Source organism: Schistocerca americana, chromosome 5 (assembly GCF_021461395.2).
Source record: "Schistocerca americana isolate TAMUIC-IGC-003095 chromosome 5, iqSchAmer2.1, whole genome shotgun sequence".
Lineage (NCBI taxonomy): Eukaryota > Metazoa > Arthropoda > Insecta > Orthoptera > Acrididae > Schistocerca > Schistocerca americana.
The window spans coordinates 209378594-209666951 of NC_060123.1; the positions used below are offsets into that span (position 1 = coordinate 209378594).

General features: G+C 43.2%; 1 non-coding gene across 1 annotated transcript; it reads right to left on the reverse strand.

Moving 5' to 3' along the window:
- Window positions 1-77363: 77363 nt before the first annotated feature.
- On the reverse strand, window positions 77364-77438 carry Trnas-uga. The gene has a single exon. It is a non-coding gene; the product is annotated as a tRNA-Ser (tRNA).
- Window positions 77439-288358: the final 210920 nt, after the last annotated feature.

Here is a 288358-nt window from a genome sequence, read left to right on the forward strand (position 1 = left end):
GTATGAATTATAATGTCTTGAGTTACAAATAATTCCGTATTTTATTTAATCGCAAGATGCCTTTCAGACCTCTGGGCATATTATTACGCGCAAATCGTATAAAAATTACTTGCGTCCGCTCTTGAGCGAGGAGACGCGAAATGTACGTTCCTGTTGCGAGAAACTTGGACGTTAGATTTCAAAATTCGTGAATGAAACAACAGAAACTAAGATGTAAAGCTTAGATTTACTGCAAGTGCTGGATCTACATCTACTCGACGGATTCAGACAGTACGCCCTTTCTTCAGTAGCTAATTGCCATGCATACTCGTAATTTGTAAGGTTAGTTCTAATGATATAGGACGAATCGATTTACATTCATATTACAAATTCATGTGTAAATATGGTTTTAACGTAATGTAAATCACATTCTAATTTAATTGTTTGTTTTTGTCATACCAGTCATTTCACGAACACTATCAGCCCTCACCATCTGAAGCAAATTCAGCTTTTTTTATCTGGAAAATTATATCCAATACGACTGCCATTTATTGAAACTCTGAAGCAACTCTTCTTTACCGTGGTGTAAAAGGTGTTGTGTGGGGGGTGGCTTCTTTGAACTGATTCTCCATAACCTGGGACAAGAGCAATGGTGCATCTGAAGCACTTTTATGCACGTTCCGCATGGTGTGGCTACTAAAACCAGATAACTTCACTGTCACACTCACACAGAGCCAAAATGGTTACGGAAGTTAATAAATCAGTCACGAGTGCTAGAAGAGTGTTTCTGGTATGGCGAACAGGGTAGGGAGCACTCTGCTGTTGTTTACTGGTGATGCTGCTGTGTCCGAGAATATGTCGAAGTAGAGTGAATGTAGAAGGATACTAGATGAACTAGACAAAATTTCTAGTTGGTGTCGTGAATGGAATGTAGGAAAATGAAAGTTAGTGTGAATGCGTAGGAAAAACAAACCCTTAATGTTCGGATACAACATTATTAGAGTCCTGCTTGACACAGTCACGTCGTTTAAATATCTCGGCGTAACACTGATGAGCGTTGTGAAACTGAACGAGCGTACGAGTATTGTGGTAGGAAAGGCGAATGGTTGTCTTCGGCTTATTGAGAGAATTTTGGGAAAGAGTGGTCCACCTGATAAGGAGACCGCATATAGGACGCTAATGCGATGTATTTTTGAGTATCGCTCGAGTGTTTCTGATCCGTACCAGATAGGATTAAAGGAAGACATCGAAACAATACGGAGGCGGGCTGCTAGATTTGTTGCAGGTAGGCTCGGTCAACACAAAAGTGTTACCGAGATGCTTCGGGAACTCAAATGGGAATCCCTGGACGGAAGACGACATGCTTTTCGAGGAACACTGTTGGGAAAATTTACAGAATCGGCATTTGAAGCTGACTGAGCTACAAAGCTGTTCAGACTACCATGAGCATTTTAACAAATATAATCTAAAAGACGGTGATTTCATTGATATAAATTAATTAATACATAGAAATAAATGAATCAATGACTTTAGAATAATTTGGCTAGGCAAATTACAATTTCCGATTTGTATTCCCGCAGTCAGACATAACTAATAACTAACATCTACAACACCAGAAAATATGCAACACCCTGAAGCACTGTGTTCAGTTGCATAAACGTACAGTATCTACTCGTACATACTGAGAGACTGAAATGTTATTTAGGGGATAAACTGTTAATAAAGGCAGTAACTGTGATGAGTTGAGAGGTAAACAGTGTATGCAACATTCATTCTAATGTACAATGCCCCACCGATGAATATATACTTGTGTTGAATACAATTTGCCGTTTGACTGTGGTCGCACTGTGGGCCTTCGGAAAATGTGATGGACTTACCTATGGAGGGCAGTGTGTATCGGTGGTGTTTCAGCAGTGTCTGTGGTATATTCCCAGAGCTATTGACCATCTTCTGGACGTCCGAACGACACCAATGGAAGAAATCTTGGCACATATTACGCCTGCTGTATTATCAATGACCACTGGAAGCCTGCCATCTGAAGAACAGATGTGAAACTGGCCAGCCGAACGCTGGTTAATGAAGTGCCGTCAAAGAGTCGACTCTTGCCTGTGAGGGTGGAATGACATCTGTTGGCTTCAGTGTTGAGACTAGGTTCTTTCAGTATACGAGTCACAGACATATGCATATACGGTGTTGACTTAGTGTGTCGTTCATGGTCGGGATTAAAGAAGAGGGAGGAGGGAGTGGGGGGGGGGGAGGAGAGGACATCAAATACGAATCTTGATCATATTTGATGTCTCTGCGAAATAAAGTAACCAGTCCCTGTTACACTGCGGAGTTTGTTATCCCCATCCTACCACCATTTCTTCAACAGAAACGTAATGTTTGTGTCTTTATAGCAGGACAACGCACGCTGACATGTGGCTGCTACAATATATCTTGCTCCAAGTGGTGAAAAATAACACTGTTCCCGCTAGCAAGGTCACCAGATATCTCACCAGTTCATTGGGTGTGAGATATTCCCATGACATGAACTTCAGTTAATCTATTGCCTCAAACATAGTATTTATAGTACTATGCACAGGGTGGCCAAAGGATCGTGACCGGGCCAAATATCTCACGAAATAAGCATCAAACGAGAAAACTACAAAGAACGAAACTTGTCTAGCTTGAAGGGGGAAACCAGATGGCGCTATGGTTGGCCCGCTAGATGGCGCTGCCATAAGTCAAACTGATATCAACTGCGTTTTTTTAAATAGGTACCCCTATTTTTTATTACATATTCGTGTAGTACGTAAAGAAATATGAATGTTTTTTCGCTTTGTGATAGATTGCACTGAAATAGTCACAAACGTATAAGTACTTGGTAACACGTAACATTCCGCCAATGCTGATGGTATTTGCTTCGTGATACATTACCCGTGTTAAAATGGACCGTTTACCAACTGAGGAAAAGGTCGATATCATGTTTATGTGTGGTCATTGTGATCAAAATGCCCAACGGGCGTGTGCTATGTATGCTGCTCGGTATCCTGGACGACATCATCCAAGTGTCCCGACCGTTCGCCGGATAGTTACGTTATTTAAGGAAACAGGAAGTGTTCAGCCACATGTGAAACGTCAGTCACGACCTGCAAGAAATGATGATGCCCAAGTAGGTGTTTTAGCTGCTGTCTTGGCTTATCCGAACTTCGGTAGCAGACAATATGTGCGAGAATCTCAAAAACATCGGAATGCTACATCAACATCGATTGCACCCGTGCCATATTTCTATGCACCAGGAATTGCATGGCGACGACTTTGAACGTCATGTACAGTTCTGCCACTGGACACAAGAGAAATTACGGGACGATGACAGATTTTTTGCACGAGTTCTATTTAGCGACGAAGTGTCATTCACCAACAGCTGTAACGTAAACCGGCATAATATGCACTATTGGGCAACGGAAAATCCACGATGGCTGCGACAAGTGGAACATCAGCGACCTTGTCGGGTTGATGTATGGTACAGCATTATGGGAGGAAGGATAATTGGCCCACATTTTATCGGTGGCAATCTAAATGGTGCAATGTATGCTGGTTTCCTACTTAATGTTCTACCGATGTTACTACAAGATGTTTCTCTGCATGACAGAATGTTCTTCCAACATAATGGATTTCCGGCACATAGCTCGCGTGCGGTTTAAGCTGTATTAAATTGCATTTTTCATTACAGGTGGATTGGTCGTCGAAGCACCATACCATGGCCCACACGTTCACCGGACCTGACGTCCCCGGATTTCTTTCCGTGGGGAAAGTTGAAGGATATTAGCTATCGTGATCCACCGACAACACCTGACAACATGCGTCAGCGCACTGTCAATGCATGTGCGAACATTACGGAAGGCGAACAACTCGCTGTTGAGAGGATTGTCGTTACACGTATTGCCAAATGCACAGAGGTTGACGGACATTATTTTGAGCATTTATTGCATTAATGTGGTATTTACAGGTAATGAAGCTGCAACAGCAAGCGTTCTGAGAAATGATAAGTTCACAAAGGTACATGTATCGCACTGGAACAACCGAAATAAAATGTCCAAACGTACCTACGTTCTGTATTTTAATTTAAAAAACCTACCTGTTACCAACTGTGCGTCTAAAATTGTGCGCCATATGTTTGTGTCTATTACAGTGCCATCTATCAGAAAGCGAAAAAAGTGGTCCAACTAAAACATTCGTATTTCTTTACGTACTACACAAATATGTAATATATAACGGGGGTTCCAATTTAAAAAAAATCGTAGTTGATACCTGTTTGACCTGTTAATTCGCGTCGTGCGGCCATAATCACATCAGAAGCCTTTTCACATGTACCACCTGAGTGCAAATGACAGCTCCGGCAATGCTTTCTCCATTTATGCATTGTGTACGCTATTTATACTGCAACCTGTTTATGTGTATATCGCTATCCCTTGACTTGTCACTTTAGTGTATATATTATAGGTGATCGGACGGGACGTTGGGATGAGTGAAATAAAAAAATCTTTTGGTAGAAAGTACAATGCGCTTTATTTATTTTTGTGTGCAAATTTTATTCTGTAATGGCAGCTTAGAATTTTGAAAATAAGAAATGTCAACGTTTTTGCTCATATAGTTAACAAACTCACATAACCCCGGTATTACACACATCTGACAGCAGCGCAGTCTTTCTGCAGCGATCGATACTGGTGTGTGCACACAATTATTCAACGTTTTAAGTATATATTCATACCCCATGAAGTTAATTCTAACATTGCCGCCCCATGCATATCAGTTATGGTGGAATTACATGCTAACATTTCTGTTCGTGTATGGTATCGATCATGGTAGTCCTACGTCTTATTCTTCATATAACCCACTGTACTGGGCAGATATTCCCATTTGTGCCTTGAATCCTGAATTTTGGAATCAACAAAGACAGTTTTTTCAACTTCAGTCATTATCTGGGTCCAGGCCTGCATGCTGCTGCCGCTATAGTTGTACAGTATAATCAAATGAAACCAAGTCCGATAAATCAGGAAGACCTTCTATCGACTGCTTCTTCTACTGTAGTGGCACTGCAGATGGTATGTGAGTGTCCTCCTCCAGCAGTTGTGCTACTACTGGACCAGGGGTACGTTGCATTCCTGCAACAATAACAAACCATATGTATAATCGAATACATATTTATTAATAACCATACTAATAATGGCAACGGCCTTGCCGCAGTGGATACACCGGTTCTCGTGAGATCACCGAAGGTAAGCGCTGTCGGGTGTGGCCGGCACTTGGATGGGTGACCATCCAGCCGCCATTCGCTGTTGCCATTTTTCGCGGTGCACTCAGCCTCGTGATGCCAATTGAGGAGCTACTCGACCGAATAGTAGCGGCTCCGGTCAAAGAAAACCATCATAACGACCGGGAGAGCGGTGTGCTGACCACACGCCCCTCCTAGCCGCATCGTCAACTCAGGATGGTCCCGATGGGCCACTTGGGGCCTGAAGACGGAGTGCTTTATACTAATAATAATTTGTATAGTATAATTAGACACTTAACTTCAAAACCAACAGTTATTCGCCTTGTGCCTCGGGTCACAGCCTGGTTTCTCTTGACAATGTTTCCACTATGGAGATCAGTCACTGAATGAACGCGGCTCAGACAGAGAGATTAATAAAAGGGGAGGAGACGGGGAGCAGAGACTCAGTGGTCATAAAGTCTCATAAAAGAGGATGAGAATTTATTTTAACACAACGAGCGCAAAGTAACCTACAGTACCGAAACACAGTACTCTCGAAACTCAATTTACTAAAGAATGTCCCGCTGACTTTGTGGGGAGGTACCTCATTAACGTGGAAGACTGCTTGGGAAACTCAAACTTACCAAATCTGTGCATCTCGTACACTGACGTGACAAAGGTCATAGGATAGCGACAAGCACATAGACAGATAGAGGTAGTGTCGCCCACGCAAGGTATAAAAGGGCAGTCCATTAACGGAGCTGTCATTTGAACTCACGTGATTCTTGTAAAAACGTTCCCGACGTGAATATGGGCAAACGATGAAAATTAACAGACTCTGAACGCGGAATGGGTTGTTGGTCCTAGACACATTGGGCATTCCATTTCGGAAATCGTTAGTGAATTCAATATTATGAGCTCCACAGTGTCAAGGGTGTGGCGAGACTACCAAATATCAGGCATTATCTCTCACTACAGACAACGCAATCGCCAACGGCTTTCACTTTACGTCGGATAGCAGTGACATTTGTGAAGAATTGTCAGTGCTAGAAGACAAGCAACACTACCTGATATAACCGCAATGAAATCAGTGTGGAACGTGAGCCGTACTTGTGTCCGTTTCTTTGAAAAGCGCGCCAGGCGGAGTGCTTTCGCTTCGCACCTAGTGTCTACGGTGGCGCTTTCGGTTTGGTGAGCTGTTTGGATCGCTACCGCCCCCTGGCGGGAGGTGGAGCAATTGTACGGTCGCGTGAGTATCGGAGAGTGCGTACTGGGTGACCGAGAAAGGTGGTGGCGCGAGCGGGGCGCTGCTGTGGGGGGTCGTCAACTACTCGCCACGTGCTTTGGCCGACCTCTTGGCTGTCAGAAAGTATGACGAAACGTATGTGTTAAAATAGAGCGGCTAAATGAGGCCTTGACGGGCTATGGCAGCAGACGACCGGTGCAGTGCCTTTGTTAACAACACATCATCGCCTGTAGCGCCTCAAGTCACGGACTCAAGTCGTCAACAAGGCACTGTGTAAGCTTATGGTGACTTCGTAATGGTGTGGATTGTCCTTACATGGAATGTACTTCTTCCTCTGGTCCAACTGAGCCGATCCTTGACTGCAAATTATTACGTTCGGCTACTCGGAGACCATTTGCAGCTATTCAGGGGCTTTATGTTCCCAAACAACGATTGAATTTTTATGCATGACACTGCGACATTTGCCCGGCGACCATTGTTCGCGATTGATCTGAAGAACATTCTGGACAGTTCGAGCGAATGATTTGACCACCGAGATCACGCGACTTGGATCCTAACGAACATTTATGGGACATCATGGGGAGGTCAGTTCGTTTACAAAATTCTTCACTGTCAACACTTTCGCAATTATGGAAGGCTGGAGAGGCAGCATGGCACAGTATTTCTGCAAGGGACTTCCAACGTTTTATTACATAATTCGCGCAAAAGGAGGCCCGACACGGTATTAGGATGCATCCCAAAAGTTTTGTCACCTCAGTGTAAATGCAAAGTAAACTAGTGCCGGCCGCGGTGGCCGTGCGGTTCTGGCGCTGCAGTCCGGAACCGCGGGACTGCTACGGTCGCAGGTTCGAATCCTGTATCGGACATGGGTGTGTGTGATGTCCTTCGGTTAGTTAGGTGTAAGTAGTTCTAAGTTCTAGGGGACTTACGACCTAATATGTTGAGTCCCATAGTGCCCAGAGCCTTTTGAAGTAAACTAGTCCAAGACACAAGAAACGTTACAATATATTAGGTAACACAAGTAGTATAGAAAATCCTGCACATTGTGAACTGCTCAAAAAGTGGACAGAGCTAATGTGAAACGCTACATTTACTCTAAGCTGAGAAAACGCGCGCTAGACGTTAACTGAATGAAAGTTCTCCCCAGTCCGAGTCAGTAAGCATTTGCCTCACTCGGTGGCTAGACCAGGAGGCTGTCTTCCTCCACGGCAGCACCATAAGTGTCCAAAATTACTCTCCTCTAAAACTAACTACCCGCTTTTTAGAAAACTCCATGTGGAACGGAGAACTCAGTCCTACTGCGAATATGACCAAAGAAATGTAGGTTTATTTACATGAATACAGGATACATCTGCACAAATTTCCCATTTTTGGCTTACAGAACGCATCTTAAGTGAGAGGTTGGTATCGGCTGCTAGCCATTTTGCAGTCATTGGTCGATCCCTTCGTGCCGAGACACAGTAGAGGATAAAGTGCATTTGATTGGATAACAAAACGTAGAGTGTAAGTGTACGAATTGTCATATGGTAGCCAAGTAGATCTGCGGCACCGCATTCTTTGTGTACAGAGAGGTAATTTCGTCACGTTCAGTGATAAAGTAGGGACATTGTAATCCCTCGTTACAGATCTAGTTCCTTTTGAAACTAAAATTTATTCGAACTGGCCATGAAAAATTCCCATATTTCGTAAAAAATCACGTATTCCCGTTTCAAAGCAGAAAAATAAAATAAAATAATTATAGCCAACGGAATAAAGTATTATTTGCAAAATAGTAAGGGGTTTCATTCAAAGAGTTTCTAACGAACGCTCCTTTTGTTTCCTAACGATCACATATGCCCAACGCGTCTTTCGCATCTGTTAGTCTCCAGTGTCTGTGAGCCTTAAGCGTCTGAGAATCTTTGTGTTCAAGGTTTTAGTGTCAGAGCTTTTAAGTTGTCGTCCTCAAATTCGTGATTCTTAAGTTCATGCGCCACTGCGTGAAACAGCTAACCTCAATGCAATCCGGGATAGTTAAAAATGAATTTCCTTAATTTTCGATTATAAACCCTGTTTGGATATTTATTATCGAATTTAAGTATGACTAGCCATAGTAGTAAATCATATCAAATAAGCTATGTTAAATACACCCCTTGACTTTTGAAGGAATTATTTCGGTGTACACGTGCTACGCAAAATCAAAGATATCAGTTCTTTTAGAAATAGGTATTGGCCGCCTAGTAATCGGTAATGAGCGTCATTGGCGGCAACCTCTAAACAATGCAGCTATCTGATGGTAATAATATGAATTTAAACTTGTTTATCAACAAATATTGACTGCGAGGGCAGATAGTGTTGTGCCGTCTATCTTTCACGTATCTCGACTGGCTGGGCATAGAAAAAGGACATTACACCTTCGCCGCCCGTGGAAGTTCCATTAGGCAGCAATAGCGGGAATCACAACATGCAGCAGCGTAGTGGCAGAAAGTTTACAAAGGAGAAAACCTCATTTGTCGACAAAGCGTGGAGCAGGCGCTTCTCGCAACAGAGTTCCAAAACCGCCCCGGTGACATGCGCTGTCCTCAGAGCGTCTGTGACTGATCTCCTGTGGTCAAGACTAGAAGACGAACACCTCGGTCCAATCTTTAGTAACGAGAAAGTGTGACACCTTCTTCCCGAGTTAGAACGCAACGTCCTGTACTCAAAACAGCCAAGAAATAGGCAGAAAATAACCTAATATAGCACAGCGATAAGTGATTGTCTCGTCACAGAAGATACAATTTTCTAAAAACCAAGAGAAAACCAAATCGTAAAATTTCAAGATCGAAGAGATATCCTCTCCAGGAACTCGGACATCCTCAAACTGCGATCAGTGAGTTACGAGTTCTGTTGGCCGGAATACACAATAACGCGACAGACTGAAGAGACGAGGACTGTCTTAGTTCAGTCAATTCCGCCGGCCAGTTCGAGGGTGGTTTTCAGAGTTCCCCACGAGCCAACGCAAATAATGTACTTTCAAAACGCATTAAATAACTGTAGTTATACCAGTCGACACTGAAAATAGAAAACATGGAAGCACTGCAATGAAACCTCAAACAAACAAAATGTTACAATGGTAACAAAGTGTCTATTAAAGTTTATTCCCTGTTTCTCCACTTCGTGGAATATTAAAGAGGCATGTTTGGTTGCTTCTCCTTGTTGATACTGAGAAGTATCTACTCATCCGTTCTGAATTTCTATATTTCAGATTTTTAATTTCAATGTCAACCTAACAATATTGAAATACATTGAAGGAAAAAGAGGCACATCACCTAAAAATAACTGATGTAGATTAATGAAATTTCTTGAAAACATTTGAGTAGGTAAAATATTTAAGTGATTAACATGCAAGATCACAGTTTAGTGGAAGCGCGAGATAAGTCATTGCAAATGTGAAATGGTGCCAGAATATTGAATACAAGCATGCAAACATGCATGCATTGTGCTGTACAGGTACCAGACGTTAGTTTGTGGGATGGAGCTCAATGCCTGGTCGGTCAGTACAGGTACATTAAATCTGGTTGTGGATGTCGCGGGAGTTACAGTCCAAAGATGTCCCACATGTGCTCGATTGGACTGGAGACAGATCTGGTGATCGAGCAGGCCGAAGCAACATATCGACATTTTGTACATCATGTTGGTTAACAACAGCGGTATGTGGGCGAGCGTTCTCCTGTTGGAAAACACCTTCTGGAATGCTGTTCATGAATGGCAGCACAACAGGTCGAATCGCCAGATTGACGTACAGATTTTCGGTCAGGGTGCGTGGGATAACCACGAGAGTGCACCTGCTGTCGTATGAGATCGCAGCCCAGCTGTAAGGCCAGTATGTTTAGCACACAGACGAGTTGGTAGCAGCCCTCAACTGGAATCCTGATAAACAACACACAGCTATCACTGATACGTGGGCGGCACCAGCTTCCATTATGAAACACAACAGACCCTGTGCTCCAATGAACTCTTGTTTGACACCACTTCCATGGTGTGGGGTTGATCTGCTATTCTATTATTCTGCACAACGGATTAATCTGATATGTACCCTTTACCCTGTGGCTCCTGCAAGATGCAATTTCCACCCCCACACTACTACAGAAGTGAGACAGACGCTCCTAACGTTCTAAAGAGAAATGATTGAAAAACTTTCAGCAATAAATATTTTCTGGAGTCGTCCGCCATAAGGAAATGACACAAAAATTCACAAAATTTCTTATGTAACTAGTGGGATACTTGGGTACTGGAGTAGTGCTAGTTAGTGTAAGAAAAACATGAAACTCACGAAAATTATTATTTATTTTGCAAAAATTCTGAGAAATCACAGTGGCACTTTTAGTTATGAACTTAACACGTTATTTCCGGGTTCTTTTCGGAATATGAAGTTACCTCTTAAGGATAGGATTCGCTAATGAAATTTGTATACAAAGTTTAAGATTGTTATTGACTTGAATAATTATCTGTTAGAATGTTGCTAGGTATGGTCGAGGCTATCGCATGTGAAATGCAGGGAAGTGTACTGTTGTGTAGGAAATATGGGGCTCGCAATAGCTGTAGTGCACAATACCGTAAACTGCGATGACTGCTGTCTGCGCCGCTCGCTGGTGACAAATAAGATAACTCTCGTTCTATCTGGATTGGCCTTCATCAATCAAACTCTCCATATGCCTTGATGAAGTCAAGGATTCCTGTTCACCCCTAGTCTAACTATTGGCATGGTACACCAGTCAGATAACGAGTCCACCGCGATGCCACTCAAAAAGTCGCTCGCAGGCGTTTAACTATAACTCTGTCCATTCACACCGCACAATAAGTGTGTCGGCCAACACAGTGAACAACGCTTAATCGCAAGGACTCAATACAGTTTTGCACTTCGATTCACTCTCGACAGAGGTGCTCTCCCAGTGAAGTACTGAGGAGAGACTTGTTCCTCACTCCAAGAGCGACAGTGGAACGGCGCCTCTCCACGCCAGACGTGAAGGGGTAAATGTTTTGGTCTCTTCCATTACTCCTTCAGCTCAAGGCATCAGAAATTTCGTCTGCCAATCAGCATTGCTCTTCTACAATGGGAGAATGACGTTTCGTTTATGGCGACCAATCCGAAAATCTGTAGTATCAGCGTTTGGCATTTGCTGTCTCCCTGTGAAAATCTCTGAAACTGCGTGCTATGTGTAAATAACGCGTAGGTTGGACACTCCCACACAATGTAGCGGAATTTTCTATTAACCCGAACACAGGGTTGTTCCCCCCTTTCACTCGGGCACACGCTGTCTACTCCATGGGTGGCCGGGGTTGACTCATCCTCTGAAGGGACCAGCCTCCCGGTGTGTGGTCTGCCTCTCTTGAACTAAAAGTTCCTGCGACCGTCGTGTATGCAATGTGTGTGTGTACGCCAGCCTCGAGTATTTCAATCTCGGTGCGCACTTGCGATTTATTTGTTATTTGCAAATTGTTTACTTGAATTCATACAATAATGACTTTATCGTATCGAGTTCGGGTTCGAACGAAGCATTTTGATGTGCAGAATATGATTGTGAGGGCGGAATATGTAAGTAATGAAGGTCAGGAGACCACGACGTCTTACACACTGAAGTCGAAGATGGTGGTGGATTGAATACACTGGAATGCACCCTACAGGGGTGTCTGGCTCGGAGCTCTCCTTAAAGTAACAGATTTGTAACAATTCGTTGCCTCACTGTGGTGCCAACTGCTGCTCATATTGCTGCAGCAGATGCAGTACTAGGCACCAGAGCCATAAGCCAAACAGGATGTTTTTCCCTCTCAGTAGCGCCACGTTGCTGTCCGAAGTCCGATCTCCCTGTGACGGTAAATACCCGTGACCACCGCTGCCAGCAGTCGAGTACAGTGGTTACATTCCCGCCAGGCCTTCGTGCAGTATCGCATAAGGAACATTCAGCTTTTCGTAACCCTATTATACGGACTCGTTGAGACTTAGTGCGGTGTCCACAATGGCGTCTTTTTTCACAGGCGTTCTTAACTAACATCAACTCGCCACATCCAATCTCAAAGGTAACTAACGCACACGACCATTACAGCGTATATTTAAAGCAAACCTGATTTGCATCTTAATAGCGCAACTCTTATGTGACTGGCGCAAAATCTGAATAGACATTATCTTTCAGATGTGGAACCAGACCTACCAACTCCTTCTTCGTGTTGCGATTTTTTTCACGAGTATACGATAACTTTTGCGAATGATTTCTATATACATTCCATAATTCATTCACTAACGTAGATGTATTTACATGATAATTTCAGGGTGTTGAATAATAAAGGTAGCATCTATATTCATATTAATAATAACAAAAATCGCGTAAACTAGTGAAATATGCATGCCGCTTTGCTGTGAATGTAATCTACCTTAAAAGTATTGAGTGTGTAGTTGACATCGTTCGGAGTGAAATTAGTTTGTATACTGCCTGTGAAAATTAATGCTTGGGGAATAACACGTTTTCAGGCTCGTCGAATCAGTCGTATCAAAACTGTGAATTTTAAAATTTAGCCCCTCGTCCCAAACCCTTGGTACAAATTCCTGCTGACGCCAATTTGTACTTCACGTTTCGGTCCTTGTGCTAGTAGGCACTTCATTCAGTAGCACATTTCTTAACTGTAGTATGAGCCAACACTCCACTTTTGTACGGTATAATTGTTTCCAGCCCTGCTTTTTTTAAGTACAAATAATTTATTGACCACTTCATACAATATAGCAGGTGTTTCAAAATATAAAACTAAATGAGAAGTCCAATAGTCTGTCGTAGTTTTTTGTCCTGAAGTCCATTAGACATTCACACAACGTTGCTGCAAACCGGACCAGGAAACCAGATCGGCTTGTCAGGTAATGAGTGCAAAGAAGTCTGCGTCACATAGCGAAATACAGTTTAAAAGTGACTCTCCGGCATGAGAAGGTAATTTCGTCAGGTAAAGGTCCTGAATGAGCGCGAGTTCTCGAGACAAAAAAAGAGATAAGCAACGACTAAAATAAAATAATGTCACTGTCATCACTTCGACAGTTCGTTCCAATCAGACAATATATGAGTGACTTTTAATACTACAATGGAAAACAACTTTAATGAAACGAATGTAGTATGTTACGCTAGATACAAACAAATATTTAAGAGTAGGCGTTAATTTAAAAATTTCGAAAACTACAAGACTACTATCAACCACCATAAATAGAGAGGAAGTTATGTAAAAATACAAGCCATACTTCACACAAAATCAACAAATGTTTACCTGTGGATGTTATGGCGAGTAAAGTTTGCAACAGAATACTGACATTATACGCTGATTTAAAGTTACAATCAATAAATATTTCTAGACAAAGAAGCAAAACGAATCATAAGTAATATAAACATGATTTTCGTTTTTAAGGAATTCGCATTATTTTTTCCTTTACCTGGATGAAAACAACTAAAATAAATCAAAAATACGTCAACCACACATCAAGCTACGCACGAACCGTAAGACTTTCCCCGCAAAAATCTCTAAAACAATAACAGTCATTCGTGTGTTGAAGCACGAAGGAAAGTATGGAACAATATTACGTGGACAAACATGAAGGAAAATATACAAATGGAAATATTTTGAAACTTTTACGTTTCAACAAAAAAATGTTCAGATGTGTGTGAAATCTTATAGGACTTTACTGCTGAGGTCATCAGTCCCTAAGCTTACACACTATTTAACCTAAATTATCCTAAGGACAAACACACACACACCCATGCCCGAGCGAGGACTCGAACCTCCGTCGGGACCATAAGTTTCAACAGTTACAGCTAATATTGATCTCGTGGAAATTTGGCGGGTATGATACGGCAAAATGACGGACGACATCATTTCTTAAGTGCCCCGTTCGTGTAGTTCATTTTCGTTGAAAAACGATTTACAGCATATTTTTCTGGAGAGACAGTCATGTGTCTGCGTCACCTTTTAAGTGGAGAGTCTTGTCGGCACTCCTCACTGAGTGTCGTAACCGACCTTTCAGTTCGAAGCCGAAAGCTGAGCGAAAAAGCACGGAAATAGGCAAATCATGTTTTGAAGAAGATCCTGATAGATGAATTTAAATGGAATAGTGACGCGTCATAGTTTTGCTTTTAATTTGGATTTAGATGTCAACCAGGGTCCCGGAAGCAATCAGTCTGTTGCACATTTCTCGCTGCTAGTGGCAACTATTCTTCAGTCACCTTATTTTATTTTTTTCTGTTCGCTAAGAATCGTTACGCAGTAAGTGAAAGATTTGTGATACACGTGTGCCACCAATCACTGCAGTTCACTGAACACTTTTCCCGTACGGTATGTTGATGAAGACACATTACATTAAAAAGAACAGGAAATTAGATGTATTTCAATATCAATTTCATAATCTTCCTGTAATGATAACGTCGTTATCAGGAGAAAGAAAACTGGCGTTCTACGGATCGGAGCGTGGAATGTCAGATCCCTTAATCGGGCAGGTAGGTTAGAAAATTTAAAAAGGGAAATGGATAAGTTGAAGTCAGATATAGTGGGAATTTGTGAAGTTCGGTGGCAGGAGGAACAAGACTTTTGGTCAGGTGATTACAGGGTTATAAATACAAAATCAAATAGGGGTAATGCAGGAGTAGGTTTAATAATGAATAAAAAAATAGGAGTGCGGGTTAGCTACTACAAACAGCATAGTGAACGCATTATTGTTTCCAAGATAGACACAAAGCCCATGCCTACTACAGTAGTACAAGTTTATATGCCAACTAGCTCTGCAGATAATGAAGAAATAGATGAAATATATGACGAGATAAAAGAAATTATTCAGGTAGTGAAGGCAGACGAAAATTTAATAGTCATGGGTGACGGGAAATCGTCAGTAGGAAAAGGGAGAGAAGGAAACATAGTAGGTGAATATGGGTTGGGGGGAAGAAGTGAAAGAGGAAGCCGCCTTGTAGAATTTTGCACAGAGTATAACTTAATCATAGCTAACACTTGGTTCAAGAATCATAAAAGAAAGTTGTATACCTGGAAGAATCCTGGAGATACTAAAAGGTATCAGATAGATTATATAATGGTAAGACAGAGATTTAGGAACCAGGTTTTAAATTGTAACACATTTCCAGGGGCAGATGTGGATTCTGACCACAATCTATTGGTTATGAACTGCAGATTGAAACTGAAGAAACTGCAAAAAGGTGGGAATCTAAGGAGATGGGACCTGGATAAACTGAAAGAACCAGAGGTTGTAGAGAGTTTCAGGGAGAGCATAAGGGAACAATTGACAGGAATGGGGGAAAGAAATACAGTAGAAGAAGAATGGGTAGCTCTGAGAGATGAAGTAGTGAAGGCAGCAGACGATCAAGCAGGTAAAAAGGCGAGGGCTAATAGAAATCTTTGGGTAACAGAAGAAATATTGAATTTAATTGATGAAAGGAGAAGATATAAAAATGCAGTAAAAGAAGCAGGCAAAAAGGAATACAAATGTCTCAAAAATGAGATCGACAGGAAGTGCAAAATGGCTAAGCAGGGATGGCTAGAGGACAAATGTAAGGATGTAGAGGCTTGTCTCACTAGGGGTAAGATAGATACTGCCGACAGGAAAATTAAAGAGACCTTTGGAGAAAAGAGAACCACTTGTATGAATATCAAGAGCTCAGATGGCAACCCTGTTCTAAGCAAAGAAGGGAAGGCAGAAAGGTGGAAGGAGTATATAGAGGGTTTATACAAGGGCGATGTACTTGAGGACAATATTATGGAAATGGAAGAGGATGTAGATGAAGACGAAATGGGAGATAAGATACTGCGTGAAGGGTTTGACAGAGCACTGAAAGACCTGAGTCGAAACAAGGCCCCGGGAGTAGACAACATTCCATTACAACTACTGATGGCCTTGGGAGAGCCAGTCATCACAGAACTCTACCATCTGGTGAGCAAGATGTATGAGACAGGCGAAATACCCCCAGACTTCAAGAAGAATATAATAATTCCAATCCCAAAGAAAGCAGTTGTTGACAGGTGTGAAAATTACCGAACTATCAGTTTAACAAGTCACGGCTGCAAAATACTAACGCGAATTCTTTACAGACGAATGGAAAAACTGGTAGAAGCGGAACTCGGGGAAGATCAGTTTGGATTCCGTAGAAATGTTGGAACACGTGAGGCAATACTAACCTTACGACTTACCTTAGAAGAAAGATTAAGAAAAGGCAAACCTACATTTCTAGCATTTGTAGACTCAGAGAAAGCTTTTGACAATGTTAACTGGAATACTCTCTTTCAAATTCTGAAGGTGGCAGGTATAAAATACAGGGAGCGAAAGGCTATTTACAATCTGTACAGAAATCAGATGACAGTTATAAGAGTCGAGGGGCATGAAAGGGAAGCAGTGGTTGGGAAAGGAGTGAGACATGGTTGTAGACTCTCCCCGATGTTATTCAATCTGTATATTGAGCAAGCAGTAAAGGAAACAAAAGAAAAATTCGGAGTAGGTATTAAAATTCATGGAGAAGAAGTAAAAACTTTGAGGTTCGCCGATGACATTGTAATTCTGTCAGAGACAGCAAAGGACTTGGAAGAGCAGTTGAACGGAATGGACAGTGTCTTGAAAGGAGGATATAAGATGAACATCAACAAAAGCAAAACGAGGATAATGGAATGTAGTCAAATTAAATCGGGTGATGCTGAGGGAATTAGATTAGGAAATGAGACACTTAAAGTAGTAAAGGAATTTTGCTATTTAGGGAGTAAAATAACTGATGATGGTCGAAGTAGAGAGGATATAAAATGTAGACTGGCAATGGCAAGGATAGCGTTTCTGAAGAAGAGAAATTTGTTAACATCGAGTATAGATTTAAGTGTCAGGAAGTCGTTTCTGAAAGTATTTGTATGGAGTGTAGCCATGTATGGAAGTGAAACATGGACGATAACTAGTTTGGACAAGAAGAGAATAGAAGCTTTCGAAATGTGGTGCTACAGAAGAATGCTGAAGATTAGATGGGTAGATCACGTAAGTAATGAGGAGGTATTGAATAGGATTGGGGAGAAGTTTGTGGCACAACTTGACTAGAAGAAGGGATCGATTGGTAGGACATGCTCTGAGGCATCAAGGTATCACCAATTTAGTGTTGGAGGGCAGCGTGGAGGGTAAAAATCGTAGAGGGAGACCGAGAGATGAATACACTAAACAGATTCAGAAGGATGTAGGTTGCAGTAGGTACTGGGAGATGAGGAAGCTTGCACAGGATAGAGTAGCATGGAGAGCTGCATCAAACCAGTCTCAGGACTGAAGACCACAACAACAACAACAACAACAATGATAACTTTCTATTATTGTTGTTTATTTATCCTCATAAAGTTGACTGAACAGGGTAGTAAGTAACCAACTACTCAATATGTTCAAAAACGTGGAAATTGTCACTTTATACGACATGAAGAGTTGGAAGCATTTGAAGTTTCCCACCGAATGTGCGTATACCACAGAGTCCTTATTCGAGCATTCAGCCACTACCATACGTCACAAATCATTAAGGATTTAGCTCGTGGTAGTCACCGACGGTCAATCACACCAGTGATGACCGTCACCAACAAACCGTGACTCTCAGATATTCCGACAAAAGTACGCCTAACAATGTCATAGCATTTTTACCTCACTTATTCTACATTTAATAACTTTTTTGTCTTTATAGTAGTATAAACACTTTAAATCAGCCCTGCTTGTTTTTCTTCTGTGGTTTGCTTTCTTTATATCATCTACTGAAGGGACAGCTTTATCAGATTTTAAGATAACTTCATTATCACTTACAAGGCCGTGGCTGGAAAATCTTTCTGGCGCACTCTCCATTGTCAGGGGAACGATCTTCGTATCCTTCCGTCATGGTATGATGACACAATCACATTGATTGTCAGTCGTTACTCAGTTTTAACATGTAACGTATTTTACGAACTATAAGATGCACCTTAATTTTTAAGTAATTTTTTAAAAATAACTTGTTTACCATGTTTATTATAAGATCGCAAAACCAGACTAAATAACTCTTTGTTTATAAAACCTAACTGACCTTTAAAATCACTGAAAATCATCATCTGAACTTCCTTCATCATCATCATCATCATCATCATCATCATCATCATCTTGTTCTTCCTCTTCATATAGAAGGTGGCCTTCACTGCCATCGAGAGCGTTACTTACGCCTTACTTCTGGAAAGATTTTACAGTAATGTATTCTGTCACTCTAGACCACTACTGTTTTGTCCACTGACATAGTTGTTTGACTGTAGGTCGTTTAAAAAAGCTCACTTCGACGTCAATTCATCCATCATCCATTTGTTCCATTCCTCTGTCATACACGCTTTAAATGGTTAATTTGTCAAGGCACCGAGAGGTTGCAATTGTGAATGAATAACAGCAAGCTCTGTGTTTCTCTGTCTTCAATTCTCTTTCACAGACTTTTTCAAAGGACTACTACACTAATCTAGCATAGGAAAAAGAACTCCAGTAAAGCACCTACCCTCCTCTCCCATAGTCCGTTAATCCTTGATTTCATATCAGCTTGTCATATAAGTGAACAACACCTGAGGTATTTTAGAAGGTTTTGGCATTGTTTTCCATCCGAGAATGATCATTGGATTAAGTTCAGTACCGTCAACACAACAAGAAAGGACAACAGCGTAGTGCATTTTTTCACCTCCACTTGTTTTTATAGATACTGTTTCAGAACCTTTCATGGCATCAGTTCTGTTAACCGGCACACAATGTCAGAGGAGTTTCATCGATATTAGCTGTTTGGCTTAATTCCTCACTGGTTTTCTCCTTATTAAATATTAAAGCAATTGAAAGATGATAAAAGAAGGTTGTATACATGGAAGAAGCCTGGAGATACTGACAGGTTTCAAATAGATTATATAATAGTAAGACAGAGATTTAGGAATCTGGTTTGAAATTGTAAGACATTTCCAGGGGCAGATGTGGACTCTGACCATAATCTATTGGTTATGAACTGTAGATTAAAACTGAAGAAACTGCAAAAAGGTGGGAATTTAAGGAAATGGTACCTGGATAAACTGACTAACCCAGAGGCTGTACAGAGTTTCTGGGAGAGCATAAGGGAACAATTGACAGAAATGGGGGAAAGAAATACAGTAGAAGAAGAATGGGTAGCTTTGAGAGATAAAGTAGCGAAGGCAGCAGAGGATCTAGTAGGTAAAAAGACGAGGGCTATTAGAAATCCTTGGGTAACAGAAGAAATATTGAATATAATCGATGAAAGGAGAAAATATAAAAATGCAGTAAAAGAAGCAGGCAAAAATGAATACAAACGTCTCAAAATTGAGATCGACAGGAAGTGCAAAATGGCTAAGCAGGGATGGCTAGAGGACAAATGTAAGGATGTAGGGGCGTATCTCACTAGGGCTGAGATAGATACTGCCGACAGGAAAATTAAAGAGACCTTTGGAGAAAAGAGAACCACTTGTATGAATATCAAGAGCTCAGATGGAAATCCAGTTCTAAGCAAAGAAGGGAAAGCAGAAAGGTGGGAGGAGTATATAGAGGGTCTATACAAGGGCGATGTACTTGAAGACAATATTATGGAAATGGAAGAGGATGTAGAGGAAGATGAAATAGGAGATACGATACTGCGTGAAGAGTTTGACAGAGCACTGAAAGACCTGAGTCGAAACAAGGCCCCGGGAGTAGACAACATTCCATTAGAGCTACTGACAGCCTTCGGAGAGCCAGTCCTGACAAAACTCTACCATCTGGTGAGCAAGACGTATGAGACAGGCGAAATACCCTCAGACTTCAAGAAGAATATAATAATTCCAATCCCAAAGAAAGCAGGTGTTGACAGGTGTGAAAATTACCGAACTATCAGTTTAATAAGTCACGGCTGCAAAATACTAACGCGAATTATTTACAGGCGAATGGAAAAACTGGTAGAAGCGGACCTCGGGGAAGATCAGTTTGGATTCCGTAGAAATATTGGAACACGTGAGGAAATACTGATTCTACGACTTATCTTAGAAGCTAGATTAAGAAAAGGCAAACCTACATTTCTAGCATTTGTAGACTCAGAAAAAGCTTTTGACCATGTTGACTGGAATACTCTCTTTCAAATTCTGAAGGTGGCAGGGGTAAAATACAGGGAGCGAAAGGCTATTTACAATTTGTACAGAAACCAGATGGCAGTTATAAGATTCGATGGGAATGAAAGGGAAGCAGTGGTTGGGAAGGGAGTAAGACAGGGTTGTAGCCTATAACGGATGTTATTCAATCTGTATATTGAGCAAACAGTGAAGGAAACAAAAGAAAAATTTGGAGTAAGTATTAAAATGCACGGAGAAGATATAAAAACTTTAAGGTTCGCCGATGACATTGTAATTCTGTCAGAGACAGCAAAGGACTTAGAAGAGTACTTGAACGGAATGGATTGCGTCTTGAAAGGAGGATATAAGATGAACATCAACAAAAGCAAAATGAGGATAATGGAATGTAGCCGAATTAAGTCGGGTGACGCTGAGGGAATTAGATTAGGCAATGAGACACTTAAAGTAGTAAAGGAATTTTGCTATTTAGGGAGCAAAATAACTGATGATGGTCGAAGTAGAGAGGATATAAAATGTAGACTGGCAATGGCAAGGATAGCGTTTCTGAAGAAGAGAAATTTATTAACATCGAGTATAGATTAATGTGTCAGGAAGTCGTTTCTGAAAGTATTTGTCTGGAGTGTAGCCAAGTATGGAGGTGAAGCATGGACGATAAATAGTTACGACAGGAAGAGAATAGAAGCTTTCGAAATGTGGTGCTACAGAAGAATGCTGAAGATTAGATGGGTAGATCACATAACTAATGAGGAGGTATTGAATATGATAGAAGAGAAGAGAAGTTTGTGGCACAACTTGACTAGAAGAAGGGATCGATTGGTAGGACATGCTCTGAGGCATCAAGGTATCACCAATTTAGTATTGGAGGACAGCGTGGAGGGTAAAAATCGTAGAGGGAGACCAAGAGATGAATACACTAAGCAGATTCAGAACGATGTAGGTTGTAGTAGGTACTGGGAGATGAAGAAGCTTGCACAGGATAGAGTAGGGTGGAGAGCTGCATCAAACCAGACTCAGGACTGAAGACCACAACAACACATTTTCTCTTCATACTCTTGTGGAATTTTCTGAGATGTTTTGGTTTTGGTTCACACGCTATATCCGTGACGCTTCATAAACCTTTGGCACCAACCAATTCCGCTCTTAAAATCTGTTAAGTTCCACTGCATCCATTTTTCATTCAGTCCTCTGCATATTTAGTCTACCTCATATTTTAAGTTCTTCTTTAGCAGCTCGCTAATCGCAAATGGTTTTTTTTTTTCTGTTGGTGGATGGCCGAAATGCTGCTCAGATGCTCTGTTTCCATGGTCCTCTACATCTACATCTATACTCCGCGAGCCACCTTACGGTGTGTGGCGGAGGGTACTTATTGTACCACTATCTGATCCCCCCTTCCCTGTTCCATTCACGAATTGTGCGTGGGAAGAACGACTGCTTGTAAGTCTCCGTATTTGCTCTAATTTCTCGGATCTTTTCGTTGTGATCATTACGCGAGATATATGTGGGCGGTAGTAATATGTTGCCCATCTCTTCCCGGAATGTGCTCTCTCGTAATTTCGATAATAAACCTCTCCGTATTGCGTAACGCCTTTCTTGAAGTGTCCGCCACTGGAGCTTGTTCAGCATCTCCGTAACGCTCTCGCGCTGACTAAATGTCCCCATGACGAATCGCGCTGCTTTTCGCTGGATCATGTCTATCTCTTCTATTAATCCAACCTGGTAAGGGTCCCATACTGATGAGCAATACTCAAGAATCGGACGAACAAGCGTTTTGTAAGCTACTTCTTTCGTCGATGAGTCACATTTTCTTAGAATTCTTCCTATCAATCTCAACCTGGCGCCTGCTTTTCCCACTATTTGTTTTATGTGATCATTCCACTTCAGATCGCTCCGGATAGTAACTCCTAAGTATTTTACGGTCGTTACCGCTTCCAATGATTTACCACCTATGGCATAATCGTACTGGAATGGATTTCTGCCCCTATGTATGCGCATTATATTACATTTATCTACGTTTAGGGAAAGCTGCCAGCTGTCGCACCATGCATTAATCCTCTGCAGGTCCTCCTGGAGTACGTACGAGTCTTCTGATGTTGCTACTTTCTTGTAGACAACCGTGTCATCTGCAAATAGCCTCACGGAGCTACCGATGTTGTCAACTAAGTCATTTATGTATATTGTAAACAATAAAGGTCCTATCACGCTTCCCTGCGGTACTCCCGAAATTACCTCTACATCTGCAGATTTTGAACCGTTAAGAATGACATGTTGTGTTCTTTCTTCTAGGAAATCCTGAATCCAATCACAAACCTGGTCCGATATTCCGTAAGCTCGTATTTTTTTCACTAAACGTAAGTGCGGAACCGTATCAAATGCCTTCCTGAAGTCCAGGAATACGGCATCAATCTGCTCGCCAGTGTCTACGGCACTGTGAATTTCTTGGGCAAATAGGGCGAGCTGAGTTTCACATGATCTCTGTTTGCGGAATCCATGTTGGTTATGATGAAGGAGATTTGTATTATCTAAGAACGTCATAATACGAGAACACAAAACATGTTCCATTATTCTACAACAGATTGACGTAAGCGAAATAGGCCTATAATTATTCGCATCTGATTTATGACTCTTCTTGAAAATGGGAACGACCTGCGCTTTCTTCCAGTCGCTAGGTACTTTACGTTCTTCCAGCGATCTACGATAAATTGCTGATAGAAAGGGGGCAAGTTCTTTAGCATAATCACTGTAGAATCTTAAGGGTATCTCGTCTGGTCCGGATGCTTTTCCGCTACTAAGTGATAGCAGTTGTTTTTCAATTCCGATATCGTTTATTTCAATATTTTCCATTTTGGCGTCCGTGCGACGGCTGAAGTCAGGGACCGTGTTACGATTTTCCGCAGTGAAACAGTTTCGGAACACTGAATTCAGTATTTCTGCCTTTCTTCGGTCGTCCTCTGTTTCGGTGCCATCGTGGTCAACGAGTGACTGAATAGGGGATTTAGATCCGCTTACCGATTTTACATATGACCAAAACTTTTTAGGGTTCTTGTTTAGATTGTTTGCCAATGTTTTATGTTCGAATTCGTTGAATGCTTCTCTCATTGCTCTCTTTACGCTCTTTTTCGCTTCGTTCAGCTTTTCCTTATCAGCTATGATTCGACTACTCTTAAACCTATGATGAAGCTTTCTTTGTTTCCGTAGTACCTTTCGTACATGATTGTTATACCACGGTGGATCTTTCCCCTCGCTTTGGACCTTAGTCGGCACGAACTTATCTAAGGCGTACTGGACGATGTTTCTGAATTTTTTCCATTTTTGTTCCACATCCTCTTCCTCAGAAATGAACGTTTGATGGTGGTCACTCAGATATTCTGCGATTTGTGCCCTATCACTCTTGTTAAGCAAATATATTTTCCTTCCTTTCTTGGCATTTCTTATTACACTTGTAGTCATTGATGCAACCACTGACTTATGATCACTGATACCCTCTTCTACATTCACGGAGTCGAAAAGTTCCGGTCTATTTGTTGCTATGAGGTCTAAAACGTTAGCTTCACGAGTTGGTTCTCTAACTATCTGCTCGAAGTAATTCTCGGACAAGGCAGTCAGGATAATGTCACAAGAGTCTCTGTCCCTGGCTCCAGTTCTGATTGTGTGACTATCCCATTCTATACCTGGTAGATTGAAGTCTCCCCCTATTACAATAGTATGATCACGAAACTTCTTCACGACGTTCTGCAGGTTCTCTCTGAGGCGCTCAACTACTACGGTTGCTGATGCAGGTGGTCTATAGAAGCATCCGACTATCATATCTGACCCACCTTTGATACTTAACTTAACCCAGATTATTTCACATTCGCATTCGCTAATAACTTCACTGGATATTATTGAATTCTTTACTGCTATAAATACTCCTCCACCATTGGCGTTTATCCTATCCTTGCGGTATATATTCCATTCTGTGTCTAGGATTTCGTTACTGTTCACTTCCGGTTTTAACCAACTTTCCGTTCCTAATACTATATGCGCACTATTTCCTTCAATAAGAGATACTAATTCAGGAACCTTGCCCTGGATACTCCTGCAGTTTACCAATATTACGTTGACTTTTCCTGTTTTTGGTCTCTGAGGACGGACGTTCTTTATCAACGATGATAATGTCCTCTCTGGTAAGCCGTCAGGTATTTTATCGTTTCGCCCAAGGGGGGGTCCCTCTAACCTAAAAAAGCCCCGTGTGCACGCCACACGTACTCTGCTACCCTAGTAGCTGCTTCCGGTGTGTAGTGCACGCCTGACCTGTCTAGGGGGGCCCTACAGTTCTCCACCCAATAACGGAGGTCGATGAATTTGCAACCATTATAGTCGCAGAGTCGTCTGAGCCTCTGGTTTAGACCCTCCACACGGCTCCAAACCAGAGGACCGCGATCGACTCTGGGCACTATGCTGCAGATATTAAGCTCAGCTTCCACTCCGCGTGCGATGCTGGTTGTCTTCACCAAATCAGCCAGCCGCCGGAAGGAACCAAGGATGGCCTCAGAACCCAAGCGGCAGGCGTCATTCGTTCCGACATGTGCTACTATCTGCAGCCGGTCACACCCAGTGCGTTCAATAGCTGCCGGAAGGGCCTCCTCCACATTACGGACGAGACCCCCCGGCAAGCACACCGAGTGCACACTGGCATTCTTCCCCGACCTACCCGCTATTTTCCTAAGGGGCTCCATAACCCGCCTAACGTTGGAGCTCCCTATAACTAATAGGCCCGCCCTCTGTGACTGTCGGGACCTTGCCGGAGAATCGGCCACTGGCCCAACAGGCGAGGCATCCTGTGGTGGCTCGGAAACGATGTCATCACCACTAGGAAGCACCCCGTACCTGTTGGAAAGGGGTAAGGCAGCTGCCACGCGGCCAGATCCCACCTTCGCCTTTCGGCCAGGCACGCGCGAGCCCACCACTGTCCGCCATTCACCCTGGAGTGATGGCTGACCGGTAAGATGCTCACTGCCGGAAGACGCAGCGACATCAGGGGTTCCATGCGATTTCAAGGCCACCGAAGTAGGCATAGGTCTCACCACAGTTGCCCCAACGCTACTACGAGCCGACGCCTGCGCCTCGAGCTCGATGAGCCTAACAGACAAAGCCTCCACCTGCCCCCGAAGAGTGGCCAATTCTCCTTGCGTCCGCTCACAACAACCACAGTCCCTACATATGTTATTGCGTCCAGTTTATAGCCCGCATCATATGAATACTTTCCTTTTCCATTACGAAATTAGCTACTAACAAAAATATTGTTCTCTTGCTTATAACGCACATCTGTTTCAGTTCACGTTTGCTGGCAGTGTAGATAACAATGACGTACCATAGACTAGACAATGTTCTGGTTTGTGATGACGGGGTGGGAGGGAGACAGTGTTGGCAAGCTTGTGAACCCTGTAACTCATGTTCCCCGCATCGGTGCACTGCTGCTGCCAGTTGAACCCAGTGTTGCCAAATAGAGATAAATTTCCCGAGGTATCTAATGTATAGCTATTTTTATACTGACGAGATTTATAAATCAAATACTGGACATTTTTGTATCAATTTCGAGTATAAGCCGAACCTAAATTGTAGAGCCAATTTTTCGAAGAAAAAAGTTGCCTCTTACAGTCCGTAAAAAGCGGTTCTTCATGTACTAAAGTTTCCTCAAACAAATTTTAGTCCTGATATTTTACTAAAAAGAGGCGGTAAATGTTGTGAAACAGTGGAACTTATTTCCTAAAATTATTGTATGTAATATTATCCGACATGAAGCGGATGCCATTATTTGTATGCCTCGGTTCATAGATAGCAATGCATCCAAAAATGGCTCAAATAATTGCCTGTTTAAAATCGTCACTTACAGTCACTTCATTGATAGGGCACTGGTAAATTTAATTCAGTGTGCAAAGGAGAATATCCTAGAATATTACTCAGGTGTGTGGTACCGGCATCAAATAGGACTAGCAGCGGTAATTAAGATATACAAAGAAGAGCTTCAAGAATGGCGAAAGGCCTGTTTGATCGACAGAAAAGCGTCTCGGAAATGATGCTTGTTGACAGATGCTTGGAGCTAGACAAGTGTTCCGTGAAATACAGGGTTTCGAGGACCATTATTCAACGATGAGTCCAGGAATATACCTCAGGAAACTATGTGTTGGACTGTAGGGATCCCGAAACCGAGGTCAAAATAACTGCTTCTTCCACAGAGCGAGTGAAGCAGTCGGCTTTCCAGCGCTCCATAAGCGAATGGAACAGAGAGAAACCACAAGAAGTCGAACAAGAGAAAGTACTCTATGCCACGTACTTCACAATGGCTTAGTATAACATATATTTCGAGATGGAAATACATGCTGTCCGCAGCGTCGTAACGAGGACATGGCGAAAGAAGCAGAAGAAAAAGATAAATGACTAAAGAATTACTCAGGAGGTGTACGTTAGTTCACCTGTCTCTCACGTTCTTGTCTCCCCTCTACGAGAAGAAGACGTATCCTCGGGGTGCGACTGTAAACGGACTCTGTTGTCACATTGGATATCGACAGTCGTTTTGTCCATATGGTATCATGAAGAAACAACTACTAACGGACGGACGTCTACCACTAACAAAGACTGAGAGACAAACTTTCGCTTGATTCATTGAGCTGCCGCTTCAGATCTCTGCCAACTGATGACAAGAGCGGGACGCGACATTCTAAGAATTAAGTAGAAATGGCCGAGGGTACATGCACTTTACTAGCCGTTACAGCCGGTACTTTTACTGTGAAACCAGAGCGAGATCAGCCCCTTCCAAGGGCACAGACGGGGCGCTAAAACTGACCAGTTAAAAAAAGAAAGAAAAGAAAGACACACACGATTTATGAATCAACCCGGAGAGGCACAAGAGTACTCGTGCCTCACGTCTTCCTAGCTTTGGCCCTCGAGAAAAAGTTAGTCTCCGAGTCCTGAATCAGATACGATTATGATTAACCAAAGGCTTCCTATCTTTCGCGATTTCTGCCAACTGATGACTGGCTTGAAATCTTTTAAGCTAGACTGTTTCAAAATATTTGATAGAATGATAAGTGAAATGGCAAACAGGCCTCACATATACCATACCACTTCATCTCAATTTTCTGCCATGAATGAGTTAAATGAGAGTTCTGTATCCTATTTTGAAAAATATGTAGGAGATTTTGGTGCCAAAAATAACAAAAAGATCGATACAGCAGAATTAGCTAACGAAACAGTAGCTTCCAAATTCCAGTAAGAAGAGTTGATGAGATCCACTGACACCAATTCCCATTTCGATATTCTGACTTTTTTTTTTCTCGAAGTATGGATGCCCAGATGCTCATCCAAACATCGAAATAGTTTGAGGGAATTTTTTTTTTTATAATTTCAATGTGGTTTCACCAAATTTATGATAATAGAAAGTACTAAAGGTCCAGTGCATGTGAAGCAGACTATCAAATTCACCTATCTTGTAGACCGAATACGACACAGCTACTGAATTTCACTTGAATGAAATCATAAGTGAGTTTGCTGGCTTCAAAGCTAGAAAAATTATAATAACACAATTCTTGGAAAACAATGTTTTCTCAACATTTAATAACAGCCCTTTTTCTTTTATTTTGTATTAATGATTCATCCACTCTTATTAATTTGTAGGAGCAAATAAAATGTGTTGTATATTATACATCGTGGTAAAATCACTGCACAGAAGCTACCACAAACAGGAAGATAGATATTTTGCTTCACTTTCAGTTGTTTTAGAAATTTTGTCCTATTCGTGATTTATTTGCTGCAACGATAGATTTAACTTGTTGTTAGCAACGCCTTTAGTCTAAATACCACATTTAACAAATATGTATGAATAGTGCTTTATTTTTATTAAATATACCTTACAAATCACAAACTTTCCTATATCTGTATAGAAAAAATTGAAGAAAAGTATCTTTCTGCAAGTGGAAGCAGCTTTGGCAGTTCCGCCAAGGGTGTAGGATCGCCTCAGTACATCTCTATCTCAAACATGCTTTACTCCACCTAGTCACAAAACTTAGGAATGCAGCCGAATAACGTCCCCGACAGTAGTAGCACAAAGCAGGCATCAGTACAATTTGTTATTGCGGGTTGTCGCTATTCAGAGGGAAACTTGATTGATTTACGACTTTAACCCGTTGTTCTGTTAAGAATATTATGACCCTCTGGGGAAATACCTCTGGGGATAATCCATCCTTTTGATAGACAGATGTGTTCAGTTATTCTTCATATCACCCAAATCCCACTCAACCGTCTTGAGAACCCAGCCCAACATCCTTAATTGATTAATTAAATCGATATCCTTCAGTTTTCCTTCCCCCCTCCCCTCTGGAAATACTGATTCATCTATCCCGGAGTATGGAATATAGTTTAAGCAATTTAGAGAATGTGTGGAATATTGATTATTTAAACAATTCATGGGATACAAAATGTTGCTTGGAATATAGCTTATTTAAAGAATTTGTCAGGAAATCAATTGCAGTATGTGGAATATTAAACAATTGCGATGCTTTTTCATTTTGATCAGGTAAGGAAACGAGTAGTTACACCCTCACAGGTAGGTTAAACATATCTGAAAGACTTTCCTGCATCTCGCCACTCTTACAAGGTGAGCCAGCTGCGCATCACAGGGCCCATATCAGCTCCTGGGCTGTGGTACACTGGTGACAGCCTGAGAAGTAGCAGCATGCTTGGGCTTATGCTAATCCTAAGCATGCTTCCTGTTGACTTCCAGAGCCATCTCAAGTGGTCTGTATCCATGAACCAACATGTCAGTTACTAGTGCATGTGAGACACCTTCCTACCAAAGCACATACATGTCAGAGAATCGATCCAGAAGTACTGCTGAATTTGATAATTAATTAATTTCCAGTTATTTGATCATGATGTGGAGGATATAAGGCAGACACAGTAGCTATTTCACACACACGAATTGACCATGTCACAAAAGTAGTAGCAGGCAGACTCGATATACACTTAAAAGAGAGAGAGAGAGAGAGAGAGAGAGAGAGAGAGAGAGAGAGAGAGAGTGAGCTGTAGTTCGCTTTACAGATGACACAGGAAGTAGCATGAGATATTTAATTTCCACCATGGACTCATTCCCTGCAGTACACTTTACAGCTTTCGAAATTTTAAATGTGATGCAGAATTTCATATACTGAAGATGTCACAAATGTTGCTTCACATGTGCCACAGGAAATACTAAATAAATATTAAATTCATTATTTTCATTAAATATGAGGGTTGGAACTTAAATAGTGGCAACTATTTATTCACAACCGATAGAAAAGTGTTACATGTTTGCACCTGTTGCTGTCCTTCAAAGAAGTCACGAGGCTTGTGTATAAACCGTTGCCAGCGATGTGGAGAGCGTATTATGCCGTTAGCAGAGCCTGTTCTGGTGATGGTGCGAATGGAGCAATCTTCGGAACAATTCTGAAGCGTTTGCCACGAAGTGGTCCCTTCCTCTTCTTAATCAAATCAAAGTCACAAGGACTTACGTTCGGGGAGTATGGTGGATAGTACAGTACTTATTAGTCCCACTGACCGAACAGATCAGCCACAGCTTGCGCTGTATGCGCCCGCACATTGTCGTGCAAAATGATGGGTGGGTTGCACAGAAAGTGTAGCCGCTTCTTTCGCAAAGCTGCTCGCAGGTGATGCTCCAAAAACGATCAGTACTACTGTGCATTGCCGGTCTGCTATGGAGGAACGTAATGCGTTAGGATAACACCATCACAGTCGTACATTGGAATCACCATAACTTCAGACCACTCCATTCACACCATCAACAGAACAGGCTCTGCTAACGAAATACTACGCCTTCCACATCACTGGCAACGGGTTCTACACAGCGCTTGTGAGTACTTTGAGGGACAGTAGCAGGTGTAAATATGTAACTCTTTTGTATCGTTTGTGAATAAATAGTTGCCACTATTGAAGTTCCAAAATGGTTCAAATGGCTCTGAGCACTATGGGACTTAATATCTGAGGTCATCAGTTCCCTAGAACGTAGAACTACTTAAACCTAACTAACCTAAGGACATCACACACAGTCATGCCTAAGGCAGGATTCGAACCTGCGACCGTAGCGGCCCCACGGTTCCAGACTGAAGCGCCTAGCAACTCTCGGCCACATCGTTTAAGTTCCAACCCTTGTATTAATGAAAATGCGTTGAAACAATTTGCTTCATGCATTTTAAAACTACTCGAAATAAAAAAAAAAGATGGACATGTGCAAAGTAGTTTGCGTGCATAAACACCAGTGTTATGTTCCTGACGATAAATTTAATTAAATAATTCAGACCTGGAGGCGTGATTGGAAGCAGTGATGTATCAAATGATAGTTGGAATTTCAAATTTCGATGTCAGTTTATACCGTCACGGTTATAGAGTTCCCAGCCACCTCAGATCTGCGAAGTGTATTTTCTTTTTTAAAAGTACTATAGAATTCATAAGCTGACTGCTTCTCTCAGCTACACCATGACGAAGAAGTAGGGAGGAAAGGGTCTACAGCGCGATAGGGAAGAAATGACAACAAATACTGCTGCTATGTATTGAGGAACACGATCCATTCATTGCTAGATGACTGATACCTTTTAAAAACTCTTACTTCCCACGTATTCACCTTCCAGACGCCAACACACACCATGCCGCAATAAAGCACCAAGTACTGCCGTGAATGCATTCGATGACTATAGCTATGGAAGCATGTATTAGCCAGAGAGACTATAGCTATGGAAGCATGTACGAGGGCCGTTCAGAAAGTAACCTCCGGTTAATTTAAAAAAATACACCAAGTTAAATAAAAATATTTTAATATATACATCTTACAACTACATCTTTGCACTATTTTTCTACATAGTCTCCATAGCGATTGAGGCACTTATCGTATCTCTTCACAAGCTTTGAAATTCCTTCTGCATAAAAATCACCCGCTTGTGCCTGGAGCCAGCCTGTGACCGCATCTTTGAGCTCTTCGTCGTCATCAAACCGCTGTGACCCGAGCCATTTCTTCAAATGCATGAAGAGGTGATAATCACATGGCGCCAGGTCTGGGCTGTAAGGTGGATGGTTGATAACGTCCCACTTGAAGGACTCAAGAAGGGCCATTGTTCTGCGAGCAGAGTGAGGACGGGCGTTATCGTGCAAAAAAAACGATACCGGAAGTCAGCATACCACGGCGTTTGTTCTGTATAGCCCGTCGTAACTTTTTTATTGTTTCACAGTACACGTTTTGATTAATGGTCGTACCACGTTCCATGAATTCAACCAACAACACCCCTTTGACATCCCAAAACACCGTTTCCATCAGTTTTCTGGCAGAAAAATCTTGCGAGGCTTTTCTTGGTTTGGTAGGCGAATTTGAATGTGCCCACATCTTTGAGTGTTCTTTTGTCTCAGGGTTCACGTACTTAATCCAGGTTTCGTCACCGGTCACGATTCTGTTTAACAATGGTTCTCCTTCGTCCTCATAACGTGACAGAAAGTCTAATGCAGAGGCCATTCTTTGAGTTTTGTGGTGGTCGGTAAGAATTTTGGGCACCCATCGTGCACAGAACTTACGGTAACCCAATCTTGCTGTCACTATCTCGTACAAGAGAGTCTTAGAAATCTGTGGAAAACCAGTAGACAACTCCGACATTGAGAAACGTCGATTTTCACGAACTTTTGCATCAACTGTCTGAACGAGTTCGTCAGTCACCAATGACGGTCTACCACTCCTCTCTTCATCATGAACGTTTTCTCGTCCACTTCTAAATAAACGTACCCATTCACGGACAACTCCTTCACTCATAACTCTTGGTCTGTACATGGCACAAAGCTCACGATGAATAGCTGCTGCAGAATATCCTTTGGCTGTAAAAAACCTTATGACAGCACGCACTTCACATTTGGCGGGGTTTTCTATTGCAGCACACATTTCAAACTGCCACAAAAACTAAACTAGCGCAGGTACGACGTTCACTCGACCACGGCTTGATGCCGACTGACCTGTTGAGTGCGTGAACGCACAGATGGCGTCGCTACTCCCCCCACAACCCGCACTGTGTCCAATCGGAGGTTACTTTCTGAACCACCCTCGTATTAGCCAGAGAGACGCCCACCGACTGTGGCGAGTCCCCATCCCAGGAGGACCTGACTGTTAGGACTTCGAATGTTTTCAACACTTCCTGTGCAAACACTCGTCATATTGAATCTTCTCAAATTTCTCTGCACATGGCGTAATATAACCGACAGTAACTTTACCCTGCAACATATACACATTTTAGGCAAGAAGTGCATTTATCGTTTACGTGTGTGCACCATCAAAAAATAAAGAATAAAAAAAATGGTATGACCACATTCACAGTGGCTATATGTCTCGATTCTCCTCCGATCTCGGAAATTATGTGATGTTTAAGTCTTCCAGTCAGCGCTTCTGGAAGGTGATTCATCCCGCCAAGACTCTCTCAAACAAGTGATGTGAAAGCACAGGTGTCTGAAATTATGTGATAATCAACAGCGCTCCCGCGGACGAAAAGGGTTGGAAAGACATCACCCATACGGGTTGGTGCACTGTAACGGAAGTCCCAGTCAATAGTGCAACACGAAAAACGCGAGGTTATGCTTATGGGAGCAACTGAGGGGTGTTCTGTGTATCCAAATTGTTACAGCCTTTTGCCACTATAGCAGCTCCAATTGCACCCTCGCATTGCAATATTGTGCAGCTATTAACGAAATGAATCTATCACCCCTTAAGTTTGGATATACTCCTCAGTGTCGTGAAATCTCAATTCACCACGCCAAATCTACCCTCCCCTTATAACTGGACATACATAATTGTTTTACATGAATAGTAGTCTGATTACTTCCCACAAACGCCTGGTGATATGTCGGAACACAAGCCACAGTATTTGTACGGTAGTGTAACATTTCTGACTATCATTTATAGATATGTAAAGAAAATATTTGGTTCCCACACTCACACCAGTAGCAAAAAAGCTTCCAGCCATCACGTATTTGTCGATGAATGAAGGACGTAGTTAGAATTTAAAAAAGACCTAACGACTTTATAGATTTCACCACCTCCACGAAAATTTTTCGTATTTTAATACTTAAGAATCTAACCAGCACACAGTGACGTCTTGTAAATATTCGGACGGCCAGGTCGGGCTTTGTGCCGGTGCATTCCATGCATACTACTTTAGACATACCTACCACCACCCAAATCATACAAATTTCCCCTGATTAATGAATCACTGCGAGTTAATTTTGAGGTGCCAAGCAGACGGCTGGAGAAACCGCAAAACTGTTCTAGTCCAAGCACATTTTTAAGCTCCTGGTGGTAAGCACCGTGCGTGCTTAACACTTTGGAGCCAGAGGAGGATCACCACGAGATGAATCTCTTGTTGCAGCTAGCAAAATTGAGTTTGTTACGAAAAACACAAAAGAATCTGTTAGAGCGTCATACAAAGATTTCGTTCGCTACATGTGAGAGTAACGGCGACTTAATGCTACAACCTGTTTAGATTCTATAACCTGTGAGGGGAAGCTGAATTATCGAAAAGGAATACCAGGTTATGTAGAAACCTCCTATAAGCTTGAATGCAAAGAATATTTTATTCCAGGCGTACAATATACTTCTCTTTGGCCCTTCAGCCCACCATCTGTATGTAATTGAATAAAAACTATCAATCCATCGTCATTCAGTTATCCAATTTCAAGTGTGTGGAATGTGTCTTTGAATAAGGTAATGACGTAATTCTAATAGTGAATTTGAGAAGTGGGGGTGAGTGTATTTCGCAAAGTATGGTCACGCTTTAGTTATCACTATTAAACGGGGATTGTTACCACACAACTCTGCTTATGTTACGACAGTTAGCCTTGAGGAGTACGGATTCGCGGAGAAAAGAGAAGGTTGCTGCTTACAACGTGTTTGTGGGGTGAAATCAAGAAATGTGTGTACTGTGCTCTCGGATATTTATATGAAACTGATTAAGGATCATATAGGTAACGTAAAGCACAAATCAAACGTGCACTGCCGAAGCACATAAAGAAATGGACAGTTACTTTCAGAACGAGATTTTCATTCTGCAGCGGAGTGTGCGCTGATGTGAAACTTCCTGGCAGATTAAAACTGTGTGCCGGACCGAGACTCGAATTCGGGACCTTTGCCTTTCGCAGGCAAGTGCTCAACTAACTGAGCTATCCAAGCACGACTCACGCCCCGTCCTCACAGCTTTACTTCTGCCAGTACCTCGTCTCTGCAAGGTTCGTAGGAGAGCTTCTGTAGAGTTTGGAAGGTAGAAGACGAGGTACTGGCAGAAGTAAAGCTGTGAGGATGGGGCGTGAGTCGTGCTTGGGTAGCTCAATTAATAGAGCACTTGCCCGCGAAAGGCAAAGGTCCCGCGTTCGACTCTCGGTCCGGCACACAGTTTTAATCTGCCAGACAGTTACTTTGTTACAAATTCATTCAAATACCTTCAATTAGTAACAGCAGCGAAACTAGCAATGTGCTGTCACATTTTAAACATCATCAGGTCTTTGAAATGAGTGAACTATAATTTCCCTTTAAGATCGAAACTTTTTTAGGTTTCCGAAGCCGCAAAAAAATTTGACTTTGGGCATAAGAAAATCAAAACCAGCTGTGAAATAATCTTTAGCGCTCGACGCTGTCAGACAAATACAGAGTCATCTTTCAAAGTTCTGTTATTTTTTGTGCAGCTACAGCTGTTTGCGACTAAAAGCGGCATTTACGCCAGTTTTTCACTTTTGTAAGCTTAAGAGAAATAGCCTACTTTTCCCCTATTTCTCCTTCCAAAATTACGTCAGTTTTTAGTCAATTTGAGAGAAATATTGCGGTTTGTCAGAAAGCAATTACGGCAACCCTAGATACATAGAAAGCTGAACACAGAGTTATCGCGAAATGGCGGCGAGCATTACCTACAATTAATCTTACGTTCGAGTTTGTCGAATAGCAAAAATCCCACAACCAGCAGCAAAAAGGCCTCGCAGACAGGTACAGACTTGCCCAGCCTACTCAGACCGACACCGACCCGTCCAGTGCGTTCAGACCAGTATTCATTTGCAGGTGACGAAGAATTCTGCGTTCCTATGGCTGCCTGGGGTAAGTGGTGGGGGGGGGGGGGAGGGGGGGGGGGCAGAGAGTTCATAAAAGCTCCACCCCAGTCGCCTCCTTCTGTCGTCAATTACCGTAGTGTGAGGCCGACTGTCGTGTTCTCTCTCGTGTGCGCTAATCGTCACTGCATAATGGACCAGTTTTCTGAGCTGAAAGTTGGGAGGTCAGCTAAAGCACTCAGCCAAATACTACACCAGGACATCCATACTCATGTCTATGATCTGGTAAATGGAGGGTGTAGCTATATCAAGCTCAGTTAGGAAATAGCTAATAAAAGGTTATGCATAAACGTAGAGAATAGAAAAGACCAGGCATGTTCAGCACGGTCAACACTGCTTGCGAGAGAAATTAAAAGGTACATCCAGGGCACACATCTCAGTACGCTACATATCCTCACATTCATAAGTGTTGTAACTTGGATGGTATCGAATCGCACATCAAGATCCAGGACATATCAAAATTTGATGGGCAAAATTCCACAATGTTGGTTCGAGTTTTATGGCCTGGAGAAGAAAAGCTAGCCAGATGAACACGACAAGCATATTCTCATCGGCCTCTTCGAATTTTCAAAATTTGCCGGTGAGCATAATGTATCTGTGAATATGCTACTCTTCTTTGAAGACATGTCCCGACTCCTTTCCGACCAGCTGAACATATGAACATAAACAACACATTTGCTTAAGGTACCCCAGTGCCTTTTCCTCAGGCAAGTTATTAGCAGACCATCTAGTAGATTGCACTTCCAAGGGCCCAGTACATGTCATTACGCCTACTGAGGAAAACAAATTCATAAAGTTTAAAAATGCTCACCATCAGGAGCGTGCCCATTTGTAGTGTACACCAGCTTTGAATGCCTCCTCGCTCCTGTTGTGGGGCGGCGGATTGATTTTCATAATAATCATTAGTCATAGGAGGAAATTGGTTTGTTGCAAATGTTATTCGCCGTCTTTTACCAGAGCCTGTCAACTATTTCTGTGGTCAGCCAGAAAATAATAGAGAACATACCGACGATAGTTCCCAGTCTACAGGTCCACATTTCTGTCCAGCCCACTGAAAGAAATGTTTCTATTCTCTATTTTCTCAGTGGGATCAGGACTATGAATATAAAATAAGATTTTGAGTTCTAATTCATACATATATTCGGTAAAGTTTCACAAACACAACATTGTAATATTCACTATGTTCACATTGATAGTAAATCTCTCTATCCTAAACAGCACCATGTGCATATCAGAGGCGACCACTACGGCAAGTTCCTACTAAACTGTCTTTCACCCCGATTGTTGGTAATAAAAATGTAGGTAAGTTGGTTAAAATCACAGAAAAAGTTTTAGCTCGCCTGCATTACAACTTTGCCTCCTACAATTTTTAGGATGGAACTGACAGTAGAACATGACCTCTGAACTACAGCTTTAAGACACTTTGTATTGGTTGTTATTAACATCGAGGTCCTTGTTATAGCTGCATTATTTAATAGGTTTCATCACGTGCTGTAACCAAAACTTTCTAGCATTAATGTAACAGATAATCTACTACAAATAAGGATGTTCTTCTTCCAAATTTAGTTTCCAGTAAATTACTCGAAATCTGTTAGAGGTAGATTAATGAGGTCACGTAGTTATTATTTTTATGTTGAACTGAAGCGTCATACAAATTTTCACATTTCTAAGTCTAATATTTAGTGCCATCATAAAGTCGTGCATTCTGACCAAAATATTACTTTAATCACTTTGAGACTTGTACCAATTAATCTTGACATATATCTGCACATTATAATCAATTTCTGTCTTCCTAGCTTTGTTATTTAGCGCCACTTATTTTTTTATTAACACGATGCATTTAGGTAAAAATATTGACCTAATGAATCTAAGACTTGGCAGTTTAAACATTTTAAACTAAAGCACATTTCGACAAAGTTTGAAAAAGCAACTTTAACTTTTAATTTAATTCTTAATTATGGTGCAATACGTGTATTCAATGCACTGACGCGTTATGGTGACATGGCGCTACTGGCAGTGAACTGGGTCCAGTCCCCTCACACTCTCCCGTCTCTGTATCCCTTAAACGATACAACGCTTGTTTCGTCACACTGTGAGCCATTGTGAAGGTAACCTCACAACCTCACGTACCACCATTACAGAAAAACACGCACCATTTGCGGTGGCGTACCATACTGCATCTTCCTATGATTCAAGTCCTAACCACTACAAATCTTACGTCAGGGATAATCCTGCAGTTTGAATGCTCAATGTGCTCGAACATCGGTCATGGGAGATTGATAAGCTTTACAGCGACAATTTTCCAATGACCTAATTGATCGAGAAGGAAGATTTGTTCAATAATTCAGTTGACTGTCGTATTTGCGGGATGCCGTTAGATGGAAAAGCGGAAACTCCTCGTAGGGACCGTTATCATCTTATGGGGAAGTTCTGTGCCACAACCCACAATACAGGTGATATTCATATCATTCAAGCTGCATTTCCCAATGGGGAAAACATTCAACTTATGACTAGGAATGATGTTTTCTCACATGAGTAAGTGGATAGCACAGCATAACTCAACAATACCAATCTACCTGACGTAGCTGCATTCTCCAGCAACCTTAAAGGATGCAGAGTATGAGCATGCCGTGAATGCCTGGTGGAAATTCAACATCTCCACTTTAGGAGGGTGTGCACAGCCTCACGTGGACACAGACGTGCACTTGCTTGCTGACGTTTTCGATAAATTCCACAGTGTATGCATGACCACATATTCTCTGGATCACGCCTTTTATTACATGACACCTGGGTTGACTTGGGACGCAGTGCTCAAGAAAATGAAGTGCGGTGTCGAGTTATTGACCGATGCTGACTTGCTTCTTTTCTTTGAGCGAAGGTTCTGTGGGAACTTTGGCAGAGTGTCCATAAGCATGCGAAAGAAAACAACACCCAAATGGGTGTCAGGTTCAGTACATCCCTTGATTCGTGTTAGATAAAATACTTGGACGTAAATAACTTCTATGGGTACGCCATGCAACAGTCACTGCCGATTGGTGAGTTTCGATGGGTGACCGAATACGAATACAAGGGATAGGGATTAGGTGGAAAAATCATGTGGGGAGGGCGAGCTTATGGCAGTTGATTCTGATGTAGTGTATGTGGTGGAGGCAGAACTCACATACCCTATTAGTTCACATGATGCACACGCCGAATGGCTACTGTGCCTAGAGCAACTAGTTCTGTGATGAGTCTCCACCCCAAAACTGATGAGAACGCTGGGTACTAAGCGGAGATACAGTATTCATTATCGTAATCCCCAGCAGTGTGTCAGCTTGGAGATGGAGCTCGTTCGAATCATCCAGACTCTCTCCTTCAAGCAGTGCTCCTGGTTGAAGGAGTATATTGATTTGAATACGAGACAGAGCTTCCGTGATGTGTGACTGAGAAATATTTTTATAATTTAATGATTATTGCAATTTTCGGCAAAACAATGGAGAATTCGAGGGAATGACGTGAAATTTCGATTAGAACCGGTTGCGATGGACGTTGGGGCGTAAGAAAATGCATTGCCAGACCAAATTTTAAGCAGGTCACAATATTCAATAAGAAATTTGTTGCTGTGGAGATAACAAAGACTGCAGTAGAGATTACGAAAGCTACTTATGTGGGGATGTGCATACTATCGAATCTCCTCATGTACCGATATCATTATTAGTTCACAAAAACTCGGTTCTCAGACCCTAAATTACTTGAGTATTGCTCATCAGCGTGGGATCCGTACCAGATCGGTTTGACGGAGGAGATAGAGAAGATCCAAAGAAGTGCGGCGCGTTTCGTCACAGGGTTATTTGGTAACCGTGATAGCGTTACGGAGATGTTTAATAAACTCAAGTGGCAGACTCTGCAAGAGAGGCGCTCAGCATCGCGGTGTAGATTGCTCGCCAGGTTTCGAGAGGGTGCGTTTCTGGATGAGGTATCGAATATATTGCTTCCCCCTACTTATACCTCCCGAGGAGATCACGAATGTAAAATTAGAGAGATTAGAGCGCGCACGGAGGCTTTCAGACAGTCGTTCTTCCCGCGAGCCATACGCGACTGGAACAGGAAAGGGAGGTAATGGCAGTGGCACGTAAAGTGCCCTCCGCCACACACCGTTGGGTGGCTTGCGGAGTATAAATGTAAATGTAAATGTAAATGTACTTTATATGGATACAGATGGCTTCATTTATTGGGTGAAGAACAGCAATCCATATGAAGTAATGAGGTACCATGCTACATGTCGTACGTCTTGTAAACAGAGTGATTTTTAAGTTTTAACCTGCCTCTAGCTACACAAGTCAGATTAGTTTTTAAGTGTGTTTATCCATATGCTCGTAGTCTATCAGAATAATTATTGTAAAAACATTTGCTATTCGGGCTGTGGAAATTAGTTTCTATGTCTACACAGTCCATCAGAACTATGGTTAAAGCTATGCTACTGGGGATTCGGAATTCAGTTGTAATTAATTTTTAGCTTAGTTTTATGTATCTAGAAAAACTGCAGAACATTCTCCAGTACTACTGGGTAAAAAAAGAATATTCTCATCCCACGTTACAATTGTAGTATGTAAGTTAAAAGTATCTCTGCATTGGAGTAGCAGGGTCGAATTATCCCTCAAGAACTGAACTGTACTTCAAGAACTGAATTGTATCTGTGTGAACTGAATAAACGATAAAGTTCGTTACCATAAGTATTTGTTGTTGTTGTTGTTGTTTACAAAAATCCTTATCCCAATTACATTAAACGCTGTGTGTGATGAAAATGACATCCGTTTTCTGAACATGAGTGCTGTTAAGAAGGTGAAATTTAAGACAGAGAACTATATAGAATGGCTGCATGGAATTACGCCTATCGTGCAGTATATCTAGGAAAACCACGTACGTACTACCTGGACGAACCTATATACTATCAAAGAGGGAACATAGTGAAGAGAAATCATACACACATTATAAGATAAAAATTCATCTAATTCTCAAAGAAATTTTACATTTTCATATGCAGACATGGGAACGCTATTTTCATATATCTTCTTCTTGAGTCAGTTTACAGCAGGACACCCACGTCATGTTTTTCCATGGCAGAAATGTGTTAACCACTTATCACTCTTCCATGTTTTTGTAAACCTCGATCAGCCAATGTTTTTTGAGAATGTCTCAATTGTAACAGTATCTTATATGTATGTCATATGTTTAAAAATGAATTGTCTACACTCATCATCAAAGAAACCGTAAAGTGAAGAAATAGTCCATTAAAAAAGTAATAGCATCTTACTTAGCTATTCAAAGACACCTTCCACACACTTGAAATTGAATAACTGAATGACGATGGATTGATAGTGATTATTCAATTGCATACTGCTGGTGGTCTGAAGGGACAAAGAGAGGTCTACTATATGCTTGGAATAAAGTATTGTTAACATTCAAACTTACAGGAGCTTTCAACATGACATGGTATTCCTTTTTGATGATTCAGCTTCAGCTCTCAGGTTACAGAATCTAAACAATTTTGTAGTATTAAGTCGCCATTACTCGCACATGTAACGAACAAAATCTTTGTATGACGCGCTAACACACTCTTTTGTTTCTTTGTAACAAGCTCAATTTGTTGTTGTTACTTTCCTATCACGCTGTAGACTCTTTCCCTTTTAAAGAAGAAAATACACTTAGCAGACTTGTAGTGGCTGGGAACACTATAACCGTGACAGTATAAATTCACATCAAAATTTGAAATTCCATCTATCATTTCATACAGCACCACTTCCTGCGGTGACATAAAATAATAATGGGTTTCAATTATTTAATGAAATTTCTCGTCAGAAGCATAACAATGTTGTTCATGAACGCAAACTACTGCTCATTGTCGATCCTTTTTTATTTCGAGTAGTTTTTATCTGTGTGAGGCAAGTTGTTTAAGGGGCAATGTTAACGATTTAATTAATATTTCCTAGGGCACATCTTCCGAAACACAATTTGTCAAATGAAAAAACTACAAAGAACGAAAGTTGTCTAGCTTGAAGGGGGAAACCAGATGACGCTATGGTTGGCCCGCTAGATGGCGCTGCCATAGGTCAAACATATATCAACTCCGTTTCTTTAAATAGGAACCCCATTTTTATTACATATTCGTGTAGTACGTAAATAAATATGAATGTTTTAGTTAGACCACTTTTTTCGCTTTGTGATAGATGGCGCTGTAATAGGCACAATTTTAGACGAACAGTTGATAACAGGTAGGTTTTTTAAATAGAAATGCGTCAGCACATCGTCAATGCGTGTGCGAACATTACGGAAGGCGAACTATTCGCTATTGAGAGGAATGTCGTTACACGGATTGCCAAATGCATTGAGGTTGACGGACATCATTGTGAGCATTTATTGCATTAATGTGGTATTTGCAGGTAACCACGCTGTAACAGCATGAGTTCTCAGAAATGATAAGTTCACAAAGGTACATGTATAACATTGGAACTACCGAAATAAAATGTTCAAATGTACCTACATTCTGTATTTTAATTTAAAAAACATACATGTTACCTACTGTTCGTCTAAAATAGCGAGCCATATGTTTGTGACTATTACAGCGCCATCTATCACAAAGCGAAAAAAGTGGTCTAACTAAAACATTCATATTTCTTTACGTACTACACGAATATGGAATAAAAAAATGGGGATTCCTATTTTAAAAAAAAACGCAGTTGATATCCGTTTGACCTATAGCAGCTCCATCTAGCGGGCCAACCATAACGCCATCTGGTTTCCCACTTCAAGCTAGACGAGTTTCGTTCTTTGTAGTTTTTCGTTTGTTGCTTATTTCGTGAGATATTTGGCCCGATCACTAGCAGTGGACTACCCTGTATATATATGCAACGATCGTTCTTTAAAGTATGTTTCGAGCCAGCCCGCAACTTGTTTTGTGCCATTTTCAATCTGTGTGTGTGTGTGAAATAGCTACTGTGTGTGCCCTATATCCCCTACATCATCGTCATGTGATCGGAAATTAATTGTTTATTAACTTCAGCACTGTTTCTGGATCGATTCTCTCTCAAGTATTTGCTTTGGGAGGAAGGCGTCTCCCTTGTGCTGGTATCCAGCAGGATGGTTGATGCATGCAGACCACTTGAGATGGCTGAGGACATATACAGGAACACATGAGCGGGCTGTTAATTCTGAGGGTCTTGTCAGTGCAGCACAGCTTCTGGAGCCAACACCGGCTCCGAGGTGTGCGGCCAGCACAGCTTGCATGAATGGCGATATACAAGAAAGTATTTCAAGTACGTTTAATGGGTTTGTGATGGTGTAACTATTTGTTTCCTTATGTGATGGGAATGATAAAGGGTTGGAGTTGTTTAAATATTCAACACACTAAAATCGATTTCCTGACAAATTCTTTAAGTAAACTATATTTCATACAGCAGCCACCTCATATGCCACAATTAAACTGTATTCTACATGTAGTCTAAATTGTTTAAGCAATATGCCGTACCATCGGTCAATCAATATTTTCAAAATGGGGATTGGGGAAGATAGACTAAATGATATCAATCTAATTAATTAATTATTGCATTTGATTCAGTGTAAAGAGGGGTATTTGTGTAACACCAAGCAGCTCATGAATATTGATAGTGGAGCCATATGCCGCCTTTTTTCGATCAATTTAATTAGTCAATTAATTTGGTTTCAGGAGTGATGCCAGGTTTCCCAGAGTGGAGGGAAGGGTATGGGTGACATGTAAAAACACTTAATTGAACAACTGGTTAAGGGCTTGTCAATCAAAAGGATGAATTATCCCCAGGGGATCATAATCCTGCTAGCAGAATAGGTTAAGGTCATAAATCAGTCAAGTTTGTCCCTGAATGTAGGCAACCCATACTAACAAATTGTCCTGATGATGGTGTTGCCCTACTACTGCCGACAATGTTCTAACAGGTCAGTATCATGGCATAGTTGCAACAAGAGATCTCTGAGCATGGGGACTGATGGTAGAGAAAATTTTTCAATAATGCTTCATTTTCGTTCCACCTACTTAGAAAACTATGAAAGTTCCTAGATCTAAAAACAATATCAAAATAAGTTTCACTTGGGGCAGAGGATGGGTGGGGGAGGCGGTGTGTGGGTGGTGAGAGGAGAGGGGTGGGGTACAGTGTTGAGAGGTCTGTCAATGTATAAGGATTACCTCGCTATGACTCTGCCTGTCTGAGAAACCACGTGAACGAAGAAGTTCTCCGTGGCAGTGGCTTCCAAGGTTTTTCTTTGACGGAAGACTTTGAGAATCTTGGTACCATGATTGGAAACCATTAAAAAACCATTATTGTCAAACTTTCGAAGAAACCGGCATGTTATTGGTAGTTATTCGTGGAAGACCCATTTGGAAGAAAATGCTCAAAGCAAAAGCATTGCTAGCGCCACTGCCCTCGCATGGTGCGGATCCCAGTGGCGGGATGGGCAGGTGCAGGTGCAGGTTCAATGCGCCGGTGTGGCGTGCAGACAATGGGGCTGAAGAATAAACGTATCACACTCCAAGGAGACCACAAGGGACGCAAAGATATACATCGGCCAATGTTTACTAAGCAGCTCACGAGATCAACAGCGATGAGGAAGGTCTATTTCTCAGATGCGGTATTGGAAACTTGACGTAATTTCTCGAGAACACGCAAGAATGGAGAAAGACATTTTTTTTCAATCCTGGGACTGCCACACCCGCCCTATAGTCAGTTCAAAATTAGTTGATATTCGACGTCTGTCACTTACCGATACGGCGTTGCCACTTCGGCCGCCGGCTACTGCTCGGTTATATGTACACTACTGGCCATCAAAATGGCTACACCACGAAGATGACGCGCTGCACACGCGAAGTTTAACCAACAGGAGGAATATGCTGTGATACGCAAATCATTAGCTTTTCAGAGCATTCACACAAGGTTGGCGCCGGTGGCGACCATTACAACGTGCTGACATGAGGAAAGTTGCCAACCGTTTTCTCATACACAAACAGCAGTTGACCTGCGTTGCCTGGTGAAACGTTGTTGTCATGCCTCGTGTAAGGAGGAGAAACGCGTACCATCACGTTTCCGACTTTGATATAGGTCGGATTGTAGCCTATCACGATTGCGGTTTACCGTATCGCGACATTGCTGCTCGCGTTGGTCGAGATCCAATCACTGTTAGCAGAATATGGAATCGGTGGGTTCAAGAGGGTAATACGGAACGCCGTTCTGGCTCCCAACGGCCTCGCATCACTAGCAGTCGAGATGACAGACATCTTATCCGCATGGCTGTAACGGAACGTGCAGCCACGTCTCGATCCCTGAGTCAACAGATGGGGACATTTGCAAGACAACAACAATCTGCATGAACAGTTCGACGATGTTTGCAGCATCATGGACTATCAGCTCGGAGACCATGGCTGTGGTTACCCTGATGCTGCATCACAGACAGGAGCGCCTGCGATGGTGTACTCAACGACGAACCTGGGTGCACGAATGGCAAAACGTCATTTCTTCGGATGAATCTAGGTGCTGTTTACAGCTTCATGATGGTCGCATCCGTGTTTGGCGACATCGCGGTGAACGCACATTGGAAGCGTGTATTCGTCATCGCCATATTGACGCATCACCCGGCGTGATGGTACGGGGTGCCATTGGTTACACGTCTCTGTCACCTCTTGTTCGCATTGACGGCACTTTGAACAGTGGACGTTACATTTCAGATGTGTTACGACCCGTGGCTCTACCCTTCATTCATCCCTGCAAAACCCTACATTTCAGCAGGATAATGCACGACCGCATGTTGCAGATCCTGTACGAGCCTTTATGGATACAGAAAATGTTCGACTGCTACCCTGGCCAGCACATTCTCCAGATCTCTCACCAATTGAAAACGTCTGGTCAATGGTGGCCGAGCAACTGGATCGTGACAATACGCCAGTCACTACTCTTGATGAACTGTGGTATCGTGTTGAAGCTGCTTGGACGGCTGTACCTGTACACGCCATCCAAGCTCTGTTTGACTCAATGCCCCCGCGTATCAAGGCCGCTATTACGTCCGTAGGTGGTTGTTCTAGGTATTGATTTCTCAGGATCTACGCACCCAAATTGCGCGAAAATGTATGACATGTCATTTCTTGTATAATATATTTGTCCAATGAATACCCATTTATCATCTACATTTCTTCTTGGTGTAGCAATTTTAATGGCCAGTAGTGTAATGACATACAAACGTGGCAAGTCACTTCAGAAATGGTGTTAATGTGTAACGTAGAGCAACTTTGGAAATGGCCACCACAAGTTATGTTGAATCTGCGGGATACTCTGTCGACAGCTGATTTTAAGTGACCACTTTCTAAGTAGCGGCAGGAGACGCGTTTTGCAGCTCTGAATTTAAACGCATGTCCTAAGCTACCCACGGCCTACTGATGTGTAATGTATGTGAGAAAGCGACGGTCAACAGTCTGTGGCAGAACTTTCGATAGCTTTGTTCACTGCTATTAAAGCTAACCTCTATGAACAAACCACAAGGCAGAAAAAGTTTAGTTTCAGAGCTAAAAAGCGAACTGGAATTTCTTGCTATCAGTGGATTAACTTAACTCACTGGCTACACGATCTGCCACCTTACCAGCCGATGAGCCGTCCTCGTTGGCGCAGGGTTGCATATTATAGACGACACAGGCAGGTTCCAGGCGAGAAAACGATGACACAAAGAAAAATTAGAGCAAATAAACTCATTACAGTGATGAAAATGACGTGGCGAACAATTAGAAATTAAAAATTATATAAATTTTACATCAGTGGTCTTGGAGTAGCGTTCTTGCTTCCCGTGCACGGGGTCCCGGGTTCGATTCCCTGAGGGTTCGGGAACTTTTGCTGTCTCGAGATGACTGGGTGTTGTGGTATCGATAGCCACGATGCCACGGCGTAGGTGGAAGTACTAGAGTTGGCACTACGACCGACACCGACGATAGCGCCCTCTAGCAGGCGCTGTGTAGATCTACGAGCTCCGCTGCAGACTCTGCCCATTTCATCAAGAGCAGACGGCCTGGAAATATCGCTCCAGCCTCAGCTTGCTATTGAGACTATGTACTGCTACTGTCGACGGGTCTAAGGCTTCGCACCTCAGTGGAAAGTTATGTATTCAGATAATATTGTGATGTAGTAAAAGGATTTCTAAGAGCAGTACCGAGCGATTTTCACATTTTCCTGCTCCTGCTCACTACATACATTCGGCTACCCTTCAGTTTACAGGAGCAGACCCACGCGCCGCCTTCCAGGCTGGATACGAAAGTTGTTGTGTCGTCTTCATTATCATTCATCACCTCCTCATTATGGTATGAGGAAGGCAGTGACGATTCACCTCCGCTAGGACCTTGCCTAGTCGGTGGTGCGGGTCTCCCGTATCGTCCCCTACACTCCTCGGAGTATGGGACCTCATCATTATCAACTGAATAAAAATGGTAATCAAACATTTTTGATTAGAATCAGAAATTAAGCAACAGCGGGCCGCTTGATGGCCTTCGGAACTACAACGTTCTGCATGACCAGTAATTACGCTAAAGTACAATATTGAGTAACCTTGCTGTATTTTTTACTGCAGTCACCCAGTGACAGTGATGAATTATAGCCTTCAAAAACTCTCTTTCACGCAGTGTTGTGCCAGACATATCTACTGTAAGCCGATTCCTGTGATTACGATGGCCAGACGTGTGACGCTGAGTCACATCTTGAGCGGAAGTATCCGGTAGTATTTACGCTACTGGTCATTAAAATTGCTACACCACGAAGAAGACGAGCTACAGACGCGAAATTTAACCGACAAGAAGAAGATGCTGCGATATGCAAACAATTAGCTTTTCAGAGCATTCACACAAGGTTGGCGCCGGTGGCGACACCTACAACGTGCTGACATGAGGAGAAATGGCTCTGAGCACCGTGCGACTGAACTTCTCAGGTCATCAGTCGTCTAGAACTCAGAATTACTTAAACCTAACTAACCTAAGAACGTCACACACATCCATGCCCGAGGCAGGATTCGAGCCTGCGACCGGAGCAGCAGCGCGGTCCGGGACAGAAGCGCCTAGAACCGCACGGCTACTTACATGAGGAGAGTTTCCAACCGATTTCTCATACACAAACAGCAGTTCACCGGCGTTGCCTGGTGAAGCGTTGTTGTGATGCCTCGTGTAAGGAGGAGAAATGCGTACCATCACGTTTCCGACTTTGATTAAGGGTGCGGTTGTAGCCTATTACGATTGCGGTTTATCGTATCGCGATATTGCTGCTGGTGTTGGTCGAGATCCAATCACTGTTAGCAGAATATGGAATCGGTGGGTTCAGGATGGTAATACGGAACGCTGTGCTGGATCCCAATGGCCTTGTATCACTATCAGTCGAGATGACAGGCATCTTATCCGCATGGCTCTAACGGATCGTGCAGCCACGTCTCGATCCCTGAGTCAACAGATGGGGACGTTTGCAAGACAACACTGCACGAACGGTTGGACGACGTTTGCAGCAGCATGGAGTTTTAGCCCGGAGACCATGGCTGCGGTTACCTTTGACTCTGCATCACAGACAGGATTGCCTGCTATGGTGTACTCAACGACGAACCTGGGTGCACGAATGGCAAAACGTCATTTTTTCTCATGAATCCAGGTTCTTTTTACAGAATCATGATGGTCGCATCCGTGTTTGGTGACATCGCGGTGAACGCACATTGGAAGCGTGTATTGGTCATCGCCATACTGGCGTATCACCCGGCGTGATGGTATGGGGTGCCATTGGTTACACTCTTGATCGCATTGACGGCACTTTGAACAGTGGACGTTACATTTCAGATGTGTTACGACCCATGGCTCTACCCCTCATTCGATCGCTGCGAAACCCTACATTTCAGCAGGATAATGCGCGACCGCATATTGCAGGTCCTGTACGGCGGGTCTTTCTGGATACAGAAAATGTTCGACTGCTGCCCTGACCAGCACATTCTCCAGATCTCTCACCAATTGAAAACGTCTGGTCAATGGTGGCCGAGCAACTGCTCGTCACAATACGCCAGTCACTACTCTTGATGAACTATGGTATCGTGTTGAAGCTGCATGAGCAGCTGTTCCTGTACACGCCATCCAAGCTCTGTTTGACTCAATGCCCAGGCGTAGCAAGGCCCTTATTACGGCCAGAGGTGGTTGTTCTGGGTACTGATTTGTTAGGATCTATGCACCCAAATTGGGTGAAAATGTAATCACATGTCAGTTCTAGTATATTTGTCCAATGAATATCCGTTTATCATCTGCATTTCATCTTGGTGTAGCAATTTTAATGGCCAGTAGTGTAGTTGGTGCTAGATATATGGAACGTGTCTACTTCATTAGTACAGCTATGTGTATGTTGTTATTTGTGGTGTTATTATCGTGTTTGATGAAGTACAAAATAAAACTGCCAGGAAGGACACCGAACAAGATATTGGAAGCGAATTGACTAAGTGTTGTGGCAGTTTGGTAATAGCGAATATTTCGGGCTTGATGTAGAGCCCTCTGATTGAAGGGAACCAACTTCAGCGCGTGAAGTGTCAACTATCTAGTCATTTTAATCGGACTATAGTCCACACTGTATCCAGTCCCATATAATTGGAAGCGGTTCGCAAACGGTGCGGTCCCGTAGCGTCACCCCAGGCGCCCCGAGCACGGTCAGGCGAGTAGGCAGGTGTTATTTATAGCTGGCCGGTCGGCGTCGTACCGCTCCCAGCATCTGGACGGCCACACCGCTGCGCCTGCAGCAAGGCCTGCGCTGCTGACAGATTACTCTGCCGTCGAGGCCAGCTGCCGACTACATTTACAGTGACTACCGATCCAGTTAAATTCCGGGCCGGCAAAGACTTCACTCTGTCCGGGTAGAGGCAACGGGACCTGCCTGGCTTCCATAAGGCAGATACTGTGTCACACAGCGACACACAGCTGTATGTAAGCATATTTCTTGTAGGCCTGTTGAAACATTCATATACTGAAAATTCGTAAACACACAAGACCAAAATCCAAGGTGTATCATAAAGAATCATCCGATTTCTGGAACTAATAAAAACATTCACTATTGGCCATTAAAATTGCTACACCACGAAGATGACGTGCTACAGACGCGAAATTCAATCGACAGGTGAAGATGCTGTGATATGCAAATGATTAGCTTTCCAGAGCATTCACACAAGGTTGGAGCCGGTGGCGACACCTACAACGTGCTGGCATGAAGAAAGTTTCCAACCGGTTTCTCATACACAAACAGCAGTTGACCGGCGTTGCCTGGTGAAACGTTGTTGTCACGCCTCGTGTAAGGAGGAGAAATGCGTACCATCACGTTTCCGACTTTGATAAAGGTCCGATTGTAGCCTATAGCGATTGCTGTTTATCGCATCGCAACATTGCTGCTCGCGTTGGTCTAGAGCCAATCACTGTTAGCAGAGGTGGGTTCAGGAGGGTAATACGGAACGCCGTGCTGGGTCCCAACGGCCTCGTTCACTAGCAGTCGAGATGACAGGCATCTTGTCCGCATGGCTGTAACGGATCGTGCAGCCACGTCTCGATCCCTGAGTCAACAGATGGGGACGTTTGCAAGACAACAACCACTTGCACGAACAGTTCGACGACGTTTGCAGCAGCATGGACTATCAGCTTGGAGACCATGGCTGCGGTTACCCTTGACGCTGCATCACAGGCAGCAGCGCCTGCGATGGTATACTCAACGACGAACATGGGTGCACGAATGGCAAAACGTCATCCAGGTTCTGTTTACAGCATCATGATGGTCGCATCCGTGTTTGGCGACATAGCGGTGAACGCACATTGGAAGCGTATATTCGTCATCGCCATACTGGCGTATCACCCGGCGTCATGGTATGGGGTGCCATTTGTTACACGTCTCGGTCACCTCTTGTTCGCATTGACGGCACTTTGAACAGTGGACGTTGCATTTCAGATGTGTTACGACCCGTGGCTCTACCCTTCATTGGATCCCTGCGAAACCCTACATTTCAGCAGGATAATGCACGACCGCATGTTGCAGGTCCTGTACGGGCCTTTATGGATACAGAAAATGTTCGACTGCTGCCCTTGCCAGCACATTCTCCAGTCTCTCACCAACTGAAAAAGTCTGGTCAATGATGGCCGAGCAACAGGCTCGTCACAATACGTCAGTCACTACCCTTGATGAATTGTGGTATCATGTTGCGGCTGCATGGGCAGCTGTAACTGTACACGCTATCCAAGCTCTGTTTGACTCAATGGCCAGGCGTATCAAGACATTTATTACGGCCAGAGGTGGTTGTTCCGGGATCTATGCACCCAAATGCCCGGGCATATCAAGGCGTTATTATGGCCAGAGCTGGATGTTTTGGGTAATGATTTGTCAGGATCTATGCACCCAAATTTTAATGGCCAGTAGTGTATAATGAATTTTTTTTTTCATGAACGAGAGTCTCAAAACGATTTTCTTTAATACCTTATCATAGGTGTTCAGTATACCTCCCTTGACACGCACGGCATACGTCAATGCGATATTCCAATTGTTCCCACACTGCAGCGAATATATCTTGAGTTGCAGCTTCCACAGCTACTGTTATGCGATGTCTCAGTTCATCCTTTGTTTTTGGTAACGGAGGCACATAAACAGAGTCTTGTGTAAAGAGTCCACAAGAAATAATCACATACAGTCGGGTCTGTTGAATTTGGAGGTCAGGAATGTAAGGCTGTAGTCCTGTGCGATCGATCCATCGCTCAGTAATGTTTTGACTTAAAAATTCCCACATTTCCAAATGCCAGTGTGGCGGTGCCCCATTCTGTAAGTAAATGAAGTAGTTCGAATCAGTCTCGAACTGTGTGAGAAGAAAGTTCTCAAGCATATCAAGATATATGCTTCCTGTAACAGTGTTCTCGCCAAAGAGATATGGACCATACACCTTTTCCGGTGAAACTGATCAAAACACATTAAATTTTGGAGAGTCGCTCTCATGTTGTACAACTTCATGAGGTTGTTGTGTCCGCTCCCGGTAGCTGAGTGGTACTGGAGCAACTGATGTTATGAGCGCTGGAATAGAGGCTGTACTTCCTGCAATGTCAAACACAATAGTTCTAGAAGCTTAAGCCAGTAACACTGAATAATGATGAAATATTCATTAGCAAATTCATATTGAATTGGCAAGCCAACAATGCTGTCACTTGGTTCTCACGAGTATTCCTTTACTTCGGCCGTCGAGATAACACCGTCTTCCACTGCCTAATAGGAAACGGATCTCTGTATTAGCACGTTACTGTAAAAGAAAAGTGGTCAGCGCAACAGAATGTCAATCCTAAGGGCCCGGGTTCGATCTCCGTCTGAGTCGGAGATTTTCTCCGCTAAGGGACTGGGTGTTGTGTTGTCCTAATCATAATTATGTCATCCCCATCAACGAGCGAGTCGTCGAAGTGGCGTCAAATCGAAAGACTTGCACCTAGCAAACGGTCTACCGGACGGGAGACCCTAGGCACATGACATTTTATGAGGTTGTTCTGTATCCCATATTCACACATTATTAAGTCACCTTTCCATTTAATGGAATGTTGCCTCGTCATTAAACACTAAGCGTGGAGAAAACTGTCATCCTCCATCTTGCCAAGAACGAAATTGCAGAACTCCACACGCTGTTGCTTGTCAGCATCACGAAGAGCTCCCAGTAGTTGGTTTCATGTGTAACACGCGCCAGACAGACATCGTGGGCATGCCCAGCTGCACGGCGAACGGATTTCTGAGGACTCATTGTGAAACTATGGCTGATACATTCGACGTCTGTGTCACACAGGGACGACCAGGCGATTCGCCTTTACACAAACAATCTGTTTCTCGGGAGTGCTCATGCCATCGTTCAAATGGTTCAAATGGCTCTGAGCACTATGGGACTTAACTGCAGTGGTCATCAGTCCCCTAGCACTTAGAACTACTTAAACCTAACTAACCTAAGGACATCACACACATCCATGCCCGAGGCAGGATTCGAACCTGCGATCGTAGTGGTCGCGTGGTTCCAGACTGTAGCGCCTAGAACCGCTCGGCCACTTCGGACGGCCATGCCATCGTCTAATGCAATGTGCTGTTGGAGGATCCATACCATATCTAGTACGAAGATCACGTTGAACAGTTATTATTGACCTACACTGTTCAAAACGTAGACCACATAGCACCTTCTGTTGTCCCGGCACCATTTTCACTCGAACGGAAGTGGACGCACGTTGCTGCCACGTAGCGGGAACCCTGTAAAGCTCGGAAGTTTGCTCTTTCCAATAGTACATTGTTCACGTACATGTCTCAAATAGAATAATAGCTATGATTTGCTTAAGTCGATTGATTCTTTTTGATACACCCTGTACTTTCATCCCCACGGTAGATCTGTAATATTATTACCAACACCAGCTCTTGCCTTGACAGTGATCTCACATCGGCTTATGCCATAGCCTGCTGAAGCTACTCCTTGAGTGTTAGGTCTGGTTGAGCTACCAAAGCCGGCCGTAGTGGCCGAGCGGTTCTAGGCGCTACAGTCTGGAGCCGCGCGACCGCTACGTACGCAGGTTCGAATCCTGCCTCGAGCATGGATGGGTGTGATGTCATTAGGTTAGTTAGGTTTAAGTATTTCTAAGTTCTAGGAGACTGATGACATCAGCAGGTAAGTCCCATAGCGCTCAGAGCCATTTTTTTGAGCTACCAAACTGCGGGGATATATGTTTCTAGCCGGCCGCTGTGGTCTAGCGGTTCTAGGCGCTCAGTTCGGAACCGCGCGACCGCTACGGTCGCAGGTTCGAATCCTGCCTCGGGCATGGATGTGTGTGATGTCCTTAGGTTAGTAAGGTTTAAGTAGTTCTAAGTTCTAGGGGACTGATGACCTCAGATGTTAAGTCCCATAGTGCTCAGAGCCATTTGAACCATATATGTTTCTACGATACACCCGCTGTTCTACATCTACATCTACATTTATACTCCGCAAGCCACCCAACGGTGTGTGGCGGAGGGCACTTTACGTGCCACTGTCATTACCTCCCTTTCCTGTTCCAGTTGCGTATGGTTCGCGGGAAGAACGACTGTCCGAAAGCCTCCGTCCGCGCTCTAATCTCTCTAATTTTACATTCGTGATCTCCTCGGGAGGTATAAGTAGGGGGAAGCAATATATTCGACACCTCATCCAGAAACGCACCCTCTCGAAACCTGGCGAGCAATCTACACCGCGATGCAGAGCGCCTCTCTTGCAGAGTCTGCCACTTGAGTTTATTAAACATCTCCGTAACGCTATCACGGTTACCAAATAACCCTGTGACGAAACGCGCCGCTCTTCTTTGGGTCTCCTCTATCTCCTCCGTCAAACCGATCTGGTACGGATCCCACACTGATAAGCAATACTCAAGTATAGGTCGAACGAGTGTTTTGTAAGCTACCTCCTTTGTTGATGGACTACATTTTCTAAGCACTCTCCCAATGAATCTCAACCTGGTACCCGCCTTACCAACAATTAATTTTATATGATCATTCCACTTCAAATCGTTCCGCACACGTACTCCCAGATATTTTACAGAAGTAACTGCTACCAGTGTTTGTTCCGCTATCATATAATCATACAATAAAGGATCCTTCTTTCTATGTATTCGCAATACATTACATTTGTCTATGTTAAGGGACAGTTGCCACTCCCTGCACCAAGTGCCTATCCGCTGCAGATCTTCCTGCATTTCGCTACAATTTTCTAATGCTGCAACTTCTCTGTATACTACAGCATCATCCGCGAAAAGCCGCATGGAACTTCCGACACTATCTACTAGGTCATTTATATATATTGTGAAAAGCAATGTCCCATAACACTCCCCTGTGGCACGCCAGAGGTTACTTTAACGTCTGTAGACGTCTCTCCATTGATAACAACATGCTGTGTTCTGTTTGCTAAAAACTCTTCAATCCAGCCACACAGCTGGTCTGATATTCCGTAGGCTCTTACTTTGTTTATCAGGCGACAGTGCGGAACTGTATCGAACGCCTTCCGGAAGTCAAGATAAATAGCATCTACCTGGGAGCCTGTATCTAATATTTTCTGGGTCTCATGAACAAATAAAGCGAGTTGGGTCTCACACGATCGCTGTTTCCGGAATCCATGTTGATTCCTACATAGTAGATTCTGGGTTTCCAAAAACGACATGATACTCGAGCAAAAAACATGTTCTAAAATTCTACGACAGATCGACGTCAGAGATATAGGTCTATAGTTTTGCGCATCTGCTCGACGACCCTTCTTGAAGACTGGGATTACCTGTGCTCTTTTCCAATCATTTGGAACCCTCCGTTCCTCTAGAGACTTGCGGTACACGGCTGTGTAGTGCGATTTAGCAGATCAGACGAGGTGTAGTCAGAAACATATCTGTGCATCCCAGGAGATACATCTGCTGTCATCTTGGGAGACAAAGTGTGTACAGCATACTCTTCCTCAAGGTACAGGTGGGGCCCGGTGGTCTACCGGCACGCGTGTCAGGTATTATCCAATCTGTTTACTGATATTCAAGTATCTCTGTCATGGTGAATGGACAACTTATTTGCCAGGTCACCATTCGGCGGGGCTTAACGCAGGGTAGCGCCCTCTTCAGGTTGCTTTTTGTCTTGTCGTTATACTTCGTTCATCATAAGAATAAATCTGATGTAAACAAACACAAATGTGATGATTGGGCCGGCCGGTGTGGCCGAGCGGTTCTAGGCGCTTCAGTCTCGAACCGCGCGACTGCTACGGTCGCAGGTTCGAATCATGTACAGTCAAAATTTCCGTAAACGCTATTTGTACTCTGATTATCTCCCTGTTAATAAAATGGTTCAAATGTCTCTCGGTACTATGTGACTTAACATCTGAGGTCATCAGTCCCCTAGAATTTAGAACTACTTAAACCTAACTAACCTAAGGACATCACACACATCCATGCCCGATGCAGGAACTGAACCTGCTACCGTAGCGGATGCGGGGTTCCAGACAAATGCCTAGAGCCGCTCGGCCACATAGGCCTGCCGCTGTTAATACCTACTGTGAAAATGGATGACACTGATTCCAGCTTCCTAGTGAAACATGCGCGCGGAATACCGTTACTTGCGAGAAACAGTGTTTCTTAATGTTTTTCGCAAGCTTACAGAGAAAATTCAGCTCTGACGTTTTTCGAGAAACGCCCTGTAATAATGGGACTCGGAATATCAATTACGTGCCTGGCGTAATCGGTAGTGTTGTAGAATAACGACCATGTTTTGGGGCGGCAGTTCGAATCTCGTTGTGGTATATAATTTTTTTTCGGTGTGAATACCTAAATTATTTAAACATGAAATTCATCAAATATACACTCCTGGAAATGGAAAAAAGAACACATTGACACCGGTGTGTCAGACCCACCATACTTGCTCCGGACACTGCGAGAGGTCTGTACAAGCAATGATCACACGCACGGCACAGCGGACACACCAGGAACCGCGGTGTTGGCCGTCGAATGGCGCTAGCTGCGCAGCATTTGTGCACCGCCGCCGTCAGTGTCAGCCAGTTTGCCGTGGCATACGGAGCTCCATCGCAGTCTTTAACACTGGTAGCATGCCGCTACAGCGTGGACGTGAACCGTATGTGCACTTGACGGACTTTGAGCGAGGGCGTATAGTGGGCATGCGGGAGGCCGGGTGGACGTACCGCCGAATTGCTCAACACGTGGGGCGTGAGGTCTCCACAGTACATCGATGTTGTCGCCAGTGGTCGGCGGAAGGTGCACGTGCCCGTCGACCTGGGACCGGACCGCAGCGACGCACGGATGCACGCCAAGACCGTAGGATCCTACGCAGTGCCGTAGGGGACCGCACCGCCACTTCCCAGCAAATTAGGGACACTGTTGCTCCTGGGGTATCGGCGAGGACCATTCACAACCATCTCCATGAAGCTGGGCTACGGTCCCGCATACCGTTAGGCCGTCTTCCGCTCACGCCCCAACATCGTGCAGCCCGCCTCCAGTGGTGTCGCGACAGGCGTGAATGGAGGGACGAATGGAGACGTGTCGTCTTCAGCGATGAGAGTCGCTTCTGCCTTGGTGCCAATGATGGTCGTATGCGTGTTTGGCGCCGTGCAGGTGAGCGCCACAATCAGGACTGCATACGACCGAGGCACACAGGGCCAACACCCGGCATCATGGTGTGGGGAGCGATCTCCTACACTGGCCGTACACCACTGGTGATCGTCGAGGGGACACTGAATAGTGCACGGTACATCCAAACCGTCATCGAACCCATCGTTCTACCATTCCTAGACCGGCAAGGGAACTTGCTGTTCCAACAGGACAATGCACGTCCGCATGTATCCCGTGCCACCCAACGTGCTCTAGAAGGTGTAAGTCAACTACCCTGGCCAGCAAGATCTCCGGATCTGTCCCCCATTGAGCATGTTTGGGACTGGATGAAGCGCCCTCTCACGCGGTCTGCACGTCCAGCACGAACGCTGGTCCAACTGAGGCGCCAGGTGGAAATGGCGTGGCAAGCCGTTCCACAGGGCTACATCCAGCATCTCTACGATCGTCTCCATGGGAGAATAGCAGCCTGCATTGCTGCGAAAGGTGGATATACACTGTACTAGTGCCGACATTGTGCATGCTCTGTTGCCTGTGTCTATGTGCCTGTGGTTCTGTCAGTATGATCATGTGATGTATCTGACCCCAGGAATGTGTCAATAAAGTTTCCCCTTCCTGGGACAATGAATTCACGGTGTTCTTATTTCAATTTCCAGGAGTGTATGTTGATTAACTCATACTTAAGCAACATTTTTCAAGAAAAAATGCTGGTCTTCTAGTTTATATTGCTCGCTGTAGATACAAATTCATAACTGTCGATATTTTATAAAAGATTGTTAAAGGTTGCTGGAGTTAAGAAAACAATAAACTTTCAGATTTCTAGAGAAAAAAATGAAAAATCAAATAATCTTGTTTTTAACGTGCCCATTGTTTTTCAGGACAGATGTGGTCTGACACGAGTCAGAGTGACAGGTTATTTAGAAATATGGAAATTTGTCAGGGAATCGATTACAGTGTGTGGAATATTCAAACACCTGCGACGCTTTTTCATTCCCATAAAGTAAGGAAAAAAGTAGCTACACCATCACAGATTGCTTAAACATGTATGCAAGATTCATGCAGGCTGCACTGGCCGCACACCCCAGAGCCCGCATCGGCTCCAGAGGCTGAGCCTCTCTGGAGATACCCACAGAAGTAACAGCCCGCTTGGGCATACTCTAAGTATGTTTCCTGTCGACGTCCACAGCCACCTCAAGTGGTCTGTCTGCACGAACCACCGTGTCGGATACCAGTGCATGAGAGACACCTTTTCACGGCGTCAAACACCCTGTAGAAATGCAGCATTTTTACAGTTGTCACCGTACCGTACTACTGCTATCTGAACCCAACAGAACTGATCTACAGCCAAGTTACGACATTTGTCGCGAGAAACAACAAGACATTTAATCCGTCAAACGTACTGGAACTAATGCACGAAGCTTTGTGACACGTCACTGCCGAACGATGGAGTAATGCAGAACACCACGTCATAAAGAAGGAGGAGGAAATGTGGATTTTTGGTGGCTTGGGACTATGTTGCTAATCGCCTCGTTATCAGCGTAGCAGTACTTAAATGTATTCCTCGGTGTCCGATACGGAAGGAGTTCTGAGATTCCCAGACGACTGACAGAAATACCTTTAGTGGCTTCAGTATTTAAAGTAGATGGGAAACCAGCAGCACGCTTTTACGCCACGCATAGCCCATGCAAAAAAATTATCCTTGTTAAACCGAGAAATTTAATCTTTCTTGATTTAATTACAATACCATGTTAGCTAATATCGAGGGCATATTATGTTTTCCGTTAGAACAACTAAGAAGCGCATCGCCTGGGTTCTGCCATATTTGATTTCGTTCTGTTTAAAAATTAAATGATGTTCAAAGCTATATTGTTCCCTGCTCGTCATTTCTTACATCTTTACTGCAACTGCTCACTTAACTGCAGGTTGATTGGATCGCTTGCCTTCCCAGTTCTATCTGAGTTAAATGTGGCGGTAACGATGTTGCCCCGTTGTTATTGTTGTTGTTGTGGTCGTCAGTCCAGAGACTGGTTTGATGCGGCTCTCCAAGCAACTCTATCCTGTGCAAGTTTCTTCATCGCCCGGACCCTACTGCAACATACATCCTTCTCAATCTGCTTAGTGTATTCATCTCTTGGTCTCCTTCTTCGATTTTTACCCTCAACACTGCCCTCCAGAACTAAATTGGTGATCCCCTGATGCCTCAGATCATGTCCTACCAACCGATCCCTCCTTCTAGTCAAGTTATGCCACACATTTTTCTTCTCCCCAATTCTGTTCTGTGCCTCCTCATTAGTTATGTGAACCACCCATCGGATCTTCAGCATTCTTCTGTAGCACCACATTTCGAAAGCTTCTATTCTCTTCCTGTCCAAACTCTTTATCGTCCATGTTTCACTTCCATACATGGCTACACTCCATGCAAATACTTTGAGAAAAGACTTCCAGGCAGTTAAATCTATACTCGTTGTTAACAAATTTATCTTCTTCAGAAACGCTTTGATTCCCATTGCCAGTCTACATTTTATATCCTCTCTACTTCGACCATCATCAGTTATTTTGCTCCCCAAATAGCAAAACTAATTTACTACTTTAAGTGTCTCATTTCCTAACCTAATTCCCTCAGCATTACCTAGTTTAGTTCGACTACATTCCATTATCCTCGTTTCGCTTTTATTGATGTTCATCTTATATCCTCCTTTAAAGACCCTGTCCATACCTTTCAACTGCCAGATCCTTTGGTGTCTCTGACAGAATTACAATGTCATCGGCGAACCTCAAAGTTTTTATTTCCTCTCCATGGAATTTAATTCTGATTGCGAATTTTTCTTTTGTCTCCTTTACTGCTTGCTCAATATACAAATTGAATAACATCTGCGATAGGCTACAAACCTGTCTTATTCCCTTCCCAATCACTGCTTCCCTTTCATGCCCCTTGACACTTAATCTGCCATCTGGTTTCTGTACAAATTGTAAATAGCCTTTCGCTTCCTGTATTTTACTCCTGCCACCTATAGCATTTGAAAGAGAGTATTCCAGTCAACATTGTCAAAAGCTTTCTCTAAGTCTACAAATGCTAGAAACGTAGGTTTGCCTTTCCTTAATCTAACCTATAAGATAAGTCGTAGGGTCAGTATTGCCTCACGTGTTCCAGTATTTCTACGGAATCCAAACTGATCTTCGCTGAGGTCGGCTTCTACAACTTTTTGCATTCGTCTGTAAAGTATTCGCGTTAGTATTTTGCAGCCGTGACTTATTAAACTGATAGATCGGTAATTTTTACATCTCAACACCTGTTTTTTGTGGGATTGGAATTATTATATTCTTCTTGAAGTCTGAGGATATTTCGCCTGTCTGATACATCTTGCTCACCAGATGGTAGAGTTTTGTCAGGGCTGACTGGCTCTCCCAAGGCTGTCACTAGTTCTAAAAAAAAATGGTTCAAGTGGCTCTGAGCACTATGGTACTTAACTGCTATGGTCATCAGTCCCCTAGAACTTAGAACTACTTTAACCTAACTAACCTAAGGACATCATACACATCCATGCCCGAGGCAGGTTTCGAACCTGCGACCGTAGCGGTCGCGCGGTTCCAGACTGTAGGGCCTAGAACCGCTCGGCCACTCCGGCTGGCCTAGTTCTAAAGGAATATTGTTTACACCCGGGGACTTGTGTCTTCGGTGAATCGATGTGCGTCTAAAGCGCAAGATAAGGCGTATATCCTCATCATCGTACATGACTGTACTCGAGACAACTTCGCTTTCGCTCCACGTGAAGGGAAGTCCAATGAGGTTCCAGTAAACACAGAAGAGCACATGGTGTAATGTTCACATGAGGTTTATTCTTATGATGGATGGAGTACAGCACTTACCTTACGCAGTGTTGCTGATCAATTCAGTGGCTGGAAAATACTGGGAGAAATCTTATCGGTGCGATGATGTTAAGGTATTGCTACGTCATATCAGTGACATATTCTTGCTCAAGGGCATATTGGTTTCCTCTGTTCTGTTCATAGGGCACACGCAAAATAAATGAAATTCACCCTCATACCATTGCTGGATTTTCATCAGGTTTTCATTCCGTGGGCAACTGTGATTGTTCGCGAAAAATCGTTGGGGATTACTGTGGTTCACTGTGAGAAGAAAACGTCTGCACTCAACTGGCGGGAGGCGACGTATCGAATACAAGGGGCACTTCATGAACAATAACGCCGTTCCCTTAGACTACATTCGCAGGGTCACCGACAACAGTCGTCAGACACCGTCGCCGGAGGTCGCACGGTAACATCGACCGATAGCGTGGACATAGTGCGTCCGATCTGCTTCGTCAGTTTTTGGCAGAGTCAAGGAGGTTAGAATCTATTCTATGAATGAAGTAGGTTAGAATTTAACTGAAACTTCCTGGCAGATTAAAACTGTGTGCCCGACAGAGACTCGAACTCGGGACCTTTGCCTTTCGCGGGCAAGTGCTCTACCATCTGAACCACCGAAGCACGACTCACGTCCGGTACTCACAGCTTTACTTCTGCCAGTATCTCGTCTCCTACCTTCCAAACTTTACAGAAGCAGAAGAGCTTCTGTAAAGTTTGGAAGGTAGGAGACGAGATACTGGCAGAAGTAATGCTGTGAGTACCGGACGTGAGTCGCGCTTCGGTAGCTCAGATGGTAGAGCACTTGCCCGCGAAAGGCAAAGGTCCCGAGTTCGAGTCTCTGTCGGGCACACAGTTTTAATCTGCCAGGAAGTTTCATATCAGCGCACATTCCGCTGCAGAGTGAAAATTTCATTCTAGAATTTAACTTCTTAAAGTGGGGCTGGATATCACCATATATCTCTGCTTGGGAACTATAATCCGTTCATCATAAGAACGAACTTGATATAAACAAACATGAACGCTATGATAGGTCAGAAGCCGTAGCACATGTACACTGGTGTTGTTACGTTCTTGGAAGTAGGTCCTACTTATGTATTACATGTATTGTCATTAAGTTACGTTAAATGAAACGTTAAAACATTCAAATGTATTAACAGCCGTCAATGTTTTTCTTAATCATGTTTTAGCTAAGCCTCTGCAGCATTGTGCTCTGATTGTGTAAGGTGTCAGGCAAATCCAACACCTTCCATGAAAACCCTGACATGATAGCAAATCCGGCAGTATGTCACATAGCTCTGAATAAATCCAGACATTAAATTAACCAGAGTAATACGATCAACGAGTGAGCAAATGGAATACCACAGACTAACACAAGAACGCCTAAATGCATTTCATACCTTCCCACCGTAAAACAGACGCAGTTCCGAAGGGAGAAACGAGAACAGAAGCCGAGAGCAGAATCGTGTAAGCTAGAAGGCCCTACGATAAGGGACGGACACCCACATAGCCGGGCGATCGCCAAAACCACCACCCAGCCCATGTTAAAGATAGAGCCCTCCAGAAGAACTGTATAGATCTTACGATAACACTAAAAGGGCCACACCAGCTGCAAGTTTTAACGTGAGACTATATGCGTCTCTGTTACGTTGCAAACATTAAAAACATTGCCCCACCACGAAACGTATAACGGTTCTCATTGGATGGACAGAATTTTTGCAGGCGGAGCTTAAAGCTAACATTGAGACCCTGATTGGTCAGTTGAAAACACAGTCAGATATCTTTTTCTTAAACCCACTTCAGTAATTGCAGTAAAGACAAGTTAGGGAGAGTTGCTTCCGAGATGGCGAGGTCTGTGGAGCTGCGCTGCTCGCCGCCCCCTGACGCTGACTAACCACCGACAAGGTAATGAACGCACGCGATGCCGCATAACAGTGCATAAGGCTTCACTCAGAAGTCCAGAATTCTCATCTGTTACATCCCCTATTTACGTAATACTAGTGTCGATCCTCAATTAAACTTCGTGGTATTCACATCTGCTACTGGAAGTTAAAATCTCAAATGCGATGATTTTTCTGTAATATAATTATTGAGAAGCCACATCATCAACTGTAATTTATGACAAGTTTAATAAGTAATTAAAGATAATTGAGGGTCACTGTATACAATTTTGATAGTTTTCTCTTTTATGAAACTTAATTGAAACGTAGATTATAGATGTGATATGGCATTGCTCATCTTTTGATCCATTGTGGAACTTGGAAATCCATTCAGGGAATATTCGTTCACATTTTTGTTGAACGTAGTTCGTTTTCATCATCCTGTATTAAAATATTTCCTTTTATCAATAGTGCAATTTATAAACAATGTTTTGTGAGTAGAATAAAAATTCCAGTGGTGAACTTAACTGCTTTTTCGATGTTATTGTACCAGCTAACTAAAAATAGGAAAGCCTTGAACCCCATTCACTAAATTTAGTTAGTATTAAGATTCTTTTACAGGGAGTGCAGTGGAGCTGACGCAAAAATCAATAAGTATTTGATTATATCATCGCTAGTGTCACTGAACTCTTGTGAACTCTACATGTCATGTGTGGTCTGGCGTCTCCTTAGCAGCAAAAGGTCCCAGGTTGAAACTAGTCAATTCCCTAAAAAACACGCTCAGAGCGTCAGTGCACAGAAGTGGTAGGGAGACACGACTTAGAACAAACAAACACCACGCAGAATGTTAGAGAATGGCCACTCTTCCAGGATGGTAAAATGCCATGATTGAAGGTCGACCACATGCCTAACTAGATCAGAAAAACATCCTGTTGAAAAATTTTCGTAACGAAAAATTTGTCTGAAAGGTATAAATAGTCGAAAACTAACTGCAGAGATAGATAGTAAGAAAGTATTCAATAGAAAGTGAGACATTCTAGCATAGACAATAGCATATTAGTTATGAATTTTAATATTGTTAGAATTAAGTTTTCTCTCCAATGGAAGCGCATAGGTGGTGGATACATCGTTGACAAGTCGGTTCTCACCCAACAAGTAAGTGAATGGATTGTCAGTCTAGGGTGTAATAAGTGACAATTCGTGTGAGCAAAAAGTTTATTACACGTGTGAGGTCGTATGAGTGCATGTTGACGCGAAGTAGGACACGTGAATTGCTTTTAAAACAGAAAATAAGGGAATAGGAAAGATTAGCAATGGCAGATCGAGACCTTGACCGAATTGAGGTAGAGGCCCAGCATGAAGACGGACAGAGAATACAGGACAGTACAACAGACGCTGTACCGCGAGAAATAGGACAGATAACGCACCATAACGAGGATAATGTACGCCAAGGCACAGAAAACGTAGGTCAGCATACGACAGAGGAGCCGGGAAGTAGAGAGACAGCCGATGAGGATTCTAGCTTGCGTCTTGAATACGTAGAACCCATAGTACAAGTAATCAGAGGTCCCTCACAATAGAGTACATGGAATTAGAGGGGAAACGTGTCACCGCACAGTTCAATGCAATCGGTTGCAAACCAACATTTGGGCGAAAATACAGAGCGTAGGACGTCGGAAGAAAATGCAATAGGACCCACCAGTCTGGCAGAATTATTACAACAAATGACGGAAACCATGACAGTGTCGTCGTAACTACCGTCCGCTTCACGTCTGCTGTGCAGCGAGCTCCGTTAACTTAAGTATTAACTGTATTTTTCTTACTTGTCACTTCTTCTTCAGTGTGTTTTTGCTTTTAGGAAGCTTCAATTGTCGAGTGCTTAGTAATAGTGTTCCATAGATTTCGTGTTTGTTTTGAATACAGTCAGAGAGAGTCCCTTTAGTCAGCCATAGTGCCAGTAGTGTCAGTGTCGTCGTAACTGCCGTCTGCTTCACGTCTGCTGTGCAGCGAGCTACCTTAATTTAAGTATTAACTGTATTTTTCGTACTTGTCACTTCTTCTTTCGTGTGTTTTTGCTTTTAGGAAGCTTTAATCCTCGAGTGCTAGTAATAGTGTTCCATAGATTTCGTGTTTGTTTTGAATGCAGTCAAAGAGTCCCTTTAGTCAACCATAGTGCCAGTAGTGCTAGTGTTTGTTTTCAATACAGTCCAGAGACAGGTAGTGCTATTTTCATTGTTTTCTACAAGACGTGGCTAGCAACCACAGTTTAGTCAGTCTAGTCAGCCGCCTTTAGTGAATTAGTAGTCTAGTTAAAAGTTGATTAACTCTCTACAGTAAATTGATTTCTTAGGATGGATAGGATGTGTGACTGCTGTGTACGGACGCAGGAGGAGCTGGCCACTGGCCACTGTTCGCGAACAGCTGAACGTGGCCACTGTTCGCGAACAGCTGAACGTGTTGATGGCCGCAGTCAACTGTCTTCAGGCTGCTGCCTCAGAGTGTAGTGGCAGTGGGGAGTCTGGTGCGTCGCATGGTACACCCCATTATTCACCCAGTGTCCCTGCTGTCGAGACATCTTCGCGGGTACCGGGCGCGGTTGGGCCACCCTCTCCCCAAGGGGAGTGGCGGGTTCAGCGGCGTTCACGGCGCACGAGGGGGAGGGTCAATGTGGAGGCTGGCCGTGTGGCATCACCCGCTCTGCCTGTGAGTGGACATGTGGCCGCTCCTTCAGCAAGGTCCGAGCAGGCACACGGGAGGAGGGTTTTATTAGTTATTGGGAGCTCCAACGTTAGGCGGGTGATGGAGCCCCTTAGGGAAATAGCGGAAAGGTCGGGGAAGAAGGCCAGTGTTCACTCTGTCTGCTTGCTGGGGGGTCTCATCCGAGATGTGGAGTAGGCCCTCCCGGCGGCGATAGAGAGCACTGGGTGCACGCGACTGCAAATTGTTGCTCATGTCGGCACCAATGACTCCTGCCGTCTGGGTTCAGAGGTCATCCTCAGTTCGTACAGGCGGTTGGCGGAATTGGTGAAGGCGGAAAGCCTCGCTCGCGGGGTGGAATCAGAACTAAATATTTGTAGTATCGTTCCCAGAACCGATCGCGGTCCTCTGGTTTGGAGCCGAGTGGAAGGCTTAAACCAGAGGCTCAGACGATTCTGCGGAGATCTGGGGTGCAAATTTCTCGACCTCCGCTATGGGGTGGAGAAATGTAGGGCCCCCCTGAATAGGTCAGGCGCGCATGACACGCCGGAAGCGGCTACAAGGGTAGCGGAGTACGTGTGGAGTGCACATGTGGCTTTTTTAGGCTAGAAAATACCCTCCCTAGGCCCGCCAAGACGCCTCCTGAGACGCAGCAAGGTAGGAGTAGGCAAAATGCAACAGGGAATAACAATATTAATGTGCTAATAGTAAACTGCAGGAGCGTCTGTAGAAAGGTCCCAGAACTGCTCTCATTAATAAACGGTCACAACGCCCATATAGTACTAGGGACGGAAAGTTGGCTGAAACCAGACATAAACAGTAATGTAATCCTAAACTCAGATTGGAATCTATACCGCAGAGACAGGCTGGACAGTGAAGGGGGAGGCGTGTTTATAGCGATAAGAAGTGCAATAGTATCGAAGGAAATTGACGGAGATCCGAAATGTGAAATAATTTGAGTGAAGGTCACGGTTAAAGCAGGCTCAGACATGGTAATTGGATGTCTCTATAGACCCCCTGGCTCAGCAGCTGTTGTGGCTAAGCACCTGAAGGATAATTTGGATAATATTTCTAGTAGATTTCCCCAACATGTTATAGTTCTGGGTGGAGGTTTTAATTTGCTGGATATAGACTGGGAGACTCAAACGTTCATAACGGGTGGCAGGGACAAAGAATCCAGTGACATTTTTTTAAGTGCTTTATCTGAAAACTACCTTGAGCAGTTAAACAGAGAACCGACTCGTGGCGATAACATTTTAGACCTTCTGGTGACAAACAGACGCGAACTATTTGAAACAGTTAACACAGAACAGGGAATCAGCGAACATAAAGCGGTTACTGCATCGATGATTTCCGAATAAATCCTGACATTAAATTAACCAAAGTAATGCGATCAACGAGTGAGCAAATGGAATACCACAGATTAACACAAGAACGCCTAAATTCATGACATATCTTCCCACCGTGAAACAGACACAGTTCCAAAGGGAGATACAAGAACAGAACCCGAGAGCAGAACTGTGTTAAACTAGAAGGTCCTACGATAAGGGACGTACACCCAGATCGCCGGGCGATCGCCAAGAGCAGCCCTCAGCCCATGTTAAAAGATAGAGCCCTCCAGAAGAACAGTATAGATCTTACGATAACACTAAAAGGGCCACACTGGCTTCAAGTTTTAGCGTGAGACTATACGTGTCTCTGTTACGTTGCAAACATTACAAACATTGCCCCACCACGAAACATATAACGTTTCTCATTGGACAGACAGAATTTTTGTAGGTGGAGCTTGAAGTTAACATTGAGACACTGATTGGTCAGTTGAAAACACAGCCAGATATCTTTTTCTTAAACCCACTTCAGTAAATTCTAGTAAGGAGAAGTTAGAGAGAGTTGCTTCCGAGATGGCGAGGTGTGTGGAGCTGCACCACCCACCGCCCCCTGGCGCTGACTAACCACCAACAAGGTAATGAACGCACGCGATGCCGGATAAGAGTGCATAAGGCATCACTCAGAACTGCAGAATTCTCATCTGTTACGTCCCCTTTTTACATAACACTAGTGTCGATCGTCAGTTAAACTTCGTGGTATTCACATTTGCTACTGGAAGTTAAAATCTGAAACTCGATGATTTTTCTGTTATATAATTATTGAGAAGCCACATCAGCCACTGTAATTTACGATAAGTTAAATAAGTAATTAAAGGTAATTGAGGGTTACTGTAGACCATTTTGATAGTATGCTCTCTTATGAAACTTAATTTATACCTAGATTATAGATGTGATATGGCATAGGTCATCCTTCGATCCATTGTAGAACTTGGAAACCCGTTCAGGGAATATTCGTTCACATTTTTGTTGAACATAGTTGGTTTTTATGATCCTGTATTAAAATACACTCCTGGAAATTGAAATAAGAACACCGTGAATTCATTGTCCCAGGAAGGGGAAACTTTATTGACACATTCCTGGGGTCAGATACATCACATGATCACACTGACAGAACCACAGGCACATAGACACAGGCAACAGAGCATGCACAATGTCAGCACTAGTACAGTGTATATCCACCTTTCGCAGCAATGCAGGCTGCTATTCTCCCATGGAGACGATCGTAGAGATGCTGGATGTAGTCCTGTGGAACGGCTTGCCATGCCATTTCCACCTGGCGCCTCAGTTGGACCAGCGTTCGTGCTGGACGTGCAGACCGCGTGAGACGACGCTTCATCCAGTCCCAAACATGCTCAATGGGGGACAGATCCGGAGATCTTGCTGGCCAGGGTAGTTGACTTACACCTTCTAGAGCACGTTGGGTGGCACGGGATACATGCGGACGTGCATTGTCCTGTTGGAACAGCAAGTTCCCTTGCCGGTCTAGGAATGGTAGAACGATGGGTTCGATGACGGTTTGGATGTACCGTGCACTATTCAGTGTCCCCTCGACGATCACCAGTGGTGTACGGCCAGTGTAGGAGACCGCTCCCCACACCATGATGCCGGGTGTTAGCCCTGTGTGCCTCGGTCGTACGCAGTCCTGATTGTGGCGCTCACCTGCACGGCGCCAAACACGCATACGACCATCATTGGCACCAAGGCAGAAGCGACTCTCATCGCTGAAGACGACACGTCTCCATTCGTCCCTCCATTCACGCCTGTCGCGACACCACTGGAGGCGGGCTGCACGATGTTGGGGCGTGAGCGGAAGACGGCCTAACGGTGTGCGGGACCGTAGCCCAGCTTCATGGAGACGGTTGCGAATGGTCCTCGCCGATACCCCAGGAGCAACAGTGTCCCTAATTTGCTGGGAAGTGGCGGTGCGGTCCCCTACGGCACTACGTAGGATCCTACGGTCTTGGCGTGCATCCGTGCGTCGCTGCGGTCCGGTCCCAGGTCGACGGGCACGTGCACCTTCCGCCGACCACTGGCGACAACATCGATGTACTGTGGAGACCTCACGCCCCACGTGTTGTGCAATTCGGCGGTACGTCCACCCGGCCTCCCGCATGCCCACTATACGCCCTCGCTCAAAGTCCGTCAACTGCACATACGGTTCACGTCCACGCTGTCGCGGCATGCTACCAGTGTTAAAGACTGCGATGGAGCTCCGTATGACACGGCAAACTGGCTGACACTGACGGCGGCGGTGCACAAATGCTGCGCAGCTAGCGCCATTCGACGGCCAACACCGCGGTTCCTGGTGTGTCCGCTGTGCCGTGCGTGTGATCATTGCTTGTACAGCCCTCTCGCAGTGTCCGGAGCAAGTATGGTGGGTCTGACACACCGGTGTCAATGTGTTCTTTTTTCCATTTCCAGGAGTGTATTTCCTTTTATTAATAGTGCAATTTATAAACAATGTTTTGTGAGTAGAATAAAAATTCCAACGGTAAACTTAACTGCTTTTTCGCCGTTATTTTACCAGCTAACTAAAAATAGGAAAGCCTTGAACCCCTTCCACTAAATTTAGTTAGTATTAAGATTCTCTTACAGGGAGTGCAGTGGAGCTGACGCTGAACTCATTAAGAATTTGGTTATATCATCGCTAGTCTCACTGAACTCTTCTGAACTCTACATGTCATGTGTGGTCTAGCGTCTCCCTACCAGCAACAGGTCCCAGGTTCAAACTAGTCAATTCCCTAAAAAACACGCTCAGAGCGTCGTTGAGCGAAAGCGGCAGGGAGACACGACTTAGAACAAACAGACACCACGCCGAATGTTAGAATTGTCGCACTGTTAATACGCAGTGCGAAAATGGCTGAGACTGCTTTCTTTTCCGTAGTGAAACACGCATGTGGAATAAGGTTAAAAAGTGCCGAGAAATAGGCTTTTCTTGATGTTTTGCATAAATTTACGGGGATAATCGTCTTTGAAGTTTCCCCAGCCACAGTGTATAATACACTTGATTTACAAACCCACGTGGACCGAGAACCCATTTCAGTTATTGGTTCGTGGTTCAAATCTCCCCAGTACCAATTTTTTTCTCGTTCAGTTTGAAATACCTACATCTTCTGATTATAAAACTCGTCCTCATTTTTTTATGAATAATGCACGTCTTTATGTTTCTAATTACATATTGGACGAGAAATTACTGTTCTCATTTCAAATACAAATTCTTAATTATCGATTTTTTATGAAAGGCTGTTCATAAAAGTTGCTTAAATTAAGAAAATATATCAATTTAATTTTTTAAGGCAAAACTGAAAAGCACGATCCTCTTTATTTGGACTTTGCCCAGTGTTTTATACCACAGAGGTAGACAAGTCTCATATAAAGATGAAAAACAATCATTTGCACAGCATCGAGCACATCATACAAATGCTTCACCTTTACATTTGCTATACTGTACGATTACAATATGTACCCAGCAGATCTTGAAACGCCTGGTTAAATCTGCAGGACAGAAGAGGTGGTTGGAATTGTGGAAAGGAGTCAAAAATGAGCGGCTTTCAAATACACTCGAACGCATATACCTTTATTTAATTGCCCAAACATTACAGTGCAAATTTCCGAGCTTAACTATTGACCAAATTTTGTCATTTATCCTTAAATAATTTTTTAAATGAGGCTGAAGGCCCAAACGATGCAGGATTTCTAAGTAAGGAACATTCAATTTTAAAACGGCTTAAGGCCCATTGTTTAAAACCCAACTAAAAGCATAAAAATTCAAACCATCGTCTATGAGGCATTGAAATACACAATGAAACACCAACAAGAAAAGGCAGTACAGCCAGTGGCGCTCAGATGTTTCCGGGTGTCGGTCTGCACTTGAAATATTAGCGTTCGCTTAGGGGAGGCAGGTAGTCGGCCCAACTATATATGATCCTCCAGCAGCCCAACCAAGAGACGGTCAATGGATCCACTTGCTTTCCACCCGACCAGTACACAAGGAACTCCAGAAGCAAAATGTAAAAGGCGTAGTCGCCCACAACCAAGTATGCATAATCTGTCAAAACTACACACACATGTTGAACAACGACGGTGAGGAATGGACACTGCCTGAATTTTACGTCAGCGGCCAGGGCAGGTAACCGGAACGATAACGGCCACAGGCAGGAAATTTCGCTGCTGCACTTGGACTTCAGATAACCAAAACACAGCTAAACTTTCGCCAACTCCAACTCTCGCTGTTGCTCATGGGAATACCCCCAACAACCAACCATGAAAACCAACGGCACAATGTGAACAGACTATCACAGTAATTAAATCACCACTCAACCCTGATGTCCTGGGTCGGTGAGCCACGAACCTCGTAGCAATCGGAACAGCTCCCACACACTCCGACGCTACGTAGAGACTGCCAGCGGGCCCGGCCCACTGTGCCGCGCAGAGATTTCCTGGCTGATCCACCCCAACCGACCGACTGCCACACGTCAGCACGAAGACAGCACTAAAATAAGTGAGCAGTCGACATCACAAGCTACACACAGTTTCACGAACATTTGCACGAAGGACTAGACAATACTAACGGCACCGACTGTGCAATAATAAGGACGAACCACGAGTCGGCACACGCAGGCAACCCATAAGCGATCGCCGGTCAACATACACGTCGTCCGACAAGGCGACATACCGACGACCAACTAAGGTCTTCGTGGATCCATTATGGACCGTGGGAGAGCGGCTGGCATGTATTTATTGATGCAATAATTTACCAACATCCGTATGTATTGTAGTAGTTTATTTTATGAACTTACGTGCTACCAGTTTCGGCATTACATTGATGCCATCTTCAGGCCCCACTCGTCATAGTCGTAAAATCGCATTGCACTGAATGAGCCATATAACTGGATCCGTGAATCAAATGGTTATGCAACAGCTCTTGGTGGCCAGGCGACATAGTCTGGCTCCTTCCATGTACAGCGATTTTACGACTATGACGTGTGGGACCTGAAGATGGCATCAATGAAATGCCAAAACTGTGAGCGCATAACTTCATAAAATAAATTTCTACAATACATACGGCTGTTGGTAAATTATTGCATCAAGAAACCAACCAAGGTGGTTCGCATTCAAGTGATATGTATCGGCAACCGTCGGGCGAGTCATGGCTGTCCGGACCTCGCTGCAGCCGCGCCCTGACTGAACTTCTGCCGCATCCTAAGTCAAACACTGCCAGGTCCGAACTACACTGCTAGCGCCTCCCAACTCAATGGCAGATCCGAAATAACTCCGAACACACGACAATCTGGAAGTAACAGCAGTCAGCAAAGATAATACACCAGAGCTTATATCGATAAGTGCCGCTGCTGCCGCTCACCTGCAACTCAGTGACACCAGTAATTGAAACTGACATAACGGGGTGGTAATACAGTAGACACAGGATGCCAAATGAGGTGTGGCACCAACACAAGCCACTCACGGTTCAGACCTGATCTGGATCGAAGTTGCGGGATTTGGCCAGAGAAATAACAAGACTGTTAAGCTGCGAGACGTACTGGAACTAACGCACGCAACTTTTTCACATGTCACTGCCGAACGCTGGCGCGATGTAAAACGGCTCGTCATAAAAGAAGAAGCGAAGACGCGGCATCTGGTTGGCTTCGTGGATTCTGTTGTTGACAGGCTCGTTATCAACGCAGCAGGCGACACTTCCAGAATTGAAATGTATTTCTCGGATTTGGATAAGGAAGGAGCAAACAGCTGACTGTAATTAATACTTTCAGTGGCTTAAGAATTCAATAATACTGTGAAATCCCTGCAGTATGATTTTGCATCGCACACTGCTCGCTCAGAAAAATTACCCTATGTTTAAGTTAGAAATTTTCATCACTCTTGTTTGTAATTAGAGTACTGTGTCAGGTGAGAATGCTTGCCGTCTTGTCACCTAAGAAGCCCGCGGTTGTGCTGGAATTTCTCCGAATATTATTCCATTCTCTTTGAAAATTAAATGACATTCGAAAGTTATATTGTTTCTTTGCTCATCTCTTTTTACGTCTGAACTGCAACATCATTACAGGTTAGTTGGACCACTGGCTGGCCAGTGCTGTCCAAGGTTAATGCGCCGGTAAAGCTGCTGCCCCGCATTATCGCTCAGTCTGTGTTCGTGTAACACAGCATAAAACGTATCCTTATGATCGTACTTGACTGTATTGGACACAGCTTGGCTTCCGCTCCACGTGAAACGAAATACGATGAGATTCAAGCAAACGCGGAGGAGTACATGGCTAATGTTTACAGCAGGTTTATTCTTATAATGAACAGAGTACAGTGCTGCATAGCGGCGTCTACTATTAAAGAGACGCCGAATGCATGTGAATAAGCATTCCTGTCTCGTAAAGAACGTGGCGAGGTTATCCACGCTGTGCTCAGTTACCACAATAACCAGGGAGGTTTTTAAGATATGTGATATGACTGAAGAAACTTTATGGTACATACTCGAGATAATTCGTGGTGATATTGAAAAGCACGTTATAAACACTCTGTTTCGCTGTATTTATTTAAAGTCGTGCAGACGTATGTCAGTTAACCTTCAACATAAGTTCAATGACTAAAGCACACGATTGAAAGACAAGAATTGTTTCATAAACTACCCTGAAAACCTAAAGTTATTATAAGTGAAAATACATAACGTACATCACACTGGCAACCAACTTCATATTAACAGTACCACTACCCTACTGACATAAAACGCCCATAAGCAGAAATAATAATTTGTAGACAAGTAATGACAACCAACCACAAAAAAGATCCAGTACAGTAGCTATAAGCGTATATGATACCCCAACCTCTTCATGTGACCAAATGAAGTTGTGTCGATATAATCCATACCTAAATCCTTCAATAAAGATTTTGCCTATTTGAGGTTTCAAAGAACCCTGCGATATCAGTCCATATATCCTGAACTCCATCCCGATTATGATATTTTCATCCTCAGGATGTCACAAACTCACTCTTTCTTGGGCTAAACTGTTCAGTTCCTCAAGCTCCTTATTTCGAGTGCGAGAACGTCGGTCGATTTCACCGAAGAAAACAAACTGATCTGAATATCAACGATTGTCGTCCTATGTCTGTACGTTCAGGGGATAAGATCGGCTATAGTGTGACCTCGCTCGTAGTGGCTTACTAATCTGAAAAGTTAGTCGGCGGAATCACCCGATATCGGAGCCACTTTGGTCGCAGCCTTAGTCCTCTTTACAAAGTACGGAGATTAAATTCCTATATTTTCAGTAAAGTATGCAAAGTTGAACAAATATTCCCGCTCACCGCGATGTCAGCACGCAGATTATTCGGTTATTTCCTACGCAAAAGTCAAATTTTTCGACTCTGGTATAAAGTGGTAACTAGATCCCGCTCCTTGGAGAAACGGGACTTTGCAATATCAAAGTAAAGACTGCAATATCGTTTATATGGTGTAACCTTTTGACATGCACTAGCGCTACTTTTTACCTCACGCTTATTTACATGTCTTCGGCCGGGCAGTCTGACTTCCCCTGCAGATTTTGGTCGAATCAGCTTTAAATTGCATAAATTTTATACTATATATTATATGTTCTGACATTTTATCAATGACACATCTTATCACCAGATCTTTGCTTTCTCGTTGTAACCTCCCCACAATAATTCATTCACATTCTAGTGTAACCTCAAAACAGAAAAATTCCTAAACTTCTCAACAGTAAAATATTATAATTATGCCGTTCAAATTCAGTGTAACGTCCCAACAAAAAATAAATTCAGTAACCTGGTAATAATACAATGTAACTAACCTCTCAATTAAATTGTCGCTCACTTATTACTTTTCAATAATTAACTGTGAATTTACCCTGGTAAATTTTGGACGTCAGCAGTGCTGCGTCATGGCCCTGAAAGATCATTCTGAATAAAAAAGAGAAAAATTCTTTCCTCAATGAAGTCGCCGGATAACGTATATATATATCTGCTCTTACAATAAATGTTTCTGGCACAGCCGTGTGCAATGCTGGCCGATAGATTTGTCATTTATGAAAGGGAAACAACTGATTTTTCTTTAGCAATAATCGGGATGGTCATGGATTGGAGAAATTAGTAAATTCTTTAAATTGAAATGAATGGTTGTTAAAAATTACTTTATATCAGAAAGATTATCAATAGGACATTTTTAAAACATTTACAAGGGAGTTGAGATTACATTACTACATACGCGCTAGGCTGCTTTTTACCCTATACAATAATACTCAGGCTCCGGCATCGCTGCACCGCGACCGGCCCAGCCCACTCGATAAACCAGACCAGAGCAGACTCCAGTCTAGCAACAACTTACTGCTACAGCTACACAGTTCCTACTGCAGTCAACACTGCTCCTGGTCAGAGATTCTCTTATACGCTGCATATCGCAGGCAGTGCATGAGCAATACATCGAAATCACATCTGCTCGGACCTCTTACATAACCCTGAAAGGGGGGGGGGGGGGCAAAAATTTGGCAGCGATGGTGAGTCAATTGGACTTGCCATGAGCAACAAATTTTTCTAAAATCTACTTAATTAACTAAGTTTACAGACACAGAGTATATACATATATATAAGTGCAGAACATGAAATGAAATAGAGTGCACATGCACTGAGTACAGAACATATCAAGAAATGACAAAATGTATACGCAATGAGTACAAAACATATTAACAAATGACATAAAGTGCACAAGCACTGTATATATTTTTACCATTTTACAAGAACTAGGATACGCAATGAGTACAAAACATATTAACAAATGACATAAAGTGCACACGCACTGTATATATTTTTTACCATTTTACAAGAACTAGGAAAGGAAAGGGAAGGATTGCATCATGGTTGTACCACAGTAGGTTGCACGTAGCTGCACTGAAAGTCCATATCTTTCCACAGAAGCACAACACCAAGTGAGACAATCTGAAGTTCTCTTCCCTGAAGTATTAGTCAGTGTAGCCAAGACACTGAAATGTTGTATTAATATTCAATGTTATCATTTTGGTAGTACATTAGGTACACCAAACAGTGGGACCATAATAACATCTCCAACGTTCAAGGTGGTGGACAGCATGATGTGTCAACACCACACTCTTGTAGAATCCATACTCTTTCACCAACGTAGAATTAGTGCAAAATCCAAATATAGTGCTCCATGATCATGAGGATGGACAGGACAAACGGATATTGCAGTAATTTCTGGTAATTAGGTCAGAAGGTGAAGGACATTAAGTCTTATGCTAGTCATCATTGAGAATTACACTAGTCTATCAACCGATTTGAGTAATTGTTGGCACTCATTGCCTAGTTACTAAACATTTCTGTACTAAGTATGGAGTATAACAGAACATTATTCATATGTCATCTAATTACAGTAAATATTGGCACTCATTGGTCAGTCACAAACCATTTCCGTGCATCACACAAACCATTTTTATGCATTGTTCAGAAGTTATCATTAAAAACAAGAGTTAATTAATAGCATAGCATTTACATAATTCACCTAATTATAGTAATCATTGGCACTCATTGGCCAGTTACAAACCATTTTTTATGTGCTGTTCAGAAGTCATCATTCAAAACAAGAGTTAATTAATGGCATAGCATTTACATAATTCATCTAATTATAGTAATCATTGGCACTCATTGACCAGTTACAAACCATTTTTAGTTTTATAAAACATTATTCAGTGTTATTCAGAACTCATCATTCAAGTGACATAGGACATATTTAAAATGTAATACACTGTAACTATTACTCAAGGTCTGTGGTCCAATAATACATAGATATAATGGATTCAATACAGCTGAGAAATTTGCATTATATTTAGAACTTTTAAACTGGTAGCATTATTTGGGATCGGTAATACATTTTTTTGTGCTAGCAATGCACTGCGTTGAGATCGATAATTAATTGCTGGGGCATGAAAATATTTGCTTTTGACTTATTGCTGCATATAAAGATTAATAACGTCATTTGTCATGAGTCAGCTGTAGCAAGGTTAAGAACAAGTAGAGTATATGTGATCACATTCATGAATGACACACACAAATGGGTAAAAAAATGCAAGTACTTGAACAGGTTTAATGACTAACTGCTTATAGCACATTAATTTCATGAATAACTTCTCCTGGAAAAAATACAAAATGGATTATTGAGCTGAAAGAAGAAATGCATATTATGCTGAAAAGTAGTGAACTTCGAATTAACAGGTAATGAAACGTGTACTCAATATGTATGTACTCTAGCTGTCCTTTCCAAATCATTCAGTCATTATACCATGCGATATAAGACATACTGTCAAAACGAACTGCAACCAATAATTAAATAACTACATAGCATCTCTTAACTAACGGTAAATATATAAACTTCATCATTATCCTCATCTGCAAAGAAAAACTTCAATATTCATATTACCATAACTTCATTACTATCATCACCTGCAAAGAAAAACTTCATTATTCACCATTCATTATCATCTGCAAAAAATAGACACTTCATTATTCATATTACCATTTACTTCATAAAACTATTCATAGTATAGAGTTTCTTATTTCTAGCATATTTCATCACTAAAATTAACATGTGTAGTTCTCAGAATGAAATTTTCACTCTGCAGCGGAGTGTGCGCTGATATGAAACTTCCTGGCAGATTAAAACTGTGTGCCCGACCGAGGCTCGAACTCGGGACCTTTGCCTTTCACGGGCAAGTGCTCTACCAACTGAGCTACCGAAGCACGACTCACGTCCGGTACTCACAGCTTTACTTCTGCCAGTATCTCGTCTCCTACCTTCCAAACTTTACAGAAGCTCTCCTGCGGTCCCGAGTTCGAGTCTCGGTCGGGCACACAGTTTTAATCTGCCAGGAAGTTTCATGTGTAGTTCTGTCTGACAGCCTGCATCAATCGCCTCGTATTCTGAAAGAAAAATAATTAGTTAAGACTGATATCATACGATGTGTATAGTATATTATTGTTAATGCTCGTTAATTCTGATCAATTTACTCTTCATGACAAGGTATTGCATCTTATTTCATTCATTCCGAAGGTGAAATTTCCATTTCATAGTAATCCACTGTGGTTTGTTTAATTTATTTCTTTTACACGTTATTGCCTTCTGAAAATGATGAAAATGGATTAATATCTTGCATTTAAATCATATACCCATTAAATGAAAACTTGTTTCTAGTGATATAATTAAGCATACAGCATAGCATGACAGAAAACGTATTATGGCAAAAACATAGAGAGTTTTCAAGTGCAAGAAAATGTACACAAAGTATCATAATGTAGTAGCAAAAAAAATGTAAAATAGTTAAGATATTGAGATATCATAAGGAAAAATGTCAAAGTCAACTGGTGTTTGTTATATCTTAAACATTTCGTAGTGCATACAAACAAAACCGGAAAACAATCATACATACACGAAAAATGGAAAATGTGCAGTCTGATATATAACGACAAGAAAAGCGACCTGCTAACCTTACCTTGCCGGGCACTTGCCAGGAAAAAATATGATAATCACCAGTAAGTGTTCATATAAATATAATTGCATAAGCGGTCATATAAAAATTAGGAAATGGCATTACAGTGTGATAAATCATAAAGTATGTTCATTCAATAAAGGGTTTAATATTGGAGACATGGTGATTGCCTTTACTTTTTCTGGTTCTCAGAGTTTCGACGTGTACTACATTGGGTTGAGGAATGCTACGAATTCGATATGGACCTGCGTATAGAAGCTCAAATTTACTGCATCTACTCTTTCCTCTCTTGGATAAATAGTGTGTGCGTACAAACCTGTTTTTGCTGTCTTCTCTGGCGCTCTGCGGCACGTTTGATGTTGTTGAGTGCAATGTCAATTATTTCATGATGGCGTAGTCGACGAGATGTAGGAAAGGATACTAATTCTTTAATTTTGTTAGCTGGTTCCAACATTTTTCAATATAACAGTTGAAGATAGCATAGTAGATTCATTAGGTATCGAGTCAATTACATCCTGGAATGAGAGTATGTGTGTGTCCCAATCAATATGTCTTTTATGGCAGTATATTCTACACAGTTTACCAATTTCTTTCATTAATCGTTCACAAGGGTTCGAAGAAGCGTGATACCTGCATTTATAGATCGGAGAAATGTTTCTAGCTCGTAACATACGTGTCCATATCGCAGATCGAAATTGTGGTCCATTGTCGGAAATTACTTTCAATACATGCCCTACATGAAATAGAAAATGTTTTACAAATGCTTTCGAAATAGATTTAGCAGTAGCTTTGCATAACGGAGTGAAGGTAACAAATTTCGAAGTGAGTTCAACAGCGACAAAGATGTAACAAAAACCTCTATTAGTTCTGGGAATCCGACCAAAAATGTCTACAGCGGCCATGTGTCTCAATTTAACAGGTACAATGGGATGTAACGGAGGAATATGTCAAGTCGTGTCTGACTTACCTTTCTGGCAGATTTTACATGACGCTAAAACTCGCCGAATACGTTTCTCCATGTTGGCAAAATAACAGTTCTGCCTCAGTATAAGAAAACATTTTCTGGCTCCGTAATGTGTGTAACTTAAATGAGTATACCAAATTAATTTGTTAACAGGTTCGTCAGGAATGCATAGTAACCAGTTGTTGCTGTCTTGCCAAAGGTGTTTAATTTCTTTCCACACGTTGTCTTTGCTCTGCTCTTGTGCTATGTCTTGTGATGACGCCGGAATAAAATTTTCAAATGCAACTTGTTGAATATACATGACGCTAAAATTTGCTTGGCAGAAGTTGGTTGCGATGTCTTGCTGATTGTTGCCGAGAGAACGGGATAGTGCGTCTGCTACAATATTTTGTGTACTGGGAATGTGAACAATTGTAAAATTAAATTCCTGTAAATAAAGTTTCCATCTGCTAAACATGTCGTGTGTAAATTTTGCAGAAAGTAAAAACTGTATAGCTCTATGATCTGTGTAAACGGTCGTATGTCTTCCATAAAGAAAATACCGAAATCTCGTAAATGCCCATACAACACATAATGTTTCAGGTTCTGTAACAGAATAATTGCGTTCAGCAGGTGACAGAATGCGACTTGCAAAGGCGATGTTTTTAATTACTGTAGAACCATCTTCTTCAATTTCCTGAAAAATGTGTACGCCTAAAGCGGTGTTAGAACTGTTGGTGGCAATTGAAAAATTTCTAGTTAGATCTGCGTGTGATAAAAGTGGAGCGTTCAACAAAGCTTGTTTCAGATTGACAAATTCAGACTGTGCTTGGCTATCCCAGGACCAAATAGTGTTTTTACCTGTCAATTGAAATAGTCTAGGGGTGTCTAAAGCAGAGTAATGAATAAATTTACGAAAAAAGTTAATTAAACCCAAAAAGCTGCGTAGTTGTTTCTTCGTCGTAGGAACAGTAATGTCACGTAAAGCTTGAAGTTTTTCCGTGTCAGGCGCAATGCCTTCTGCTGAAATTATATTTCCAAGAAATTTTATGGAAGTTTTGCCAAAGTGTGATTTGCTAAGATTAACTGTGAGTCCTTGTGTGCGAAAAGTTTGCAACAGTTGTTCAAGAACCAGATTGTGTTCAGACCAGTTAGCTTATGCGATAACGATGTTGTCTACATACGTTGTGATTCTGCCTTTCATGCAAAGTGTGTATCGGATGTCGTCAAAAGTAATAACATTTTCGTGAACAAGATTCTGTGTGTCAAAAGTATTGCTTGCGTTGCTGGAAGATGCAACCTGTACTGTATCTAGTCAAATTCTATCTGACGTGGTATTATTTGTGGGAGGATGCTGTGGCATCTCGACTATTTGTACTGTTCTGTTATTTCGTCCTGACGTATTACGTTCGGGATGATATCTACTGTCTGGTTCATTCATGATAATCTGTTGTTGCGGATGATTTTGCTGCTGGTAAGACCGACTGTTATTAAACGTACGCTGAAAATTGTGCTCTTTACTTTTACATCTGTCATGATAGTCATTTCTATACGGCGCATTGTGATATGAGTTGAAATGATGTGTTTCCTGTACGTAGTTATTTCCTTGTTGCTGTACGTTACTATTTGGCGGAGCCGACGCTATACGTGTAGGCGGCGAAACATTAAAGCTTGGTTGACCTTGCAAACCACATTGTTGGTTAGGTATGCTAACCGGCTGGTTTTGTTGCTGTTGTTGGGAAAAGCCTCTATTGTTACCAAAATGCGTCTGCGATAGCTGAAAATTTTGTACATACTGATGATTACACTTCTGTCTTTCATTAAAATTACGCTGGTAGTTCTGGAGTGTCTAATGAAAATTGTCACTTTCAGGTAAAACTTGTCATATCAGGTTTCTTTACTCATTCCTAATTCTAGACAGATCGATAGTTGAAGAGCTGTTTTGATAGATAAAAAGGATAGAAGAAGAGAAGGCAGCAGTGCAGAAAACTAAAGAGAAAACAGCACTACTACGGCTCGGGGCCCTGTGCACGCTACGGCACATATTCATCGAAGCGTAATGAATCCCCTGAGGTCAACTACGCGCTGCAAATAAATTTTTGTTTCTGTGTTACAGGCAATGCCGGTGAAAATTCAATAGCAAATTGTTGTATCCAGTCCAATTCTAGTTTCTGCATTACAGGCCAAGCTGGAGAACATACAAAAGCAAATTGTCGTATCCAGTCCAAAGTGTGACTTTGTGTTCTGTCATTTTTAAATACTATAAATTTTCTCACGGATAAAAAGTGCTTGTAATAAAAATGTTCGTCTCTGAATGTCTGAACAGGTTCAGGATTGTATGCTAATCTGTTTGTCTGTGACTGTTCGGAATCTATCTCACGTACTCTCTGTAAATTACCTAAATCATACTCGCTGTGTGAGTCTCACAAATGTTCGGAAAGTGGCGTATGCTGTTATGTGTTAAAGGCTGAAATATTTTTCATCTCCCTTACTTCTTGCTGTAAAGATGACAATTTTCTACGTAATGTATAATTGGACGAACCTATCTCACTGATCGTCTGCTGTAAATTTTGGACTTCAGGTGTTTGATTAACCGAAACTGGTGACGTATAGTCTGATTTGGTGTCATTATTATTTTCGATATCATCAATACGACTGGCCAATTCACCAAATTTTTCTGTCAGTGCTTTTACGTGATCGTCTTTTTAGTTTCACAAGCATTAATTTGTTTTGTATTTTACATGTGCTTTTGTTCAATTTTTTAACGTCTTCTTTGATGGCATCGGAATCCTGTATTAGTTCCAACTTTTCAAGCCTGTTGGTCTGTTGTCTGATTTTGTTCTAAGATCGGAGATTTCATCATGCAATTCGTTGTTCAACTGTTTGATTTCGTCTGATACTGTAGCAATATTGTTGTCTACGTATGTTTTTGCTTTCGTAAACAATTTACGCTTATCTTCCTGTCTCTGTGCAGTAATTGTTTCCATGACTTGTTGCTTTACTTTATTCTGTTCCTGTATAAATTTACTGTAACGCGTTTCACTGTTTCGTAGGTGGTGATTAAAACGTTCGTCAATTTGGCTGTTCTGTTGGTCAAATTTCGCATCTACTTTCGCATCCAGTGTGCGTGAAAGTTCTGATGACATTAATTTAAACTCGTCGCGTAACTGTGTTGCGTTTTCAGATCATTGTTTAGCGACTGCATTAATTTCATCTCTAAGTAATTTCGTTGTGGCTGCATGTGTATTATTTAATTCTTGTGCAACAGATCTAATTTCTTCACTACTGTTCCTAGCACAAGCCTTAATTTCCTCACATAATTGTTCTTTAGTATCATGAGATTGCACAGCAACGGCTGTAATCTGTTCACTAAGTTGTTTGTTCTGTTCATTAAGTTATTTGAAATTGTTGTCTTGCTTATCATTCGACTGTTTGAGACATTCATTAATTTTTTTTTTGAGATTTTCGTTGAGTCGTTTGTAATTGTCGTCTTGTTCTTTCTTCGACTGTTTGGAATTGTTGTCTATTTTTTCATTAAGTTTTAGCAATACTGCCATAACTTGATCCATGCTAAAAGTAGTGACTCTATTGTCTATGTTGTGTGTTGGTGTATCTACATTTGTCACGTTTTGTGTAACCATTTGGTCATTTTCCGATTCTTGAAAAGGTTCGCCAATTGGATGTGCACTGTTAGTCACTACCTCGGAATCAAATAAATCTGACGTGTTTTGTGAATATTGTTGACCTTCGTTAGAAACAATTATCTGTTCACTACGTAAATTTTGCAAATTACTGTGTCAAACTGGGCAGCGTTCATTGTAACGGAACGTGCCGCGTCATCAATTGTTACATTTACTTTGGACATAATAGAATTTGTTTGTTCATCATTAGGATCAAAATCATTACTAGTGATCGGCAAGCACTGATTATCTGTAATTAGAGGATTATCCCTATTACACAAACTGTCGCTAGTATAATCGGTCAAATTATTCGAGTCGGCTATTTCACTCATTGCACATCGCGATGTACTGTTAACAGTTTCTCGCGGCATTTTCACTAATCAAAATTAAGCACAAAATGAAACGAAGACAAAGCAAAAATGGAACAAATACCATTACAACAAAGAACAATAAATTGCCGATGATCTGTGAAAGAAAGAGTGACAAATTAGTAAATGCGTTGCGCCAGATGCAAACTACATTTAAGTAAATAAGAGCAGATATATGACTACTTCTCAGAAATTCACAAAGAAATACGATCCTGGCCGGTTGTCGCCAAGTGTAACCTCCCCACAATAATTCATTCACATTTTAGTGTAACCTCAAAACAGAAAATTCCTAAACTTCTCAACAGTAAAATATTATAATTATGTCGTTAACATTCAGTGTAACGTCCCAACAAAAAATAAATTCAGTAACCTGGTAATAATACAATGTAACTAACCTCTCAATTAAATTGTCGCTCACTTATTACTTTTCAGTAATTGACTGTGAACTTAACCTGGTAAATTTTGGACGTCAGCAGTGCTGCGTCATGGCCCTGAAAGATCATTCTGAATAAAAAAGAGAAAAATTCTTACCTCAATGAAGTCGCCGGATAACGTATATATATCTGCGCTTACAATAAATTTTTCTGGCACAGCCCTGTGCAATGCTGGCCGATAGATTTGTCATTTATGAAAGGGTAACAACTGATTTTTCTTTTGCAATAATCGGGATGGTCATGGATTGGAGAAATTAGTAAATTCTTTAAATTGAAATGAATGGTTGTTAAAAATTACTTTATATCAGAAAGATTATCATTAGGACATTTTTAAAACATTTACACGGGAGTTGAGATAACATTACTACATACGCGCTAGGCTGCTTTTTACCCTATACAATAATACTCAGGCTCCGGCATCGCTGCACCGCGACCGGCCCATCCAACTCGATACATCAGACCAGACCAGAGCAGACTCCAGACTAGCAACAACTTACTGCTACAGCTACACAGTTCCTACTGCAGTCTAGACTGCTCTCTGGTCAGAGATTGTCTTATACCGTGCATATCGCAGGCAGCGCATGAGCAATACATCGAAATTACATCTGCTCGGACCTCTTACATCGTTTAGCCATACAACCATCCCTTTCCTCGACTGAAAAGGCCGCGCCGTTGATAGCCAGCAAAACAATGTAATTTAACGTTAGACATCCTGTCCTTCCGATGGAAGTCGCCTCATCATGGTATGGGGTCATTTACAATCTGATTCTGATCAACGAACGCCTCCATCGCATTGGTCTTTGCACAACTGGTCCTTGCAACACACATCATCAAACCGTACAATACCACTCACGCTTTTCTCTTCCTGACGAAAACACTCGCACTGGATACGCCGATAACTGGGTTTCCTTACCCCGTCAACTATAGTTGCTTTCTCGGTCGAAATTCATCTCCGTGCAGGCTTCTCCATTTTACCTTGAACGAAGACTTGGTTCAAAAATGGCTCTGAGCACTATGGGACTTACTTGCTGAGGTCATCCCTCGCCTAGACCTTAGAACTACTTAAACCTAACTAACCTAAGGACGTCACACACATCCATGCCCGAGGCAGGATTCGAAACTGCGACCATAACGGTCGCCCGGTTCCAGACTGTAGCGCCTAGAACCGCTCGGCCATTTCGGCCTGTAAGACTTCGTTCGATCCTATGGCTCCTAGTACTCTACGGCCACTATGTAGCCAGGTGTGACAACGATTCCGATTGCCGTGTTTTTCGCCATATACGGTGAACACGCATTGGAAATAGCGAAGACTTCCACGCTATCGTGCTTTATTTGCTAATACGTTTAACCTTGTCTTTAATCGTCAACGGACTGAATAGTTTTCTTTTTTTTCTCCCTTGTCCTGGAGCCTTCTCTCATTGTGTTCTTATTCAGCCCGGAACCGCGCTGCTGCTACGGTCACAGGTTCGAATCCTGCCTCGGGCAGGATGTCCTTAAGTTAGTTAGGTTTAAGTATCTCTAAGTCTAGGGGACTGATGACCTGAAATGTGAAGTCTCATAGTGCTTAGGGCCATTTGAACAATTTTTGTAATATTGTATTTCCTAGAGCAAAAAAATATGTTTTCTTTGGACTCCAGGAACTGTAGAATCTATTTCTATGAAGATACATGTTGACAAGCAAAATAAAAAGTAAAACAAACAGGCCATTACCATGCGACAGGTGTGTGGGAGTCACCGTGGCCAATCCTTGAGATTCGACCCCCTGTCCACCCTGCCTCTTCCCAGCTTGACGCTGTGTCCGTTCTTCCCTGTAACAAAAATAAAGTAGAAAAAGCGATAAAGCGATTGACACTGGAGTCCAGAATGTCGCTGCACCGAATATCGGTAGTACCTTAGACTTTTCAGTCTGCTTTTTAACCTAGGCTTCACCTCCGACCGATGTGAGGAGTTGTCAGAAACGACGCTTGGTTCAGATTCCAAGTTAAACTGTAGGTCCCCTTTCCCCAGCTGGATAAACGGGGTAGGTCGGAGACACGCAAGTCGCCGGAAGTTGCGTCCAATCGAAAGACTTGAACCAGGCCAGTGACCCGCACGAAGTTGATTATTGTTATTATCAATATATAGAATAAAGGGCAACGCTAGGTCTCCGAGAATGCTGAACTAAACATCCTGGTTCATGATCACAGTAACCTGATACAGTGGAGTGAAGGCATGGTAGGAAACTAAAACATCAAAAAATTATCATGCAAGCACTGAAATATATCTTCTGTTACCCATGGTTTCTTCGCAACTACCTTCTTTGTACCTATGTTTTCCTTCCCAACTTCTGTGATGGCCCTTTTTAGAGATGTCCATTCCTCTTCAACTGTACTGCCTACTGCGCTATTCCTTATTGCTGTATCTATAGCGTTAGAGAACTTCAAACGTATCTCGTCATTCCTTAGTACTTCTGTATCCCACTTCTTTGCGTATTGATTCTTCCTGACTAATGTCTTGAACTTCAGCCTACTCTTCATCACTACTATATTGTGATATGAGTCTATATCTGCTCCTGGGTACGCCTTACAATCCAGTATCTGATTTCGGAATCTCTGTCTGACCATGATGTAATCTAATTGAAAACTTCCCGTATCTCCCGGCCTTTTCCAAGTATACCTCCTCCTCTTGTGATTCTTGAACAGAGTATTCGCTATTACTAGCTGAAACTTGTTACAGAACTCAGTTAGTCTTTCTCCTCTTTCATTCCTTGTCCCAAGTCCATATTCTCCTGTAACCTTTTCTTCTACTCCTTCCCCTACAACTGCATTCCAGACGCCCATGACTATTAGATTGTCGTCTTCCTTTACATACTGCATTACCCTTTCAATATCCTCATACACTTTCTCTATCTGTTCATCTTCAGCTTGCGACGTCGGCATGTATACCTGAACTATCGTTGTCGGTGTTGGTCTGCTGTCGATTCTGATTAGAACAATCCGGTCACTGAACTGTTCACAGTAACACACCCTCTGCCCTACCTTCCTATTCATAACGAATCCTACACCTGTTATACCATTTTCTGCTGCTGTTGATATTACCCGATACTCATCTGACCAGAAATCCTTGTCTTCCTTCCACTTCACTTCACTGACCCCTACTATATCTAGATTGAGCCTTTGCATTTCCCTTTTCAGATTTTCTAGTTTCCCTACCACGTTCAAGCTTCTGACATTCCACGCCCCGACTCGTAGAACGTTATCCTTTCGTTGATTATTCAATCTTTCTCTCATGGTAACCTCCCCCTTGGCAGTCCCCTCCCGGAGATCCGAATGGGGGACTATTCCGGAATCTTTGGCCAATGGAGAGATCATCATGATACTTCTTCAATTACAGGCCACATGTCCTGTGGATACACGTTACGTGTCTTTAATGCAGTGGTTTCCATTGGCTTCTGCATCCTCATGTCGTTGATCATTGCTGATTCTTCCGCCTTTAGGAGCAATTTCCCACCCCTAGGACAAGAGAGTGCCCTGAACCTCTATCCGCTCCTCCGCCCTCTTTGACAAGGCCGTTGGCAGAATGAGGCTGACTTCTTATGCCGGAATTCTTCGGCCGCCAATGCTGATTATTTATCAAAATTTAGGCAGTGGCGGGGATCGAAACCGGGACCGAAGACGTTTTGATTATGAATCAAAGACGCTGTCCCTAGAAAAAATTGTTTTGTACACAAATCTTGAAATCGAGAAATCTAAGCAAAAGTACAATACGGTCCAGTGGTTTTATTCACCAACAGAGATCGTTGAAATAAAAGGGTTGATGGGCCTTCTCTTAATGAGTGGTGTCCTAACAAATTCTATGCTCTGTGTAGATGAGATGTTCTCAGCAACCTATGGACCTCCGGTATTCTGTTACACTATGTGCAAGAAAAGGTTTGCATTTCTTCTCTAAAACCTCCGCATCGATGATAAAGCCACCAGAGAGGCCAGAAAAATCAACGACAAATTTGCAGCTTTCAGAGAAGTGTGGGACATGTTTGAATCTAACAGTGAAAAAAATTATAGTCCATCTGAATATGTCAAAGTAAATGAGACTCTACTGAGTTTTCGGGGTCCTGTCCATTCAAAACGTATATCCCATCGAAACCCGACAAATATGGCTTGAAAATAATATCACTATGCGACGCAAGGACATTCTATTTTTTGCGTGGCATTCCATACACTGGCAAGGACAACAGAATAAAGAGGAGACATGAAGATTTGCCTTTACCTGCCCAGTATGTTTTGCGCCTGACGGAATCTATCAGGTGTTCTAATAGAAACATTACAGCGAACAATTGGTTCTCCTCTCTGGAGGTGACTGACGCCCTCCTCCAAAAGAAACTCACATTTGTGGGTACATTGGTGTTGTATTCCGCGCCCGTAAAATCTTCAACATTTATGTCTCAGGACGACAAAACTTTTGTGTCATTTACCCCAAAGAAAAAGAAAAAAGTTTTACTGATATCGTCTATGCACTTCTCTGGAGAGATAAATGAAAAATCAAATAGGCCTGAAATTGTGGAGTTCTACAATCTAATTAAGGAGGGGTCGATGTATTATATATGCTTTGCCACAGCAGGACCACAAAAAGAAAATCGAGAAGATGGCCCATGCGGTACTTTTATGCTATTTTAGACATCGCTGCTATAAATAGTTTTATCATTTACAAAAGCAATAGCAAAATGGACAACTTTTCAAATGAAGCGAGAATATCATTTCTCAAAAATCTTGCGCTCTGACAAAACCTCTTATGCAAAAGAGGTTGAATAACACACATCTTCCCCGTTAGCTCAGTTGGTCTATTGGAAAACTTTTAGAGAAAGAACCAATCGAATTACACAAGCCTACCCCAGCACAGCCACTAAAGAAAAGAAGATATGATTTTTGTGACAGTTCAAAAGATAGGAAGGGGAATGCTTTTTGTAGTAAGTGTAACCGTTCTATATGTGGAGAGCATAAAGTTATTATATGCCCTGGCTGTAAAGAAACTGAGATGTGATAAATTGTGCCAAATATGTATTTTCAGGGCTGTATGTGATCGTTTCCAGGATAACATTATACATTTATTGTTTGTTCATATTACGTTATGTGTACAAAGACATTTATTATTGAGAACTTTATATTTGGAGACTGCTGACACTTAATTATTTTCTACAATTAGTAACAGATGTTTCTCATTTAGGTCCTATCTTTAGAATTTCTAAGGCAGTCAAGTTCCTAGTTGATGACAGAATCTATTGATTCTTACTATGTTTTCAATAATTTTATAGAGAATATTTCTATTAAGGTATTTTTTTGTAATCAAGTTCATATCATGTTCCAAAGTATTTTATATTCTTACTTATTGACTATAAAAATAAAAAACTTGTTGTTATAACAAATATTACATGTGTTTAATTGATAATAAAACTTTTTCGCATTATTCCTTTTTTATTTTACCCCGAAAAAATCGATATTTGGAGGGTGGGGTCGGATTCAACCCCAGGAAACTTCACCTTACCGTTAGAGGGTTAAGTAAGATAGGCCGGAAAGAGACTAATTGGCTTACTCTCGTGTTGGAAGGCATAAATAGTTGTACTGCACATCACATGTATCATTTTCTACGGATTCATGGTAAACTGAGAAACTGTGACGCAGGTTTGGTACTGACTAATGTTTAGTCCGGCAAGTTTACCTATTAATACAAAAAAACGTACGTATATGTACAAACAACGTGTCTGGTAAATAACATCGAAAACTGACGCTGGTCAGCATATAACATAACCGTTCTGGTAAGTGTAGGTTCGCAAAGGAGGCCTTTGCAAGATAATTGACAATGTTGAATTACTGGCCGTCCCTGAAGCCTGCAGAAAATACTGTCCTTATTTACTACAAATGTTTTTGCCATGAATAATTTTTAATTGAGGCTATCTGGACGTCATGGCCTTGTACTTTTTACTGGTATTTTGAAACTGAATAACACGAATCTTTAATAGGTATGGAAATGAAACTTCAGATAAGTAAGCAGTATACTGTGTCCTCTGTTTGACAAAATAAACTGTGTAATACATAACGAGCGAAAACTGATTCTTATCTTACATACTGAATTATGTGCAGTTTTTATTTTAAGTACACTGTAGTTTCATACTATTAAACATAGAAGGGGGCGTCAGATGAAATCGGCACATTGCGCTTTTGTTCTGTAATTGGGAGTACCGTTACCAATTATATAAGGAATGCCCAGCAGGAGGCAACACACAAGGAGGTGAAGAAAGTCATGGGATAGCAATATGCACATATAAAGATGAAGGTAGTATCACGCACACAGGATATATATAAAAGGGGGTATCATTTTTGCTCTGGCGAGTCATGTGAAAATGGTTCCGACGTGACTGTGGCCGCTCGATGGGAATTGACAGTTGGTAGTTCGATCTAGATGCTTGGTATATTTCATTTCCGAAATCGTTGGGGAATTCAGTATTCTGCGATCCACAGTCTGAAGGCTCTGCCTCAGAAATCAATGTGGGACGTGTGGCGAAGGAATCCACTAGGACAGCGTGACGAATTTTGGCGTCAATAGGCTATGGCAGCAGGAAATCGACACGAATGCCTTTCCCAACAGCACATCGCCTGAAGCGCCACTCTTGGGCTCGTGACAGCATCGAGTGGACCTTATACGATGGGAAAACAGTAGCTTGGTCAGATGAGTCCCGATTTCAGTTGACAAGAGCCGATGGTAGGGTTCGAGTGTGGCGCAGACGCTACGAAGCCGTGGAGCCAAGCTGTCAATATGGCACTGTTCAAGCTAGTGGTGGCTCCATAATGGAATGGAATGGACGTTCTCTGGTCCAACTGAACCGATCATTGACTGGAAATGGTTATGTTCGGCTACTTGGAGATCATTTGTAGCCATTCGAGGACTTCATGTTCGCTAACAATGATAGAAGTTTTATGGATGACCATGTGCCATGTCATCAGGCCACAATTGTTCGCGATCGGTTTGAAGAACATTCTGTTCAATTCCAGATCTCCCGATATGGATTCCATGTAATATTTATGGGACATAATCGAGAAGTCATTTCGTGCACAAACTTCTACACTGGCAACGTTTCGCAACTATGATCGCAGCAGAGCTCAGTCTTACTGAAGGGGACTTCCAGAGACTTGTTGAGTCCATGTCACATCAAGCTGCTGCACTACGCAGAGCAGAAGGAGGCCCGATACAATACAAGGAGGTATCCTCTGACTTTTGTCACCTCAGTGTACTACAGGCAAGTGCAACGCTGACACAGTACCCGTTCAAAACGGCTGCCTCACTCTCGACATGCACCAAAGAATAACAGCTTTCTGTCATACGTTTTCTTAGCGTTGTAAGTAAGAATCCTGCTGAAATCAATCTGTGAATGAATTTCAGTGTGGTGACGCATTGCTGTCTCTGCATCAAGTGTATGACTGGAGCGTGTGCCGTGGCCCGGGCGGGTTTAGCGTGGCCGAGTATTGCTGGCAGCGTTAACATTGTTCGTTAAGAGCTACTTTAGCAGGACGCACAGCAATCGGCGTGTCCCCTGCTACTGAAGATGCAAGCAGTTTGCGTCCATTGTGGTGCCGGGTTGGAGTCCGGTCTGACCTTTGGCAGTACTGGACGCTGTGGCGTCTGCAGGATGATACCCATGGGATTCCGACAACGAGTAATCTTCGTTACACACTTCTGTCCGCGCTCTCTAAGCAAGCATTTGTCAATGGGAGCTGCATTTTAGGAGAAATCAAGGTGAGCATTCGATTAGTGTGCACGTCACATGGTGTCGTGTGGTGGCTATTTTGACTCCGTATCCTGGTTGCTCGTTGTTGTACATATAAATGTGTTACTTTGTGTTATTTACGAAGATTTTGCCTGGTACTACTTGAGTTCAGTTCTGTTAATGTGTGTCGGCTTGTGGATGTCACTATTCCAAACTTATTTTAGAATCTAAGGATATAAAATGCAAACATAATTCTTCTGATTTACGAATTATACTTCATGGTCAGTGAAATTTTTTTAATCTGTCTACCTTATTTCCGAGTCATGTGTATCGTTACCTGTTGGCTAGTATCACGAGCTTCAGCTGTTTACCAAATGGTTTGAATCTACCAAAAAAAAAAAAAAGAAAAAAAAAAAAAATAAATAAATAAAATAAAATAAAATAAAAATTATACCTCAGTAGTCAAGTCAAGGTTCCCTGCATAACGTTCGTACTTTTCTGCATTTGTAGTATGTTTAATTTTTAGCAAATAATTATTGAGTTGTCTCTGTGTTACAGGGTAGGTGATTGTATCTCTCGTTAAGTGTGGTCTAGTTGAAGATGCCTGTGTACCATGACTGAAATTTTTAGTGAAGGTTTCTAAATACTGTGGTAGTGGCAACCGCCGTCAAATGTTAGTAGAGAAGGAGGAATTATTGCTACTGGCGTTGCCTCTGCAACCGCCTCTATCATCATAAATTTGAACCATCATTTTATCATCACCAGTGGACGGCAACGGGAAACCACCACTGGAATCACTTCCCTAGACGCTCATGCGGTGGACCTCTCGGACGAGGCTTCCCCCATGACAAGACCTGCCGTAAGGCAGAACACAAAGTTTAAGTTTTATTATTCTTTACTGAAAGTAAGTGATTTTATGCTGTGGTCGTTTTGAAGTGTTTGCTATGAGTTGTGTTATTGAAATTTAGTCTTTTCAAAATGGTTCAAATGGCTCTGAGCACTACGGGACTTAACTTCTGACGTCATCAGTCCCCTAGAACTTTGAACTACTTAAACCTAACTAACCTAAGGACATCACATACAGCCATGCCCGAGGCAGGATTCCAACCTGCGACCGTAGCGGTCGCGCGGTTCCAGACTGTAGCGCCAGGAACCGCTCGGCCCCTCCGCCCGGCAATTTGTTAATGTTATTCTTGGATTTTTTCTTTTTAAGAATAAATTCATTAGTGTTTTTAGAAACGTTAATAAATTCATTATGCCTAAGTACCTTTCCACTCAAGACCAGATCCCTACCGTATTTCACACGTCGTGGGACGTTTTTATCAGGCTGTATATCTATATGGATTTTAAATGTTTTTCAGTCTTGGACCTTTACCAGCTTGTATTAACAAGCACGATAGAGAAGAGTCAACGATGGACGGCGTGTTTCGTCACGAGTTCGTTTAGTAAGCACGAGGACGTTGCGGAAATGCTCAACAAACTCCAGTGACAGATGTTGCGTACCACGAAGAGGTTTTGTGTTAAAATTCAGGCAGCGTATAGTCTAAGGTGGTTCATACAATGCGTTACTTCCTCCCACATACATGTCACGGGAGGGCCACAATCACGGCCTTTATGGGGGCTTGCAGAAAGCCTTTCTTCGCATGCTCCATTCAGGAATGGAACAGATGAGGGGAAAATGATGACAATAACAGGAGTAACCTCTGCCACTCACAGCAGGGAGGCTTGAGGAATACAGATTTAGGTGTATATGAAGAAACTCCCATGCGCTCCCTGCGCCACCATTACACTTAGTGCCATTTTGATATCAGATGTCGCCAGATTTCTAAAGTGCCCAAAATAAAACTGTTAGGTAATAGCTTCGATAGTAAAAGCAAGAAAAATAATCGAAGAACTGCCAGATGGCAGTAATAAGAGTCGAGGAACATGAAAGGGAAGTAGTGGTTGGGAAGCGAGTGAGACAGGGTTGCAGCCTCTCCCCAATGTTATTCAATCTGTATATTGAGCAAGCAGTAAAGGAAACAAATGAAAAATTCGGAGTATGAATTAAAGAAATAAATGGAAAAGAAATGGAAAAGAAATAAAAACTTTAAGGTTCGCTGATGACATTGTAATTCTGTCAGAGACAGCAAACGACTTGGAAGAGCAGTTGAACGGAATGGACAGTGTCTTGAAGGGAGGATATAAGATGAACATCAACAAAAGCAAAACGAGGATGATCGAATGTAGTCAAATTAATTCGGGTGATGCTCAGGGAATTAGATTAGGAAATGAGACACTTAAAGTAGTAAAGGAGTTTTGCTATTTGGGGAGCAAAATAACTGATGATGGTCGAAGTAGAGAGGATATAAAATGTAGACTGGCAATGGCAAGGAAAGCGTTTCTGAAGAAGAGAAATTTGTTAACATCGAGTATAGATTTAAGTGTCAGGAAGTCGTTTCTGAAAGTATTTGTGTGGAGTGTAGGCACGTATGGAAGTGAAACATGGACGATAAATAGTTTGGACAAGAAGAGAATAGAAGCTTTCGAAATGTGGTGCTACACAAGAATGCTGAAGATTAGATGGGTAGATCACATAACTAATGAGGAGGTATTGAATAGGTATTGAACTGGGGAGAAGAGAAGTTTGTGGTACAACTTGAAGAAGGGCTCGGTTGGTAGGACATGTTCTGAGGCATCAAGGGATCACCAATTTAGTATTGGAGGGCAGCGTGGAGGCTAAAAATCTTAGAGGGAGACCAAGAGATGAATACACTAAGCAGATTCAGAAGGCTGCAGTACGTACTGGGAGATGAAGAAGCTTGCACAGGATAGAGTAGCATGGAGAGCTGCATGAAACCAGTCTCAGGACTGAAGACCACAACAACAACAGTAAAAGCAAGAAAAATAATCGAAGAATATGGAACCAGAGTTGAGTGCACTAATCTTAAGAAGGTCTGAATCACTTTCTACCGAACTTATTTTGACTCACAGGCTTATAAATAGCAGCACAAATATGGTAAACAGTTGAGTCATAATTGATGTCAGATATGAATAGCACGTTTTGTATTCTAAAAAAAAAAAAAAAGACGACAGATAAGGTAGCCATAGATGTTGAGTCATAGTTGATGTCAGATACAAAAAGCGCTTTTTGTACTTTTGGAAAACAAAACCGACAGATGAGATGCCCATAGATGATCTTGCTGGAAGGTTCTTTAGATGACAAAAAGGATGCACTTACGAGAATTATTAGACGAATTTTTAAATGTTATCCGGAACTAAAAGTGCAACGAATGCTACATTCCCTTAGAGAGCTTGTCGTGTATTTCAGCAGGAACTACAGATTGCTAATGATGTTAGAAGGTTATTGCACGAAGATGGCTGACATCAGACATGAGCCTGATTCTAAGCAATCTTCAGACAGCCGTATGTTTCTACTTTGACATTATTTTCAGCTTATCTGAGAGCACTTGTCAGCCTCACAAAAAAAAACAGGAGTCGTTGCGGGAAAGCTGTTTCCTCTATATTAGCGTACTGGATAGTGCATTCTGATTATCTGTTTAAGCTTATGGTTTTATTTGCGTAACGTTAAGTCGCGTTTTACTCAATTAACGAACCAGCATAAAGCGGACGTGTGTGTGTTTCTTAATGTAAGCTATCTGGTGCCTACAGGTAACCGACTTGCGCCAGATTAGCTAAGTGATCTTACGAATTAATTTTCTTCTCTTATCAATAAGGCTTGCACGTTCATTTGCATATCCTGTTAACAAGACGGATGATATTCTTAGAGTAGTTTAGAGCAGTTGTCGACCTAGCCGGTGTACCGACAAGACACTGCAACCACAATCGGTAAGAAGTGTCTTCCATCTGGTTAATGTTCAAGGAAACCAATTATAAGAAAATGATTACCGTGAATATCATCGACTGTCGATCGTGTACTGTTGTTCTTTATAAACATTTGTTTCGGTTGTCAATAGAATATTTTGTTTTGTTAATACTGATATAATGTCAAAATGCTGAAGTCATCGACTGAAACAACATATTAACATTTTTACTAGAGTGACACAATCCTTCCTCAGCACCATAATTCTTTATTAGGTTTTGACCAATAGTTGGTCATCTGAAAAAGACCAACAAAACTGGGAAGGCGGTAAATATGTAGAAAAAAATTGAGGCTATTATGTCACTAAACAAGGCCATAATATTTGTTATTTTTAATGGTCGTATACCAGTCTGAAGTGAAGATAATTTTCAGGAAGGCTGACATATTACACTCAACTTCTCGCTCACGAAACAGGGATAATGGAGGAATGTGACCCCGAAAACAGTGCGCGAAGTTTTCGGAAAATCTCTTTTCTTGCGGTGTTACTAGCTGCATAGTAGTTAGTTCAGTTTCATCACATTTAGCTTTAGCAGTTGGTGAATCTGAACTAAGGTTTTCAAAATGGTTCAGATGGCTCTGAGTACTATGGGACTTAACTTCTGAGGTCATCAGTCCCCTAGAACTTAGAACTACTAAAACCTAACTAACCTAAGAACATAACACACCCATGCCCGAGGCAGGATTCGAACATGCGACGGTAGCGGTCACGCGGTTGCAGATTGTAGCCACACCGGCCGGCAATTGAGATTTTAGTTGATCAATTAACACGTCTGTGTTTTTTTTTTTAATTTTCATATCGCTCTCCATATCATTATCCTAAATACATCAAAGATCAAAGGTTATTAGGTAGGTTTAATGACATCTTACACAGTATGGTCCACAGGAAGTAGAACGTTTTCGTTTGGTTATTATGAGCTTCAGTTTATATTTACACCAAAGTAAATGGTCTCTAACTTATCTACACGTATTTCCTTTACTGAAAAATCCATCACACATTTATTTCATGAGAAGGTACATCGTCCTTCTATCATTGGCGATGCTCCTCATTCGTTCTCAACCATTTCTTGATGATTGTGCTCTGGCTGTGCCTTTAGCTCATCAATACTGGGAAGTCGTCGTGAAAAAATTTTGTCCTTGAAACGACCTCACAAACAAAATCACCGGCGGGAATGTCAAGTCCAAGGAATACCAGCGAACCGTGAGTAATGTACACGGAAGCACCAAAGAAACTGGTATAGGCATACGTATTCAAATACAGATGTATGTAAACAGGAAGAATATGGCGCTGTGGTCGGTACGTCTATTTAAAGTCCCTGGCGTGGTTGTTCGATGGGTTACTGCTGCTACATCGGCAGATTATCAAGATTTAAGTGAGTTTTAAAGTGGTGTTGTAGTCGGGGCACGAGTTATGGGACTCAGCATCTCCGAGATAGCGATGAGGCTGGGATCATCCCGTATGACAATCTCAGTAGTGTACCGTGAATATCAGGAATCCGGTAAAACATCAAATCTCCAACATCGCTGCTGCCCGTAAAAGGTCCTGCAAGAACGGGACTAACGACGACTGAAGAGAATAGTTCAACGTGATGAAGTGCAACCCTTCCGCAAATTGCTCCAGATTTCAATGCTGGGCTATCAACAAGTGCCAATATGCATTCCATTCAACGAAACATCATCTATATGGGCTTTCGGAGCCGAAGGCCCACTCGTGTACCCTTGATGACTGCACGACACAAAGCTCTACCCTTCGCCTGGATCCGTCAACGCCGACATTGGACTGTTGATGACTGGAAACATGTTGCCTGGTCGCGCGAGCCTCGTCTCAAGTTGTATCGAACCGATGGGCATGCACAGGTACTGAGACAACCTTATGAATCCATGGACCCCGCATGTCAGTAGGGGAATGTTCAAGCTGGTGGACTCTCTGCAATGGTGTGGAGCATTTGCAGTTGGAGTGATATGAGACCCATTATACGTCTAGGTACGACTCTGACAGGTGACACGTACGTAAACATCCCGTTTGATCACTTGCATCCTTTCATGTCCACTGTGCGTTGCGACGGACGTGGGCAAATCCAGCAGGACAATGCGACAATCCACACGTCTCAACCGCTGAGTTTAAACATTTCCGCTGGCCATCATGCTCCCCTGGCATATTATTGAGCATATCTGGGATTTCTCGCTACGTGCTGTTCAGAAGAGATCTCCACTCCCACGTACTCTTACAGATTTATGGACAGTCCTGCAGAATTCATGCTGTCAGTTCCTTCCAACACTACTTCAGACATTAGTCGAGTCCATGCCATCCACATCTACGTATAGACTCCGCTTGGCACCGAGCGGGGTGTGGCGGAGAGCACTGTTCGCGGTGAAGTCCTACATCCGATTCCCCCCCCCCCCCCCCCGGTGTTCCACTCGCGGAACGCGCAGGAGAAAGGAGAAAAACGTCTGAACGCCTCAGTACGAGCTCTAATTTCCCTTATCTTTGAATAGTGATTACTGCTCGATTTGAAAATTATTGGTAATAATATCCTCGGGGAAGATCGGATTTTGGAATGTAGTGAGCAACCCCTTCCGTTTAGTGCGTCGTCCCACTTCAAACATTCTATGAGATTTGTAACGTTCTCGGGACGGCTAAATGTATCAGTCACGAATCCTGCCGTTCTTGTTTGGACCTTCTCAGTTTCTTGAAGCACACTTCTGTGGGCTGGCGGGATTCGTACACGATATTAAACAGGTGTGCCTGTTTCTTTGGCTCTTCAGTGGAAAGCGGCACCGCACGGTAGTCCATTATGCTTAAAAAATATCGTGGTTAGATGGCAATGTCCCTTGCAGCAACAGAATGAAGAAATTCTTAATCGTGGTCTCATACCATTCGGAACTAACACTCAGTGGTCGGCTGTTGTCTTCAAACAAGGATAAAGATAATACAGAGAAATGCTGCTCGAAGTAAACTGGCAACGACTGAAATACGAAAACTAACTAAGGAGCTGAGTGTTGATATGGTCTATTGAACCATACTGTAGAAATAACAAGCTCCTGCATATTCCTGCGGATATGGTGACATGTACTCTCCACGATGAGGCTAAGTCTGCCTTTGTCGTTACAAGTAGGAAATTCACTGTGACTAAGGTGGCAGAGCTGTGTGACAAGCACATGGCTCCCTGCCGCCGTTGGATAAGCAGCTGAGCAGCAAGTCGTATACTCCTAGCTCACTCATTTGTTACATATTTTAATTCTTAATTTCTTTGCGTGTTTTTGGTACTTGCATTGTTTAATTCATAAATTTCGGGCGTATTATAGTATTTGAGAGTTGTAGTATCGCGTTTTAGTACCTGAATAGTGTAAATTCGCGTAGTCGTTTGTCTACTGTTTTTGTTTTGAACGGCCAGTGTCGGTTGGTCGCAGTCAGTGTGCTCCCTGCCGCCGTTGGATAAGCAGCTGCAGCAGCAAGTCGTATACTCCTAGCTCACTCATTTGTTACATAGTTTAATTCTTAATTTCTTTGCGTGTTTTTGGTACTTGCATTGTTTAATTCATAAATTTCGGGCGTATTATAGTATTTGAGAGTGTAGCATCGTGTTTTAGTACCTGAACAGTGTAATTTCGCTTAGTCTCCTTCCGCCGCCGAGCAGTGTCAGCAGTGCGCAAGTAGCAGCATTACTGCATTTACTAGGCAATCTTGTATTTTAATAACCGTTTAAATTTTGTCGATTTGTTTGCGCTCTCTGTAGATTAGTTCAGATGTTCTTTGCAAAACAGTTTTTAGCATGGATAGGGACTGCAACTGCTGTGTTCGGATGCAGGCTGAGTTGGCATCCCTTCGCTCCCAGCTTCAGGCAGTGTTGGCTTCGGTCACACAGCTTGAGGCTGTTGCCAATGGGCATCACTGTGGGGGTCCGGATGGGGGTTTGTCGGGGACGGCCAGCTCGTCCCACGCATCCCCTGATCGGACTAAGACTGTGGTTGCCCGGGATACTGCCCGCATTGAGGCTGATCCCTCACCTGTGGTAGAGTGGGAGGTCGTTTCAAGGTGTGGCAGGGGGCGAAAGACATTCCGGAGGGCTGAACGGAAAGCCTCTCCAGTTTGTCTGACGAACCGGTTTCAGGCTCTGTCTCAGGCTGATACTGATCTTCGGCCTGACATGGCTGCTTGTCCTGTTCCAGAGGTTGCCCCTCAGTCTGCAAGATCCGGGCAGTCGCAGAGGGTGGGCTTACTGGTAGTTGGGAGCTCCAACGTCAGGCGCGTAATGGGGCCCCTTAGGGAAATGGCAGCAAGAGAGGGGAAGAAAACCAATGTGCACTCCGTGTGCATACCGGGGGGAGTCATTCCAGATGTGGAAAGGGTCCTTCCGGATGCCATGGAGGGTACAGGGTGCACCCATCTGCAGGTGGTCGCTCATGTCGGCACCAATGATGTGTGTCGCTATGGATCGGAGGAAATCCTCTCTGGCTTCCGGCGGCTATCTGATTTGGTGAAGACTGCCAGTCTCGCTAGCGGGATGAAAGCAGAGCTCACCATCTGCAGCATCGTCGACAGGACTGACTGCGGACCTTTGGTACAGAGCCGAGTGGAGGGTCTGAATCAGAGGCTGAGACGGTTCTGCGACCATGTGGGCTGCAGATTCCTCGACTTGCGCCATAGGGTGGTGGGGTTTCGGGTTCCGCTGGATAGGTCAGGAGTCCACTACACGCAACAAGCGGCTACACGGGTAGCAGGGGTTGTGTGGCGTGGGCTGGGCGGTTTTTTAGGTTAGATGGCCTTGGGCAAGTACAGAAAGGGCAACAGCCTCAACGGGTGTGGGGCAAAGTCAGGACATGCGGGGACCAAGCAGCAATCGGTATTGTAATTGTCAACTGTCGAAGCTGCGTTGGTAAAGTACCGGAACTTCAAGCGCTGATAGAAAGCACCGAAGCTGAAATCGTTATAGGTACAGAAAGCTGGCTTCAGCCAGAGATAAATTCTGCCGAGATTTTTACAAAGGTACAGACGGTGTTTAGAAAGGATAGATTGCATGCAACCGGTGGTGGAGTGTTCGTCGCTGTTAGTAGTAGTTTATCCTGTAGTGAAGTAGAAGTGGATAGTTCCTGTGAATTATTATGGGTGGAGGTTACACTAAACAACCGAACTAGGTTAATAATTGGCTCCTTTTACCGACCTCCCGACTCAGCAGCATTAGTGGCAGAACAACTGAGAGAAAATTTGGAATACATATCACATAAATTTTCTCAGCATGTTATAGTCTTAGGTGGAGATTTCAATTTACCAGATATAGACTGGGACACTCAGATGTTTAGGACGGGTGGTAGGGACAGAGCATCGAGTGACATTATACTGAGTGCACTATCCGAAAATTACCTCGAGCAATTAAACAGAGAACCGACTCGTGGAGATAACATCTTGGACCTACTGATAACAAACAGACCCGAACTTTTCGACTCTGTATGTACAGAACAGGGAATCAGTGATCATAAGGCCGTTGCAGCATCCCTGAATATGGAAGTTAATAGGAATATAAAAAAAGGGAGGAAGGTTTATCTGTTTAGCAAGAATAATAGAAGGCAGATTTCAGACTACCTAACAGATCAAAACGAAAATTTCTGTTCCGACACTGACAATGTTGAGTGTTTATGGAAAAAGTTCAAGGCAATCGTAAAATGCGTTTTAGACAGGTACGTGCCGAGTAAAACTGTGAGGGACGGGAAAAACCCACCGTGGTACAACAACAAAGTTAGGAAACTACTGCGAAAGCAAAGAGAGCTCCACTCCAAGTTTAAACGCAGCCAAAACCTCTCAGACAAACAGAAGCTAAACGATGTCAAAGTTAGCGTAAGGAGGGCTATGCGTGAAGCGTTCACTGAATTCGAAAGTAAAATTCTATGTACCGACTTGACAGAAAATCCTAGGAAGTTCTGGTCTTACGTTAAATCAGTAAGTGGCTCGAAACAGCATATCCAGACACTACGGGATGATGATGGCACTGAAACAGAGGATGACACGCGTAAAGCTGAAATACTAAACACCTTTTTCCAAAGCTGTTTCACAGCGGAAGACCGCACTGCAGTTCCTTCTCTAAATCCTCGCACAAACGAAAAAATGGCTGACATCGAAATAAGTGTCCAAGGAATAGAAAAGCAACTGGAATCACTCAATAGAGGAAAGTCCACTGGACCTGACGGGATACCAATTCGATTCTACACAGAGTACGCGAAAGAACTTGCCCCCCTTCTAACAGCCGTGTACCGCAAGTCTCTAGAGGAACGGAGGGTTCCAAATGATTGGAAAAGAGCACAGATAGTCCCAGTCTTCAAGAAGGGTCGTCGAGCAGATGCGCAAAACTATAGACCTATATCTCTTACGTCGATCTCTTGTAGAATTTTAGAACATGTTTTTTGCTCGCGTATCATGTCATTTCTGGAAACCCAGAATCTACTATGTAGGAATCAACATGGATTCCGGAAACAGCGATCGTGTGAGACCCAACTCGCCTTATTTGTTCATGAGACCCAGAAAATATTAGATACAGGCTCCCAGGTGGTTGCTATTTTTCTTGACTTCCGGAAGGCGTTCGATACAGTTCCGCACTGTCGCCTGATAAACAAAGTAAGAGCCTACGGAATATCAGACCAGCTGTGTGGCTGGATTGAAGAGTTTTTAGCAAACAGAACACAGCATGTGGTTATCAATGGAGAGACGTCTACAGACGTTAAAGTAACCTCTGGCGTGCCACAGGGGAGTGTTATGGGACCATTGCTTTTCACAATATATGTAAATGACCTAGTAGATAGTGTCGGAAGTTCCATGCAGCTTTTCGCGGATGATGCTGTAGTATACAGAGAAGTTGCAGCATTAGAAAATTGTAGCGAAATGCAGGAAGACCTGCAGCGGATAGGCACTTGGTGCAGGGAGTGGCAACTGACCCTTAACATAGACAAATGTGTATTGCGAATACATAGAAAGAAGGATCCTTTATTGTATGATTATATGATAGCGGAACAAACACTGGTAGCAGTTACTTCTGTAAAATATCTGGGAGTATGCGTGCGGAACGATTTGAAGTGGAATGATCATATAAAATTAATTGTTGGTAAGGCGGGTACCAGGTTGAGATTCATTGGGAGAGTCCTTAGTAAATGTAGTCCATCAACAAAGGAGATGGCTTACAAAACACTCGTTCGACCTATACTTGAGTATTGCTCTTCAGTGTGGGATCCGTACCAGATCGGGTTGACGGAGGAGATAGAGAAGATCGAAAGAAGAGCGGCGCGTTTCGTCACAGGGTTATTTGGTAACCGTGATAGCGTTACGGAGATGTTTAACAAACTCAAGTGGCAGACTCTGCAAGAGAGGCGCTCTGCATCGCGGTGTAGCTTGCTCGCCAGGTTTCGAGAGGGTGCGTTTCTGGATGAGGTATCGAATATATTGCTTCCCCCTACTTATACCTCCCGAGGAGATCACGAATGTAAAATTAGAGAGATTAGAGCGCGCACGGAGGCTTTCAGACAGTCGTTCTTCCCGCGAACCATACGCGACTGGAACAGGAAAGGGAGGTAATGACAGTGGCACGTAAAGTGCCCTCCGCCACACACCGTTGGGTGGCTTGCGGAGTATCAATGTAGATGTAGATGTAGATGTAGACAAAGTGGGTTGTAGTAAGCATGCACATGCATCTTTGTCACCCTGTTGTACCTCGTGCAGATAAACTCAGGGCGACTGCTCTTGATGGACGAGGTGTGTGTCTCCTTGTGCCAACAGGTGTGACTGCAAAACCCTCTTTATGGCACAGTAGGTAATCTGATGAACAAGGTGAGATGTTAGAGGTATGAAACGTCCTCTTTGAAAAATATGAATGACAGTGCTGGTAAACTTCTACGTTATTTGATACAAAGAGAGCTGAGTAAATCTGAACGTACTCAGACAGTTCTATCTTTACTTATTTTGATCATCACTAAACTGACACACAATATGTTTTAACGCAACGCAGTCTAACTTTCAGTAATCCCTACAAAACAATGGCCCTGACTAACAATAACCTATACCTTTCATGAATCACTTACCTCACAAAAATCATCGTTACTCGAACTACTGCAATACAGAGAGCGCCAATACTGCTAGCTAAATAAAAGTTTCTAACTACTGAAGGTACTAACTACTAATAGGCATAGATAGCAAATGAAAGATTTTGATAGAGGACAAACAATGTATTTGCCTTAATGATGTTCAAAAGTCATCATATATATATCAATTCATGTCATCCACCTTTTCTGGTGGACACACATCCAGATCGTCCGCTTATTGTAACCTCTCAAAACTCTGGCATCTCTCTCTCCACATCCACCACTACTGGCGGCTCACCTCAAACTGCCCAAAGCTACGCGCTGTTCACATCCAACTGCCCAACACTACAATAGCGAATATTCCAACAATGCCAACCAGCCACAGACTGCACACAGCACAGACAGTGATTTTCATACAGAGCGCTACGTGGCGTTACCAACATAAAAACCTAAACAGCCTACTTACAGAGGATGCAATATGGGAACTTGATCTCATTGCTTTAAATATAGATGGCCAACCGAGTATATTCGAGGGACGAGTAGGTGTAGCCACTTTAGAAAACGGCATGGCAGCACCTAAGATTAATAGTTGGTAGCTGTTACAGTATCTAACATCCAGTGACCACAATGCAAATGTCATCGAAGGGGGAAACGGCAATAATAGTCAGGCATTGCTTCAGGAAATTAAAAGAATACACCAGGAGAAACTTCTACGAAGGCAGCTACAATTTCACACATGGGGAAGATCGTATACGTTATTGACTGAAAAGGTTAAGGGACCTTCTGTCATGTCCACAATTCATAAAGAGGACGGCTCAATGACGGCTGAACGGAGCGAGTCAGTAGAATATCTACTAACCGCCCCGCTTCCTGATGATAACACAGACACAGATACTGAAATGCATGCACAACTTAGAAGTGAACTAGATAAAGAATACGACAGTCAGATGTTGATGATACAGTTGCTGTTGCAGTTTCCGAGCTCAAAACTGGAAAATCACATAGTCCGCATGCGTCTACCCTGAGCTCGTGCAGATGGCAGGTCCACAGATAATGCCATATTTGACAGCATTACTAAACGAAGGCGTTGCGAGTAGGTAGGATCCAGGCGAAATGTAAAACAGCTGTAGCAGTAGTGAATAAAAAGGGAAAGGGTAAAGATCCGGAATCACCGAAAAGCTATTGACCTATTTGTTCAATAAACGTTTGAATTCCATTAACATTTCTAACATTTATATAGTTTAAATAAAACACATTTTCATTGTGAACATAGAGATCAGGAACGTCTGCTCTCTGATAGCTTGCAGGCGCACAGGGAGTTCTAAACCAGTGTCAGTATGGGTACAAAAAGGGGAAGTCTACGGATGCGATTAATAGAGCTCTTCAGATCGTAGAAAATTCGACACCGAAGTACGCACTCGCGTTCATGATTGACATCGCATTCGACAATCTTTGGCGCCCTGCAATGTTCGCAAGCCTTCGATATCTCAGGGTCCCAAAATTTCTGTATAAAAGCTTTGCAGATTATTGCAGTGAACGTAGCGTGCAGTGGCTTGCGGGGCAGAGCAAGGTAGTCAAAAAGGTTACCAAGAGATGTTATCAAGGCTTCATAAGTGGTCCACTGTTCTGGGATCTTAGTATTGAGCTCCTATTACATTTGTTAGACGAGACAGATGCTACTGAAGAAGTTGTTGCATATCCGGATGGCGAGACATCAGGACAAGGCGAATGATGTGCTTGCTCAGATGCAGCAATGGTGCAAGGGCAACAAACTGACTATAGATGTTCTTAAAACATATTACTGAAGGGAAGACTTTCTCTTGTCAGATGTCCTTCCATGAGGCTTGACGGAATAACTAAAACGCAGCGCTCTTTGTCGCTATTTAAATATTCTTCTAGACATGAAAAGAAACTTTCTATAACACGTAAAATCTGCCACCCAGAAGGCGGCCAAAACTGTGAATAAGACTGCCAGTGCTGGCACTGCTGACTATAAATTACCGCTGCATGCGGTGATGTCATCTTCAACGCCTTGTGTGCTTCGCTGCCAGCGTCTGAGTGCATCGTCTTAAACTAAGCAGCTACAAAACAATACTTCTGAGGCTCACCGGTGCAGAGGGCTTATTGGTGATCCCCGGGATATGTACGGTGGTTAACGTGATAAGTTACAGGACAGCGTTATATTGGCTGGGATGTGAGGAATACTATCGTGTGTACGAGATTACAGGAATGCATATTACTGATAAGACATTTACGAACCTGGAAGTTAGATGATTGGGAGTCCGTTTGGGACACAAGGAACACTGTAAGGTGTGTTTAAATCATATTCCCAAATATCAGCAACAGGCTCAAATTGCGCGACATTGCCCCTACTTGAGGTATGGTGCACCTGTTAACGAGTCACGGTCGAAATCTCAAACATTTGCATAGAGTGGAATGTAGTAACACACCAATCTGTGAATGCGGAAAGGAAGGTTCCGCTAATCACATGGTTCTCCGATAACGACATAGAGGCTGCAGACAACTAGACGTCGTTCTGCAAACAGTTGTAAGTAACTACAATTTCAGGACTAAAGTCAATATGATAGCACATCAAATATCTAAAGGGTAACAGCAGCCAACCTTTTAGGTTGGGGAACAACAAGTATGAGTACTCATCTTGGATATTGATAACCGATTCAGTTGTGTTTGGTGTTTTATTACTGTACCGTTACCGGTTTCGTGGCGCTAAAAGCCACATCTTCAGGTGAACATATGATTAAAGCATTAGAAAGGGAGAGCTCGAAATTTTTTTTCCCAACCTTCGTTGTCCGTTGTTTTGACGGACAACGAATGTTGGGAAAGAAGATTCCGATCTTGTCCTATCTAATGTTTTAATCGTATGTTCACGTAAAGATGTGGCTTTTAGCGCCACTAAACCGGTAGTGGTTCATTAGTAAATGACTAAATATAGCTGAAGCGGTTATTAATACTCGAGATAAAAGGTAACTGCTTAAATAACGTCAACAGGTCGCAAGCAGCATTTCCTCAGTAATAGGTAATGATAGGCACATACAAATTTAACTAGGAGGAACTTCAAATATACATAACAAAAGAAGAAGAAGAAAAGAAAGAATACTACGCCTGCCCACAAGGCAAGCACATACCACTGTGGGTTTAGAAGTATATATAGCTGTAGTCAGTCGGCAAACCTCGAGTTCTTCCGAGGCTGCCTGTAACATATTTAGTAATGTAAGATGGAACAGGAGTTAATTCCCTTTATTTTATGTTTTTTTTAATTCTTTCTTATTTTCCAAATAATTTGTTTTATCTCTACATTAATCTCACCGATGGTTGCTGTTAACATGATTCACTATTACATACTTAGTATAAAACATTGTACTTCACCGTGATTAACGAATGTGTATTTTATCCATAGTGGATGCTATTGAACTACGTGACTGTTCTTTTGTAGGTGTATTAACGAATCAGCACCACCTTCTTAGAGTTTCCAGATAACAGGTCCAAAATTCGTCGCAATAAACTGAATCGAACTGGTTTGTACTGTCTTCAAACAAATATGGCTCCACAGTTACAATACCTGTAGACTGTCCAGGGCACACCAGACAACGACGACTGAGCTATTCTGGGGTCTTTTCATGAATGAGATCTGGCATTATGCTCGAATAAGGTCGAACATTACGTTTATTTATAAATCCATTCAGATGGAAGTTTGCCTCATCAATAAGCTCGAGATTTGTCTGAAATGCATCGTCCTACTTACTTCTGTACAGTGATGTACAAAAATTTTGCCTTCTCAGTTTATCTCCTGGTCGTAACTGTTGAATTACTAGCAATTTATAAGGATGAAACTTGAGATCCTGTTTCAGTTCTTTGCAAAGACGTGCGAGTGAGTTGTAACATTGTGAAATGGTGACGGACAGGTCCCTGTCGGCTACTTTGTAGATCTACAAGAACTCGTGGGTACTTTCCGGCTCTCTAACTGTCATTTGACGTGTTTTATGCTTCACATTGGTTACAGAACCCTTCTTGCGCCATTATTTTATCTACCTGGATGTTGTCTTCTTGTCTCGAAATAGCGGTTTCTTCCACGGCGCATTGTGCATGGGACCACAGCAACACCTACACACGACGGAGCTCCCCCACTGCCTCAACATGCACCTCCAGTGGCCAACATTCCATACTGAAATGAATGGCGTACCATGTGGGTCCGATTAAATACGGTGGTTTGGGCGTGCCCATCTGCATCTTAACAGGTTGGCCACTTAAAAATGAATTATTTTAAAGTCGCTCATTAGAAGTTAGAGAGCCGATACACTTCTGAGAGGAAGCCGATCTCAAAGTCAGTGATAGGGTGTGATTTAAAAACTTTTACAGCGGTAAATGGGAGCAGGCTAAGGGAATGGGGAAACACTTGTCCAGATTTCGAAAATGGTACAAATGGCTCTAAGCACTATGGGACTTAACATCTGAGGACATCAGTCCCCTAGTCTTAGAACTGCTTGAACCTAACTAAGTATTTCACACACATCCGTGCCCGAGGCAGGATTCCAACCTGCGACCGTAGCAGCAGTGCGGTTACGGACTGAAGTGCCAAGAACCGGTCGGCCACAACGGCCAGCTGCCCAGATTCGTGGGTTCGATTAAGATGCTGGGTTTTGTGACGACGGTCACCTTTCTTGTTAGGAATTCACCGGCCAAGAGAATGTTTTGGGTACACAAACAAAGCCTTTCAGGTGTGGGGTGATCCTCACTGAACATGAACTGTTTAAATCCGTTGCATAAGTGCTTACTTATGAAGCATTTTGAGTAAAGATTAGCGAGCTACATTATCGAGATAGTCACTAGCCATGTAATCAGAACTGGGTGAGTAAAATAGACTGAGCAAAATAGACTGCATTTAGAGGTGGTTTGTGATAATCTTCATAGGGTACAGGGCTGTAACCCAAAATTGATATACCTTGTGCGAGTTTCAGCCTTCCTTCCCTTCCTCCTCGGCCTTTTGATCTAACTGAGGGGACGTTGTAACGGTTCGTTTCCACCACCACTACCCACCGGTTTGAATTCCCGTTCAGCACGCCGCTGGGCTAATTCCCACGGCGGCGGCAAGTGCGACACTTGGCTGACTGGACGAGCAGCACTGCACTCCCGGCGGCAAAAGAATTTTTCCTGTGGACAGACCAGTTTCTCCAGATCGTTCGAATGAGGGTGACGTTGCGGCCACTTCTAGCTATGCGTTGGCCTCTTTTGGCGAGTGGGCCATTGTACTGAGTGCACAAGGCAGTTATTATTGAAAAGCTACACTACTGGCCATTAAAATTGCTACACGAAAAAGAAATGCAGATGATAAACGTGTATTCATTGGACAAATATATTATACTAGCACTAACATGTGATTACATTTTCACGCAGCTTGGGTGCATAGATCCTGAGAAATCAGTATCCAAAACAACCACCTCTGGCCGTAATAATGGGCTTGATGCGCCTGGGCATTGAGTCGAACAGAGCTTGGATGGTGTGTACAGGTACATCTGCCCATGCAGCTTCAACATGATACCACAGTTCATCTGGAGTACTGACTGGCCAGTTTCTCGGCCATCATTGACCAGACGTTTTCAGTTGGTGAGAGATCTGGAGAATGTACTGGCCAGGACAGCAGTCGAACGTTTTCTGTATCCAGAAAGACCCGTACAGGACCTGCAACATGCGGTCGTTCATTATCCTGCTGAAATGTAGGGTTCCGCAGGGATAGAATGTAGGGCAGAGCCACGTGTCGTAACACATCTGAAATGTAACGTCCACTCTTCGAAGTGCCGTCAATGTGAGCAAGAGGTGACCGAGACGTGTAACCATTGGCACCCCATACCATTACGCCGGGTGATACGCCAGTATGGCGATGACGAATACACGCTTCCAATGTGCGTTCACCGCGATGTAGCAAAACACGGATGCAACCATCATGATGCGCTAAACAGAACCTGGATTCATCCGAAAAAGTTTTTCGTGCACCCAGGTTCGTCGTTGAGTACACCATCACATGCTTTCCTGTCTGTGATGCAGTTGTATGCTAGATACACTACTGGCCATTAAAATTGCTACCTCAAGAAGTAATGCCGATGATAAACGGGTAGTCATTGGACAAATATATTATACTAGAACTGACATGTGATTACATTTTCATGCAATTTGGGTGCATAGATCCTGAGAAATAAGTACCCAGAACAACCACCTCTGGCCATAAAACGGCCTTGATACGCCTGGGCATTGAGTCAAAAAGAGCTTGGATGGCATGTACAGAAACAGCTGTACATGCAGCTGCAACACGATGCCACAGTTCATCAAGAGTAGTGACTGGCGTATTGTGACGAGCCAGCAGCTCGACCACCATTGACCAGACGTTCTCAATTGGTGAGAGATCTGGAGAATGTGCTGGCCAGGGCAGCAGTCGAACATTTTCTGTATCCAGAAAGGCCCGTACAGGACTGCAACATGCGGCCGTGCATTATCCTGCTGAAATGTAGGGTTTCGCAGTGATCGAATGAAGGGTAGAGCCACGGGTCGTAACACATTTGAAATCTGACGTCCACTATTCAAAGTGCCGTCAATGCGAACAAGAGGTGACCGAGACGTGTAACCAATGGCCCCCAAACCATCAGTTCGGGTGACACGCCAGTATGGTGATGATGAATACACGCTTCCAATGTGCGTTCACCGCGATGTAGCCAAACTCGGATGCGACCATCATGATGCGGTAAACAGAACCTGGATTCGTCCGAAAAAAATTACGTTTTGCCATTCGTGCACCCAGGTTCGTCGTTGAGTACACCATCGCAGGCACTCCTGTCTGTGATGCAGCGTCAAGGGCGACCGCAGCCATGATCTCCGAGCTGATAGTGAATGCTGCTGCAAACGTCGTCGAACTATTCGTGGAGATGGTTGTTGTCTTGCAATCGTCCCCATCTGTTGACTCAGGGATAGAGACGTGGCTGCACGATCCGTTACAGCCATGCGCATAAGACGCCTGTCATTTCGACTGCTTGTGATATGAGGCCGTTGGGATCCAGCACGGCGTTCCGTATTACCCTTCTGAACCCACCGATTTCATATTCTGCTGTCATTGGATCTCGACCAACACGAGCAGCAATGTCGCGATACGATAAACCGCAATCGCGATATGCTACAATCCGACCTTTATCAAAGTCGGAAACGTGATGGTAAGCATTTCTCCTCCTGACACGTGGCATCACAACAACGTTTTACCAGGCAACGCCGGTCAACTGCTGTTTGTGTATGAGAAATAGGTTGGAAACTTTCGTCATGTCAATTTGTTTGTCCCGCAGGGGTACATGCATCGATACGAAACTCGACCCACAACCCCACCGCACTGCGGTATGGAAGTGGGGTTTCACGTGCCATTGAATGTTCAAGGGCCATTGAGCATCATTTCGTAAATTACTATTGTGCAGACATTTCTATTCCTTAAGCGCTTCAGTCCGGAACCGCCCTGCTGCTGCGATAGCGGGTACAATTCCTGCCTCGGGCGTGGATGTCTGATATCCTTAGGTTCGTTAGGTTTGAGTAGTTCTAAGTCTACGGGACTGAAGGCCTCAGATGTTAAGTCCCATAGTGCTTAGACCCATTTGAGCCATTTTCTATTCCTTCGATTACAGCGCCATCTTCTCGATGGTATGTAAACACTGACAATAAGCTCAACGCATAAAAGAGGAGTCACTCCAATGTGCACGCACAGACGAACCATTAAGCCTTTACAGATGGCATGTGCCTGGATCGCGTAGGCGCTGTTTCTACGGAATCACAAGGCATCAGAGATTAGTGAGATATGTTTCAGTGGGACATTGTACGTAAACGTGGGAAAATTTAAGGGCGTGACAGAGTGGCGACAAGGGGCAATCGCGTTTGGTCATGCCCTTGGAGATCCAGTATGTGAAGTTGCTGGATTTGTTGGTGTTTTGAGTCAGATTGTTCAATATCTCTGCAAGCAGTAATGTAACTCACATGGTCACGAAACACGACGTCATAGTTGTGATTGGGAAAATATCTTGACTGTGAGGCAAGGGGCACGTTGCACGGATTGTGAGTCAAAATTGTTTCAAAGCCTGACAGGAATTGCTGCTGGCAGTGAATGAAGACCAATCCCAACTTGGTAGCGAGGGAACATTCCAACGGGAACTGCATGCAATAAGCATATCTAATCGGCCACATCGGAAGGGGCCATTGCACACTGGCAAATAAAGATGACAGTGACAACGTTCGTTGGGTTGGAAGACTATGTGTCTGGTTTAATGAACACTGCCACATCCTATTATCCATCGACTGATCTGCAAAATCACCTGACTTCTATCCCACAGAAAATTTGTGTGACATATTGCAACAGCGGGTAAAACGCCTACATTAGCTAGGATTGTCGTCAAAACTTAAGGGAAAATTTAAATGTTTAAAATGCTACACCTTTGTTTGAAATGTATGTCTATAAGTTTCCAATACACTATGCAAGCCACTTCGACTGTCTGAGATACACTACTAGCCATTAAAATTGCTACACCACAAAGATGACGTGCTGCAGACGCGAAATTTAACCGACAGGAAAAAGATGCTGTGATATACAAACGGTCAGCTTTTCAGAGCATTCACACAAGGTTGGCGCCGGTGGCGACACCTACAACGTGCTGATATGAGTAAAGTTTCCAACCGATTTCTCATACGCAAACACCGGCGTTGCCTGGTGAAACGTTGTTGTGATGCCTCGTGTAAGGAGGAGAAATGCGTACCACCACGTTTCCGACTTTGATAAAGGTCGGATTGTAACCTACCGCGATTGCGGTTTATCTTATTGCGACATTGCTGCCCGATTTGGTCGAGATCCAATGACTGTTAGCAGTATATGGAATCGGTGGGTTCAGGAGGGTAATACGGGCTGGCCGATGTGGCCGAGCGGTTGTAGGCGCTTCAGTCCGGAACCGCACTGCTGCTACGGTCGCAGGTTGGAATCCTGCCTCGGGCATGGATGTGTGTGATGTGTTAGGTTTAAGTAGTTCTACGTTTTGGGGACTGATGATCACAGATGTTAAGTCCCATAGTGCTCAGAGCCATTTAGGGTAATACAGAACGCCGTGCTGGATCCCAACGGCCTCGTATCACAAACAGTCGTGATGACAGGCATCTTGTCCGCATGGCTGTAACGGATCGTGCAGCCACGTGTCGATCCCTGAGTCAACAGATGGGGACGTTTGCAAGACAACAACCATCTGCACGAACAGGAAGACGACGTTTGCGGCAGCATGGACTATCAGCTCGGAGACCATGGCTGCGGTCGCCCTTGACGGTGCATCACAGACAGGAGTGCCTGCGATGGTGTACTCAACGACGAACCTGGGTGCACGAATGGCAAAACGTAATTTTTTTCGGACGAATCCAGGTTCTGTTTACCGCATCATGATGGTTGCATCCGTGTTTGGCTACATCGCGGTGAACGCACATTGGAAGCGTGTATTCATCATCACCATACTGGCGTGTCACCCGAACTGATGGTTTGGGGGCCATTGGTTACACGTCTCGGTCACCTCTTGTTCGCATTGACGGCACTTTGAATAGTGGACGTCAGATTTCAAATGTGTTACGACCCGTGGCTCTACCCTTCATTCGATCCCTGCGAAACCCTACATTTCAGCAAGATAATGCTCGACCGCATGTTGCAGTCCTGTACGGGCCTTTCTGGATACAGAAAATGTTCGACTGCTGCCCTGGCCAGCACATTCTCCAGATCTCTCACCAATTGAGAACGTCTGGTCAATGGTGGTCGAGCTGCTGGCTCGTCACAATACGCCAGTCACTACTCTTGATGAACTGTGGTATCGTGTTGCAGCTGCATGGGCAGCTGTTTCTGTACACGCCATCCAAGCTCTTTTTGACTCAATGCCCAGGTGTATCAAGGCCGTTTTATGGCCAGAGGTGGTTGTTCTGGGTACTGATTTCTCAGGATCTATGCACCCAAATTGCGTGAAAATGTAATCACATGTCAGTTCTAGTATAATATATTTGTCCAATGTCTACCAGTTTATCATCCGCATTACTTCTTGAGGTAGCAATTTTGATGGCCACTAGTGTATCTAGCATACAACTGCACCGTCCAGCAGCAATCAATTTCCGTTATGCTCCAAGACCGCCACCATGGAACATTGATGTCATTCAGAGTGAATCTGTCCAACAGCGAGAGCCCTTATCCACAGTATGGGGGAGCCGTTGTAAAGTCAGTGTTACCATGCGGAGGTCGTGGTACGACATATGGCGCTGATGGCGTAACAAGAGCCCACCACGTTGCATTACCTGCTTGTTGGCATAGCTAGTATCTGTGTCACTATATCGCGCAAAGTGTTGCCAACGCACTTTCTAATTCGAATATTATTCATATGCGACAACGGACAAAGAAATGTGTTATCGCTAGGACTCGTTGAGCGGCAAGCTTGACCTGCACGAATCCCACAGGGGCTGCTGGCTCCGAGGTGAATTAGTGGTGGACGAGTGGAAGGCTGTTGATGAACGGACCAGAAGGGAAAGCCTTCTCCAAGCTGTTACACCAAGGAGCTGTCTAGCAGACATGGCTAATGATCAACGCGGTACACGGCCGCTATGTGGAAGCAAACAACCTGGTGGTGTGGTTGGTGTCTTTTTCTGAGAGAGACGCGTGCGATTCCAGTTGAGGCGGAGATATGGCCCCATGCATTTTAGGAGGGACAGGATCTAAAAATAATGTAGAGTAGTGAAATTTCGGGATATTTTTGTCCACAACATGTAAGGTTCAAATGGCTCTGAGCACTATGGGACTCAACTGCTGAGGTCATTAGTCCCCTAGAACTTAGAACTAGTTAAACCTAACTAACCTAAGGACATCACAAACATCCATGCCCGAGGCAGGATTCGAACCTGCGACCGTAGCGGTCTTGCGGTTCCAGACTGCAGCGCCTTTAACCGCACGGCCACTTCGGCCGGCTAACATGTAAGCTCGAGATAAATTATTGCAAAGGCGAAATGCTGGTACACTATAGCCAGTGTAACAGCGACAACGTTGAATGCAAGCGTGTAGACAGGCTTGCAATGTGTAGTGCGGATAACGGATGTCAGTTTGTGGGATGCGTTTCCATGCCTGTTGTACTTGTTCGGTGAATACAGAGACAGTTAATGCTGTTTATGGATGACTCTGAAGTAGCCGTCCAGTAAGAGTTCGATTTGAGACAGATCTGGTCATCAACAGGCTAAGGAAACATGTCGACACTCTGTAGAGCAGGTTGATTTACAACAGTGTAAGTAGCCGAGCGTTACCCTTTTGGGAAACATCCTCTGGAATACTGTTTATGAATGGCAGCACAACATGTCAGATCACCGGCTTAACGTACAAATTTCCAGTCAGGCTGGGTGGGGTAACTACGAGAATGCTACTGCCGTGAAATGCACCTCAGACGATTACTCCAGGTAGAGGTCCAGTGAGTCTAACATGCAGATAGGTTGGTAGCAGGTTCTCAACTGGCCTCCTCCTAAGCGAGACGCAGCCATCACTGGCACTGAGGCAAAACCAACATTCATCAGAAAACGCAACAGACCTCCTCCTTGCCCTCCAATGAGCTCTTGCTTGACACCAATGAAGTTGCAAACGTCGATGGTTTGTTGTCAGTGCAATTCACGCTGCAGAGCAAGTAGCTCGGAGTTGTCCTTGAAGTAACGGATTTGTCACAGTTCGGTGTGTCAGTGTAGTGCCAACTAATGCTCAGATTGCTGTATCAGATGCGGTACAATACGCCACAGCAGTACGCCTGACACGATGGTCTTGCTTCTCGGTAATGTCACGTGGCCGTCCGGACCCCGGTCTTCTTCAGGCCGTACATTCTCGTGACCACTGCTGCCAGCACTAATGGACAGTGCCTACATTCCTGTCAAGTCTTTCTGCATTGTCACAGAATGGATATCTAGGTTCTTGTAGCCCTTGTCGCCTTAAAGGCAGTCCTGAATAGCGTCAGCTCAGTCTCAAAGGTAACTAACGCTCCCGACCGTTACAGCGTGTATTTAACGCAAACCGGTTTGCATCCTCACAGTGGTGCTATTAGCGCCACTCTTATGCGACTGGGGCGCAATTTGAATACACATCTTTCTGATGTAGAAATACTCCTAGCAACTATCGTTTATGTGGTTGTTCCCGACGGAGGGTCGAGTCCTCCCTCAGGCGTGGGTGTGTTAGTTTGTCCTTCGGATAACTTAGGTTACGTAGTGTGTAAGCTTAAGGACTGATGACCTTAGCGGTCAAGTTCCATAAGATTTCACACACATTTGAACATTTTTTTGAACTACCGTTTATTTCGCACCTTCTTGGTGTTGCGATTTTTCTCTGTCATTGTAGTACACACGGGAACGTGGGGGTATAGTGCGCCATGTTATGATTCTTGTCTGATGTTCCTCTAAAGACGAGATCAATTTTAATTTTGTTAATTACATACCGTGAGCTTGATCGATTTGCGTGTTTTACTATAAAGAAGTTGGCTTTACTTTTATGACGCTATGTGTGTCACACGTTTCATTTACGCTATTGGAACAAAGAAAAAAAAATGGCTCTGAGCACTATGGGACTTAATTTCTGAGGTCATCAGTTCCCTAGAACTGAGAACTACTTAAACTTAACTAACCTAAGGACATTACACACATCAATGCCCGAGGCAGGATTCGAACCTGCGACCGTAGCGTTCGCGTGGTTCTAGACTGTAGCGTCTAGAACCGCTAAGCCACCCCGGCTGTACAAAGAAAGATAGCTTGTTATTTTGCTCTGTGAGAGTGGTTATCTGTGTGTTTTATTGTACAGGAGATTGTACGCTTAGGTAGTCCTGTAGTAGATAGCTGATAGTAACTTGTCGTAGTGAGTATCTGGTGATGGGAGTAATAGTAGACCAATATCCAGTTGCGTGCTATGTAGGTGATCTTAATTGTGCCAGCTATACTGATAGTTACTTTCTGTCTGTCGACCAAGGCCACGTATTATAATTATTATTGTTAGTGCCCTATTACGTGTGCTCGGGCAGGGTGGATTTTAATCCTATTTCATCGTTTTGAAGACATTTTATTGTTATTCTTACGCTGAGTCCTATTCTTCAAAACTACTGGGTGTTGCAAAAAATATTTTTACAAACTTTGGAGACACGTCCCTTACAGCAAAACAAGAAAAAAATCATATATAAACGTATGTTTGGAAATAATATATTTTAGACCTATGAATGACAGTTGATGTTCAACGGCTTTCCGGCTACAACCGAGCAACATTACTTATCTATGCCCCTGTTAACTCAGTATAACATAGATGGCATTATGTCGACAGGGAGAATAGTTTACATTCGTCATTCGTCCGTCTTCAACGTCTCCATTGTGTACAGTCGTGCTCAAAAGTATCCGAACGACCTGAATGCAACTCAGACCGCCCTTAGCGCGGAATTTGTTCCCTTCGTGACAATACAGCTCGGCTACAATCTGTTGTTTGTTCAAAACTGCAGATTCCTCAACATCTCCACATATTGCGCGTGAATGGGTTCGAATCCTGGCCCGGCACTAATGATTTCATTATGTGTTATCAACATCTACCATGAGAACACCTATCTGCTGGTGGATAATAATTTCGATGTTAAATGTATTTTCATTCGTTGTCCACACTAACGATATTTGACGTTTTAGAGTCCCAATGAGACAGAACTATTTGCGAGATCACTGTAAGTTCAAGATGTTATTCCGAGCTGCTGGTGGAGAAAAATTTGGTAGCAGGCGTCTCCTTGCGTGTAGTCAACAACGATATGCGTGGAGCTCTATTCCCAGTCAACACTGAACTCTTCGTCATATTATTTCTAGTTCAAACATGCTCACATGTCGCTGCTGGTGCAACAAACCCATATTTAACGTTCGTTTTCTCTAGAATATAACAGCTATAGGTGCCGGGTTGGAGTCCTGGGAAGGAAAAAATTAATGTTTCGTCTCGTCATTCCAGTTGAAACATCTAGCTACTGCCGAGAAAATGAGATGTGTCACAGTTGATTGTGCTTCGATATCTATCTTATTAGGTTCTGGGTTCGAATCCCTGTCCAACACAAAGGTTTACCTCATGGCATTCCAAGTAAGTTACTTGTTAAGAAACAATATTTAACATCTCTCGTAGTTCGTTAACAGGGACAATAGGTGCTGGGTAGGAATTCGCGTCCGTTAAAAATGTATGCGTTATGTAATTTAAATTGGTATTTGCTAATTGATACTGTCTAAAATCGAGGTATATCACTCTCTGTGTGCCTAATCAGGAATGACTGTTAGTTTCCGTCAGTCACGAAATCTTTGCTTAGTCTGCTTGACCTGGGTGTGAATCCATATGCAGAATGAGACGGTTCGTCGTGTCATTTGAAGTTCATACATATTCTCAACTAGCTGCTCGTGAATAACTTAAATTTTTAATGTCATTTTGTGTTTAATAATAAGTATGGTATGTTACTTTGAAGAGGAAATCATGAATACGACGAACTTACTACGTGCATTACCTATCTGACGTAATAATTAGAGTGGTAACACTTCAGGTATGTCATTTATTGTAATAAACGTGAGCTTACAATCCTTAAGGACAGTCTTATCTGTGATAAGGTGTTCCCTGATATTTGTAGTATCGTAGTATTACTTTACATCTTGAGTTCTTGCGATACAGAGCAGTGTTTTCTAGTGGTGACTTGTTGGAACCATTTTTCAATAGTGAAACGACTGTACCAAGGAGCGATTAGAGGACCTGCTAGACAGCTGCGTTATGTGGGTAGCATGCGAATTCGGCGAAATGCAATTCAGGTCGTTTCTGATACTTTTGAGTATGACTGTGCATGTACTACGGATAGCGTGTTAAGTGCAAGTGCGGCACTGAATGTGACAGCATATTCATTTCGTGAGCTGGGATAAATGATTTCTGTGTACGGTGGCGAGAATGGTAATTGACCCGAGGCTGCAGGGCTGTATCGTGGCCTTTTCAGGCCGAAGTCATCCTAGGAATTCAATCATTGGTGCTGTGCAACGTCGAGTTGCCGTACAACCACGTACTAAGGATAGAGGATGACCACATGTTGCTCGTACCCCTGACAACCAACTGTACGTTCTACTTGACAAAGAAGAGACAGGTATCAGCGCAAGATAAATGGCCGTGGAATATGTACTTCTCCAAGTCCACAATGGAGGATATTTTATGAGCAACTCATGCATCAGTATTATTTCCAAGGTGTGAAGAGCCGTATGCCTTTTGATAATCCATCACGGGAGGATTTTTGCAAATGGTTTGTTGCACAAACTATCAATCGGTTTTTTCATTCTTAAGTTTTGTTTACAGACGAGCTAACGATTGAAAGAGAAGGAGTACCAAATCCCTACAACCAACACATACGAGCCGAGTACAGTCCTCATGCAACAGTACAAGCATGATATCAGCATCTGCTTTAATGTGTGAGCTGTAATTGAAGTTGATTGTTGTTCGGGCCATATGTTCTCTCAACACGTCTTACAGGTGATACGTACAGGGACATCGTTTAGAACAGGCTCCAAGATCGACTAAAAGATGTGCCCCTGTAAATAAGGAGAAATATGTGGCTTATGCATGACACAGCTTCAGCACATTGGGGTCTCACGGCTCGAGATGCACTGGCTGATATCTACCATGACACAGGGATAGTTAGGGGAGGATCAGTTCCATGGCCTTCACGTCTCCGCGACCTCAATCCTTCGGATTACTGTCTCTGAGGGCACTGTACATAATTGTTCTGCTACGCAGCAGACCATCCAGATGTAGAAACTCTTCATCAACGTGTCATGGAAGCCTTAGGCACCATTAGAAACCGTCAGGGTGTAGCTGAAAGTGTGCTACAGTCTATGTTTCGATTAGTGCATGTGGGTTCAGATGAAATAAGAGGACACTTCAAGCATCTATTATGAGTTTATATGTTGATGAACTCCAATCACCTAAACTGTGAACTTTCATTAATAACTCGAAAGCAAAGGATTTTCGGACAGACGTCTACATGAACGGTTTTTCATGTTATGGTGTAAGTTAACTATACCCAAAGTTTGTACAAGAATTTTTGAAACACCATGTATATTATGCTGTAAATTAAATTCCGTTACTTGTTATTGCTCTGCTGTTCTTTAATAAGTTAGTTGTAAAAATGATTCCACGCCAGCACAACCCCCAAACCAAGACCCAACACCACCTAGATTCTACGCTACAAACTTAGTAAGTAAATACCGTGAATCACCATCTTGATAATATATTCAATTCAGTGAGCAAGAGGGCTTCTTCATGTAGGCCACGCTTAGCTGAAGGCGATCGTTGCAGATTAGATCCCAAAGAGCTACCGAACTGCAGGGATATTGTTTTGTTTCGCTCAGTATACAAATAGCCCCAGACACGTTCTGTGGGTTTAACATCGGATGATCTAGCAGACCACCCGACCTATGATAGGACGCTTGAGCGTTCTTCAAATCAGGAACATTTTCTTGAAGCCCAGGTGAAATTCCTGTTGTTATCTTTGAAGCATGGCCAAGGATTACTCATCACGATGATTTAAAAGGTAGGGCACCGGAAATGTTAAAATAAACGTCCTGATTCACGTTCATGCTAACCACCATGAGTGGGCTCAAAATCGGAACACAGCCATCTCCGGCCTGAATGAAAGCCTCTACACACCGAGATACACGTTTCACTCGGCCATCAGTGAAGTTGGCGCCATACGTTTCCCCTTTTTAAGTTAGATTAAGTAGTGTGTAAGTCTAGGGACCGATGACCTCAGCAGTTTGGTCCCATAGAACTTCCCACAAATTTTAAAAATTTCACGAAGATTGCTTTGAGTTTTCTGTTTTTTCAAATTTTTCTTGCAGCACTTCACCTTAGCTTCCTGCCACTTCCTATTTACTTCATTCCTAAGTAAATTTTATGTCTGTATCCATGAACATTCCCGAAAACTTTTGTATTTCCTCCTTTCATCGATCAACTGAAGTATTTCTTACGTTGCCGATGGTTTCTTCTCAGTTATCTTATTTGTACATAAGTTTTTATTTCCAGCTTCTGTGATAGCCGTTTTTTAGAGATGTTCATTCCTCTTCAATTGAACTGCCTACTGTGCTATTCCTTATGGTAGTATCTACAGTCTTAGAGACCTTCAAACATATATCTTCATTCCTTAGTACTTCCGTATCCCACTTCTTTGCGAGCCGGCCAGAGTGGCCGAGCGGTTCTAGGCGCTACAGTCTGGAACCGCGCGACCGATACGGTCGCAGGTTCGAATCCTGCCTCGGGCATGGATGTGTGTGATGTCCTTAGGTTAGTTAGGTTTAAGTAGTTCTAAGTTCTAGGGGACTGATGACCACAGCAGTTAAGTCCCATAGTGCTCAGAGCCATTTGAACCATTTGAACCACTTCTTTGCGCACTGATTCTTCCTGACTAAGCTCTTAAACTTCAGCCTATTTACGCTGCTATGCGCCAACAAGCAGTTAGGGTCGGTAGCAGTCCCCTTCTCGTAATATGGCTGGTGGTCACGGAGCATGAGAAAGGGAAGCGAACAGGATCCGCGTCGTAGTTTAGCATATTCAGAGTACGGTGAATTACACTGCAAGACTTAGCGCCAAACATATGACTTCGATTAATAACATTAACTGTTTAAATGTTAATGTGCGGCTCCAACTAGACTGTCGAAATTATCCACACTGACAGCTTTATAAATTTTATTTCAGTAATTTCAAAGTCAGGCTCATATTGTAATTAGTATTTTGTTCACTGTAATCTACCATTGGCAGAATAAATCGACCAGTAAGAAACGCGCAGGGAGGCGCAAAGTACGAAAGCTAACTCACTAAGCAGTTTCTGAATAGTATTCAGTCTGATTTATGTATTCAATGGAGTGAATATTTTAGGTTGTTCGAGTTAAGCTAAGTGATTGATCTGCCTCAGAAAACATTGACACATTCTCGAACTGGTTTAAGAGAGGCACCATGAATGTACAGTGAACTGAATATATTTTCACGTAAAAGTGTTTATGTGCGAATTCTCGAGCGAACGACTTGGAACTGTTACTAATACTTTCAGATGTTCTGGATCTTCTCTTTAGGACATGATCAACGTAGCTCTCCACACGCAACGATTGGCGAGAAACAACTCGTGCCGTTAGCGTGTCCGACACAGCAATATGTCACGGCAAGAACAATCCACATCACGCCCTAATTATTTAATTAGCGAGAAGAGGGTAGGACTCATTACACTTGGCATTCACTGAGTGAAGAAACTGCCAATAGACTGTGAATGCTTAGTGTGACACAAAGTATTCTCAACATTGAAAATCAAACTGCTATATCTGGTATCTTTTTATGCCGAAACGGCCAAGAAACTGTGAATGATTCGTGTGGAAAGAAACATTTTCAACAGTGGATTTTCGTTTGCATTACGAAATTATTTATTAAATTCTGTTTTAATTGTTTGGCAATAACTATCTGAATAATTAATAGTATGTGTGAAGTACGTATTTGCAATTGAACAATAATATTTGCTATATAAGGAAATGTTTAAATAATTAATATTACATGAGGCGAAGTTAATTACGCTGAACATAGAGTGTTAGGAGGACTTTTCGATGTTGGACTGGTATTCAGGACTGCAGTGTAATGAGCATGAAAATGTCTCTGAGCACTATGGGACTTAACTTCTAAGGTCATCAGTCCCCTACAACTTAGAACTACTTAAACCTAACTAATCTAAGGACATCACACACATCCATGCCCGAGGCAGGATTCGGACCTTCGACAGTAGCGGTCGCGCGGTTCCAGACTGTAGCGTCTAGAACCGCTCGGCCACCCCGGCCGCCTGTAATGAGCAGTGAAATATTCCTGCGTAATATGTGTGTTAATGCTATTAACAGACAATGAATGGTAGTAGAAGACATTAAAAAAAAGTGTAGTTATCTCCTCCTTTCACCGAGATCTGAAAATGATGGGGACCGTTACAACACAAGGATAAGTAAGAATTTACTGTGAGAACAATAATTCCACAAATCGATAGGAATATCAAATCGCAACGACTAAAGTCGCACACTTTATTATCTACACTATTGTACTTCTGCTCAGAGGTTCACAGAGCTGAACATGATTCGAAAAGATTAATGAAACGTCGGTCGCAAGCTGTTCTCCGCGCTCCATACTCGCTGCGTCCAGCTAGTTAAAACATCCACGGAAGAATGTCTTTGAGTTTGCCGTACCGAACAATGCGATAAGCGGGCATAAGTGCTCGTGTTTCAGGAAAACGGAAATGCTTTCCGAAAGGTGGTGTGAAATGGGTGACGTATGAGTTGTAAGGATCTGTTAGGATGAAATGTTACGGAAGACAGCGGGCAACTTTCAGTGAGACCACATACACATACACTCATTTTCAAAGACGTACGAGAATCCAGAAACCCAATTCGGCAAGATAATAATGTATGATGAAACGTTTTTCGTGTTTCTTCCCATTGCAGCTAGCAGTGTGTCCAGAGCATTTCAAAACACATTCCTTCTCCTTTCATTTTGTAGTAAAATTCCGGTATTGCGTTCTTCGCGTCGGTGTATAGTCATCGGAGGTGACGTACGTGCAGATCTCCGCAAAGACCGCGTCATAACCATATAAACGCCTGTGTTCACGTGGGCGGTAATTCGCCGTGCACAGTTACTCAGCGAGCTGCAGAATATTGTGGGTTGGTCCCGTGTTGTTGCTTCCATCGCTAGTTGTCACTCTACACTTGTAGGAAAACCCATGTCACGGTATAAAAGGCGCTACGCTTATGTTGATTGTCTCCTTCATTGTACTGACCATTAAACCACTCCCTGGACATGTAACAGACGTCGTTTCAAAACTGAACGTCTCTTTCTCCATTAAACTGTGCTGGACCAGTGCCGATTACGTTCCTGACCATACCCTACGCTATACACATGTTCAGTGCGATGTCAGAGGCACAGCGTCATCTCGGTCCAGCGTAAAACTCGGCAAGAGTCACCCATAGCATCACATGTTTCAGGAATTTATTCCCAAAATGAAGTACTCTTCCTGGAAACACCTTGGCATTCAGCGCTACTGAAGGGAGAACAGTAAGACGGATTTGAGGACTTCAAGTCGTAGAACCACGATCAAAGGAATGAGGGTAAAGAACTGTCGTCCCCCCAGCTAATGTCTGGACCACGTGAAAATATCAGAAATAATTTGGGTGACATTGGAAACTACCTATAGACCTGGGGTCTATCTCATCCCGTACCCACGCTGTGGGAGTCTTACCTTTATTTAAAGCAGCATAATCAATGTTTTTAGAAAGACGTAATCAATGTTTTTAGAAAGGCTGCAGCTGTCTCATTAACGATTTAAATAATAAGACATTACAATAGTTAAGTTCTTTACGCATAGAACAACGAGTTTCAGGAATTTATTCCCATTATCAAACGCAACTATTTACATTGGTATTTTATGTGGTGTCTGGGTGTCTGTTGTTCTGTCTCTACATAAAAAAATGACTGCAGAGCAGGTCAAACGGAATAACAACATGTGGCATAAGCTGCCAATGTAAATAGTTGCACCTGATAATGGGAATAAATTAGTGAAACTGGTAGTGCCATGTTTAAAAACTTAACTACTGCAATGTTTTATTGTTTCTGTCCTTAATTACACAACTGTAACCTTTCTAAAAACATTGATTTTGATGACTGAAATAAAGGTACGCTACGTGGGTTAGTAATGAGATAGACTCTAGGTGTAGAATACTCTAGGTTCCTTCCGACGCTACGCAAACGATTTATAATAACTGTAGGTGGCCCAAGAGAAGCAGATAGAACGGCATTTCTGTAGCCTCGATCCTTTAATCTTCTTTTTACGACTGTATGACCTCATTATCGTCACAATATCTTCCCTTCTACAGCGCTGGAAGCAAAGTTTCCGTAAGATCCACGTCCTTCGGTAGGTTATACTTGCTGTGCAGAGAAGACAATTTGTGCATCAACATCTCTAGACACGAACATCACAAGTCTATCGTTCTAAGATATAGGTTTGTGTAAGTATGTTTTCTGTGGATTCGACGGTCTTATCAGGCTGCTGATGTTATCAATTTCCATAGTGAATTTGATATCTCACTGGATGAAGTTGTAGTCTGTCCCCTTAAAACAGCACACTAATAACGTTGGAGCGCTGTATGTGGTGCAGAAGTGATGCGGAGTGGTCATGTGACTCTTCACTTCAGAATTAAGTTATAGAAGTTAAGAGGTGTGCGGGTGGCAGTCAGTTGTACGGAAACAGCGCAATGTGGTGACAAGTGGGAGACGTGACGGAATGCCGGTAAGGAGCTGGCGGAAGAAAGGCGTGATTCGTGCTTGATCAGCTCAGTCCGTAGAACACTTGCCCACGAAAGGGCAAAGGTCTCAAGTTCGTGTCACTGTCCGGCACGGTGTTTTAATCTGCAAGGAAGTTTCATATCAGCGCACTCTCCGCTGCAGAGTGAAAAATTCATTTGAAAAGGAGCTATCGTGTTTGAACGTGCCGTGACTACGCCGTTTCCCGATACGTTTGACGTAGCAAAGAGGATAGACTTAAGAGCTCATTAGGCAGAAGGTATAGATAACACTGCATAACAGGGGGAAGTGGCAACAAAATGACTGTTCACGTTGTTGTGCAGAAGGTATGAAACTGAAAATCTCAGAAAAAGCATCATCGACATAGCTCAGTTGGTACAGGACTTGCTCGCGAAAGGAAAAGGTCCCGAGTTCGAGTCTCGGTCCAGCATACAATTTTAATCTGCCAGGAAGTTTCATATCAGCGCACACATTAGAGTGAAATTCTCATTCTGAAAACATCCCCCAGGCTGTGGCTCTGTCTCCGCAGTATCCTTTCTTCCAGGAGTGCTAGTTCTGCAAGGTTCGCGGAAGAGCTTCTGTGAGGTTTGGAAGGTAGGAGATGAGGTAGTGGCAGAACTGAAGCTGTGAGGACGAGTCTTGAGTCGTGCTTGGGTACCTAAGTTGGTAGAGAACTTGTCCGTGAAAGGCGAAGGTCTCAGAGTTTCGGTCCGTCATACAGTTTTAAGGTGCAGGAAGTTTCATATCAGCGCACACTCCGCTGCAGAGTGAAAATCTCACTCTGGAATTATCCACACGTTTCCCAAGATTGTAAGGCCTGATAAGTGCAATGCACCAGAGAAGCAGTCTTGCGGCTGCTAATTGAAGCAAGACCAAAGAAAAATCAAGACACTTTCATAGGATTTGTCGATCTGGAAAAAGCTTTCGACAATTCGAAATGGTGCAAAGTATTCGAAATTACGAGGAAAATAGGAGTAAGCTATAGGGAAAGATGGTAATACGCAATATGTAAAAGAACCAAGAGGAAACAATAAGAGTGGAAGACCAAGAACGAAGTGCTTGGATTAAAAACGATGTAAGACAGAGATGTAGTCTTTCTCCCCTATTCTTCAACTTATACATCGAATAAGCAATTACATAAATAAAAGAATGTGTTCAAGAGTGGAAACAAAATTAAAGGTGAAAGGATAACAAATATACTATTCGTTGATGACGCTGCTATTCTCAGCGGAAGTGAAGAAGAATTACAAGCTCTGCTGAATGGAACGAACTGCCTAATGAGTACAAAACAACAGCTAGAAACTTCACGTCAGCACTTACGATCACTAAGTAGATGAAGTTAAGGAACCCTACTACCTAGCCAGCAAGAAAGATACAAAAAGCAGACTACATTGTCAGAAAGGGCCTTCGTGGCCAAGCGAAGACTTCTAATATAAAACATAACCCTTAATTTGAGTAAGAAATTTATGAGAATGCTTGTTTGGACACAGAATTGTATGGTAGTGAACAAGGACTGTAGGGAAACCGGAACGGAAGAGAATCGAAGCATGACTTATGTTAAGTCATCACGAAATAACTTCCATGGTACGAGAGAGTAAACATTGTAGAGAAAGACAGATATTGGAAGATATCCAGTAAACAATTGAGGACGTAGGTTGTAACTGATATTTTAAGATGAAGAGGTTTGCGCAGGAGAGGAGTTCGTGGCGGGCAGCATCAAAGCAGTAACGGTATATCCCTCCCCCACAACCAGAAAACACTGCATAAGAACGGTGATCGTAAAGAGATCCTAACCGACAAGGACCGGAGACAAGAATCGAGGCATGTCGGTGACAGTCGGTTTCCAAACCCGATAGTAATTGCTGCTGTCATTAAAAGCACATCCATCACACCAGTTCACAAACAGAAGTTGAAGGGAGTTGCATGCAGTGTACATTTGGAGTCGCATAATTTAAAAAGACCATTGTACTCAGCTGCACATAAAGTTGGAGGTCTTCAATTAGCCAAACAAAACTGAACTGGAGGCGTGTAGTGTTGTCCGAAGAGTCGCGACTTTTCCCAAGGTCATCGGTCACTATGCTTACACATATTTAATCTAACTTAAACTAACTTAACGCTAAGGACAACACACACACCCCTGCCCGAAGGAGGACTCGTAACTCCGACGGGGCGAGCCGGGCGATCGGTGGCAAGGTGCCTAAGACAGCACGGCTAGCCCGCGCTGCCTTCGTGAAATTAAAAGCAAGGGTGGTTAAATGAAACGCAATGGTATTTCCACTATTAAATGCAGAAGAGAGAGCGGATACGAGGAAGGCGTCTATGAGGGGGACTTCACTGATGACATGATATAAGAAGAAACAGGAGTCGATATAGAAGAGTATCCAGTGTTGGAATCAGAATTTAAAAGAGCTTTGAAAAACTTAAGATCAAATGAAACAGGATGGGAAGACAGCATTCCATCAGAACTTCAAAAATCGTAGGGGGAACTTGCAACAAAACGGCTAATGACGGTGGAGTGTAGAATACATAAGTCTGGTGATTTCCCATCTGACCTCCAGAAAAAACATCATCCATGAGCCATCCAAAGGAAATTCGAAGTATGCAAGAGCCAACAAATGCGAGAATTCTCTAACAATCACCTAAACAGCTAATGCATCCAAGGGGTTGTTGGAAAAAACAAAATATACAGAAGAATGGAAAAGAAAATTGAGGATGCGGTAGAAGACGACGGGTTTGGCTTTAGGAAAGGTACAGGCACGAGACAGGATTTCTGACGTTGCAGCTGATAAAGGATACAAGACTACAGAAAAATCAAGACTTGTTCATAGGATTCGTCGACCTGCAAAAATCGTTCGAAATGTTAAACGTTGCAAGATGTTTGAAATTCTTAGAGAAAGAATGCTAAGCTATGACTGGTTCGATATTATATGTACTGGTGAGATATAATATGTACAAGAGCCAAGAGCTAATAACAAGAGTGCTTCCACACATTGTTTTTAATCCAAGCACTTCGTTCTTGGTCTTCCACTCTTATTGTTTCCTCTTGGTTCTTTTACAACAAAGCGCCCGGATTAAAAAGGGTATAATACAGTGGTGCAGTCTTTCGCCTCTACTGTTCAATCCACACATCGAAGAAGCAATTTCAGAATTAAAAGGAAGGTTCAAGAATGAATCAATATTCAAAGTGAAAGGCTATCAATGGTAACGTTCGCTGATGACATTGCTAGTGTCAATGAAAGCGAAAAAGGAATTCCGGATCTGCTGAATGGAATAAACAATCTAATTAGTGCAAAATGTGGAGTGAGAATAAGTCGAAGAAAGACGAAAGTAACGAGAAGTAGCAGAAAGAAGAACAGCAAGAAACATAACATCAAAATTGGTGATGGCGAAGTAGATGAGGTTGAGGAAGCAAAATAAGACACGACGGACGGAGCAAAGACGACATATAGAGCAGACTAGTACTGAGATAAAGGCATTTCTGGTGTAACGCCGCTTCTTTTGGACACAAAATTGAAAATTTAAAATAGTACCCAAAACCCAATAGAACCCCAAAATCCAAGACCCACATTTCAAGGCATACTGAAATAGCATCACTTGAATAGTAGCATGTACACAGAAAATAAATCCCGTATAAAGTGACTTGATGTTCTGAAAAGGGAAATAAAAGAAATAGAACAGATTAGTTTCAAATTAAAATAACAGTAGATCACAAAGTAGTTTACTTATAGATCACGGAATAGAACGAGTGAACTCGAAGAATACTCTTTGTGAGTACTCTTTGAGGACACTGCATAATACAGAAGAGAAAAGTCATACATTGTTAATGTGCTGCTAGCGCTTGCTGGATCAGGTCGTATCTCAACGCGTGTCCTTATACGTAGGCGCGACGAGATTGTTTTTGTGAATTTTTGGAAATTTTGTGATCTGATAGGCATCATTAAACATGAAACAGGTAGTTCAGAAACCTTGAGTATATCATTACGTAAATTCATTCAAGTATCACAAGAGGAGGAGGTATACTTGGAAAAGGCCGGGAGATACGGGAAGATTTCAATTGGATTACATCATGGTCAGACAGAGATTTCGAAATCAGATACTGGATTGTAAGGCGTACCCAGGAGCAGATATAGACTCAGATCACAATATAGTAGTGATGAAGAGTAGGCTGAAGTTCAAGACATTAGTCAGGAAGAATCAGTACGCAAAGAAGTGGGATACGGAAGTACTAAGGAATGACGAGATACGTTTGAAGTTCTCTAGCGTTATAGATACAGCAATAAGGAATAGTGCAGTAGCCAGTACAGTTGAAGAGGAATGGACATCTCTAAAAAGGGCCATCACAGAAGTTGGGAAGGAAAACATGGGTACAAAGAAGGTAGCTGCGAAGAAACCATGGGTAACAGAAGAAATACTTCAGCTGATTGATGAAGGAGGAAGTACAAACACGTTCCGGGAAAATCAGGAATACAGAAATACAAGTCGCTGAGGAATGAAAGAAACAGGAAGCGCAGGGATGCTAAGACGAAATGGCTGCAGGAAAAATGTGAAGACATCGAAATAGATATGATCGTCAGAAGGACAGACTCAGCATACAGGAAAGTCAAAACAACCTTTGGTGACATTAAAAGCAACGGTGGTAACATTAAGAGTGCAACGGGAATTCCACTGTTAAATGCAGAGGAGAGAGCAGATAGGTGGAAAGAATACATTGAAAGCCTCTATGAGGGTGAAGATTTGTCTGATGTGATAGAAGAAGAAACAGGAGTCGATTTAGAAGAGATAGGGGATCCAGTATTAGAATCGGAATTTAAAAGAGCTCTGGAGGACTTACGGTCAAATAAGGCAGAAGGGATAGATAACATTCCATCAGAATTTCTAAAATCATTGGGAGAAGTGGCAACAAAACGACTATTCACGTTGGTGTGTAGAATATATGAGTCTGGCGACATACCATCTAACTTTCGGAAAAGCATCATCCACATAATTCCGAAGACGGCAAGGGCTGACAAGTGCGAGAATTATCGCACAATCAGCTTAACAGCTCATGCATCGAAGCTGCTTACAAGAATAATATACAGTAGAATGGAAAAGAAAATTGAGAATGCGCTAGGTGACGATCAGTTTGGCTTTAGGAAAAGTAAAGGGACGAGAGAGGCAATTCTGACGTTACGGTTAATTATGGAAGCAAGGCTAAAGAAAAAACAAGACACTTTCATAGGATTTGTCGACCTGGAAAAAGCGTTCGACAATATAAAATGGTGCAAGCTGTTGGAGATTCTGAAAAAAGTAGGGGTAAGCTATAGGGAGAAACGGGTCGTATACAATACGTACAACAACCAAGAGGGAATAATAAGAGTGGACGATCAAGAACGAAGTGCTCGTATTAAGAAGGGTGTAAGACAAGGCTGTAGCCTTTCGCCCCTACTCTTCAATCTGTACATCGAGGAAGCAATGATGGAAATAAAAGATAGGTTCAGGAGTGGAATTAAAATACAAAGTGAAAGGATACCAATGATACGATTCGCTGATGACATTGCTATCCTGAGTGAAAGTGAAGAAGATTTAATTGATGTGCTGAATGGAATGAACAGTCTAATGAGTACACAGTATGGTTTGAGAGTAAATCGGAGAAAGACGAAGGTAATGAGAAGTAGTAGAAATGAGAACAGCGAGAAACTTAACATCAGGATTGATGGTCACGAAGTCAATGAACTTATGGAATTTTGCTACCTAGGTAGTAAAATAACCAATGACGGACGGAGCAAGTAGGACATCAAAAGCAGACTCGCTATGGCAAAAAAGGCATTTCTGGCCAAGAGAAGTCTACTAATATCAAATACCGGCCTTAATTTGAGCAAGAAATTTCTGAGGATGTACGTCTGGAGTACAGCATTGTATGGTAGTGAAACATGGACTGTGGGAAAACCGGAACAGAAGAGAATCGAAGCATTTGAGATTTGGTGCTATAGACGAATGTTGAAAATTAGGTGGACTGATAAGGTAAGGAATGAGGTTCTACGCAGAATCGGAGAGGAAAGGAATATGTGGAAAACACTGATAAGAAGTAGGGACAGGATGATAGGACATCTGCTAAGACATGAGGGAATGACTTCCATGGTACTAGAGGGAGCTGTAGAGGGCAAAAACTGTAGAGGAAGACAGAGATTGGAATACGTCAAGCAAATAATTGAGGACGTAGGTTGCAAGTGCTACTCTGAGATGAAGAGGTTAGAACAGGAAAGGAATTCGTGGCGGGCCGCATCAAACCAGTCAGTAGACTGATGACAAAAAAAGAAAAAAAAAAAGGCCAAGAGGGGAAAAGATACGAACTTGTCGTAAATTGATTATCATACAGGGAAGACTGAACTTTGCCCCAAAGTAATAGACTGTTAGCAATTTACCGACATAGGAAGTGAACCTTGCTATTGACTTGTGAGAAAGTACGGAAGTTTCGTTAAAGTAGCAAATGAAATCTGGATCTTGTTACATACTCTTTGACTGAAACTTACGTAATTAATTCCACAGAGCTTAGGGAAAAGATACCTCCTTAATGCAATGATAGGACGTGAATAATATGGAATAAACCAACATAAAGTGGATTTACTGTGTGACATTTCTTTCAAACCATTTAATATTGTGTGTTTATGAAATACTTATTTGTGCGACGACATAGATTAATAACATAGCGCTGGATGCGTAAATATTCTTCGCTGCGTTACGCAATTATTGTACCGATTCGAAACTTTAGGGGAGAAACTGTTGCCATACATGGACTGTAGCCATAATTAGTACAAGGATAGACATTGGTGTACAACTACTTGTAGCTGTTCTCGTACAAGTCGGGGAGCATATAATTATTTGAACTGGTCGGTACCCATTGATACGCACTCGGCGTGAATACAGTGCAGCAGGGCAGATTTTTTTACGTAATGTTCCTCAGAAGACAATATATACATATATCTTCTACCGCTAGTTGGTCAGATCACGAATTTCATCAACGAACATTTCCAATACATCTAAAGAGGAGCAGTTACACTGGCCAAAAGAAGTCTACTAGTATGAAACATAGGCCTTCGTTTGAGGCAGAAATATCTGGGAAGGTCAAACATGAACTATGAGAGAACCTGAAGAGAATCGAAGCATTTGGGGTGTTGAAAATTAGATAGGCTAATAAGATAAGGAATGAGGTTCTCGGTAGAATCGACGAGAAGAGGAATAAATGATACGGAAAGAAGTGGCAGGATGATAGAACGTGTTACGGCATCAGGGAATAATGGTGGTAAGTTCCTATGGGACCAAACTGCAGAGGTCATCGGTCCCTTGGCTTACACACTACTTAAGATAACTTAAACTTCCTTACGCTAAACAAAACACATGCACACCCTTGCCCGAGGGAGGACTTGAACCTCCGAATGAGGGAGCCTCGCGAACCATGACAAAACGCCCCAGACCGCTCGGCAACCCCGCGCGGCCAGAGAATAAACAATTTGATACTAGTGTGAACTGGATATGGTAAAAACGGCAGGGAAAGAAAGAGATATGAATATACTTAAAATATTTGAGAACGTAGGGTGCAAGTGCTACTCTGAAATGAAACGTTTGCTGCAGGAGAGTAATTTTGTGGCGGTCCGCGTCAGGAGACTGATGAGCAAGAAAAAAAGGATAAACGTGAGTCGACGACGGCATAAATACCACAGTACGACTAGGAAGCGCAATTTTATGATCCTATTCGTTGGAAGAATTTGCTGTTTAATTTACAGACCAGCGACTGATCCATGAGTTGAGTTTATTCATAGTACTGCTTTCTTCATGGTTATCGCTGTTCCAGATTGTATTGTAGAATTGCTGGCGTGCCGAATCCTTACATGTCAGTCTCATTTCTCGTGTTTACGTAGCCATAGCAAGTTATAGAACGACAATTAAATACACTTGGCGGCCAGTGTATAACGATCCACGTGATATTCATAGTGTTCGTCCCTAGTATGATTTGTACAATGCTTGTGCGTACGCCTAAAGCTCTGTCTTTCTATTACAACAGATTCCTTACAAGATCTTGATTAGCGCCATTGGCTTTCAGATGGACTTCTCGTTCTGTAGATAATGTGTGAGGTTCTCAAACGCCGTTCATCATCAGTTTTAATCTGTCAGGAAGTTTCCTTCATCATCATCAGTGTTCCTCCAAAAGTCAGGTTTTCACATGGCAGTTCTCCAGGCTGTCGGGTCTTCTGCCATCCTCTTCAGGAATTTCCGGGATCTGTTCCCGCTTCGCTACACTGTTTTAATCTTATATAGTAATTTATTACGTCAAGATCACCTAATAACGACAACATTCACATTACTAGTTTCGACAGTTATTTGCCATCTTCAGATGTGATAAATTCACTGTCAGCTTCCTCGTTATAAACACTGCTTGACATAAAAAATGAAGTAGTCAGAAGTGGAAGAGGTGGAGGTATTTATATAAATGAAACGACACAAATCAGTGACTTTATTGCTCTCATACAGATATGATTTTAAGTATACACACTGAAGCGGTGAATGGAAATTTGTGGCGGTTGGTACAACTGCACGAATTACCCTGCCGCGACCCACTCCTCGATCCAAATTCTCACTGCCGCCTCGGTCCACTTTAGATTCCCCCGAGACTCACCATGTTCTGGAATACCACGTCATAATCGAATGTAAATGAGTGATCCAGCCTGGTGCAAATTTTCGCTCGCCGCTTCAGTCTATATAAATAAAATCATATCTGAATGAGACCAGTAAAGTGTCTGAAATTGTGTCATTTCTTTTGTATAAGTACCTGACCCTGGATTTCAGGTTGTCTCTCCCATCAACGTTCGAAACTGGGATTCTATTCCAGATTGTAGAGAGCCTCGGCAATTATGTTCATGTGCTAGGGGGAATTTGAAGCAGACAGGGATGGTAGAGAGAATTTGGAACGAGGAGGAAGGCGTGCCAGGGTAATTCGTGCAGTTGTGTGAACCGCGGTGTGAAGATGGTTTTGTGGTTAGCGCACCTGCCTAGTAAGCAGGAGACATTCGTGGCCATGGCACAGATTTTGACTCGCCGTTCAGTCTATGTGCAGAGAAAGGGCTTCACAAATTCAGGAACCCAATAACTCATTAGTCGACCTCTGGCCCTTATGAAAACAATTATTCGGCTTGCACTGATTGACAAAGTTGCTGGATGTCCTCCTGAGAGATATCTCACCAAGTCCAATTGCCACATTAGATCGTCAAAGTTGGCTTATAGGAATAAATGGTCCAATTCTACGAGATTGTGCGTCCTGAGAAGGACTTTTTGGTTGTTTACTCTGCATTCTATGACCGGGAGGCCTTTTCGTGCAGTTCGGTCTCATTCTGTTGTTGTCACTCATTTAGCACCACCCAGGAGGCACGTCTGAAGTCAAGAAAACCACCTAGGCGAACTGCATGACATCTCGAAGCCTTCGACTTTAACGTCAACGAAGTATGGAGAAGTCAGTGGGAAGAATCGTCAGTGTTGAACGGTCATCTGGTTGAAAAGCATTCCATGAGAGTTCCAGGTTTCACACTCCCCAGACGCCAGTGGAGTACCATCAACCACATCAGAGCAGGACAAGGGAACTCAGGATATCTAAAGCACAAATGGGGCTGGGCAACATCTCCAGATTGTGACTGTGAAGCTGCCCTGCAAACAATTAATCACATTGTTGGTGAATGTCCGAAACGAGCCTTTGGGGGATCAGTAAATGACATCCACCATGCATCACCTGAAGGGCTCAACTGGGTCAACAGATTGGACTAAGAAATCTAAGAGCTTGTGTAATGTGTAGATAATTTAGCATAATACTTTGACCATTTGATTCTGTACATGTATTTTGCTTGTCATTTCTTACACTGAATACTCTTAAATTTATGTATTTGATCCAAGCTCTGTATCATCATATGATAAATAATAATAAATAAATAATCGTCAAAATCTCGAGCTGTTTGGAGTAGCCTGTCCATTATCCTCCAAATGTTCTCAGCTGGGAAGAGATCGGGCGACTTCGCTGGCCGAGGCAGGGTTTGGCAAGCGCTAAGAGAAGCAGTAGAAACTCTCGCCACTAGCGGGGGGCATTTTCTGGCTGAAATGGAAGACCAAGATAGCCTGCCATGAAGGGCACCAAAGCTGGGCATAGATCAATTGTCGACGTGCCATAGCACACTGGACTCGCATTCGGGAGGACGACGGTTCAATCCCGTCTCCGACCATCCTGATTTAGGCTTTCCGTGATTTCCCTAAATCGCTTCAGGCAAATGCCGGGATGATTCCATTGAAAGGGCACGGCCGATTTCTTTCCCCATCCTTCCCTCACCCGAGCTTGCGCTCCGTCTCTAATGACCTCGTTGTCGACGGGACGTTAAACACTAATCTCCTCCTCCTCCTCCTCCTCGACGTGCCACCCCAGACCATCATTTCTGGTGTGATTCTTGAGTTTCTCCCGGCGTATTTGATAGTCAAAATATCCACGGGTGTGCTGCCGGTCTATAGTGTCCAACGGGCACAATATTTCGGCGATCATACATGTCGCCATCACCTGATGATGGCGACATGTATGATCGCCGAAATATTGTGCCCGTTGGACACTATAGACCGGCAGCTCACCCGTGGATATTTTGACTATCATTTCTGGTGGTTGTCCGGCAGTCCGGTTGGCATCCCACTGCTGTCTGGGGCGTCTCTACACAAGTCTTTACTGGCGATTGGGACTCATTTCGAAGCGGGATTGAACACTGACGACAGTTCTCCTGCAGTCATCGAGATTTCAGGCTGAAGATGTGTCTGGAGATTCCCTAGACAGCATTGGGATAGTAACCTGTCGCCTTCCATATGGACTGCTAAACAGGCCATATGGCCTTGGGTGCCATTTCCTTCCATAGCAAGACCGCTTTGGTTGTCATCCACTGCATCCTTACAACACCGTGATATGTACACGGTATTCTAGGTCCAGTTTTTCTGCCCCTAATGGCAAGTAATTCTGGGCTTATATTTCATCAAGATAATGCCTACCCACACATGGCGAGAGTTTCTAATACTTCTCATTGTGCTTGGGAAGCGCTACCTCAGCCACCGAGTTCGCCAAATCTCTTCCCAATAACGTTTGGAGCAATAAGGCAGGTTTCCCCAACCAGCTCGAGATTTCGGTGATCTAACGAACCAATTGGACAAAATTTTGAACGAAATCTCTCAGCAGGACATCAAACTAATCTATTAATGAATGCTAAGCCGAATAACTGCTTACATAAGTGCAAGAGGAGGATTGACGCGTTATTGACGTATTCAATTTGTGAAGATCTTGCTCTTGAATAAATCGTCAAATTTTCTGAAACTGTAATTACTTCTTTGACGGCATATGTACATCACATCTACTCATTTGCGTCTCATTCGGATAATTCCGTTGTGGTGCGTCGTTTCCTTTTTGCCTTAGAATGTATTACACCATTTCGTGATGTTCAGTTTGCTTAACTTGAATTTCTATACATAATGACGAAGATATTAGTAGACTAATCGTATCTGAAGTTGGTAATAAATTGCCGAAACAGGTAATATGAATATTGTAGTTATGAGGCGATTTGACGTAAGATATTGTTATACAAAAGTTTGTAAGAAATCAAACTTCTGTTTCATAACAGGTCGTTCATTAAAAACAGTTTTAAAATCTCAAAGAGTTTCAAAACAGGGCACACCCATTTCCGTACCAAAGATTCATTCTTGAAGCAATATTCTTGCTTCCAGGACTACTGGTCCAGCGACCTAAGAATATAGGAGCTGGTAGTAAAGGAGGTGTGAGTGTCGGTCCTAAGTCGTGGCTGGATCGCTCAGTAGGTTCTTAGCCTGCCCGCAGATGTAGCGTTCTGGATTGTAGGAAGGTAAGAAACGAAAATTAACGTACATCGTCCTATCGACAACGACGTCATTAGAGACGGAGCACAGTGGGGGTACTGAAGGCGCGCCAGGAAGTCACCCCTACCCTTCTGAAGGAATCGTCAAAATTTGCTTTAAGTGATTTAAGGAAACCAAAATCTGGATGGTGGAATAGGGCCGCCGTCCTCCTGAATGAGAGTCCGGTGTGTTAAACTGCCAACCACTGCATTACGTCACTCCGTTTCTAAGCTGGAACCCAGATAATCATATGCACAGGAGAAACGGGACTGCAGTAAAACAATCAAAATATTGAAATGTATGGTGCAATATTTCGAGAGAGTACTGAAAAGTAATGCCTCCGAATTTTTATATGATTACGCTTGAAGACTTTTAAATACAACAAACGTTATTAATATTCCAAATCCTCATTATTTATGTCTACGTATTTGTTTCCCAACAATAAACCAGTCCGTCACTGTAGAATGTTCGATTCCGTTGACAGAGTCACAATCTCACCTCCGCTTGCACCGCTTCATCACTATCGAAGTGAAGTCCTCGAAGGTATTTCTTAAGTTCTGGAGACAAACGGAAATCATATGTGGCCAAGTAGAGACTGTATGGATGATGATCGATGACAGTAAACTCTAGGCGTCGGACTGTTGCAGATGTCGCAGTGCTCGTGTGTGGTCTGGTGTTGTCATGCTGAAGGAGAGGGTGCTTCGAGTGTCGACGAACTCCTTGATTTCGAAACTCGATAACAGCACACTGTTTCCCATACATCGACCTAGTTATGCTAAGCATTAACATGTTAGACTCTTCATTTCGGAGCTTTCTGGAGGCAGAGGGCTACAAACATGAAGAATAAAGTTGTAGAATGTTAATGATGTTCGATTTATTCAAAAAGGTTTAAAAATTTTCGGCGTTCTTGTATTAACAGTGAAGTCTATAGGCATTGGTTAATATTTGTAATATTCAGAGACAATGAACGAACATTTATGCTAACAAGTAGGCCAGTCAGTGTCAACCAAGACAATGGTTAAAAAGAAAAAAACAATTAAGTTTTAAACGCACTGTTTACTCGGATAACATTTTTCCATCAAATGCTGTAAGCTCCTACCGTCCACAGCGTTGCAAAATTGTAGTCGAGCAGCCGGCCGCTGTGGAGGAGCGGTTCTAAGCGCTTCAGTCCGGAACCGCGCTGCTGCTACGTTCGCAGGTTCGAATCCTACCTCGGGCATGGATCTATGTGATGCCCTTAGGTTAGTTAGGTTTAAGTAGTTCTAAGTCTAGGGGACTGACGACCTCAGATTTTCAGTCCCATATTGCTTAGAGTTGAACCATTTGCAGTCGAGCACACCATAAATAGCAACAGCTAGACAGGTAACTCATGCTGGATTCTCGAGGTATACTCAAAGTATAATTTTCCGCCACACTCATTTTTAATGCGCCATAGTTTCACAATGAACCATGGACCTTGCCGTTGGTGGGGAGGCCTGCGTGTCTCAGTGATAGAGATAACCGGACCGTAGGTGCAACCACAACGGAGAGGTATCTGTTGAGAGGCCAGACAAACTTATGGTTCCTGAAGAGGGGCAGCAGCCTTTTCAGTAGTTGCAGGAACAAGAGTCAGCGTGATTCACTGATCCGGCTTCGTAACATTAACCTAAACGGCGTAGCTATGCTGGTACTGTGAACGGCTGAAAGCAAGGGGAAACTACAGCCGTAATTTTTCCCAAGGGTATGCAGCTTTACTGTATCCTTAAATGATGGGTAAAATATTCCGGAGGTAAAATAGTCCCATTCCCCATTCGAATCCCCGTGCGGGGACTACTGAGGAGGACGTCGTTTCAGGAGAAAGAAAACAGGCGTTCCACGGATCAGTGTGTGGAATGTTACATCCCTTAATCGGGCAGGTAGGTTAGAAAATTTAAAAAGGATATGGATAGGTTAAAGTTGGCTGTAGTGGGAATTAGTGAAGTTCGGTGGCAGGAGGAACAAGACTTTTGGGTACGTGAATACAAGGTTATAAATACAAAATCAAACAGAAGTAATGCAGGAATAGGTTTAATAATGAATAAAAAATAGGAGCGCGGATAAGCTACTAAGAACAGCATGGTGAACCCATTACTGTAGCCAAGATAGACATGAAACCCACGCTTACCACAATAGTACAAGTTTAAAAGCCAACTGGCTCCGCAGATGATGAAGAGATTGAAGAAATGTGTGATACGATAAAAAAAAACATTACTCAGATGGTGAAGGGATAAGACAGTTTAATAGTCATGGGGGACTGGAATTCGATAGAAAGGAATGGTAAAGAAGGAAAAGTAGTAGGTGAATATGGACTGGGGGTAAGGAATGAAACAGGAAGCCGCCTGGTAGACTTTTGCACAGAACATAATTTAATCATAGCTAACACTTTGTTTAAGAATCGTAAAAGAATGTTGTAGGCGTGGAAGAGTCCTGGAGACATAATAAGGTTTTAGACGGATTATATAATGGCAAGACAGAGATTTAGGAACCAGGTTTTAAATTGCAAGACATTTCCAGAGGCAGGAGTGGATACTGACCACACTTTATTGGTTACGAACTGTAGACTAAAACTGAAGAAAATGCAAAAAGGTAGGAATTTAAGGAGATAAGACCTGAAAAAACTGAAAGAACCAGAGGTGATAGAAGGTTTCAGAGAGAGAATTAGTGAACGATTAAAAAGAACAGGGGAAAGAGAAACAGTAGAAGAAGAATGGGTAGGTTTGAGAGTTGAAATAGTGTAGCCAGCAGACGGTCAAGAAGGTAAAAAAGACGAGGGCTAGTAGAAATTCTTGGGTGACAGAGGAGATACTAAATTTAACTGATGAAAGGATAAAATATGAAAATTCACTAAATGAAGCAGGCTAAAAGGAATACATGTCTCAAAAATGAGATCGACAGGAAGTGCAAAATGGCTAAGCAAGGATGGCACAGGACAAATGCTATTAGATAGAAGCATATATTATTAGGGGTAAGATAGATACTGCCCACAGGAAAATTAAAGAGACCTTTGGAGAAAAGAGAACCACCCGTACAAACATCAAGAGCTCAGATGGAAAACCAGTCGTAAGCAAAGACGGGAAAACAGAAAGGTGGAAGCTATGTATAGAGGATGTATGGAAGGGCGATGTACTTGAGGGCAATATTGCGGAAATGGAAGAGGACATAGATGAAGATGAAATGGGAGATATGGTCCTCCGAGAAGAATTCGACAGAGCACTGAAAGACCTAAGTCAGAAAAAGGTCCAGGGAGTAGACAAAATTCCATTAGAGCTACTGATAGCCCTGGGAGAGCCAGCGCTGACAGAACTCTACCATCTGGTGAGCAAGATGTATGATACAGGCGAAATACCCACAGACTCCAGGAAGAACATAATAATTCCAATCCCAAAGAAAGCAGCTGTTGACAGGTATGAAAATTACCGAACTATCACTTTAATAAGTTATGGCTGCAGTATACTAACACGAATTCTTTACAGACGAACGGAAAAACTGGTAGAAGCCGACCTTGGGAAAGATAAGTTGGGATTCCGTAGAAATGTTGGAACGCTCGAGGCAATACTGACCCTACGACTTACGTTAGAAGCTAGATTAAGGAAAGGCAAATCTACGTTTCTAGCATTTGTAGACTTGGAGAAAGCTTTTGACAATGTTGTCTGGAAAACTTTCTTTAAAATTCTGATGGTGGCAGGGAAAAATACAGGGAGCCAAAGGCTATTTATAATTTGTACAGGAACCAGATGGCAGTAAGTCGAGGGGCATGAAAGGGAAGCAGTGGGTGGGAAGGGAGTGAGACAGGGTTGTAGCCTCTCCCCGATGTTATTCAATCCGTATATTGAGCAAGCAGTAAAGGAAACAAAAGAAAAATTAGGAGTAGGTATTAAAATTCATGGAGAAGAAGTAAAAACTTTGAGGTTCCCCGATGACATTGTAATTCTGTCAGAGACAGCAAAGGACTTGGAAGAGCAGTTGAACGGAATGGACAGTGTCTTGAAAGGAAGATATAAGATGAACATCAACAAATGCAAAACGAGGATAATGGAATGCAGTAGAATTAAGTCGGGTGATGCTGAGGGAATTAGATTAGGAAATGAGACACTTAAAGTAGTAAATGACTTTTAGTATTTGGGGAGCAAAATAACTGATGATGGTCGAAGTAGAGAGGATATAAAATGTTGACTGGCTATGGCAAGGAAAGTGTTTTTAAAGAATAGAAATTTGTTAACATCTTGTATAGATTTAAGTGTAAGAAGTCTTTTCTGAAAGTATTTGTGTGGAAAGTAGCCACGTATGGAAGTGAAACATGAGCGATAATCAGTTTATACAAGAAGAGAATAGAAACTCTCGAAATGTGCTGCTAGAGAAGAATGCTGAAGATTAGATGGGTCGATCACGTAACTGATGAGGAGATACTGAATATAGTTAGGGAGAAGAGGAAATTGAGGTACAACCTAACTAAAAGGAGGGACCAGTTGGTAGGACACGTTCTGAGGCATAAAGGTATCAACAATTTAGTATTGGAGGGAATAGTGGAGGGTAAAAATCGCAGAGGTAGACCAAGAGATGACTACACTAAGCAGATTCAGAAGGATGTAGGCTGCAGTTGTTACTCGGTGCTGAAGAATCTTGCACAGGAGAGAGTAGCATGGAGAGCTGCATGACACCAGTTCCTGAAGACCAGTTTCGTAAAATTTAATATCAATAAAAATAAAGGATATAAAACGTGTTAGCAGGTAATAATAATAACTGGCTTACACTCACGGTTAGTACATCACTTTAGCACACATCATGGTTCATCATCACTTCCAGTGTCTAGGACTGGCTTCTGCAACCATATTTGCCTCTCCTCTGCTGAGCGTTTCAGTCCAGCGTATTATTTCAATTTGAGTCCATGATTCTTCCATGGTCTTCCTCACCGTCTCTTCCCTAAGGCTTTTCGTTCTACGTGGTGGTCAAGAATTCGGTTGTGACGTACCGTGTTGCCAATGGTCTCCTGTTTCCTAACAGGATCCGTTGACTCGATCTTTTCTCTCTTCAGTTTGTTTTCGGCAACCTTCTCTATGTCCGCATTTCCATTTCTTCCAGGCGCTTACATCGTGTTTCATTAGGACCTATGTTTCACAGTCGTATAACAAAACACTTTAGACAGATGGCCAGATCAATTCCTTCCTGGTAATAATATTTATGCACCCGCGTGTCAGAAGCAGTTCCTTGTTACTGTCACAAAAATAATAATATACTCGATATTAAATCGAAATGAGTACTAAGAATTATCAGTATTCCATTTATGACTAAGATGTGGAGTACAGGTCTGCAGACTGTGGCTATGCGAGAGTGTGAATGATAGATTTGCTGTTTCCTTTGCTCGTCTTCCCTACGGTCAGTATAGTCAGTGGTTATGTCTCTTTCATCTTCCGTAGAGATGGCATTTCCCTTTCTGTCTTGCCTTATTCAACTCGCTCCAGCAGGTATGGCGGAGCTTTGAACAGTAATGTCCTCTGCAGGTCAGGGCACAAGCTCACCCACATGGACAGGCGCTCAAGCGAGCAACAGAAAAGTAGCCGTTTTAAACATACTGTGGTCTTTGGTCGGAAGATCGGTTAGATGCAACTCTCCATGCAATTATGTCACGTAGAAGTCTCTATACCTTCTGCAAACTAAATCCGTTAACCCCTATGACGCGTCTGTCAATAGACTCGTTTAATCACGTTGTTCCACAAATTTCCTTTCTCCCAGGTCCAGTCACTATCGTCTCATTAGGTACGCGATCTAGCCACCTAATTTTCAACATTCTTTCGTAGTAATGCATTTTGTTAACTTCTGTTCGCTTCTTGTTCATCGTCTTGTTCATCGTACACGTTTCCGTCTTGTAGAAGGCTACTTCAAGAAAAGACTTCCTAGCATTTAATTCCATATACGATGTAAACAAACTTCTCTTTCCTAGAAATGCCTTTATTTTCTTTCCCATTTCCAGCCTGTGTTTTATATCCACTCTACGTTGACCACCATTACTTATTTTGCTGCCCGCAGAGCAAAACTTGCTTGCAGTATCTCGTTTCGTAATCCAATTCCCAAGGCATCGCTTCATTTAATTTTAATACATTCCATTACCTTTGTTTTACATTTTTTGCTGTAGATTTACAATTTATTATCATAAAACAATACATTCTGTTAAACAGTTCTTCCAGTTACTTTACCATCTCTGACGTCTCAGCAATTCAGAAAATGATGTACACAAAAGTACACTGGTCTGCAAAATTTTTCTCTTTGGGTCATCAGTCTTCTCATTGGTTTCATGCGGTCCGCCACGAATTCTGCTTCTGTGCCAGCCTCTTCATCACGGAGTAGCATTTGACACCTACGTCCCCAATTATTTTCTGGATATATTCCAATCTCTGTCTTCCTCTACAACTTTTAACCTCTACAGCTCCGTCTGAAACCATGAAAATCTTAAAAGATGGCCTTTCATCCTGTCCGTTCTCCTTGTCAACGTTTTCCACATATTGTTTTCCTCTGGGATTCTGTGCAGGACCTACTGATTCCTTACCTTATCGGTTTACCTAATTTTCAACATTCGTCTGTAGCACCACATCTCAAATGCTTCGATTCTTTTCTGTTCCCGTTTTCCCACAGTCCATACTTCACTACCATACAATACTGAAACCCAGAAGCACATTCTCAGAAATGTCTTCCTGAAATTATTGCCAATGTGTGACGCTAGTAGACTTCTCCTGGCCAGGAATGCCCTTTTAGCATGTGCCAGTCTGCTTTGACTGTCCTCCTTACCCCGTCCGTCATTGGTTTTTTTACTGCCTAGATAGCAGAATTCCTTAACTCCACATAGTTCGTGACCATCACTCCTCATGTTAAGTTTCTCACTGTTCTCACTTCTTTAACTTCTTATTACTTTAGTGTTTCTTCGATTTACTCTCAGTCCATATTCCGTACACATTAGATTGTTCATTCCATTCAGCAGATCATGCAATTTTTCTTCACGTTCACGCAGTATAGGAATGTCATCAGCGAATACTATCATCGATATCCTTTCACCCTGAATTTTAGTTGCACTCCTGAACCTTTCTTCTTTGTTTCCATCATTGCTTCTTCGATTACATACTGAACAGTAGGGGCGAAAGATTACATCCCTTTCTTACACAATTTTTAACCCAAACACTTCGTTCTTGGTCGTCCGCTCTTATTATTCCCTGTTGGCTGTTCTACGTATTGTATATGACCCGTCTCTCCTTATAGCTTACCCCTAATTTTCCCAGAATTTCGAGTATCTTGCTTCATTTTACATTGCCTATGCTTTTTCAAGGTCGACAAATCCTATGAAAGCGTCTTGATTTTTCTTTGGTCTTGCTTCCTCTATCAACCGCAACGTCAGAACTGCCTCTCTGGTGCCTTTACCTTTTATAAAGTCAAACTGATGGTGATCTGCAAAACTTACCGAAGACAATAAGTTACACACGATGTGTCACTGACAAGTAATATAGCTCTATGAAACTTGGATCGTCCAGAAGGTAACTGAAAGAAATGCGGAAGGGACGGAAGGAAATAACACTTTCATTCAGTGACGATAATTTCCATGGTGTTATAGCGATCTATGATAGTCCCTTGGATATTACAAAACGCGGGACATGGTACGTAACAGGGTTTGTGATCACAATAGACGGCAGTGCATGCTCTGGAATGTGCTTCCAACGGCATTTTGTTGTAGGGCATGCAACATTATGGCTTTTCAAACGATATCACCTGAACCACGAGAATCCTCATGTTCGACATGTTTCTTAGACTTATTCTCATATGGCTACGGGTAGGAACACGTAATTGTTTTTGTGAAGCAGGTTGTTATTGTCTGGAAAGGTCTAATATGGGCATACTGATCTCCAAATCTTTGAACACGTTATATGCACCAGTCAGAGTTATTGTGGCTTGTACTCCTTACCCACGTGCGTCTTTTCAGGGCTGCATTCGGCAATGAATTAATTTTTACCGATGACAATGCGTGACCACACCGAGTAGTTGGAGGAGATCTTGAAGGGGAAAGATGTTCGGCTGATGGACTGGGCAGCATGTTCTCCCGAGCCGGTCGTTGTGGCCGAGCGGTTCTAGACGCTTCAGTCTGGAACCGCGCGACCGCTGTGGTTGCAGGTTCGAGTCTTGCCTCGGGCATGGATTTGTGTGACGTTTTTCGGTTAGTTAGCTCTAAGTAGTTCTAAGTTCTAGGGGACTGATGATCTCAGATGTTAAGTCCCATAGTACTCAGAGCCATTTGAACTATTTATTGTTCTCCCGACTTAAGTCTCATCGAGCCCAAGTTCGATGAGTTTGAGATACGTACTGCAGCAGCACCACTTGCATCAGCCATCAGCCGGCACTTGTCAACCCCGTTGGTTGAGGAATGAAATGCCCTACGTTATGATCACACATCCTGTTAAGTTTGAAACGTCCCCTTAGAACAATTATACACGACTGTCCTTAACCTGACACACAATATTTTTAGCGCAACGCAATCTGACTTTCAGAAATCCCTACAAAAGAATGGCCCTGACTAACACTAACCTATGCGTTTCACAAATCACTTACCTCACAAAAATCTTGGTTACTCGAACTACTGCAATACAGCGAGCGCCACTACTGCCAGCTAAATAAAAGATTCAAACTACAGAAGGCACTAACTACTGATAGGCATAGTTAGCAAATGAAAGATTTTAATAGAGAACAAACAATGTATTTACCTTAATAGTCATAATATATATAGCAATTCATGACAAATTACAAAACTCAGCCATCTCTCTCCCCACATCCACCACTGCTGGCGGTTCACCTCCAACTGCGCAACGCTACGCGCTGTTCACATCCAGCTGCCGCTGCCCAACACTACAATGGCAGACAACAATGCAAACTAGACACAGACTGCACACAGCACAGCCAGTGATTTTCATACAGAGGTGGCGTTACCAATAAAAAAAACCTAAACAGCCTACTTACAAGTTCACTGTCACATCTTTTGGATTGTCCAGGGGACCATCACTAATACCGCTGGCAGTATAATTATTGTCCTCGAATGAAAGTGTCATATCCGAGTTTCTTCTAATTACCTTCTATACTTTACCGTGGCAGTTCATAGTCTGTATGTCTCAAGTTTCAACGACCTATGTTACTAGACAGAAAGATATCTTGCGAAAGTTACCATCGTCCTTGTTTTGTGCACCAGTGTATAACACGCAATAAATTGTTATCGCGGAGTGAGAGGGGAATGGGGAAATCGTTGCCTGCCAGCAAGCTTAGTCGTACAACCGCATTGCTGGAGGCATCCAAACAAGTTTGTTTACGGGGCGACATTCTGGCAACCGTCGTTATCTGTCGTTTTATGGACGTAGCTAAATGGCGGTACATCTTTCAGGAGGGTCGTCCTTTGCTCTAATTACCGGAAGTACTACGTTGCTTTGTGATTTACGAAAACTACCACGTTTTACGCGACAAAAGGTTCGATAACCTTGTAAACGAAGAATGTAGGATATAGCGTGGTTGAGCAGCTGCTGACGTTACTGTTAGGAAAGCAATTACTGCAGCACAGGTGCGCCGTAGCTGCCGTCCCCCGTGGCGGGCGCAGTCCGCAGCTGGCGGGAGATGCAGCCGGCTGCGATGACCACGCAGCGTCCAGCAGCCTGCAGCCAGCAAACAGCACCGCCTACCATTAGGGGCTCCCCGCCGCGGGGACTACAACAGGTGCCACCCGTTATCTGCTGGCACTGGAGTCGTTCTCAATTACCACTCCGCCTTCAGGGGGACGATGTGTGGAGACTGTGGCCACTCCACAGCAGATCCGTCTAAGGCTACACCGCTTCACCTTCTAAATCACTGGACCCGCATTTCAGTACAATCACTGTTTTCATCCCTGACAATTCCACCCCCCCCCCCCTCCTTCTCTCTCTCTCTCTCTCTCACACACACACACACACACACACACACACACACACACGCACACACACAGTTACACATTCTTCTTCAAAATAATTACTTAATTATCTCGAAATGAAGAGAAGTGTGATTGGCATTACATAATAAACACAGTGAGGTATCTCGAACCATGCAAACCAGCAAGCAACTAGTGCATTTCTCACATCACATCCTGGAGGCCATTGAAACGTCCCCTTTGGAAAATTATAAATGACTGTGCTAGTAAACCTCTTATGTTATTTGATCTTCAAACAGCTGAGCAAAGCTAAACGTACTCAGACATTTCTCTCTTTACTTATTCTGATCATCACTAAACTAACACACAATATTTTTTAGCGCAACGCAGTCTGACTTTCAATAATGCCTACAAAAGAATGGTGCTGACTAACAATAACCTATACCTTTCATGAATCACTTAGCTCACAAAAATCTTCGTTAGTCGAACTACTGCAATGCAGCGAGCGCCAATACTGCCATCCAAATAAAAGATTCAGACTGCTGAAGGCACTAACTGCTGATAGGCATAGCAAATGAAAGATTTTGATGAAGAAAAAACAATGTATTTACCTTAATAGTGTTCATAATTTTGTAACTTCCAGTTAAACAAATTTCCTTTTTATGACGAACATATGTCCAGATCGTCCGTTCAAAAGTATATACAGGGTGATCAAAAAGTCAGTATAAATTTGAAAACTGAATAAATCACGGAATAGTGTAGATAGAGGTACAAATTGACACACATGCTTGGAATGACATGGGGTTTTATTAGAACCAAAAAATACAAAAGTTAAAAAATGTCCGACAGATGGCGCTGCATCCCTCAGAATAGCAATAATTAGCATAACAAAGTGAGACAAAGCAGAGATGATGTTCTTTACAGGAAATGCTCAATATGTCCACCATCATTCCTCAGCAATAGTTGTAGTCGAGGAATAATGTTGTGAACAGCACTGTAAAGCATGTCCGGAGTTATGGTGAGGCATTGGCGTCGGATGTTGTTTTTCAGCATCCCTAGAGATGTCGGTCGATCAAGATACACTTGCGACGTCAGGTAACCCCAAAGCCAATAATCGCACGGACTGAGGTCTGGGGACCTGGGAGGCCAAGCATGATGAAGGTGGCGGCTGAGCACATGATCATCACCAAACGACGCGCATCTGTCGGACATTTTGTGAACTTTTTTTTTTTGTTCAAATAAAACCCCATGTCATTCCAAGCATGTGTGTCAATTTTTACCTCTCTTCTACATTATTCCGTGGTTTATAAAGTTTTCAAATTTATACTGACTTTTTGATCACCCGGTATATATGACTTTTGAAATACATTGTTTGTTCTCTATCAAAATCTTTCATTTGCTAACTATGCCTATCAGTAGTTAGTGCCTTCAGTAGTTAGAATCTTTTATTTAGCTGGCGGTATTGGCGCTCGTTGTATTGCAGTAGTTCGAGTAACGACGATTTTTGCCAGGTAAGTGATTCATGAAAGGTATAGGTTATTGTTGGTCAGGGCCATTCTTTTGTAGGGATTATTGAAAGTCAGATTGCGTTTCGCTAAAGAAAATATTGTGTGTCAGTTTAGTGATGATCAGAATAAGTATAGAGAGAAATGTCTGAGTACGTTCAGTTTTACTCAGCTGTCTTTGTATCAAATAACGTAAGATGTTTACCAGCGCAGTAATTCATAAATTTTACTTTTCACCATGGTTCAAGGAAACCAGAGAGATTCAATGTTTCGTTTCTTGAGTGCCGAAAAGCGTTTAACTCGGTACCATGCCAACGGCTAAGTGTGAAAGTACCATTTTTCTGTTTTTTGTGACTGGGCTGAGGATATCTTGATAGGCAGAATGCATCATGTTGTCTTGGATGTAGAACTAGAATTAACCATATGCTAGAATTAACCTTATGAGTGACCCAAGAAACTGTGTTGTAAACCTTATTGTTCATGCTCTGTACTAATGACGTAACAAACATTACTAATAATTATCTGGGATCTTTCATAGATGATCCTTACATGAGTAAGTACTTACTTAAGTAAGTACTGCACAGTTATGGCTTTCTTGGCGTCCGGAGTGACAATGCCTGAGGCGGCTCCCGTAGGAATTTTAAGTATTCAGGCAGCTCTGTCGGGATTGGCTGGGCTTTGGCAGTGTCGATTGAACCTTGGGTAGTATTTCGTCTGATAGCTCGGAGCAATAGTGGTCTCATCGTGTATGTATGGTTGATATTTATTTCGAGTGTGTGAAGGCTCACCTACTGGGGAGTTGCGACTTTACCCTGCATGTTCGATGAAGGACCTTATTCTGGAGTTGGACTTCAGCAATGGCTGGTGGATGTGGCCTACTGCAAAGTCCACGATCTTCTTCCGGATCATGTCGGCCTCTGCAGCTGAGCGGTCATTCCCACTTAGCACTTGAGATGAGTAGGTTGTCCCTGTTCTGTCTCTCCCATAGCACTGTCTTCTTGTTTTCTGTTCAGTGTCACATGAGTCTTTGTGCACATCACATTGCTGTTTTTCGTCTAGTGTCTGTACAGCCAGCCTTGATGTGACATTGTCTTTGCCGAGATATCCAACATTCTTCCCATCATGATTCCACGTACAGGGTTGTCAGTTTATGTTTTGATAATGCCCCTGGTCTAGGGGTACAGTGAATGCCACCACCCTTGATACTGACGTGCAATCTGCATGGTACGTAACTGTTAATGGGAAACAGCTGTGCCAGTCCCGCCTACATCACATCCACCTCGCCGACTCTCCCTTGTGCGCCACATGACAAGTGATGGACACGGATGAACATCGTTTCGAATGCGGGTCGGCAAAGGACGTTTGGTATTTGGTGCGTCAGATGTTGGATTTTCTCACACGCACGACTCCCGACAGAATAACTGCCCGATCACTTCTTTTCCCCGATGAGATGTATTTCCTAAGAGCAAAAACGAACTCTGTAACGTGGATTAGCGGCCACGCTGTTCACTACCTATTCGGTAATGGCAAAAAGGCACTACCCGATTTTTGGTATTACCTAAACGAACGACATTGTGCGATCGTCAAGAACCCTAAATACAGGCAATATTTTTCTAATTTTCTTTGGAGCGCATTCCATAATCCACCACGCAGCTGGATTATCGATGACATGAGAAGACAACAATAACACCCCTTTACAGTTCCCTTTTTTTTCTATGAGATTGAACAAACAACGGAAACAACACGGCATCGAGAAGACAGTCATCGAAAAATTCGCAGCAGGCTATATAGTATGGAGCATCCTTATGTCGTAACGGGACGACTGCCTAATATTCTGTTTATGTAGCCGAAGAGTAACGGCTTTCCTTTATCCATTTGTATAAAAATAAAATAAAATAAAAGTATAAAAAAACAGAAAAACCAACCTTCTAAAATCGTTATTCCTTTTTTTTTATACAATAAAAGGGGGTAGCGTCTTTGGTTCATAATCATAACGCCTTCGGTCCCGGGTTGCTTAAATTTTGATTAATAATCAGCACTGGCAGCCGAAGACTTCCGGCGTAGGAAGTCACCGCTCATTCTGCCAACGGCCTTGTCAAAGAGGGCGGAGTAGCGGACAGAGGTTCAGAGCACTCTCTTGTCCTAGAGGTGGGAAACTCCCATAAGGCGGACCTTATATTAAACAAGTACAGGCTTTTGTTGTTTAAAGAAATCACCCACAGGGATGTCCGCCCCAGTAGCTGAGTGGTCAGCGTGACGGATTGCCGTCCTCTGGGCCCGGGTTCGATTCCCGGCTGGGTCGGAGATTTTCTCCGCTCAGGGACTGGGTGTTGTGTTGTGTTCATCATCATTTCATCCCCATCCGGCGTGCAGGTCGCCCAATGTGGCGCCGAATGTGATAAGACCTGCGATATGGCGGCCGGACCTGCCCTGCGAGGGGCCTCCCGGCCAATGACGCCAAACGCTCATCATCATCATCATCACCCACAGGGATAAATCAGCAAATTTTATTTTCGCTCAGTACGTTACCACTCCAGGTCCTAGCCCCCTACCAGTTCAGTATTTCCTGGAAAAAAGTTACAGACATTCAGTGAGATATTGTTAAGATAGCAAAGTGGTGCAAAGATTGGCAATGTGTCTTGAAGGACCGAACATGTAAAATTATGCGCCACACTCAACCACTATGGTACCACTGATTCACAGCTAAACTCAACCAGGTGCCCAGGTGTAACTACTTGTACTGACATGAAATGGTATGAGGACATAGGGTCCGGAGGGAAGGTAGGTGGCAGGCTTCGGTTCACTGGCCGGATACTGGGAAAATGTAACAAAACTACAAAGGAGACTGCATCAAACTCACTTGTAAGTCTCAAGTTTGTGGGGTCCTCACGAAACAGAACGGGGACTACTGAACATATACAGTGTGATTCCGTTATGATGATACAGCCTTTCAAGGATGACGAGGGGCAAATTTATCAATTTGAGGTAAGGGACCCTGGCTCGGAAACGATTGAGTCGAAAGTTATAAGCGGACGTTGTTCTTAGACCTCTGACAGTGGAATACATGTAGCCTGCCGAAAATGTTATTGCTAAGACTACGATACGCAACTTTCCAACAAGAAAAAATTGACTAGTAAAACTGTCCGTACACTTCATACCTTAAGCCGGTCGCTGTGGCCGAGCGGTTCTAGGCGCTTCAGTCCGGATTCGCGCAAGTGCTACGGGTGCTACGGTTGCAGATTCGAATCCTGCCTCGGTCATGGATGTGTGCGATGTCCTTAGGTTAGTTAGGTTTAAGTAGTTGTAAGTTCTATGGGACTGATGACCGCAGATGTTAAGTCCCACAGTGCTCAGAGCCAAATGAACCACTTTTGCATACCTTAAGAGCTAAAAGCACTTTTCATCTTCGCTACTGCGAAGGACATCTTTTCTAATGCGAGATGTTTGGTTTCCATGTTTTTGGAGGAGATAGTGCACATCAAAACAAAAAATCAAATATCCAGCGAATATGAACCTTAAGAGTGTTGGACACTTGTTCAAAAATGGTTCAAATGGCTCTTAGCACTATGGGACTTAACATCTGAGGTCATCAGTCCCCTAGAAATTAGAACTACTTAAACCTAACTAACCTAAGGATATCACACGCATGCATGCCCGAGGCAGAATTCGAACTTGAGACCGTAGCAGTCGCGCGGTTCTCGACAGAAGCTCCTAGAACCGCTCGGCCACAGCGGCCGGTGACACTTGTTTAGAAGAAGAAATGCGTTTCACACAGCGAAGATAGACAAATCCTCATAGCTCTTGAGGTACACATTTTCGAGCCCGTACTTACAGGACTTTTTTCTTGTTTTAGTTCATACTATCGCAGCTCAAAGTTGTCTACCGTACCGTCTTATCAACAATAGTACCGCTACATGTATTCCTCTATCAGAGGTATCAGAAAAGTTTTCGCATATAACTTTCGACGCGCTCGTTTCCGGATCAGCGTTCCTTACCTCAGATTGTTTCACTTACCATTCTCCACCATTGTTGAAAGATTTTAGCGTGATCACGGAATTGCATTGTACAAAAAACGTGCAGCACAAATGGTCACAGGTTTATTTGACTCGTGGAAAAGCATTATGGAAATGTTAAATCCGAATTGCCGGGATCTTGAAGGTAGATGTAAATTATTCTCCGAAAGACTACGTACAAAAATTTCAAAGAAAAGTATGGAGTGCAAACATTCAGAGATACTCTTCATCCTGTGTTCGTATCGCTCCTGCAGGAATCGTCAAGACAAAATTAGACTAATTACACTCGAACAGAAGCATTGAAGCGGTCATTCTGCGAGCGCTCCACACTCAACTAAAAAATAAACCCATACATATGGTAACGTGTTAAGTACCATCGGCCAAGCCCTCCACAGTGGTTTGCAAACTATCTGTGTTGACGTAGATATAGATGCGGCGGTGGCCAAGCGGTTAAAGGCGCTACAGTCTGGAACCGCTACGGTCGCAGGTTCGAATCCTGCCTCGGGCATGGATGTGTGTGATGTCCTTAGGTTAGTTAGGTTTAAGTAGTTCTAAGTTCTAGGGGACTGATGACCTTAGAAGTTAAGTCCCATAGTGCTCAGAGCCATTTTGAACCAGACTGAAAAAGTGTTATTTTCTAGGATAAGGATCACACGTCACTTGTTACTTAAAGGTATGTCCGTTTATGGAGAAACGCTGTGGATATTTACGAATCGTCTCCTTCTGCTTTGTGCTAAATTTTTTTCTCTTAGTTACATTTCATGATAATTACAACAAAAAGCGTCAAAGTGACTTAAATTAATTGTGTGTGACTGATTAGGTGTATGACAGTACATATATCATAAGAAAAAAATCTAACATTCACAGGGTATTTTACAACTACACAAGATCTTTGAGAAGTTAGCTGGATGTGTAGTCCTGCACATGCTGCAGTCAGACCCTCTAGATGTCGTGTCCTCGAAACAAACACGAGGTGGCTATTTGCTATGTAATCTTCCTCTGCAGTATGCATGCGAGTCCACATCCACAGGAATAGCTGAAGGTCCACGACGAACAGCTTACTCACCAGTCGTATACCAAATATGTTCCCACAACGAAACGATAAGTGATCTTACCGACCAGGGAAGCTGTGATACCTGTTGTTCCTCGAAGAACGCTTGCACATTCCTGCCCATGCATGGCTGTAGGAGGGCTGTTCCAGGATTTATAAGCATCACTGATGTAGTAAACATTGTCTGTGTTGCCTGTAGGAGGCGAGACCGTATGTTGTATCCAATGGCGCCCAAAGAGAGTCGCTGGAAGCTACCGACACTGGACGTCGGCTTTGACCCGTGGTGAAGTGATATGACCTCGAAATGATGTGACCATGGCACACGTGGCCTCGTAAATAAGCAAATATTATAGAACAGAACGCTGACCACATTTATTACACTACTATACTAGTTTTGGTGGTTGTAGGCACAGGTGAATCTGTCACACAACTAGAGTTCCCAGAGTCACTTACTTTCACGCCATAAGAGTAACTATAATTTGTGTTTATACGCGTACCTTATGTGGGTAAGGTTTCGATGCGTGGGTGTACATCCGCAGTTTTCGTGGATTCTGTGGTCAAAACGGAGTTCCAATGTACCCAACAAATCACTGCGGTCCACGTCTGTCTACTATGTCACTCAACGCTGAAGTTTGTCAGAACGTCGGCATTCTGGTAGCACATGTAGCCATATTTGGGCCCAGAATGGAATTCTGCTCTTTCCATTTATAGATATAGTGAGAAACGAGAACTACCGACGACAGTTACATTGCAGTATAGGGGAGCTAACAATTTTGGATTGGCTTCCACAAATAGTGACACTCGGCAGCAGCAGTTTTCCTGGCATATGCGCGAAAGGTCACATCTCAGTTCCCAGTAGAGGGCTCTGAGCATGCTACCGTCATACATTTGCAAGCAACTCGATCGCGCATGTGTGACTTTCAAATGAGGCCTCCATACAGAATGTCGTAAAGCGGGCTTCGGCAGTTGCTGCTTGTCAGCAGAAGCAAACGGTCACCACCTGTCGACGTCAAGCAGTTCTCTCGAAGAAATATTGTGGGCTACACAACGGTATCCAGTGGCAGAACCGACAGCTATATTTTAAACATACCTGCCGGAACAGTCTGAAGAGTCGCAAGATGTATTTCAATTGTAAATTACGGTGACACGTTTTACATCAGTTATTTGCAAGATAAAGTGGTTTGTGACATTGAAACACAGACCGCAGCGAGTTGTCACTGTGCTTAAAACGCTGGACTCGCATGTGGGAGAACTAGGGTTAAATTCGCCGTCTTACCATCCAGAATTACGCTTTCTGTTGTTTCCCTAGATCGCTTAAGGCAAATTATGTGCAAATTGAAGATGGAGAGGGGAAGGAAAGGAAACGGGAGACATGAGTGCTGTTAACTGCATTGGGACATTACGCGGAATCGGTGGCGACGGGCGTAAATGTGTACCGGACCAGGATTCGAAATCGGGATCTCCTACTTACCAGACAGGTGCGGTAACCACTGCGCCATCCGACACACAGTGTTATCGCAACTGCACAGACTATTGCGGCTCGCCTCACGGCCGAACCGCACTCCCAACGAGCGCAAAAATTCCTTAGCCCCTGTTCATTTCCTCCATATTCGCTCTTCCGAGATCCCCACAGGAGGTCGGATGTATTTGTGCATTCGCACTGAGGAAGGTGGATTCATTGCCTAGCTAGGCCTACCAAATTATATGAATGTGTGGTGTCTGTTCTTTCGGACCTGTCCGGTAGAATAGACACCACACATTCACGTAAAGGCCAATTGATGGATGGTTACTTTGAAAGGACACGGCCAATTTTGTTTCCTTTCCCAATCCGACCTTGTGGTCCATTCTTAAGCGTCATATCGACGAGACATTACGTTCCAGCTTCGCCTTCTTCATCAGAAGTGTTACCAGTCAACCTAGAAACCGCGGATACTGTGACACTAATATATTTTATTTCCAAACCCGTTCATTTCACACACATCCCATCCCCGTACTCAGTCCGTCAATGTGCTACGAATGAAATGTCATCGGAACTGTCACAGATCAAATTTATAAAATTTAAGCATAATAAAAGTTCAAAATGAGCCGAAACACGTTGCCCCAACAAATTTTAGAATAAAAATGTTACTAAAACTGGAATATTGTAATTTTTAAAAATTTTACAATACAGTTTTACATCTCAATAAATTTTATGGAATATGGACTGATTTATGTTTTCCATTTCAGGTTAGCAACACCGAGAAAAAAATGACCCGTCCCCGGTTATTTAACATCATCTTCTTTTCACCTACCCTTCTAGAGTTGCTAAGGGTGTGGTATTCCTACCTCGGCCTCCTCTCTTCTATTATTCTGCCCAGATAATAGATCATACTCGTATGAAGTTTGATTTACGAGGGCTATTGGGAAAGTAAGGAACGATAGGTCGCCAAATGGAAACCACAGTGAAAATCAAAACTGTTTTATGTGCAACGGTTAGTTACACCTCCCCCCCCCCCCCCCCCCCCCCCCCATGAACCATGGACCTTGCCGTTGGTGGGGAGGCTTGCGTGCCTCAGCGATACAGATAGCCGTACCGTAGGTGCAACCACAATGGAGGGGTATCTGTTGAGAGGCCAGACAAACGTGTGGTTCCTGAAGAGGGGCAGCAGCATTTTCAGTAGTTGCAGGGGCAACAGTCTGGATGATTGACTGATCTGGCCTTGTAACGCTAACCAAAATGGCCTTGCTGTTCTGGTACTGCGAATGGCTGAAAGCAAGGGGAAACTACAGCAGTAATTTTTCCCGAGGGCATGCAGCTTTGCTACATGATTAAATGATGATGGCGTCCTCCCGGAGGAAAAATCGTCCCCCATTCGGATCTCTGGGCGTGGACTACTCAAGAAGACGTCGTTATCAGGAGAAAGAAAACTGGCGTTCTACTAATAGCAGCGTGGAATGTCAGATCCCTTAATCGGGCAGGTAGGTTAGAAAATTTAAAAAGGGAAATGGATAGGTATAAGTTAGATATAGTGGGAATTAGTGAAGTTCGGTGGCAGGAGGAACAAGACTTTTGGTCAGGTGAATACAGGGTTATAAATACAAAATCAAATAGGGGTAATGCTGGAGTAGGTTTAACAATGAATAAAAAATTGGAGTGCGGGTAAGCTACTACAAACAGCATAGTGAACGCATTATTGTGGCCAAGATAGACACGAAGCCCACGCCTACTACAGTAGTACAAGTTTATATGCCAACTAGCTCTGCAGATGACGAAGAAATTGATGAAATGTATGATGAGATAAAAGAAATTATTCAGGTAGTGAAGGGAGACGAAAATTTAATAGTCATGGGTGACTGGAATTCGAGAGTAGGAAAAGGGAGAGAAGGAAACATAGTAGGTGAATATGGATGGGGCTAAGAAATGAAAGAGAAAGTCGCCTGGTAGAATTTTGCGCAGAGCATAGCTTAATCATAGCTAACACTTGGTTCAAGAATCATGAAAGAAGGTTGTATACATGGAAGAACCCTGGATATACTAAAAGGTATCAGATAGATTATATAATAAAGACAGAGATTTAGGAACTAGGTTTTAAATTGCAAGACATTTCCAGGGGCAGATGTGGACTCTGACTACAATCTATTGGTTAGGAACTGTAGAATAAAACTGAAGAAACTGATAAAAGGTGGGAATTTAAGGAAATGGGACCTGGATAATCTGAAAGAACCACAGGTTGTAGAGAGTTTTAGGGAGAGCATAAGGGAACAATTGACAGGAATGGGGGAAAGAAATACAGTAAAAGAAGAATGGGTAGCTTTGACGCATGAAATAGTGAAGGCAGTAGAGGATCATATAGGCAAAAAGACGAGGGCTGGTAGAAACCCTTGGGAAACAGAAGAAATATTGAATTTAATTGATGAAAGGAGAAAATATAAAAATGCAGTAAATGAAGCAGGCAAAAAGGAATACAAACGTCTCAAAGATGAGATCGACAGGAAGTGCAAAATGGCTAAGCAGGGATGGCTAGAGGACAAATGTAAGGATGTAGAGGCTTATCTCAATAGGGGTAAGATAGATACTGCCTACAGGAAAATTAAGGAGACCTTTGAAGAAAGGAGAACCACTTACGTGAATATCAAGAGCTCAGATGGAAACCCAGTTCTAAGTAAAGAAGGGAAAGCAGAAAGGTGGAAGGAGTATATAGAGGGTCTATACAAGGGCGATGTACTTGAGGAGCATATTATGGAATTGGAAGAGGATGTAGATGAAGATGAAATGGGAGATATGATACTACGTGAAGAGTTTGACAGAGCACTGAAAGACCTAAGTCGAAACACGGCCCGCGGAGTAGTCAACATTCCATTAGAACTACTGACAGCCTTGGGAGAGCCAGTCCTGACAAAACTCTACCATCTGGTGAGCAAGATGTATGAGACAGGCGAAATACCCTCAGACTTCAAGAAGAATATAATAATTCCATTCCCAAAGAAAGCAGGTGTTGACAGATGTGAAAATTACCGAACTATCAGTTTAATAAGTCACAGCTGCAAAATACTAACGTGAATTCTTTACAGAGGAATGGAAAAACTGGTAGAAGCCGACCTCGGAGAAGATCAGTTTGGATTCCGTAGAAATGTTGGAACACGTGAGGCAATACTGACCCTACGACGTACGTTAGAAGAAAGATTTAGGAAATTCAAACCTACGTTTCTAGCATTTGTAGACTTAGAGTAGGCTTTTGATAATGTTGATTGGAATACTCTCTTTCAAATTCTGAAGGTGGCATGGGTAAAATACTGCGAGCGAAAGGCTATTTACAATTTGTACAGATAGCAGATGGCAGTTATAAGAGTCGAGGGGTATGAAAGGGAAGCAGTGGTTGGGAAGGGAGTGAGACAGGGTTGCAGCCTATCCCAGATGTTATTCAATCTGTATATTGAACAAGCAATAAAGGAAACAAAAGAAAAGTTCGGAGTAGGTATTAGAATCCATGAAGAAGAAATAAAAACTTTGAGGTTCGCCGATGACATTGTAATTCTGTCAGAGACAGCAAAGGACTTGGAAGAGCAGTTGAACGGAATGGACAGTGTCTTGAAAGGAGGGGTATTAGATGAACATCAACAAAAGCAAAACGAGGATAATGGAATGTAGTCTAATTAAGTCGGGTGATGCTGAGGGAATTAGATTAGGAAATGAGATACTGAAAGTAGTAAAAGAGTTTTGATATTTGGGGACAAAATAACTGATGATGGTCGAAGTAGAGAGGATATAAAATGTAGGCTGTCAATGGCAAGGAAAGCATTTCTGCAGAAGAGAAATTCGTTAACATCGAGTATTGATTTAAGTGTCAGGAAGTTGTTTCTGAAAGTATTTGTACGCAGTGTAGCCATGTATGGAAGTGAAACATGGACGATAAATAGTTCGGACAGGAAGAGAATAGAAGCCTTCGAAATGTGGTGCTACAGAAGAATGCTGAATGGGTAGATCACATAACTAATGACGAGCTACTGAATAGAATTGGGGAGCAGCTTGTGGCACAACTTGACTAGAAGAAGGGATCGGTTGGTAGGACATGTTCTGAGACATCGAGAGATCACCAATTTAGTATTGGAGGGCAGCGTGGAGGGTAAAAATCGTACTGGGAGACCAAGAGATGAATACACTAAGCAGATTCAGAAGGATGTAGGCTGCAGTAGGTACTGGGAGATGAAAAAGATTACACAGGATAGAGTAGCAAGGAGAGCTGCATCAAACCAGTCTCAGGACTGAAGACCACAACAACAACGACAACAGCTACACCTTCCAGCTACTTCTCTACACAGTCACCGCTCAGACTTAGACCTCTGTCGTAGCGTTGTACTAACTTTTCAATTCCCTCGTTATAGAAGACGGCCGCCAGTGCTTTTCAACAATTTTCTACTCTGGACTGCAGCTCGTTGTCTGTGTCAAAATACTGTCTTATAGCCAGCTGTTCATTTGAGCGGAGTTGAGCCACAGAGGTACCCAGTTAGGGACTGCATTGTGGGTGATCAATTACTTCCCAATGAAAACGTTGCAGGAGCATTTTCATTGCCCCTGCAGAGTGCGGCCGAGAGTTGTAGTGTAAAACAAACTGCATGACAGTTACGTTATGTGGATTGGATAGCTTCAGCCGAAAGCTTTCGCCAGGCCCTCATACTTGGCGGGAGACGCAAATTCCTTGCCATCTTCACCTTCTCACTGTCCGCTCAGAACTGAAAAGAGCGACATGATGCGATTGATGGGCGTACTTAACACAGTGCCCAACGCAGCTGTGCAAAGCTTCATCAGATTTTTCACTGTATTTTCCATTTCGCGACCAATCGTTCCTTACTTACTGAATAACCCTCGTAAATCCCTAATTAAAGCCTATGTACAGATAATCGATAATGGCGCCACCAGACTGTCTGCTGCCACTTCACCACAATTCACGACACTTTTTCCTGTGTTAGCGAAAGTCTAAGTCACCCTGACGAGGCGGGGCCCCATCATGCCGTGTGTCCTGCCGGATTTTGGCAGCGCTGTAACGAGGCTGCGAACTTGTTCTATCTGTGCAGGTTCAGCGGTAGCAATGCCTTACGCAAGATTAATATTCACGCTAAGTGGGGGCTGCTGGATCTACTCCGCATCATGAAATTTGAAGAATACTTTTCTGCGCCGACAGATTCTTCCCCGTCTCCGCCCACCAGAACGTGCTCCAGCATCAAGAGATGTCAACTGACAACGGTGGTTATGTGCCACGGGGGACGTATTTCTGCATTTGACCATCTCAGGAATATACAAACACCACCAAGAAATAGTAAAGGTAGGGCAATAAAATTTCGGGAATACATTTGTCTAGGTAAGAAATTTAGATGAATAACGTTGTAAGTTCACAGGTCAATGTAAGCGTGAGAAAAGGCACGCCAAATGAGAAATGCTGGTCATTAATAACCAGTGTAACCAGCAAAATGTTAAATGCTGGCATGCAAACGTGCATGGAGTGTGTGGTACTAGTGCCGGATGTCACTTTTTTGGATGGAGTTGCATTTCTGTTGCGCTTGGTCGATCTGTAGGGGGATGATTAATGGTGGTTGTGCATGGCCCTGAAGTTGTCCGATGTCCTCCATTAGAGACTGATCAGGTGACTGAGCAGGCCAAGGCAACATGTCGACACTTTTTAGGGCATGCTGGGTTACAACAGCGGTATATGAGCGGGCGTTATCCTGTTTGGAAAAAAAACCCTGAAATTCTTTTCGTGAACGGCAGCACGGTAGGTCGATCACCACATTGACGTACAAATTTGCAATGAGTGCTCCTGTTGTCATACGAGGTCTACCCCACACCGGAACTCCAGGTGTATTACAATGTGTGTAGGCTGCAGCCAGGTTGCCTGCGGACACTTACCTGGCTTCAATCTAACCATCATATGGCTCTCACTGGCACTGAGGCAGAACCGGCTTTCACCAGAAAACACGACTTCCACTCTGCCTTCCACTGACGTGTCGCTTGACTCCACTGAAGGCGCAAACGGCTGTGGTTCGGGGTCAGTCGAAAGCACGCTACAGGGCATCTGGCTCGGAGCTGTCCTTCAAGTAACCGATTTGTAGCAGGTCGTTGTGTCACTGTGGTGCCATTTCTGCTCGAACTGCTGCTGCAGAAACAATACGATGTCCTACAGCCATACACCGAACACAGCGGTCTTCGCTCTCAGTAGTGCCACGTTGCCGTCTGAAGCCTGGTCTTCTTGAGACCGTACTTTTCCGTCATGTGCAGTGACTACATTCCAGTCAATTCTCCAACTTCTCCTAGCCCTATTATACGACTTCTTTCAAACCCAGCGAGCTGTTGATAATGGCGTCTTCGTCATCCTAAAGGCATTCTTCACTAACATCAACACACGACGTCCAGTCCTTACGGTAGCACTTATTTCAAGCAAACCTATTTCACATCCTCATAGTGGCGCCACTAGCGCCAATCATCTGCGACTGGCGCGAAATTTGAACACTCATCTGTCAGATGCGGAAAATCACCTACCTAGTTTCATCTATCTCGTACATCTCCTTCTTTCTCTTAGGACTCTTTTTTCGTCAGTGTACACACTTAAGAGACAGAGAACGCTATTGTTTTCAGATAGACGTGCAATATGTAATGCCCTTAGAGTAGTTTTGTTCCGTCGTTAAAACTACCAGAAAGTGCTTGTTTTTCTTATCAGGCGTTTTTATTGCAGTAAAGCATCACCAGTAATCTGCAAATAAAGACGTTTAAAACTTAATTTGTTTTCTAGATCGAAAAACAGTTGGTTAACCTCTAAATCACCGAATAAATTTCTAGATGAAAGATAAAAATTGAAAATATTGGTGCTTCTGAAGTACCTGAAACACTCAGGAGAATGCAGCACTTGTCAGACGCTTTGACAGCATCGTGAAGAATAAGCATCTACCGGCACTGGAATTCAAAAACAGTTAACCTTCTAGTTATCAGCACAGCATTTGTAGGATGCGAATTCGCGACACTCGGCCTCAAGCGACGAACACACTGTTTTTACTTACGGTAATTTCTGCTTGGTTTTTCGCCCACGTCTGGAAAAGCCGCCTGATAACACGTCTTTGCTTTCTTTCTTCGTTAGGCACTTTTTACTTTAGCCTAATTGTACGCTGCTTATACCACAATTAAAAGCGCCTAACGAAGAAAGAAATCAAAGACGTGCCGGCAGACAGCATTTCCTCTTTAGGGGAGAATTCAAGCAGCAATTACCGTGCGTAAAAACCAAAAATGTATTGACGAAGTATTCTTCTATCTAGGTAACGAATCAGATTGTAAATATCTTTAATTACAGGCCAATGATTATGGCTTACTCCTACAAATCAAAAGCGTCAGGTGAGAAAAATAGGCATTTTCTTGTAGTTGTAGCAACCTAACAAAACTAACCTCAGGAATTATAAAGCAACAATGGGTAATATGGCCACACAAATGAAGAATAAAATGTGTATTGTGCTTCAGTTTTGTCATTAAAAAATACAAACTGACAAAATGAAATATCATCTGATCCGAATTAAAACGAAAATTAGTGTTGCAAGCTAAACAAGTAGAGAGAAACATACACGCGACAGGTAGGACCTGGAAAATGTCGCTTGACCATTGTATCCTGTGGTAACTACGACCTGCTTTTGTCCGTCAGCAAACCGTCGAGCGAGAAGCAGTGAAGACACGTAGTTCACCACTTGCATTTTGTTTACAGATAAAGCGGATCTCACACAGAGTGGAATAACAGTGTAACAAAACAACCAAGTGGGAGCAGATGCAAACCCTCAGGGAACCGTTGACGGAAGTTATCTAGTTTGATGTAGGAAGTTCACCGAACAAAATATTTGTGAAACCCATTTGAAGAGCTTAGTGATCGAAGGCTTTCATCCGACACTCAACTGTTGATGTAAGCGGGATACGTAAATGAAATACGTGTTCAAAATATAATCAGTCGCCAAATCCAGTTTTTGAAGTACGTAACTAGTATTTTATGCAAAGATTAACAATAGTTCAGTGCATTTGTTGAATATATTCCGCAGTTTTAACTGATTTTTTTTTAATTTTAAAATTTATGACCCCATAATTTACAAAGCTATCATTTTCTCAAAATTTTTTCAATAAATATCCTGTAAATTCTTCAACATAAACTCCACATGCATACAGAAACAAGTCCACAGAAGCATTTTAACACATTAATATTTAATGAATTGTTATGTCTATTATTTTTATATTCTATATCTTTGCATACAGGAATCATAATAAAAATTTCCCTTGTGTATAAATTTCTTATATAAACTGCAATGTGCATGCCAAAAATCATGGCTCTCTCTTTCCCAGTTTCTGGTAAAAGTGTACCTGAATAATGATTAGGTATTTCTGAGAAAATATTCTTTAAAGCTGAATTTATGTTTACCTTGCCACTTCTTGTATCAAAACGCTTCACATCTGTACTAAGAGGCCTTCTTTTCTTCAAGATTTATGTTATGACTCTTTTTCTGTGTGGTATTCTTAGCAATGGATTTCTCAGCTGCAGTTATACGTTGTTTGTCAGTTCTCTTCAAGATGTCTCGGGTGAATGCTCCAGCCCTGAAAGCCATTCTTCTAAGAGAACAACTTTGACTACATTTGCTCAGTACTTGCACAACATGTTTATCTTCAAATATCGCATTTGAAACACCGTGTACGGGTGTATGGCCTCTTTTCATAAATGTACTATCCCATTTTTTTTTCAATAGATGTTGTCACCTTCATCTGTGTGATCATTCTGTTTTACTGCTTCTACTGCTGCTGAAGATAAATTATCTTCACAAACTTCATAAGAAACCTGCTCAAATTCAGTACTTGTGTTTGCAAACCTAAGCTATGGTGGTGGCAAATTCATCACCCCAGAGTAAATTTATGCCTTCCCGTCCCACACCAACGCACCTTAGACCATATGAATATCTCGTGTTGGATTCATAATATCAATTACTAGATTTTGAAATTTTAAATGATGTGTCGATACATAAAACACATATGCTACACACCACACGTATTCTATTACGGACATCGAATAATTCCACATTGTTGGAGTCACATATCTTACAGATTCATGCTGATTTCCTGCACTGGCCATTTAGCGTTTAGACAGTGCTTTCTTCATATTCAGCACGATTATCTCTAATATTTACACTTGCAATATTTCGCCTTCAGCTGCTACGTGTTGAGTTCACATGATCTAAATTTATGGTCTCGGCAGACATAGCCTCGCTTTCAATCATCTGCGAAATTTGCACGTCTACAATTTAATAAAGCATGCACATACATCTTTCACATCTTTGTACCCATTTTTCGTTGCCGTGGCATCATTAAAAAAATACAACTATAAAGCTATTGAAATAACGCAACCAAGTACAAGTAATCAGACTTTGTATACAAAGGTTACTATTACATATTGGTTCCGAGAAGACTATCCAACCATCACACATAACATACAAAAAAAGTAGTGAGTTTGCGTGAACGAAGTGCTCAGAAACTTTGATTAAGTAACATATACGAAAATTAGTACTGAAGATATTTATTTGCATCTTGATGAACAGAAATGGTTGACGACAGATATAGATGTCTAAAATTACTCCTAAATAAATTCACTGAATGCGGATAACTTCGATTTCAGCTGTGTATTATCTGTTGGTGACATATGAAAATCTATGCCGGGCCGGGACTCGAACCCGGATTTCCCGCTTATTGCGAGCGTTCAACTTAACCATTTCTTTTTCATGATCTCCTACTGACTTTTTTTTAAGGAAGGTAGGAGAAACAGAAACTTTTATTATTCATAAAACCATACTACGTCCTTACACACTATAAATGTCCTGGAAGGAACCTCGCTGCCATCCTAACATGCAGCGTGAAATAAGAACAGAGTGGGGCCAACTCCGGCAGCCTTAAAAAAAGTATTCAAAGAAATATTTCAATGCTAACTGTGAAAGTGTTAGTTCTTGCTGGGTCGCATACTCGCGTAGTGTTCTCTAGCTGGTCACTTTACTTGGTCGGTTCCACAACAATAGCACCACCGCTCATATTCGCGCACGCGGCACACCCCAAGTACAAGGCGGTCCGCAAAAAACATTCCTATGAAATTGGCATTCCAGTCCTTGTACTTTCGCAGCCGTAACAGTTTTGTGTGACCATCTTGCAAGTATCGCCAGTAATCCAGTACGTTCAGACGTGTGTATCTACACTCCTGGAAATGGAAAAAAGAACACATTGACACCGGTGTGTCAGACCCACCATACTTGCTCCGGACACTGCGAGAGGGCTGTACAAGCAATGATCACACGCACGGCACAGCGGACACACCAGGAACCGCGGTGTTGGCCGTCGAATGGCGCTAGCTGCGCAGCATTTGTGCACCGCCGCCGTCAGTGTCAGCCAGTTTGCCGTGGCATACGGAGCTCCATCGCAGTCTTTAACACTGGTAGCATGCCGCGACAGCGTGGACGTGAACCGTATGTGCAGTTGACGGACTTTGAGCGAGGGCGTATAGTGGGCATGCGGGAGGCCGGGTCGACGTACCGCCGAATTGCTCAACACGTGGGGCGTGAGGTCTCCACAGTACATCGATGTTGTCGCCAGTGGTCGGCGGAAGGTGCACGTGCCCGTCGACCTGGGACCGGACCGCAGCGACGCACGGATGCACGCCAAGACCGTAGGATCCTACGCAGTGCCGTAGGGGACCGCACCGCCACTTCCCAGCAAATTAGGGACACTGTTGCTCCTGGGGTATCGGCGAGGACCATTCGCAACCGACTCCATGAAGCTGGGCTACGGTCCCGCACACCGTTAGGCCGTCTTCCGCTCACGCCCCAACATCGTGCAGCCCGCCTCCAGTGGTGTCGCGACAGGCGTGAATGGAGGGACGAATTGAGACGTGTCGTCTTCAGCGATGAGAGTCGCTTCTGCCTTGGTGCCAATGATGGTCGTATGCGTGTTTGGCGCCGTGCAGGTGAGCGCCACAATCAGGACTGCATACGAACGAGGCACACAGGGCCAACACCCGGCATCATGGTGTGGGGAGCGATCTCCTACACTTGCCGTACACCACTGGTGATCGTCGAGGGGACACTGAATAGTGCACGGTACATCCAAACCGTCATCGAACCCATCGTTCTACCATTCCTAGACCGGCAAGGGAACTTGCTGTTCCAACAGGACAATGCACGTCCGCATGTATCCCGTGCCACCCAACGTGCTCTAGAAGGTGTAAGTCAACTACCCTGGCCAGCAAGATCTCCGGATCTGTCCCCCATTGAGCATGTTTGGGACTGGATGAAGCGTCGTCTCACGCGGTCTGCACGTCCAGCACGAACGCTGGTCCAACTGAGGCGCCAGGTGGAAATGGCATGGCAAGCCGTTCCACAGGACTACATCCAGCATCTCTACGATCGTCTCCATGGGAGAATAGCAGCCTGCATTGCTGCGAAAGGTAGATATACACTGTACTAGTGCCGACATTGTGCATGCTCTGTTGCCTGTGTCTATGTGCCTGTGGTTCTGTCAGTGTGACCATGTGATGTATCTGACCCCAGGAATGTGTCAATAAAGTTTCCCCTTCCTGGGACAATGAATTCACGGTGTTCTTATTTCCATTTCCAGGAGTGTATGTATGTAATGGACCTTCATACATGTGATCCATGCCACAGCGTTCGTCTTATGACGCGGAAAATACGTGTCCTCTAGAAACAATACTATGTCGGAAGATACTGCTGAATATACAGTGAACCGCATGAATGACATTACCTTCCGTGCTAGAGTCCACACAGCCAACGCCTCGCCGCAGACCAGACGGTGGTCGTCTGTATCCAGCACGCCGCATTGCTGGCACATGGGCGAGTCTGCCAAATGTATTGCGTACTTTTTGTCATTCGTTGGGTATTTCCGTTTCACTACAATGTACCATCTTGACCTGACTGTTGTAGGTAGATGGGGGTGGTATACCGTGCGACAAACCACTTGCCAATTAACGGCAGGGTGTTTCCATTCCACCCAGTTGCGGGCGACCTGTCGAAGAAGCAGATGGTACACGTCCTTCATTGACGACTGTCGGGACGTCGATAAACGCTCTCGAACGTAACTGTGTTCAACGATTAACGTGCTCACTTACGTTAGTGGGGGCGATATATGACCGGCACTGACCGGGGCAAGATGCGATGTTGGTACTAGTTCTTCGATGATCGTCCCCATAAGCAAGTGATTCCCGTTGCGCCAGCATTTTGGCATAGTATTAGTATACATGGCATGTGCCTTCTCGTCCACGTTCACTAAACCATCACTTCCTTCTCGCACTGGCAGGGAAAGCGTGTTGTACTATAACCCAAAGAGCTGTCCCAGTTTTACATAGAAGCCAAAATCCACCTGAATCTTCACAGCCATCGTGCGCATCAAGGGGAGAAGGTATGTCAGGTGGCACATCATGGGAGCGAAATAAAGGTTGGCGAATAGCACTCGCTGCAGCATATCCATCGGACGTTCAGTCGTACTGACGTACGGACTCTGAGCAACAACCGTCGTTAGTTGTCCGCAGCCTTTCCTGCCGTCTCCTTATGAAAGATGATAACCAAACATCGAGGGGTTTGCACCACAGGTACGGCTCCTTCCATTCCTGGTTCTAGTCCACGACCCACATGCATGAAGTGCAATTTTCGGAAGCTGACCTCGCTAAACAGCTGCAGGAACACAATGTCATTTGTGTGTGCTCTAAATTTGAATGAGAGGTGTCGCAGGGAGATCCCGGTAACTCGGCGGCGAAGGCCTGCAAGGTACGGTTCTAAGGCGATCGCATATAGAAGGTTCGACAAGGTGCAGCCCTGTCTGACAGATCATAAGATCTCAAAATACTCTGTTCTCCGTCAGTTGGCCACCATCGCTGATCTGGCGCCATGCAACAGCCGCATCACTGCAGTGGTCAACAACGGCGAGATGCCCATCGTGATCATCACCGCCGCGAGGTACACATGGTCCACTCGATCAAATGCATGATCGAAATGTAGAGCAACCAGTGCCCTCCGAAGACGGCATGTAGCCGAGAGGGCGACGACGTCACGATAGTCTCCCATTGCTGTGTGGACATTACCGATGCCTCCAAGACAATCTCATAGAGCATGTATTCGATCCGCCAGCGACGTTTTGATACAGTATGCGCATAAAAATCTTGAAGTTACTATTAAGGAGGGTCAAGGACTGATAATCACAAGGTCGTATCCCACCACGTGGCTTGGGTATCGGAATCATGAGCCCTTCCTTGACTTTTATGGGAACCGGTGCTTCTTGCCACAGAAACTCATTAAGCATGCATAACCACATCCGTGTCATAATGTACACAAAGGCACGGTAAAACTCCAACAGGAATCCGTCTGGACCTTGGGACCTGTTGGAGGCACCTCGTGTAATCGCTTCCTCCAACTCCTCACACGTAACTTCAGATAACACGTCCGATTCCCCGTTCACACGCGTCACGTCTGGGATCTCTTCCAGGACGTTCGCCAACTCCCTATGATTCCACGTCGCTCGCATAAAATATGCTAAAATGATCCACGAACGCCTGTGCTATGCCCCTTTGTGTTGAAAAGCGACGGCCATCGCCGAGATCGATTTCATGAATTAATGTCCGTCTTCTTCTTCTTTCGTTTATCACATAATGCATCGAGGGAACTTCGTTGGGTAGGCAATCCTGCGACCTCGCGCGTATCATCGTACCGCCATCCTTAGGGTGGCAAGTTGTACCAGCTTTGCCTTCTGGCGTTCTGGCGTTCTGACGTAGGTGGTTGAGTGAACAGTTCTGGGAGGGCTATAAAGTAAAAGTCAGTGGTCGCGCGTTGCCATAGAGAAACCCCCATACCATAACCTATTAACGTCCCCCTTAAAGCTGGCTTCGCGCACTGGATCCACAACAGTGGGACAGAACCGTAAGAATTTCGTCGACGGAAGGTGTCACGCCACGCGTACTCTACCATGCGTCGGCTTTCTGTATCATGCAGTTGGGAGACGTTCATCTTCCAGTTAGCCCTCCGTCTCCATACCTGCTGTCTAGTAAGGTTAAGCGTAGAAACATGTGTCTCAAGACCTGTAAACGCGGTTGGCCAGATTACTGCGCCCACCATCGACATCCCTAACGCCCTTGAAACGTAGATCCGATTTAAACGGCTCGCGAGGTGTCTCGTAAAAAATGTATGTCCTGGTTGGTTGCGATACTTCAGGTCCCATGTATCGACTAATTCCAACCCGTTGACCAGCTCCCGAAGTTCTTAGGTAGGAGTATAGTTAGGATGTCGGTCCTTTCTGTCGAGCACAGAATTAAAATCTCCGCCTAGTATGCAAGCATCGTATCGTCCGCGGAGCAACGGCGTACCTCATGGGCGTAAAAATCTGCTCTGTCCCTTCTCTTATCCGAGCCTGACGGTGCGTGATCAAACGTATTCCACCTATATGCAGATGGCATCTGTTCTTTCGGACAGGTCCGAAAGAACAGATACCACCGGTGACCATTCAGCTCTCTTAGAATGAAATGATAGTCAAATCAACACCCTAAGCTGTCGACAGGCATTGATATATATCAATGGGGACAGTTGAAAATGTGTGCCCCGGCCTGGACTCGAACGCGGGATGCTTACATGGCAGACGCTCTTACCATCTGAGCCGCCGAGGGCACAGAGGATAGTGCGACTGCAGTGATTTATCTCTTGCACGCTCCCCGTGAGACCCACATTCCAAACTTAATGTCCACACACTACCTTCACAGTGCCCCTGCCCATTACTCAAGTGATACTGACCATTATCCAAGAAAATAACATTTTTTCAGTGTGGCATCATCAAAGCTAGAGGCGGTATCCCACGGCAGCCAACCTCAAAAGGGGGGGGGGGAGTGGAGGGACCCTCCGGATTTTACTGATTTATATTTCATACAGTGTAAAGAAAAAATTGCCGATGAAATATTGCTAACGTCAAACTCACATTTCCATGAAACCAAGTTAGGAAGCTCCCCCGTCCCCGTCGTTAATTTTCTATTTCACAAGAACTCATCAGTAGATTGCGTAAGCAGGAGTACTGAGAAAAGTAGCGAGTAATATTTCATCACGTAGCCCCTGTCACCGATCACCCTCAGGATTGCTACTTACCAAACATTTAACAACCAGTAATACCAGTAAACCGCTTGACAATGTGACCTCTACTTCCTTGCTACTATAAGAACAAATTGTTAATCCACTGGATTTCAGGCAGGCCTCCGCAGTCAGTTCGAAGATAGTCACCTAGAAGTTCAATTATAATGCATGTTCAATGAAAATAGCTAGCTAGATTTAAAATGAATCCATACAAGTTCCGCCATTCCCATGGATAACTTGCGGATTCTCAGCGGTAACAGGAGATCCCATGGAAGCGATTCACCGAGTGTGTTTTATCCTTCGAAAGTATGCAGTTTTAATGAGGAAAAAGGTTCGAATTTCATCAAAGTACGTCCTTTTTTGCATCATTCTCTGTTCACTTCCAAAACCTAAAAAGTGTGTAATTATCAAGGTTAGGCTTTGGTTCAAATGGCTCTGAGCACTATGGTACTTAACTTCTGAGGTCATCAGTCAACTAGAACTTAGAACTACTTAAACCTAACTAACCTAAGGACATAACACACATCCATGCCCGAGGCAAGATTCGAACCTGCCACCGTAGCGGTCATGCGGTTCCAGACAGTAGCGCTTAGAACCGCTCGGCCACCCCGGCCGGCAAGGTTAGGCTTTACCAACATCCTTATGAATATTGAGGAACCACCATACAGTGTTCTTTGTTTAGAGATTTTCGCCAGCGATAGCCCTATGAAACTAAAGAGACACCTGTAGACAAAACATGCAGACTGTATAAATAAACCACCTATGTTTTAAGCGTCATGAGGAACAGCTAAAAGGAAATGTCAGATTCTTCAAAAAACAGTAACAGTTCTTGACAAAGCTTAAAAATATACCTAGAGATGACAGAGATAACTTAATTGCAAAACCCAAATCACCACGTGTTATTGGTGAGAAATTACTTCTTCCTGCAGCCATAAAAATGTGCGAAATCATGCATACAGAAAGGTTTCGCTAGTGTCTGAAGTCGATGGCACTCTTACATCAAACCGCGGTTCGATACATTGATGCAATAGCCGCTGACATGAAATTCAGTTGTTCCCGTGTCTTCATCATAGCCCAAAATTCGATTGCAGCATGATGATCGGAAATCTTCCCCTGCTTCTCGTTTTTGCACGCCACCGTTACGAAAATGAAACACATAATGACTTTCTATTTTGTATAGCTCTGGGAGGGAGGGCTACAGACGAGGATATTTTCTTCCTTGTGAATTTGTTTTGTGTTGACAACAGTCTCTCATGGACAAATTATGTTGGTTTACGTACAGAAGGGGCTGTAGCATTTACTGGAACTAAGGAGGGGGTCATGGCAAGAGTGTGTGTCTTTACTCCTTCTGTAAAATTCATACATTGCACGAAACACGGAGGCATTGGCTGGGAAAGTAACACAACCGGAAATCAATAAGGAGTTGAACGATGCAGTCAGTACTGTAAATTTTGTGAAAGAACGAGCCTGAACCAGTAAGCTATTTCCCGTTGTTTGCGTGGAGATGGTTCTACTCGTGACTCCGTTCTAATGCACACTATGGTACGCCGCGCTGTGGAGCTCAAGGATGAACTTGGTCTGTTCCTATCGCACCGCAGATCTACAGTCACGGTTCCGTTACTGGATGAAAAATGCTTGTAATATCGTACTTCTTGGCCCACGTTGTTGAGAAACTCAGTAATCTTAACGTGTCACTTCAAGACTGAAATTATAGTATCTTTCTAATACAGAAAGTTATTGCGTTTAAGAGAAAACTTGGACTTTGGAAAACCCTGATGGAGAAGGGTAGCTCCAGGATGTTTTCTTTTCTAAATGATTTCGTGAAGGTTCAAATGGCTCTGAGCACTATGCGACTTAACTTCTGAGGTAATCAGTCGCCTAGAACTTAGAACTAATTAAACCTAACTAACTTAAGGACATCACACACATCCATGCCCGAGGCAGGATTCGAACCTGCGACCGTAGCGGTCGATCGGCTCCAGACTGCAGCGCCTAGAACCGCACGGCCACACCAGCCGGCCATTTCGTGAAGGGAAGTGAGTTGGATGTAGGTAAAAATTAGTAAAATTTGCACAGTACATCTCGGAAAGCTTCATCAACAGTTCGAGGATATATTTCCAGAACCTTCATCTGAGTATGACGGGATCCACAGGCCGTTCGATACGATCGTAAGAGACAGTTTGTCAAAAAAATGGTTCAAATGGCTCTGAGCACTATGGGACTCAACTGCTGAGGTCATAAGTCCCCTAGAACTTAGAACTACTTAAACCTAACTAACCTAAGGACAACACACACATCCATGCCCGAGGCAGGATTCGAACCTGCGACCGTAGCAGTCGCGCGGTTCCAGACTGTAGCGCCAGAACCGCTCGGCCACCAACGGCCGGCGACAGTTTGTCAACAGTAGAACAGGAAGGGCTAATAACTCTCAAGCGACAGAATACTTCGAAATGAATTTAAATCTAAGTCTCTTGAAAATTTTTCGGTGCAGACTCGGAACGATTTTCCAGTTTGGCAAAAAGGGCAGTGGGCGTGTTATTACCAATCGCATCATCTTACTTCTACGAGTAAACATTTCCCTCAGTGGCGTTAATCAAGAGGAACCACCAGTCTCGACTGCAGCTTAAATGGCATCAGTGAGCAGCTGATTCAAAGATCCAACCTAGACTGGATCTGCTTTTTTTCACAAATTCAAGCACAGACATCATGGTAATGCGCAACTTTCAGAAAATTTTCGAAATTTGAACGTGTGCGATTTTACTGTGAGTTCCTTTCTAGATGAGTAGCTTGAATATAACAGTTTTTAAACTGGCATTTAGATATGCACTATTATTCAATCATCGTTTTAATAAATTTTAAAATGGCATTTACATATTGATTATTGTTACATCATCATTTAAACGTCGTGATATTTCTAATTTTAAATAATTCTGAATGATTTGAAAGCAATATAGATGGAAAAGTTAAACTATAACTAATTTGTTAACAAATAAATAAAAAACTTTTGTGTGAAATACACATATTTGTGAATTTCCGATGACTGCACACGTGGCTATGGTTATTTATAAACAAACTGTAGTTGTTAACTTTTACCACCTTTTAATAATATAAATGACTGGTAATTTAAAAAAAAACGGTTAATTGTCATGTGCTTGAAGGACACTCTCAAATTATTATTATTATTATTTTTCGAATGATAATTGTAATAGCCAGCCTGGGTGGCCGAGCGGTTCTAGGCGCTACAGTCTGGAACCGCGCGACCGCTACGGTCGCAGGTTCGAATTCTGCCTCGGGCATGGGTGTGTGTGATGTCCTTAGGTTAGTTAGGTTTAAGTAGTTCTAAGTTCTAGGGGACTGATGACCTCAGAAGTTAAGTCCCATAGTGCTCAGAGCCATTTGAACCATAATTGTAATAGACAGAATAAGTACGAGATATGATGGGCCGTTTTCGTGCGAAGAATAAGAAGTGCTGAGGATGGATAGAAAAAGAGGTGGAAGAACAAAATATTTTATGTTTTAGAAAGTAGCGTGACGGAAAAAGTTTGACATACCTGTTCTATGGCAATAAGGTCCTGCGCGTGATTGACGTTTCGTGCGGTGTTCTCATGACATTATTTTTTGCCAGGTCTTGTACACGACTTAATTTTTCGAATTCCTAGCTGAGAAATAGCTAATGTAGATAGTAAGAAACAAGGTATTTGTTGATTTTTTAGTTGCTAAGCGTAAAGGTCCATTAATTACGTTTACAAAATTTTCAATTAAATGATACAATCTGAGTGTGCTCTTATTCAGAATGAGGTACGGATATTCGTTAAGGAAATGCCTGTTCTCGTTTCCAGGTAAGCTATAAAATGGAAGTGCTTTGAAGAGTACACTGCTATATGATAGCGCCCTTTATTGCGACCGTTTGCAAGCCGTTTAATGCATTGCGAAAGTCTAGAAATGCTTCAGAATGAGATGTCAATCGTTCTTTACTTTTCATGATTTGTATATGACAGAATTTGCAATGAATGCATCTGTGTCTGACGTTGTTATCACTTGCTGACCAGACGACTTTTCAGTGCCCAAATAATGTTGTTGAGAAAGTAACTGACTGCAGTGCTTTTCAGTTCATTCCAGAGTGCTAATTAAATGTGGCAGAACTATAAAAACTGCTTCTCATTTCGCATGCATTCAGATTATAACCATTAACACATCCACGGTCGTCCTGTACTCACAAGGGAACCTCCCCATCGCACCCCCTCAGATTTAGTTATAAGTTGGCACAGGGATAGGTCTTGAAAAACTGAACACAGATCAATCGAGAAAACAGGAAGAAGTTGTGTGCAACTATGAAAAAAATAACCGAAATATACAAACTGAGTAGTCCATGCGCAACGTATGCAACATCAAGGTACGTATGAGCATACGAGCGCCGTGGTCCCGTGGTTGGCGTGAGTAGCTGCGGAACGAAAGGTCCGTGATTCAAGTCTTCTCTCGAGGGAAAAGTTTAATTTTTTAATTTCAGACAATTATCAAAGTTCAGGCACTCACACATAATCAACTTCGCTCTCCAAAATTCCAGGACATGTTCAGATTTGCTTGGACATATGCAGGATTTGACGGTCTACACACGGAAACTTTTGAAAACGTAAAAAACATATGTTTTGACAGAGCACAGGGAAAACTGTGCGACTGTGAAACTGTTGCATTCATTTGTTGCAGTTTGTGTGAAAAACTCTTATGTTTTCATCACTTTTTTGGGAGTGATTATCACATCCACAAGAAAACCTAAATCGGGCAAGGTAGAAGAATCTTTTTACCCATTCGCCAAGTGTGCAAGTTAGGTGGGTCGAGAACATATTCCTGTCATGTGACGCACATGCCGTCACCAGTGTCGTATAGAATATATCAGACGTGTTTTCCTGTGGAGGAATCGGTTGACCTATGACCTTGCGATCAAATGCTTTCGGTTCCTATTGGAGAGGCACGTCCTTTCGTCTACTAATCGCACGGTTTTGCGGTGCGGTCGCAAAACACAGACACTAAACTTATTACAGTGAACAGAGACGTCAATGAATGAACGAACAGATCGCAACTTTGCGAAAATAAAGAAAGTAAAATTTTCACTCGAGGGAAGACTCGAACCAAGGTCCTCTCGTTCCACAGCTGCTCACTCTAACCACGGGACCACGGCGCTCCGCAGCTCACAACGTCCTTGATGTTGCTTATCTTGCCCATGGACTACTCAGTTTGTATATTTTGCTTATTTTTTTCATAGTTCCACACAACTTCTTCCTGTTTTCTCGATTGATCTGTGTTCAGTTTTTAAAGGCCTATCCACTGTGTCAATTTATAACTAAATCTGAGGGGTGTGCGATGGAGAGGTTCCCTTGTCAGTAAATGTAACTCCATCTTGGGTTGATGAGCGGCTGGTGTCCGCAGCTCGTGGTCGTTCGGTAGCGTTCTCGCTTCCCCCGCCCGGGTTCCCGGGCTCGATTCCCGGCGGGGTCAGGGATTTTCTCTGCCTCGTGATGACTGGCTGCTGTGTGACGTCCTTAGGTTAGTTAGGTTTAAGTAGTTCTAAGGTCTAAGGGACTGATGACCAAAGATGTTAAGTCCCATAGTGCTCAGAGCCATTTGAACCATTTGAGCGGCTGGTCGATGAAATATAATAATACTGTACCAATAGCCTTTATGTTGATGTTTTATTAGGCAACCAGTTACGACGTTCCAATCACGTCATCTTCGGCCTGTCGCGTGAAGGACACCAAGTTGCTGTCACATGTCTGAAGAGCACACATGGTCATGAAGTTCGTATGTTTACAGAACCGGATAAGATTATTGGTGCCATGTCTTATAGATACACGAATGGTACTTGGTGTATTTCATGCGACAGGCCTGAACGTGACGTGACTGGATCGTCGAAGCTGGCTGCCTAATAAAACAATATCAAAATAATGTCTGTTGGTACAGTATTATTACGTCGTTCTGTATGGTTTGGCGTTACACTGTACGCTTTCGATCTGAACTCTTCGCTTTTGTAGCTGGATAAACATTCAGGAAGGCTGTTACATTATTTCATAATAGCATGTGGCAGAGAATGTAGCGATCTGGGTGCGGATTCCATGTAGCACGTAGTTTTTAGCACTTTGATCGCTTTATTATAGCTTGAATTCGCTACGGAGTAAGATTTTCACATACAAAACAACATATTCATCCATGTTCTTTCTTATACGGCTGGTAATTGAGGGAGATGCACGGAATACGGTGTGATGACTCAGTGACTCAAGCCAAACACTGATTTTTTTTGGAACAGGGCAGTTTGATATCGTATACGAGTGTACGTTCTCTCGTTATTGAGCTAAGGAATATGCTGCAGTATACAACGCACGGTTTCATTATTGCCTGAAATACCGGCATTTCGTTAATCGCCCTTCTTCTTTCCCACTTGTAATTCGTGCCGAATTTGTAGCTTCCCTTTTCCTCCAATTTCTTGTTCTGAGTGCGACAAGTTAGGAGTGACAACGCATCGGGATCAGGCCTAGTTGGCGGCATTTGTCAGCCTACATTTTCTTCCTCCCTTTAGTCCTTCCACTCGCGACCACAAATCCTTTTTCAACGCCGGTGGCGACACGTACAACGTGCTGACATGAGGAAAGTTTCCAACCGATTTCTCATACACAAACAGCAATTGACCGGCGTTGCCTGGTGAAACGTTGTTGTGATGCCTCGTGTAAGGAGGAGAAATGAGTACCATCACGTTTCCTACTTTAATAAAGGTCGGATTGTAGCGTATCGCGATTGCGGTTTATCGTATTGCGACATTGCTGCTCGCGTTGGTCGAGATCCAATGACTGTTAGCAGAATATGCAATCGGTGGGTTCAGGAGGATAGTACGGAACGCCGTGCTGGATCCCAACGGTCTCGTATCACTAGCAGTCGAGATGACAGGCATCTTATCCGCATGGCTGTAACGGATCGTGCAGCCACGTCTCGATCCCTGAGTCAACAGATGAGGACGTTTGCAAGACAACAACCATCTGCACGAACAGTTCGACGACGTTAGCAGCAGCATGGACTATCAGATCGGAGACCATGGCTGCGGTTACCCTTGACGCTGCGTCACAGACAGGAGCGACTGTGATGGTCTACTCAACGACGAACCTGAGTGCACGAATAGCAACACGTCATTTTTTCGGATGAATCCAGGTTCTGTTTACAGCATCATGATGGTCGCATCCGTGTTTGGCGACATCGCGGTGAACACACATTGGAAGCGTTTATTCGTCATCGCCGTACTGGCATATCTCTTGGCGTGATGGTATGGGATGCCATTGTTTACACGTCTCGGTCACCTCTTGTTCGCAGTGACGGCACTCTGAACAGTGGACGTTACATTACAGATGTGTTACGACCCGTGGCTGTACCCTTCATTGTCCGCAGCTCGTGGTCGTGCGGTAGCGTTCTCGCTTCCCGCGCCCGGGTTCCCGGGTTCGATTCCCGGCGGGGTCAGGGATTTTCTCTGCCTCGTGATGACTGGGTGTTGTGTGATATCCTTAGGTTAGTTAGGTTTAAGTAGTTCTAAGTTCTAGGGGACTGATGACCATAGATGTTAAGTCCCATAGTGCTCAGAGCCATTTGAACCATTTTTTTGTATCCTTCATTCTATCCCTACGAAACACTACATTTCAGCAGGATAATGCACGACCGCATGTTGCAGGTCCTGTACGGGCCTTTCTGGATACAGAAAATGTTCGACTGCTGCCCTGGCCAGCACATTCTCCATATCTCTCACCAATTGAAAACGTCTGGTCAATGGTGGTCGAGCAACTGCCTCGTCACAATACGCCAGTCACTACTCTTGATGAACTGTGGTATCGTGTTGAAGCTGCATGGGCAGCTGTATCTGTACACGCCATCCAAGCTCTGTTTGACTCAACGCCCAGGCGTATCAAGGCCGTTATTACGGCCAGAGTTGGTTGTTCTGGATACTGATTTTCCATTATCTATGCACCCAAATTGCGTGAAAATGTCATCACATGTCAGTTCTAGTATAATATATTTGTCCACTGAATACCCGTTTATCATCTGCATTTCTTCTTGGTGTAGCAGTTTTAATGGCCAGTAGTGTAGTAACCTGCGGCCGGCCGCGGTGTCCGAGCTGTTTTAGGCGCTTCAGTTCGGAACCGCGCGACTGCTACGGTCGCGGGTTCGAATCCTGCCTCGGGCATGGATGTGAGTGATGTCCTTAGATTGGTTAGCTTTAAGTAGTTCTAAGTTTTACGGGGCTGATGACCCCTGGTGTTATGTACCATAGTGCTCAGAGCCATTTGAAACATTTTAGTAACCTGTGAATCTCCTGTGCATACTTTCCCACCAGCTGAACGAGCAAGCTGAGCTATCGGCATGAGTATTGGGCACTGTTGTATATAGGTATCAAGTTTCAGATGGATAACCGTCACCGTTTTTAATTAGTATTTTAATCTAAATGTTTGCCGGATATTACAATAGTCATTTCACTGGGGCTTAGATACACTACCGAGGGATGTTCGGCGTGAGTAGTGCTGCAGGAACCTGTAACCTAAGTGACGTTCTCCGCCTCGTTTGTTGATGCTGCTTTGCTATTTCCTAGTCGTGAACGCTCGAGCCCCAATATATTCTCATCAATAGGGAAGTCGATGTGTAATTTCATAATCATCTTTAGGTTAAAGGTGTTCTGCCCGCATTTGCTTTCAAATAGATGTTTTTCGACAGGGTCTGCCTTGAGCAAACACAATTGTTTATATTTATGTTTGTTTCACAAACACGTTTCGCTCAAGTTTCAGCATCATCGGTGAGTTTATTATTGTGTTTATTTAAAACAGGAAAATGCTTCTGACAACTTGTACGTATATAAATTTGAGTTATTAAGACATTATTTGTTATTTGTATAGCATACATAGTTTTGGATCTTTGTGAGGTGTACCTGACTTCGTGTATGAGTGTGTGTGTGTGTGTGTGTGTGTGTGTGTGTGTGTGTGTGTGTGTGTGTGTAAGTGAATGGGTGTGAGGCTGGTTTATTATGTGTGTCACAATAAATAAAAATATAAATAAAAAAATAAAAAATACGAAATAAAAATAAAACTAGTAATTAAATAAATTAATCTTACACTCAATCATCTACACACACACACACACACACACACACACACACACACATACACACTCAGACTTCCACACAGACTTAGTTAATGGAAGGCACAACCACAACATTCAGAGGCGTTAAATGTGTAAGTAAATAACTGTTCTACATTAAGTTCTATATGGTTTCACATGACAAACTCTGACAAAAAAAACAACTGCATTAAACAACATCAAAATCCAGGATATCTACAGCAAGTCGCAACAAGATATATATAGAAAACGTTGTATAAATAAATACTGTCTTAAACACTCAAACTTATATTTTCACAAGTAATAAAAATCATTTTTCCTTTCTTATAGAAAGATAATAGAAAACCGACTGAATACTCAAACCTCAGAAACATGTCCGTTGAATAACAAGAAAAAGAGAAAAATTGTGTTTTGCTCAAGGCGGGCTCCCTCCAAAAACAAATCTAAGTGTGATTCCACGTTAGATAAGGTATCGAGGTTTAACGATATCTTGTGGCTCGTAAAATTTGCTTCTATTCCATCACTATCAACAGAGAAAAAAAAAAGAGGAAACAGACGATTATGCCACATGTTAAGACGACAAATTGACGTGAGACCTGTCACAATACACACAGAGTGTTGTCAGCCAAACATGGCGTAAATATGTGTTAATCCATTTACTTTCATCTTCAGTGTGTTGTCTGTAGTAATCTGATAACTACGTGGCATCCAGCCGTTACTGTGATTTTAACGAATTTTGCTGTTACACTTGCTGAGAAGATGCAAATCATTCATGTATGCTATTTTTGTATCTTTCTAAATATATAACATTATCGCCAACCAATTTATTTTCTGGTCCTTATAGTCCTTAAGTGTTAACTTACGAGTCTTGAACGATGAAATATGACAGTGTGTCTATTTTTACATCCTAGTTGTTAGCGATTCATGTTACTGATTTCTGTGCAATAGGTAGATTCTCACTGGGGACATATTAAAAAGCAGATGGCTCAGGATTTACATAAAAAACGAACGCTGTGCCCCTGTTAGGCCAAACAATATACATCATGCCAGGAAATCTTAAGCGAAGAACACTAGTGCAATCATTCGATTTCCCAGGAACTTTGCTCAATGGAAGAGGAGCCAGAATAAGCAGACGCTTGTCTCGGCGTGTCAGTTGATGCTGCAGCATTTCTGAGGAAGGGACGATGAAAGTTTTCGGGGTATTTTCGAAGTGCTTCATGTGCCTTACACCCATTTTTTTCAAAGTGGCGGTAAGGTGGTAAGCGTCGCGGCTTCTTAAGTTCGTGTTCGAAACCCCCTCATTGTTTTAATTCATTTTATTTTTCTTGTTTTCGTTTAACTGCGCATGTCTGTAGAAGGTTACTACACGAATTCTTCTGTCAAATTAGGGGATACAAGGGCGCGGTACTAATTTTTAAATCACAACTGGATTTCACAGTAAGTGTCACACATTTATTTTACAATATATGTGTGCATGATACATTGAGGGGTTGCAGTCTTATTACATTATCATATTCCGATATTTCATTCTCATATGAATTCGTATATTAATTTTTATATTTTGTTCCTTCAAGAAGATTTACTGCATTCGCTTGGATGATACCGATTGTAGAAACATTCCAAACACATATATTCCGAATACACAGTTATTCCGAACACCACGAGCATTGTGCGAAGGCAGGTTTGCCACAATGACATTTCTTAGTACGAATCTCACTCAGGAAAGTAATGTCGTTAACATTAGTGAAGATTCTGCGCGTTAGCAATAATTTCACAGCAAACCAAGCATAACGGATTACTTTTCCGAAAAATGGCACTTGCAGTTGGTTATGAGTATACACCTACAACAATTTCACCGAAAACAATTTCAGATAACTTTCTCTTTTTTTTAATTCATACATATGAGATACAATTAGTAGGCGAATAACAACGAAGTTATATCAATATACACTGAAAAACATTCGTGTAGTAATCTTCTACAAACATAGGTATATAAAAGATAAAAGTAGCAATCGGATTTCGAACACGGGGTGCAAAATTAAGAAGCCACGACGCTGACTACTGTGCCACTATTTCATCTGATGACATTGGGTGGTGAATGACATATAAAGTTACTCGAAAACACGACGAAAATTTTGCCCGTGGTTTTTTCATAAACGGTCGAGTAGCTGCTAACGCGACGAGACGCGTGTGTGCTTATTTTGACCCCTCTTCTACAGAGCAAAGTTCCTGGGAAATTAGGTTATGGCACTTGCCGTATTTTCCTCATTAGCTTAAGCTGCGAAATGAAGCAACTGCAACAAGATAAAAGGCCAAGCAACGGTACCGTGGCGTGATAGCCAAGCGGTGATAGTAATACAAAGAAGCCAACACCAAAAGAATTGTGTGGTTAGTAAAATTTGCTTTCTTGAGTTGGTACTTGAATGAGGTTAGGTAGCAGTGGAAACACGTGTAGTTCCTCACATGAACATGAAACCAAAACAATTAATAACGGATAACTGCGATTTACTTGTTGCGTGGCGTATACAACATGGCTAGCACATTTGTAAACAAAGCTGCTCACCTATTTGAAGAAATGCGTAATTTTAGTATGAACTTTTAGGAATATCTCGAGCATTTGTTAATGTTCAGTTACTGTTTAGTAAAACATTCACACATCCGAGATAATATTATTATACAAAATCATTGAGACATGCACATCATAGTCGGTTGTATTCACACAGTTTTCTACTACCAGTACGACTTCAAAAACAAATACCATGATAAGAATTTTCTTTAATAAATCTCCTTTTGAATAGACTTCCACTTTCGAATGATTATCGGTCACAATATACGCTAGTTAAAGAGACACTAGTTAAAGAGACTTCACACACGGATCGATGTACGTAAAAATAATACATTTTTCTTTCACCCATCTCTTCTTTCAACTCCTGAAGGCTGCTATGTGATAATTTTTTAAGTAATAGTTATGGCTGGCTACACTAGGTGCTTCCCACCAATGATGCTTCCTCCAACGTGCTCCCTTTTTCTTCTGGTCCCTGTCTGGATGGTCCTAAAGATAGGTAGGCTGGACATATCGGAAAAATCCGTGGCACGGCATCTGAATCAAGCCGTGGCTTGAAACTGGAGCACTTGAGGTTTTTCCGTGTGTAGCGGATACTTCCCAGATAATGTCGTTAGCTTTGAAATAACTTTTCCACTCCTGAAAAATAAGCAGTGTAGTACAGGAATTATAATCTATCCAAGCCAAGTGGTACGGCAAACAATAATATACTATAAACTAAAACATGCATTAGTAAATTACACTCAAAACAAAGGTACGTGTTAAACTTACCAGTGAATAATTAGTAACTGTGCAATCCTGCCCTTGGAATTGAATGGAGCCATTTCTGTCTGATTATATCATGAACCTTGTTTTCTGAATTTCCGTAACAGTTCAGTAAGCAAGACTTCGGAACCATAGTGAAGATGAAACTGCACCAACGTACTTTATGTTGAGCTAAACTCCCACAAACACAACTTAGAAATACATAATATACTTAAATAACAATCTCGTAACGATCGCATAGCACATGAGTTTTTTTTACGTCCACAACTTTGTTGATACAGCGAAGACAGCCGTTGAATTTCGTCATTTCTCGCTCACGCCACAACTTCGACTTTATCATCTGGTTGGTGTTGCACGAAGTCACACAGGAGGCCCCTGAGCACGGCTCACATCCCTGCTACAACAGGTCGCTAAAATCAACTGACATTAAAGTCATTTTAAAGCGTTTACAATTAATGCACAGTATTGTGTCGAACACTTACATTCTCGGCATCGGTGCTCATCTAATGGCGGACAGCCCTTTCGACAACTAACTTCCACTGCTTGCTACTAGGTGGCATAGTTGTTTGATTTTAGCAGCGTTAAAAGTGAACAAAAAATTTTGGACAAATTAATAATAAAAATGCCACGAGAAAAAATACCAAAAGTGCATCAGCAAATAGTTTTACACTTGCCACACGTGGGGGGGGGGGGGGGGGGAGGCGAGGGAGGGCATATTGGGACAGTTAATTAAAGATAAGAGACGGCAGTCCTCCATAAAATCAACACCAATGTCGAGAATGTACTTATGTGACACTATATTATTAATTACGGCATTTTATGTGGTATACAAAAATTAACTGTGATGTTTTAAAAATATTTTTACTCTCACTTACATGTATGGGTCGTGCTTCTACTTCAGTGGCAATTATGTTTCATTTGGCGGATTTTCTGTTGGTGGGGTACGCTTGAAACGCTTCAGCAAATATAAGTTCCGGCAACAAGTGACCTGTTGATTTTAGCGAATTTAGTAGTGTAGGCATGTGCGACATGTTCAGAGCACCAGGAGAATGTTACAGCCATCTATTGAATTTGGAGAGGAAAACAGAGATACTGCGAGATAGAGGCATGGAAACGCATCGTGAGGCATGCTGAAAAGGCCAAGGTGGTTTGAACGTAACGACGGAAGCTCCATTGACCTTTTTCTGGAGTATGCTGTTGTTTATAGGTGCAATGCCTAATAAGCTGTAGTCAAATACGGGAAGAGTTGATCTTGCTCCAGGTATTGACGGTTGGATTTCAAAATTAGTGAATATAACGAACTACACAGACATAGGTTGAAAGACTTAAAATTATTCCATTACGCACTGCCTATAGTGAAGCAAGCGGAAGACATGGTCGGATGTCTATGTAATTTCGTACACATACAGTCCATCGGCAGGTATGTAAGAGTTGCAATTATCTTTGACGTGTACAACGGACACCGGATTGCATTAGTATTGGTCATATTAAGTGTTGTTACCTGGCATGGTAGAGTATACAAGCGGAGAGAAGAGTATTAGGTGTTGAGTGGACACTGTGAAGGACACAGAAGGGCACGTACCTGTGTTAGATTATATTATCAGCACCTGACAGAATTTTAAAGTGGCCTCGTTAGGGGTCTCCATTTGGCTGATTGTTCGAAGCGCGGTAGATACAGATTTGTGGTGCGTTCGGATATGTCGGTGATCCGATGTTGAACAGCATGGGAAGTTGAAGGCAGGCACACTTATCATGAAGGTTCTGGACGACCATGTCTGACAACCACAAGGGAGGATGCTAACCAAATCCGCTCCTAACACAAGAAAGCAACTAATGGACTCACTGTAATATTGTGTGTCGCTGCGCATCATTGATTGAGGACGAGCAGAAGCCGTACTAGGAAATTACCGTCCCATTCGCAGGCTGCCTTTAACACCACGACACAAATTGCTGTGCTTGGAGTGGTGCCTTGCTGTGTGTTGTTCAGCTTTTCACTGCTCCAGACGACGATCGTCAATGGGCATAGTATCGATCTGGGAAGCGGTCCCATTGCTTCAGTAGCATTACTCTCGCAACCATGACGTGGGAGGCCATGTGTATGACTTCAGCTCACAGCTGGTCGTGCATGAGGGAACTGTGACGGCACAACTGTACCTCACGGACATCCTGCATCCCTGTGTGTTATCTCCCATGCTACAGTATTGTAGTGCAACTTTTTTAACAGCACAACGCTAATCCACATATGGCAAGTGTCTTTACGAACTGTCTGCGTGGAACTGACGGACTCACGTGGCCAGACAGATTCCCAGATGTGTCCCAGAGATAACACGCATGTAACCAGTGTCCACGACATGATGAGCCATTTACAAAAGTTAAGGGCCAATCTTGCCCTTCCCAACCGAACCAGAGCGTGCATCAAGACGAGAATGTGTGAAGTACTACGCTGATAAGTGGTTTCATACAGGAAAGTTCGGTGTAAATATGACTCTCTCTCTCTCTCTCTCTCTCTCTCTCTCTCTTCTCATCGATCACAGGCCCTGTAGACCACGCACTGCATCAACTATCTGCTTCCACCACCTTCTATCTCTCGCGACCTGTCTCCACCCTGCGGATGTCCTTCTCTATGTCCTCTTCCCACCTTGTACGGGGTCGGCCCAATGGTCTTGTTGCCTAGAGAGTTCCTTCAAATGCTTTCTTGGTGATTCTGTTGTTTTCCATTCTGGCCACATGTCCAGCCGATTGCAGTCTCCTACTTTTTAATTTCTGGGTGATAGTGGGTTGCTTCATTAACTGATAAATTTCATTGTTCTTTCGAATTCTCCATACGCCATTCTCCAACACAGGTCCCCAGACTTTTCTCTTTACTTTTCTTTCGAAAATATTCAGTTTATCTCTTTCATTCTTTGTATGCGTCCAGCTTTCTGAACCGTACAGTACTATGGGGCATATAATAGTGTTGTATATCTTCATCCTTGTAATGATTGACAAAGCTATACTTTTGAGTGGGTTGCTTAGTGAGTACAGACATCTTGAGCCTGATGCTATTATTTCATTTATATCCATTGTTATGATATGTTTGCTGTTGAAGCGTGATCCAAGGTATTTAAACTGGAGAACTTTTCAGAATTTAGAATGTTGGTCAGTTTCAAAGTAGGGATTTGGGTTTATTTCCATATATTCGGTTTTCTCTCGGTTAATGAAAAGCCCGATTTTGCTGGCACTGTGCCTGAGAGATCTGTACATGTCTTTCAGTTCTTCTTCAGTTTCACTCAGCAACAATATATCATCTGCATAAGCCAGGAGTTTTACTTCACTTGTTTGAATCGGGCACCATTGTACAGACGTAAATTACTCTCCCGAACCACTTTCTCTAATGCAAGGTTGAAGAGGACAAATGAAAGAGCGTGTCCCTGTCGTAAGTCCGTTTTAATTGGAAAGGTGGGGGATATGGATCCTCTGAACTTCAGTGCTTCCTGGGAGCCATCCACGCACAGTTGTATCATCCTAATGATTTTACTGGGTATACTAAATTCTCGTAACGTGTTTTAGTCGCTACTTCTGTGGATTTAATAGTTACTGAAATAAAATCATATACCCTCTCAATATGTAATTTCGTTTCCTCCTCTTCCAGATCCCTCACTTCCCTTGTCAGACAGTGTATACAGGATGGGCAGGATAAAAGCGGCCCAGGTAAGGTTTCATACACGAAACCCAATGTACCTCATCTGCAGGCGGGGGAGAATACTTGGGTTCAGATGTTTATCCGAAAGTGTATGGAATAGTACCAGTGCCACTATTATTTTGCCCACCTTGTATTAGCTATAAATAATGCATTACTCACATACAATGCAAAGGACTTTCATCTCCAGTATAATACACTTTAATTTACATGTACAGAAAATATAATAGCAATATACGAAAATTTTAAAGTAAAAAAATTATAAAAATTTAATTCAACCATAAACAAATATTGTTACAGAACGACTACATAATACAAAGTTCAGGAAAAGCAGATTCCTGGGAAGAATTACAAGCAAGTGGCATTTAACGAATCTTTAAACATTGCTTATCCCTGTGGCGACCTTACCAACAAGAATTACGAGAGGACATGCAGAAGGGCTAGAGCAGAGCGATGTGATTCTTCACAGATTCGCTTAGTAACTGCGAGAGCATTACAAGTATGTTTATTAATCGGCTATGACAGACGCTACTAACGAAGCGTTTTGTGTCGCGGTAAGTCACAGTATGTAGATTTGGAGAGCATATGTTATAAGAAAGGTCAGGCAAAGTACTTCCTCCCTCGTATATCTCTCAAAATCACAGATAGTGGAAAATCTGAGCAACTGGAGTCCATACAGCATACCGTCAACCGTTATTCCCAAGTACCATTCATACGTGGAAGACGCGAGGTTCTAACTGACAGTTGAATTATCCTCCTAGGTAGCATGAACACACAAGTGTGTAAATGAACGTTTCAGCGACGTGAATATCGATACAGTTGCGCTGGTTGAGAAATTGAAGTCGCTTTCGCGACGAGCGGATTTCATAATCTCTGGCTTCCCATTCATATTTAGTTTTTCGCAGCCTCTCTCAATCGATACAGGTGTATGCCTGGTAGGTTAGTAAGAAGTGTAAAGCTCATTTATTTCTTCATAGTTGCCCTAACCTAGCTGGAAATCATTCTCTCATGACCTTGTCATCAACAGGCACCAGGAACACAGTTATAATACATGGAAAGTATTTGTAATTGCGAATCTTGACAACCATCAGCTGTATAGTGGAATGAAGATAACAAAAACCTGTGACGGACCAGGAATGGCATCTGGATCTCCCGCTTATTGCGAGCGGTCGCTTTATACACTCCTGGAAATGGAAAAAAGAACACATTGACACCGGTGTGTCAGACCCACCATACTTGCTCCGGACACTGCGAGAGGGCTGTACAAGCAATGATCACACGCACGGCACAGCGGACACACCAGGAACCGCGGTGTTGGCCGTCGAATGGCGCTAGCTGCGCAGCATTTGTGCACCGCCGCCGTCAGTGTCAGCCAGTTTGCCGTGGCATACGGAGCTCCATCGCAGTCTTTAACACTGGTAGCATGCCGCGACAGCGTGGACGTGAACCGTATGTGCAGTCGACGGACTTTGAGCGAGGGCGTGTAGTGGGCATGCGGGAGGCCGGGTGGACGTACCGCCGAATTGCTCAACACGTGGGGCGTGAGGTCTCCACAGTACATCGATGTTGTCGCCAGTGGTCGGCGGAAGGTGCACGTGCCCGTCGACCTGGGACCGGACCGCAGCGACGCACGGATGCACGCCAAGACCGTAGGATCCTACGCAGTGCCGTAGGGGACCGCACCGCCACTTCCCAGCAAATTAGGGACACTGTTGCTCCTGGGGTATCGGCGAGGACCATTCGCAACCGTCTCCATGAAGCTGGGCTACGGTCCCGCACTCCGTTAGGCCGTCTTCCGCTCACGCCCCAACATAGTGCAGCCCGCCTCCAGTGGTGTCGCGACAGGCGTGAATGGAGGGACGAGTGGAGACATGTCGTCTTCAGCGATGAGAGTCGCTTCTGCCTTGGTGCCAATGATGGTCGTATGCGTGTTTGGCGCCGTGCAGGTGAGCGCCACAATCAGGACTGCATACGACCGAGGCACACAGGGCCAACACCCGGCATCATGGTGTGGGGAGCGATCTCCTACACTGGCCGTACACCACTGGTGATCGTCGAGGGGACACTGAATAGTGCACGGTACATCCAAACCGTCATCGAACCCATCGTTCTACCATTCCTAGACCGGCAAGGGAACTTGCTGTTCCAACAGGACAATGCACGTCCGCATGTATCCCGTGCCACCCAACGTGCTCTAGAAGGTGTAAGTCAACTACCCTGGCCAGCAAGATCTCCGGATCTGTCCCCCATTGAGCATGTTTGGGACTGGATGAAGCGTCGTCTCACGCGGTCTGCACGTCCAGCACGAACGCTGGTCCAACTGAGGCGCCAGGTGGAAATGGCATGGCAAGCCGTTCCACAGGACTACATCCAGCATCTCTACGATCGTCTCCATGGGAGAATAGCAGCCTGCATTGCTGCGAAAGGTGGATATACACTGTACTAGTGCCGACATTGCGCATGCTCTGTTGCCTGTGTCTATGTGCCTGTGGTTCTGTCAGTGTGATCATGTGATGTATTTGGCAACAGGAATGTGTCAATAAAGTTTCCCCTTCTTGGGACAATGAATTCACGGTGTTCTTATTTCAATTTCCAGGAGTGTATTATTAGGATACCCAAGCACGACTCACACCAGACTCAAACGTCGATCTGTCGTCGTCTATGTGTCTAATCCTGTGCTCGTACATTCGTTCTGTATATTCCCCTAAAGGGAAGGCACTTAAGTAGCTTGCCCGGTGTCGACCGATAAATACGATATTGCAGTGCCTTGTTATTCCGAATTACGATGCAAAGGAGCGAGCACTGCGGCGATTACAGCCGTTATTAAATACATAAATTACATTTGGAATTGCTAATCTGGACGGCCATCAGTTGTACAGTTGGATGACGACAGTGAAATCATTACTGGACTCGTACCTGGATTTCCTGTTCATCGCGAGCGGTCGCCTTATCATTAGGCTATCCGAGCACGATTCACGGATAGACTGAAACTTGCATATATCGTCAACCATGTGTCTACAGCCTCTACTCGTACATCCACTCTGTATATACCTGTACAGGGGAAGCATTTGACTTGAAAGTCGATTGCCCGTTGTCGGCGAATAAATACGATATTACAGTGCATGTGTTATTCGAATTACGATGCAATGTTCCTTTGGATACGCATGCACTGGGCAGACCATTAAGGCGATGGTTGACCTCTGGCACCTATGCAAGCATTTATTGGGCTTGGCGTGGACTGACAATTGTTAGATGTCCTCCAAAGGAATATCGTGCCTTATCTGTCCAACTGGCCCGTCAGATCGGCAAAATTCATAGATGGTTTGAGGGCTTTGCCCGAAATACTCTAAAAGTTCTCAGATTTGACGATTTTGCTGGCCATGATAGTTAGATACAAGTTAACTAGATGAGTGTATAAGAACATCGGTAGGCAGGATGATCCCAAGACCTCGTTTTGTCCGCAGGACGAAAGTATCAACAAATTTACTAAAGGATTTGCGTACAAAAAGTTTACTCGCACTTTAGAAGAAGTTTCGTCGACACCTCTGACCGGCTCTCAGCTCGCTGCATTTTTGCCGGTAACGTCCGGCTGCGTAAGCAACCGCGTATCAGATTACCGATAATAAGCAGATACGCAAGAAGTAAATGAAAAAATCTATCATTTCAAATATGAAATAAGATTAATGTGCAAACTCAAAATTTGATGTTTGATAAATGAAGAAAAGTTAAGTGAAAGTGGCTCACTGAACAAATGAAAGGCTTATTTCAATAGTGGTACAAGTCCATTTTTGTTCATTCTGAGATACAATGTCCTAAAGTTAAATGAGCGCTGAAAAATCTGCAGTTGAAATACCACAAATATTAAAGTATATGGCATGTTGCAAGATATGAACTTTTCTTTCTATTTGTTTTGATCATTAATTTCAGCAACATTATAAGCAGAAAAGTGAAGGTAATGGAGCTGTACGACTATTGAAATAAAATAATTTGAACATTGCATATAAACCTGTCAATGTGTCACTTTTATTAGTGTTCGGGTAATGTTTATGTTCCTGTTTTTCCCACCACACGTGTCACTGTACGCAACTACCTGTTTTTGAGAAGTGACACACTTTTCAATATGTTTCAATAAACAAGTACCAATATCTTGTGAATCCCTTGATCCAGATGTTTCATCCAAAAAACACATATGGATTTACTGTCAGTTAAATTGTGGCAACCAAAACTATACATGCACATGTTTATTTTGTAGTACGATATCGATGTTGTCAGTTTACGAAATGCAAGTGCTTTTTGCAGGCCAAAGGTAAACACGAACACCTGGGAATCTGCCTCTTCACTACATGCTGTGTCTATAGCCATTGCTGTTCTTCTAGATTCAACCCTCCTAAGGTGAAGCTCCTTTTCATTTTGAAGCTTCCTTTTTTTCTTCTGCAATGGTAGCAGCGTCCATTTCAAAGGTGAATTTGTCACAAAAAGAGAAAGTGACTTTACTTGGTGGTCGAAATAACAGTTTAAGTCATTGTTACAGATTTTTCCATAGCTGTGCTCCCCCACAATTTCTTTATTCTGAGATATGCATTTACTGTACAAATCATACATTTTGGCCACACACAGCTCAGAATTTAAAATCCTTTTGTGGGGATTATCCTTCCTTTGGCTCTGGGAAACTGAAAAGCTATTGATGTGTTCCTTTGCATCATTGATCAGACCTTCCGGTAGAGAGAATTTGTTCTGATGTTTGCCCCTCCCATCAAGATGAGGTGTACTTTCTTCCTTGCTTTTTGTCAAAAGCCTGGAGAGTCGTCCATTAGAAATATCGAAAGTGTTCAAGAAAAACTTCTTGCATACTATTGCACAGTTTCCGTTCACATGTAATCGATATTCATAAATCAGCTTTTCTGGCTGTCGGCGGTTAACTGAATGATACGTGCATAAACCATTTTGCGGATTAATATCACCCATAGCCCAGAAATTGTCAAATAACGTCACCTCATCCTCTAAAATTTTATTGAACCACTTACATGCACACCTGCAGTCCACATTGCGAAATGTTTTTGGAGGAATTATTTTATCAGTTGCTGTACGTATAACTCCAGAGTGTTCCTTTTATTCTTTCGAATACCCTTTTCATACGTGTCCGTTTTCCTTGTATCCTTCTTGCTTCGAGTAGACTTCCTTTTTGTCTGCATATTTGCGGCTGCACCGTTCGCACAGGCATCAGTAACAGTGTGTCCTGATTCGTTATTTTTTGCACTTTCATCGTAAGTTTCATCGTCATCGGTACTGGCATCTACATAGAAAGCAACTCAAGTTATGATTTATCCAGCACCAGATGACTGACAATATATGTATATGTGAAACACATTAAGATGGACACCCTCGTTTTCCATTGTTTTGTCAACATGACCTTAATTCTCGCATATTCCTTTTTTTGGAACAATATATATAAATTTCTGCTTGCTTTCTCTAATGCGTCAGCATTGAGGTGCTCTCTGTTGGCAGCAGGACGAAGCTGGAGCTGTCCCATAATACAAATAACTGAAAAAAGACTTGTGTGAGTACGTACGACGCATCCCTGAAGGGGAGAAACGGAGAAGAACGCCACGACGGCCCGGAGTTTCAAGGTGATGAGTCACTGAGTAGTGATGTATTTCAAGACTTCTGAGCTACTAACAGCGGGAAGTATCAAGGATGAAAACTGGAACCGAAAAAATAAAATAAATTAAAAATTAAAAATAAAAAACAGGCTCAAGAAAAATGGCTGTGAGCACTATGGGACTTAACATCTGTGGTCATCAGTCCCCTAGAACTTAGAACTACTGAAACCTAACTAACCTAAGGACATCACACACATCCATGCCCGAGGCAGGATTCGAACCTGCGACCGTAGCAGTCGCGCGGTTCCGGACTGAGCACCTAGAACCAGGCTCAAGAAAGGTAGCCCAGTTTTAAAATGATCTGTTACGGAGACAGAAAGAAGGGCACTACATTATTTAATGAGCCTTAAGATATTCAACAATAATGTCTTAAAAACGTAAACATTAGCTTAAAATTAAACCCCAATATGATATTTAAGTTTAAATATTTAATATGGGATGGGTAGCCCCACACAATTCCAGTTACCGCACTGATACTTAAATCGACATTAGTGCGTGGTTGTTCGCTGTTGCTAAATAGGAGGACGAACGTCAGAATTAGCTGGAGCTACGATTGTATCCTTCCAGCTCAGACGACAAGATTTGCTTCTGTGGATTCTTATTTAGTACACTCCTGGAAATGGAAAAAAGAACACATTGACACCGGTGTGTCAGACCCACCATACTTGCTCCGGACACTGCGAGAGGGCTGTACAAGCAATGATCACACGCACGGCACAGCGGACACACCAGGAACCGCGGTGTTGGCCGTCGAATGGCGCTAGCTGCGCAGCATTTGTGCACCGCCGCCGTCAGTGTCAGCCAGTTTGCCGTGGCATATGGAGCTCCATCGCAGTCTTTAACACTGGTTGCATGCCGCGACAGCGTGGACGTGAACCATATGTGCAGTTGACGGACTTTGAGCGAGGACGTATAGTGGGCATGCGGGAGGCCGGGTGGACGTACCGCCGAATTGCTCAACACGTGGGGCGTGAGGTCTCCACAGTACATCGATGTTGTCGCCAGTGGTCGGCGGGAGGTGCACGTGCCCGTCGACCTGGGACCGGACCGCATCGACGCACGGATGCACAACAAGACCGTAGGATCCTACGCAGTGCCTAGGGGACCGCACCGCCACTTCCCAGCAAATTAGGGACACTGTTGCTCCTGGGGTATTGGCGAGGACCATTCGCAACCGTCTCCATGAAGCTGGGCTACGGTCCCGCACACCGTTAGGCCGTCTTCCGCTCACGCCCCAACATAGTGCAGCCCGCCTCCAGTGGTGTCGCGACAGGCGTGAATGGAGGGACGAGTGGAGACATGTCGTCTTCAGCGATGAGAGTCGCTTCTGCCTTGGTGCCAATGATGGTCGTATGCGTGTTTGGCGCCGTGCAGGTGAGCGCCACAATCAGGACTGCATACGACCGAGGCACACAGGGCCAACACCCGGCATCATGGTGTGGGGAGCGATCTCCTACACTGGCCGTACACCACTGGTGATCGTCGAGGGGACACTGAATAGTGCACGGTACATCCAAACCGTCATCGAACCCATCGTTCTACCATTCCTAGACCGGCAAGGGAACTTGCTGTTCCAACAGGACAATGCACGTCCGCATGTATCCCGTGCCACCCAACGTGCTCTAGAAGGTGTAAGTCAACTACCCTGGCCAGCAAGATCTCCGGATCTGTCCCCCATTGAGCATGTTTGGGACTGGATGAAGCGTCGTCTCACGCGGTCTGCACGTCCAGCACGAACGCTGGTCCAACTGAGGCGCCAGGTGGAAATGGCATGGCAAGCCGTTCCACAGGACTACATCCAGCATCTCTACGATCGTCTCCATGGGAGAATAGCAGCCTGCATTGCTGCGAAAGGTGGATATACACTGTACTAGTGCCGACATTGCGCATGCTCTGTTGCCTGTGTCTATGTGCCTGTGGTTCTGTCAGTGTGATCATGTGATGTATTTGGCAACAGGAATGTGTCAATAAAGTTTCCCCTTCCTGAGACAATGAATTCACGGTGTTCTTATTTCAATTTCCAGGAGTGTAAGTTCATTAGTTGCTTGCAGTTCATCTACGAGCTTCCAAAAATTCAAGAACTTACGTTCACATGCACATTGAAAACTATCTAAGCGTAAGTAATCATGACAGACCTAGTCAGAATATTATCACACTGGGAGTCTCAAATTTATGGAATAAATATTCTGACATCAGAGAAGCCTGAACTCAATATTTTGAGAATACTTTGAGATAGGTAACTATTATCCGGAAATTGATTTCTTGTATTTTTATTGACGTAAATCACTTACAGTCTATTGCAGCAAGCTAATATCAGTTGTTCAAAGCGATGACCACCAGTTGCAGTGCATACATTACAATGGCGCATCAAATATGGTATCGCTCTCTCAAATAATCCAGTTGCCTGTTGTGCAGTAAGAAAGGTTGGAAGTTGTTTCATCATGTCCCTGACTTGTATTAACCTTAATTTCTTGTGTTCGTATTTTAAACGTAGACAAATGAAAGTTTTCTGTACGAACTGATTTTGAGTTACTGCCGTGGGGTTAACCTAACTATTGCAGGAAAAGTATTTAACCGCATACAATTTCGACTTTAATAATGTCTTGAGTTTAGCATTATATGAATTCACTGGAATTTTATTTTAACATGTGTTTGCCGATAGAATTGTGCCATGCGAACGATAACATTATTTTACTGACCTGTGATTACACGCAACGGGTGAAGTCTTTGCACAATCTGTCTTGCATCTTGTAGGCACGTTCACTGACGAACGTAACTCATACAATGCAAGAAAACACTTTCCTATAGCTGTGTGTCGATTGCACACAGCTCAGTTTCTCACAAAAAAGGTACGTAAACGTCTCTGCTATGGCTAAAGTAACTGTTAATATGGTATAAATCAATATATATTGCAAGTCAAATTGTAAAAAGACAGTGGGAGACTTCGAATTGCAGACGAATACCAAAGGTACACAATACGTGAACATTCGTTACCGAGAGTACAAGCCTCGCAAGCACTCCATCTTCAGGCCACAAGTGGCCCATCGGGACCATCCGACCGCCGTGTCATCCTCAGCTGAGGAATTGGATAGGAGGGGCGTGTGGTCAATACACCGCTTTCCCGGTCGTTAAGAAGGTTTTCTGTGACCGGAGCCGCTACTATTCGGTCGAGTAGCTCCTCAATTGGTATCACGAGGCTGAGTGCACCCCGAAAAACGGCAACAGCTCATGGCGGCCCGGATTGTCACCCATCCACATGCCGGCCACACACGACAGCGAATCCCCGCGAACTCGTATATTAATTATAACTACAAAGACACTGTAAACACGTTGTCAAAGAGCATAAGAGGATAGAAAGAAAAAAATTGGGTAATCGAGAACGTCCATTCGGGTCGCAGTAGGCGTCAAATTATCGATAGGCCATTAAATATGTGTGTGACGCAAGAAAATCAATTAAGCAGTATTCTGCGTCCATAATTCACCCAGAATGTGCGTTTTGACTGATAATTAATACAAATAACAGGGTTAGTCCAAGGAAATAATGGACTCACGAAATATATTTTCCGCATTTCCGTGACATAACCCATCTGTGCTTGTCATGGAGTTACTTAGGGCAATTTACAGAGACACTAAGTCCGTGTTGTCAAAAAATTCGACGTTCATTCACTCTTATTAAATAAGAAATAAGTATAGGAACTTTAGAAATATTTACAAGCATCAAAGGTTTTCGTTACATATTCCACAGCACACAACGCAACCCGTACGAAGTACATCTTCCACTGTTATCAGGTGTGTGCGGACTCACACGAAAGAGCAGTGTTGCTAACAACAGAAGCTGAAGCCACGTTCCCCGGCCAGCTTCACCAAGACGGCAATGACACGCACGTGTCTCTCATTACGAAAGACTTTCCTACTTCAGACGCATCGACATGGTCGGTGAGCCGTGGTGTGGCTCTCGGGCGCAAGACGCTATCGATGACTCCTCTGGTTGAGGTTGGCACTATGTGCGATCGCGAGCGCCTCCTGTCGGAGCGGGTCCTAACGGGGGAGTGAGTGCGAGTACAGGGGAGTCTGGGGCGGACAGCAGGGGAGAACGGACATTGCGGCCGCACTCTGAGGCGACAAGAGAAGAGTTGTTGTGCACGGCCGAGAAGGGAGCGTTGAGCAAGGCGGCAGTCAGCATCGCTTTCCGGGGAACAGAGTGTTGCGGCAGTCCAGCGAGCAGACACCAGCTCCGGGAGCAGTGCTCCGGTTTGTGGACGTGGTGTGGGTCGTATTTTGGCGCAGTATAGTTCGTTTGGTACGCACCTGCTGCTCCCTTTATGCCCACGTGTGTTGTTCTGTCCGTATGTGCATTGAAAAGGTTACGCTCCGGCTGGAACAGTGGCTTGTGCTTTACGTTCATGCACCCTGACTCATTTGTTTTGCTGCAGGTTGCTGTAATTTCAGAGATCGCTATTGTCTTAGCCCGGTGGTGCCAAGTATCCGAGAACAAGGCAGCTAACGTGTGACCTGTTGTTTTGGGTCTTGGAGTCCTGTTTGGGCAACCTAGTTATCACGCACACAAATGTATTGCTGCCGAGTGAGGTTAGTCCTAATCTTGTGGAACTGAGCTTCCAGTGACTGGCTCGTCTGCAAATTAATTAATTTAACTTTTGTGGTGTGTTGTTTTTTTGCTTTCAATGGTGAATTTCTTGATTTCTTGTCATTCATTTGTGTATGCTTCGCCGTTAATGATAACTGTGAGTAAGATAGCAAGGTTTTGAAGGGCTTGCGTATCGTGACTTTTTTGGCAACTGTTTGATTTGATTTCTTGTTTATCGGTCTGGTGAAAACTTATGCCAAGTTTACTAATTTCCGCCTGTGGTCCGGAAGTTGGTTTGAAGGTAAATCCGTTGGTAAATCTTTACTGAACCTTACTGTTAACTGATCTTGCGTTGAACTAATGCCATTATTAAATCGTATTGTATTACCACAGACAAGGAGACAGGGCACATTCTGTGGTCGAGGGGTAGGCACGGTTGCTGCTTTGCGTGTGGCGTCTTGTCGCTCGCTAACATTTCCCGCGTTAGTACGGGCGGCGTGAGATTTGTTTGCTCGCGGTTGTATGGCCGCCAGACAGCTGTGCCTGCTCCCGCTTCAGGGTGTGCCGTGTTTCGTAAGGCGTACGCCGACTTTCAGTAACTGTTACTCCTGTGTTGCTGTCGGTCGCTTACCGAAACGTTAGTCTGTTTTAGCACGGTGGCCACTGGGCCGTGACGATGTCGGTTGATGACCAGCGTTGGCGTGGTCGTCCGCTCTGAGTGGCTTCGGTCGCTTGGACTTGGCAGTTACCCTCTGGTTAAACAGATCAAACCTGTGTATTTGCTGTAAATTCCTAAGTAGTTTGTGAGAAAAATTGTAACTCAGCTTTTCATGATTTTACACAATTCAAGCATTTTGGTAAGGCAATTTCCTATCTATGTTTTATTTAAATGAGAGTTCTTTATTGGGGTTATTCACCTGTTGAAGCTTAACGTAAAATATGTAACTTAGCTTTCATGATTTTACTTAATTTAAACATTCTTGTAAAGCAGTCCTTTATCTACGTTTTATTGATTGGTAATTCTTTGTTGGGGTTATTCACTGGTTGAAGGTTAACATATGTTTGTAACCAAGTTTATGTCCTTGCTTAATTGAGATTTGTTAAGAGCCTTTATTGCTGCAAGATCATTAAAGTGTGGGTGCTTGTAATTGTGAATACTGTTGTCTGTCTATGTTGTGGGCTACCCTTCCACTTCCACAGCCAAGCTCTCCAATCTACCAGTACCGTCGGAGCACCTTAGCTTCGACAAAAGGCCGATGTAGCACCAACAGCGTGTTAGTGTATTGAATACAGGCAACTCTTAAGATAGTTAGGACCATGTCAACCACCTTCTATTCACCTTCTATTGTAGTGTCACCTACTCTGCGAAACCTAATAGGAAAATATATGAAGATGGTATCTGTTCTTTCGGACATGTCCTAAAGATCAGATACCATCGGTGACCATCCAGCTCTCTTAGAATGAAATGATAATTAAATCAAGACCCTAAGCTGTCGACAGGCGTTGATATACATCAACGGCGACAGTTGAAAATGTGTGCCCCGACCGGGCCTCGAACCCGGGATCTCCTGCTTACATGGCACACGCTCTATCTATTATTTTATCCCCATTTTGGTCGGTATTGTTCGTTGCGTTTAGTTTGGTCGGACGTCACAAGACATCAGTTCAAGTTGATCGTTGATTCCTTTACTCAGTTTTTCTATTACAGAGAGCGTGCCGCCCTGTGACCGAAGACGCTGAGCTACCGAGCCATCTGAACCACTGAGGGCACAGAGAATAGTGCGACTGCAGGTATTTATCCCGTGCACGCTCCCCGTGAGACCCACATGCCCAACTTAATGTCCACATACTACATTCGTAGTGTCCTGCCCATTACACTGATTACTCGCGACAGACAATCTTACCGAGTCCCGTAAGAGTTCGGGCACAGCGTGTGCATCCAGCACAGGTCACTGGCTGGTTAGCCTCAACTATATGAAGATGGTGTCTGTTCTTTCGGACATGTTGGACATGTCGGACACGTGTACGGTATAAATCCCTGCAGTCGCACTATCCTCTGTGCTCTCGGGGCTCAGATGGATAGTGTTTCCCATGTAAGCAGGAGATCCAGGGTTAGAGTCCCGGTCGGGGCACACATTTTCAACTGTTCCCGTTGGTGTATATCAACGCCTGTCGACAGCTTAGGATCTTGATTTAATTATTTCATAATTGGAAAATATCCAGAGGAGTGCGATCCGGCGAGAGCAGTGGTCATGAGGCAGTACATTCCCTTTTCATGTGGTGGAAATAATCTCATACAAGTGCTCGATGCTCATAGACTGTAATATATAATATGGATTACACCCTATAATCAATTAGGTTCAAACAAATGTAGCAGCACACCTCGCATGAATACCAGATAATGTGCGCTGTTCAACGGACTGGTAACATAGTCCTGTCCCTCGATCTTGCACATTTCCAACCACAGGCAAATGACATACGCTCTTCGTGATCTGTGATTAGCGTGTCTTATGGGTGTTGTCAACTGCAGAAACGGGCATTTCCTAAGTTAAAAACACCTACACAGCTGACAAGGACTTGATCTACGGACATCAAAAGCTGCAGCTGGGTAGTCAATTAATAAACGTGAACTCTGGGATGAAAATCATTTAGTTTGTGTGCACCCTTCGTATCCTATGAGGTTTCACGTGCTGCAACATCATCAGCGGCTTTGAAAGTGTACATTTAATGGTCGAATTAGCTTATGCTGAATCTTCTCCCAAATTTTCGAACACAGTTTCAATATTTCTGTTGGGAAACAATTTTGCTTAGATTATTCTCTAATTTCCGGTCATTACATCGTGCTGCACCTTATATGAAATGCATGAGTGCAATTTTCTGTAAAGAATAATCTTCCATGTGCAAAAGACAAAGCTAAACTCTGAACTGGGTCGTTAACATATCGTACACAACAATGTATTTTTTTTTTCTCATGGTTGCGCCAATATTGTTAGTCCTGCATGGTCGAAAGCGAGGGGCAATTGTATTCATGAAGTGTAAGCAGTTCACAACCAATCGCTCAGTAAGCGTTGCTAATACATCTAATTTCCTTATATTAGTTCCTTATCCAAAAATAGTTTAGGATGCTGCTCCAACTGAACAACTCTAAGCCTGGAGGATTGAGGCACCCTGCTTACGACTGCTGCAGCTTGTCTGAACCATGCAGCTTCCGGCTGCATGTCCAAGAGTTAAGTAAAAGAGTAATTGCATCTGATACGGTGCTTTAGCGTCGTTTATAGCGGGAGTTCTCACCCAGTGGTGACTTGCCATGTGGAATGACGCAGGAAGTGGCAGCCAAAGCGTTTTCCGCAGTGAATACTGGTTGCGGAGGCGACGTAAAACACCGAAACCGGTCTGAGTGAGAAATACAGACGAGTGTGCACAACACCAGCGATACGTTTACCCTCACAGCGGGTACATGAGTGAGTCTACCGGCAAAACGCAGAAACACGTTATACTGAAAAAGCCTTACACCTTCCTGTCCGCTTTCGTTGGGTCACAGGTCTACAACCACCGTTGTTTCAGCTTCATAATATTGTGTATCTGTTCACGAGTAATTTTTATCTTTAAGCTACAAAATACCCAGCAGAGAAATAAAACGTCTGACAGAGCAATACGCAATGGCCTTACGTTTTCTTCTCCTGGACGTTACCACAGCGAAAATGCCACAGTAGCGACTACTGCACCGACCCTGTAATAATTTCTAAGGCTTCCATCCAGATCCTTATTTACTAGTCTGGTGTGGAAGTTGAAGATAGCAACACGAAAGCCGAAGTCTTAAATTTCACGTTCAAGAAATCGTTCACACAAGAGACTCGCACAAACATCGAGTATCGAGTAAAACAGAAGTTATTTCAGGCGTTCCCCAAGGTAGTGTTATAGGCCCTTTGCTGTTCCTTATCTATATAAACGATTTGGGAGACAGTCTGAGCGGTCGTATTCGGTTGCTTGCAGATGACGGTGTAGTTTATCGACTAATAAAGTCATCAGAAGATCACAACAACCTGCAAAACGATTTAGAAGAAACATCTGAATGGTGCGAAAAGTGACAGTTGACCCTAAATAACGAAATGTGTGAGGTCATCCACATGAGTACTAAAAGGAACTCGTTAAACTTCGGTTACACGATAAATAAGTCTAATTTAAAAGCCGTAAATTCAACTAAATACCTAGGTATTACAATTACGAACAACTTAAATTGGAAAGAAAACATAGAAAATGTTGTGGGGAAGGCTAACCAAAGGCTGCGTTTTATTGCCAGGACACTTAGAAAATGTAACAGACCTACCAAGTAGACTGGCTACACTACGCTTGTCCGTCCTCTTTTAGAATACTGCTGCGAGGTGTGGGATCCTTACCGGGTAGGACTGATGGAGTACATCGAAAAAGTTCAAAAAAGGCAGCACGTTTTGTATTGTCGCGAAATATGGGAGAGAGTGTCACAGAAATGATACAGGATTTGGGTTGGAAATAATTAAAAGAAAGGCGTTTTTCGTTGCGACGGAATATTTTCACGAAACTCCAATCACCAACTTGCTCCTCCGAATGCGAAAATATTTTGTTGACGCCGATCTACATAGGGCGGAACGATCACCATGATAAAATAAGGGAAATCAGAGCTCGTACGGAAAGATGTAAGTTTTCATTGTTTCCTCACGCTATACGAGATTGGAATAATAGAGAATTGTCAAGGTGGTTAGATGAACCCTCTGCCAGGCACTTAAATGTTATTTGCAGAGTATCCATGTAGATATAGATGAAACATACTGTCGTTTGACTATCGGAGAGAATCCCGTGTGGACGACGTAGCAATAAGCATCCACATCGTGGCCAAACAACTGAATGATTTGTATGTAAATAAGTCACCAGGTCCGTATGGAATCCGAATTCGGTTTTACAAAGAGTACTGTACGGCACTGTCCCTCTTTACTTGGCTTGCATTTTACGTGAATCTCTCGTTCAGAGTGAAATCCGAAGTGACTGGAAAAAATGCAGGTGACTCCTATACGATAGAACGGGAAAAGAAGGGACTAGAAAAATTACAGAATGAAATGTGTATTCTTATAGAACAATTATCCAATGAGTTCCACCCAATAATATCAAAAACAGCAGACTCTGTACACAATTTATTAAATTGCCAATACTAAACTTTTTTAAATAACAACAAATTCATATAACTTACAAAACTTAACAAATGGTTAATGAGTGAGCTTTAGATACAATAACGGCAGCTTGCCACCATAAAACCAAGAACCTTTTACAAAAGTGCTTTTAGAGTTTATCCAAAAGACAAAATCCAATAATAAGTTAGCTTGGCATTACAATTTAAAATGATTTATATAAAAAACTTTGGGAAAGATAATGGCACTTGGCACAATAAAATGAAAGAAACGCAACACACAACCAATAAAAATAATTACAAAATAAAAATTTGATACAACCAAAGGGCAAGGGCAACTCTAAACGCAATCACAGACGAGCGAGCTCTCGACACTTCGGAGCCTTCCCACTAGAAACGGTCCCCGAAATAAACCGCTGAGAGCTTCCAGTCATGCCTCCCACAACTGCCCATCACTTACGCACCTTGGTTAGGTTCTGTAACACACGACAGATTATGTCAACACAAGATAAAATTCAAAAATATGGTTCAAAAATGGCTCTGAGCACTATGGGACTCAACTCCTGAGGTCATCAGTCCCCTCTAACTTAGAACTACTTAAACATAACTAACCTAAGGACATCACACACATCCATACCCGAGGCAGGATTCGAACCTGTGACCGTAGCGGTCTTGCGGTTCCAGACTGTAGCGCCTAGAACCGCACGACCACTCCGTCCGGCCTTCAAAAATACAGTATAACATCCCGACAGCACATAATAACCAGAGCGCATTTAACTCGGGCGCTCTTAATAAGTGCCGGAAGCCAACACATACAAATCTCAAACAATTCTCGCTTGCTAAAACGAAACAAGGTCAAGCGCACATGAATAGTCAAAACGACTATTCCACCAAGTTAATAATAACACAGTCAAAAAAAAAAAAAAAAAAATACAGAACATACCACTAAATGCTGTTACACAACCAAATTGACTAGATCGTGTTGTTCAGGTCCCAGAAGACCACATATACCAAACATCAGTAATTCACAATGTATATTCTGTACAAAACCGCCCTTCTTAGGCAGACTTCACCTAGCACATCGACTGCCAAATGTACCATACGTAAACGCAACTCCGGGCAGGACTCCAGTTGAGCAAATAAATTAGTACCAACAAATACCGTAACGAGCCACACACACAGCAAAAAATTCCAACAACACCGTCCCATATCAAAAAAGTTCAGAAAGCGCTGCTGGAGCTTCGAGGGGAAAATCTGGAGAGCCAACCGAGCCCATACCCTAACCTGGCAGCCGACTCCAAAATTCAGCAACTGGTTGTCTCCGGGCCAGAGTGTCGGAGGATCCCGCCGGACCTCCACATCAGACAGGCAGGCAGAACAAGTACGCCGACTCCAATTAATCACCACCGCATGGCCAGCACAGCGGCGAGTCGCCTCCGCCCCAGACCACTCTGCTCTTATTTCGAGGCACAACAACCTTAGCGCTAGTCACTAGCTGGTCAAACAGAGCGAACTTCACGTTCCGTGCAATACCCGGAAAACCAACTACTCTCTCGCTTTCCGCCGGCCACCGCAAACACACGCGAGTGACGTCGTAACAAATCGCCACCGGAGTGCCACACGCACCAGGACAGCGAACTATAATCGATTACAGTGCGCGCTCTGAACAAGATCACAGGTTAGCGGCGCGCGCCGTATCACAGACCAATATCCCTAACTTCGGTTTCCTACACAATCCTTGAATACATTCTCAGTGCTGATGTAATACATTTTCTTGAGACCGAAAAGGTTATATCCACGAAACAACGTGGTTTTAGGAAGCATCACTCGTGGGAAAGACAGCCTGCCCTATACGCGAACTATGGATGAAAGGTAACAAGTAGAATCCATATTTCTAGATATCCGGAAAGAATTTGACACCGTGCCCAAATGTAGGCTGTTAACGAAAGTACGATTATATGAAATGGATTCAAAGGCATGTGTGTGGGTTGAAGACTTTTTGACTTACGGAATCCAGTATGTTTTACTAGACGGCGAGTGTTCATCAGAGGCCAGTGTATCGCCAGGAGTGCCCCAGCGAAGTGTGGGGGGACTGCTGCTGTTCCCTACATACATAAATGATTTGGCGGGCACTGGGCAGCAACCTGTGGTGGTTTGTTGACGACTCTATGGTGTACGATAAGGTGGCGAAGTTGAGTGACTGTAGGAGGATACAAAATGAATTAGACAAAATTGTTGGTGTGATGATTGGCAGCTGGCTCTAAACGTGAAAAAATGTTAACTTAGTGCGGATGTTTAGGAAAAACAAACCCGTAATGCTCGGATACTACATTAGTTGTGTCCTGCTTAACACAGTCATGTCGTTGAAGTAACTGGGCGTAACGTCTCTACACCTTACGGAATCGAACGAGTATGTGAGGGTTATGATGGGGAAGGCAAAAGGCACATTTTGGATTATTGGGGAACTTTTAGGGAAATGTGGTTCATCTGTAAAGGGAGGCGCACATTCTTGTGTACGAGTGTTTGGGATCCGTCCAGGTCAGACTAAAGGACAACATCGAAACAATTCAGTGGCGGGCTGCTAGATTTGTTACTGGCAAGTTGAACAACACGTAGGTGTAATGGAGATACTTCGGTAACTCTACTGTGAACCCCTGGAGGGAAGACGACGCTCTTTTCGAGGAATGCTACTGAGAAAATTTAGAGAAGCGGCATTTGAAGTTTCGACCGCCGAACGGTTTTACTGCTTCAACACACATTGCGCGTAAGGACCACGGAGGTAAGATACAAGAAATTAGGGCTCACACGGAAGCATATAGATAGTCGTTTTCCCTCGCACTATTTGCGAGTGGAACAGGACAGAAATTACTAGTAGTGGTACGGGGCACCCTCCGCATCGTACTGTGGCTTGCGGGATGTGTATGTAGATGTGTATGTAGACATAATTTATTTGTAATGACGTTGAACAGTGGAAAGAAAATGTCTTTTGAAAACTACCCGCCTCATTCCACTAACATCCATCCTATTCGGTAAAACTGTTTCTCATAAAATTTCAAGCATTCTTAGAACAATTTAAAAGAGAAACTGATTGAAGTGTGAAGTTGGGGAACAAATGCACAAAATACGAACACAGTTTTCAGACTCCAGAAAAGAGCCATAAGAAGCATAATCAAAAATGGTACTCGAGCTCTCAACTTACGCTTATCGAGAAAAAATAAGTATAAAACTCAAAACAGAATTTTTAATTTTTTTATTTACTAAAATTGCAGCCAAATAGCCATATACAGTTACTTTGCTTAACATTTTACATTTACATTTACATTTTGCACTTTTGCATATTCATTTATAGATTTCACTCTTTTACTGCACAGTTCTATGTGATATCGTTCACAGGCTTCGTTACACAGTTCACATACACATGTTGTGGTTGAGTCGTGATAAGTTTCGTTTTTGCAAATTAGATGATGAAAGCCGTAAATAGAAAATCTAGTTAAGACTTGTCGCAGTTCCAAGTTTGGTGTTGTCCATGAGCGGGTCGTCATTGCTTGGGTGCCATAGAATTCCGGCCATACTTTTTCTCGTTTATCCTCCATGATCTTCAGTTGATTTCTAGAAGCGCTGGTGGGTGGCATCATGTATCGAAATTTGGTGTCTTCAATTAGGAATGTCTCTCTCGCTAGCAGGTACACTAGTCAAGATCTTGTTGTCTTTGAGAGACGTTTTGCTCTTTTTAGATAAGTCGATTTTGCCTTTTCTAGTCTTTCTAGATTTTTTTTGCCAAGTGGTCCCATATAACCTCGAGCCCATAGGCCAGGATTGGCAAGATTTTTGCGTTGAATAATTTCATGGTCGTTTCTAGACTGAGTAGGTGGATGTTTTTGATGTCCTGTATTGATATCATAGCTTGGGATGCACGTTCTGTTGTATGTTTTGTGAAGCATTTAGCTGTTGGTTGCAATGTCATCCCTAGGTATTTAAAGTCTGATGAGATTTTTATTTTTTGCTCTCTGATGTTGATTTCCGCATTCTTGGGTGTTTGGCCTGCTTTTCTGAAAATCACCATTTCTGTCTTTGTTATGTTTATGTGTAGTTCATGTTCACTGCACCATTTGTCTATTTTCTCAATGATTCTCTACAGCTTCTATATATCTGTTGAACCTACGGCTATGTCGTCAGCGTATGCATACACGTGTACATCTTCTTCATTTTCTCCAACTCGCAGAACTTCTTCAGTGTCAAGAATGTACAGCAAAGGGCTCATTGGGTCACCCTGTAAGACTCCGTTCGATTGCAGAACGAGGTTCGAAAAAGAGAGGTTCTGTTCGAGGATTGACTTGATTATTCTTGCCCATACGCTATCTTCTCCCATTGTGTTTCCAGTTTTCGGACTATTTGTTCTCTTTCTAGTAGGTCAAAGGCTTTGGTAAAGTCTATGAACACTGTGTAGAAAATTTGTTTCTTTTGTAGCGCTTCGTCGATGTTGTTTAGAAGAAGCCTGACTGCCGTTAAGTGTTGATCTTCCAGATCTGAAGCACATTTGTCGTTTTTAGAGATGACTGTCCACACAGGTTTTGATTTTCTGTGTAATTATCTTTGAAAACATCTTGAACTGAGTATTTTCCGGGGCTATGCCCCTGTACTTGTTTGGGTCCTTTGGGTCTCCTCTACCTTTGCAGAGAACTTTTATTATAGAGTGTCTCCATTGGGCCGGAATCCTTCCAAGTTCCAGGCATTTGTTGAATAGTTTGGAGGGCCTCTTTTGCATCTTTTATATGTTCATTATATATATTATCGGGCCCTGCTGCTTTCTTGTTCTTCAGTGCTTTTATTACTTCTTTTACATCTTATTCATTTAGAGGTTCCCATACACTGTCTTTTCCCTTAGTTTGTTGTTGTTTCTATTTCTTCGGGGGTGTTTTGATTCCTCGATTGTTCATTATCTTACTGAAGTGGTCTTCCCATTCCTTCATGTCTATATTTGGTGTATGAACCAGTTTTCTTGGTCTTGCTGCTATGTATGGTTCTTTCTCTGCTTCATCCGCTTCTCTTTTTGCCTCTCTTCCAATGTATTCTTTTTTCTTCTCTTCTATTAGTTTTTGTAGATTCTCCTCTCTTCTTAGTACAGTTTGTATGTTTCTTCGTCGTGCTGGTTTCTTAATCTGTGGAGCGTTCTTAGAACAGTGTTCCTTTTGCTGTAGCATTCAGCATCGAACCATCTTTTTGCCGTCCTAATTTTTGGGTTTGTTTGTATCACTGAATTTTTTCGGAGGTCTTCTATTTTGTCTGTTACTTTTTCAAGGTCTCCTTCCTCTGTTAAAGTTTCTATTTTTGTTATTTGTTCTTACTGGTTTGTTAATTTTTCTTTATCTGCTTTTCTTTGTGTGATTTGGTTGGTCTGTCTTGCTGGCGGTGACGTGACGTTATTTATTTTTATCTTCATTGGAATGTGCTTTCGTATAGGAGTGATGGAGTCATGCCATATTGGTTGAATACTTCCTTTTATTTCTCCTCTTGTTAATGTGATATCAATGGTGCTTTTCCCATTGTGGCATACATATGTAGGTATCTATCGTTCAGTATGGTGAAACCATCTTCTTCTAGGGTTCCAGTGACTAGTCTTGTTTTATAGTTCTCCGTGTCTATTCTGCAGCTGAGATCGCCTGCAATAATGGTGGGTTTGCTGTCGCATTGTTTGATGAATGTGACCATTTCGTCAATTATTTCTACAGCATTTGTGTGCGTTTTAAAATAGGATGCAATTATATTTATGATTTATGTTTGCTGCTTCTACTTGCATACTATTTTCTTGTTTTATGATTTTTTGGGTGGGCGTCATCCAGGGTTTCAGTAGGATAGATATACTTCCGATGGGTCGTCTTCTTGCTCCCTTCTTTGCCATTAGGTGATAATTGTAAAAATCTTTATGTTGCCAGTTGTCTATCTGGAAGGTTTCTGTTAGAATTGCAAGAATCGAGTTTTGCAGAATGTCTGTTGGTGTTAGGTTAAAAGCACTTTTTATTCCCTCTGTATTCCACAAGACTGCTTTTATTTCTTGCTCTTCTGGTTTTCTTCTCGGTTTAGTTGAGCACTGCTCCCTATTCCATTGGTCGTCTTGAGAAACGAAATCGACATACTTTTATGTTTTCAGGCCAGAATTCTGATTCTTGTGTGATTTGCAGATTTTCAGACGGAACGCATTTTCTACCAAGGAATAAAACTGTACAATAAAGTACCAAAACAGCTAAAAGAAATTACAAAAATACACTTATTTGAAAAGGCAGCTAAGAAGCACCTGTTATGCAATACATTTTATACATTGAAGGATTACTTAGATAAAACAGAGTAGGGGTTAGATAAAAGAGATGTTAAACACATAAATAATAATAATGATCATAAAACATTCAACATAACACTTTCACACTATGTATTTTGCTTTTCTGGAAAAACTTATCCTAAGCTATGTATTGCACAATACTAACACCTCTTCCTCTTTTTGAGCTCAACATCTGACTTATTATAGAGGGGTGTTGACTCAGTTTTTAGGATAGCAAATGGGAAGTTGTGCTACAGAAAATGGCGCAGAGATCACCAGTGTCTGTGTGTTTGTGTGTATAGTGAGTGAAGTGTTATGAAACAATGTGTGCATAGTGTGTGCAGTGACTGAGATATGAGAGAACACTGTGACATTACATTATTTAATAAGTTATTTGTAAAATAAGTATTGTATACCAGGAGTGTCTCTAACTAGAAATCTGTAGATGTATGTGTATACAAATTAGCTTATTTTAAATTGATCTAAATTTGTAAATACTTTGACATGTCCTATATCCTTGTGAAAAGAGATCTACGGATGAATAAAGCTACTACTACTACTACTAATAATAATAATAATAATAATAATAATAATAATAATACTATCCTTCGACCCGTTTCTGGTCACCTTATCAGACTCTACTTTACCCTCCAACAAACTGTCCACCTGACCAAAGGGTTCATGTAATTTTTTATATGTGTGGTACATGAAGTTCAGAAATAACATTCGCCCAAGGCATATTCTCCAGAAAATCTAATTTGAAGTTTTCCGAGCGCGTTTGATACCCTAAACTAAGATCGAAATTTCGACAGGCAGCGAGGCACCGCGACAGGGTGCTCATCTATCATATAGATCGTCTGGTTCAGCTGCCAGGTTGTTGCAGATATTTAAGCGAAGGTGTATTTTCTTCTAACTTTCCTGAGATGTGTAAAATACAGACGGAAAAGAAACCGGTAGCACTCAATAATAGTAATTACTGGTTCGAATCTCATTCCGGGCATTGTACTTTTATTTTTTTACTTCTCATATCGAATACCTACGTCTTTTAAACACAGAACTCAACAAATACGTGCTTATTAACATATATCTAGCTGTCATGAAAACACATACACGCACACACACACACACACACACACACACACACACACACACACACGCACGCATGCACGCAAAAGACCAAACACCACAGACGCCAAATACAGTTCAAACTCCCGCGCCTCACCCTGCCAAACACGGTACAAAGCAAATGAATACCACACAACCACAAAAACACGTAATGGCGGCGAAAACTTTGTTTATGTTTTGAAAAATCGGAGAAAGTGCAGTCTCAAGCAACCATAGGCCACGAAATCAGCCTCTTCACTTCGCCAAAAACATATGAGAAAGCACCACAATATCAAAACCGTAAGTTACGCACGAATAACGTGATATATACTCATTTCCGTTTGTAAATGCCTAATAAACAGAAAAATAAAAGATTAAGTTTTGCTGTTTGCAGATGAGAAGTTGTAGGCTGTGTAGCAGAACAGCTACCAAAATAAATGTCCAATAGCATCATGTAAGGTATGTAAACTAATGCATACATCCACTCTTTTGGCCAATTAAGCTATAAATAGAACTTTGACATAATGTTATACACAACAAATTGTGCATCAGGTCGTTAATACGCATCTCAACTATGAACAAATGATGTATAATTTTTTACAACGATTTTTCATTTACTATTGTAAATATTATGTACCAAAAGTTTCGGTAATTGTTAATAGTTAACAACAATTTTACCGTTTGAAAATAATAAATACCGTAACCACTGAAGATGGTACAAAAAGTGCTGAAATTTGTGTGGGTGATACAAAACAGAAGAAAAGGTGTCTTGTATAAGGCGGAAATCTTCGTTCCCAACCAATAAATTACATGATTGGTAACCCTTGTTCATTAGAGTACCTTAGTAATTATTAACGGATAGTCAGGACACACAACTGCAGTCTATGTGTTAGGGCCAACCCCTTCCTTTTGTTTCCGTGTGTTTCCTTTAGAGACATAGTCTGGCACTTACACCATTGAGGGGGTACTCAGCGCATGTCAGCGGCACAAGAGAGAGCCCCGAGCCTTACCCCAGTGGCGCCTTGCTAGATCTCTCACCACAACTTGTCTTGCGTGGGCGAGAGACTGCCTCGTCACCATTCACTTGTTACCGTGACTGATGAACAGAGAGTTAGGCAGCATGAAATGACATGTCGAAGCTGTATTTGACTCGATGTCCAGCTGAGTAAGAGCTAGTGCCGCAGGTGGCACCCTTTACACTCCAAACGCTCTAGATATTTAACACCAGTTTTTGCTACCATGCTATATACACACAGTAAGTGACATTTCATTATTTGCTCTGCTTCCTATTGCGGCCACGTACCCCGTCAGTCTCAGAAGATCCGAGACGGAATTACTGCAAAATAGGGAAAAGCTGCAAAGGTAGCTTTAGTGCTCGTTCTACATACTCTCCTTCCACTTGTGTGCAATTCACAGAATGTACACATACTGATGACTCTAAACATTATGGCCACCCACTTTTTTGTAGCTTGTTTGCCCGTCTTTGGAACGAAATACATCACTGACACTGTGCATCATGTACCAGACAGTTTGTTGGTAGGTTTGTGGAGAGGTGACGTTAGGCGTCTACGCACAGGCTGTATAATTCGCGTAAATAATGGGCAGCTGATTTGCGTACGCAATGATGGCGCTCGATAGCGACTCAAGTGGGTTCCATAAGACTTACGTCAGCCGAATTTAGTCGCCGAGATATCAACATGAGTTCACTAAAATGCTCTTCAAACCACGGCAGCACGGTCCCGATTCGAAGACACAGACAATTAAACTGGTGACATTGCCGTAAGAGAACACATCAACCATGAAGGGATGCAGGTAGTTCGCTGCTGTCAACGTGTCTTCGATTAGTACCACAGGTGCCATGTAAGCGCAGGAGAATGTCTCCCATAGCATAATACTGCTCCCATCAGCCTGCGTCCATGGGGCGCTGGCCGTTTCGAGCTTTCGCTGACGTCGATGATGGCGTTTGTGGAGACGATCGCCGACCTACTGTAGCAATACCATTCACCCAAAGAGTGGACGCTTTTTCAATGGTCGACGGTCGAACCACAACCCATGCCAGTCACAATGGATGATGTCGTTGGATCAACATGTGAACACTTAGGTGTGGTCTGATGCAGAGAGCCGGCCGGTGTGGCCGAGCAGTTCTAGGCGCTACATTCTGGAGCCGCGCGACCGCTACGATCGCAGGTTCGAATCCTGCCTCGGGCATGGACGTGTGTGATGTCCTTAGGTTAGTTAGGTTTAAGTAGTTCTAAGTTCTAGGGGACTGATGATCTCAGAAGTTAAGTCCCATAGTGCTCAGTGCCATTTGAACCATTTGATGCGGAGAATCATAGAACATATTTTGTGTTCAGACATAATGGCCCTTCTAGACTCTGAGAATGTCATCTGCAGAATCCAGCACGGTTTTAGGAAACGGCGGTCATGCGAGACACAGCTGGTCCTCTTTGTGCATGGTATACAACAGGCTCTAGATACCGGTTCCCAGGTTGTTGCCATATTTCTCGACTTTCGAAAGGCGTTCTACTCAGTTCCCCACTGTCGCTTGCTCCAAAAAGTGCTCGCTTACGGTTTATCCGATGACATATGCGGTTGGATAAAAAGTTTTCTAACACACAGAGAGCAGTATGTCGCCCCAAATGGGATGACTTCAACAGAAACAAGCGTAATATCAGTTGTGCCCCAGGTCAGCGTAATAGGTCCGCTGCTTTTTACGATTTACATAAATGATCTGGTTGATGGTACTGGCGGCGGCGTTAGACTGTTTGCCGATGATGCTGTAGTCTACAGAAAAATAGGATCACACGAAAGTTTTGAACAAATCAATGAGGATTTGCAGAAAATAAATGAATAGTATAATGACTGGCAGTTATCTCTCAATATTAGTAAGTGTAACGTACTGCGTATAACAAAGCGAAGAATCCCGATTAATGTACGAGTTCAAAATAAATGCCCAGTCTTTGGAAGCGGTAACGTCCGTCAAGTATCTGGGTGTGACTATTCGAAATGATCTCAAATGGAACGATCAAATTACACAAGTAACGGGTAACACGAACTCTAGATTGCGGTTTATTGGTAGAATCCTGAAGTGATGCAGTCATTCAACAAAGAAAATTGCTTACAATACTTTAGTTCGTCCAGTCTTAGAGTATTATTCGTCTGTATAGGACCCTTACCAGTTGGGTCTGATTCAAGAGATTGAGAAGGTCCAAAGAAGAGCTCCAATATTCGTGACTGGTAGATTTAGCCATCTTGAGAGCGTTACAAATCTGATAGAAAGTTTGAAGTGGGACACACTAGCAGATAGACGGCGTGCTAAACGGAAGGGGCTGCTTACTAAATTCCGAAATCCGATCTTCGTCGAGGATGTAGAGCATATATTATTTCCAGCAACTTTTAAATCGCGCAATGATCACCATTCAAAGATAAGAGAAATTAGAGCTCGTACTGAGGCGTTCAGACAGTCGTTTATCCATCTCTCGATCCACGAATGGAACATACGGGTGGAAATATGACTTTGGCGCGAATTGTACCCTCCCCCACACACCGCTTGGTGGCTAGCGGATGTAGACGTAGATGTAGGAGCTCGATTTTCAATTGCGTACTGTCAATGGTGGGCTCCAAAACAGTCGTGCGTGCTCCAGCATAGTGCTCTTTCGATAGCGATGCTACAGATCACCATCTAACCTACTTTACAGAGTAGACAAGCCTGCGAGCCACAAGTTCTGGTGAAGAGCCGTGGACGTCCAGCCATACAGCGCCTAGTGGTACTTTCACTGTCCTTCTACCTCTTTCCGTAGGTGCTCACTACTGTAGCACGCGAACATTCGACCAGCTTCGCCGTTTTCGAGATACTCGTTCACAGGCTCTGCATAATAATAATCTGTCCTTCCTCAGAGTTGCTTATCTCAGTGAATTTCCCCATTTGCAGCCCATATCTTCCCTAGGGTGATCCCCCGCCCGTGTCTGAGCCGTTGTAACAGTTATATCGATTAGAAGTAGGTTTATATTATGTGTCTACCTGTAATTATGAAGTGTTTGTTAGTTAAGGTCATTGATTTGTGACAGGAAATCAGAATTTGTAATGTATGTATGGAAAAAGATAAATAATTCTTTAAAATAATGAATTTTTGTAATATAAGTATATTTTAAGAAAAAAACCTTGTGTATTGGAAGCTGGTCCACGCTTAGGGCTCCTGTACTGCAAAATGTAAAAGATGTAGGGAAGTTCCTCCGCAACGAAAGCGTCTTGGCGCGATGTATAAGGTGGTTTTGAAGGTCGAACTGGGCGGCTGCTTGGTGTGAACGGTACGCAGTCAGTGGCTAGACGTTGCACGGTACACATTGACGGTGCCAAGGGAGGCAATTGAAAGCCGCTTTGCAAGGAATTTTGCCTCGGATGTGGATTTGGCTGTTTCATGGTACTCTCAGCGATATGGAATGGCTCCAACACGTAAAAAATCCGTCGCCAAGAAGAAATTTTATAGAGCATTGAAACATCAAGTGCCGTGAGTACAGTTAACCGCCATGTCGCTTGCCTCCACCACTTCGCCACTGCTCCAGCAACTTCATGCATACAGATATGTATCAGAGCATGGGCCACTCAATTTTTGTGAGTGATTTTTGTGGTGTCACCGCCAGACACCACACTTGCTAGGTGGTATAGCCTTTAAATCAGCCGCGGTCCGTTAGTATAAGTCGGATCCGCGTGTCGCCACTATTGGTGATTGCAGACCGAGAGCCGCCACAAGGCAGGTCTAGTCTAGAGAGACTCTCTAGCACTCGCCCCAGTTGTACAGCTGACTTTGCTAGCGATGGTTCACTGATTACAAAAGCTCTCATTTGCAGAGACGACAGTTTAGCATAGCCTTCAGCTTCGTCATTTGCTACGACCTAGCAAGGCGCCATATTCAGTTACTATGTCTTCTGAACAGATGATATTTTGACTCATGTGCCGTCAAGAGCGACGTTCATCATTAATGGATTAAAGTTATCAAACTAATTACGTCCGCTTTCTGAATTCTCATTCCTTGTCATGTTGCAGACCTCACGTCAGTAGAGTCCTTCCCTCCTCACGCCAGCCTGCGTGCGTTTCGGTCTCCTCTAGTAACACGGTGTTGGCTCTTCTGCCAACACAACAATTTTAATACTAGTCCATGTGCTATAAACCTGTGTTTACAACCATGTCTTCTAACCTATGCAGGGTCCTCTCCTAATTGTTTATAAAACCGAGTATCATGTTTCAGATGAACTAGTGATTTGTTCATGTTTGTCAAATGTGCAAGGATTAGCAAAAGTTGAAGTTAGTTAGAATTTTGCTACAGTGGTCTCAATTTATCGCAAAGTATCGTTTTGCAAAAATTCAGTGCAAGACTGCGTAAATGTTACTGTCTACAATACCTACTTCACAGATGATGAAATCTGTACGTAAGTGCAACTTATTTGAAATATAATTTAGCCTTGATTATTATCATGAACGTTTTTTTTAAGTTAATTGAGCTTGGTGTTGAATAATTTGACTTGAAAAGTAAAAACGTAAACTATTCCGAACTATTGCGAGTGCGCACAGGTTGCCCGAACTCTTACGGGAATCGTCACCTTAGTGAGCGCGAGTAATGAGTGGATGGGTAAATATCTATTAGGAATTACATATGTAGATTGTGGACATTTGGGAATGTGGGTCTCACGGGAGGTGTTAAACGGATAAGCCCCTGAAGTCGCGATATTCATTTGTGTCCTCGGTGGCACAGATGGGTTTGCCGGCACGGTAGCTCAACGTGTTCGGTCAGAGAGCTGGTTGGTCTCTGTACTAAAAATACTGAGTGGAAGGATCAACAAACGAAATTTCGCGGATGTCATGTGAGGTCCGCGACGACCAAACACAACGATCAACAACGAAGAAAATGGAAAAGAAAAGATGGATAAAGCGTCTGCCACGTAAGCAGGAGATCTCGGTTCAAAATGGTTCAAATGGCTCTGAGCACTATGGGACTCAACTGCTGAGGTCATTAGTCCCCTAGAACTTAGAACTAGTTAAACCTAACTAACCTAAGGACAGCACAAACATCCATGCCCGAGGCAGGATTCGAACCTGCGACCGTAGCGGTCTTGCGGTTCCAGACTGCAGCGCCTTTAACCGCACGGCCACTTCGGCCGGCCAGGAGATCTCGGGCTCGAGTCCCGGTCGGGGGACACATTTTCGACTGTCCCTATCGAGGTACATCAACTACACCTGTCGGCAGCTGAGGGTTTCAATTAATTATCATTTATTCCAAGTAAAGTTAAGAGTTAATTTAGTTTGAATTAATCTTTGCTACTGAAGTAATCTTAGAGCTTGATACTAGTCTATGGATCCCCATCATATTCATTTCATATTAAAAACGTAAATGGACTATTATTACTACTAAGGAAATCTGATATATTTGTATAAATGGGAGCATAAATAGTGTGACTGTGGTATTATTTATTTTAATTGTGTTATTTATAGTCAGTTAAGTCAGAAGCCCCTCCTGGGCAATTTTAGTTCTGCACTTCTTGCAGGTACTTTTCAGCACTGATTCAAGTAACAACATTTGAGTGTAGCTCTTATTAGTATGAGTTTGGTACGAGTTTGCTTTCTATGATTACTAATATGTGCATTATTTGGTAACTACTGCTACCCACAGCTCAAAGTGCTCTGTGTCCGTTTGTATCCTGTGTGCTATTCAAAGTGAATATTAATGAAAGTAACTTCAATAATTGATATTCAACTTTCTTAAACTTATATTTCCCAAGTAATGTGCCTAATTAGGCTGGCGACCGTTCGTTTTTTCATTCACATATGCATTTTACTACTTTCATTAAACTCCAAACTTAGAGCCTGTTTAGATTTTCTGCTGACTGGAATATATTCAAAATTACAGTCCGATACCATTATCCGTTAAACACACATGCGGTCAAAATTTCAAAATCCTCTCAGAGGGTAACATTAGCTTATGTCACGGTAGGCTGGTGGTATACCGCCTTCATATTTATGTTACGGCGTCACGTCCCGGCAACACCGCCAGGCGACATCGAATATCACGGTGGGCAGTGGTCACAATGTTTTGGTTTATCGTTGTACAGCCATTAGAAAAAAAAAAAAAAACCTTATTTGGGATGTTGTCCAAGTCACACGCCATATTTGCTTGTTTGTCGGTTACGTGGTGAAAACATTAACCCTTCCTGCGGGTTTCTGCGTTTTGTCATTTTGAGGTCGATTCGCATTTTCCCGATAAGAATAGTCCACACATTGCACTTCGAACAAATCGCGACAGCCGTCCACGCGTCATTGTTTTTGAATGGGAGAGAAGATGTGCAGGACAAAATTTGCACTGAATTTTGTCTTCTTCCAAACATTCTGGAGAATGTCATGGACACGTGGTTTAGGGATGTGACACATCGCTGTTAGCATACTACCGTCGCAGGTTCAGTACTTAACTGCCTGCTCACAATTGGCTTGTCGAATGCACATCTGTTGTTTGCAGTCATAATTGAACCAAGACCCTAACCTGTCGACAGGCGTTGATATACATCAACAGGGACAGTTGAAAATGTGTGCACCGACCAGGACTCGAACCCGAGATCTCCTGCTTACATAGCAGAGACCCACATTCTGAACTTAATGTTCCCACACTACATTAGTAGTGCCCCTGCCCATTACAAGCATTATTCGCGACAGAGAATTTTGCCGGGTCCCGTAAGATTTCGGGCAATGCGTGTGCATCCACCACCGAAGAAGAAGGTCAATGGCCAGTTAACCTTAACTACATGAAGATGGTATCTGTTCTTTCGGACATGTCCGAAAGAACAGATACCATCGGTGGCCGTGAAGCTCTCTTAAATCGAAATGATAATTAACTCAAGACCGTAAACCGTCGACAGGCGTTGATACACATAAACGGGGACAGTTGAAAATGTGTGCCCCGACCGGAACTCGAACCCGGTATCTCCTGCTTACATGGCAGATGTTCTATCCCTCTGAGCCACCGAAGGCACATAGTATAGTACGACTGCATGGATTTATCCCTTGCACGCTTCCCGTGAGACCCACATTCCCAACCTAATGTCCACAGACTACATTCGTAGTGCCCCTGCCCACTACACTCATTACTCGTGGCAGACAATCTGACCGAGTCCCGTAAGAGTTCTCTGTTCGAGTTTCGAAATCAGACGCGAGAGATTCAACTACTTTCTGAGATATTTTGAAGTGAAACAGCCTTAAAGTGCGCAGTACGAAAGTACTAGACGAGACGCCTGCAGCCGTAGCAATCTTGTCCAATTGCATCGCCACTAGACAGGAGCGCCGCGTTGGGACGCTTTATCGTTTGACAGGACGGAGCGAGAGGCTATCGCAGCGTCCGCGCCGTGCCACTGAAAGTGGCTGCGGCAGTCTCATTACGATCTGCGACCGCTCGTAAACCGCGGACGGCAACGCCGGCTGGCACGGCGACGTGAGGCGGGCCGCGCCGTTCGCCGCCGCGATTTATCGCTCGTAAAGCGGCCTGTATCGACACGGCCGCACTGTAAACGTCGCCATCGCCGCTGCCGCTGCGCTGAAACACTGCCGACCGCGCGGCGAGCAAACAAAGCACGCCGCTCGCAGCCCGCGCCTGCGCAGTGCACGGGTCACCGCTACTGGTGGTGCGCAACAGGTGCGCGTGCGGAAACGCTGCAGGTGGCAGCACGGAAGACTCAGTTCGACGGACATACTATGTAATACACATTCCGTAACGCTCCCGTGGTTTGGGGTAGCGTCTTTGACTAGTAAGCAAAACGTTCTCTGTCCCGGCCTCAAATGTCGCCACCGCTTACATCTACATCTGCATCTACATCTACATGATTACTCTGCAATTCACATTTAAGTGCTTGGCATAGGGCTCATCGAACCACAATCATACTATCTCTCTACCATTCCACTCCTGAACAACACGCGGGAAAAACGAACACCTAAACCTTTCTGTTCGAGCTCTGATTTCTCTTATTTTATTTTGATGATCATTCCTACCTATGTAGGTTGGGCTCAACAAAATATTTTCGCATTCGGAAGAGAAAGTTGGTGACTGAAATTTCGTAAATAGATCTCGCCGCGACGAAAAACGTCTTTGCTTTAATGACTTGCATCCCAACTCGCGTATCATATTTGCCACACTCTCTCCCCTATTACGTGATAATGCAAAACGAGCTGCCCTTTTTTGCACCCTTTCGATATCCTCCGTCAATCCCACCTGGTAAGGATCCCACACCGCGCCGCAATATTCTAACAGAGGACCAACGAGTGTAGTGTAAGCTGTCCCTTTAGAGGACTTGTTGCATCTTCTAAGTGTTCTGCCAATGAAACGCAACCTTTACTCGCCTTACCCATAATATTTTCTATGTCGTCTTTCCAACTGAAGTTGCTCGTAATTTTAACACCCGGGTACTTAGTTGAATTGACAGCCTTGAGAATTGTACTATTTATTGAGTAATCAAATTCCAACAGATTTCTTTTGGAACTCATGTGGATCACCTCACAGTTTTCGTTATTTAGCGTCAACTGCCACCTGTCACACCATACAGCACTCTTTTCTAAATCGCTTTGCAACTGATACTGGTCTTCGGATGACCTTACTAGACGGTAAATTACAGCATCATCTGCGAACAACCTAAGAGAACTGCTCAGATTGTCACCCAGGTCATTTATATAGATCAGGAGCAGCAGAGGTCCCAGGACGCTTACCTGGGGAACACCTGATATCACTTCAGTTTTACTCGATGATTTGCCGTCTATTACTACGAACTGCGACCTTCCTGACAGGAAATCACGAATCCAGTCGCACAACTGAGACGATACCCCGTAGGCCCGCAGCTTAATTAGAAGTCGCTTGTGGGGAACGGTGTCAAAAGCTTTCCGGAAATCTAGAAATACGGAATCAACTTGAGATCCCTTGTCGATAGCGGCCATTACTTCGTGCGAATAAAGAGCTAGCTGCATTGCACAAGAACAATGTTTTCTGAAACCATGCTGATTACGTATCAATAGATCGTTCCCTTCGAGGTGATTCATAATGTTTGAATACAGTGTATGCTCCAAAACCCTACTGCAAACCGACGTCAATGATATAGGTCTGTAGTTCGATGGATGACTCCTACTACCCTTCTTAAACACTGGTGTGACCTGCGCAATTTTCCAATCTGTAGGTACAGATCTATCGGAGAGCGAGCGGTTGTATATGATTGCTAAGTAGGGAGCTATTGCATCAGTATACAATCTGGACCTGAAGACTTGCCCGTATCAAGCGATTTGAGTTGCTTCGCAACCCCTAAGGTATCTACTTCTAAGAAACTCATGCTAGCAGCTGTTCGTGTTTCAAATTCTGGAATATTCCATTCGTCTTCCCTGGTGAAGGAATTTCGGAAAACTGCGTTCAATAACTCCGCATTAGCGGCACAGTCGTCGGTAACAGTACCATCGGCACTGCGCAGCGAAGGTATTGACTGCGTCTAGCCGCTTGTGTACTTTACATACGACCAGAATTTCTTCGGATTTTCTACCAAATTTCGAGACAATGTTTCGTTGTGGAACCTATTAAAGGCATCTCGCATTGAAGTCCGTGCCAAATTTCGCGCGTCTGAAAATTTTGGCAAATCTTCGAGATTTCGCGTTCTTCTGAACTTTGCGTGCTTTTTCCGTTGCCTCTGCAACAGCGTTCGGACCTGTTTTGTGTACCATGGGGGATCAGTTCCACCTCTTACCAGTTTATGAGGTATGAATCTCTCAATTGCTGTTGCTACTATATCTTTGAATTTGAGCCACATCTCGTCTACATTTGCATAGTCAGTTCGGAAGGAATGGAGATTGTGTCTTAGGAATGAAAATCGTCACCAATGGCGGCTGCAGACTTCAAGAATAAGGAGTCACCATCGTTCTGCCAACGGCCTTGTCAAAGAGGGCAGACTAGCCGACAGAGGTTCAGGGCACTCTCTAATACCCTTTGGGATGGGAAACTGTCGCGAAAAGGCGGCAGCTATGACTAACGCAATCAGGATGCAAAAACCAACAAACACCAACTGCATTAAACGCACCAATGGGTATCCACAGAACTTGTGAACTGCAATTGAAACAGTGTAATGATCTCTCCAGTGGCGAGAGATTCCTCACTAGTTCCCATTCGAATCTCCAGGAGGGGACTGCCAAGGGGGAGGTGACTCGAGAAAAGGATTGAATAACCGACGAAAGCATAACGTTCTACGAGTCGTAGCTTGGAATTTCAGGCGCTTGAACGTGATAGGGAAGCTAGAATCTAAAAATAGAAATGCAAAGGCTCAATCTAGATACTTAATGGTCCGTGAAGTGAAATGTAAAGAACACAAGGATTTATGGTCAGATGAGTATAGGGTAATATCGACAGCAGCAGATAATGGTAAATTGGAACAGGATTAATCATGAAGAGGAAGCTAGGGTAGAGGCTGAGCAACTGTGAACAGTTCAGTGATAGCTTTTTTCTCATCAGAATCGACAGCAAACCAACACCAACGACGATAGTTCAGATATACATGCGGACATCGCAAGCTGAAGACGAAGATACACAGAAGGGACATCATGATATTGAACGAAAAATTTGGTACGTCAAGGGACATAATCGTGGGAGACTAGGCTGCGGTTGTAGGGGAAGTAGCAGAAGAAAGGGTTATGGGAGAATATGAACCTGTTACTAGGAATGAAAGAGGAGAAAGACTAACTGAGTTCTGCAGCAAATTCAGCTTGTAACCACAAGAGGAGCAGGTATACTTGGAAAAGGACGGGAGATACAGGAAGAGATTCCGAAATCATATTGGATAATAAAGCATACCCAGGAGTAGATATAGACTCAGATCACAGTCAATTAGTGACGAAGAATAGATTGATTTTTGAGAGAGAAGTCAGGAAGAATCACTGTGCAAACAAATGGGATATAGATGTCTTAAGGAATGAAGAGGTATGCTTGAAGTTCTCTGAGGATGTAGAAGCTGTGATAATTAATAGCTGAGTAGGCAGTTCAGTTGGAAAGGAATGGATACATGTAAAAAGGGGAATCAAAGAAGTTAGGAAAAAAACAGCGATAAACTATAGGTATAAAAAAAGAACAAACTTGAAACTACCCTTGTGCAACGGGGATTAAAAAATTCTATAATCTCGTAAACTGGTTTCACAAAAATGAGTTATTAGAAATGGTGGGTTTCGGGGATCCCAGAGTGGCAAAAAAGTAATCATAGAGCCAGCATACAAGTTTTTAGAATTTTATTTCAGCAAAAATAAATTTACATAAGGAAGACACTGGTAACATGAGCACATTTGATAAAGTAAAATATACACATCAAAAAAAGTTAGGCATCGCCACGGTTCCGAGAGTTCTGGAACCTGTACAGAAAATTGGAATAGAGATCAACATAAATGTCATTTCCGCCCTTTTTATTGCTCATGAAAATCACGCATTGCATGTTGAACGACCATGAAGCGACACCTTCAGAGGTGGTGGTCCAGATTGCTGTACAAACCGGTATCTCTAATACCCAGTAGCACGTCCTCTGGCACTGATGCATGCCTGTATTCGTCGTGGCGTACCATCCGCAAGTTTATCAAGGCACTGTTGGTCCAGATTGCCCCACTCCTTAACGGCGACTCGGCGTAGATACCTCAGAGTGGTTGGTGGGTCACGTCGTCCATAAACAGCCCTTTTGAATCTATCCCAGGCATGGTCGATAGGGTTCAAGTCTGGAGAACACTCTGGCCACTCTAGTCAAGCGGGGTCGTTATCCTAAAGGAAGTCATTCACAAGATGTGCACGATGGGGACGCGAATCGTCGTCCATGGAGACGAATGCCTCGCCAATATGCTGCCGATATGGTTTCACTGTCGGTCGGGGGATGGCATTTACGTGTCGTCTTCCGTGACCAACAGCGGCGTACGTCAGCCCCACAAAATGCCACCCGAAAACAGCACGGAACTTCTACCTTGCAGCAGTCGCTGGACAGTGTGTCTAAGGAATTGAGCCCGATCAGGTTGCCTCCAAACACGTCTCCGACGATTGTCTCGTTGAAGGCATATGCGACACTCAACTGTGAAGAGAACGTGATGCCAGTCCTGAGCGGTCCATTCGGCATGTTGCTGGGCCCATCTGTACTGCGTTGCATGGTGTCGTGGTTGCAAAGATAGACCGCGCCATAGATGTCGGGAGTGAAGTTGCACATCATGCAGCCTATGGCGCACAGTTTGAGTCGAAACACGACGTCCTGTGGCTGCACAAAAAGCATTATTGAACATGGTGGCTTTGCTGTCAAGGTTCCTCCTAGCCATAGTCCGTAGGTGGCGGTCATTCACTGCAGTAGTAGCCCTTTGGCGGCCTGAGCGAGGCATGTCATCGACGGTTCCTGTCTCTCTGTATCTCCTCCACGTCCGAACGAAATCTCTTTGGTCCGCTCCGAGACGCCTGGACACTTCGCTTGTTGGGAGCCCTTCCTGGTACAAAGTAACAATGCGGACGCCATCTAACCGCGGTATTGACCGTCTAGGCTTGGTTGAACTACAGACAACATGAGACTTATACCTCCTTCCTGGTGGAATGACTCGAACTGATCGGCTGTCGGACCCCCGCCGTCTAATAGGCGCTGCTCATGCATGGCTGTTTCCATCTTTGGGTTTAGTGACATCTCTGAACAGTCAGAGGGACTGTGTCTCTGATACAATAGACATAGTCAACGTCTATCTCCAGGAGTTCTGGGAAGTGGGGTGACGTAAGACTTTTTTTATGTGTGTAGCAAAAATTTATTTTAAAGGTGCCAACAGTAAGACAGGCTAGCACCGTAAAGTCTTTAAAACACCAAAGATCAAATTATGCAGTATACTAAATTTCATTTTACAGGTGCCGATTGAGTTGTCACTGCTCCGGCTGCAGCTATCGATGCCCGAGAGGTCATGCTGAAAGCGCTAGGATCGAAGAGGAGCCCGTCTGGCAGATGGCTAAGTGAACAGCGCTCACCGAGCTGGTGCGAGCAGTCAGCGGAAGCCCAACAAGCAAGCAACACTACTGAGCGAGAAGAAATTACAGCCTGCGTGCTATGTGCTATGCAGCACTGGCTGACTGCCCCCTCTCCCTCTAACCCTCTCCCTCTTTCACTCTCAATGTCGCTCCCTCCCCCCCCCCCCCCCCCCTCTCTCTCACCCCTGCGCTGTGTACCGAGGACGGCTAGCTGGCGTGAACCAGTTCGGTCACTTTCATTAAAGTTGCATGTGGAAGTGACGGTTACGCTAGCAGAAGCCGATCTGAACTTTCTTGTGAGTGTGTGGCTCTGCTCACTCCAAATCCCAGTAAAGGCCATTTGAGGTTCTTTCCTTTTTGCTGTGGTGAGGCACAGAAATGCGTTGAAGCAGTGTTTGAATGACACTGGTTTTCTAATATTTTGATTTGGTCACAACGCTGAGCTTCCTACCAGTCCTGATCACTGCACTTGCGTCTAGTGTAAGCTGACTGACTCTCTGGTTGTGTAAAAGTAACAATTTTTGCCATTTTCTGGTTGTCGACAACGTACCAACAAGGCTTTTACTTAATAGGTTATTTAGTTGGTTATGTATGTAAGTGCCATACATGTTTTAAGGAAATATTTAGTATAGCGCATAGTTTTATTAAAGGTGGCCACATACAGGGTGTCAAGATACTCCGAGCACATTTGACGTCATTTATTTCATTTGAAATTTTGTCCTTTTATTCATGTTGTTTGTCAGGGTACTTGTAAGCGTACATACATACATTTTGATGACATTAAGAGTGCGACAGAACAGTTGATATTGAGGCTTAAAAATGGTTCAAATGGCTCTGAGCACTATGGGACTCAACTGCTGTGGTCATCAGTCCCCTAGAACTTAGAACTAATTAAACCTAACTAACCTAAGGACATCACACACATCCATGCCCGAGGCAGGATGCGAACCTGCGATCGTAGCAGCAGCGCGGCTCCGGACTGGAGCGCCTAGAACCGCACGACCACCGCGGCCGGCATTGAGGCTTAACATCTGTATATTGAAGCCATGTTATGTTTGTTGTAAATGCCTCTAGTTTTTTTGTTTAAGATTAATGGGATTGTCGTTTACCTGTTTACACTGGTTTGTTAACTTGTGCCATCTCGATTATTGTAAAGTGGCTGTTGGAGCGAGCTGCAAACTCTAGATCTGGTTGTTGATAATAATTTTTTGAGAAGTGTTATTTGTCCACATTAATGCCAGCTCGTTCCACATCTTATTTCCATGCTCACTTCCATTACACCGGTAGCAGAGTGTGGGTGTAGTGGGCAATGGACAGTAATAAGAATTTATTGTTTTAATTGCAATTCGACCTTGTGAAAGATGGTGTTACCCTACTGGAAAATGACATCGCCGTCTATATCCCAAGGAAGATCTGGTGTGTTCCCAAATGCACGTTACTAACCCCCCCCCCCCCCCTTTCCGCTGGTCTGCTGGTCAGCACTCACGGCGCATGCGCTTCGAGCAGCTGTCACCCTGTACGATAGTGTATCCGGGCACGACCACAGAACTACAGTAAGAAGAAACAGTATTCATCTGACTGCGTTTCCATTGTTCCAAGATCCGATCTCGATGATCCTACCCTCGCTGTTTTTGTGATTTTCGATGTCGTTGGGTCAAAATGACAACACTTTGGGTATCGTCTGCTGCTTAGTCTCTTGTTCAGTTATGTGCACCGAACAGTGTGCTGTGCAACACGTGTGCCTGCATACGATTAGTATCATTTCATTAGATTTGTCGTAGACCACCGCCTATCCCCCTTTACAGACGGGTAAGACGCCATCCTCCACGTGCTGTGATGAGACGCCGACATCCAAAGCCAGTTCGTCTACTCGTGGTCTCTCCGTCCATTAACCGCTTGCTGTAGATGTAGTATGATGGCAAAATTTTTTTATGTTGTTATTCGATGTGTTAGTATTTTTGAAGGAAAATAATGCACTTGAAGAATTGTGGTCAGAGAAACAGTATCTTTGTCTGCGATGGGAACACAGTGCAGTCGTAGACTCTTTGACAGTCAGTAGCTGAAAGCTGAGATGTGCAGCATGCGGGGTTCGTTGAGTGTACAGTGCACTCCATGGCTGCACTTTTGGAGCTATGTGAGTATGAAATTTATAACGAGGAGGAATGATGAATCAGAACAATGGCTGGATAGCACACGGACAAAAAAAAAGAGGTTTTGAAATGAAAAACAAGGTAAAAAGTTAATCTTTATTTTTGTAGACTTACATTGTTGGTCCACTTACCTTTGTCACAGTCGAGTTTTTGATAATCGGTCTATATATTGATTTTTGTGTTAATTTAATAGTTATTACATTAAATGAATTTTCATATTAGTCTATAAATTTTATAAGTTCCATCATAACTGAAATTTCAGAACTTAATAGCTGAGTCATGTGTTTCATTGGCATTCTGTGTCAAAATCATGAACCCAATTTCCCTGGACCAACTATAGTTAGGTTTTAGCAGTATTTTTTTTACCTGTTGTGGAATCTTGCTGTGTTGCTGAAGCTGCCAGTACTTCATTTTGTATGTGAGATCCATAACATGTGACCGGTTCGTTTCCTTTGCCTTCTGTAGGTCCTGTCAGTTTCCTTATTTTACTAGGGCCATATGTCAGTGCAGAAATTTTCGTGTGTTTCAGGTTACAGCCTTATACAGGCCGACATTACAGCTTTTTTTATGCAATTACGTTTTTTTCAAACAGTTCGCACTGACCAAGCCCACTAAACGTGAAGCCGCGAGGAGTAGCGGCGCGATCTGAGGCGCCTCGTCAGCGTCCTTCAGGTACAGAAATTTCAGTTGGGAGAAGGAACTTACAAAAAAAAATACTAATATGAAAATTCAGTTAATCTCCCCCCCCCCCCCGCCCCCCCGCCCCCCCCCCATACAGCCCACGTCGAGGCATGGGTGAGTGTGTTGTCCATAGCGTAAGTTGGCTTAGGGACCTATGACCTCAGCAGTTTGGTCCCATGAGACCTTACCACAAATTTCCAAATTTGGAGGTGAAATTATTGGTCTGCTTATTTATTTGCTTATGAATAAGATCGGTAATCACACACACAGGATTACTTTTAGTTTCATTTAACTGATGTAGCTTTGAGCTCATTAGCACATTTAGGTTGTCATTACACATTCCCAGGTTTGTATTTACCATAACGCACACGCATGTAAAGGCTACTCACTTAGATTGATCACCACACTAGCATGTGACCAGCTGTCCAATTCGCCGTTTTCGATGTGCTCGTTAACAGGTACAAGATCCCAGTAGTCTGCCATTTGTCAAAGTGTCCCTCGATTTCCCCAACCGCGGCTTGGATCGTCATTAGAATGGTCCACCACTCATATCAGCTCCTCTTACATACTTCTCGTATCGCGTGACGTGTCCGGGAAGACACTAAGCAGCATCCACTCTTGTAGTGCTAAGTGGTCATAATTCTTTGGTTCATCAGCGCAGCTGCATCCCAATACATTTTGTTTACAACTACTGTTGGCTCCTTCACAAGTTTATTATTATTTTACCCTGTCTTTCCCTTTTTATCTAACATTCTGTAATGCCTAATGCTATGAACTATTTTCCTAACTTTACATAATTTGTGTAGTTCAAAACGAAAGTTTTTCTTAGAATTCATGTTTCAACGAGATAGACCAAATGTAGTCCCGATAACGCTACTGCACTCTGTATCCAAACTGCGACAAACCAATGATTTGCTGGTACTGATTATGCGTGTAAGAAACACAGTTGACTGTGATTCCGTAGGCTCTCCCGGCATAATAAGTCTTGAAAGTCTCTTAGGACTCAACCTAAAAACTTGTGCGTTTGATAGCTGTTTTTAAGAAAAATGGATACTCCGAGAAGTAGTTCGTCGGGCTATGGAGTTTGGACCATTACTGGAAGTGCATGAAGAGGAACATAGCTAGGTGGCCTTTCTTCCTTATGCTGGAGACATATCGTTTAAGATTTGACGAATTTTAAGTAATTTTAACATTAAGAGTGTGTTCCGTCCACTTTCTAAGGTTAGGGCATTAATCGGCTCTGTGAAAGATGATTTGGGGCTTAGGAAACCCGGTGGGTACAAAATTCCTTGTCAATGTGGGAAGCATTACATTAGCCGTTCGATTCGCATAGTTCATGACAGGTATATGGAACATCGCCGTCATACCAGGCTACAACAGCCGGAAAAATCGGCAGTAGCAGAACACTGCTTAAATGAGGGACACGGTATGAAATTTGACTAATAGCTTCCAACACTTCCTGTTTTTGGAATAGTGTCTATAAAGAGGCGATTGAAACTGGTTCAAAAAATGGTTCAAATGGCTCTGAGCACTATGGGACTTAACAGCTGTGGTCATCAGTCCCCTAGAACTTAGAACTACTTAAACATAACTAACCTAAGGACAGCACACACATTCATGCCCGAGGCAGGATTCGAACCTGCGACCGTAGCAGTCGCACGGTTCCGGACTGCGCGCCTAGAACCGCGAGACCACCGCGGCCGGCTGATTGAAACTGGGTTGGCGGGTAATTTGATTAACAGAGACAATGGGTCTCCTCCTATCAGGACGTGGAATCCTATACTATACCGCATCAAAATTGAACGTTCTTCGGTGCAGCCCTGAGGGCGATATATCGTTGCCGCCAGTGTTCTACTAAGGGCTGCGCCACCTCCCAGTCTTGGAGGGCAGCAATCGTGATGGGCGGCTCATGCGCCGTGTACTGAACGGTGGCCTATATAGGACGTCGATTTGCAGCCTGCCACCAGTTCTCAGCGGGACTCATTAGCACAAGCAGCATTCTCCTGAAGATGGCGACCAGTTGGAGCGCCGAAATATCTAGCCAAGTTGATTTTAGGATCCAGCAGCAAACCCGAAGAGACTTGCAATACAGTTAGTTGACTGTTTCATTAATCCGCGCAACTGTACAATTAACTTTTCTGTTGTTAATCCGTGAAGCTTTAACATGCCCTTCCTCGATCCGATTCGTAATTTCTGGAGGTCATTAATTAACTTCTATCGTTCAGTCAAAATTATTTGGTAGCTGATGTCCGGCAATGGCCGCCACAGTGTTGCCACGTCGGTCGCCAGCTACCGCTCGGTTGTAAGTGACGAAACAAACACAGCGGATCACTTCACAAATGCCGTAAATGTGTAATGCGGAGCAACGCTGGAAGCGGCCTTGGCGAGGTATTTTGGAAATGCGAAATGCTCTGTCGACTGATGCTCTCGAGTGACCAATGACTGAACAGCGGCACACGATGGGTTTTGTAGTCCTCATTTTAAACTCATGTCCGAAGCTAACTGCAACCTCGTGATGGGCAATTTATCCAAGAAAACGATAGTCAGCATTCTGCGGCAGAACTAAAACCACGTTCGCTTTCTTCATGGCGATTAAAGCTAATCCCTACTAGTAAACTCAAAACAGAAAAAGATCAGCTTGAGCAGTAAAAGCCAACTGTAATCTGTCGCTGAAATTATACTCACACTGGCTACACGAGCTGCCGCGTTACCAACCGATGACCAGTCCTGGCTTGCACTTGGCTGCAAATTATAGACGACAGAAGCAAATTCGAAAAGGAAAAAAAACATAGGAACAGATATATGAGCAAATAAAAAAGTCAGTACGATGGTGAAGAATGATGCGACAATGAATTAGAAATAAAAAAGTTGCACTTCAACTAATTAATTGGTTCATAATACTAATCAAACTCTTTCGGTTAGATTTAGGAAAAAAAGAAAGCTCTATGTGTTTGATGAGATTTGAACCTACGACTTTCAGCACATCAGGTTAATGCGCTACCCGTTGCACTACACCATGGCAGAGTGCAGAGAAGATTTATTTATGACTACAGTGACCCAGGCGCAACGATGAGTTGCAGAGTTAAAAAATTCGACTTCACGCAATGTCGTGCGAAGCTTATCCAATGTAAATCAATCTCTGTGATTATGGTAACGTTCGTATTACACTGAATCGCGACTTGTGCATAAGTATCCTGTAGCGTTTGATTAGTGCTGTGTATGAAACGTGTGTATTTCACTATGACCATGTGTGCGTGCATGTATGTGTGTGTGTGTGTGTGTGTGTGTGTGTGTGTGTGTGTGTTTGTGTGTGTATGTGTGTGTGCGTTTGGTGTGGTTATTTTGTGTATTGAACGACGAAATAAAGCCACGAAACATCACCCATTGGGATATTTTGTGATCTCCCAAAGGGTTCTGATTGTGTGAATCATCAAATTCCTCTAGATAAGCTGAAGCATTGTGGTATTAGTGAGACAGTGCACAAATGGTTTAATTCATACCTAACTGGAAGAATGCAGAAGGTTGAAATTAACACTACAGATAGTCTGCAAAAATCAGCAGAGTCCTCTAACTGGGGAGGTATCAAGAATGATGTCCCACAGGGTTCAGACTTGGATCCCTTATTGTTCTTAATATACAGGGTGAGTCACCTAACGTTACCGCTGGATATGTTTCGTAAACCACATCAAATACTGGCGAACCGATTCCACAGACCGAACGTGAGGAGAGGGGCTAGTGTAATTGTTTAATACAAACCATACAAAAATGCACAGAAGTATGTTTTTTAAAACAAACCTACGTTTTTTTAAATGGAAACACGTTAGTTTTGTCAGCACATCTGAACATATAAACAAATATGTAATCAGTGCCGTTTGTTGCATTGTAAAATGTTAATTACATCCTGAGATATTGTAACCTAAAGTTGACACTTGAAACCTCCGACGTTCAGTTGCGTGTTGTAACAAACATGGGCCACGGTCGGCGAGCAGCATCTGCAGGGACATGTTTACGATGACGACCGTGTTTACGAGTGTGGCTTTAGTGCACTGTTGTGGTTTGATCTAGCTGTCGCAGTGTCCGCATGTAGCGCTTGCTGCTATTGTTATTCTGCATTCGTCTCCGCACGCAGACCAACTGTAGTACACCGTGTTACCAGACTCTGTGATAGTGTAGTGTTGTAGGAACTGTGACCATGGTGTATTCGAACTCTGAAAAGGCGGAGATGATACTCATCTATGGCGAGTGTCGACGAAATGCAGCTGAAGCCAGCAGGGTGTATTCAGAACGGTACCCGGACAGAGAGCATCCAACGTGCCGCACATTGCAAAACATCTACCGCCAACTATACGCAACAGGTATGGTCGTAGCACGCAAACGGGTCCGTAACAGGCCCGTCACAGGAGAAGCGGGTGCAGTTCGTGGGTTAGCTGCTGTTGCCATGAACCCACACATGAGTACACGGGACATTGCGAGAGCCGGTGGACTGAGTCAAAGTAGTGTCATGCGCATGCTGCATCGTCACCGCTTTCACCCGTTTCATGTGTCGCTACATCAGCAATTACATGGTGATGACTTTAATCATCGAGTGCAATTCTGTCAATGGGCATTAACAGAAAATGCGTTGCAGTTCTACCTGTTTACCGATGAAGCGGGTTTCACAAACCACGGGGCAGTGAATCTACGGAACGTGCATTACTGGTCCGTGGACAATCCTCGCTGGCTCAGACAGGTAGAGCGATAGCGACCGTGGACTGTAAGTGTATGGTGCGGAATCATTGGCGACCACCTCATTAGTCCTCACTTCATTGCAGGGGCCAAACAGCTGCAACATACATCGCGTTTCTACAGAATGACCTTCCAACGTTGCTCGAAAATGTCCCACTGGAAACGCGTCGACGTATGTGGTATCAGCATGATGATGCACCTGCACGTTCCGCAATTAACACCAGGCTGACCCTTGACAGGATGTTCGAAGGGCGTTTCATAGGACGTGGAGGACCCATAAATTGGCCAGCCCGTTCTCCTGATCTTCCACCTCTGGACTTCTTTCTGTGGGGCACGCTAAAGGAAAATGTGTACCGTGATGTGCCTACAACCCCAGAGGATATGAAACACCGTATTGTGGCAGCCTGCGGCGACATTACACCAGATGTACTGCGGCGTGCACGACATTCATTACGCCAGAGATTGCAATTGTGTGCAGCAAATGATGGCCACCACATTGAACATCTATTGGCCTGACATGTCGGGACACACTCTATTCCACTCCGTAATTGAAAACGGAAACCACGTGTGTACGTGTACCTCACCCCTCATGGTAATGTACATATGCGTCAGTGAAAAAGACCAATAAAAAGGTGTTAGCATGTGGACGTAATGTGCTGTTCCAGTCTCTTCTGTACCTAAGGTCCATCACCGTTCCCTTTGGATACCTACGTCATTCGGTGCTCTCCGATACACATGATCGAACAGTGGAGGAGTGGTACTCAAGCGTCAACTTTAGGTTACAATATCTACGGATGTAATTAACATTTTACAATGCAATAGACGGCACTGATTACGTATTTGTTTATATGTTCAGATGTGCTAACAAAACCAACGGGGTTCCTTTTAAAAAAACGTAGGTTTGTGTTAAAAAACATACTTCCGTGCATATTTGTATGGTTTGTATTAACCAATTACACTAGCCCCTCTCCTCACGTTCGGTCTGTGGAATCGATTCGTCAGTATTTGATGTGGTTTACGAAATATATCCAGTGGTAATGTTAGGTGACTCATCCTGTATATTAACGACTTGACACTCTACATTCATGAAGATGCAATGCTAGTTCTTTTTGCTGATGATGCAAGTATAGTTATCACACCCAAGAAGCAAGAATCAACTGAGGAAATTGTAAATAATGTCTTCCAGAAAATTAAGTGGTTCTCTGCAAATGGACTCTCACATAAATTTTGAGGAAACACAGTTTATACAATTCTGTACAGGAAATGACAGAACACCTTTGATAATTATAGACTATGATCGGAAGTTGGTTGCTAAGGCAGACTACTCAAAATTTCTGGGTGTGTGCATTGATGAGAAATTGAATTGGAAGAAACACATCCATGGTTTGCTGAAACGGTTAGGTTGAGTTACTTATGCTATTAGGGTTACTGCAAATTTTGGTGACAAACATATCAGTAAATTAACTTTCTATGCCTGTTTTATTCACTGCTTTCATGAAGCATCATATTTCGGGTCAATTCATCATTAAGAGAGAAAGTATTCATTGCACAAAAGCGTGTAATCAGAAGAATAGCTGGAGCCCACCCAATATCACCTTGCAGACATTTAGTTAAGGAATTCAGGATATTCACAGTGCCTTCGCAATACATATGTTCACTCATGAAATTTTTCATTAATAACCCATCCCAACTCAAAAATTACAGCGAAGTGCATAGCTACAACACTAGAAGAAAGGATGGTATTCACTATTCTGGATTAAATCTCACTTTGGCACAGAAAGGGGTGAATGATGCTGCCACAAAAATCTTTGGTCATTTTCCTAACAGTATTAAAAGTCTGACAGATTGCTAACCAACATTTAAAATCAATTTAAAAGAATTTATGAATGACAACTCTTTCCACTTAATAGATGAATTCTTAGATATGAAGTTGTAACTGTAAAAACATTAATTAATTAATTAATTTGTGTAAAGAAAACTTATTTTAAAGTGACACGTTCCACATCATTACGAAATGTGGTATTCCTGACCTATGGAACAAGGATAAACGTATGTAATGTATGTATGTATGTATGATTCAGGATCCAAACATCACAAAAGAATACCGGACAAGGAACTGAAAGTGAACTGACCAGTTCTTGTGGCAGTTTGGCAACGACTGAAGATTCCAGGAAACCAAATCCAATGCTTGAAGTGTTAGTTATCAAGTAATTCTAATCGAATTACGGTAATACTACTTTATTCAAGGCTATTTCCATGATCAGCCCGGCCGTCTTCTTTATCATAACTCATCCCTAACTTGAACAGTAATCGATTTGCCCATCTATGCTTTCGCACACCGTCCGCATAAATTCACATAATTTCTTACCACATGAATAGATACAACACGAAGAAGGCTTTCAGGAAACAGTAATGAATAGACACAACACAAGTTTTCAACAAACAGTAGGGTCATTTTGCATACGCACCGTCGGACTTGGCAGTTGTTGGCGCAACAATGTGTGGGTTGCTTCGAAAATACGCATATATGTCACTGAGAATGTATATAATTTACAGTTCCTCTCAAAGCCTATAATAATTACACCATAACATTGAAATGTAGAGGCTTAATATCAATGATTTTTCTCATATGATACCTGTCAGAAATACGTAGTGTTAGCATCATCCCAACCTTAGCCAATCTTGTTATTATTGTTTCATAGTGTCGGATAATTTAGGTCCTTCGCAGATTTCCTATTGTTCGCTGGTTTTTCTTTTCAGTTTTAATAAACCAACTAACGACATATTATTATACGTGTCATAGAACTAACTAAAGTTAATGTTCTTGTGTAGTTGTACTAAGTCGGAAGATGGCTGTATGCTCTCCTAGCTAGCGTACGAAGTGCAAACCTTTTAAATTCTGTATAACAACTACAACCGAGAAACCACGTTAACACAATTCTTACAATCAAAATCGCCGTTTCCGTTCTATCTTTATTAGAGTAGGTCGATATTTCAGTTACTTACTAGCTATTACCAATGCTAAAAGTACAAGAAGTACATAGAGCAGAGCATACGAAAGTTACAACCATGATACAAACTATATCACTTGTACTTTAAATAACGTATCAGTATTTCGGAGTAGTTATACAAGCGCTAGTACGTCTTGTCACAGTTTATTAAAGACTACTGTGTAAAGACGGTACGCTTTGCAGAGAATACATCGGTTTCCTGCGTGACGCCCTAAAATTTATAATCTACATAGGAATAAAATAAGATTAAATACTAGTAAAATTATTGACGTTGGTTTACTGAGTTAGTACCACACTTAACAATTAACATTATAAGATATTAAGAAAAGCAACATTCACTCCTTGTGAGCCAATTCTTCTGTTTCTTTAGAAGCGTAGGCCACATCATTTCCATAAAATTTGCAGACAGCTATGAAGCACATGATTTATGCTGTGACTTTTTGAAATGATTTTCGTATTTGTTCCTTTGTACCTCTTTCAATCGTCGTGACAAGGTATGAGGCTCCTATTGCTTTCTGAATAGGAACCACATACTTCGTCAGGATGTTTAAAAATGAATTTGGAATCATCTATGAGCTGTTACTTATTGAACAGTTTTCAGATGGCCCCAAATATCGCCAAGATAAATCGTTTCTGTGATTTCCCAACCCGCAACGAATGTATAGAATATTAATCTCTGTGCCACTTCGTAGAGACTTTTAATTATAAGCAGATACCGAATTGCTGTTATTAACAATGTACAAGCATCTAAACAAATGTAGCATGGAGAAAGTCATGTAGGTTCCATATTATAACAATTGCAGGTACCAAATAATTCTCAAAAATGGGCATTTTTCGTAATGACCTGATCTGATGGCAAAATATTTGTAGCTCTTCTAGGTGGTCGAGGAACCTGCCCTTCTCATCCTTACAAGAGACGTCGAATTCGGCGACCTATCGTTTGTTGCAAGCAAATGAGCATCCATAAACAATATGTCCGTGGTGTCTTTTCTTTCCAACTCAATGTGTCCCACAAACCTAATTTCCAGCCTCATTTCCGTTTGCCTACCGTAGCAGGCGTCAATGTCTAGGCAATCACTTTTATAAACTCCAGAAGCATGAAATAAATTCTTTGTATCTGTAGTATGTTGCAAAATATATTCTACGTTGCTTGTGGTTCCAAAAGATACTCTCACATTACACTTCCTAAAGACAAGTGCAATTCTCGCATTCATTTTCCCACAGTAAAGTGAACTAACAAACTCAGTATTTTCTCTTGAAACAATTTTGTTGTAAGAAGTCATCTTATTTTTGTATTTATTAGCTATGTTATTATATATGGTACATACGGAGTCATGTCGATACTTACCCACTTTCGCAATGTGTCTCATTATTGCTACCTCATCATGTTTGGCTTTTGACAAGGGAATTGGTAGCATAATTGTAAAATGCCTTCTTAGATTGAGTTGGGTGCTTTTTTTGCAAAGGTTTCACCAAATGTGTGCTTGCCTGTTTCAATCTGAGGTAATACGTCTAAACAAAATTAATGGATCTGTTTTTTCAATTTCACATGCAAATATCATTGTTTGATGCAAGTCATTAAAAGTGGATAATATAGTGTTGATGACAACTTTGTCAGTGTTTATAAACAGCAACGTATCACCTATGTACCTGAAGTAATACACTGTCCATAAAGGAATTTCAGAAATTAACCAGTTTCAGAGAACTGATAGATACATCGGCGACAAATCCAGACATTGAGCTCTTCACATTTCATTCGTCTTCTTGGAATTAGTTTGAAAGCAGTTAAATTTCAAAATTATCGTAAGCAGCCTGCTGAATGTTTGTTCTGTCCCATTAAATTACGCTGAATAACCTGCACAATTTTGTCAATAGGTATGTTTGTATAAAAGTTGGCGATATCTATTGTTGTAATCAAACCTGAATCTCCCTCGACAAATTTTACCCCTTTACCCTCCCACATATACCTCAACAACAAAACGGTCTCTTCGTATCAACAAACTGCTTCTTTTAGTTCGTTATTTGATACACTCATCTAATCTTCAGCGTTCTTTTGTTGCACCACTTTTCAAATACTTATATTCTCTTCTTCTCCGTACTGTTTATCGATCGCGTTTCACTTCAGTCTAAGGCCAAATGGTACACGAATATTTCAGCGAAAAACTTCCTGGAGCTTAAATTTAAATCACATGTTTAAAAATTTCAAGAACGCTCTTCTTCCTGTTGCCAGCGTCCTTTGTACTTTGCCCATCGTCATCTTGTTAACCAAATAGCAAATTCAGCTACTATTTCGTAATCTAATTCCATCATATCACCTAGATTAGTTTTTCTACGATATTATTCTTCTTTATTTCTGTGGCTATTCATCTTATAACCTGTTTATAAGTCGTTATTCTTTCCGTTTAACTGATCTTCCAAGTTCTTTGGCGTTTACGACAGAATAACAATCTTATAGGTGTACTTCAAAGTTTTCATTCAGTCTACCCAAACTGAACGGTCTTTCTAAAATTTAATTTGCTTCCTTCACTGTTCCTTCAATGCACTGATTCTTTGCTCGCTTACTGCCCTTATCATGCCCTTCGACTCCTACAACTGCAGTATGGATTCTGTACAAGTTGCAGATAACTTCCCTCCTCCTTTGTTTTATCCCTACCAACCGCAGAATTTCAAACAGTGGATTCCACTTGTCTAAAATTTTCTTTAAGTCTATAAATGCTGTAAAGTCGTAAAATCACTTTTAGGGTCAGTACTGTCTCATGTGTTAATACATTTCTCCACATCCCCCGTAGATCTTACCTGATTTAAACTTCTACTAGTTTCCCATTATTGTGAACATATTTCGCGTTAGTAGTATGCAAGCCCTCCCTCCATGAACCATGGACCTTGCCGTTGGTGGGGAGGCTTGCGTGCCTCAGCGATACAGATGGCCGTACCGTAGGTGCAACCACAACGGAGGGGTATCTGTTGAGAGGCCAGACAAACGAGTGGTTCCTAAAGAGGGGCAGCAGCCTTTTCAGTAGTTGCAGGGGCAACAGTCTGGATGATTGACTGATCTGGCCTTGTAACACTAGCCAAAACGGCCTTGCTGTGCTGGTACTGCGAACGGCTGAAAGCAAGGGGAAACTACAGCCGTAATTTTACCCGAGGGCATGCAACTTCGCTGTACGGTTAAATGATGATGGCATCCTCTTGGATAAAATATTCCGGAGGTAAAATAGTCTCCCATTCGGATCTCCGGCCGGGGACTACTCAAGAGGACGTCGTTATCAGGAGGAAGAAAACTGGCGTTCCATTGATCGGAGCCTGGAATCTCAGATCCCTTAATCGGGCAGGTAGGTTAGAAAATTTAAAAACGGAAATGGATATATTGGGAATTAGTGAAGTTCGCTGGTAGGAGGAACAAGACTTCTAGTCAGGTGAATACAGGGCTACAAATACAAAATCAAATAGGGGTAATGCAGGAGTAGGTTTAATAATGAACAAAAAAATAGGAGTGCGGGTAAGCTACTACAAACAGCATAGTGAACGCATCATTGTGGCCAAGATAGACACGAAGCCCACGCCTACTACAGTAGTACAAGTTTATATGCCAACTAGCTCTGCTCTGCAGACGATGAAGAAATTGATGAAATGTATGATAAGATAAAAGAAATTATTCAGGTAGTGAAGGGAGACGAAAATTTAATAGTCATGAGTGACTGGAATTCGAGAGTAGGAAAAGGGAGAGAAGAAAACATAGTAGGTGAATATGGATTGGGGGTAAGAAATGCAAGAGGGAGCCATCTGGTAGAATTTTGCACAGAGGATAACTTAATCATAGCTAACACTTGGTTCAAGAATCATAAAAGAAGGTTGCATACCTGGAAGAATCCTGGAGATACTAGAAGGTATCAGATAGATTATATAATGGTAAGACAGAGATTTAGGAACCAGGTTTTAAATTGTAAGACATTTCCAGGGGCAGATGTGGAGTCTGATCACAATATACTGGTTATGAACTGTGCATTAAACTGAAGAAACTGCAAAAAGGTGGGAATTTAAGGAGATGGGATCTGGATAAAGTGAAAGAACCAGAAGTTGTACAGAGTTTCAGGGAGAGCATAAGGGAACAACTGACAGTAATGGGGGAAGGAGATACAGTAGAAGAAGAACGGGTAGCTCTGAGGGATGAAGTAGTGAAGGAAGCAGAGGATTAAGTAGGTAAAAAGACGAGGGCTAGTAGAAATTCTTGGCTAACAGAAGAAATATTGAATTTAATTGATGAAAGGAGAAAATACAAAAAAGGCAGTAAATGAAGCAGACAAAAAGAAATACAAACTTCTCAGTAATTGATGAAAGGAGAAAATACAAATATGTAGTAAATGAACCAGGCAAAAAGGAATACAAAAGGCTCAAAAATGAGATCGACAGGAAGTGCAAAATGGCTAATCAGGGATGGCTAGAGGACAAATGTAAGGATGTAGATGCTTATCTCACTAGCGGTAAGATAGATACTGCCTACAGGAAAATTAAAGAGACCTTTGGAGAAAAGAGAACCACTTGTATGAATATGAAGAGCTCAGATGGAAACCCAGTTCTAAGCAAAGAAGGGAAAGCAGAAAGGTGGAAGGAGTATATAGAGGGTCTATACAAGGGCGATGTACTTGAGGACAATATTACGTAAATGGAAGAGAATGTAGATGAAGTTGAAATGGGAGATACGATACTGCGTGAAGAGTTTGACAAAGCAGTGAAAGACCTGAGTCGAAACAAGGCCCCGGGAGTAGACTACATTCCATTAGAACTACTGACGGCCTTTGGAGAGACAGTCCTGACAAAATTCTACCATCTGGTGAGCATGATGTATTAGACAGGAGAAATACCTTCAGACTTCAAGAAGAATATATTAATTCCAATCCCAAAGAAAGCAGGTGATGACAGATGTGAAAATTACCGAACTATTAGTTTAATAAGCCACAGCTGCAAAATACTAACACGAATTCTTTACAGACGAATGGAAAAACTGGTAGAAGCTGTCCTCGGGGAAGATCAGTTTGGATTCCGTAGAAATATTGGAACACATGAGGCAATACTTACCTTACGACTTACCTTAGAAGAAAGATTAAGGAAAGGCAAACCTACGTTTCTAGCATTTGTAGAATTATAGAAAGCTTTTGACAATGTTGACTGGAATACTCTCTTTCTAATTCTGAAGGTGGCAGGGGTAAAATACAGGGAGCGAAAGGCTATTTCCAATTTGTATAGAAACCAAATGGCAGTTATAAGAGTTGAGGGGAATGAAAGGGAAGCAGTGGTTGGGAAGGGAGTGAGACAGGTTGTAACCTCTCTCCGATGTTATTCAATCTGTATATTGAGCAAGCAGCAAAGGGAACAAAAGAAAAATTCGAAGCAGGTATTAAACTCCATGGAGAAGAAATAAAAACTTTGAGGTTCGCCGATGACATTGTAATTCTCTCAGAGACAGCAAAGGACTTGGAAGAGCAGTTGAAAGGAATGGACAGTGTTTTGAAAGGAGGATATTAGATGAACATCAACAAAAGCAAAATGAGGATAATGGTATGTAGTCGAATTAAGTCGGGTGATGCTGAGGGAATTAGATTGGGAAATGAGACACCTAAAGTAGTAAAGGAGTTTTGCTATTTGGGGAGCAAAATAACTGATGATGGTCGAAGTAGAGAGGATATAAAATATAGACTGGCAAAGGAAAGCGTTTCTGAAGAAGAGAAATATGTTAACACTGAGTATAGAGTTAAGTGTCAGGAAATCTTTTCTTAAAGTATTTGTATGGAGTGTTGCCATGTATGGAAGTGAAACATGGACGATTAATAGTTTGGACAAGAAGAGAATAGAAGCTTTCGAGATGGGGTGCTACAGAAGAATGCGGAAGGTTAGATGGGTAGATCACATAACTAATGAGGAGGCATTGAATGGAATTGGGGAGAAGAGGAGTTTGTGGTACAGTGTAAACAGTCCTGGAAGATTAATGGTGTTAGTTCCCTGCAGCAGTACTTCAGATATTAGTCGAGTCCGTGCCACGTCATGTTGTGCCACTTCTGTGTGCTCGCGGGGGCCCTTCACGATATTAGGCAGATGTTGCAGTTTCTTCGGCTCTTCACTGTGCCTACTAAATACACTCCTGGAAATTGAAATAAGAACACCGTGAATTCATTGTCCCAGGAAGGAGAAACTTTATTGACACATTCCTGGGGTCAGATACATCACATGATCACACTGACAGAACCACAGGCACATAGACACAGGCAACAGAGCATGCACAATGTCGGCACTAGTACAGTGTATATCCACCTTTCGCAGCAATGAAGGCTGCTATTCTCCCATGGAGACGATCGTAGAGATGCTGGATGTAGTCCTGTGGAACTGCTTGCCATGCCATTTCCACCTGGCGCCTCAGTTGGACCAGCGTTCGTGCTGGACGTGCAGACCGCGTGAGACGACGCTTCATCCAGTCCCAAACATGCTCAATGGGGGACAGATCCGGAGATCTTGCTGGCCAGGGTAGTTGACTTACACCTTCTAGAGCACGTTGGGTGGCACGGGATACATGCGGACGTGCATTGTCCTGTTGGAACAGCAAGTTCCCTTGCCGGTCTAGGAATGGTAGAACGATGGGTTCGATGACGGTTTGGATGTACCGTGCACTATTCAGTGTCCCCTCGACGATCACCAGTGGTGTACGGCCAGTGTAGGAGATCGCTCCCCACACCATGGTGCCGGGTGTTGGCCCTGTGTGCCTCGGTCGTATGCTGTCCTGATTGTGGCGCTCACCTGCACGGCGCCAAACACGCATACGACCATCATTGGCACCAAGGCAGAAGCGACTCTCATCGCTGAAGACGACACGTCTCCATTCGTCCCTCCATTCACGCCTGTCACGACACCACTGGAGGCGGGCTGCACGATGTTGGGTCGTGAGCGGAAGACGGCCTAACGGTGTGCGGGACCGTAGCCCAGCTTCATGGAGACGGTTGCGAATGGTCCTCGCCGATACCCCAGGAGCAACAGTGTCCCTAATTTGCTGGGAAGTGGCGGTGCGGTCCCCTACGGCACTGCGTAGGATCCTACGGTCTTGGCGTGCATCCGTGCGTCGCTGCGGTCCGGTCCCAGGTCGACGGGCACGTGCACCTTCCGCCGACCACTGGCGACAACATCGATGTACTGTGGAGACCTCACGCCCCACGTGTTGAGCAATTCGGCGGTACGTCCACCCGGCCTCCCGCATGCCCACTATACGCCCTCGCTCAAAGTCCGTCAACTGCACATACGGTTCACGTCCACGCTGTCGCGGCATGCTACCAGTGTTAAAGACTGCGATGGAGCTCCGTATGCCACGGCAAACTGGCTGACACTGACGACGGCGGTGCACAAATGCTGCGCAGCTAGCGCCATTCGACGGCCAACACCGCGGTTCCTGGTGTGTCCGCTGTGCCGTGCGTGTGATCATTGCTTGTACAGCCCTCTCGCAGTGTCCGGAGCAAGTATGGTGGGTCTGACACACCGGTGTCAATGTGTTCTTTTTTCCATTTCCAGGAGTGTATATCGACTGATACTTCCTGAGATATGTCGTCATAAACTGAGATGCGTGAAAAAATGGCGCTTCATGCATGGAATTTTAATTCCTTTATTATTTACTTCTACGACACGCCTACAACCGAGGCTAGTTAAGGCAGTCCCTTTTCCCGGCAGTGCTTTTCACATCTTTCAACTGTGAAGCGCTAACGGCTGTAGATGAAGACGATAGCCATCCATAGAGCTATGATGAGGCATTACCATAGAGGTCTTTATAAAATCGCGTTGGGGATGCTTGAAGGAGCTGCATCCAGCGCAGAGAAACTGACAGACTGTCCCGAATGTTGAGGTAAGAGCAGAGTTCAGATTTTTGTTTCCGTTTCTAATAAAAATGTGGCAAAATAAATATCTGGGCAATGCCCTGTTTGTCAGCTAGTATTCACATAAATGCAGCTACTGAACGAAAGATATGGCACAGGTAATATTTGCTTAGCAGTAAAATTTCGAACGGAAAATAACAGCGCATTAACTAACTTTTGAGGTGCATTCACAACTACCTGAAAATTCTAGTTTATAACCGCTTTTGAATTTGTGCTTTAGTTGTTTGGTAACGATTATATGACTGTATTCGTATTTATTACAATCATTAATAATTGCTTCCCGCAGCAATAAATCGTGCTGTAACTGAGTATGGAATCAACGACCAGTCGACTGGTATTAAGATCTTAGTGTCACTACTACCCATTATATAAGAGAGGAATTAAAAGAATTAAAATTTATGGCGTAAGTGTGCCTACACAACTTGTTAACTTTACAGCCGCTGTTAAATGCCGAGAAATCAGTGTTCGTACGGAGATACGACACAGTTTCCAAGTGAGACGAGATCTGTGTTCATTAAGCTGTATTTGGTCGTGCTATATACGATGAATTATAACCAATTACTTCAGCAGATCGTATAAATGTATCCTGCGCCCAGAAGATGAAAAAATATTACTTGCTCCTATTCTCAATAAGGAATTCGACGGTATAATAAATAGGAATGAGGTGAGATACTTAATTGTTCCGTTTCACATTTTCTTTCAGCGCCTTCTATGAGTGACGATCACAAAATGCAATATATTACGTTGGAATAACGTTAGCAGCAGTAAATAAGCTGCAGTTAGAACACCTGGCACCTTTAAATGATGACAGCTTCAGTCACTATCACTCAATTTAAAGTGACCTATTGTTCATGTTCTTGGTTTACTTGGAATAAATTTTAAATCCAGCATTGCTGATATAAGGAAACTTAAAACTCGCGTAGCGTTAATAATACATACAAACGACTGTGTATTCGGTGGATATACAAAGGAACGGGCCTTATTGGCAGTTTGTTATAGATTTTACTCATTATAAGTGACAGCGGACTGTCGGTAAAGCGATCGTTGCAGAATCATAGTGGTATATTTTCTCGCCGGAAAACTATTTTTTCCTGATAATTTAGGTAAATTCATAAAATATGTTTTCATACGTTAAAATGAGTAACTAGTTTGCTTGTCATTTGCTATTGAAATTTTGCAAAGTGTACGTTGCTGCATACCATGGTCAGCATTAAACTTTATCGTTGATTGATAGGGAGTCATGGCTTACAACTGCCCATATCCACGTTAGTCTGTCCATTATCCTTTCAGAATAAAATAAAAAAAGACTTTTGAAGACTTGTTTATTGACACTTCATTCCGTCAGAGGGGGCGGGCTGGCAGCAGCGATGTAGCCGCCTACGGATTTCAGCATAGTACACTGGCGTCCAAAATTAAAGCAAGAAACGGAAAGTTTGCTAAGATGCGTTTATTTTGCTACAAAAAAGTTTAAACGGATGATATTAAGGTAGGAACGTTATAAAGAAAACAGAACGTTAACAACTGCAACATGTATAATGGTAGCCAAAAATGTTCTTCGTTTTTTCCAACTTAACGGATCTGCACAAAAATTCCGACAACTGATTAAAGTGCTCAGTATGGGGCGTGACTGCCTCCGGCAGCAATACAGGCCTGACAACGACACGGCATGCCTTCAATGATGTTGTCAGTCTCATGTTGAGTCAATGACGCCTATTTTTCCTGTAGATGTAATCGCAAGTCTTGGAGGGTGATTGGTATTTATTGGCGTGACGCAGCCCGTCTCCCTAGTGCATCAGAGACAAGCCGTGTGGGACTGAAATCGGAAGGGCGAGGAGGGGGCGCCGTGTGTGTAGCATCTTCCTTTTCCAAGAAAACATCAACCACCCATACTGTATCACGTCGAGCATTATCGTCCATCAGTACGAAGTATGGGTGTACAGTACCTCACTAAAACCGCACGAGAGGTGCCAAGATCTTGTTACGATACCACACTACAGTTAAGTCTTGTCGATTCATCCGGACAATTTTATGAAGAGGTGTTCAAGTGGTCAACATAATCCCTAACGACACCATTAGGGACCCTTCTCGGTCTCTTTCCACAATATTTGGGTCACGAACTCGTGTTCAACGACCCCTGCAGATTCGAATCCGTTGAGAGTCACTCTTCAGACCAAATCGGGACATCTGCGGAAAGAACATTGACGCACTGTTCGACTGTCCAGGCGTCATGCTGACAACTCCACTCTAGTCGCTCCCTTCTCTGAATGCGTATCAGATGTACAAATACAGCAGGTATCGTACAATAGAGGACAGTCTACCAAAGCCTTCTGTACACCGTTTGCCGCGGTACAAAACGTCCAGTGGATGCTGAGAGGTTGCTGTGCAGCACTAAAGTGGTACCATCGTGTCCTTACAATCAAATGGTTCAAATGGCTCTGAGCACTATGGGACTTAACATCTATGGTCATCAGTCCCCTAGAACTTAGAACTACTTAAACCTAACTAACCTAAGGACAGCACACAACACCCAGCCATCACGAGGCAGAGAAAATCCCTGACCCCGCCGGGAATCGAACCCGGGAACCCGGGCGTGGGAAGCGAGAACGCTACCGCACGACCACGAGATGCGGGCTACAATCAAATAACGGCCGTCTCTTTCTGAAGTCACGTGGTCGGTCTGCTCTGGTCTTCGGGATACAGTTTCGGTCTATATAAACTGTCGTCACATCCGAGAAACAACATAACGATTAACATTAAGCCATTGGCCACACCAGTTCGCGACTGTGCTGCTTACACTCTTCCTATGGCTTTCCACCACAGAGTGTCTAATAGGCGTCTTATGTCTGCCATGCAGCACCGTCTGTGACTATGTACACAGCGATTGTGGCTGTGGGGGTACCCGGTAAACGCTAACGCATTTCATAGGCGCCCTCACGTCATTGTTGGCGTGGTTGTCCGTTGACTGGATGCCATATTCCGTGCAGAATATAGTCGTATTGAATCTGTTGACAGTTTAATTATATCGTGAATTAGACGCAGGACTTTTGAAATAGCGGGTTATTGATTTAATTCTGGACCCCAGTGTAGGTGAGTTAAAACATAGAATGGTGAACAAAATATGAGTATCGTCAATGTCTAGGTGATGCTGATGCGGTCGAGTTGGCGTTTCATGGCGAGCTCTGGCGTCTGCTTGATAACCAGCTTAAGGTAAGGTGCAGCCGAACGAGACTGCGACAGAACAATGGAGATAAACAAAAAAAGGGGGTTTACATTGTAGTTGTGGACAAGGAGAAAAGGTCGCTGGTGTGGTTGTGAGAGGGGTGTTGACAGAAGGAATTCAGGGTGCTGTGGGGTTTAAGTAGTTGCTCAAGTTTGGGACGGAATGTATTAGACAAGGATGAGTACTCGCGGAAACAGGAAGTGGGAATAGTTTTGGATATATTTGTTAGGACTATTTAAATGAAATACAGAACTGGCTCCCAGAGTAACCTGACAGAGAATATGAAAATACTCGAATGGGTGAATGTTTTGAACGCTAATAGTGATAAAGTGGATGATGTTTCAGCACTGGAAGTAGAATGTAGGGAATTACTTGGGTGGAGTGATGTGTCATTAGTGCGAATTGGTAAGGTCACCTCAGGTGTGGTGGGAAGGGATTTGTCTGTACCATTACAGAGTAAGTGGGATGGGATTGCTTGAAAGTGTTGTGTGAGGACTGGAGGTTGGGATATTGGTGGTATAGTTGGTTGCAGGGGTGGGGGGCAAGTAGATAGGTTTTTGCTGTCAAAAGTTGAATTGTCATTGTAGATGACTCATTTGTGGTAACAGTAAGCTTGGGCTTGGGATCGGAAAAGCTCAAATTTGGATTTGTGGTGATAGATGAAGGCTCCATTCTAAAGGAGGTGATCTGTGGTTGAGGGATCTTCAGAAAAGACGCAAATGAGGTGTATAGGATCAGAATGATGATGAATTCGAAGAGATATTCGGATTCAGGAGTCAGGATGGCAATTTAGCTCCTGCTCAACTTCTGCCACTGATGGCTCTGGGTCCACCCCCTTGATCAGAGTAGTAAGAGTTGACAGGTGGCGAGGAAGGTGTGGGTGGGGCTTGAGTGGGTCGTGGTGGACTGAGTGGAAGTATGGACGATGTAGGCCAAATGTGGTGGAAGGTACTCCCTGCAGTAGGTAGGTTTGGAAATCAGAATCAGAGGCTTTGACGATTACAAAACCTGTGTGGGGTAGGAGTTGTGATGTGTTGAGGTTTGGGAGGTTGTAATGTTGTTGCTTTAATTTGTTCTGATTGCGGTGCAGATAGACAGTAAAAGCGGGTTAAAAGCTGTGAGCTATCTGAGGAAGTTAACCTTGCATTACTGAGCAACTGTTTCACCAGGTATCCAGTCTAGCTTACCAAATTCCCAACCAGACTAACATTAATTATAGTCTTTTAATCATCATACGACAACCGGTCATATATATATATAAAAGAGAATTTAAATAAAAAGAAATAAATCAGTTCATATTTGGAAATTTATTTTAAGATTGATCATTGAAATTTCAGCATATTAAACTTCATTCATAACTAAACTGGTGCCTTATTTAGGATTGTGAAAATGTGAGATTGTAATCGTACAGAATACATCAAATATGGAGCCAAGATTGGGAGACTGCATACAACACTGCATTCATAAAATAACACACGAAGAACGTTGAAACATATGCAAGAGGAAATTAACCACAACCAACCGATTCAATTTTCACCCAAAGAAGTTACGTTCGTAGTGCAATCCTGTCCGTCATGCAATTACCACACACTGATATACTAAATTCATACTAATTCTCTGTGAAATCTTCCCGAAAAGAATAGCTGAGGACTACTTTGATGCTTACACCACATGATTCACGTGGTCAACTTGGTTTACACAAATAGTGTAACTCCACAATAATTTTGATAATTAAAATAAATTGGATCGAAAAGCAATTTACAAAAGAAAAACCTCGAACTTGTTACTATCGTCTTACTATTAACCTGATGGGTCAAACAATTGTATAAGCACGTGGTACTGGTCTCACAAAGTACACCCCACGTGGGTTGAACATAAAGAAAACTTGCTATGTTGAAAAATATTGTCAAGACGAGACGTTAAAATCTCACGCACATTCGCATTTAAGATTGATGATCTTAGTTAGAGTTACTGATCAACACGTGGTTCCCCTTTATTCACAAAGTAGTGACAAAGCAACTACCGGAAGATATTCTGAACTGTACACTCGAATCACACTGAGTGGCAATTTAAGATAACATTAGATATTTTAGAGCTAAACCTGAAATAAAGGTGATTAAATTTTCAGTTAGGCTGAACTTAAGAAATCCATTGTCCTACGGACTTAGCAGACACGCGCTTAGCCGGAGATCTTACCACTTCAGACGCTCGCCGCGGACAGACTGACCTGGGCCGCTACAGAGCGTGCTTAACAGATACAAACGGAAGTGACCAGAGAGGCAGCTTCCAACCAACATGACAAGGGACGGACAGGACCATACTAAGAAAAGAAACCTCTCTGCTTTTATAAAGCGTAGCTACCTGTTCCGACGTTGGTCCTACTGTTCTCTAGCAGACAGGCTTGTCTGCTACCATCAAGCATGCAACTAGAAATACATTTGCTCATTCATCATCTCACATGGTTAGACACTGGACTCGCATTCGAGAGGACGACGGTTCAATCCCGCGTCCGGCAATCCTGATTTAGGTTTTCCGTGATTTCCCTAAATCACTCCAGGCAAATGCCGGGATGGTTCCTTTCAAAGGGCACGGCCGACTTCCTTCCCCGTCCTTCCCTAATCCGATGAGACCGATGACCTCGCTGTCTGGTCTCCTTCCCCAAACCAACCAACCAACCATCATCTCACAGAGAAGGGAAGGGGGATGACAGTATCTTATCATATACAGTGTATAAAAGAAAGCGGATGTAGGTTCCGTATGAGACTGTGTGACATGAATTACATATAAACTGTGTTTTAAAGTGTAGTAGTGTGACAGATCGTTCTTGATTATGTGTAAAAGTAACACGTTCCACTGTTCAGTCTCCTCCCAGATAGGAACACCACAGTAAATTTAGAAGAGGAATTTATGCCGTAAATGACAACAGATTTAAGAAATTAACATGAAAGGAATCCAACAGAGACCTTTCAAGATACTTTTCAGTTTCAAGAGAGATATTTTTACGATCGAGGAATCTGACTAGACTGTTATAGGATGAAGGAATGTGTTGGAGGGTATGTGTGGGGAGAGATGGGAGTGGGCTCCATGGGTTCTGGTGGGTTGGGCTGGTGAGTCAACAGCTGAATGTCAGAAACAGTTGGGATATCAGTACTAAGTGAGTTTGCAGAGATCGTTTGAGGATAGTATGTTGAAGAATATTGACTGTAGAGCGAATGGGATTTTGAACGAATTTTCATATTTTTCTTACCAGGAGTTGGTGGGATTGAAGGTGTTGGAGATGTTGCTGATGTGGTAACATCTGTCGTAAATTGATAGGTGTTTGCAGAACACATAGGTCCTGGAGTAAGAGGACCAAATCTAATTAAGGATGCCATATAACTATAACCTATTTAGTTCCTTCATTTACCACAACATAGTAGCATAATAACATGGCACACCGGAATCAGCATAGGCATTAACACTACAGTAACTGGTACTTAGCCGTTAAACTTTATTCAAACAAAATGTAACAATAAAATGAAAAACTAAAAGTGACAATATATTGAATTTATAATTTGGAGCCACTGGCAATTAGTCCATGAAATACGACAAACAATAATTAAAAGCGTAAAATTTTAAGTAAAATAGAATACTATTTTGTGAGTGTGTCAATGTAAAACTAAATCACGGCTAGTGAAATTATACATCAACTGAATTTAAACTTCAGCCCCAAAAAACGTCGCAATTCCATAAAAAAGCAGTCGACACAAGGATACAACTAATCCCTTGTCAAGTGGACTTTAAGCATGATACAATTTCATAAAATTTAAAGCAATTTGTCTTACAGAAAAATAGAAAAAATAAGATCTTCCAAATAGAAATTTTGGTTTGTCTATTCGCAGCCTGAAGGGCCCAGTATGATCAGTATCCTCTATTTCCTCTTACTCAAAACAGTATCATTTAAACTAAAAATTTTTATTACGTAAGGCGCTTTCTGATCAACATTTTGTTGTTGCACTATGGCCCCTTGAGAGTGTGTGAGCCCCACTGACTGCGCCCAACAGCGGCAACACTTAGGCACAATCGAATACGACACAGACAAACAGGTTGCGCTCTGCAACGTATGAAAAAAACATTAAATTTATAGCAAAGCGTTGCGATTGTCGTGAAGCCCTAGACCTTTTACTCAGCAATAATGTTAGAGAGAAAACATTGAATTTACCGATCACAGGAATCAATTGTTTCTGGTAACACCATATAGCTCATATTGTGGCTCACATAGACAGACTTTCTGACAAGAAAGTGAAATTTAATTATGACTAGTCAGGTTCTACCTTTCCTGTTTACATAACCACAGTAGAAATGGACAGTATACTAGCATTTAATTACGCAACTCGAGCTATAGAAGCACTGGGTGATTAAGAGGCTTAATTAACCAAAGCGACACCAAATACAAGTAACATGCAGCTAACAGATCTGAAATTTACAGTGTTTATAATGACATCTCCCAGATTGAATGTCCTTTAAGAAACACTAGCAGAATTACAGGAGATTAACGTTTTTCACTGGTTTCACGTTAAAACTTTTTGAATGATACGTGCATGGCACGACATAGAAAACTCATTTTAAAGGCAAAACAAACTGTTTCGAATATGCATACCCGTATAGAAAGCGCAGAAGTCTGGGACTGCCGAACCAGAAAGTACGAGGGCAGTTCAATAAGTAATGCAACACAATCTTTTTCTCGGCCAATTTTGGTTGAAAAAACCGGAAATTTCTTGTGGAATATTTTCAAACATTCCCGCTTCGTCTCGTATAGTTTCATTGACTTCCGACAGGTGGCAGCGCTGTACGGAGCTGTTAAAATGGCGTCTGTAACGGATGTGCGTTGCAAACAACGGGCAGTGATCGAGTTTCTTTTGCCGGAAAACCAGGGCATCTCAAATATTCATAGGCGCTTGCAGAATGTCTACGGTGATCTGGCAGTGGACAAAAGCACGGTGAGTCGTTGGGCAAAGCGTGTGTCATCATCGCCGCAAGGTCAAGCAAGACTGTCTGATCTCCCGCGTGCGGGCCGGCCGTGCACAGCTGTGACTCCTGCAATGGCGGAGCGTGCGAATACACTCGTTCGAGATGATCGACGGATCACCATCAAACAACTCAGTGCTCAACTTGACATCTCTGTTGGTAGTGCTGTCACAATTGTTCACCAGTTGGGATATTCAAAGGTTTGTTCCCGATGGGCCCCTCGTTGTCTAACCGAACACCATAAAGAGCAAAGGAGAACCATCTGTGCGGAATTGCTTGCTCGTCATGTGGCTGAGGGTGACAATTTCTTGTCAAAGATTGTTACAGGCGATGAAACATGGGTTCATCACTTCGAACCTGAAGGAAAACGGCAATCAATGGAGTGGCGCCACACCCACTCCCCTACCAAGAAAAGTCATACCCTCAGCCGGTAAAGTCATGGTTACAGTCTTCTGGGACGCTGAAGGGGTTATTCTGTTCGATGTCCTTCCCCATGGTCAAACGATCAACTCTGAAGTGTATTGTGCTACTCTACAGAAATTGAAGAAACGACTTCAGCGTGTTCGTAGGCACAAAAATCTGAACGAACTTCTCCTTCTTCATGACAACGCAAGACCTCACACAAGTCTTCGCACCCAAGAGGAGCTCACGAAACTTCAATGGACTGTTCTTCCTCATGCACCCTACAGCCCCGATCTCGCACCCTCGGATTTCCATATGTTTGGCCCAATGAAGGACGCAATCCGTGGGAGGCACTACGCGGATGATGAAGAAGTTATTGATGCAGTACGACATTGGCTCCGACATCGACCAGTGGAATGGTACCGAGCAGGCATACAGGCCCTCATTTCAAGGTGGCGTAAGGCCGTAGCATTGAATGGAGATTACGTTGAAAAATAGTGTTGTGTAGCTAAAAGATTGGGGAATAACCTGGTGTATTTCAATGCTGAATAAAACAACCCCTGTTTCAGAAAAAAAATGTGTTGCATTACTTATTGAACTGCCCTCGTAAAGTAGTACGATTACAACACGGGAAGGTTTCCAGCAGACAAAAATTGCCAACAACTTGGTATTCCGTGTCACCCGCTAGGAAAGACGCCGTCTGCAACAGCAGCATTTGTGTTGGAGATACTGAGTGATGCCACAGGACAGGACATAGCCACGTCCAGACCTAACGCCCACGGACAACAGCGGCTTCCTCTGCGGGCGCTGACAACCACAGTTCCGCTACGCCAACGTGCCCCCGCTCCTCCGCGTCGCGTCAAACCAACAAAGGCTCCGCACTTCCCCAGGGCAGACTGCTCGCTGCGACCGCCGTAGCCGTACTACGCTCGATATACGAGAGTACTGCCCTCTCCAGAAGGTGCTCTCCACTCCCTCCATCCTCGCTGGAAACCAACCTCTAAGTCTGTCTTGGCCCACTCCTTTTAAACTTAACGCTGCCAATCACGCCACGGCGATGAGCCGACACACGGCTGGCGCCAGAGGTAAAGAGAAGGCGCCTCGGCTAACTTGTTGGTGCTGGTCTGCTTGTTACTGAAGTAGGTGTGGATGGTGTTTCTGCTTCTGGATCCAGATGTAATGACATGGCGGTGGCAATGAAGCAGCACTAAGGGGCTGATGGCAGCTGGATGGTGCTGTTCTGACGGTGTTGACTGGGGTAGCGGCGACAGCTGTGGTAATGGAGCAGCAGTGTTTGCTGGAGAGATGAAATCTGCATATGAAGAGTTCATTACGTCTGCGGATGTAGTGTATGAGAGTGGGAAGGAGGTTTAAGTCATCCGAGTAGTGTGGAAGGATGGAAGGGAGGGAAGAGTAGGGAGTAAAAGAGTGGGAGGAGGCGGGAATGAAGTACAGTTGCGAGATGACTGTGGATGTTGTAGTTGTAGGCTGTTACATCGTTGAAAGAGCAAAGCGACGGTGGTGAGAAGGAGATTCAAATGGCTCTGAGCACTATGGGACTTAACATCTGAGGTCATCAGTCCCCTAGAACTTAGAACTACTTAAACCTAACTAACTTAAGGACATCACACAAATCCATGCTCGAGACAGGATTCGAACCTGCAACCGTAGCGGTCGCGCGGTTCCAGACTGAAACGCCTAGAACCGCTCGGCCACACCGGCCAGCGAGAACCAGGTGATGAAGTGGTGGTGACTAGCTGATGGAGGCAAGGACTGGGAGAAAGGACGTGGGCTAGTGATCACTGGTGATGTCCAGTGGCGAGGAATGTCCAGGTCGAGGACTGTTGGCGAATGTGATGACTGGCAACGAGAACTGGCAGCAAAGACGTTGACTGGGAGCAATGACGATGGCGGGCAGCATAAGGATGACGTCTGGCAGTGGAGGCAATGACGTAACAGACAAGAAGTACTGCCGGCAATAGCGAAGAGATGGGCAATGTCGGCTGGATGGAAGCTTTACTCTATGGAATTCCAACCCCGAGAGGAGCTCAGGCAGTTGTTATTACCGAGAGTAAGAGGGCTGCCAGCCATCGGATGCTGTAACTACAAACTGATATTCTTTTCCATTAAACAATAAACGTCTGGTAGAATATGTGACTCTCAAACAGCTTTAGGGCTATAGGTGCAAGTTGCAGAGTAAATATGGATACACAGCTGGAAATAAATAAGCTCATAAAGGAAAAAGGCAGATGTCATCAAAATACACTTAAGGAAATAGGGAAGTACAAGTTTAAATAAAACAACAAGTGGACTAAGGTGGCAAAATTCACGGGATAGCGATATGCCCGTATGCAGGTATAAATGGGCAGTGCGTTGGCGGAGCTGTCATTTGTGCTCAGGTGATTCATGTGAAAAGGTTACCCTCGTGATTATGGCTGCACAACGGGAATTAACAGATTTTGGACGCAGAATGGTCGTTGGAGCTACAGTCATGATATATTCCATTTCTTAGACCATTAGGGAATTCAGTATCCTGAAATACACAGTGTCAAAAGAGTGGCAAGAACATCAAATTTCAGGCATTACCTCTCACCATGGATAAAATAGTGGCCGATGGCCTTTGCTCAACGACCGAAAGCAGCGGCTTTTGCTTAGAGATGTCAGTGCTAACATACAAGTAATACTGGGTGAAATAATCGGAGAAATCGATGTTGGATGAATGACGAACATATCCGTTAGGATAATTCGGTGACATTTTGTGTTAATGCGCTATGGAAGCAGACGACCGACGCGAATGCCTTTGCTAACAGCACGACGTCATCTGCCACGCCTCTACTGGGCTCTTGACCATATCGGTTGGACCCTAGACGATTGGGAAACAGTGGCGTTGTCAGATGAGTCCCGATTTATGTCGGTAAGAGCTAATGATATTCGACGAAGCCATGGACTCAAGTTCTCAGTGAGGAACTGTGCGAGCTGATGGTGGCTCCATGATGGTGAGACCGTCTTTCCATGAACCGATCGTTGCCTGGAAATTATTATGTTCGGCCTCTTGAAGACAATTTGCACCCATTCATGGACTTCATTTTCCCAAACAAATATGTTATGTCGCTGGGCCATAATTGTTCACGTTTGGTTTGGAGAACATTGTGGACAACTCCAGCAAATGATTTAGTCACACATAGCGCCCGACATGAATAAGTAATTGAGAGATCGTGCTCAACTTCCTGCAACGACAACACTTTTGCAATTATGGACGGCTGTAGAGGCAACATAGCTCAACATTTCTGCAGGGGACTTATAATACATCCATGCCACGTCAAGATGTATCCCATGACTTTTGTCACCTCACTGCTCCTTGCTTTTTGAGGCCTACATAGTCTTTCACAGACCTCATAGGTTGTCCATTGTGTATTGGAGCTTTGAAGACAGAATCGATTTTATGCCTCTTACAGTTACGGAGCCACAGAAAGGCAAAAACGCAAGTTTGTTTGAGTTCTCCTCGGAGTTCTTTTCTTTCTGTGCATTTGGAAAGATGACTTGCGAAATCTGGCGGTTGTTGCAGCCGCTTTACTTGAATACTTTCCATAAGTGGCTCAATTCCTTCAATAGAATTTCAGCGTCTGTGACGACTTCCTCTGCATGTCCCAAGGTCCTTAGTGGAACGTGACGGATGGTGATAGCTGTCAATGTGCACATAACGGTCCGTGTGGGGTGGCTTTCTGGTCAACTCTGTGAATGAGGCAACCATCTTCTTTACGTCGACGAAAGCGAAGGCAGCATCTGTTTCTACCTTCATCGTGAACTTGAGGCTATGAATATTATTGATCGAAGTCCAGCACATCTAAGAGAATGACAAATAGGTTGGAGCTTCAGTGTAAGAGAATCTCCTTCCTCGGGCCCCTCGACTACCTGCATGGCGTGGCCTTTCAAAGATTCACAAGAAGAACAATTCTCATTGTGAGCAACAATGGACTGCCGACTTATACGAAACATCTGGCCAGCCTCCTTACTACGCACGTTTGCCACTGTGTGCACCACATCAGAATACAAGCAACTTAATCAGTCGCATTAAATGCCTCTTTCTTGGAGGAAGAGATATTATGGTCAGCTTTTATGCAGTGTCATTATTCGTACGCTTTCTTATCCAGGATTCCATAGGTCTGCTCTCCCAGTTCATCTCATGTTGTGGATATATTTAAGCAGTCTCTGACGTCATCGCAATTTTTTATATAGAAGAAAATATTTTATGCAGGCGTCGCGATGGGGAGCCCATTTGCTCCACTTATAGCCAACCTGTTTGTAAAGCACTTTGAGGACATCACCATGGACATGGCTGCTGCAAAGCCTAGTTGCTTTATCGTTACGTCGATGACACGTTTGTTGTCTGGTCTCATGGACGTGAAAAGCTGGAAGAATCCTTGGATCACATCAACAGTATCCAAGACAACATCAAGTTCACGATGGAGGTGAGCGCGATGGTGCCTTGCCTTTCGTTGACACGAAAAATTAGCCGGCTCCTGAAGAGCCATAAAATCAGTTCTGTCTTTAGGGCTCCAACAAAAATGCCACAACTCACGAGGCATGTAAAAGACGATGTAGTCCTCAAAACGCAACGGTATTTGTGTATATGAAGGTCTGGTGGTACAGGTATTTTGTAAGTTTTTGCACAAACATATCATTGTACGCTGTTACCTTTAAACCTAGTTTGACAATGATAATTCTACACTTACCTCAAAGTTGTTGCCAGCATTTCTACAGGTTGAATACAATTTCCCATTCTGATATTTTTGCGCTGTCAGCATAAGTCACTGGAGAATTTGTTGTCATCTACCATCAAGACTTCAAAAAAAAAAAGGACAAAAATCTCCAATTTCTCTCCTTCTTTTATTAATTGTGTGAATCCTAATTAGTCGATTATTTCTTCTCGTTTTCATTCGCCGACGTAATACATACGTAGCGGCAGTGCATCTCGATCACCTTCCCCAAAGACATGGAAGGTATCGTACACCATCAGCGCATCCGTCTCCGTCTTGGGCTCCCAAAGACTGCCTACCGTACGACTGAGGCCGTCTCTTGTGCTATAGAGCGTGCCACGAAGAGGTTCCTTCAATTTGGCGAACACAGCCTTCGCCGCTCGCTTCATTACTTCAGCTGACCTTCTGCTGTCAGATACAGACAACGGCCATGCCATGTGGCGCACATCCTTCATGTAATGGCAGTGTTACCTCGCTTTATATCCAATTCACGTAACAATAATCCTAGAATTTGCTCTTTGTCCATTTCAAACAACCCTGTGCGCTTAGAAGCAGTAAATAATTTAATATCACAGTAAACTGAAGTGAACTGGTTTGACAATGAAAGTACACCACCAATAAATAATACGCTGACTCGTACGCCGTGGGTGTAAAGGCTAGATTTCCGTGAGCGACAACGGTCAACTAACCGCAGCGGGTAAGTCCGCCGTTCGTGCAACCGCCGGAAGAGCCAATTTAAGGCTGAATACGAAGCAATGATGTTGTATCTACTTCTGCAGCATCTCTTAAACGACTGTTGGAAGAAGAAGGGTATCACCAAAGACGGAAAGACTGCTAGGTGTGACATTACAGCCTTTATCACTGCGATTTTTAACATGTAAAAGTTTTTTTTTTTCTGTATTTGCGTCAGTATGTGCGAACTTCTAACATATACCAATGAATGTTGTAACCAGATATCTTTGCCGCGCTCCTGAAAAGCGCAGAATATCACGATAGCTATAAACTGTTATACGCTGCTATCGATCAGTAAAAAAAAAAAAAAAAAAACCGATGCACCTATGTTTCAAAATAACAATTGCCAGTTTTTACTTCTGCAGGGAGCCGTGTCGCTGTCTAGCTCTTCTGTGAATGTGTTGCGAGTCGGACGCAAAAGTATTGTGCTCCATCTGATATAATCATTTTTATTGTAAAGTTAAGAGTTTAAGTGATTAAAAATATATGTAGCCACAAACAAGCGAGAATGTATATCGTGAAAAATTCGCTCCACCGCCACAATGGGTGGCCATGTTAATGTAAGTTTCCGTTTCATATTATAATACTTGAAGCCTTGAAGTTTATTTAATTTCAAAGAAAATCTCTCAACCTTATTTTCATTAATTATACTTATGATAATCCTTCCTGTTTAAAAGATTTATGCAGCTTATGATCCAGCGTGTGTTCTGTCGGAACAGGAGGCTGTCGTGACGACATCGCTATAGTATTTATTCCAAGTTCTTTCAGTTCCGTTTATATGTTCGTACAAATCCAATCAGTTGGTCCCTTAGGTTTCTTTCATGTAACTTCCGTCTGTTTTCTCCGCGCGATCTTCCTCCGAAAAAAAATTTCTGTTCATTTTCTTTAGTAATTTTCGATATCGCGAAGGAGAAAAGACAGCCGCCTCCTGCTCCGAACGGAACACTACGACTTTTCTAACGTCGGAGAGTACCGCACGAATTTTCCGCTAAAAGGTAATAGAGTTTCTTAAAGCTGGATCAATTACACATGTTGCTGCTGTTCTCCGACAAATCTGGTGTGATTAATAGTAATTTATTCTGTCACGACAAAAAGAACCAATTTTATTTTTACCAAAGCAACAAAGCTTTCAATTAAATTACTGAGAAAAAAAAAAAAAATCATACCAGATCTGGCGCCCGAACAGGGACTTGACTAAAATATTGAATGTGTCACGGTACTAATATATGATTGTCTTATTTCATGTATCGCTCTTTGGAACCCACTGCTGCATAAAATTACGGATGAGCAATAAATATACGCAATCTTGAAGGACGCGGTATTTACACAAATATCTTGGGATTTAATAAGACGCAGATTTGCAGTTTTGAAGACAACGCCGAGTGAGTACCAAATTTTCGTTTGCCATAGTTCTGTCTAAAGAGTAGCTCATTGACCTTCAAATTCGACCTCACTCTATCCTTTCTGTAGCTTAACGTAAAAAACCATTTTTTTTTTTCTACGTAAATATTTGAACATTTTCTGTAACCTTTTGCTTGGCCTATTTGTTTTATACTGTAGTTAGTATTCTCGTGTAAGTTCAAGATGGATGCCATTTCAGTCTTTTCTGTGTAACAGCGTTGGCAATCAATTGTTTCAACGGCGTTGACTCCATCTTGTCTTTTTGCTACAGACGTGTGTCAGTTATTACCCACGTAACATTAGACATTTGACGAACGCGCCGCGACTTTAACTTGCGCGGCAAGAATAATTGACAATCAGAATTTCAGTTGGCAGTACCCATTTTAAGTTGGCAATAGTTGAATTTCATTATGGCGGACGGACAATCGAGCGCGAACTCTGCAGACGAAAGCGACGGCACTGTTAACAAACATTGCTCTGATAAAAACTTGTCTCTGTCTTTCTCACGTTGTTCGCGATCACGTTCGCGCTGTTCCCTCTCCTGTCTGTCTAATATCAATTCCTGTAACATTTTGACAATGTCAACTGATACCGTTATCGGGGAGGTGGGTGTTTCCTGCTGAGTGTCGTCCACGTTAGCTACCTCTTGTCTGTCGTCTGTCCTGGCCGTCGTTCCGCGTGAGCGGAGTCGGTAATGTTTGTTAACAGTGCCGTCGCTTTCGTCTGCAGAGTTCGCGCTCGATTGTCCGTCCGCCATAATGAAATTCAACTATTGCCAACTTAAAATGGGTACTGCCAACTGAAATTCTGATTGTCAATTATTCTTGCCGCGCAAGTTAAAGTCGCGGCGCGTTCGTCAAATGTCTAATGTTACGTGGGTAATAACTGACACACGTCTGTAGCAAAAAGACAAGATGGAGTCAACGCCGTTGAAACAATTGATTGCCAACGCTGTTACACAGAAAAGACTGAAATGGCATCCATCTTGAACTTACACGAGAATACTAACTACAGTATAAAACAAATAGGCCAAGCAAAAGGTTACAGAAAATGTTCAAATATTTACGTAGAAAAAAAAAAATGGTTTTTTACGTTAAGCTACAGAAAGGATAGAGTGAGGTCGAATTTGAAGGTCAATGAGCTACTCTTTAGACAGAACTATGGCAAACGAAAATTTGGTACTCACTCGGCGTTGTCTTCAAAACTGCAAATCTGCGTCTTATTAAATCCCAAGATATTTGTGTAAATACCGCGTCCTTCAAGATTGCGTATATTTATTGCTCATCCGTAATTTTATGCAGCAGTGGGTTCCAAAGAGCGATACATGAAATAAGACAATCATATATTAGTACCGTGACACATTCAATATTTTAGTCAAGTCCCTGTTCGGGCGCCAGATCTGGTATGATTTTTTTTTTTTTTTTCAGTAATTTAATTGAAAGCTTTGTTGCTTTGGTAAAAATAAAATTGGTTCTTTTTGTCGTGACAGAATAAATTACTATTAATCACACCAGATTTGTCGGAGAACAGCAGCAACATGTGTAATTGATCCAGCTTTAAGAAACTCTATTACCTTTTAGCGGAAAATTCGTGCGGTACTCTCCGACGTTAGAAAAGTCGTAGTGTTCCGTTCGGAGCAGGAGGCGGCTGTCTTTTCTCCTTCGCGATATCGAAAATTACTAAAGAAAATGAACAGAAATTTTTTTTCGGAGGAAGATCGCGCGGAGAAAACAGACGGAAGTTACATGAAAGAAACCTAAGGGACCAACTGATTGGATTTGTACGAACATATAAACGGAACTGAACGAACTTGGAATAAATACTATAGCGATGTCGTCACGACAGCCTCCTGTTCCGACAGAACACACGCTGGATCATAAGCTGCATAAATCTTTTAAACAGGAAGGATTATCATAAGTATAATTAATGAAAATAAGGTTGAGAGATTTTCTTTGAAATTAAATAAACTTCAAGGCTTCAAGTATTATAATATGAAACGGAAACTTACATTAACATGGCCACCCATTGTGGCGGTGGAGCGAATTTTTCACGATATACATTCTCGCTTGTTTGTGGCTACATATATTTTTAATCACTTAAACTCTTAACTTTACAATAAAAATGATTATATCAGATGGAGCACAATACTTTTGCGTCCGACTCGCAACACATTCACAGAAGAGCTAGACAGCGACACGGCTCCCTGCAGAAGTAAAAACTGGCAATTGTTATTTTGAAACATAGGTGCATCGGTTTTTTTTTTTTTTTTTTTACTGATCGATAGCAGCGTATAACAGTTTATAGCTATCGTGATATTCTGCGCTTTTCAGGAGCGCGGCAAAGATATCTGGTTACAACATTCATTGGTATATGTTAGAAGTTCGCACATACTGACGCAAATACAGAAAAAAAAAAACTTTTACATGTTAAAAATCGCAGTGATAAAGGCTGTAATGTCACAATGCCTCCCATGTGAGGCATGATGATTCCGGAAGGATCATCAGGACTCACATGTAGTTTCAAGACATTACTGTGTTTTATCATCTGTTTAATTTCGTTCTAACATAAAATTGGAATGAGTTTGTCATCTAGTTATTTTATGCTTCCAGTACAGTTATGAAAACAAATAGTCTTTCAGTGTCTTTTGTGCACTTTGGCACTTCTCTCAGTTCATTGTAAGGTGTCCTTGCACTGTCATCTTAATTGCTGTTACGGTGAAACAAAATATGAAAAAAAAAACAATCTTAAGTCTAACACACACAAAGATAAATGAATAATACTCTATATAGAAAACAAAACATGTCAGTAGACAAACATACACAGATACATTGAAATAATTACTTAAACAGTCCTCTAAAATTGTCTGTGACCTGTTTGGTCTCGTAATGTTTTTTTTATCCGTTTCATTAGATTCTTTTAGAATGTCGTTGTTAATCAGGACGTTTCACTTGACACTACACTGTACACTTTTATTTGTCACGCGCTCACTTAACCGGAGTCTGCAACGTCTATTCTCGTTCGGTGAGCGGCGTCGTCCGAGAGGTCACGACCCTGGGTAGCGTCCTTTTTTTTTTTTTTTGTGTTCGCTCGTGTTGCCTCTCTAGTGTCTCGCCTCAAGCGTCATGTCGTTTACATGCAAATAAACAGAAAGAAACCTGTGTTAGGTTCGTGCTATAATGTAGACTTACAGGTAAAGGTTTTATAGGATTCTGGACAGGATTGATAACCTTCCCCTCCAGTTAACGTTTCAGTGCTCAGTAATGCCTTGTCTTTATTTAACTATCTATCGCAAAATATCCGACGTGACTGATTAAATGGAAATTAATTTGAAGCTAAGACTTCTCGTTTTACAGAATAAATAAAGTTCATAATTAAGTTTCACTGTGATAGCTTTAGCAATGTCTCTTGCGTAGTTGTGAGACGGAAAACATTCTAAGGTCAATGACAGGCCTCCACAGCGCGCGCGTCGGTTGTGTTTCAAATGTTAATTGTTGAGTCCAATTGCAAGCAGCTCCGCGCTGTTGCCGGTTACTAGTCCAGTGCAACACGCGCTCGTGTATGCTCGTATGAAGTTTAACGTGTGTCACTCGCGCTCTGCTAAAATGAGAACACGCGGAAAAACACGTCTAGTGTCCTTTCTCCATCGTCGATCGGCGTATCGAAAACTTGGGTAGAAAATACCACCGTCTGTTTCGAGGATTTCACACGACAGTCCCTGTTCGGGCGCCAGATCTGGTATGATTTTTTTTTTTTTTCTCAGTAATTTAATTGAAAGCTTTGTTGCTTTGGTAAAAATAAAATTGGTTCTTTTTGTCGTGACAGAATAAATTACTATTAATCACACCAGATTTGTCGGAGAACAGCAGCAACATGTGTAATTGATCCAGCTTTAAGAAACTCTATTACCTTTTAGCGGAAAATTCGTGCGGTACTCTCCGACGTTAGAAAAGTCGTAGTGTTCCGTTCGGAGCAGGAGGCGGCTGTCTTTTCTCCTTCGCGATATCGAAAATTACTAAAGAAAATGAACAGAAATTTTTTTTCGGAGGAAGATCGCGCGGAGAAAACAGACGGAAGTTACATGAAAGAAACCTAAGGGACCAACTGATTGGATTTGTACGAACATATAAACGGAACTGAAAGAACTTGGAATAAATACTATAGCGATGTCGTCACGACAGCCTCCTGTTCCGACAGAACACACGCTGGATCATAAGCTGCATAAATCTTTTAAACAGGAAGGATTATCATAAGTATAATTAATGAAAATAAGGTTGAGAGATTTTCTTTGAAATTAAATAAACTTCAAGGCTTCAAGTATTATAATATGAAACGGAAACTTACATTAACATGGCCACCCATTGTGGCGGTGGAGCGAATTTTTCACGATATACATTCTCGCTTGTTTGTGGCTACATATATTTTTAATCACTTAAACTCTTAACTTTACAATAAAAATGATTATATCAGATGGAGCACAATACTTTTGCGTCCGACTCGCAACACATTCACAGAAGAGCTAGACAGCGACACGGCTCCCTGCAGAAGTAAAAACTGGCAATTGTTATTTTGAAACATAGGTGCATCGGTTTTTTTTTTTTTTTTTTACTGATCGATAGCAGCGTATAACAGTTTATAGCTATCGTGATATTCTGCGCTTTTCAGGAGCGCGGCAAAGATATCTGGTTACAACATTCATTGGTATATGTTAGAAGTTCGCACATACTGACGCAAATACAGAAAAAAAAAAACTTTTACATGTTAAAAATCGCAGTGATAAAGGCTGTAATGTCACATAGGGTGATATCAGTTTTTAAGAAAGAAACAAGAAACTATGCGGTAACTGCAGACGAATAACTTTACTGGATTCAGCATACACAATATATGCCAAGATTTTAAAAACCGACTTAAAGATGTAACAGAAGTAGTCTTGCAAGAGGAACAAATGAGTTTCAGAAAGAAAGTTCTACGATAGATGCCGCTTTTATTTTACAGCAAGTGATTAAAAAACACAGGAATTATAATAAAGAAACGCACATTATTGTTAATGGAAAATGCTTTTGACAGTGTCAGCTTTGGAAGTTAATCACGAATCGCCGATATGAAAAACATTTAGTAAATGCGATAAAAAAAATTGTATCACAACGCGGCTGTCATTCTAGATCTCAACGGAAACGTGACTAATGAGATATTAAGTAACAAAGAAGTACGGCACGGTTGACGTTATGGCGCTCTGGATTGTACGGCCGAACAGAACGATCTGAGTTTCGTAGATCTCTGTTTGCGAAGTTCATGTCGATTTTTTTCACGGTATATGTTCGTCCTCCAAGAAGGTCATAAACCATGGGAACAAAAATGTTCCATACCGCTACAATACATTGATATCAGAGGTACAGGTCTACAATTTTGTGCATCTGTCCTAAGATCTCGCTTAAAACTTCCGGGCAATTAGGCAGTGGTCGATTATGTATAAAACCATCTCCTAAAGTTTCCTTCGTGAGATCTCTGTTTTCGAAGTCCATGGTGATTCTTATATGGGACATTTTCGTCCTCCAAGAAGGTCACAACCCTTGAGAACAGAAATGTTCCATACCGCTACAGTCTATTGATACCAGAGGTATAGGCCTACAATTTTGTGCATCTGTCTAAGATCTCAATTAAAACTTACGGGTTATTAGACCGTGGTCGATGTATAAAACTTTCTCCTAACGTTTCCATTCCAACCGCGTGAGACACCAGAGGTAAAATGGCAAACTGCAACCAGAACTAGAGGGCGCGCCGACCATATAGTCAGTGTAGAGGGCACCACTTTCTATCACGTGACATCGGCTTCGGGATTATCTCTGGTATTGCCAACATCCTCCATTGAAAGTAATCGGTCGTCATTCTTGCGTTGCGATGTTGGCTTCCGCATTTTGTCTAATTTAACATCTTCGGTTTTCCTGTTAAAATTATTGTGGTGTTTAAAAATCTCAATAGTCTCTCTATACATACATTACATACATGCATGATTATTCGATGTTTTCGATTTGACACTCCTCTCAGTGAATATTATTTCGTTATTACCCTTTCCGTAAAGACGTTCCGCTACGGCAGAATTATCCGTATGTCTTAGGCAGCAATTTCTCTTGTGTCCAACGAGACGGGTGTTAGCACTTCTTTTTGTGGTAGCAATATAAACCAGCCCACAACCACAAAGAACTTTATATACACCCGGTGTAGCCAAAGGATGTCGTATATCTTTTGTCGATCGTTTGTTCTTTTATCTCTCTGCTGGGTCAGAAAGTAATTTCTGCACCGTACTTGCTGAACACTTTCCCAATGCGATCTGTAATCCTACTGACGAACGGAAGGAAACGTCCCCTTTAGGCGGCCGTCGTTCCTCATCGGACCTGATTCTCTCCATAGGGCGAACTGCTTTGTTTGTCTGCTTGTTAGAGTAACTATTCTTCTTACATGTTAAATAACGACAGGGCTTCAAAAGTAACAAGGATATCAACTTGGCCCATGTGCATTTCTTTTAATTTGTCAATAAATTGATATGAATTATTTAACATGATTCCAGTGAAAGAAGCTACCTGATGTATAGCTGATAATAGTCAATATTTTTGCAGCAGATATAGCAGAGTTTTTCAGACACTGCCTCATTACGTCCTATTTTGAATGCAACAATAATTTTTATGAACAGATTAACGGGGTGGCTACGAGCTGTCCTCTTAGTCCAGCCGTTGCCAATTAGTTTATGGAGAAATTTGAACAACAGACGTTGCAGACTGGCAGGAAGGACCAGTCAGGTGGTACCGCCATGAGAATGATACTTTCGTAGTATGGACACACGATGCAAAGGAACTGGATGCCTTCCTGGTACATCTTAACAGTATCAATCCAAAAATACAATTTACTGCCGGCCCGTGTTCCCGAGCGGTTCTAAGCGCTTCAGTCTGGAACCGCGCGACCGCTACGGTCGTAGGTTCGAATCCTGCCTCGGGCATGTATGTGTGTGATGTCCTTAGGTTAGTTAGGTTTAAGTAGTTCTAAGTTCTAGGGGACTGATGACCTCAGATGTTAAGTCTCATAGTGCTCAGAGCCATTTGAACCATTTTTTACAATTTACTACGGAGACGGAGAATAACTGCCACCTGAATTTCTTGGATGTGTCTGCTATCAAGAGAGGGAATGGGACGTTGGGCCATAGAAGATACGGAAAAGCCACACATACTGACCGCTACCTGCATGAAGATTCCAACCACCACACCAGACAGAAAAGAGGGATGATTAAAAGGTTAGTAGATACGGCGTGCACAATTTGTAAACCGACTTACTTAAAAGATGAGCTTGAACATCTACGTCCGACATTCAAGAGGAATGGTTACTCTACCAAACAGACAGATAAAGCACTTCGCCCTACGGAGAGAATCAGGAACGACGACAGCCCAAAGGGGAAGATTTCCTTCGGTTCCTCAGTAAAATTACAGATCGCATTGTGAAAGTGTTCAGCAAGTACGGTGTAGAACTTACTTTCAGGCCCAGCAGGGAGATAAAAGAACAAACGATCGACAGAAGATATACGGCATCCTTTGGCTACACCGGGTGTATATAAGATTCCTTGTAGTTGTGTGTTGTTGTTGTGGTCTTCAGTCTTGAGACTGGTTTGATGCAGCTCTCCATGCTGCTCTATCCTGTGCAAGCTTCTTCATCTCCAAGTACCTACTGCAACCTACATCCTTCTGAATCTGCTTAGTGTATTGATCTCTTGGTCTCCCTCTACGATTTTTACCCTCCACGCTGCCCTCCAATACTAAATTGGTGATCCCTCGATGTCTCAGAACGTCCTACCAACCGATTCCTTCTTCTAGTCAAGTTGTGCCACAAGCTCCTCTTCTCCCCAATTCTATTCAATACCTCCTCATTAGTTATGTGGTCTACCCATCTAATCTTCAGCATTCTTCTGTAGCACCACATTTCGAAAGCTTCTATTCTCTTCTTGTCCAAACTAGTTATCGTCCATGTTTCACTTCCATACATGGGTACACTCCATACGAATACTTTCAGAAACGACTTCCTGACACTTAAATCTATACTCCATGTTAACAAATTTCTCTTCTTCAGAAACGCTTTCCTTGCCATTGCCAGTCTACTTTTTATGTCCTCTCTACTTCGACCATCATCAGTTATTTTGCTCCCCAAATAGCAAAACTCCTTTACTACTTTAAGTGTCTCATTTCCTAATCTAATTCCCTCAGCATCGCCCGACTTAATTCGACTACACTCCATTATCCTCGTTTTGCTTTTGTTTGTGTTCATCTTATACCCTCCTTTCAAGACACTGTCCATTCCGTTCAACTGCTCTTCCAAGTCCTTTGCTGTCTCTGACAGAATTACAATGTCATCGGCGAACCTCAAAGTTTTTATTTCTTCTTCATGGGTTTTAATTCCTACTCCGAACTTTTCTTTTGTTTCCTTTATTGCTTGCTCAATATACAGATTGAATAACATCGGGGATAGGCTACAACCCTGTCTCACTCCCTTCCCAACTGTGGACTGTTTTATATTGGTACCACAAAAAGAAGTGTTAACACCCGTCTCGTTGGACACAAGGGGAATTGCCGCCTCGGGCATAAGGATAATTCTGCCGTAACGGAACATCTTTACGGAAAGGGTGATAACGAAATAATATTCACTGAGAGGAGTGTCAAGTCGAAAACATCGAATAATCATGCGCGTATGTATAGAGAGGCTATTGAGATCTATAAACACCATAATAATTGTAACAGAAAAAAAGGAAGGTTTGAAATTAGACAAAATGCGGAGCCAACATCGCAACGTAAGAATGACGATCGATTACTTTCAATGGAGAATGCTGGCAACACCAGAGATAATCTCGTAGCCGATGTCAAGTGGTAGACTGTGGTGCCGTCTACTCTGATTATATGGTCAGCGCTCCCTCAAGTTCTGGTTGCAGTTTGCCATTTTACCTCTGAAGGTGTCTCCCGCAGGCGCATAGGAAACTTTAGGGGAAAGTTTCATACGTTGACAACGGCCTAATAGCCCGGCAGTTTTAAGTGACGTCGGTACCAGCTGTAAACGTTTACAGTGTATGATGTCCTAAGATCCGTCTTGAAGACAGAAATAATCCGTGCTTCTTTCCAGTCGATAGGTTGCCTTTACTGCTCCAGCTACCTACGACAATGCTAGATGTTGGGAAAGTTCTCTGTAGAATGTTACAGGTATGTCATCTGGTTCTGGTGCGCCACTAAGCGACTCCAGTTACTTTCCTCTTCCGCAAGCGCCCATCGACATCCGTCATTTAGGCGTTTTCATTAGTGAAAGGAGGGACCGTATAAAGATTCTCCGTGGTGAAACAGTTTCGGGAGACTGATTTCATATTTCGGCCTTCTCTCTGTTATCTTCCGTTTCGGTGCCAATATGTTAACTGAGCGATTTCGATCCGCTTACTGATTTTACTCAGATCGGCAGACAAAACGAGTACTTTCAAATTCGTTTAACACTTCTCTCATTAATCCCCTTCCGCACATTTTTGTTTTACTCAGCTTTTGTTTGTGAGCTAGAGTTTGACTTCCCTTAAACCTGCGATAGAGCTGTCTTTGCTTCCTTAGCAACTTGATAACACGGTTATTAAACCACGCCTGGTAATGATTCGTTGGATAAGCTGTGACGCACATATTGTACTGTAGCTGATAGTAGGACTGAATCATCGTGTTGATGGACGGCTCATGTGTGGGGACGGGATAGGAACCCTTCTGTATTCACACTATTCACTGGCTGACCAAAGCGTCATAATTTTTTGTGTGTGTGTGTGTGAGTGTGTGTATGGTTATATCTTCATCTGATGTTGTTAGTCCTATATATTGTGATACGAAAGGATGTGTTTCATGACCATTGTTATACACAAAGAAATCACAAATACAGAAACAAAACAACTACGGTAACGAAGTGTTACGAGACACTTACTTCTACTAAGTAAAACTCTCTCTGTTTTGAATTAAGTCCCGCCATTTCAAGATGAAATCAGTCGATGAAAATAACGATTGCTTGATACAACTACAGAAAATTTCAGAAGATTTGTCAGGTTCTTGTACTGAAAGTCTTGCGATAGTAGTGTGTTCTCTCATAAGCAATATACAACGAAATAAAATGCGGTCATGCAGGAAGTAGAGAGGATGTGTTGTTGACACGTCGTTGTACACGTCGTCAGATTTCTAGCAAGTCTTCGACTTCACTCTCTTACACAGAAAGAAGTAAGAACAAGTACTTGTGTTCAAGTTTTTCTGGGAGAGATACTGCCCTAATATAAAATAACAACAACCTCAGTCCATCAGTTCTGGAGGTTTAGGTTGGTTTTAGACGAGTGTAAGAGTTGGTAAGTGCCTCCCATGCATGCTCAATTGGGATTCTTGCGACATCCCTGATAGAAAAGAAAGAATGGAACAAATAAAAGAACGAACTCAGAACAGACGGGATTTGAAACACTCACTCTAAAAAGTTCGATGAGAATGAAGAAAAAAATAGAGATCCCATGTGAAGAAGGTGAGTAGCGATGCCGTGTTCCTCGTATTCCGGAAGGCGATCAATACAAATCCGCATTGCCACTTACTGGATAAAACACGTGCAAATGGGTTATCAGACCAACTGTGTTGTTGGACTGAAGAGTTTCTAGCAGACAGAACACAGCATGCCATTTTCAACGGAGATAAGTCTTCAGACGTAAAACCATTTTCAGGTGCACTCCAAGATAGTGTTATTAGGCCATTACTTTTAGACTGTGTAAGGGGTGTTGGGAAATTCCTGTTACAAACTTCTAGGACTTGATAACGTTTTGAATAGGTACGCATATCCAGAAATGTATCGTTTCCGTGCTACAACCATTTGAAAACATGTTGGTAACGCGACCACTTTTACAAGTAATTCATTACACGAGACACAATACGTTGCTTGTTTTAAAATTGCACTCATTGACAGCCGAAGAAATTGCTCGTTTACCCGTTGGCGCCTTCTCTTCAATGTGGTGCAGTACGGCCCATTCCAGTTCTGGCGTGCGGCATCACCCTGGAGCACCACAGTTACGCCTGCTGACCCTAAGGGTACCATTTCTGGAGGCTGTTCCGTAACTGTGGCGCAAAGGGTACACAATGGAGCCGGAAGCTGTGGATAACGATCTTGGTAAGCACGACTAGCAGTGTTTCTACTACCGCGAGCTTCGCCATTCAGGAAGATCATGTTGTCGTTTTCTGCAAACGTGTACTCAGCAACGTTCCTCCAACACTCACAGACGTGTGACTGAGGTTCGAACCAGGTAAGAGAGGTGTGATGGACGTCACATGACATCAGACGATCAGACCATGACTACCTGGTTGCTTATCTACCTAGCAAATATGTTTTCAAACGGCTGTAGCACGAAAACGGTACGTTCATTATATACTCTCGTCCCTCTACAATTCCTAGAAGTTTGTAACCGGAATTTCGGAACAGCCTGTGTAATTAACCTAGTCGATCATGTACGAAACCCATGAGGATTCTTGCGAATTATGCTGTTGTACCCAGAGAAGTCGCAACGCTGTACAGCTGTAGTGAAATGCGGGAAGACTTGCTCAGGATCTACACTTGGTGCAGGGAGCTGCTGTTGACCCCCAGAATAAAAAACTGTAAAGCGTTGCGCGAATACAGGCAGAAATATCCGTTACTGTATGATTACACGATCGCAGAACTGTCACTGAAGGCAGTTACTGCCATAAAAAATGTAGGAGTTTGCGTACGGTGCGATTTAATTCGGAACGACCTCCTAAAACTAATCACAGGTAAGGAAGCTGCCAGACTGAGAGTCACTGGAAGAACTGTCAGAAATATAGTCCACCTGTAAAGGAGGTAGCTTAAGAAACGTTCCAGCAACACTTGAATATTGCTCGTCAGTCTGGGGTCTGTGCCGGACAGGACTGATATAGGGAATAGGGAAGATGCGAAGAAGTGCAACAGATTTTGTTGCAGGTTCATTCAGTAAGCAGTGAGGGCGAAAGCGCCACGGAGATGATAAGCCAAATCCAGTGGCAGACGCAGTATCGCGGAATGGTCTACTGTTCAAGCTCCGAGAGTGAACATTCCTGGAGGAGTCAACCAATATATTTCTAACATGTTGTTTTGTATGGCGAGCAACCACACCCAAACTTCTACATTTTTTCAAAGAAAATTCCACACTGCCTGTACGAATGATATTTATTTCATCTGCGACCGGTTTCGCTCCACTTATCGGTGCATGCTCAGCCAATCAGTACAAAAATAATATAATAAGAGCTCATATAAACTATTCGATCTCCCAGTTCTGCGGTATAAATTCAACTTCGAATGGAACAAGAAAGTACTCACATGCGCTATTTATTGCATAGTAACGTTGAACATTGCATTGTAGCCATTCCCCACCGTTCACGTCCAATATAGCGTCATCTGGTGAAAGCGGTAGTTAAAATTTAAAAATCTTTTTTAAATTTTTTTATATGATGGGAGCGGCAAAGACCTAGAAAATTAAAATAAAATACGATGCTGATAAAACACCCCTAGTCACGAACGACACGGCGTTACTGACTGGCCGAAACCCGGAAAGCGCTCACGCAGTGGCGCGAGAATCGCCAGAGGCCGGATGACGTACACAAGGTGTGAAGAGTGGGGGGTGCTGAACATATGATAAACAATTCCTTATGTCTATTTTTTTTAAAAAGTCTAATACCATACTAGGTGGCCAATATAAAAAATGGGCAGTTAGTTAAAACCATAAGAATAATAAATGTAGTGGTTCTGAATGCATAAGGCCCGGAGTACGCACAAAAATATATTGGACAGAACCTACTAACAAGTAAGCTGTAGCAGTAAGGCTACCGGTTTAAGTAACCCAAATTTTCTAAAAGACCCCTGTGCCTCAGATTGGTCTGCGCATTAAGCGAGGAGCGAGGGGATTTCTCTGAAGATTTCAGCGTCTTCAAAAACATTAAGGGTGTTGCCCTTACTTGCCAAGTGTAACACCCACATGTTGGTTGGTTGGTTGGTTTGGGGAAGGAGACCAGACAGCGTGGTCATCGGTCTCATCGGATTAGGGAAGGATGGGGAAGGAAGTCGGCCGTGCCCTTTCAGAGGAACCATCCCAGCATTGGCCTGGAGTGATTTAGGGAAATCACGGAAAACCTAAATCAGGATGGCCGGACGCGGGATTGAACCGTCGTCCTCCCGAATGCGAGTCCAGTGTCTAACCACTGCGCCACCTCGCTCGGTACCCACATGTTGTTCTGGATACCGGTGATATGGGGAACCGTTTCCCGCAAATGCACACCTACGGCCGATTTTGAGCCTGGGTCGCTGATGTGCTCCTTAAAGCGGGTCTCAAAACTTCTTCCTGGCTGGCCTATGTACTCCGCACCGCAATCATCACAGGCGATACTATATACCACCGAAGACTTGAAACTATTCCATGTTGCAGCCTCCTTGTACCTAAACTTCTGTTCAATATTTTTAGGAATATAAAAAGCCGGATTTATTCCATTAGAACTTAAGTATTTGCCGATACTGCTTGAAATGTTACCATAGAAAGGTATTCTGTGGAATTTACGCCTAATAGCTAAGCCGCTATTTGCTGGCTGTGGGGAAGTGAATGTTCCGGGTGTGAGTGGGGTGCGAGCAGTGTTATGTTTCATGTTTATCTTCCGTAATACCCCTGTTAATTTTTCCAACAAAATCCGGGTCGTATCCATTCGAAAAGGTGATAAATTGTATTACTTTAAATTCCCGATCCCTGACTTCTTAATAAGTATGTCTCTCACAACGACCATGAGGGTAGAATTAGAGATTCGAGCCCACATGAAGGCTAACAAGCGATTTATCTTGCCGCGAACCTTTCGCGACTGGAACGGGAAAAAGGGGAAGCGACAGTGGAGAACCAAGCATATCATCCTCCCTCCCCCACCCTCTCCGGCCACATACTATATCTGGTGGCCTCCATGCATAGATGTAGTGACACTGTCATTAATTACCTGAAATCATAATTCATTTTATGATCCTTGCAAGTGCTAAACATTACACAATCCGAGCACACTGTATTTGCGTGTCTAGTAATTGGTTATTTGTAATTATTACTTTGTTTTTATGTGAACCCGTCATAAGAAACGAAGGAAGAATTGGTTTAATATACCGTCAACATCAAGGTCATTAGAACGGAGTACAGGCTCCGATTGTATCAAGGATGGGTAAGGATATCGGTCGTGTCCTTTCAAAGAAACCATCAAGTCGTTTGCCTGGAGCAATTTAGGGAAATCATAGAAAACCTAAATCTAGATGGCTGGACGCGGATTTGAACCGTCGTCCTTCCGAATTGAACACATCATATAATTTTTGAACGATCTATGCTGGCATTCAGTTTCGAACTAACTTCTTCTAATTGCATTGTCCTTACAGACAATAACTTGAGACTTTTGCAGATGTGAGACGTAAAGAGAATGTAACATGGATTATGGATATGTATGGAGTGAATATTCGAATGCACAGAACAGAATTTTTGTCCCCAACACACATTGCCTACAAAAGTGATGTGATTACGATGTGGCATTGGTTTCTTTATGGACATTCTGCTGATTACGAATGTGATTACATCGCAACTGCAGTCAAACATCATTCAAAAGTGCCGTGTGTTCTGAACACGAGTTTTACAGGTATATAATGATTTGCATTCGATCTCTGGAATGAACTTGGACTACGGCTTTGGAGAGGTAAATGCACTGTAATTTCTATTTTCTGTGACGTCACAGGTTTGATGTCGAAATAATTTTTTTGTTGTAGGAAAAGAAGGGATAGGCATCGCTGATTTGAGCTTTTGCGATGCACTTGGCCATGCTGATAAGTGACTATGTGGATAACCTATGCAGCAGTCCGAGGCAGTATTGCTAACAGGTACAGAAAATTCAAATGGCTCTAAGCACTATGGGACTTATCATCTGATGTCATCGGTACCCTAGACTTAGAACTACTTAAACCTAACTAACCTAAGGAAACCACACGCATCCGTACCCGAGGCAGGATTCGAATCAGCGACCGTACCAGCAGCGCGGATCCGGACTGAAGTGCCTAGAACCGCTCGGTCACAGTGGCCGGCAAAACCGTCCAGAAAAAACATCGAATTTGAAGATTTGAAAAACAGCAAATTAAGATTTATTACGAACTGAAATACCTTACGTGAAATTCTTCCATCTTTCCTGTCTGGTAACGTTTGTTTAGTCTTCGTTCATTTTATGAGAACTAAACTATTAATCATTTATACTAATTCTTCATGACATAAGCACTAGCCAGCACTGCTGTTTTCTGCAGTGGCTACTTAAAAATAAGCACAGTAGTCTGGAGAGCTGAATAATCGGACGGTAATAACCGGAAGTCATACAAAAATCTTATTTACTACCGGAAATTGCTCGAAATATTTGTATGCATTCAATGGACAGACTGACAGTACACTTCGACACTACAATACCAAGTTTATCTTGCACTTGTCTCATAAATCTATCTCTTACCAACTGCTGGAAATTGCTCGAAACGTTTGTATTAATTCAACAGACAGACTGACAATACACTTAGAGACTACGGTAGCAAGTTTATATTGCACTTGTCTCCTAAATATACGACGTGTAACACTGAAGTACACTTCGACACTACGGAACCAAGTTTATTTTGCACTTGTCTCATAAATAAACATTTTGTATGAAAACTATGTATAATAATTTTTAGAGTTGTTATCGGAGATGAAAACAAATACATCTACACCGTTTACCCCGGCGGACTGTGTGTCTGTAAAACAGCCTTGCTCTACCGCAAAACATCCCATGTCCATACAGCAAAGTTGCAGATATCTTTACCCAAAATATTTCAAATCACTACTGCAGTTATAAATACTACAGCAGCTTATCTTCAAAACTGGCAGTGCTCCACACTGATTGCCCAGATGAAACACTTGTTCTAGAGAGGGACAGTCTGGAACCGGTGTGTAATTCCTTTTACTTGCTCCAGTAACCGTAATTCATCACGATGATATTTATCCCACAAATCAGAAACAACATGATCATCTTCACGACCACGCCCAGTTATTTTTCTTTTATAATGCAGATAGCTTTAATACATAAAATGCATTAACACTTGCGAATACAGACAACCATCAGCTGTATAGTGGGATGAGGGCAGTAAAAATTTGTGCACGACCGGGATACGGCTCAAAGCAAGAACCAAATTTCCAGATGCCGTCGTTCATGCGTCATAACCAGCACCTGTACACACATTAGCTTGTAAAAAAATAAAAAGCAATTATCTCTTAAAAGTCTATTTTTTTTGGGGGGGGGGGGGGGGGTCATCAGTCTTCTGACTGCTCCTGTTTTCCCACAGTCCATGTTTCACTGCCATACAATACTTCGTTCAAAAGTACATTCTCAGAAATTTCTTTCTCAGATTAAGGCCTATGTTTAATACTAGTAGACTTTTCTTGGCCAGGAATACCCTTTCTGACAGTGCTGGCCTGCTTTTGGTGTCCTCCTTACTCCGTCCGTCACTGCTCATCTTGCTGCATAGGTAGCTTTGTGGCCAACAATCCTGATGTTAAATTTCCCGCTGTTATCATTTCTGCGGCTTCTCATTACTTTCGGTTTACTTTGATTTACTCTCAATTCAAGATCCGTACTCATTAGACTGTTCATTCCATTCAATAGATCTTGTAAGTCTTCTTCACTTTCACGCAGGGTAGCAATGTCATCAGTGAATCGTATCATTGATATCCTTTCACCTTGAATTTTAATTCCACTCCTGAACCTTTCTTTTCTTTCCATCATTGCTTCCTAGATGTACAGATTGAACAGAAGGAGCGAAAGACTACATCCCTGTCTAACACCCTTATTAATCCGATCACTTCGTTCTTGGTCGTCCACTCTTATTATTCCCTCTTGTACGTGTATATTACCCGTCTCACCCTATAACTTACCCTTATATCTCCCAGAATTTCGAACATCTTGCACCATTTTACATTGTCGAACGCTTTATCCAGGTCGACAAATCCTATGAACGTGTCTTTATTTTCCTTTAGTCTTTTTCCGTTATAAACCGCAACGTCAGGATTGCCTCTCTCGTGCCTTTACGTTTTCTAAAGGAAACTGATATTCGTCTAACACATTCTCGATTTTCTTTTCCGTTCTTCTGCATACTATTCTTGTCAACAACTTGGATGCGTGAGCTGTCAAGCTGATTGTGCGATATTCTCGCACGTGTCAGCCCTTGCAGTCTTCGGAATTGTGTGGATGATATTTTTGCGAAAGCCAGATTGTATGTCGCCAGACTGATTCCTTCTACACACCGACGTGAATAGCCGTTTTGTTGCCACTTCCCGCAAAGATTTTAGATATTCTCATGGGATATTATCTGTCGCTTCTGCCTTATTTGATCTTAAGTCCACCAAAGCTCTGTTAAATTCTCATTCTAAAACTGGATCCCGTATCTCTTCTAAACCGACTTCTGTTTCTTCTTCTATCACATCAAACACATCTTTCCCCTCAAAGAGACCTTCAGTGTACTCTTTCCACCTCAGCGCTCTGTCGATCGCATTTAACAATGGAATTCCCGTTGCACTCTTAATATTACCACCCTTGCTTTTAATTTCACCCAAGAGTCTTTGACTTTTCTATACGCTGAGTCAATCTATCCGACAATCATTTCTTTTTCGATTTCTTCACGTAGCCATTTCGTCTTAGCTTCCCTGCACATCCTGTTTATTTCATTCCTCAGCGGCTTGTATATCCGTATTCTTGAGTGTCCCGAAACATTTTTTTACTTCCTCCTTTCATCGATCAGTTGAAGTATTTCTTTTGTTACCCATGGTTTCTTCGTAGTTAACTTCTTTCCTTCCAAGTTCTGTGTTTTCCCTTTTTAGAGATGTCTGTCCCTTATCCACTGCACTGCCTACTGCGTTATTCCTTACTGCTGCATCTACAGCCTGAGAAAACTTCAAGCGTGTCTCGCCATCCCTTAAGACTCCTGTATCCCACATCTTTGCTTATTCATTGTTCCTGACCAGTCTCGTGAACTTCAGCCTACTCTTCATCACTACTTAATTGTGATTTGAGTCTATATCTGCTCCTGCGTACGCCTTACAATCCAGTATCTGATTTCGGAATCTCTGTCTGCCCATGATGGAATCTAATTTAAATCTTCCCGTATCACCAGGGCTTTTCCAAGTATACATCCACCTCTTGCGTTTCTTGAACAGAGTATTCGCTATTACTAGCTGAAATTTGTTACAGAACTCAATCAGGCTTTGTCCTCTCTCATTCCTCGTCCCAAGCCCATATTCTCCTGCAACCATTTGTTCTACTCCTTCCCCTACACCTGCATTTCAGTCTCCATGAATATTAGATTTTCATCTCCCTTTACGTGGTGTATTACCCCTTCAGTGTCATCATATACTTTCTCATCATCTTCACCCTGCGACGTCGGCACGTATATGCGAGCTAACATCCCAAAGATGTTCGGGCTCACATGCGGTTCCTCTTCGTCGAAATGTCTTTGTTCAAACTCTTCTAGGGGTTGAACGGCACGTGTCACATTACACACCATAAATTAGACACTTGTGACCTTTGGCTAAATTGCCTGGCTGATGGCAAGTTTGCGAAATTGTGTGAAGTTAATATGACATATAATAACAGAAATAGTAATATCGGGAACTAAATTAATGACCCATAAATGATGTAGGATACACAGTTGCGATTTGGTTAGAATAATGTTTATTCAGAAAGCAAACCAATAGCGAAAGTGGTCGTATTTAGAGTTACTTTTACACTCGAGCGCGTATCCATTTGACACAGTTCGATCAGTCACAATCTCATCGCGAAACACAAGTCCAGTACTCCATCTCGTTATTTACACGAAAAGTTAGAGTTCACACCAAGCGCTTGGCTTTTCGCCACTCAGAGACTAAGTCCAGAGATACCACAGAACGCGAAATTTTCTAAGTCGTTTCACTTCCTACCTACCTAAAGACCGACTGTCTGCTTTCGCGTCTCAATCCGAAATGTACCGTTTGGTGTCTCCAGCCGAACTGTCCGCTTTCGCATCTGCATCAGCACTCCCTCTGCCCGTCCCCGGCCGCGTTTCCTGCACGCCGAATATCCTCGCTCAGCTCACTGGCGCACTTCCCTTTCTTGTAGCCGTCCATCTGATTGGCTACAGCATATTCTACATTATTTTACATTTTAACATATTTAAATAATTAAAGCTTCACCACTTTCACGTTCTAAATAAAGTTACAATAATGCACTAAACCTTACAACAAATACTCTTTTACCTAATGATTCAATAACGTGTCATGCTGTCATCGTGTTTTGTGTGGAGGAAATGATGATCTGATGCTTAACTGAAAATAATGATAATTTAAATTTACCAGATGTTTTAAACAAATGAAGTTACAGAGTTGATATTTACAACATTTTTCGTTTTAATGAAGCGCTTCTATATGAAATGTCGATCGTTAAGTTCGACTAAAACGTTCAGATTTTAGCATTCGGGTCTTTGTTACAAAACTTGTGAATTTCACTTTAACAGTAAATCCTAAACTATTATAGATATGATCAATATTCAAGTTTTAATGGGATCACCATGAAAATATATGGAGGATGGCAGATTAAAATTACTGTGGCTTGATTCCCTGCATTACTACAGAATTAAATAGTTTTCGTAAATGTTTCCCTTTATGGCCGATCTGAGGTCCGCCATACTAAACACTGCTACGTCTCCTTGGCCACGAAAGGCTTCTACTGTGTTTCCCTATGATGTAGGTTCTCGTCTGTCTCATTCACACACACTACAGCTCAAAAAAATGGTTCAAATGGCTCTAAGTACTAAGGGACTTAATATCTGAGAACATCGGTCTCCTAGAACTACTTAAACCTAACTAACCTAAGGACATCACACACATCCATGCCCCAGACAGGATTCGAACCTGCGACCGTAGCAGTCGCGCAGTTTAGAACTGAAGCGACTAGAACCGCTCGGCCACCACGGCCGGCACACACTACAGCGCTTAGGCCTCAATAGACAATAGACGCCTGTGAGTTTCGCCATCTTGTGGTGAATGTACGCCGTTGGCACACGGCTCGCGACGACAGGATTCGTTTCACAATTCCTGTAGGCTGACTCTTTCGGCTATATACTTAGAGCCCAGTGCTCGTTAACTCACATATACCTGAACTATCCTTGTCAGTGTTGGTTTGCTATAGATTCTGACAAGAACATCCCTGTCACTGAACTGCTCACAGTATCACACTCTCTGCCCTACCTTCCTATTCGTATCAAACCCTACTCCCGTTATACCATTTTCTGCTGCTGTTGATGTTACCCTATACTCATCTGACCAGGCATCCTTGTCTTCTTTGCATTTCACTTCACTGACCTCTACTATGTCCAGGTGGGGCCTTTGCAATTTGCTTTTCTGATTTTCTAGCTTCCCTATCAAGTTCAAACTTCTGACATTCCGTGCCACAACTCGTTGAACTCTATCCTTTTGGTTATTCAATCTTTTTCTCATGGTCATCTCTCCTTTGACTATTCCAGATTCTTTTGCCAATGAGGAGATCATCATGACACTTTTTCAGTTACAGGCCGCATGTCCTGTGGATACTCGTTATGTATCTTTAACACTGACTTTAAACATTTTTCACCAACATATCGCTGGTAGATTGTCGTCACCGCCAACTATAACTGTATGGGCTGGGTATCTATTTGAAATGAGACTCCAGTTGAACTATTCAGTAACTAAATCACTAAATCATCTGAGCTGGGGGGGGGGGGCGGGGGGCGGGAGGGGTGGGAAGTCGGTAAAAGATACCAATTATTAATTTATTCCGATGGTCATGTATGACATTTACCCATTCTAATTCACCAGGCACTATCTACTTCAGTTTCACTACAAGGCAAATTACTTCTGACAGCAGTAAATACACCACCACGAAATGCATTTCATTTGTCCTTTCTGAACAAGAATAGGTCCCTTCTAAAAATTTCTTCTGAACTTATTTCCGGCTTTAGCCAGCTTTCTTTATCAGTAAGGATTTGAACTTCAGTGTTTTCTATTAGCGCATGGAGCCCTGCTCCTTTCCCAACACATCTACGATAGTTTACAGCTACAACAGCGACTGTTGTTATGTCTACCTTCCTGTGTTTGTAGTGCTTCCTTTTAGACTGACACCCTGTCTGCAGTTTCCCAAAACCCTCTAATATAAAAGGAACTGTCCAGATCCCGCTACCTGTGTAGCCGCTTCTTGTGTGAAGCGAACTCCTGAGTTATTAAGCAAAACTCGGAAACCAACCACCCTGTGGCGCAAGTAGGGAAATCTGCGGGCTACACGGTGGCAGAACCGCATGAGCGTCACATTTAGACACTCCACTCGACTATGTACCAAAGGACCAGAGTCGGTTCTGTTGACGATGCTATAGATGCTGAGCTTCACCTTCATCTCGCAAGCGAGACTGGCACTCCTATCACTTAGCTAGCCGTCCGATATCAGCCATCACTTGCAGCTGGCTGCTCACTGTGCTCTTCGTGGCACCCGGAAGCGGCCTTTACACTTATGGAATGGCTGAGTACACGCTGTGTTTCTTGCCCTCCTGTTGTTGTTGTTGTGGTATTCAGTCCTGAGACTGGTTTGATGCAGCTCTCCATGCTAATCTATCCTGTGCAAGCTCCTTCATCTCCCATTACCTACTGCAACCTACATCCTTCTGAATCTGCTTAGTGTATTCATCTCTTGGTATCCCTCTACGATTTTTACCCTCCACGCTGCCCTCCAATGCTAAATTTGTGATCCCTTGATGCCTTAGGACATGTCCTACCAACCGATCCCTTCGTCTAGTCCAGTTGTGCCACAGACTTCTCTTCTCCCCAATCCTATTCAATACCTCCTCATTAGTTACGTGATCTACCCACCTAATCTTCAACATTCTTCTGTAGCACCACATTTCGAAAGCTTCTATTCTCTTCTTGTCCAAACTATTTATTGTCCATGTTTCACTTCCATACATCGCTACACTCCATACAAATACTTTCAGAAACGACTTCCTGACACTTAAATTTATACTCGATGTTAACAAATTTCTCTTCTTCAGAAACGCTTTCCTTGCCATTGCCAATCTACATTTTATATCCTCTCTACTTCTACCATCATCAGTTATTTTGCTCCCCAAATAGCAAAACTCCTTTACTACTTTAAGTGTCTCATTTCCTAATCTAATTCCCTCAGCATCACTAGACTTAATTCGGCTACATTCCATTATCCTCGTTTTGCTTTTGTTGATGTTCATCTTGTATCCTCCTTTCAAGACACTGTCCATTCCGTTCAACTGCTCTTCTAAGTCCTTTTAGTATCTCCAGGATTCTTCCATGTATACTACCTTCTTTTATGATTCTTGAACCAGGTGTAAGGTATGATTAAGTTATGCTCTGTGCAAAATTCTAACAGACGGTTTCCTCTTTCATTTCTTCCCCCCAATCCATATTCACCTACTATGTTTCCTTCTCTCCCTTTTCCTACCGTCGAATTCCAGTCACCCATGAATATTAAATTTTCGTCTCCCTTCACTACCTGAATAATTTCTTTTATCTCATCATACATTTCTTCAATTTCTACGTCATCTGCAGAGCTAGTTGGCATATAAACTTGTACTACTGTAGTAGGCATGGGCTTCATGTCTATCTTGGCCACTATAATACGTTTACTATGCTGTTTGTAGTAGCTTACCCCACTCCTATTTTTTTTATTCATTATTAAACCTACTCCTGCATTACCCCTATCTGATTTTGTATTTATAACCCTGTATTCACCTGACCAGAAGTCTTGTTCCTCCTGCCACCGAACTTCACTAATTCCCACTATATCTAACTTCAACCTATCCATTTCCATTTTTAAATTTTCTAACCTGCCTGCCCGATTAAGGGATCTGACATTCCACGCTCCGATCCGTTGAATGCCAGTTGTCTTTCTCCTGATAACGACGTCCTCTTGAGTAGTCCCCGCCCGGAGATCCGAATGGGGGACTATTTACCTCCGGAATATTTTACCCAAGAGGACGCCATCATGATTTAACCATACAGTCAAGCTGCATGCCCTCGGGAAAAATTACGGCTGTAGTTTCCTCTTGCTTTCAACCGTTCGCAGTACCACAACAGCAAGGCCGTTTTGGTTAGTGTTACAAGGCCAGATCAGTCAGTCAACCAGACTGTTGCCCCTGCAACTTCTGAAAAGGCTGCTGCCCCTCTTCAGGAAGCACACGTTTGTCTGGCCTGTCAACAGATACCCCTCCGTTGTGGTTGCACCTACGGTACGGCTATCTGTATCGTTGAGGCACGCAAGCCTCCCCACCAACGACAAGGTCCATGGTTCAATTGGGGGGGGGGCTTCCCCTCCTTGGCAACCATATCGCTAGAGACCCATTGCGCGTCTAATGTTGTAGCTCAAACTGCCAGTAATCCCACCATCTATGATGCCCAGACCTCTGGAACGGGGCGAGCGAATGCACGTAGCTCAGGGACTTCGTCAGCCACAGCTACCGCCCGAAATTTGTTCGTCAGGCTAACCAGGGAGGTTATCTGACCGGCCTCCCGGTTAGTCTTTCGCTGCCTGCCAACCTTGGAGCGACATCCCGCTAGTCCACAGCTGTGGGGATAGCTTCAGTGTGGACAGTATCCACGGCGACCTCAGTAGTGGGCTGATCAGGGGACCTGTGGGGCGTGCTAGATGTTCCTTGGATTCCCACCTCTGGGCCGCCATAATCACGCCCATTGGCAACGGCCTCGAGTTACGTGACCGCAGCCTACACCACTTAGAGCCGTGCGAGAAAGGATACCAATTCAGCTCGCATCTCAACACGGCAATCACAGTCCCTGTCCACATCAAAGACGGCAAAACTGTACACTACACAGATATTACAGAGCTAGACTGTGCCTAGTATGCACTCAAACAAGCAAGAAACTGTGCAAAAGCTAAAAGTGTATCCACGCAGATAAATGAAAGTAAGTCTCTTCTGTATGAAACTCGTAAATATAATTCGCAAACAGACAGTGTACTTACCTTATCTATAGCAGTAAAGAAAGGTCCTGCTTCATTGAGAAAATGTATTGTCCCTCACTGACGAAATGTATTCTCAGTTGCGAACACGGAGAACCATTACCTATATTGTAGAATTACTACAATTAAAATTTCTGCCGTACCGGAACTCGAATCCGCATAGCCGAAGTAGTTAGAGTGACCACTCGCGTAAAGTCCCGGTCTGGCTCAAATTTTCACTGACGTCCGAAGGACCATTGCATCCGTAAGTTTAAATTTTATTTACTTTGAAGCTTCCGTAACTTCGAGGATAGAAGGATAAGGTTTGTAAAATTGTTGTTTTAAATGTCGATGAAGCCACTCCGCACCATTTTAGATCTAATTTCATGTGCTGGTATACTGACCCATAAATTTGTGGGAAATTTGGCGCCTTCATTTACGCACTTTTCAAGTGTATAGCTTAAAAAAATAAAATAAAGGGATATAAGAGGTGTGGCGGCGTGGACGTGCTCGACGATCCGGGCCGCGCCCCGTTAGCGACTCTACGTTTACTTGCGAGCGGCGTTGTGCGTTAATAGTAGTGTGATTTAGCTCGACTCGAAGCACGATGGCTTTCGTTCCGAAAGGCGACAATCAAGCTTACGTTCAATGCACAATACAGCAGACCCAAACTCATGAAATCGAACGTTTCTTGCGTGACTTGGTGCTGTTAGACCCACAAGACCTGCTAGGAATTAATCTGTCCATTGTCTCCAGTACGATTTACCTCAAGCTCAAAGGTGAAGCGGCTTGCGACAGGATGCTACGCAGATCTGCCAATGGATTCCGCTTTTGTCAGTCTCATAGTGGCGATTCATCATACTGGTCTCGGAGTTCGAACGGTGCGCGTTTTCGAACTCCACTTCGAAGTACCCGCTGGTCTGGTTATTGGCGCTTTACGGCCGTATGACAACAGTTCTTAGTGATGTCGAGGAAAAATGCAAAACTTTTGAGATACATCCCGTACTCAGTGGAGAGCGGCAAGTTCGTCTTGCGCTCCGGAAACACATCCATTCTTATATGTCCATCGGTGTATGTCGATCAATTGCCATTTATGATGGCCAGCCGAGGACCTGCACCGGTTCGGTTGCGCACAAGGCGATGTTCGCTCGGAGTGCATTCAGAGACGTCTCGTGTTGGTACCTCCTGCTGGACAGCCACTGACGGCGCAGACGACGTCCCTCCCTCTCATCTACGTGAAGGAGTTGAGGAATGGTGTGGATGTCGACCACGACTATCCCTCATCTCAGGAGACCATCAGTTCTGCCACCGATCTTATACTGTCCTATACTGCAGCAGTCACATTCGATCCAGCAGCCTCTCCACCCCGTCACCCAACAACAACATCGGGGTCAGTAACAAATGACGGCACAGTCGGCTCTTTACGCTGAAACGGTATAAAAAGCAGGGACTGTCCACAGAAGAAAGGCTGCACGAGTGAGGTGCGCCGCCGGAGGACGAGGACGACCCCACAACCACTGCCAGCAGGATTAGATGCAGCTACTCCCGTTGCACAGCTGTCACAGGGCGACCCAGAGCACAGAACGCATGGCGGTGAGATGGATGCTTCTACGCAGCAGGATGACACGGCGATTGATGGGACTAGCGCACACCAGCCGATCTAACTCGTCCCACAATACTCTCTGGGATACTGGGCTAGTGACGTAGAACTGAATGATGTGATGCAGGAGACGGGTGATCAACCGATGCCGCTGGATGACGCGTCGGACGGGCCATGCACACAAAGTGGTCTTTAACTCACGTCTCGGCCGCCCCGGCGACTGGACGACGTTCAGTCCACGGTCACAGCGATGCCATGACCATTCCCAGTCCATCAAATTAATTACGATGTCGCTAGTCTACTGCTAATATCAACGGAATTCGCACTCCGGTAAAGATACAAATTTTGAGGGATAAGCTACCAGTGGCGAAATGGATATTGTTTTCATCCAGGAGGTGCGACCTGACGTAAGATTGGACGTCTGTGGATACGTCGCGTATAGTTTACCGGCTGTCGACAGTAGTGGTGGTATACCCGTACAGTTAAGGGAAAGGATTGAGGCGTCCGACGCAACTTATTTCATTTGGCGCTCGTTGTCGCGCCGACGGACGGTGCAGTCCGTTTGGTGAACGTTTATGTGCCATCAGGCTCGTCGATGCGCCGAGAAAGGATCGTCTACTATTCCGAGGAGGTGACCTCGTTGTTTCAAGGAAATGCGGAGCATTACGTAGAGCGCGGCGATTTCAACTTGTTCTGCAGCCCGAGGACCAAGAGCTACACTTCATCCCCTGCCAAACGTTGCACACACATGTATGGGACGTCGCGCTGCGAGACACTTGGATCTTACAAAACGGCGACAATCGTGGGTACATGTACATTACCAGCCATTCGGCCATCTGGTTAGATAGGTTGTACATCTCTTGAGGCCTCCGCACAGCGACAGTTGGAGCTGAGATGTGGCCAAAGGTTTTTGATCGCCACAAAACTTAGTTCTGCGACATTGCGTTGCCTTAACAACAGACAAGATATACTAGGGGACCATAGAAACTGAACGTTTCCCACCTCCGCGATGATGATCGTTACTGTGAGATTGAGGATACTTGGTGCTGACACAAACGGCGCCCATTAGCATGCAATTCCACATTGATGTTGTGGTGTGCTTGTGTGAAACCTGCCATTCTAAGACCAATTATCGGCTAGGCACCAGACGACATCTGAATTTTATTACAAGGAATTGAGGGAACTGGCAATGCAACCATCTCACCAGACCGTCAACGGGTCGTCCAGAGCACCGAAACCCGCCTGCTCCGACTCATTAAGGTGCAATCGGCAGGCGCAAGAGCCCGAGCAACGCTGCATTACACAGTAAGAGAAAGGCATCAGCGCAAACTCGCGATCACTGCGGCGGAGGGAAGAAAGCTGTGACACAATACCATCGCAACTTCTATGCCGAGGGCCCAAGAAGCAGCGGGGGACTGGAAGATGCACTGCACAGTATGCCAGCATCCGAGGCTATGCGTGATGATGACGCGCTTCTGACAGACGTTACATAGGAGAAACTGGATATGGCCTTTAAGAGTGGTTGATTGAAGAAACGCCGGCCGGAGTGGCCGAGCGGTTCTAGGCGCTACAGTCTGGAACCGCGCGACCGCTACGGTCGCAGGTTCGAATCCTGCCTCGGGCATGGATGTGTGTGATGTCCTTAGGTTAGTTAGGTTTAAGTAGTTCTAAGTTCTAGGGGACTGATGACCTAAGATGTTAGTCCCATAGTGCTCAGAGCCATTTGAACCATTTGATTGAAGAAACCACCTGGGTCTGATGGGCTCCCTATTGAGTTTTACCGCTCCTTCTCCGGTCTTAGGAGTGAAACATGGACACAAATTTACAAAGAACTTATGATGGCAATCATGCGAGTCCTCACCGAGTTTACGATCCCTCTGATTAAACCTGACAGAGGGCGGCGCCAACACGACTATCGACCACTGACTTTGTTAAACGCCAACTTCAAGCTTTTTACACGCATCCGCCGTGTGCCTCTGCAGTCTACAGTCAACGATGCAATACATGCCTATCAAACTTGCCTTGGTGTAAAGAGCAAGGTTCACACGGCGTTGGGATCGTAACCGCAATGTCGTCAGGCTGCAGCCCCCGGGGTGCCTTTGTCGCAGTTAATTTCGATCAAGTATTCGACCGCGTATATCGTAGTTTTCCGTATGCGGTCATGGAAAGCATAGGCCTCCGCCGCGTGTTTGACGATGTAGTTCTGCCCTCGATTCACGGAGCACATTCGAGGATGATATGAACGGTTATCGATCAGAATCCTTTCCCATCGAACGTTCAGTGAGACTAGGATGCCCCTTGCCCGCCGTTCTATTTGCAGTAGTCCTCAAGCCAACGTTGTACGGACTTCGTCGGGGCTTGGAAGGGATCTGCTTAAGGACCGCGAGGTTCCAGTTTTGTGGATATGTGCCGACGATGTCGTATTCCTAGACAGGTGTCGGAACGATATACGGACGGCGCTATGGTGGCGTCAGTAGTACGGTCCTGTGGCGGGCAGAGTCATCAAACTGCAGAAGACAAGACTATGGATGCGAACAAGGGGTTGGCCCTGGGAAAGACAGTGCCCGTCACTAAAGTACCAATGCTCAAATGTTTAGGAGTAGTCTTTCATGACCTTGTTAAATGTATTGCAGACGTCACATATGTTCGGCTGTTAAAACAAATTCATGCGCTGGTGCGACTCCACACGATATGCAAGATGGATATGTTCCAGGGTGCGCAGTATGCTAATGTTAAAAATTAAGCCATTTCGTCCAAGTGCTACCGATGGTCATTACGGCTGCTACAAGGCTACAAGTTGCGTTTGAACATTTTGCATGTGCTGAGCTTGTTTTTAAAACTCGTTACGACACCTTCATATTGTCCTCATATGAACGTGGAGTATGTCTGACCAATGTCAGGAACAGAGCGCAGGCACACTTTCTTGGAACGATGCGCCGACTATGGCCTTCTGAGCAAGTCTACCTGAAAGGCACCGTGATCGAAGAAACTGCGCCACATTCGCTGCACCTTCCAGTCCCTGTAACTCATATTTCGCCGCCATTCAATCTCATGAGGACGTTCCTCGTTGACTATAGTTATTTGCTGGTTGCCCTGCGTTCTACACGATCACCGACGACGAAGGACTATTACTGCCAATTGCAAAGACGCCAACATGCCATCGTCGTTGAACCACGCTACCCATCCGTACGATAGAAGAGATCCATCTATACATTCACCTCACGGAAGTTCTGGCTTCGTGGCACGTGATAGTGAGTGACTGATACGCTTATCGCCAACGATTTCACTCCATTCACCGGGTCGACGCGCCTTTGCTTTCACTTTGCGCAGTAACTGACATCGGTTGGCGAGTGTAAGAGAAGCTGCATGTTGGTTGCTAACACAACGAATGTTAGCATTAATCTGACGATGACCGTCCGCATCGGTTGATTCTGAAGCTCCATTGCACCCACATGTCGTCTACCTCCCAGCCGCCCGGACAAACGCAGTCAATTGGATTGAAGGCATGGCCCTCTACTGTATCTTCCGCGACGGTGACATAGACGTGTTAGATTTTGGTCCTTCCTGCTAGACAAACACACGGCCGTGCAGTGCCGGGCGAAATATCGGTCCTGTTTTGCCAACTATCTGGGTTCGTTGTTCACGGTCCTCCGGCTAGCAGGGGAGAATCAGCAATGGTCAACGGCGTCACGATCCAGAAGGCAGTTTCAAGAATCACAAGAAGAGGAGATTAGACTGCTGGCAGAGGTGGCCACAAGAAAGAACGGTCGCAGGAAGGTCGGGCTTCGGACGGTCACGTCGAAATATCGTGGGGAAGAGCACCGTCTTCAGCTTTTGGATCTGGTGCATCGTACTGCATCTGCAGCAGCAATTTGAGAAGCAGTTAGCATCACAGTGACACAACGAGCAATTACAAATCGATTACTTTATGGACAGCTCCAGCCAGACTGCTTGTAACATGCATCCCAATGACCCCAAACTACCGTCATTTGCGACTTGCAATGATGTCAAGCGAGAGCTCATTGTCTGCCTCTATGCCAGTGATGACCGTGTGGTGGTTAGAAAGAAGGCCACCTGAGGGCCTGCAGCCAACCTGTCTGCATGCTGGACACCCTGGACCTACACTTGCAGTTATGGTCTGTGGTGCGAGTTCATATGACAGCAGGAGCACTCTCGTGGTCATCCCACACGTCCTGACTGCAAATTTGTACGTCAGTGATTCGATATATTGTGCTGCCAATCATGAACAGCATCCCAGGGGGTGTTTTCCAACAAGATAACGCTCGCCCACACACTGCTGTTAAAACGCAAAATGCTCTACATTGTGTCGACATATTACATTGGCTTGCTCGATCGCCATATCATTCTGAAATCGAGCACATATAAGACATCATCGAACTACAATTCAAGCGTGTTTCACAAACAGCATTAAACGTATCTCTATTGACCGATGAAATGCAACAGTCACCGAGCTCCAACCCACAAATGGACATCCGGCACCTGTGGAACACAATGCATGTACGTTTACATGCATGCTTTCAACGTTCTGGCTGTCGGACCGCTTATTAATGTACCAGTATTTCACATTTGCAATACTCCATCTCGGGCTTACAGTAACCTGTGGCCTTGCGATTTTAATAACTTAAATGTGTCACCTAGACAAATGTGTGCCAGAAATTTCGATACTCTGCATTATTTTTTGGTACTGCTATTTTTTTTCGTCAGTGTAGTTTTAGTGGGTCAGCGATGAAGTAATCTACACCTGAGGGTGGAAGGGTTATTGTGCTACAGGTGTGCCACGTGGGCGTTGTGTGTTCGATGGATGGCAAGGGCTACAGAACTCGGAGGTGAAGTTGGCTGCAGCAAAACAGACGGGTAAATGTAAACTATTAATTACACCAACATACGGGCTGAGTTAGCCAATATCGGCCAAGGCTCCACTGGACCGGCTAGCGGTGCCCACCGAAGTCCGTAACGTTGGGCGGCAGCGCATAGGCGGGGTGGCTCGGCGCTCCAAAGTCCAAATGTCGGCATGCAAGTGGCGGGCTGATAGCAACGACGGCAGTTCAGCGGATGCTGCTGCGGTCTGGCAGCACGGCGACCTTGGTTACTGTCAGCGTCTCGAACCACTGCCTGGTGGCTCGATCCCGCTTATGAATAACGCCCCAATGGCTTGCTTGTTCGGCAGTCTGGTAGCGGAGGAATACAGAGCTGGTTGATGAATTGCGGCGTTCGAAGCTATGTTGCCAGAGCCTCGCCACACATTGACGTAACGTGTGGCGCGTTCTGCGTGTTGGCAGTGTCATCAGCTGCGTACCTTCAGGACGGCATTTGAAACAGTTTGCCCAAATGTCCTTCACGTCGCGGCTGTGCCCCAATGTGATCAACACTGGCACCATTAAACAATCCATAATCAATGTATCAGTTGCTTCACTGAACACCTCCACACCGATGTGTGTAACGTTCTCCAAGTGACAATCAAGTATCAAAGGTACAAGACCTTTCAGCTGATGACCTTCCACAGAGCATGAGATCCTCTTACAGGTATTTACTCCAAACTGTAGACATCCCTTATTTCCAACAGAATAGGCTCCTTTACAAGGGAAGGAATTACCCACAGCATCAACAGTCATCTCTAACTAAATTAAACTCCGCCTGAATGGGTCTCGGAAAGCTTAACGGTACTGACAGATCCCCGTGTCATCCGCAGCCGATACGTGTCATTGGATGTGGATACAGAGAGCCATGTGGTCAGCACACCGCTCTCCTGGCTGTAATCACTTTTTCGTGACCGGAGTCGCTACTTCTCCATCAAGGAGCTCCTTATTTAGCCTCATGAGGGCTGGGAGCATCCCACTTGCAACAGCGGTCAGCAGACTCAGACGGTCATCCATCCAAGTGCTAGCCAGACCGGTGATCTGGTGGGAACTGATGGTCATCTCTGAGAGGTGGAAAATC